Source organism: Oenanthe melanoleuca, chromosome 18 (genome assembly GCF_029582105.1).
Source record: "Oenanthe melanoleuca isolate GR-GAL-2019-014 chromosome 18, OMel1.0, whole genome shotgun sequence".
Lineage (NCBI taxonomy): Eukaryota > Metazoa > Chordata > Aves > Passeriformes > Muscicapidae > Oenanthe > Oenanthe melanoleuca.
In genome coordinates, this window is record NC_079351.1 from 7,980,679 (window position 1) to 8,266,491 (window position 285,813).

The 285,813-nt window shown below is 50.5% G+C and overlaps 3 protein-coding genes across 18 annotated transcripts; all 3 read right to left on the reverse strand.

Moving 5' to 3' along the window:
• Positions 1 to 39,098: 39,098 nt before the first annotated feature.
• On the reverse strand, positions 39,099 to 173,504 carry SEPTIN9 (septin 9). 9 transcript variants are annotated; one of them, XM_056506020.1, is made up of 12 exons: positions 172,468 to 173,504; positions 149,787 to 149,843; positions 94,748 to 95,389; positions 57,491 to 57,676; positions 54,365 to 54,493; positions 53,887 to 53,968; positions 53,111 to 53,248; positions 47,273 to 47,390; positions 44,208 to 44,303; positions 43,380 to 43,476; positions 41,898 to 41,949; positions 39,099 to 41,150 (listed from the first exon to the last, which is right to left on the reverse strand). In XM_056506020.1, the coding sequence occupies exons 1-12, from the start codon at positions 172,487 to 172,489 to the stop codon at positions 41,015 to 41,017; spliced, it is 1,755 nt and encodes a 584-aa protein (XP_056361995.1). In that variant the 5' UTR covers positions 172,490 to 173,504; the 3' UTR covers positions 39,099 to 41,014. The 9 variants fall into 9 exon arrangements, with proteins under 9 accessions (XP_056361995.1, XP_056362001.1, XP_056362000.1 ...); XM_056506026.1 differs by lacking the exon at positions 149,787 to 149,843 and having other exon boundaries at positions 172,468 to 172,664; XM_056506025.1 differs by lacking the exons at positions 149,787 to 149,843; positions 172,468 to 173,504 and adding an exon at positions 136,256 to 136,839.
• A 29,742-nt stretch (positions 173,505 to 203,246) lies between these two features.
• On the reverse strand, positions 203,247 to 242,154 carry LOC130260360 (T-cell antigen CD7-like). Of its 6 annotated transcripts, XR_008841769.1 has the most exons (12): positions 241,983 to 242,131; positions 237,008 to 237,168; positions 235,999 to 236,304; positions 234,473 to 234,631; positions 233,742 to 233,838; positions 226,365 to 232,669; positions 223,462 to 223,559; positions 221,781 to 221,941; positions 220,787 to 221,095; positions 219,215 to 219,376; positions 218,460 to 218,548; positions 215,105 to 217,127 (listed from the first exon to the last, which is right to left on the reverse strand). XR_008841769.1 is itself a non-coding variant. In XM_056505659.1 (8 exons), the coding sequence occupies exons 4-8, from the start codon at positions 221,842 to 221,844 to the stop codon at positions 203,782 to 203,784; spliced, it is 951 nt and encodes a 316-aa protein (XP_056361634.1). In that variant the 5' UTR covers positions 221,845 to 221,941; positions 223,462 to 223,559; positions 226,365 to 226,449; positions 228,686 to 228,768; the 3' UTR covers positions 203,247 to 203,781. The 6 variants fall into 6 exon arrangements, 5 of the variants coding, with proteins under 5 accessions (XP_056361634.1, XP_056361633.1, XP_056361638.1 ...); XM_056505659.1 differs by lacking the exons at positions 215,105 to 217,127; positions 218,460 to 218,548; positions 219,215 to 219,376; ... (4 more) ...; positions 237,008 to 237,168; positions 241,983 to 242,131 and adding exons at positions 203,247 to 203,880; positions 204,881 to 204,987; positions 206,687 to 207,028; positions 208,501 to 208,839 and having other exon boundaries at positions 226,365 to 226,449; positions 228,686 to 228,768; XM_056505663.1 differs by lacking the exons at positions 218,460 to 218,548; positions 220,787 to 221,095; positions 221,781 to 221,941; ... (2 more) ...; positions 233,742 to 233,838; positions 234,473 to 234,631 and adding exons at positions 218,119 to 218,190; positions 218,298 to 218,459; positions 239,539 to 239,801 and having other exon boundaries at positions 241,983 to 242,104.
• An 18,888-nt stretch (positions 242,155 to 261,042) lies between these two features.
• On the reverse strand, positions 261,043 to 268,541 carry LOC130260361 (uncharacterized). Of its 3 annotated transcripts, none has more exons than XM_056505665.1 (19): positions 268,249 to 268,541; positions 267,748 to 267,827; positions 267,432 to 267,554; positions 267,207 to 267,286; positions 266,991 to 267,111; positions 266,606 to 266,695; positions 266,166 to 266,270; positions 265,783 to 265,948; positions 264,844 to 264,938; positions 264,296 to 264,445; positions 263,947 to 264,101; positions 263,474 to 263,609; positions 263,263 to 263,382; positions 262,940 to 263,116; positions 262,593 to 262,748; positions 262,026 to 262,127; positions 261,646 to 261,748; positions 261,313 to 261,372; positions 261,043 to 261,235 (listed from the first exon to the last, which is right to left on the reverse strand). In XM_056505665.1, exons 1-19 carry the CDS (start codon positions 268,370 to 268,372, stop codon positions 261,096 to 261,098), a joined length of 2,283 nt encoding a protein of 760 aa, XP_056361640.1. In that variant the 5' UTR covers positions 268,373 to 268,541; the 3' UTR covers positions 261,043 to 261,095. The 3 variants fall into 3 exon arrangements, with proteins under 3 accessions (XP_056361640.1, XP_056361641.1, XP_056361639.1); XM_056505666.1 differs by having other exon boundaries at positions 262,689 to 262,748; positions 263,263 to 263,397; XM_056505664.1 differs by having other exon boundaries at positions 263,263 to 263,397.
• Between the last annotated feature and the right edge of the window lie 17,272 nt (positions 268,542 to 285,813).

The following is a 285,813-nucleotide window of genomic DNA, read 5'->3' on the forward strand; positions in this document are numbered from 1 at the left end:
GGGGTGTTTTTCTGGGGGGTGATGAGGTTCTGGCAGCTCAGGGCTGAACATTCCCTCCCTCACTGGGATCTCCTCTGGCTGCTCTCCTCCAGCTCTGCTGAATTCAGTCTGTGCCGAGGACATCTGTATTTTTGGATTATTCATTATGAATTGATTAGTTCATCCCACAGTCACCCTGATCATATTCTTCCTATGTACTAACATCTCAATGAATGAGCAGTCAAGTAGAAAATGAATGCATTAGTGCCTGATTGTATTACTAAGCTCTTGTATATGCTAACGAATGCAGCAGGGCTTAATTCAGCCCAATAACAAACAGGTAGTTGCAGAGTTAAGCAGCACAAGTGTCCAAATAAGAGTAAAACATTAAAAAAAACCCCAACTCTTAATATCTTTTTTGTTTAACATTCAAATTAGCTTTGGACACGAGTACTTGTTTGTGGAGAATTCTTTTGTCTGGGTATAGAGACATTTTCCTGCTAGGATTTTCACAATCATGACACTGAATCAGCCACTTTTGTCCCTGGCAGGGTAGAATTGATTACAAACCACCTAGTTAATTAAAAAACCAGCTTGCATTCAGACCTGCTTTTTAGCAGAAACTAAGCTCAGAAAATTATTTTTTGTAAGTCCACTGAAATTGCTATTTGCAGTAAAATTTGCCAGATGAAGTTCTCTGCTGGGAACAGAGAAATGAAACTTTTTCTTTCCCTTCCTTTTATTTTTATTTTATATCATACTCTGTATGAGATAATTTCCTATTTCTACCCACAGCAGCTACAATTGTACATTCAGAAAAGAAAAGCTCAGAGAAAGCACAAAAGGAATGGGAACATTTTCTGAGCAGGTTGGCCAGGCAGGAACTTTGTCCTTGTCCATTGACTTACTGCATGATGCAGAGAATAGCAGCTCTCTGGATCACAATCTGTTCATCAAAACTTTATGAGTAATAGATGAAAAAGTCTGGAAAATTTCCACACAGGCTCAGGTTTGGCTCCCTTGTTCAGAGCAACCAGCACAGCTGCAGGCATGCAAACCCTGCAGTCCAAACACACCCATTGCTGTGGCTTTTGGGGGGCACAGAGCACACACACCTACTCCTGCTCCCCAAATTTACAAGGGTATTTACCCAGGGAGCTTTCCATAAGGCTCAGATGGTGCAAACAACCAGCATCCTGACAGTCCACATTATCCCTTCCCCCAGCTGGCTACCATTAAAATGGAACAGCAGCAGTAGTAAAGAAAAAATTGTCTTCCTTCTTAGCCAGAAAAGAATCACCTAAACCACAAAAGACTCTGTAGCAGCTGTCAGAACAAGGCCTGGACAGCATGTCCCTCCACAAAAGGGTGGCACTGACCCCTCCAGAGCCCATGGAGGTGACAATTCAGAGGAGCAGCAGCTGTGCCCAACATGACCTGAATGCAGCAGGGTGACTCAGCCGTGAGGCTGCATTTCTTAGGCAGCCTTGCTGGCTCAGGGGCTCACACAAAAAGCCCTAAGAAATCCCTCCTGGGTTCTACTCCTCTTGACTTTGTTCCTAAAAGGGACAGCAGGGTTGCAGAGAGGCACTGGGCAGGGCTGGCTGCACCATCAGGAGGATTTTGGATCTGGCACAGACCAAAGCTGTCAGTGGTGCTGGGACATCCTCATCCCCTGCTCCTTGCACCAGAACCAGCATGCCAAGCATGCATGGCATCCCCTGCCCCAAACCCCTTCTGAGGGATTGCCCCTAGCAGGGGAATTTGGCTGCTCCTTTGACTCAGTGATGGAGCTCAGCTCTTCCCAACATCAGCCAAGGGAATTTTCACTTCCCCTCTCTGAGTAGCCTTGGCTGTGTGAAGGTGGCCAGACCCTGTGGCCAAAGACCTGTCCTCCCACGGGCAGTAGGAGGTTGTGGAACTGAGCACTCAACAAATCCACTGAGCAGAGTCTGAATTAGAGCCTGCAAGAAGTGCCTGTAACAACCTGAGTGCAGAAAACTGACTCATCCCCGTGTTTTCCCCAAGCACAGACTGTGGCTGTTTGGCAATAGACCAGAGAAAATGACAGTACAAACTGCCAGATCCCAGCAAATCTCTTCTTTTGCTGCCTCTCTTTTTTCACTTGCAAGAGGCAGAGTTGGTTTTGTTGCTATCCCATGGAGAAGCCTCATTCTCAGGTCTAAATTTGGCTCTCCCACCTTCTCAGTAGGCAAAGTGACAGAGGGATTGGTCTCTGCAAGAATCAGTCAAACCCAGAGATGCATCTGGAGTCTCTTCAATCAAAGTGAGCTCTGAATGCTGGCCCTGGGGAGCACAGTTAAGGACTGCAGAGGTTTTTCTGGGAGGTCCCAGCACCACCACATGGGCTGCACCCAGCCAGAAGGGAAGGTTCAGCACCTGATCCACTCCACAGGTGAGGGATTCCTGACACAGGCACAAGGGAGCAAAGGCTGCCAGAAATGCTGCCAGAAATGCTGCATCCATCAGCCTTTCTCTGCATGGGGAAGAGATGTGCAGACTCAAAAAACACATGGTAATGGTGTGATTTAAGTGCAGATGAAAGCTGCTGGGCCCTGGCTCCCAGGAGAGCTCTGTGGGAGCAGCAGGAGTGGCCACGGTTCAGACTTCCCTGAGGATTCCCAGAAATAAAACTGAAAGGATAAACCCCAGAAAAGGGCTCCAGAGGTGCTGCCTTCTCAGGGCCTGGGGCAGAACTGAGTCAGGGGCTTAGCTCAGGCCAGCAGGAGAGTCAGGCACACCCCTGCTCCCTGCAGCATCTGCTGGTCCTGCTGTGAGTCCAGCAGAGATCACAGGTTTGTAATTCAGGCGTGTTTCCATAAGAACCACAGTGAGACCATTCACTCCTCTTATACAGCCCACCAAAGAGCCATTTGTGATAATGACCAAACTTGGTTTCATCTTGGAAATCTTCAATAGACTCCTGTATATTATTGAGGTTTTAATGGAGCTAGGACAAAACCAGAAAAAATACCACGGACTAAATGAAGATGCTGGTTTTGTTTTCTCTATTCAGAATAAACCATTATTTAATTTTTTTTTCGTAAATATTTTCTATACTTCCCTGTACATTCAGAGAAATTTGTATTTATTATTTCAGATTTTTCACCTCATCTTTTCTCTTTTCATTCACTTTTCCCCCCTTCTTTTTTACAGCCACAGATGGAAAAGAATACCAGAAATAGGAAATAGAAACAGTGATAGCCCCATTGCCATTCTTCCTCACGATCAGGCCTTTTGTTCTCTCCCAAGGGCAGGGAGCTGGAGGAGGCAGCCCTGGGCAGGGAGCAGGATGTAGCCCATGAGCTGTGTGACAAAGAAGTGACAACTTTTGATGGGACATGATTGGGAGAACCATCTGGTCTTTCCAAAGCTGGACTGGAAGAGGGTCACCAAACCCATTTATTTGCTTTCCCTGGAGAGATGCCATTCTCTCTTCCTGGCTGAGGGGGGATCTCCAGGCTTCTGTGAAGGAAAGGAGGATGGGACCCTCCAAGTGCCCCTTGACATAATGTCCTAGGTTACAACACAAAGATGTGCCCAAAGGGATGGATTCTATCAGCATCTGTTAAACCAGCTGGGGCAGTGACCCTGATCTCTGTGGGAGATATCCTCTGCTCATGGGCCATCTTTAAACCAGCTGGGCAATCATCTTTATCTTCCCACAGCCCATCCTCCCTCCAGGAGATATCTCCTGTTAATGGCCACTGAGTCCCAGGGCATGACTGATAAAATTCCATCATCCCACTGGGAGATGCTCCAGCCAGGGGAGGAGCCAAGCCTTTCCTACCCAGATAAAAACTGAGATTTGGGACACCAAAACAGCCCTTACCCACTGGTTTCCAGAGGACAAGAGCTACCAGAATCACTGCTTCAACAAAACCACTTCTGGATTGCTACCACCACCCTAACTATGGGGTGTCAGGTTGTATTCTGACTCTGTCAGCGATTTTTCTTTTGTACTATTGCATGTATTTTATTTTTCTCTTTTTACTATTAAAGTATATTTCTGACTTTGAATCTCTGACTGGTTTTGCTTTCAAAGCCATCACACAGAAGCCCACAAAGGCAGTGTGGTTTGCCCATCTCAGAAACATTTGGCTCCTCCAGAGACAAACAGAACCTACCTGGTAACTCTATAGTCCCAAGTCCTGTGCTGTACAAACAGGATAAGCTTCTCCCTAGAAATTATCTCCTTGACTTTAGCTGGGTGTTCCTGAGCCAGAGGAACAAACTCCCTGGAGAACAGGGATAAAACCACTCCAACTGCCAGGTTATCAAATGTTTATGGCAATCAAAGGGAGATGGTGATTATATTTGACCCCAGTGGGTGAGGACGAGTATCCGGCAACCTGGGCACAAGTACTCATGATTAATTTGATATAAACAGAGGCATCAGTAGCAAATGAAAGTAGGACCTCTGTTCCCAAACACAACTCTGCCAGTGGAGTGTTTTGATCTATCCAAGCAAAACTGCTTCAGGTAAACAAATTTGATGAGCACATGCTTTACTCAACATGTGAAACTGAGGAGCTCTCCAGTTTTACCACCAGAGAAATGAGAGTTTTGAGGTTTTACTCTTGGAGGTGTAACTGCCTTGGAGGAGACCCTCATAGAGATTAGAAGTTTTATATTATACAAAATAGCAGTGTATAATGTAAGGAAAATCTTGTCCTGCTTCACCAGGAAATGAGGCACACAAGCAAACTGTCCTGTAAAATCTGCAGGAATTGTCCAAGCAGTTCAGAAAAGGAACATAGGGCTGGGCAAAGTCAGACAAACAGGCCTGCAGACAGATGTTTTGTATTAACAGACAAAAAAAGGAAAAAAAAAGGAGAAAAAAAACCCAAAACAACAAGACAGTATGGCCTAAGAAACAAAACAATCCCCAACACTATTTTAACCTGGAAAAAGCATCTCTGTAAGTGTCCACACACACCCAGCCCTGGAGGTGATATATGGAAGAACAGATTCCACTCCAGAGATATCTATCCCACCACTATTTCCAATATTTCCAATCCCTACATGCTCAGTTGTATCCAGAAGTGGATCTGTAACTACCCCTGCCTTACCTTTGCATTGCTCAAGGTAGAAAGGACATGCATGTTAATCAAGGGGTTACCTATATACTGTTCAAAAGCAGGAAAATGATCTAAATTATTTAATTTTTTGTTGTCAGTCATGTTTAATCTCCAGAGCTACTTTCCATGATTTCAGTAGGAGCTCATGTCTTTGGAAGAGATTTCACAAAGCTGAAAAGAAACAGGGTGGGAAACACCTGCTCTGGATTTTGTACCAATGCTCTTGGAGCGAAACGCTTTGCTGGGGCAAGAGCTGGGAAACAGGAGAGAGGCAAAGGGAGAGGATAATCTATTTTGCCCAATAAGATCAACTCACTTCATCCATAAGAAAGAATTGGGAGCTCCTGCTGTGGGCAGCAAGCAGAGTTCAGTCCAAAACAACCACAGGTGGGTGTCCAACACTTGGACCTGCCTCACCCACCTTCTAGGGGTGCTCCTGATCCTGATCACACTGGACATGTAACCCCACAGAGCACAGCCAGTGTGCCCCAAAGGAGCTTTTTCATCAGGGCTCACCTCCACTGGAGGCTGCACAAAGGCCACACAGGGCCATGGCAACAGGAGAGAGGGGAGCCCAGAAATGATGGACACAGGAGAGAGGGGAGCCCAGAAAGTGATGGACACAGGAGAGAGGAGAACCCAGAAATGATGGACACAGGAGAGAGGAGAACCCAGAAATGATGGACACAGGAGAGAGGGGAGCCCAGAAAGTGATGGACACAGGAGAGAGGAGAACCCAGAAATGATGGACACAGGAGAGAGAGGAGCCCAGAAATGATGGACACAGGAGAGAGGAGAACCCAGAAATGATGGACACAGGAGAGAGGAGAACCCAGAAATGATGGACACAGGAGAGAGGGGAGCCCAGAAAGTGATGGACACAGGAGAGAGGAGAACCCAGAAATGATGGACACAGGAGAGTGGGTAACTCAGAAAGTGATGGACACACCCCATTTGTGGCAGGGATGGACTGTGGCTGCTGTTACCTGTGCCCAAATCAGGACCTGAGGCAGCTCAGGTGCCTTCAAACTCCTTTCCCCGGCACTCCCAGCCAAACCACTCTCATGGCCAGGGAATAAGCATGGAGGAACTTGTCCAAAATTTGACCCCAGCTTCCACAGGAGCCACTTCCCAGCTCCCCAGCAGCTTCCTGAGCAGACTGAAATCCTTCAAAGCACCTTCTGCCTCCCCAGACAAAGGCATAACCAGAAGAGCTGGGAGCCAGGAAGGAGAGGCCAACAGCGTGGGCTGTGGGAAAGAGGACACAGGTTGTTGGTGCTCTGGCGTGTTGTTTTTATTTTTTTCTTCTCTTTAAGGAGCTGTAGTGTCATCTTGTTTTATTTCCTGGCACTGCAGGCTGCTGGCAGGATCACCGGGTTGCCAGGGAAACCGCTGGGGAAGTGCACAGGGCTGGTGCCTGCATCTGGGCACCAAAACCCTCTGCCAGCGAGGATCCTGAAACAAACGGGCCAGGAGAGCAGCTCCTTTTACCACACTTACCAAGGGCAGCTCTGAGCAGGACCCGTGGGGTCGCGCACAGCGCCGCTTGTTCCTGGGCAATGCAGAGCAGAGGAGCAGCTTTGTCCTTTGGCAGAGCTGGGGCTTCCATCCTCATGGCAGTCCTTGGGAAAACCCTGCTGGCTCCTTGTCTAGGGGAGTCATACCTACTAGGTGCTGTCTACCAGGCAGGAAAGACTCTGGTTGATGATTTTCTTTCCTCTACTGTTCTCCTCACCTGGCAGAACCATTTTCAGTCCTTGATGTCATGTTGGCTCATTATTTCTAAGGGTGTTTACCATTAATAGCACTCCATAAGTCCTTGCTGTCATATGCTAATTCAGAGGGATGACAGAAGTGTGCAGGATCTGGTACTGGGATGGGGTGAGGGACAAACTGCCAGGAGTACTGCCACTTTACAAGGACACAAAACATCAACAACAGAGTCAACATCTCATACCAACACAGACATCAACAATTCAGACATAACTTAACCAACAACTTATAACAGATCCCACTGCCTCCAGCCCTGCCAGGCCAGGCTGGAAGCAGCAGAAACAGCAGCCAGCCAAGCATCTGCCCCACAGTGCCCAGATGAGGGGCTGATCTCAGTCTCCAGAGCCAGGCAGTGAGCCTGCATAAGGGTCAGGATGTACAGCCAGCCCTCACCCACCAGCAAGGACAGGGTTAGCCCAGTGCCTAAGGCAGGATCTATTTTTATTATTTTTTATTTTTAAATCGCTGCCATTAGGAGGATTGTTATGGTTGGCAATTTGCAATAATCAATTTGAAACCACAGTTTGATTAGTTAATGCACTTTCTGCTGCTCTCTGCTCTTAATTTGATTGGGAGGAGAGAGGGGGGATTTTGTTTCCTGGTTTGTGGCTGGTTTGTGTGTGTGTGGTGACACATCCCTGCTCCTCTCTGCTCCTGTGGGGCTGTGGCATGTCCCAGCCAGGGGCAGGACAGGCTGGGTGTCCCCTCCCTTCTCCAGGACCATCCTTCCCCACACCCTACCCCAGGCTCAGCCACTTCTTTCTGCCTCCCCAGCTCCACACAAAGGGCTGCAGGCAGGTGGGTGGGCAAGGCAGCTCTGAGCAAGAGGAAAGCTGAGCATCAGCTCCAGAAATATCTGTAAGACATGATAATATCCAAAATAAGCTCCAGGCTCTTCACACTTGCCTCTAATGCATGACTATCCTGAAGGTTCTCACTCCAGTGCCCACACATCGTTCCCACCAACAGCAGAGAGTAACAAAGCTGGAGAAGCATTTACAGGAAGGAAGAGAAGGAAATGCATTTTCCTCTCCCTTCCATGATCTATCCAGACTCCAAACATCTTGCTATAACCCATATTTTTCCATGGAACCTGCCCAGCTTGTTCAAGCAATGCAGGAATCACCAGTCTGCTCTTTTGGAAGCTGACACGGGTCTGTCCATGCTAATGCACATCTCTGCAGGGTGTCCCATGGTTTGTGGTGTTCCACACCAAGGCTCCATGGCTCAGGGCCCTCCACAGCCCCCAAGCCCCAGCAGGATGATGCTGATGCTGAATATCCAGCAGCCAACACTCAGCCTCAGGAAATCCCAACCTGGAGCTGCAAAGCACCCAAGGATGACTCCAAGGATCACAGGGCAGCCCCATTCCTCCCAGCCTCAGGAACAGCTGTGCCAGCCACTTTGGAAATGCCTTTCCACCTTAAAAATGGCAATATTGTGACACAAGAGATCTTTACCAGCCCCTCCAAGCCAAGCCACTTCTGAAAAAAGAGTGATTCCTGTTTTAGAAGAAAAATTAAGTACAGACCAAACTCCTTTGGATTGCATGTCCCAGATTGTAGAGGGGGAGAGCCCAGAATGTGCAGGGGGAACTGTCAGAGATGCTGAGTCTGTGCTCAGCAGTTACAAACCCCAGACCAGACTTGGTGAGCAGAGTGGTTAGCAGAGAACCAGGGGGAATATTTCCATCAATCACCTTTTACACCTCCCCACCAAGGTGACTCAGGCATCCACAGAGCCCAGAGGATCCCAAATTGCTCCTCTCCATACAAGCACTGTAACTTCCACAAAGTCAGCTGGGGCCACCCAGCTCAGAGCTATTTTCTGCCTCTGTCACTCATGCTGTCTCTCAGAGCTCTTCACTGCTGCTCCTTCCTTTCCCTTCCTGCTCACACTATTCCCAATCTAGGCAGCTTCCTCCACCCACCTCTCCCTGTCCCCAAATCTCTGTGTTTGATGATCTGTTCCCATCTCCTCGGTTATTCTCAGCACCATGTACCAAAGATACACCCAGCAGAGAGGCTGTGACGCTCCACTCTGCTGCCCTAAGTGAGCAAGTTTATCTCTGTGCCATTAAAGGGAGAGGAAAAACCCAACAAATCCATTTTTTAAAAGGCTTCATACATCCCACCTGCTCGTGGAGCATCCTTGGGAGAAATCTGGGTTGTTGTGACTGACGTTACCTGGTGCTGCAATTAGAAGCTGTATTTACAGCCTTGCTACCATTTTAGTGCTGTTTTGCATCTGTTGTACTCTCACTTGGAGAGTAAATGTAGTGGGGAACATCTGTTTCCTTCTGCTGGCTCGGGGGCGTCCCTGGCCAGCATTTCCCCTCTGCTGCCCTGGGCTGTCATTATTCCAATTACCATGGCAGGGCGTCTCCCTGCAGCCACAGGTGCCAGTCCTTGGCCAGATTTCCCAGCAAAGTGGAGGTTTGGGGTGACCCCAAGGACAGTTTACCCCCAGGACCCCTCTCAGCCCAGGGTCTGTGCTCCCTTTCCCTCCAAGCCCCAACCCTTGGGGTTTGGTCACCTCACAAAAAGAGATGAAGATAAAGCAGAGATGTTTAACCCCTTCACCTCTCTCTTTATCCCCCCTGGGACACCTGGAGCCCCAGGCTGGAGGCTCCTGACTCAGGGAGTGATAAGGTTGCAGTTAGCTTTGAAATTGTGCAGGATTTGCTGCTGCAGCTGAATGCATTTGAGACAATGGGGGCTGATAAGATCCATCCCAGGAGACAGAAGGAGTTGGCTGGTGCTGTTGTGAGCCCTCTCACAGTTATCCATCAATGGTCCTGGGAACCCAGAGCAGTCCCAGCCAACTGGAAGCTGGCAAATGTCGTTCCAATTTTCAAAAAGGGCAAGAATGAAAACCCTGGTAATTATAGGCCTGTCAGTCTCACATCAGTGCCTGGTGAAATTATGGAGAAGATCATTCCAGGAGTTATTGAAAAACACTTGAGAGACAATTCAGTCAGTGGACAAAACCAAGGTTGATGAAGGGGCAGGCAGGCCTGACACTCCCTGAATATCCTTTTATTACAAAATTACCCTCCCAGTGAGCAGAGGGGGCAGTGGGTGTGGGCTTTGGGATTTTAGCAAAGCCCCTGATGCTGTCCCTCACAGTAACCCTCTGGACAAAGTGTCCAGCAGGCAGCCAGAAATGGACAAAACAGCTGGTGAAGGGTCAGGCTCCAGCAGCAAATGGGGCAACATCTGGCTGGGGGCCAGTCAAGACTGTTCTCAGTTTTAGAGCCCTGCTCTTGTGTCTTGTCAGGTACCTGGACAGAGGAGTTGAACACAAACTAAGTAAATTTACCAACAGTGTTATGTTAGGAGGTCCAGTAGGTTCCCTTGAAGGTAGAGGAGAGACCTTATGGCCTTATGGAGAGATCTTGCTACAGCAGAGCTCTGGACAATCAGGAATTAAATTTAACCATTTCCACATTCTGCACCTGGGACTGTCAACTCTGGAGGTATGTGTAGGATGAGTGACAGCAGGCTGGAAAAGCTGGCTTAAAGCTGCATCAGAGGAAGATCATGTTGGCTGTGATGAAGGAGCTTCTCACTGAGAGGGTGATCAAGCACTGGAATTGCTCCCCAGGGAGGTGGCCACAGCCCCCAGCCTGCCAGAGCCAAACAGAGCCTGCACAACCCTCTTGGGTACATGGTTCAGCCTCAACTTTGCCCTGTTTGGAGGCAGGACTTGGACTCTGATCCTCACAGGGCCCTTTCAAACTCAGGATATTCCAGAATTCTCTGCTCCCACCCAGCTTAGAAGTGCATTGGCAGTTCTTGGATGGTACCTGACACCCTGGATGAGCAGTGCCATCAGCTGTCATTGCATTGTGCTGAAGGAGGGGCTTTGAGACAGCAAATCACAGCTGAATTGGTTATTCCTGGGCACATTTATCTCTGTTTTCAAATCACTTGATCCATTCTGACCCTGCTCCCAAGCCAGTGCCACCAAGAGCTTGGGCACACTCAGCCTGTGGCACAGGAGACTCACAGCCCTGCAGCTGCCCCTTCCCTCCCCAGAGCCTGCAAACACCCAAAGAGCACAGCATGCCTCAAAAGCCACACCCAGCCACCTCTGCATTGTGGATCTCAACCCATAATCTCATTTTGCTGCCTCATTCCCAGTCCATGCTCCCCTCCTGCCCCAAGTGCTCCACCTGAGGAATGTGCAGGGCAGGGAAATCTCAGCCACAGAGCTGCCAGGGCTTTCCCAAAGGAGCCAGGCTATTGTCTGACCTCTTCCAGGAGGAAAACTGCAGCCCAGAGATGGGAAGTGGCTGATTCCTGTCTTGACCAAGCTCACCCAGCAGGTTTCCAGCAGCCTCAGAGGTGAAAACCAAGGTGTCCCATCCCTGGCCACTGCCCAGGGCCCAGCTCCACACTGCTCCAGGCAGCTGAGCTGGAGGCTCTGCTGTGCCCTTTACCTTCCCATCCTCTTCTCTGCACTTCCCCAGCCTAGTCCAAGAACTTGTCTGGATTAGAAAAATGATGTAAATGCAGCCAAAAAGCATTTTAGATGCCTGCACTGATACAGGTGTGGACACCTTTCCTGGTTTAGGCTCATTGCCCTGATCTGTCTTGCCCACTCAAACTGAGCTGCTCCAGGCTGGTGCTGCCTCCCCACCTCTGCACATCAGCACTGAGAAGCACATCTTCCCCAGGGCAGGGCTCTCCACACAATTCCACACCACAAACCACTGCTGGTAAACAGGAGCTGCTTGAAAATGCACCAGGAAAACCACTCTGCTCCTCAGCAGGTTTAAGGAGAGCCAGGGTTGTGCAGGTTTTTTTGTACATTAAAGCCAACAGAAGGTTCTTAGCTTATTTAGGTCAATTAACTACAGCTTTCAAATTAAGTTCTCATCTCATTTTACAGACAAGCTGTAAGCAAAGCGTAAAAAAAGGGTCAGCTGAGGAGAGCAGAGCTCAGGGTTTGCAGACAAGTCATTTAAACCCAAAAGGGTAGAAACAAAATCGAGATCAAAGGAGAGCACAGGGACCACCTAAACAACGTCTGCTGCTTCGCCCACTCGTTTTTCCTTTGCTCTGAGCACCAAGAGGCAGCAGGAGGTGGGAGAGGAGGCAGCACCCAGGGCTGTGCAGAGAAGCCATTTGGGGCTCACAGCAGCACATTGCATCCCTCTCCCCGAGCAGCAGGGCCACATTCTGGAGTGCCATCTACCGGCATTTTTAGCTCTTTGCTGTGAATTAAAGCCAGCCCTTGTGGTAGAACAGCACTCAGCTTGCAGTCAAGCACTTGAAAAATGCCAGAATCCAGATAACCCCAGCCCAGTCCCCTTGTACAGGTGCATCACAACACACAGTGGAATAAAAAGATCATGGAGCACTTTTTTCCTGAGGGAAAAAGCCCCTTTGGACACCAGATGGATGGTGCTCTCTTAATGAGCAGCTATTCAATATTTTTCTTTATCCTCATCCTTCAATATGTAGTCCTGTGTCCTGGGCATGGCATGCTATTGAAGTCCTGGGCTAAATAATGAGCTATTAATTTTCTCCTGGGCTTTCACAGCATTTATTATCACAGTATCTGAGTGGTTTGCAAACATTAATTTGCCTGAGAGCAGCCCTGCAAGAGAGTGGAATTATTCTTGTGCAGATGGAGAACTGAGGCACGGCCAGTCTGAAACCAGAAGGGGACCCTGGGGTTGGTGCTCCAGCTGAGATGCAGAAAGGACCCATTTTTCAGAGCTGTACCAGTCCAAGCCTTTTAGGGCAGCACATCCACAGCCTCCACCTTTGGCTGTGAGTCCCCAGCTTTCCCCACCCCTCCTGCAGCTGGGAGCCCAGCAGCTCTGGGGTTCATCTGAAACTTCTCCACATTATCTCTGACTCTGCTGCAGTCCTCCAGGCTGCCCCACGTGCTCCAGAGTGACCCAGGCCCCCAGTAGCAGCACATCCCTCTGGGATGGTCACCTCTGAGCACAGCCTCAATTATCCCTTCAGCCTGGGGCAGCCAAATTCACCCTGGGGATTTACTGTGGGTCTTCCCAGAGACCATCCCTTCCCCATAACACAACCCACCACAAAACATTCTTCACACACCTCTGGCAAGCTGAAAACTTGGGTGGGAAGACCAGAAATCTGCAAAAAACTGCCAAGGAGGAGAGAGCAGGAGCAGCACAGACACCGGGGCCCTGCCCACCAAAGAGTGATTGATTTGGGAAAACCCATAAACACAGCACTAGGCAAGACAGCAAAAAGCTCATCCACATTCCCTGTCCAGAGGGAAAAATGTGTTATCCCACCTCTAAACGCAGTGAGCAGCATGACCCAGCCCCTGTGAGCTGTTGGACCAACCCCACACCAAGAGAAGGGAGCCAGGACACGTGGTCAGACTGCCACAGCACTCTGCAAGCTTCAGAAGGTGAAAAGAGACCCAAAACAGGGCCAGCACATCACAGGAGAGGGCAGGGGAAAGGAAAAGCCCCTCCTTGAACCCACTGCTCCCCATGCACCCTGACACCAGTCAGGCTGCACCCTGGAGAGGAGGAGCTCAGGCTGTGACTGCCTGGAGTGTGGAGCTCAGACCCAACTGCTTCACATCCCCACGTTTTTGGCAGAGGCAGAGCTGCAGTTCCCCTGCTCCAGGGCTGGGGAATCTCCTCATGGCATAACCAGCCATTCACTCTGTCCTGACAGGGCATTTCCCAGCCCTTGGTCAGTATTTTCATTTCACCCAGAAGAATCACAAGCCCATTTTGGAGACCAGAAGTCATTGTTTTATAATGTATTTCGAGAAAGAACTACTCACATCATGGCTATTATATTTTCTTTTTACTTTTCATCCTTTCCAGTCCCTTAGCCCTCCTAAGATCTTATTTGCATTTTTGATCAGACCCATCCACCAAGAGAAAGCCCTCAGGGAGCTGGTTGTAACAGTGCCCAGGTCCTTTTCCTGGGCTGAATCAATTAATTTACACCCCTGGGAATAAAATGGATTTTTCCTGGCAATGTGTACAATTACTCCCTGTTTTCATTGGTAAGAGAAGGGGAGACTGAGGCTTTGAAATGCAAAGTCGTTTGTGCAAATCACCATCTCCAGCAGCAAAAGCTTCCCCTGTGCTGTGATCCCAGGTGAGGCAGCACCTTACCTGTGAGCTCTGCCTGTCCTGCACTGCCCTGCCCCAGGAGCCACCCGGGCTCATCCTTCCCTGGGGATCAGGGATGGCTCTGCCAGAGATCAGTGGGATCCTCCAGGAAGGGACCAAACCCCCCAAAACACAGCAGCACCCCATAAAAACAGGCACAGGGCCCTCCCAATTTACCCCCCTTAGCTCCACTGCCCAGGATATTTATTATTTTAAACTTAATTATTATTTTAAACTCCTACCTCCGAGCTCAAGGCTCTTAACCACATCCCCAGCACGAAGCACAGCAGGAGGAAAACCTGGCACAGGGACTGTCTGGGGGTTTTGAGCCCAATTTGCTATTTCAAGATTTTTCAGCTCAATTTCCTCTTGTATTATTAAATTTAGGTTTCTTTTTTTTTTTTTTTAATTTTTTTTTTCTCTTGAGTGCATAAACATGGATGAAATCCACTCTGAGCTGGTAGCTGGGAATAAGTTTTCTCTCACATCAAAGTGGAAATATTGTTGCTTGATAGAAGAAAGGAAGGATAGCCTGGTGTGGTCTAATTCCTCCTGCAAGTGGCAGCCAGTGTTTTATGGACCCCAACAAACTTATTGGGGGTACCAGGGACAAGATGCTTTGCCAGGACTTGCCTTGCATGAAAGCTGAGCCACCTCCTTGCCCCACAGCCCATGCAAAGGCAGCAGTGCTTTTAGAAATGTCCAAATCAGTTCAGGGTGTTACACCACAGCCTTGAGAATCTCCAAATGCCAATGCTGCTGATTAACCACACACAGAGCCCCATTCCCCTCCATCCTGACTCTTAGTTCCTCTCCTTCCCTCCTCCCTGTTCTCCCTCTCATTTCCATCTCTTGCTGCTTTCCCCATTTTCCTGACACTTCTCCAGCTATTTTTTAAGGTTTTTGAGAGTTTTCACCCTCCCTTCCAGCTGAACAGCTCCTGTCCCAGTCCTGTCCTTCCCCAGACACACCAACACCTCCCTCCTGTGCTTTCCTGGGCACTGGAAGCTTTTCCCAGCAGCAGCAGATCCACCAAGCTGCAGGGAAGAGCTGCCAAAGGCAAGAACTATTCACCTGAAGCTCACCAGGAGGGTCCCACCATGGTTATCTTTATTTCTGGCTGGCACTCACAAGTGCCAAATGGAGCTCCAGCAATGCTGCAAAAGCACTGCCCAGGGCTCAGACAACCCTGGCTGAGAAACTTTGGGGTTTTCTGGAGCAAATACCCCAGAGCCTCCCTTCCCCTCCTGTCCAAAGCTGGAAGGAGCTTTCCAGGAGGTTTCAGGATTTCTGTGATTCACCACCAAGGCAGAATTTTTCTGTGTTAAGGGATGGTCCCAGCGGGCAGGGAGAGCTGCAGCACTGTGTCTGTGTCTCAGTTTTCCACTCAGGAATGATCCCAGGCACCCCTTCAAGGGCCTCTGGTGTCTCTGGGTGCAGAGAATCCTTCTCCAACCAAGCTCCAGCCCCAAGTGGAACAACCTAAAAATCAAGTTTTCCTCCTCAGACCAACTCCCTGCACAACCCCTAGGTTGAACTCTGTGGAAAATAGTTAATTAATCTCTCTTGCTGCAGCCTAATTCTCTCTTCAACATGTGGATGTCACTTCCCTGTCATCACAGCTGATTTACAATGGGGTTTAATTAAATCCTCCGTACATTATTCAGCATTCTCTGAAGACAACACCAAAGCAGCCAAGGGTATTTAAAATGTCACCTGCTGAGACGTATCATCTCCTCCTAAATAAATATGACAGTGATCAAACTTTGGCTAATTACAGTGACTTCGTTATTTGTTTGTATGTTTTAATATTTAATTGCTTTCGTGTTCATCCAATTACAAAGCAACAGCAAATAGAAATTAACTTTTTATCAGCGTGTTCCCAGCCCAGCTAATCAGCACTTCAAAGGCCAGACACAATAGGAGGCCATCCAACCTGAGAGCGCTTTACAATATATCCTCTGCTGAATGGACCGTTCTATTAAATTAAGGGAGAATTGTGTTTGTCAGGGCACTCCCAGCTCCCACCCGATTCCTTTATGTGGCCATTTAGGGCTGCAGCATCCTTGCAGCTGGGCTGTGAATTGTTTGCATGGCTTGTGGGGCTGTTCTGTGCTCTGCTGCTGCCCGAGGTGACAGAGGGTGGCTCCACGGCAGCAGAAAACCCTGGGAAATCATTTCCCTTTGGAAGCACATGTACATCTTGCTCCCTTGCACGTGGGCAGCATCACACTGTCCTGGCTGAACTTACAGAGAAGTTGAACCTCACTGTCCCCCCAAATCTGAATTTTCCAGTGCAGCCACAGCAGATCCTGGAGCATTCCCAAGCCTTTCCCAGGTGTATTGGGTTGATGTGACCAGAAATGTGAATTCTGTCCCCATCTGCTGCAGCCGGGTGGGGCAGTGCCCCTGATCTCCTGGCACACATTATCTGCTCATGGGCCAGCTTTAAACCAGCTGGGCAATCATCTTTATCTTCCCACAGCCCATCCTCCCTCCAGGAGATATCTCCTGTTCATGGCCACTGAGTCCCAGGGCATGACTGATAAAATTCCATCATCCCACTGGGAGATGCTCCAGCCAGGGGAGGAGCCAAGCCTTTCCTACCCAGATAAAAACTGAGATTTGGGACACCAAGGGACCTTCTTTCCACTGGATTCCAGAGGAAAGCCAGACCTTTGCACATCATCCCTGGAGCTTCAGAGGAAACTGCACCTTCTCCAGGAGCACTGCTCCAGCTGAACCACATCTGCCCCTGCAGGAGGATGCAGCCACCATTGAATGGGACTGTGCCAACACCCTGACTGACTGACGGGTGTCAGCTTGGATTCTGACTCTGGCAGGGTTTGGGATTGTTCTTTGTAATACTGCATTTCTATTTTAATTTTCCTAGTAAAGAACTGTTCTTCCTAATTCCCATATCTTTACTGAAAGCCCCTTAATTTCAAAATTATAATAATCATTTAGGGGAAGGACGTTTACATTCTCCATTTCAAAGAGAAGAGCCTCTGTCTGCCTGTATTGGCAGACACCTGTCCTTCCAACCAGGACACCCATTCCCAACCATTCCCAATTCCCAAGGGGCTGCAGTATCTTTAATTTTATCCCTATTCTCCTGTGCCTGTTGAAATTAAGCTCAGCTTGGCAATGGGAAGAGGTCCATGAACTTCCATCCTTGCTGAGTCTGGGACACCTTGACCCATTTTGGTGATGACCAGGGGAAAACAGAGGAAACCTGGGGATTCACAGATAATAGAAACAAAATTATTTCTGCCTGGGCAACAATCTTGCTGGCATCCAGCAAACTATTTATATTGTCAGAAACCTGATGAAGAAAACAAAAGGTTAAGTGTAGCTGCTTTCCCCCTACAAATCTCCCAGCAGAAGTGGGAGCTGAGTGCAGACAGTGATTTAGGGTCACAGAAAACTGATAAATAGCACATGTGCCAAACAGCAGAGGAGAAATAGCACCAGAGCAGCACATGCATAAATGAGCCACATTAAAGAACTGCTCTGCATTGCCTTAGTCCTGCATCTCTCTGCTTTGCCCCATTATTACTGCTCCATAAAGCCAGGGTTTTCAGTCACCACAGTGAAATTCCAGACAAGAAACTAAGAACTGTTCCATCAATTAACACATGGTTTAAGGAAGCAATCTACACAATGATAATAAAGTACAATCTCCCTGTTTTAAATATTCAAATATCAAATATTCAAGTAAAAAAAACAAAAACCCTAATCCATAAACCTGGGCCAGGCAGAAGTGTCTCCCCTGGAACCACACACAGATTTTGATGTTATGGCCCAGACACACCTTGTTGGATTTTGGAGTTTATCAGGACACAAAGAAAATAAAGAAAAACAGCTGCACAGCAGGAAATGGGACAGACTGGGAGGTTTCTTGCCCCACATGCTGCTGTTTCTGGGAGGGTTGTACCCAACCCTCCAAGCAGGGAATGAGAACCTCCAAGAGCCCAGAGCACCCACTGCTCCTTCACACAGGTTTTGGGAGATGCCACAGCCTCTCTCACACCTTAATTCTTCCTAAATTTGTTCATCCAAATTTATTGCAGCAGGACTTCACATGTAAAAGAATAATTCTCTGGGATTATATTTCTCCAAAACTCCACTGCAGCAGCAAGACTCATCTTTGTCCCTGGAGCACCAGGAGATCTGGGAGCCACAGAGGCACCAACTTTCTGCAAAGGATGCAGTGACAACCTCACATTGAAATCCTCATGTTGTCAGAAAAAAATAAAAATTATGGGAGAAAAAAAGTACTTTTACTAGTTGGATTTATTTTTTCTTTAAAGCATACAAAAACAACCTCTGTTTTTTCCCCAGAGAAACAAGTCTGTGTTTAATTTTAGGCTTCTCTCATAAAATATTGAATGGACAAAGAAATCTGTTTGAAATACTTTGATTTTATTGAAATTAAATATTTAATTTGACTCAAAATATTGTCTCAGATTTTTTTTTAACCTTTGAGAGTGGTTTCATTTGAGAAATCAAGACTTGCAGAGGTTTTCATGCAAACAGGAGATCTGCTTTCTGCTATCTCCAGTAAGGACTCATTCCCTTAATTTTTCTCCACCACAGTTACATGGCTCATTAAAAAGTTACAGAAATATTGGTCTCATACCAAGGATGAAGCTGAAATAACTTTGATGGGGTCCTTTGAAACAGCTGAGCAATGGTGAGGAGAGATTTGAGGTTGGGAGGAAGAAAACTGAGAAGAAATGCAGAAATATGCATGTGAAGAAAAACAGGTATTTCCCACTTTGATGAAAAGTCTGAGCAGTTTGAAGTCTATGCTCAAAGACTTCAGCAAAGCTGACTGCAGTGACATGAGACAGGGAAGCAAATAAAACCCCACCAAAGCCCCAGGTAGGGAGAGATGTTTGGCAGCACAGAAAAGTAACTTTCTGTACAGGAGCAAGAGAATGGGAGGAGCTGGTCTAAGGGATTAAAAACATTTCATTCCAGACAAACTCCTCTGACAGAGACCCTTCAGTGGGGAAATTAGAAGAAAATATCCCAATTTTCCTGGTCAGTCCCAATAACACCCAAAGCATTTCTCTCATCCTGCAAATGGGGAAGAGGCTTCAAGTTCTACTGGTACCAGTGTGGGGTTTACACTGAAAAAAACTCCATCAGTTAATTCCCAGCAAAGTCCTGGTTTGAATCATTTCAATATCCTTTACCCTGAGGGAAAAAAAGTTGGAGAAAGTCCTGAAATCATGTTTATATCGCTTCCAACATGCAATTTATTTTCCTCCCTCTTCTTGGAGGGAATTTGTATCCTGCAGTTTAAGCTGACTGCATCTGTCCAACCCCAGCCAAAGCACAAACCCCAGGCTGAGCTCCCAAACCCAGCCTGGACCAAATCAAAGGGTTCAGATGGCACAGCCTGCTGGCTCTGGAACTTGCTGATATTTGGAATTATGATTTACCAGCCTTGTCTGGGCCAGCAATGATACTGATATTATTATTATTATTTCTGTATCTACATGTTTAATGTTTCCCAGGATGGCAAATACATCTCCTGCTCAGTTTTACTGCTTAGTTTCTGCTTTTTTCAGCTCTGTGATAAATGGGGTGGCTGAGAACAGGGCATATCTCCAGACTTCTGAAGAAATCCACAAAGAATCCAGTCTCCCCATTTCTCTGCTCCCAGGTTCTCATTAAATTTGAATTTGGGCATTTTCTAGAAAAAGTCCCAGAGCCAGAAAATTACAGGAGAACTTGAACTTTCCTTCCCTAAAGCCAGGCTGGACAGGGCTTGGAGCAACCTGGTTTAGTGGAAAGAGCCCTGCCCATAGCAGAAAGTTGGAGCTAAATCACCTTCAAGGTTCCTCCCAGCCCAAACCATCCTGTGATTCCATGGAGAACAAGTTTCTAACTATGGCTGTTGGGGATTTTTTTAAAAGGTAGCACTCAAAGTTGAAAACTGAGGAGAAAAAAAGAAAAACAGAACTATGATGGTGGGGAGGAAAAAAAAAAAAAACCCTAAAGGACACTCCAGAAATTAAATGGCAGGAGCTGGTTTGGTCAGCTCCACTGAAGTGTCCAGTATGGGTGTTCCTGGGGGATTATCCAGGACATTTGGGGTGGGCTCTGGGGTTTGGCCATGCAGGGAGGGAACACCCCAAGGCACTGGATGTACTGAAAATGAGTGTTCATCCCACACAGAGGGGAGAAATGTATAAACCCATTTTCATTTGCTTCTCCTGTGTTTCCATCCCTCTTTTCAGCCTGTTCAGGTTCATTAGCCAGGCCAGGTGAATTTTCTCAGGGTCCTCCTGCTGCACACAGCTCCAGCTGCCCCAGCCCATCCTTCACCTGCCACCCCTTGAGAAAGGGGCACCTCTGCTCCCCTGCAGCTCCTGGCAGGCCCAGAGCTGCCCCAGGTCCGTGGGGAGATCAGCAGGAGCTTCAGGATGAGCCAATTTTCTGGATAAGGATAAGGGTGTGGTGGATCACAGGAAAAAACTATCGAGACACAAGTTGTGAGCAAGCCAGTGTCACATCCTGGGAGATGTGAACGACCACTGGAGATATTCCAGAGCCATCTGGGCACAATCCTGTGCTGGGATGACCCTGCTGGACCAGTTGGGGTCTCTCCCAACCTGATCCATCCTGGGATTCTGATCTCAGCAGCAGCTGCACACAAGGAAAAGCTCAAAAGGGGATCCCAGAGCATTGGGCTGCTCCAGGGAGCACCCAGCCCCTCCAGCATCAGGCTCTGATGGTGCCCTGTGAAATTCCAGAGCTTTTGCAGAAGGAAATGCCCCCAGAAAACCCCAGACAGGAACAGATTAACTTCCAACACACACAAAATTATATTTAAAAAAAAGGGAAAAATCAAAGCCAGCAGCTTGAACACAAGCCTTGCATTTGCAATTCTGATTCCCTAATATGAAACAGCTCCCAACTGGGGGAGGGGCAGACAGGAAATATTACAGCAATGTTATTTTGTTACACTAATTACCAATAATGGCACATACTAGACTACCAACCACAGTCAATTCATTTTGAAAGCTATATAATAATGTTTAGGATAAGGAATTAATTTTTATAGCCACTGAAGCAGATTTACTTGTACTGTAATGCTGATTTATTACAAATTAAATTTCTTAACTCCAGAAGTTTCCTTGGAGAGCCTCAGCAGGACCTGGGAGGGGACATACCTGGCTTTGAGGGGGGAATTTTGGCAGCACTAAGGTTCAGGTCAGAGTGCCCAGACCATTATTAACCCTTCAACACACAAACCTTTTTGGTTGAACCCACCTTCATGGGCAAACTCAGCCCCACAGTGTGCACACAATGACCCACTGGATGATTTTTCTCAAGTCAGCTGATTTGTGAAAGGGTGGGATTTAAGTAATTTTTTTTTTATTGCATCATTTACAAAGGTAAAATTTCAGTACTACAAGGGTTTGCTGTTTTCTTTTTTTTTTTTCCCCGAGCGTAGAGAATTCCATAAAAGATTCATAGAGTGAAAACTTTGAAGTATATTCGAGAAGATATACTCATTAATTTACAAAAACATCCCTGGTGTCAATTATTGGCTGTGAAGAGGCTCAGATTGTCTCTTCCACTTCCATGCAGGAGCTGCTGGCTCAGACTTAGTACAGAGATGAGGGCAAGGCTGGGCCTGGGCACCAGACCAAAGAGGGAGAGTCCTCAGCAGGACTTCAGACAGGGTCTGAATGTGATCATTTGTGACTGGAACAATGTATGAAATGATTGGGATAACCTCAGTTTCTTCATGCTGTTCATAAGCATTCATTACTAGAGGCAGGACTGTCTGGATAGGAAATCTCCAGGGGCTTCTCCTGCAGGTGCACTGGCTGGGCTGATCCTGAAAGGCTTTCCCTCCAGCTCTGGAGATGTGGCTGCATGAGGACAGAACCAAAGGGATGGCTGGGCTGAGCTCTGCAGCCTCCAGAGAGGGGTGATGCATCCATTCTGCCTCCAGGGAAGGAACAGCCACTGCTCCCTGAGTGCTTGGGGTGCTCAAAGCAAGCACAGGGAGGGAACAGCAGATGGTGGGAACACAGGTTTGGGGTTTAGGGTCCATCTCTTTGGGTGTGCAGGGAGTTTTGTGGTGCCTCACAGGGAACACACATGGCCAGAGAAGGAGCTACACATCTGCATGAAGCAGGACCCAGCCCTGAGACCTTCACCACTGAGGAAACCCGATGGAAAATGTTCCTGCTATCCAGCCATAAAAAGATCAGGCAAACTCCCACAGATGGGCACCCACCAGGGAGCCTTTCAGGCACCAGTCAGGGACTAAGCTGTGGGCAGCTCCTCCTCATCTGCACCTTGGAAAAGGCAGATCCTGCCAATCCAGCTCTTGGCATTGCTCCTCCTTTAAAAGGAGCCACTTGTTCAGCCCAAGCCTTCACCAGCTCCAGCGATAGCTGGCAGCCCAGCCCAGCAGCCAAGGCAGCTGGGGGGGCTCACAGTGGTTTCTAAACATCCTCTCTGCACCATCTGATGTGTGCAGGCACCAAACAAAAACCCACTCGAATTCCTTAGGAGAAAGAACAACGAAGCTGGAGCTGCTCCAATTCCCGTCCTGGCTGGAGGCAGCTCCTGGCACACAGAGGCAAAATCGCAAAAAGAATTTGTCTGATGCTTTTTTCCACGTTTGGTATTGCGGGGCTGCTTTTGTTTTGATGGCACTTCTAGAGATCCCATCGTGTCGTTGGATGCTGCTGGGAACCAGGGGAAGAGCAGCCTTGGGTTTCTCAGGCTGTTTAAGGACAAGAAATTATAACAATGATTAAACACCTGCAGGGTGCTGAGAGCCGTGTGAGTGTCTGGTGATGTTTTGCAGAAAGCATGTTTTCAAAGAGGTGTTGCCTTCTCGGACCAATGAGCCTTTTCTATTTTGTTTTGCACGAACTACCCTATATAAGTGTAGTGTTTCTTTAAATAAAGCTCTTTCTCTTTTGCTTCTCCATTACACGAGGAACTATCCTGCATTATCCTTTCCCCTGCTCTCCTACAGCCTCAAATGCAGCTCCACAGCTTTAAGTTTCGTCCTGGGAGGGAGATGCAGAGGGAGGAGAGTCATTAGCTCACCGCTAACGCCTGGCGAGGAGGAGGAGAAGGGAGGAGGGCTTTCCTATGCTAATCCTGCCCGGGCTGATCTCCCACCGATGCTTTCCTGTGCTCCGGGATAAATGAGACTTCCCTAATTCTTTCCCCGCTGCAAATAAACAGACGGGGAGCCTGCACCATGCGGCTGGCTCTGCCCTATCCATCAGCGCGTCCCGGCTGCAGGTAGCGGTGATTACAGCTCATTACCGGCAATTACCACCGCCGAGCTCCTGGGTGTTTTCCCCCAAGAACTTCCAGCCGCTCCAAAGCTCTTTGAAGGCTTCCCTGTGAAGAGCGGCTGTAGGAAATCCCTCCCCCACCTGCCCAGCAGTCAGACCTTCCTTCCAAAAGCTGTAGCCATCAGACAACCCAGCGCAACCACAAGAAATAACTGGGAAACACGGGCGAGCCGTGAGCCCGGAGGATGGGCGGCGCACCTCTGGCACAGCTGGCTCGTGGGGAACGCGGCTCCTCAGAATGACTCTTCTTTCTCACTTTTGCTCCTCGGAAAACTCCCCCCCACCCCCTCCAAACCCAGGATGTGATTCCCACACAACAGAAAAGCACATGTACAGCGGCTGCTTTCCCCGCATACAAAGTACCACGGACTGAGGGATGGACCCTTTGAGAAATTCATATGCCAGCCTTCCCACTATAGCAATTTCATTCTGTCTTTGTAATTGTCTGATATTACATTGTTCCCTGCCAGAAGATTAATTAGCTAGTCTTACCCTCCAACATACCATCCCTCTGCAGCCCTCAAGGAGGCTGGAGTGGTGCCAAGTCGCACAGTATTTGCTATTCTGGCTGGCAGCTGCTACTGTCGCTGCAGAGAAAAAAAAAAAAAAAAAAAAAAAAAAAAGGAAAAAGGAAAGAAAAAAAAGCCTCCTTTTGTCCCCAAGCAGCAATTGCTGTGCCAAATGACCCTCACATCCCTGGCCCTCCCGAAGCCACCACGAACACGAGGCCAAGTTTTAACGCCCCAGCCGGGCAGTGCGGAAAAATAAAAGTGGCAGGAAACGGAAAGTAAAGATTAAAAAAAAATAAAATCTAACAACCCCCCCATAGTCAACCCTGAGTGCTCCCCACACCCCAGGGCCCTGCTGGTGTCAATACTCACCCTGGCTGAGCTGTGGCCACGGGCCACGCTGCGGGCAGGGCTCAGTGAGGTGACACAGCAGCAGCATCCTCACCAACATCAGCATCCCCACACCACCAGCCCAAACCCCAGCCCAGAGCCAGCTCCACACCCAGCCCACCCTCAGCCCCAGCAGGAGCATCCCCAGCTGTGCTGGCAGCAGGAGCCACCGCCCTGGCCAGGGCTGCTGCTGCTGCTCTTGGCAGGGAGCCCGGCCTGGCACTGCCGTGGAGCTGCTGCTTTTGTTCCCTCTCCATCTTCTGTCCTCACACACACACTCTGGATCTCTCCATCCTACCCTAAACGTGGTGCCCAGGCAGGTATGAGCACAACACGCCTGTGGTCACCATCCCAACGAGCACAAGGGTTTTCTGTCTTTGGAGAGCTCAAAGACTGGGAGATAAAACCTGAAAAATGCAGTCACCCGTCTAAACTGATGCACACCACAAAGCCAGCTGACAAGCACATCATCTTTCCTTCCCGACAGTCCTCGAACAGTTCTGCTCTGCTGAAGTCACCCAGCAGTTCATGCTTGCTGGTTGATTTGCTGGTTTGCCCCATCAGCACCACAGGGCTCTCCAGCCACGTCCCACCAGGGCTGCAGCACAGTGCAGCAAGGTGTTTTCAGCAGAGCAGCACCACAAGTGCCAACAAGTCGTGTATAAGATGAAAAATGAAGAAAAGGAGAGCAGGACCCCTGCAACACCAGCAGACACAGCGAGGGATGCACTGGACCCTGTACAGCCCCATGGGATTTGGTCCCCAAAACCACCGAGACAGCTTTGCCTCCTGTCCCTCGCTCAGCTCAAGAAGAGGCCAATTTGTGATTATTTGTTTTTCAATTTGGGCAGTTCTTGCAGGAGATGCCCTTCCTCCCCAGCACAGCCAGCCCAGCTGCCCAGGGACTGCAGGGGACAGGGAGCTGTGCTCGCTGGGCACCAGGAGCCCCTTGAAGCCCCGTTCCTGGCTGTGGGAACGAGCCCAGATTGTCACAGGGCTAATTAAGCTCCTGCACTAAGCCAGCAGCTCCAGAGTGGCTCAGCACCCGCCTGAGCTGGCAGCCCCCCTCCTCGGGTGCTACGGAAACGGGAACTGAGCGGTGCTGAATGCAGTATTAATTAATTAAGAGAAGATGCACATGGAGGGGGTGGGAGCAGGGGGTCTTTGCGCTGTGGAAATTACCCAAGGAGGGGATGATGTAAATTTGGATTTTTAATGTTTTTACTTGGGAGAAAGCGCCAGGGAAGACCTGTGTGCCCAGGCAGTGGGAGCGACCCGCTGGCACCAAACCCACCCATCCTCCAGCGAGGAGGAAAAGAGGATATCCCAAAAAATGGCCAGGGAGGGAAGAGGCACCCGCGGCTCCGCACCGCCATCTTCTCCCACCGCCGGGCCAGAATGCAAAATCAATTTTGCACACTCTGAAATGGCTGTTCGGGAAGGGGGCTTTGCTCTGGAGAGGTTAATGGGGAAGCTCAGCCCAGCTGGCGCTGGGGGGATGGATGCCACTTTTCAGTTTGCATATTGAGATTGTTTACACACATGATTAGCTGATATATTAAGCTTCTTAAGGAAAGAAAGGAAAAAAAAATAGATAGCAAAGCACATGGTTTGGTTTTGATTTGCATTCCTCACCCACTCTCTCCTTCACAGTACCTCACCCAGAGAAGAGCAAGGACTTGGCCATCAGTGCCAACAACTGCTTTTGGAGAAGGGAAACAAATGGTTAAAATTCCATCAATGACTGCAGTGTCCAGCGTGATTTAGCAGATCCAGGCTCCCATCACAGCACATCAGGTAAATGCTGGTCCCTATCACACGAGCTGGGGCAGCTCAGCCTGCCCAGAGGTGAGTTTGGGGTGGGTACTCAGCAGCCCAGGGTGGCCAGACCTGAGCTGGGTGGGAAGGACAGGATCCCTGGGGAATCCTGCTGTGCCAAGCCTTGGCCAGCGGCAGTGGGGTGCCAGGCACAGGTCAGTGCAGCTGCAGAGCCCGCATGCAATGGGAAGTGCTCAGCACTGCAGCTTTTCCTCTGCACGGCTGGGTGTGGTTTCCAGTCTCTTCTCTGTCTCAGGGCTGGAGACAAACACGCTGGGGATATCCAAGGCTTTGTTTCCTCACCAGCAGGGGCAGAGAATCTCAGCTGCAGAGCCCGCTGGCACTTCCCTGGGCTAAGAGGACAGGGACCATCATTCCCTGATCCAGAGACCATCTGGGCATCTCCAGGACACCCCTGCGTGTATCTCAAATCAGAAATGACTGTTTTCTCACTCCTCACATCACACAGACTGCTGGCAACACAAACCAAAGGTGTGGCTGTGCTGCCAGCAGCTCCACAGGTCCATCCCTGTCTCCCAGTGTTTAACTGGTCTCACTCAGCACTTCTCCATGCAAACTTCTTCCTGAATGATCTCAGCAGGATGATGGGCTGGGAATCATTTTAGGGGACCACTTTTAAACACCAGGCTGCATGCTCAGAACCTTGTGCTGTTCCTCCAACCCAGAGGTGCTGCAGACTCTGTTCCTACATCCCTGCTTCTTGGATCAGCTTTTTGGGATCTTCTAAGTACAATGCCCTTGTGCATTTCAGAACACTCTGCCAACTCACCATCCTTCTGATGTGGTTTTAACACCACACTTCTCCCTTGCTCCTCTTTTTTCCTGCTACAGGGATAATCCGTCATTCCACAGCCAGGCATCACAGCAGCAACTCAGCTGCTCCTCTCTGCCTCACGTTCCTCCCCAGCTCTCACCACCCAGAGTGTGTTATTTATACAACATCTCTTAGCATTGACTTCTTCAACACAACTTTTCCTTTAATTACTTGCATTAAAAATAAAAATGCCAACCTATGCTAGCAACTGCTCTCATTACAGTATCAGTCCTCCAGCTAATTAATATCTGTTAGCTTTGGCTTATACACCAGGATGCCTAAATCCAAAATACACAAGGCTGCCAAGTTACTTTGCAAACAGGAGCACTTGCCTTGAAGAATCACATTATCCAACTTGCTTCCATGCAATCTCATCTTAACCTTTACTTTCAAGGTCTTAGAAGAGAGAAGGAAAGCTCATGCAGCTCAGAAGAGATTGCAGTGAAACCAAAGGGGAGACCCGGAGGGAAGCAAAGAGAAAGGGAAGAGAAACAGATCTCCAGAAGAAAGAGAAACACCATCTTTGTACCCACTCTGTTGTACTGACACAGGCCACATGGGAAAGACTGAATCTGAGGGAAAAAACCTCCCAGCAGCTCCCAAACCTCTCCCAGAGCACACAGCTGTCTGCAGCCCTGGGGAAGGACAGGGAGCTGAGCACAGGCAGCTCCATCTGCCCTCCCCTCCCTGGTGCTGTGTGAGTGCAGCGGTGCCAGGGGTGCTGGCAGCACCAGGAGGGCTGTGCAGCGTGGTGACAGCACAGGAGGGTCAGAGCTGGCAGGGGGGGAAGGAGCCCCAGTAGCTCCGAGTGTCAGCACAGCCAGCACGGCCCGAGGCGGGTCGGGAGCTGATTAAAAAGGGAAAAGCCTTATGTAAACGTAATGCATAATTAACCTGAGCAACACACTCACAGGAGACATTATTGAGGTCAGGGAAGCATTAGAGCCACAAAAACAACTCTGCCAGCAGATGAGGGATGAGAACATCCACTGTGAAATTATTTGAATACTCCTGTAATGCAGAGGATAAAACCTGCTGGATCCAAACCGGGACAAGCTTCTCCTCCAGGCAGATTATAGCAGGTTCCTCAGATCCTACTCCAAAACATTGCATGGGAAGGGCCAGAAAGGAGAGCCTGAGGTGGACAAGCCCTTTTGAGATTTTCTGTCTGTGTCAGGTGTCCAGCAGGGATTCCTGCCCAGCTGTGTGTGTGTCCATGAGTGGGACACAGGTGAGCACCAGCCACCCCTGCCTGTGCTGCCCTTGGCTGAGAGCAGCACGCTCACAGAAAGGCTCACCTCACCCCAGGGGCACTCCTGGAGGTGCATGGTCCCTGGCAGGTGCCTGTCCCAGGTGATCCAGGTGCCCTGGACACCCCTGCAGGTGGGAGCACCTTGGGGTGCCCACCTGGCTGTGCTGGCCACTCACCCCTCAGTCCAGTGGGCTCCAGGAAGGCTTTGAGTGGCTTTAAGCATTTACCAGTCTGGACAAGGATGGATGAAGTTCTCCCTCTCTGTTTTCACTTTCCTGTGCCCCTTCCCTGCCTTCACACCACAGTCACAGTTCCACAGTGCAGAAGCACCTTCCAGAGCCTCCCAAATGGTGTTTGGGGCTCCAAGGTCCCAGGCATCTTCCTGATGCCAGTTAAAACAGCAGGAGAGCCTCCCATTTGCCAGGGCCAATAACCAAACACCCCCAGGCATTGCCCTCCCTCCACTCCTGGCTTGTTACAGCCACAGCAGCTCTCCCACAATCCCCATTTTTAAAAACCCCCATTAAACCAAGGTCTCTTTGTCAAACCCCAGTAAAACAGACTTCATGAAACATCCCATGGAGACCAAGGGCTGCCTTTCCCAGGCTGCCCCTCTCCCAGAAGATCAAAATGTAAATACTTGAGGCTCCCTCTGGAGACAGCCAAGGGCTTTATTGGCAGCTCTGCTCCCAAATACCCCACAGCACCCCAGAGGGGTTTGTGGCAATGGATTCACCTGGGATCAGCCCTCTCACCCCCACCTGCCCTTGGGCAGTATCTCTGATGCTTCCAGCACACACAGACTGGGGACAGTGCCAGCAGCTCTGTGGGGCAGTGCCAGGCTGTCTTCCTTTTCCAAACAATCCAAAATAATAAACCAGAATGTCCAAATAGTTCATTTTGCAGCTAATTTAATGATAATTGGATATAATAAGCTTGGGCTCCTTGTGTTTGCAGGAAACAAATATTTTGAGTGTGCCAGGCTCCACTTGCTGGAGAGCCTCTGTGCCCTGCAAGGGCTGGAAAGGCTCTCCTGGGAAGGAGGGAAACTCTCAGCCCACCAGACCCCAGAAATGCAAACAGCTGATGAATACACAGCAATGACAAGGCAGAAGTGTGGGAGTCTTTGGGAGTCTTTGTGTCGGGGTAGATGGTGTGGGACAGAACTCAAACACTGTTGAAGCTAAAGGCTACAGTTCCAGTTTATTATAAAAGAGCCTGTTAGGGGCTGCCCAGCACAGCCCCAAAGCAGGATTAAAGAGATAAAAAGGGGAGAGGGAGAGAGAGAGAGAGGAGGGAGAAGAGAGTAAAAAGGACTGATTTCCCGTTTGCAATACAATAAATCTTCCACGATGAATATTCTCATTTCCATTAACCAATGTAGTACAAAATACAAGTTCTACAGCATTTACATGCAGCCTATAGGAATCCTTATATTAGCATAGTGTGTTACATTTTAAACTCTAAGATCTAATCTTTGGACCCTGGCAAGTCTTTTGTGCCCTTTGGAGTTGTTCTCTGGCCGAGGGCATTGTTCAATCAAGAGGGGATTACCTTCAGGGGCCATCCTATTGTTTCATGGTAATTCAGTAACTAGGGCTTGGCATCTCAAACGTGGCTTTCATTTCAATCTCGTTCATGGCTTCTATATTCCCAGAATCTGAGCATTCATATCTGCAGGATTCCTCTGTTCCATCTTTCCCAGCACAGAGGAGGTGAAGCCAAGCCTGAGCCCAGCCCAGCCCACCCCTGCTCATGGCACAGCACTGCTGCTCCCACGGGACAGGCACTGGGTCACTCCTGCTGCTCCAGGTTAAATCCTCAGCCCCTCCAGGGGGGCAGGCACCAACAAAGTGATGGAGCAAGGTGGGAAGGCAGCTCCAAAGAGGAAACTGGTGATCAGGGAACCCACAGGGAAAAGCCAGGTTTCCTTCTGCTCCTGTTCATGTTTGCAGTCTGCACTTCCAAGGCTGGAGCAGCCTGGCAAAAGTCCTGCAACCTTCAAACTGGCAAAACCCTGCAAAAGGTGGACACTAATCACCATTTCATCCCTGCTTCCTTCATCCCCTTGCACAGGGCCTCCCATTGCACTTGGAGAGGGTTTGTGGCATGGCTGGCATCCAGATATCCATTGTGAGCTCCAGGGAAGAGCCTTGGCCAGCACAGCATCCCTGGCTCTGCTGTGCTGAGGGGAAAACTGGCTGCACAGCACTTCTGGGATGCAGCTCCCTCTGCCATGAAGTAACAAGGTAAACCAGCCCTTCTCAGTTCACAGAGGTGCTGTAATTCATACCTGACACGTGCAACACCCCTTGGCAACCCCTGGAAAAGCCATTAGCACCAGAGGAGAGCTGAGCCACACTGCCAGCTCTCCCTGTCCATGTGCAGCAGCTGACTGAAAATGTGAGACTGAAAATGAAACAGCTCTCATTTGCTTTCTGCTGCTCTCCAAATGACACCTTGCACACTTGCTGGAGGTGCCACTGTCACCAGGTCACCATGAATATCTGATTGCCTGCAGGGACATGGACTCACTTTTTAAAAAAAAAGTTAATAATGCAAAGACACTTGGTGACATTTTCCTTGTTCACATGAAATAAAAACCTTGCCATCTCAGGTCTGTTGCATGACACAGAAATGTCATGAATCTGAGACTCTGGAAGCAAGCAAGGGAAAAGAGAAAGAGCAGTTTTGTATTTTGAGTATGGCTCAGGTGGCCTCATAGAGGAGGATTCATTTCCCAGAGCTCAGCTTTAGTGACTCCCCATGAGATGGTTCCATGAAGCCCTGCCAGCCTTCTCCAGGATGGTCCCAGCACATTTAGCATATTTAATAGCTGAAAACCCCTTTGAACCTCCAGTCATTTCTCTGCTGGTGGATCCTTTGGTCTTTGGGTTCTTTGCCTCCTCTCACAGATCTTTTGTCCCACATCAGCTGCTGAGGTGCCTGAGACACCCCATTTCCAAACCCCTTCCTCTGCAGGGCTCCAGGCTCATCCCCACAGGGCTGGACTGCCAAAGCCAGCTCTGGAGAGCTGCCAGGAGTCCAGGGCAAGCACCAGGAGCACAGGAACCCATCCAAATAACAGCAGCCATGGTCCTGTCTCAGCTGCAGCACCCCAGGCTGCTCCTCAGGCCAGAGCAGCTCCCCTGAAACCCCTCTGAGCTTCTGCTTTATTCTGGAGCACATGGAGCTTGCCCCTCTTTTGCAGAGAATTCCCCTGGACCTGTTAATTCCTCACCCATCAAATTTAAATTTATCTTATGCAGGCTGCAGCCAGGGCTCTGTGCCAGTGACTGCCCAGGCTGCTGGCAGGTAATTTGTTCTAATAACCCACCTGCTCCTGGCCCTACACTGGATCTCCTTCCAGTTCAGCACAGAAGAAATAAAACCAACATCCTGCACCCCAGACAGATTTTGGGAGGTGATCCATGCAGTGACAGTCCCAGGATGGCAGAGATTGGGTATCAGCAGCTGGATTCAGGCCTTGGCAAAGATGGAGATGTTCTGTACTCACCTGGGCCATTCTTATTTACACCCCCAAACACAGCACTTGCTCTCCTGAAAACCTCTGCAAACTGAGAGCCAGGTTATCCCAGCTCCCAGCCGTGCTGCTGCTCCTTTTCCAGAGGGATTTGACACCCAAAGCTTGGGCAAAACCTGCAGCTGGTCCCTTCCAGCCTGGGCTGTGCTGTCAGCCAGCACCCAGCAGAGCATCCAGGGAGGAGCAGGGCCAGGGTCTCCCCTCTGTGGAAAACAGGATTAAAAAGGAACCTGAAACCCAGAGGGTGCCTGTTCCCTCATCTCTTTCCTTGCTCACCCCTGAGAAGCAGGAGGAAGCTGCAGATACACTACAAGCACTCGGGAGGAAAAACATTCCAGCATCTAAAGGTACTTTAAATGATTTAGATACAAACTTGCCTGTAATAAGACATCTATTTTGGTTAATCTCTTAGTTGCAAATCTTGAAACTCTTGAACCTGCCTCAGGCTACTGTCAGCAGCACTTCATTTAACACTGCTTATTGGGAATAACTGCTATTTCCCACTGTAACCTCCAAACCTCTTAAAGTCTCTCTTATTGCTCTGCCCAAATATACTTGCCTTCAGGATACAGAGGGTTTTTTCTTGCTAAGAACTGTTAAGATGATTTGAACAAGCTGAATCAGAAGAGACTGTTTCCCAGGCAAAGCAGCCAAGACTCAAAACACCATCCCTGCAATATTTTAGGAGTGATTCTCCTTTTTTTGAGCATTTACTCAGGTTGTGAAATCCAACAGCTGCACTTTGATCACTCTTCACAAGCAAAGGATGGAGGGGTGTGTTCATCCCCCAGGAAAGTCACCTGGGGGAAGGGATGTCCTTGTCCCTGGTGATGTGGAGACCCTCACCAGCCACCCTGGCCGTGGTCAGAGCTCTCTGAGGAGACTGCAGGGGCTTTGGCAGCACCAGTGCATCCCTTGTGTCCTAAACTCAACCCCATTTCTATTTCAAGGGGATGCACAGCTGTCCCACAGCCCACCCACCCCAGCTCAGCAGGTTTGATTTTAAACACAGCCAGCACTGCCCTGATGGGTGCCACAGCCCCAGCACAGCTGGAATTGCAGCAGCCCTGGGGCAGGGCAGGGGCCCCTCCTGTGCTGAGCACAGGGAGCAGTTAAAGGCACTGATCCTTTGGGTACCACAGCAGCTGCAGCAGGGCACACACAGGCACCAGAGCCCTCCAGATGTGGCACAGCTGCAGCACAGGACTGCCCAGCCCCTGTGGCTGGGCACTCACTCAGCCCTGCAGGTTTGCAGGGTCACCTCAGCCTCCACCTTCCCCTGCTCACTGGGAAAAGCTTTGGTCACTCGAGAGTTTTGGTCCATGTGGACCAGGAGCCCACAGAAAAGGGCCAGGGCTCACACCAGACACAGGCCTGACTTGGGATCAGTTTCTATTCCCACCAATGCCTGTGGGTAGCCAGCATTAAGGGATTTCAGCTCTGGGGGCTCAGAGACACTCACATCCATCTGCACCAGGTTTCACACAGAAGGCTTGATAGAAACAAACCCCCAAAGCAGCATGAAATATGTGTATGTAACTGTGATAAATGACAGCCTGTCTGTGCAGGCCAAGGGCCTCTCTGCTCTACATTCATCCTGCTTTAGCAGGGATGAAGCCACTGACTAATCCAGTCTCTGCCAAGCATGGCCAAGCCAGAGCAGCACACCCAGGGCACCCAGCTCAGGCACAGCACAGTCCCAGAGGCCAAACCTGTGCCTTTCCAGGCTCAGCTTGCCTGTGTCCCTGCTCTGGAGCTAGCCCTTAGTCTGAGCTCAGGTTGCAGATAAATGTTCCACCAGATAAAAAATAACTTTTTCCCCTTCCCCCAAAATATCTCACGTTGCACAATCAAACCTCCTCAAGGCAAAGGACTTTGGGAGAAAGCTGGGCCACAGCAGTTGAAGTTACACTTATAGTTAAAACAAAATAAAAATCCCTTGAACCTCCTTCTCCCAGCAGGGGGAAGTGTTCACAGGAGCTGCCAGCAGGACAGGACAGGACAGGAGCAGCCCCACACCCTGACTGCAGCAATGCCCCTCACTGCTCAGAGCCAGCAGCTGCTGCTGCTTTGAGCCCTCTGCAGCTTTAGGAGGGGATCACCTGCAGCTGATGGCACTCCCTGCTCTCCAGTGTAGCTGGTTTTGCAGCAGAGGAGGGACAGCTCTGCCAGGACAGCCCTTGTGCTGTGCCAGGGACCTGCAGCAGCCCCAGGCTCTGTGAGCACAGAGGAGTTTCTGCCCCTTCCCACAGCACAGCCACTCTCCCTGTGCTCTCAGGGACAGACCTGACACAGCTGCTCCCACCTCACCTGCTCTGACACTGATGGTCCAGCACCCCGGCCTGGCTGGCAGCAGCAAAAAACTGTTTTAAACAGCTTTTCCCTGCAGCAGGAAGCACTGGGAGTGTGCTGTGCTCTGATAAACACCAGAGGTGCCAGACTGAGGTAGAAGAAGCCCAGAGCTCCAAACCAGCTGGAAATGTCCCAGGTAAAGCCACCAGCACCCCCCAAATCTCCATGAAGTGCTCAGAAATTCAACTTCACACATCCATGGTGTCTCTTTTCCTCCACAGGGCTCAGGTTGGCATTGGTGCCTCCTTCTGCAGGTGCCAGGGGACAGCAGGGAAGGGGCACTGCAGGGCACAGAGGGCACCTCCAAAGTGTCCCCCTGGTCTGGCCCTCACCCAGAGGTGGGTCAGAGCTCAGAGCTGTGCTGAGCATCCATAAATCCTTCGAGTGGGACAGGTGCTCATTAAAGATGCTCCTTCCAAATCTTTTGTGTCTTCATCCATCAGTCAGCTCTGCTGGAGAAGATCCTTCCATCCTGCAGAGTTTCAGAAGTCATTTGCAGACATCTCAGCTTGCCCAGTAATTTTGTTCCTTATTAAATATTGCTAATGACAGGGTTACAGACTTTTGGCCATACATCCACTTTCTGTTCTAGTATAAATTTTAATCTGTCTTCCCTCTTCCTTCTAGACAAGTCTTTAAAAAAAAAATTACTGGAATAAAAAGGAAAGCACCAAGTAATTGAAAAGAGCTGCTAAAAACAGAAAGGAAGGGAAGCTAAGGAAAGTTGTAATGATTGAAAAGTTCAATAAAATCGGAGGCAAGCAGGAAAAATTCCAATTTTTAATGAAATGGATGGTGAGGTGTCACTGGTACATGGCAGCAGTGCTGGAAGGTGAGCTCTGTTTTCCCACCCCAGGTCAGGCTCCCACCTCTATGGGCCACTTCAAAAGCATCACCCCACTCCCCTTCCCTTGTTTTAACTAGAGCTGCATTTTCTGCTCTCCATTCCCCCTCCAGCTAAACCTTTTCATCTGGTGCTTTCAAAGCCCAGCCAACAAAACTGTTTGTGGGGAAAAAAGTTTTCTGAAGAAAGCAAGCACAAAAGATGGTGTTTTACCAAAAGCTACAGGCAGAAAATGGGAGGCTGGAGTTGAAAAGCCCATGCAGATGAATCTTGAGCTGTCTATTCTCACCAATATAATGAGCACATACATGATTAATGAAAATATTTATCCTCATAACCCACTGCAGCGAGTTAATATTTAATCCAGAGTCCATGTGAAAGCCCAGCCTCTCCTGGCTCCTCACCCACCTTCTTGTTTCCTTGGAAATCTCTGAACTCTGCCAGTGACCTGAGCTTTGGCTCTTTGGGGCTGTTCTGCCTTTCTGCATCAGTCCCACACCTTTTGATCCCCAAATCGCTGCCCCTCGGGACCTACAAGGTTTCTCAGATAATCCCGTGGAGCTGGAGCTCTGTAACCTGCCTCACTTTGATATTCAAGGCAAAGCTGGACAGCCCACACATGAAAAGACATCCTTCCCTTTCTTCCCAGGCTTAATTTCATCTGCAAATTAAACATATCGAGGCAGATATTTATAGAGGAATGCCCTGATCCTCCCTGGAGGGCTGTGGAGTCTCCAATGTGTAATTTTGCTTTAGGAACAGGATTTGGCAGGGGAGGGGAGTGCTGGAGGTTCTCTGCTCCCCACAGCCTGAGCCTGGGCTGGGGCAGTGTGGGGTGGCTGGATGTGCACAGGGATCCTTCTGCCTCCCTCTCCTTGTCCCCTCCAAAGCTGTTCCAGCTCTTCAAAGGTGACAGTTTTTACTTTGGAAAGAATGGGGTCTGTAAACTTTGACAGCAAGAGCTTTCAGCTGTGACTTAAAATCCCCCAAACCAAACCAACCTCCTTTAAAAATGGTGCACAGATTGAAATTTTTTTTGGCTTATGTCATTTACAGATATGCCCTACAGCAGAGGATAAAGGATTTTTATTTTGTTTTCCAGTTAAATATTTTCATTTTATCTTCTTGTTAAAGAGTAACTCAGAGCTATTCTTTTGCCCAGCATCACTCACTTAAACATCCTCCTGATGGGAAGAGTTCAGGGGAGGGAAACTTGCAGGAAAGATGGTTTCAGTAGTAATAAAAAGGGGGGCTTTGGCACATTTCTGCATGCTATGAGCTATGTCTTTAGGCTTCAGTAAACTTTTGGAGTCCCTGGGAAGCTGGTAATGTGCCTTTGAAGGAAGTATGACTTATGAAATTGCAGTTTTTAGCTTAGCTGGATAATGTTAATGAGAAAATATCATGGGCTGCTGGTGGAAGTCTCCTGAATCCCATAAGTTAGGAATAAATTATTCTGTTTTCCTAAATGAAGCAGAGCTGTGCAATGCTGCTCCTAAATCAGGCTGATGGTGAGAATTATTTATTAATTTGTGCAGGAGCAGAGAGAAGCTCAGGCAAATAAATACAAACCAAAGTGTGTGAGAGAATTACAAACTTCAGCTCGCTGTGGGCATGGAAGAAAATGGTTTGTGAGAAGGAGCAGGAGGGCTGGGACCAGCACCTTGTGTGAGGAGCTGGAGGGGCACAAACCCTCCTTTCTGCTGAAGATGATCAAACCCCCCCAAGCTTTCACTGCAGTGCAGCAGCTTCCCTGTAATTAAAGCCTGAGCTCTGCAGCTCAGTGCCCTGCTCACACATCAAAGGCAGATGTTTCCCAGAGGACAGCTCCCACACCAGGGAATCAGGGATGCTCATTCCGTGTGAGTGACGGCCCAGCAAAGTCCCGAGCTGCGCTCACACCGAGCGGGTGCTGCCCCATCCCCTGGGCTCAGTGGTGCCCTGGTTTGGGCAGCACAGCTCCAGCCCTGCATCCCCTGGGGCTCCAGCCCCTCTGGGCTCTGCAGGTACCACACTGCTCAGATTTATTCCTCCCCGAGCCGGGCTCCAGGGCTGGCATTAATCAGGGAGATGGACGAGTACGAGCCCATTTATTGTGCTCTGTGGGTGAGTGATAAGTCTGTGCTGGTGCCTGGGATAGCAATCAGGAGAAGGGAGAGCAAGGAAGAGAAGGGAAGAGCAGCATTGTGGGTAAATATGTGCACTTCTGCTGCTGATTACCCTCCAAGTAATTAGTTTTTAAATCAGGCAGACGTTTCGGGAACTAGTCGCAATGAGCTGCTTTAATTATTTATACTCCCTTTTATTCTTATTATTTATAGTCCTCCTCTTTGGATGGAGGTGCTCTTTGGGTCCTGACCCTTCTCCAGCCCTCCCTGCCTCCTGCAGGGCTGCCAGGCACCCCCAGAGCTGGCTGTGCTGGGCTCCCTCTCCCTGCCAGAGCCAGGAAAGCCCTGTTCAGATGGGTAATTAAACTCTCACTCATCTTCATTTCCCTCATTTGTTAAAGTGAGGCCACTCAATAAGCCATTAGTGCAAGGTCCTTGCTGTCAGCCAAGGCATCCTCAGGCACATTTCCCTTGCAGGCAGCTGGGGAGGGAGTGAGCAGCTCCTTGCCTGCCCCCTGCTCTGCCCAAACCCTCCCCATCCAGCCCCTCCCAGCTCACTCCTGCTCTTTGGCCAAGGCTCTGGGGAGAAAAGGGGAATTTTGCAATGGCCAACCCTTCCCCCAGCTGGGATTTTTCCCACAGCACCACACAAGCCCCTGTTCCATCCGAGCATCTGGTGTTGCTGCTCTCCCTTTGCCAGCCCCACCTCTCTGGAGCTCCCTAACATCTGGAAGCCATTCCCTGCACCATTCCCATGAAGGGACCTCTGACCCCTTCAGCTCCTCCTCTGGGCTAAACAAAAGCTGTCCTTACTGCTGAGATGGGGAATTCTGCCAGCTTTCCCCTGTCCCCATCCATTTCTCAATGTGTCACCAGGACAGCATCTGCCTGGAGAGCCCTGGAGCATTCCCTGTCCCCTCTCCCTCCATGGACACACTGATTCCTGCATCTGCCTGGAGAGCCCTGGAGCATCCTCTGTCCCCTCTCCTTCACATGCTCAGACACCAGCAATGAGGAAAACTGCAAAAAACCCCAAATCCCAGGACAAGAAAAATCACAATATGGGGGAAAAACTGCTGTAGGTTCCTCCAGGAGCAAGGCCTGTGTTTGCAGTTTACTACAACTCCACGTTGATTTTCCCTCCCTGGGAGCTTTTGTTCTGGGTCTTGCTCTGGCTACAACAGTGAGAACACCCTGACTTTGCTGCTTCTCACCCTGGAATCCTTTGTGAGCTGTGGGGTGAGAGGGATTTGGGCTCACAAAGAACCACAGAGCTGCTGTGCAGCTCAAAAAATGGAAGGGTATGGATAGGGATGGGTTTGCACTGGGGAAAAGGGGGGCATCACTGCACACTCACTGGATGCCACGTGAGATGAGACAATTCACTGCAGCAAAACCCAGGAGCCAGCAGAAAAGCAGAGTTAAAATGCACACAAGCCTGTCCTGTGCTCTGGAGCTCCACAGAACCCAGCCTGGGTGCTGTCCTGCTGGGTTTGTTTTCATCCAGTCCCACAGAATCCCAGAGGGGCTGGAAAGGAGCTCTGGAAGTCACCTGCTCCAGCCCCAGCTAAGCAGGGTCACTTAGAGCTGGTCACCCAGGAGTGGGGCCAGGTGGCTTCTGAGTTCAACTGCTTGGGGAAAAAAATACAATAAACACATCAGAGATCAAACCAGCAGAGGGGACAGTGTCAGATGTGTAACACCAGGGAAAAATGTGGTTTTCAGGATGGCCAATCTTCCAAGGGCATCCCAAGGCCAACCCTGCAGTCATGGAGGGTTTTGAGGATCTGCCTGTGGAGCCAAAGCCACATGTGTGTGCAAGACAAGCTCCTGCCTGCCCAGAACTAGAGCAACCCACTTCTCCATAAAAGCACCGGGAAGAACAGTGGGAACAGCTTCACCAGGGAAGCAGAGGGATGGATCCCCCTGCCTCCCTCTGGCTCCAGCCCAAAGGTGCTCAGCACAAGCAGCTCCAGCACTCTGCAGGGCACCTGGGGCAGCAATCCTGGCTGGGATGAGCCAAAGGGGCCAGTTCTGGGCCTGGACTCCCCCATGACCCCCAGCAATGATCACACCATGGCTGGGAACAGACATTTCCAAACAAGCCTCCTTCTATTTGCATTCGAAACATTTATTTTGGGAAATACATATTAAACACTATTATTTATACAAAAATGGACTAAATTTTCATAATGCTTATAACCCCCAAAAGGCCATTTTAATAGATCTGGATGAAAGGTTTTTTTATTGTATTATTTTCTTTTTTTTTTTCCTTAAAAAAAAAAAATCAGATTACAAAGGAGAAAGCGGCGTGTCTTGCTTGAGATACCAACTAGAGAAAAAAAAAGTTTAAGATGGCATTTGCAGAAGTGCCTCACACAAGAGATTTTTCTCCCCTTACAGTCTTTTTTTTAACACTTGAAATATATATTTTTTTTTTTCAGTTAATACATTTTTTGTTGATGTTTTTGCTAAAATATAGCAAGTCAGCAAATAGAGAGTTGCTGTTCCCCAACAGCTCCGTGGGGCTGATGTGGAGGGGGAGTATGAGTGAAGGGGAGAGGGATTCTCACAATGCACCCCCTGCCCACACCCCTTTGGCTGCTGGGGGGGACATGTGGGGAGCCCCTGAAAACCTGGGCATCCCCACCAGGGGACAGCAATCCCTCCTCCCTCCTGTCACCTGTGCTGAGCCAGGCTCTGTCCCCCAGGCTCTGCAGGTGCCTTCCAGTGCTAGGGGATGGGACACGCTGCCACTTCAGTGGGTGCCCCCAAAAACGGGTGATTTGCAGGAAGTTTTTTCCCTTAGAGAGGATTGAGAGACTGGTGGACATCAGACAGGCAAAAGGAGCTGGGAGAGGGGCAGGAGTGCAGAGCTCTGCCCCAGGACCCCCTGCTCCTGTGTCACAGTGCTACCTAATGCTTGCAGGGTCTGATTTACTGGGGACACACAGAAAGAGGAGGGTCTGGGGGCAGAGCAGGGGGAGCAGCACCCACACACCCCCCCCAGAGCTGCAGGGCTGGGTCAGCACATGCACAGAACCCTGCACAAGGACCAGCAAAACAGGAGCATCTTCCCTGGACACACAGCACACAGGAAATGAGAAGGAATTAACAGACACCCAAGAGCCTCCTCTGATGTAGGGAAAAGCCCAAGAATCACAAGGGTCAGACAGCACAACCCTCTGCCTCCCACCACTGCTTTGCAGAGACAGTTCCACGCTCAGCCCCCTCAGGACAAACACACTGTGAGCCTGCAGCAGACAGAGACCCACCCAGCTGAGTGACAAATAAATACACAAGTGTCCCCAGGACATCAGCCACAGGGCCCAAGGGAGAGGGAGCCAGAGTCCCCAGAGAGGCTCACAGCCTCCTGCAGGCTGCACACAGCCGAGGCAGACCCCCCTCCCCTGTCCCACACTACTGCAAGGTCACAGTCTGAAAAGGCACTTCTCCCAAAGCAGGTGGCTCTGCCTGGCCGGGGGTCGGTGACAGGCGAGGTGACACCCAAACACTCCCAGTTTATTGCATGTAGACAGGGTGAGGGGCTGGGCTGGGGGCTGGGCTGGGGGCTGGCAGGTCCCAGAGGTGCAGAGGGCTGGCAGGAGGCAGCAGGACACAAGGATGGCACTGGCTGCTCTCTTCATCCCGCCGGACCTCGCTCAGCTGCAGGAACCTCACGGACGGAGAAGAGCCCCTGCATGGAGGGCTGGGAGGGCTCCAGGGCACCCCAGCCCTGCTGGCCCCACAGATCTGCTCCCCTGGGCTCAGCTGTGGGGCCAGAGCTGGGGGCAATGAGAGCCCGACCTCCACAGGGGGACAGGGACGCTGCTCTGGGGGCTGAGCACAAACTCATGGCACAGAGGGGGGAGAGCGGCCACCCCGCCCCACGACTGGTTATTTGGTCAGTTAACATGGCAGGGCTGGGGGACCAGGGCAGGAGGGACATGGCAGAGGATTGATATAAAAATAAAGGGGAAGAGGGAGAGAGAGCGAGCGTGAGCGAGTGCTGGCGCCGAGGGACGGTCACATCTCGTTGGCCACCAGCTCCCTGTCGGCCACGCCGTTGGACAGAGAGCTCTGGCCCTCGTTCAGCCTCTTCACCCTGTAGGCTTCAAAGTGGATGTTGCTGGTAATATCCTTGATGTTCTGCATGTGTGTCCTGCAGGGAAGGGAGATGGAGCAGTCACACCTTGCTGGGACAGCCCCAACCCTCTGCACCCCAAACAGCCCCGGTGCCAGTGTCCCTTGCTGGTTAATGCCCCTTGGGGCACAGCAGGGGAGGAAAGGAGTCATGGGCAGCATTACTGGGCAGCAGGAGCCTTCACTGGTGCTTGGGGACACAGGACCTGTGGCTGCAGAACTCCCACCCAGGGGGATCCTGACCCTGTCCTGGAGTCAGGTTTAGTAGCCCCACACAAGTCTGCCGGCAACAGATCACATGTGCTCACCTTGCAGCCAAACTGAGGAAGAGCCCAATGCCCCTTTCCAGCAAGCCCAGGGGGCTCAGCCTCCCTGTCCCCCACAGCTGGGACACTTCTTTCAAGAGGTGTCACCCAGACCCCACAATGATACCCCAGTGGAGGGTGATGTCCTTGCATCTCTGGCACTGGTGAGGGACCACTAAGGCCAGAAGCTGCTTGCAGGTGAGCTGGAGCCACCCTGCCAGCAATCCTGGAGTGTGTCCTGACCCCTTCACTGCTCCTTCCCCCCTGAACTCAGCACTGCAGCTGAGAAAAGCCCCCAGGGCGTGGGGCCACCCTTGCAGAGGGGCTGCAGAGTGGCAGCAGGCTGGGAGGGCAGGCAGGGTGAGGGTGAAGGAGCAGCAGAGCAAAGCAGCAGCTGCTCTAGCCCTGCTGGGCTGTCCCCCCTCCCTGGAGGGGCCCAAGGCTCTGGGGCAGGCACTGACCTGATGAGCAGGTCCCGCAGGTAGGCGAACTCACAGTGTGTCGTGTTCTCCACTGGCAAGAGAGACAGAAACCCACAGTGAGCACCCACAGCCACCACCTGGGGCCAGCAGGACCTGGGGCTGCCCAGAGTGTGCAGGGCTCAGGAGTCCTCCTTGTGCAGGTCCCTGCCCCAGCCCAGCCCTGGTGAGCCCTGACTGAGCATCCACAGCCCCTCCCCAGTGTCCCACCACCAGGGCAGCTCCCAGCAGCACCCCCAGCACAATGCTGGGACCCCCAGAACCCCAAACAAGACAGGGGAAGGGCCATGGTGAGCTCTGCAGTGTCTCCACAGAGGTTTCATCTGTAGCTGGGCATGAGCATCCTGCAGCATCCCAGGCAAGGTGCTGAGGGCTGCCAGGACATGAACTCCTGTGCCAAAGGCTACTGCTGGCAGCAGGAGTGCTTGCAACAGGGAAAAATCAAGGGGTGCTGCTCCACCACAATCAGTCTATTTTACAGCTGCTATTTTACCCCTAATCTTACTCAATTTAGAGGAAAAACAGTTTGTTTTTTTCTTTTTGCCCCAAAAATCCTGTACATAGAATAGCAGAATCCTTTATGCTGAAGACCCCTGAGATCATTGAGTCCAACCATTAAACATCATGCAGGAATGGCAAAACAAAAGCAGCAGTGCTGTGCCAAAGCTGCCTGTGGCCATGGCTGGGCCCTGGGGGTCTCCCTGTGCTGAAGGCAGATGGCACAAGTAGAATGTGAGGGTTTAATGAATCCCATTGAACACAGAATGTTCAGGGACACAGCACGAGAGGGCAGCAGAGCTTCAAAATACACTGATTTTCCTGGCAGCTTTGTTAAACCATCCCTCAACACAGGATTCCTATTAAAAAGACTCATAAATGAGAGGAACCTGTGAAGTGAAGGGGTGGAAGATGAGAGGGGTGGCACTGGAGATGAGCCAGCTGGCTGCCAGGAACCATGAACAGGGAAATGTGTGGAAGTGCTGCAGCCAGGAGCTTTCATCTAGCCTTTAAACCATGACTGTCAAATGGGGGAGAAAAAAGGGAGATGCTGATGGGAAATGGAAGAGGGAGGAGATCCCACAAGGGCACCAAGCAAAGGCAAGGTGGAGGGTACAGATGCCAGGGAAAGGTTCTAACAGGGGCTTGAGACAGGGGGATGTCACTGGTGTGCCCTCAAATCTGCCATCAGGCAATTACTGTGCAAGGAGCACAAGCCAGGCCAGGAGACCCCCAGAAATGTCCCCTCCAGCACTCAGCAGCCCCCCAAGACACACAAAGGCCCAGGAACCCAGCACAGGAGCATTGGCCAAGGTGTTTCCAGTCCTCAAATGATGGAAAATGATCTTCTTTTGGAGGGGCAGGGAAGCACCACATCCACCTCAGCTCCTACTGCTGATTTTGGATTTTACAGCCTTCTGCCAGAGCAGGGAGATGGGCTCAGGTGGGGAAGCAAGGATGAGGTACCTTCAATGGTGCCCCACTTGGTCTTCCTCCCAAGGATTCTTCTTCCATTCACCTGATACTCCTGGTCACTGCCCACCACTGCAAATGGGATCATTTCCTGTGGAAAAACAAGGATGTGGTTGCTTCCTGAAAACCCAAACCAGTGAGCAAAGTCCTACACTGAGCTGTTTCCAGGAGGGTTTCATGGGATGAGCTGGTTTGCCCCTGATGCCCCTGAGCAGTTCTGCCTGCCAGGGCCCAGGACTGGGTACCAGCATCTCTTGCAATGTGCCCAGCCTAAAACCAGCCTAGTCCAGCCCCTCACTGGCAGGCACCAGGTACAGCTGGAGCAAAGGTATCCCAAATCTTCCCTGGGAATTGCCCCCAGCATCTGGCAACCTGTGACCAACTCATTTCCTGACCCAAGCTGGTGTCTTTGAATTTTAGAGTCCCTAAAAGACATTTTTCTTCCTCAAATTAGCTCACTTTACAGTGCAAAAACCTGCTGGCTGATTCCTGAGCACAGAACTGCCAGCTGCAGGCAGCCTAGAGGTAAAATTCCATCCCAGTGCTGGAAGGCTGCTGCCCTAGCCAGGGGTGGGCAGGAATTTCTGTTCCCTGAGCCTGGGGCATGGGAAGGGGCTGTGGATCCTCTGCCGAGGGCACCTGGCAGATGGAGATGGGGAAGGAGAATGGACAGAACACCTTCCCCACGAGCCCTTCCCACCCTGCTCTGAGCTCTGGCAGGATCCCTGCTGCTGGGCAGACCCATGGGCAGGCACAGCAGCTTGGGGAAAAGAGCAGAGGCCTTTTGGGAACCCCCAGGACACCCCCAGCCCCTGCACTGACCCGGAATTTCTCGTTGACCAGCCGGTCCTCAGAGTCCTCATCAAACTCCTTCTGGGGGTACACATCGATGCCATTGGCAAGGAGATCAGCCATTATCTAGGAGGGAAGAGCAGAGGGACAGGTGAGGGACAGGCAGGCTCAGGAGCTGCACTCCCACCTTGGCAGCTGCTGCCAAAAGGGTCTGAGTGATGCCACCAGCCACAGCAGCATCTCCTCCCTCTCCATCCTGAGCACTGCCCACCTGGGGGACAGACACCTGTGCCCCACACACCCACCAGGAGCTTGCCCTGGAACCTCTGGTGCCAAGGCACAGCTCAGGCAGAGAGTGGGATGGAGTTACATGAGTTGGATGTTGTTTAGGGATTGGAAAAGACAACAAGACAAGCCAAGCAAAGCAGAGCACAGCTGCCAGGCTTGTAACACAAAGGTAAAAAGCTGCTCCCTGGTGTTTGTTTACACTCCTTGGAAAAGGAACTTGATCTGAGGGGACAAGGACACAGCTTGGAATGGCAGGCTCTAAGGACTTTGCCTCTGTGCAAGGCCAAGAGATGCTGAAATCTGATTCCTGGGTGGAGGCTCAGCTCACAGGGAGATTGAAGGATCAACCTTCTCCTACAAGGCTGGAAACCCCAGCCCAGACTGGCAGCAGCTCCCACCACTTCCCGTGGCAATAACTCCACCTCAGTCCCACATGCAGGCTGGCAAAGGAGGGATCCAGCCCAGGGGATGCCCCAGCCAGCCTCCCACCCCCCACACACTGAGTTTAGGGGAACAGCCCAACAAAGCCAACTCCAGGGAGCACATTCCACTGACTCAGCACAGCACTGGCACCAACCTGCAGCCAGGCTGGAGCTTCACAACCCTGCCCACCCCATCCAAACCCAAAACCCATCACCTCTCTGAACCAGCTACAGCCCAGATGCAGACAGAGCTCTGCTTTGGGAAGCACACACAGGCACACTGGGATGAGTGGACAAGGTCCCAGCCTGTGCCCACCTGGCCTGATTTCCTGCCCTCTCATCTGCTGGGAGCAAACACACCATGTGGCTACGTGTTCTCCCTCCATCTGAAAGGATTTGGGAGGTCTGCTTATAATCAGAGATGGGGTGAGCTCATCCTGTGCTGAGCCAGTGCAGAGCAGCAGTCAGGCACTGTCCCCATGGTACCAGCAGCCAGGGGTGCCCAGGTGATACTTGGGGTGCCAGACTGAGTTTGTAGAGCCAGAGGCAGCCAGTCACCTGCAGACACAGGGATGTGTGCACTGGTACCTCTGAAAGGAGCCAGCAGCCTGCAGAAGCCACCACAGGGAGCAGATGTGGCACCATGGGCTCACCCCTCCGTGTCCCCTCAGCAGCTCCTTTGAGCTCTGTGCCTGACAAGCCAAGCCAGCCCAGCCTGGGCACTCCCAGCTCCATTCCCAGCCTCTAGCCAAGGAAATTGCTTGGAGAGTTTGGATTCAGCCCCAAAGCCAGACTGGGTATGTCAGTGCCTGATGCTGTCATTCAGAATTGGGAAGGAGCAGCTCAGCCTCTCCTGCAAGGGGGCATGGACCCATGGCTAAGCTGTCATCCTGTCCCTAACCAAAGGAGTGGCCCCTAAAACTGCCCTTTTGGCAGGACTCTCTTTCCCTTACTTCTCCCAGACTCATGGATCAAGGAGTTTGTGGTTTTTACATCTGCAGGGAATGCTGAGGCCATCACACCTGCAGCCACATCCGTGCCCACACAAACGGATTTACAGCCCCTTACCAAACCCCAGATGGGCCACCTGCACCTCTGAGAGCCAAGCTGTGGGTTCAGCCCCTCCTCAGCTCCCAACCACAGCAATTCCATGCCTTGCTTCCCTCTCAGATCTCACCCAGCTGAGCTCAGCAAACACACACGTTTTTGACTGGCTCCTGTACCAGTGCACGATGCTGCACAGGGAGGGCTCTCCAGCCCCTGTGCACCAACCTCCCAAAGTGACAGAAACCAGCCTGAAAATAACAACAACAACAACAACAACAACAAAGGAGGCAGGAGAAGCAGGCCTGGAGACAGAGCTCCAAACGTATCCCACACTGACAGAGATCCAAGAGAAACAGCAGAGCTTGGAGAGCAGTGCTGCCGGCGGGATGGCCGGAGCTGCAGCCGGAGCAGCGCGCTGGGCTCGGCCAGGAGCTGTGCACAGCCTGCCAGGGCAGCTGGGGGCAGGGATGGGGGCCACAGGTGGGAGCCCCTGTTAGAGTCGGTCTGAAGTTTCTCTGGACCTGAGCTCTGGCCTGGCCCAGGTGGGTGCTTGCCCAGGACTGTCTGTAGGTGTGCCTGGTGCTGCCATGGTGCTGCTCTCAGCAGGGCACTGCTTATAGCACCCTGCTCAGCACCTGCTCCTTGGAGCAATGATCTCCACTTACAACAGCCCATAAATCTCCCCACCTTTTGGCCAGAGGCCACTGGCTTTGGAAAAGGACCCTAAAAAGTGACTTTCCTAAAGAGAGTTGGAGATCTCTTTCTCCCCAACGGATCGAAGACGTGTCTGTCATCGGACAACTCGAGGATGACATCCCTTCTGTTGGTAGCTGTATCCCATCCTTTCTCTCTCTCCCCCCTTTTACTTTGTTCCTTTATCTCTCTTTCTCTCTCTCTTTCTCTCCCCTTTCACTTTGTTCCTTTATCTCTCTTTCTCTCTCTCTACTTTTACTTTGTTCCTTTTTCTCTCTTTCTCTCTCTCTTTCTCTCCCCTTTCACTTTGTTCCTTTATCTCTCTTTCTCTCCTCTTTTACTTTGTTCCTTTATCTCTCTTTCTCTCTCTCTACTTTTACTTTGTTCCTTTATCTCTCTTTCTCTCTCTCTCCTTTTACTTAGTTCCTTTCTCTCTCTCTCTCTTCTCTCCCCTTTTACTTCATTTCCTTTTCCACTTTCTCTCTCTCTCACAAAACTGAATTGTTACACGCAATAAACTGCACTGCTGCTTGCTGCTGAACAAACCTGAGTCTCTTTTGCGTTTTGCACCCTGGGGTCGAAGGAACCATCACAGCTTTAGCTGGGGCTGAGGGGATGGTGCCCCCAGGAGCAGCAGCCCCTTACCCTCTGTTTGAAGTAGTCCCTCTCCTCCAGCGTGAGCGTGTCTGCCTTGGCGATCACCGGCACGATGTTCACCACCTTGCTCAGGCGCTTCATGAACTCGATGTCCAACGGCCGCAGCCTGGAAAACAGCAGGGAAAGGGGATGTGCACCCGAGGCTGCTGCAGTGCCCTGCTGCTGGGAAGGGTCAATCAGGAAAACCTTATAAATATGATCACCTGGCAAAAGATTTTGAGAATATGGAAACCATAAGCAAGATTGAAGTGAGAGCCATCTTTGGGATACCAAACCTTAGTTACTAAATAACTAGAAGACAATAGGATGGCCAGGAAAGTAATCCCCTCTTGATAGAACAATGGTCCAAAGGTCAGAGCAGACCCTGCTAGCTTGGCAGAAGAGCTCCAAAGAGTAGTTTTTAGGGTTTAAAGTATAACACATTATGGTAATGTAATGATTCTTATAGGCTGTATGTAAATGCTATAGGATTTGTATGTTGTATTAGATTGGTTAGTGGAAATTAGAGTATTCAACATAGAAGAAGATTTAAACGGGAAAATCTCTCTCTTACTTCCTTCCCTCTCTTCCCACTCTCTTACCTCTCAGAACTCTTACTACCCCACTCTCTCTTTGCCTGCTCTGAGCTGTGGCTGGCAGCTCCCAGCAGGGCCCTTTTTACCCAGCCCTATGCAATAAACCACAAGCCTCAAGACCTGGCTTAGAGAGATCTCTCTGTCACGACTGTCCTGACACCATTGCACAGTCTCCTACACCCTGGAAGGGAGGGGCAGAGGGAATCACTTCCTTTCAGATAGGACAAGTAAAGACGTTGCCTTAAAAGCTTGGCAGGCAGAGAGGGTTTGAAACACTTTAAACATTTCCCTTTCAAAGCTGCTGCTATCTTATCTCACAAAGCCCCTGAAGTGGCACAGGGCTTTTATCTCTGCAGGGCCACAGAGGACTGCAGGAACTAGCCCAGAGCTACTGGTGTCCTTGGTGGAGCTGGGATGAGAGCAGGGAGATGCTGGCTGCAGGGCCAGGGACAAATCAAACCATGTCAGAGCTCCATCCAAGCTGTCACCAACCATCCTGGGACAGCACAACATGGAAATGGCCACAGGGACAGTCCTGCTCACACTCCCCCTGTGCTGAGCACCAGCACAAGCTGGGAGTGCCTCTCCCATTCATCAGCTGGGATTAAAAAAAGCTCTGGAAACTCTCCAGGGGCTCACAGAGCACAGAAGAGATGCAGCTTGTTCCAGAGGGCAAGAATGTCAGAAAATCTCTACAACAGAAGTCTCAGCAGAGGGAAGCTGCAGAGATTGCATAACCCAGTGATCAGTGCCTGGGGAAATCCCTCCCTGCTGACTGCAGGGACACAGCTCCCCTTCCACACTGCTCCACATCCAAGGCCTGCACACAGCAATGAAGGCACCTGGCCATGATCCCCCTGCTCCTTGGTCCTCCCTGAAGGTGTTTTAACTGCTGGGGGTCCCAGACCAGGAGAAAACCCTCCTTGGGACACCTCCAGCTGCTGCAGGTCCCTCTCAGTGGCTCTGGAGGTGATGAGGACATGCAGCACAGTTGAGCAGGTGTTGCCTTGAAAAGGGAACCTGGAGGTTCCAGGTGCAGGATCACCTTTGGGGCAGGAGCCTGTTTGAAATGAGCCCTCACTGAAGGGCCAAGAGAGCCCCCACTGCCAACACCATGGACTCCTCAGGCCCTACAAAGGGCTGAGACCCCTGCAGAGCCAGGCACAGGAGTGCAGAGGGGAAGGGCCTGATCCTGCACTGTCCCCATCCCATGGGAACACCTCTGCCTGGCTCCAGCACTGAGGGAAGGACATTCCCCCCACACAGACCCACTGAGCTCCAGCTGCCCCAGAGCCAGCTGAGCCCTGCCCTGGCCATCCCTCTGCCAGGGATGGAGCTGGACTGTGCCAGGTGGATCTTGTCCCCACACACCAACCACACACAGCCCCCAGCACATCATTAGCACATGGACAAACCAGCTCCTAACACAAACACAGGGTCACAGATCACCCTGGGCCCCAGGAAAGAGAGATTTTGGCTATTAAAGGGAAAAAAGAATAGAAAAAAACACAAGGAACCCCCCATGGACACATCTAAGCTGACTTGCTGCTGGCAAACATTGTTTGGAGCTCTGCATAATGTATTTCCCAGACCTCCAAGGAAGTAATGCAGTAATGCTCCTCTCCCAGCAGAATTCTTTCCCCTCCTCTCTCTTTGCTATTTTCCAAACAATTTTTCTCCTCTAAAAGCTTCTTCCCCACTGAGCCTGTGTTCCTGCCTCTTTCATCAGCTTTTCCTTTAAAGACCAGGATGCATACAGAGCGAATGCAGATGAATCCACAACCAGGCAGACATCTGAGTTTCAGCTCAATCTACATGTTAAAAGCTCAGTTCTCATCCCTCAGATCCCTCACACATCCAGAGGATGCCACAGAGCCTGCTCACACCCCTGCTGTGTGCAGCAGCATCCCCCAGGCACAGTGACCACAGTGACCCTGCCCACCTGCACCCAGGCACCTCTGACACAACTTTCTGCACCCATGGGCTCCTGCAAGTGCCTCATCCACCTCCCTGCACCACCCTGACACAACCAAGGGACTCCCCAGCACAGCAAACTCTATGTTTTTAGGGTTTTCTGCAAGTTTCTAGATATTCTATCAACTCCTGCTAGGTAGGTAGCCCCCTCAAAACCTTAATTGTGGAAAAGAGAGTGAAGCTTTTCACTGAGAACAATGCCTGCCTGTAGCTACACATCACACTCATGTGAAGCCACCAAAGGAAAACACATGGATTAAGGTGGTGACAAGTGATATTTGCTCCAAGCACATCACAGAAATGAAGGGAAGCTCAAGAAAATAACTGATCTGTTTTCTTCCCCTTCCCCAAATGGTCCCTGATACTATTAACTTACAGCATGCACATTTTGGGCTTTGCTGGGAGTGGAGGAGCTCGAAGGGGAGTGATGGGCTGGAGCAGGAGGTGCAGCATGGGCTCCAGCCACTGCTGCTGCTGCTGGCTGTTCCCTCATCCCCTCCTGCCCTGGCCTTGGGGGAGGCTGTGCAGCTGGGCACACCTTATGGTGCCCAGGACAAACATTATTTCTGCCACTGTGCACAGACAGGATCTCAGCACAGGCTCGTTCCTGCTGGTTCCCCTGAAATTCTGTTACAGGAATCAAAATCCACAGTGAGCTGAGAAGTTATTTCCTTTTGGTAGTGCCCCAGATCAAACTAACAGCAGGAATTTGAGCTCTGTGTTAAGCAAACACCAGTGAGGGCCCAGCAGCTGCCCAGCCCTATCACCTGCTCCAGGGAGCTGGTGGGCACCTGAGAGGGGCAGCCAGAGGGGAAAGAGGGAGTGGGGGGCAGCTCCTGAGCCACCAGCCCTGGCAGAGGCAGGAGGGGTGATGATGGGGCCAGGCAGAGTTCCAGAGCCATTCCTGAGCTGAGCAGAGCCTTGCAGGGGTCAGAGCAGGGATATTTATTGGGTGGCAGAGCCAGGCTCGTGCAGCTGCAGCTGGAAGTCCCTGCCAGCACCATCCTCAGCCTCCACAGGCAGAGTTACATGGGAGGTTACAGGCTGTGTGTGAACTGGATGGGCTGCAAAGCCTGTCCTGAACTCCCCTGTGCACTCCCTCATGCAGCAGAAACTTCTCTGCTGATTAACCCTGGAGCTGCCTGGATGGGAGGGCTGGACTGAAACAGAGCCAAGCAATCCTCTGCTCTGGTCTCTCAATCTCTGCACCAACTTTGCTTTTTTTTATCCCTCACTCCTTTTTGTTTAGGAAAAAGCAAGCTCTCACCCAGTGCCTGCAGCATCCGCAGGAGCCCTGTGCCATGGCCACCCACATCAGCAGCAGCAGCTCCCCAGGCACCACAAACACCTGTGCAAGCACATCCCAGGAGGGCAGCACAAGCACCTGGATGGTGCCTTGGGGGTGTGCTGGGTGACAGTGTCCCCAGTGCAGGTCCCTGCAGCTCTGCCAGCCACTGCCACCCTCCCAGTCACCTCCTGGGGAAGACACAGGCACCACAGCAAGGAGCTCCCTGCCCTTCCCATCCCCTGCTGCCTCAGGCAGGGCACAAACCTGCACCCAGCTGTGTGTGACAACCCCAGGACAAGGCTCCCACACAGGATCCTCTGCTACAGCACCATCACAGCAGCCCCACCCTGCAGGAGAGGTGGCCACATCACCCTTTGTGTCTTTGGACAGTGCTGGGAAAGCCTGTCCATGATGATGAAAAATCTAACTTTGACTTCACAAGAGAGCAGAGAGGAACCCCAACGCCTGCTCGAGCTCTCAGAGAAGCAAAATTTCCCATTGACCTCCCCCTCCCAGTGGGGTTTGCCCCTCAGGTGGCAGGAGGGGGTGGGTGAGCAGTGACAGAGGGGACAGTGTGGGGAAACAGGATCAGCACAGGGCTCAGCAGCAACAGCCCCCAACTGCAGGGCTCACTCGGATATTGGAAACACATGTGCACTGGAGAGAAGGAAAAAAAGCAGCTGAAAATCCACACAATTGCTGCTGGCCAGAGGGTGAGAGAAACCAGAGCATGGGGGAGAGGCTCCACTGGGGGACACAGCAACAGGGCTCCTTCCACATCCCTGCCCTGCCAGGCACCAACAGGATCCACATCCCTGCCAGGCACCAACAGGGCTCCTTCCACATCCCTGCCAGGCACCAACAGGGCTCAAAATCCCTGCCAGGCACCAACAGGGCTCCACATCCCTGACTGCACTGCCAGGCACCCAACACTCCCAGCCCTCCAAGCATCAGATGTGTTTTGTAAGGGTTAAACAGCCAGAGGGGTAAGGAAAAGCTGGAGCACAGCTAATGCTGCAGGTCAGACCTGCCAAGGCAGGAGCTGCAGATCTGGGCTGAGATTAGTGGGACCAGCTCATTAGACTGGCCTAAAAATGTCATTTCCCTTTGAAACCTTCTCTGTTTTATTGTTTTCAACCATAAATGTTTCGTCAGCCCCTCTGCTCCTGATCAGTTACACAAGAGGGGCATAACTGGCCCATGCAGTCATTTTATTCCAGGGAAGGATGCATTTTTGGTCTACCCACTGACAGAAGCAAAACAAAGCCTTTTCTATTGGAATAAATCTCCACATGGGGAAGTGGAAAAGGCTGACATGAATGCAGTGCTAGAGGCTTAAGTTTACTTTTGAAAACAGACCCAAAAACATCCCCAGTGCAGACAGAGCCAGAAGTGGAAGGAATTGACACAAATCAAAAGGAAACTTAGGTCTCATTTTGTGTTGTGATACTTTAAGTCATATTTTTCAAGACATTTTAAGTGCCCCAGATTTTCAGGGTGGGCTGTGTGCCTAAGAGGGAAAAAAAAAAAAACAGAAGAGAAGAGAAAAAAAAAATAGAGCAAGATCTGGGCCTTTTGATGTTGTCACTTGAGAAGTGCCAGAGCCAGGAGAACTCTGGGCTGAATAAACAGCATCCCACTTGCAGACTAGTCAAACAACCTACAAAATACCCTTATGGGTGAGGTGTTCACTGCCTTGGAAGCACATGGAAAACTGGCTTCTCCCCTTACAAAGTCAGGGGCAAAGAAAAAAAAAATTAATGTCCTGCTTGCAAAAGTAGCCTCTCCATCCAATTTGAGACCTGAGTCCATCCTTGGTCGAGCACGCCAGGTGACCCCAGCAAAGGCAGCAGCTCCCTGGAGCTCAGAGAGGATTTCATGGCCCTTCAGAGCCACATTTCTGTGGGGTACAGCACTCTGCTGATGATGAGAAGTGCCCTGATGGCTGAGCTGCTGGGACACAGAGGGAAGGAGGGGCAGGGTACGTACGAGTGGCCCGTGGCGGGGATGAAATAAATACAGCAGTGCACCCGCGTGTCGGGGATCCGCTTCTTGCGGTTAATGTTGATCTCCTCCTGCAGGTACTTCTCGTACTGGTCATTGATGAACTTCATGATGGGCTGCCAGCTGCAGAGAGAGGGGAGCACAGCTGGTGTGAGGGACTGGAGCACCCTGAGCCTCCCACGTGCATGAGCAGAGCCTGCAGAGCCCGGGATGCTCAGCATCTCCTAAGTCAAAACCTCAGGTGTTCACTCCATGCACTGCTGCAGGAGGGGATTTACTGGCTGGTTTAGACAAACAAGTGCCGAAAAAGTGCTCCCTCCTCTCCTCCTGGACCTGGCTGTGGAGCAGCACAGCTCTGGGACCACGCCCTGGCTCCTTGCATGGCACAGGAGGATGAGCAGAATCAAAGCCCAGCCCAGCCCAGCCGTGGTGGGGACAAGGTCCCTGCCATGGGCCAGCCCTGCCCATGAGCCAGACACTGTGCCAGGGATGCTGGGCAGAGCTCAGCTCCAGAGCCACATGAGCAGGGTCTGGGCACTGGCCCTGCTGGCACACAGCTGCTCCCAGGCACAAACAAAGGTTGTCTCATGGCTGGAACAGCAGGGTGTTTGTGGCTCTCACGGGGAGCATGGCACTGCTCTGCCACCACAACAACCTCCTTCCTGCTGCCCACGGAGCAGGGGGCACAGCTCTGGGCACGGGGTCAGGGTGTGCTGGGCTCTCCTGCCCACCCCTGCCCCCAGGGCACAGGGGCAGCTCACCAGTTCTCGTTGTTGATGTGGTCCCCAAAGCCCGGCGTGTCGATGACCGTCAGCTTCATGCGAACCCCCTTCTCCTCAATCTCTGAAAGAGAGCAAAGCTGCTGTGTCAGGGGAGTGTGGGTGGCTGCTCTGGCCAAACCCAGCCTCCCAAAATCAGCTGCAGGGCTGGAGCCTGCTCCCAGGGGAGAAATGCACCTTCACAGCTCCTCAGAGTCACAAAGGGATCCAGCCCCATATCCATCCTGAAATGCCACCCCCACGGCCACCCCACTGGTCCCTTCCAACACAATTAACTCAATGCTGATGAATAAATACACAACAGATGATTTCTCAGCCCTGCAAGCATCTCTGGATGGTAAAAGCCCATTCAGAGATGGGAGTGGAGGTTTACAGAGGTCCACAGATCTGTGAGCCCCAGAGACACAAGGCAGAGCAGGACCTAAAGCCAAAGCAGCAGGTGGGACCTGCAGAGCCTCACCATGAGTGATGGATTTGATTTCAATGGTCTTGGGGATCCTCTCCTCAGCAGCTGGCTGTACAGATTTCCGGCTGATCTTGGATTTGAAGAGAGTGTTGATTAACGTGGATTTCCCCAAGCCACTCTGACCTGGAAGAGAGCAGGATAACCCAGAGTCAGCACTCCTGCTCTGCCAGGGGCCAGGGGATGGGGCTGCTGACAGACCCAGCCTGCACTGGATCTGCCAGAGGGATGGAGGGATGAGAAGCAGCTGCTCCCCTGCAGCTCCCCCGAGCCAAGGAGCTCCAGCCCAGCCCAGCCCAGCCAGGAGGAGGCTGCAGGTAGCAAAGCCCCTCCCTGGCTCCAAAGCAGCAAATCAAGAGCTGGTTCCCTGCATCCAGGCAAGCCCAAAAACAGCAAGCAGTGCTGGGGATGTTTGAAAAGCTGTGGTGATGTTCAGCAGGGCACAGGGACCAAGGGAACCCCAGGAAAAAGCCTCCCAACTCTGCCTTCACTCTCCTGCAGTCTGCTCTGTCCAGTTCCACAGGGAAGGCTTTGGAGCAGCTTGGCAAGCCTTTATCTGGACAGGACTAACAGCAGCAACAATCCTACAAACCTCAGCCCTGCTGCATCTGCTGCTGCTTCCCTGACAGATGTGCTGCTGCAACCGGCCCAGCTGGCTGCACAGACACAGGTCCATGCCAGGAGCTCCTCTGAATCCAACAACAGCCCAAGAAGCACATGAGATTCCACAACTTTAGAAAAACAGCTTTTAGAAAAGCATTTTCATGCTTTATGTCCCAGAGCTGCTGCTGATCTGTGAGGAAAGGACACCAGCAGCTCCTGACTCTCCAGGAACAGCTGTCCCGTGAACTTGGAGAACAATTTTTCCAGAGCAAAGAGAACAGAATTAACTCCTGAAAACCCAGGGAGCAGATGTTCTGGGCCCCTGCAAACACTGCAGAGATCCTGCACACACCTTGGGGACCCAGTGGCCCCGTTCTGCCAAGCCATGTTACAGCCAGCTATGATGGCACTGCCACCAGCATGTCCCTTGTCCCACAGAGTGTCCCTAAGCAGAGGCAGCAAGGCTTTCACCCACATCCTTCAGGGTGCTGGCCCATCCAGCCTGCCACAGCCAACTGCAGGGCCAACCAGCACTGGGTATCACCTCCTGGCATCAGGAAAACTCTCTCTGACAGCCACTGTCACTGCTGGGCAGTAAGAAACACATGGACCAGCCTGGGGGAGGTGCTCCCAGTCCTCTGCTGCCTAAAAACAAAGGGTCAAGCACTAACAGGCCTGGAGGTGGGCATGCAGAGCCAAAACAGCACTCACTGCCCCACTGCTCACCATTAAATGGAGCACCTGGGGACAGGGGAAGGTGTGTGACACACTGGGGACAGCTGAAATCAGGGTGGCACAGTGCCAGAGCTCCAGACACTGGGTCTCTGCATTCGTGTCTGTCCAAGCTGGAGCTGCACTGCCTGGAAAGGGACCAGGTGAGGTGAGAGCCACCAGCAGCCAGGATGTGATGTCCCATTGGCACTGCAGCCACAGGCTGACCCAGCTCAGCCATGGTGGGTGTAGCTGAGGACCCCAAGGCTGTGACAGGCAGCTGACACAGGGCAGAGCCCCCTTCCAACAGCCCTGGTTTGCAGCCCACTGCCTTTCCCACAGCTGAAATCCAGTGGGGAAAACACAGCTGAGCCTGGCCACCTCTGCTCTCCTTCCAGCTGCTTTGCACGGAAAATGGAATGCAAAAGATGTGCTTTGGGGTTGGGACATTTAAAAGTTCAGACATTTCCCTTCATCCCTGTAACTTTAGAGGACAAGGGACTAAGCTGACCATAGCCTCTCAGTTCTGATTTGGATTGTGAAACCCTTTTGAATGGGGACTTTGCTACAGTGGGGAAAGGTTCACAAAACCCCATCATAGGGACAGAGTGAGGAGTGACCCCCAAATTTTATTAACATGGCAGTGATGCTCAGCTCCCACCTCCCCTGCAGGACAAGTCACCTCCCTCCTCCCTGCCCTCCTCTCCTGCCTGTAAGACAGAAATTGGAACAATTTCAGCTCAAGGATTCTCAGTTTAGGCTGGATGGAGCTAAACCCATTCCTGGGGAGGCACAGCAGGATGAGGTGAGGGCTGGCTGCAGCCCCTTCCCCGAGGTGCTGCTCCTTCTGTATCTTCTGGGAGGGCCAGAGCTGGGCTTGTTTACAATGCCCCGAGTTCCCAGCCTGTAAACAGCCAGCCCAGCGCCTGCCAAGGGCAGGACAATGTTTTCCAGGCGCGCCGCAGCACGAGCCTGCATACCACACACAGAGCTGCCAGGGCTGCTCAGCATCCCTCCCTGCCTGCACAGCTCACTGCTGAGGCACAGCCTGCTCCTGCAGGGATGGGAGCCCTACAGGGATGGGAGCCTGCTACTGTGGCTGGCCTCTGTGTTGGGTTGATGTGGCCAGCAATGTGAATTCTGTCCCCATGATGTCCCCCTGATCTCCTGGCACACATTATCTGCTCATGGGCCAGCTTTAAACCAGCTGGGCAATCATTTTTATCTTCCCACAGCCCATCCTCCCTCCAGGAAGATATCTCCTGTTAATGGCCACTGAGTCCCAGGGCATGACTGATAAAATTCCATCATCCCACTGGGAGATGCTCCAGCCAGGGGAGCAGCCAAGCCTTTCCTACCCAGATAAAAACTGAGATTTGGGACACCAAGGGACCTTCTTTCCACTGGATCCCAGAGGAAAGCCAGACCTTTCCACATCATCCCTGGAGCTTCAGAGGAAACTGCACCTTCTCCAGGAGCACTGCTCCAGCTGAACCACATCTGCCCCTGCAGGAGGATGCAGCCACCATTGAATGGGACTGTGCCAACACCCTGACTGACTGACGGCTGTCAGCTTGGATTCTGACTCTGGCAGGATTTGGGATTGTTCTGTGTAATACTGCATTTCTATTTTAATTTTCCTAGTAAAGAACTGTTATTCCTAACTCCTCTATCTTTGCTGAGAGCCCCTTAATTTCAAATTATAATGATAATTTGGAGGGAGGGGGTTTCCATTCTCCATTTCAAAGAGAAGCTTTATTGGCAGACACCTGTCCTCCAAACCAGGACAGCACAGCAGGGACAACTCACCCACGACCATGATGTTGAACTCGAAGCCCTGCTTCATGGCTTTCCTCCTCAGCTGCTCCAGGATGGCGTCGATGCCCACATAGCCGAAATCCGCCTTGTCCGGCCGCGCCGGCGCCGCCTGCTTGGGGCCGGCATCGCGCGCGGCGTCCGTCATGCCGGCAGCGGGGCTGGGCACGGCCTCTGCACCTGCAGGGACACACACAGCCTGTCAGGGGGTGGACACTCAGGGAACAGGCTGGGAGGGAGGAGTGCAGCATCTTCCTCCACAATAATGAAATTAAACTCAGGATTTTCTTTATTTACTGCGTTCGCTCGATGCCTGCCCGCTCCACCCGACCTGCCGCAGCAGAGGGATGCTGCTATGGGGGTGTGAGCACAGCAGGTCCCACAGCAGCTGATGTGCTGCCACAGCAGCACCCAGCACCCAGCAAACCCACAGCAGGGAGTGACAAAGGCTTTTAGCCTCATGCCCGGCTGGGGATGATACAACTGTCCCTGAAAAAGGCCCTTGGGGTCTCATACCCTGAGAAATGAAACCTTTCATGAGAAATGTTCCCCCCTACTGAAACCCTTGTTATCATTTAGGATTTCTATTGATCTTTAACTTTACTAGATGATTGGTCTTTTCTCACCCAGAATCTTAAAGTAATTGGATAGTTCTCAACTTATAATTGTACTGGTTAGAATCTCAATCCCCCTAAGCCCTATAAAAACCCCTTGCTGTGCTATGTATCTGGATTTTGCTTTGAAGAAATAAAGCTACCTCCAGAACCTCTACAGCAACTCCCAAAATCTCATTCCTAGCTGGCTGAGAAGCTGAATTCTGCCTCAGGAGCCCCAGAGCTATCTGAACACCATAGCAGCCTGAAGCTAGAACCACCCTAGCCCAGCAGCTACACCTGGGCACTGCTGTTAAAGGCTGGCAGAGCTGCACATCCCAGTCCCCCGCAGCACTGTGCACACTGCTGGTGTGAACAGCTCAGCCCTGTTCTGGGGGGCTGGATGGCTTTGCAGCCACAGGGAGTCCTTGGCAGCCACTGCCACGTGCCCTCCTCGAGCTCCAGCTGACGCACATCAGGCACTGCCAGCCCTGGCTGGTGGAAAACCCAACACATTTGCATCAAGTTGTGCCAGACAACACCCACACGGCCACAGAGCTTCTGTGATCTCACTCTCATTCTGTCAATATCTGCTCAGAAACCCAAACTTCAGCTTCCCTCAGAGACAGGGTCTCCCCTGCAAGATACTCCAGCCTAAGTTCTTCAGAAGAAGCAAATGTAAAATTACTGCCTCAGCCAACAGCTTTTTAAAAAAAACAGGAAATTATCTACTCCCCCAAGCACCAGGCAGGACAAAGTGCCCCAAGTGCCCTGGGGTGATGTGGCCTTGTCCCCTGCCAGCCCCAGTGCTCCACATCACCCACAGCAGATACAGCAAACATCCCAAAGGCAGAGCAGGCACAAGATCAGCCCAGTCCCCTGCAAGCTCCTGGAGGCATCAGCCACATGCAGCACGCTCCTCTGACCCAGCACAGAGAGGGAGGCTTTAGGAAAACACACTTCTAAGAGCCCTCCCCACCCCAGGATGCTGCTGCTCTGTGCCTGGGTCCCTGCAGCCACCAGCCTGAGCAAGCATTTTGTTGTTGCTCAGTGTTTTGCAATGATTATTTATTATTTTTTAATCATTTATTTTTATTAATAAAAACATTATTATTTATAAAGTCCTCACCCTTCCAGACAGCAACACAGCTCTCAGCTCATCTCACCCCAGTTATTCCTGGCCTTTGATGATGTGCTGCTTGCTTTTCTCTCCCTCCCTCTCTCTGTAGGAGTGTGGCTGGGCCAAAGGGGCTCCTCCAAACACAAGCCCATCACCCCTTTTCCTCTGGCCATCTCAGACTTGACCCTGCTGGGTCTGTGAGGTGGAACCACACTCTTCCTGCAAGCACAGCACACTTCCACCTTAATACAGGCCAAGCAAAAGGGGAAAAAGAAAAAAAAAAGGAAAAAAAACCCCTAGATCTAATCCCAAAGACTGCTGGGTCACTTTGAACACTTTTTTCCAACCCTCAGTCCCAGGCTATGCAGCTGAGCATTACTCACAGAACTGCCAGAGAGCAAAAACCCTGTCCTTGAGAGACATGGGAGCATCCCACTCCTCCTGGGAACCCTGCACAGCTGGAACTGCACTGCCATGGGGAACATCCCACTCCTCCTGGGAACCCTGCACAGCTGGAACTGCACTGCCATGGGGAACATCCCACTCCTCCTGGGAACCCTGCACAGCTGGAACTGCACTGCCATGGGGAACATCCCACTCCTCCTGGGAACCCTGCACAGCTGGAACTGCACTGCCATGGGGAACATCCCACTCCTCCTGGGAACCCTGCACAGCTGGAATGCACTGCCATGGGAGCAGAAATCCTGCACAGCTGGAACTGCACTGCCATGGGGAACATCCCACTCCTCCTGGGAACCCTGCACAGCTGGAACTGCACTGCCCTGGGGAACATCCCACTCCTCCTGGGAATCCTGCACAGCTGGAACTGCACTGCCACACTGCCCCTCACAAAGCCAACCAGCCTGGCATGCCTGAGGCCCTCCCACAAATCCCAAATTAGCCTCCAAAACGTTCCAAAATGGCAAGACCAAAAGTAGAAAAAAAAATCCCGGCATAACATTAAAAATAACCCCAACAAAACAGCAAGTAAATCATGTGGAAAATATGCTTCCCCTGTTATGCAACAGGTTTAACTCCTCCACTTGTGTGCACAGGACAGCCCCAAGGATAGGACAGCAAACTGGAACACTGGGGCAGGTAAGGTGCAGAGAAATTAAGAAATTAAATAGAGCAGAAAGCCACCCTCCACCTGATAAATGCCAGGAGCATCTCCAGCACCACAAGGAGCAGCTGGCACTGTGCAGAGGGGCTGATCTGTCCCTGGGCAGGGGGGTGTGCAGATAAACTGTGCCCAGCCCAGGGAGCAGCCACTCCTCACCAAACTGCCCTCAGGGGGAGGAGAAGGGCTCAGGGCTCACACCAAAGCCACAGGAAGAACCCTGTCAGGGCAGCCCATGTGCTTCAGCTGCTCTGTGGGGAACTCGTGATTCCTGACTGAGGAAAAATACAATACAATAGTTTGTATATAAAATAAGTATATTTGGTATATAAAATAAATATATTGCAGCTAGGAGTGTCTGCAGGACAGCAGGGATGCAAAGACACCAATGCCCCAGAAGCACCAGCAAACTCCCAAGGGAAATGCCACAACTCTAACGTGCAATTTTTATTTTTTTTTCCAGCTTCCCAGCACTGAGATGGTCTTTTCTTAGCAAAAACTCCAGTGGCACACTTGGCTCCAAGGGGTTAGTGCCAGCAGAAGCACAGGAGCACTTGGTGGCACACAGGGCTGCTGTGCTGGGTGGCAGGGACCACTTCCAGGAGTCACTCGTCTAAAAAATAAGGATCTTAGAAATAAATTGGAGCAGAGCAGTGGATGCATCATGGGCACATCCTGGATTTGTCTGACCTGCTGTGCTCCCTGAGGGGACGATGTCACACCCGTGGTGCTGCCAGAGTCACTGAGCTGACCCCCCTGGAGCACTGCAAGGAGGAATGGGTTAATAAACATCCCAGTAGTGTCTGAAATCCCTGCAAGAGCAGGACCAGACCTCACATGATCCCCCATTGTCACCTTAACCCAACTGCTGTCCCTCACACAAGGGGCCATCGCTCACTGATGGGGCAGAGCCCAGAGCCTGCAGCCCCCAGGAGAGACACCAACAATGGGAACACAAGGGCTTGTGCCATATTTAGCCCTTCCCTGGCAGGGAAAGCCAGTGCAGTGGGCACAGGGGGTGTGGGGATGGCCAGGGCAGCGCTGCCCCCAGCAGGGACAGAGCCAGAGCTGCCTCAGGACAGCTGCTCCAGAGCTGGCTCTGCCACAGGCTGGGGCTGCTGCTCTGTAATTGATGCGTGTCAGACACGAGCCAAAGCCAACATCTGTGCAGCAGCAGATGAAAGGCATCCCGTGGGGAGGGAAGCCCCTGGGAGCCCCCCGGGGACCCTCCTGCTCCTTCAGCCAGCTGGATGCTGTGTGCTGTGGGATGGGCTTGGCCAGGGCAGGGTCAGAGCTGCTGGAGCTGCTGTGCTGGTGCCACGAGGCTGCCACAGCCCAGGGCACTGCCAGGGCGTGCAAGGACAGCCAGGGGCTCCCCAAAACCCCACAGCCAGGGCTGGTAATCCTCCCTCAGCATCTGGCATGGGGATCTGCAGGGACTGGGGCTTCTCCAAGGCTAAAGCACCCTCAAAGAGGCTGGGCTGGGAATGTCCCACCCACCCCAGGCCTGGCTAGACTCAGCAGCTCCACACTCTGCTGGTGACCTGGGAGAGCAGAGCTGGGCACTGACCTGGTGCTCAGCAGCTGCACAGAGAGAGGCCAGGGCACCTCTGCCTGTCAACAGATCCAACCACTGCACACTCTAGCAGTGGCAAAATGGCAATGTTTAGGGGGTAAACCCAAGAAACACCCTTTGGGTACCCAGAACACCAAGCACTGGCCACCTTTTGATGATGCTGCCCCAGTTCTGCAGAGCTGTGAGCACCCACAAGACCAGGACACTGTGGATAACCCCTTCCCTCTACACAGCAGACACTGGAAATACCATGGGCTTCCAGATTTGTGGGATGGGTTTGTGCAAACACAGAGAGCAGGTTCAGAGCAGTGAACAGTGGTGTGGAAGCACAGCCCAGGCAGCTGAGTGTCCATGGATGTTTTCACAGGAGAAGTGTGAACCATCGAACCTTCTGAGTTCTGGGAGCAGCTCCCTTGGAGAGCTGTGCCAGCAGGGTGTCACAGAGAGAATCCACAGCTCCTGGCTGAGCACAGCTGGCTGTGGGGCCTCCAGGGCCTGTCCCCTTGGCACACTGAGCTGCTGACCACAGGAAACACATCCAACCTGGGAGGAGGTGGCAGAGACACAGCTCTCCCTCTGAGGGGGCAGGAGTCTCAGCAAAGCCAGGGCTGGATGCAACCCTGGCACAGCCCAGGCACTGCTGCTTTTTCAGCTCCTGGTGCTGACTGCAGCAGGGCCCTGCTGAAGTGTGGGCTCCAGGGAATGGGAGGCACAGCTCACTGCAAAGCTGACGGGGCTCAGCCTGGCACATGGAGCCAGTGCCACAGACCCTGCAGCACCAAACTGCAACTAAGGGTGCTCCTATCATTGAGCTGCAATCACCAGCACCTGGCTGCCACTGCCAGAGTCTGTCCCTTGCATCTCTGAGCATTTGGGCTACAGTTTCAGGCTGGCCACCAGCCCAGGCCCACCTACCAACCAGTTATGTTTTCTTCTCAGCTTGCATTTCCACCTGGGCGCCAACAAACACAACTCAGAAACAGCAGAGTGTGCTTAACTCCATTAGACCAAATCCACCCAAGAGCTGTCAGAGAGGTGGCCAGGTGCCCCCTGAGCACACAGGATGCTCCAGGCTTGAAGCCTTTTACTCCTGTGGGGAATAGCCTGCTTTCAGAGTTTAAAAAAGGAGGCAGTGATTCCTGCTGAGTGATTCCTGCTGAGGTGTGAGCACTTCCACAGGTGACCAGTCTGGGCCACAAGCCACGGGCACACACCACATGCAGGCTGAGCTGTGCTGCCAGCCACGTGCTCACTCATTTCCGTCCCCACTCTCCGTGTGCCTCCCCTCCCCTCCGGAAGCCCAGCACTCCTCTGCAGCTCAACCCTCCTGCCTCTTCTATTTACAAGAGATGGCTGTGTCAGGGCTGCCCATCACTGCTTCCCTTCCCATCTCACACCCTCTGGCTGCTGCAGGCTCTGCTCACCAGCGTTTCTGGGCTGGCATGCAGGAGCCCACGGCAAGGTCAAACTGTGGTGCCCGATCCACAAGCTCAGACTGTTGCCTGTGGCTCCCAGACGTGGGGTGAGGCTGGGCACCAGGCTGACCACCACACTGACCACTAGGCTAGGCACCAGGCTGGGCACCACCCGGCCCCGGTCAGACACGTGTAGCCCTGGCAGCACAATCCACAGTCTCACATTCTCATTCCTCCAACCACGTGAGACAGCAGCTCTAAACCACTCACAAAAACCTGCAGAGAGTTGTTAGAATGTTTTCCTCCACGTTTAAAAAGGAGGAGATGATCATGAACAGCCCCAAGTGTCAGCCTGGGCATGCAGAGATCTCTGGCCATGCAGCCCCACTGATCACCCTCTGTCAGGAGCTTCTTCCCCTGGAGCAAGGCTGACCCCAGAGCAGCTCTCCCTCCCTGGAACACCCCATGGAGAGGAACCTTCCTGCACACAGCTCTGAGCAGCAGCTGCTCCATCAGCAGGCCCCATTAGCCCACGCCAGTGGCCAGCACAGCCCGTGCTCCCTGCAGCCAGGCTCAGGGTGCCTGTGCCCAGCAGGGTCCAGGGACACCCACCAAGCTGATTCCATGGGGGCTCTGAGGATGGGATCCACTCCCACCCAGCCTGGGCAATGCTCTCAGCTCAGGAGGGACACGGGGACCCTCCCCAGCCCCCAGCCAAGGGAGAGCACCCTTCACTCTGCCACCACTGCTCTGCAGAGCTCAGTGCTGTGAAAACAAAGAGCCAGGCAGCGCTCCCCAAACTCGGCCTGTGCAGACAACACCGCAGAAGGAACGGGCCGGGCACAGCCCCGGGAATGGGCTGAGTGTGCCACCCCACCGAGCGGCACTCCGGGACTGCTGCCCATCCCACGGGGCACTGACTGCAGCTACGGCAGGAAAAGGAGCAAGCCAGAGGGATTCACATCCCCGCGGTTGCAGTTCAGCTTTTTTCTTTTTCCCCCCTATTTTTTTTCCTCCCCTTTTAACATCGTTTCGCTTAGTTTTGTCCTTTGAAGAGTAGGGCGGTATGGATTTTTTTATTCCATTTCTTTGTTTGTTTCTGTTGTTTTCTTTCTTTACCAAAGGCAGCTGCGCCCCAGACGCTCCGAGAGCCCTTTAGTGGGGCAGCAGCCGGGGCAGAGCTGGGGACCGGGGGGACCCTCGGGGACAGGGGGTGCCCCCCAGGCAGGGCAGGGGACAGAGGGACCCATGGGGACAAGGGGTGCCCCCCAGGGCAGGGTTATCATTGCTCTCCGCTGGTGCCGGACAATGCCGGCAGCACGGCAGGCGGTGCCGAGCAGCCCCCGCTGCCCTGCTCTGCCCTCCCTGGGAACCCCGGCCCTTTCAGCCCCTTCCCCACCATAAGTCACCCCAAAAAGCTGTTCCCCAGCACCACAGCCCCCCGCCCGCTGCCCCCGGGCACCGCAGACTCACCCGCGGCCGCTCCGGCACCGCTCTCCCGCCTCCGCCCGCGCTGTCCTGCGCCTCCTCCCCCATCGCCCTTCCTCCTCCTCCTCCTCCTCCCCCATCACCCTGCCTCCTCCCCCTGCAGCCCGGCCCGGGGGGATGGAGCCTCTTCCCGGGAAGTTGCTTCGCCCCCGGGCGGTTTCCATCCCCCGGCCCAGGGGGGCCCGCAAAGGGTGAGAGGAAGAGTTTGGGGGCACGTCCCAGAGTTTGGGGGCACGGACCAGCCCGGATCCACGCTGGAGCTGCGGGAGACTTCCACGGGAAAGAGAGAGGCTGGGGCGAGGGTCCCATCCCAAGAGGAGCCCAGTTCACCCAGTGCTCCAGGACTGGGGCCAGGGTCCCATCCACATCCCTGTCCCTGAGCCCGGGTCCCATCCACATCCCTGTCCCTGAGCCCGGGTCCCATCCACATCCCTGTCCCTGAGCCCGGGTCCCATCCACGTCCCTGTCCCTGAGCACAGGGTCCCATCCACATCTTTGTCCCTGAGCCCAGGTCCCATCCACATCTTTGTCCCTGAGCCCAGGTCCCATCCACATCCCTGTCCCTGAGCATGGGGTCCCATCCACGTCCCTGTCCCTGAGCACGGGGTCCCATCCACATCCCTGTCCCTGAGCACGGGGTCCCATCCACATCCCTGTCCCTGAGCACGGGGTCCCATCCACATCCCTGTCCCTGAGCACGGGGTCCCATCCACATCCCTGTCTGTGAGCACAGGGTCCCATCCACATCCCTGTCCCTGAGCACGGGGTCCCATCCACATCCCTGTCTGTGAGCACGGGGTCCCATCCACATCCCTGTCCCTGAGCACGGGGTCCCATCCACATCCCTGTCTGTGAGCACAGGGTCCCATCCACATCCCTGTCCCTGAGCACAGGGTCCCATCCACATCCCTGTCCCTGAGCATGGGGTCCCATCCACATCCCTGTCCCTGAGCATGGGGTCCCATCCACATCCCTGTCCCTGAGCACAGGGTCCCACCCACATCCCTGTCCCTGAGCACGGGGTCCCATCCACATCCCTGTCTGTGAGCACGGGGTCCCATCCACATCCCTGTCCCTGAGCACAGGTCCCATCCACATCCCTGTCCCTGAGCATGGGGTCCCATCCACATCCCTGTCCCTGAGCACAGGGTCCCATCCACATCCCTGTCTGTGAGCACGGGGTCCCATCCACATCCCTGTCCCTGAGCCCGGGTCCCATCCACGTCCCTGTCCCTGAGCCCAGGTCCCATCCACATCCCTATCTGTGAGCACGGGTCCCATCCACATCCCTGTCCCTGAGCACGGGTCCCATCCACATCCCTGTCTGTGAGCACGGGTCCCATCCACATCCCTGTCTGTGAGCACGGGGTCCCATCCACATCCCTGTCCCTGAGCACAGGGTCCCATCCACATCCCTGTCCCTGAGCACAGGTCCCATCCACATCCCTGTCCCTGAGCACAGGTCCCATCCACATCCCTGTCCCTGAGCCCGGGTCCCATCCACATCCCTGTCCCTGAGCACGGGTCCCATCCACATCCCTGTCCCTGATCCCAGATCCCATCCACATCCCTGTCCGTGATCCCAGGGAAGCCTTTTGCTTCCCAGCATCCCGAAATTCTCCAGCAGAGCCCCAGGCAGCTGTGGGTGGGTGTGAGGGCTGGGAGCTGGGCTCACTTTGCTCTGCAGCTGGTTGGAGATGTCTGGGCTGTATCTCACATCTGCCAGGACGAGATGTCAACCTACCCCCACGGGCACGGCTGCTCTCTAGGATGGTGTCAGTGAAGCTGAATCAAGATTTCAGCTGTCTCCACAACTCCTTCCTGCCTCACACCTTGATCCCAGAACGTCCCCACCCCTTTCCCAGCACTGGAGGGGAGCTGCCATGTGCAGGGGCCAGGGACAGGCTGCACCACCTGGCCCTGCTCCCTCCTACACAGACCCTGGTGTGGGGTGAAGTCCCCTCAGCGATGTCCAGCAGTGCTGCTGGGACTCTCCTGTCACAGCCCATCTCCCTCTCTGGGCTCCTGGGTCTGACACATTACTCTGACCTACCCTATGACCTCCTGCAGTTCTCAGATTTGCATTCTGAGAGAAGGGTGATGAAAGGGTTAAGACAGATGTGCACATCTGCAATCTTCAACACCCAGAGGACTCCCTTTCCCACGAACAGTCCCTGCACAGCCTGCAAGCCCAGGGCTAGTGCTTGTCCTCCCTTCTGGGCCTGTTACCAGCCTCTGCCACACTGCTGCACTGATGCCACCTGTGCCAGTGGCACCACAGCCACCCCTGCTCTGTCTCCTGCCTGTGGCTCTAGCGTGGCTGTCACCTTCCCCCTCTGCTTCCGAGCACCAGCAGTGGCAGATCTTCCTCCAGCCAGCACACACCAGGCTGGCAGCAGCCCCTCCTCACCATGCTGGGCTGGCAGCACTCCCCCTGTGATGCCCAGCAAGGCTGGCTCTGAAAACGATGTGCTGAGCAGGGGGCAAGACTCACATCCCTCCACTTCAGCAAGTCCCACAAATACCAGTTTCTGAGAAACCTCCACTCAGCACCCAGGCAGGAAACTCAGCCTCAATCTGCTTATGCTGCAGCTTCATGCAGATTTCTGCCAGATTACACCACTTTTTATGACTTATTAAAGCTTTAACCCCTATCAGTGGGCATTAGTGTTTTAATCTCTCTAATCTCCAGGAAAATCCAATGCTAGATGGCAAACCAGGTTTGCCTGAGTAGCAGCTGGGGCTGTTTGCAAGTCACCCCAGCCTTGTTTTAGCTGGAGAAAGGCAGGAAAAGGCTGTGCCTGGTTCACTTAGGTGCTGTGCTTGCACAAAGACTAAAGGGAGGATCTCAGGTGTGATGGCTTCCTGTCCCTGCCACTAAGTTGCCCACATGTGTGGCTGTGCAGGAGTTAAGCACAAGCACAGAGTTCACGTGCCCAAACTGAGACCAGCAAAGGGGTGAACACGGTGTGCTCAGCAACAGGAATCAACTCCTCACTCCTCCAAGTTAATTTTTTTCATATTGAAATCATAGGCATACTTTAGTCTTGCCTGCAAGGGAATAAAAATAACCATAGAAAAGTTCTCCCCATGGTCAGTGAAGCTCTGCAAGGACATTTCACTGAAACACAGACTGGCTTGGTTCAAAGGGACCCAGCCTTGGACACTTCCAGGCACATGGCAACCACAGCTTCTCTGGACACCCCCTGCCAGGACCTCACCACCCTCAGGGAAAAAAATTAGGGCACATGGGAACTGTGTACAAGTTGTTCCCCAGATTAATTAACAAAATATTTTGTTTCAACTCATATCTGCTCCTTCCCAGGAGCGAGAGGCGGCGAGTGAGCAGCTAGAAGGACAGCCCAGTGCCATCCTTGGCTCACAGCAAGTGCAGCAGGGCTTTGGGAGCACTGCTGGCCCCCAGGATGGCCCTTGGTGCCTTTGGGGTGTTTGCACAGAGCAGGCACTCTCAGAGTGACAAACAGCCCAGACAGACTCTGGGGTTTGCTCTACAGGAGCACCTCCATTCCTGCAAGAACAGACTTCTCCAGGCTCATTTCTGGCTCTGAGCACAGGCAGAGGAAGGAAGCAGCTTCACCCCTCCAGTGCAGATGAACTGCAGAGGGATTAAGTGACTCGCCCAGGGTCACACAGACATCTTACAGCAGAGCCAAGAATTGGATCCAAATCCCCTAATTAAGGGTTTTAAAATCACAAACTCATTGTTCTTCTCTTAGAAAAACCTAATAATCAGAGTTAGGAGCAATTCTAACAAGGCCTATTGCTGTTGTGAGTTCTATCAAGGGATTTGCACTAACTACAGATCCAGCTTTTAGTCTTGCAACTAATCTGAAGCATTAAGGAAGATTCCTGCCTGGTTTACACAATCCAGTCACGGATTATGGGACATCCCTGCAGGTGAAAGCAGGTCCCATGTCACAGCCACACTGTGCAGGGCTGGTAGGGCCCCTGGAGAATGTGGTCCAGCACTGATGCACAGGGATACACCAATGAGGGTTCCAACAGTCCCTGAGCTTTGGGGACAATCCCAACCACAGTCCTTTGCAGCAGAAAACTGCCCAGCAGTGAGAAAACTGCCCCAGCAGCACTGCAGCCCTCCCCTGTGCCAGGCAATGCTCTGCCCTTGGCCAGCTCAGCCATAAACCCCCAGCTCTGAGGAATAACCAAGATCTGGAAATGAAGGCACTTTCCCCAGCACCACCCAGCCTGTGGGCAGACCTGCCAAAAAACTCACTCCATCCCAATGCCCAGCTCTCAAGAAAACATCAAATCCTTCAGGCACAGGCAGCACAAGCAGGACATGTTCCCTCTCAGGAATGCTGAAGGGACATTTCCAATATTACTGCACCTCAGCAATCCCCAGCTAAAAGTGCACCATTAGGGCTTAGGAAACAATTTTTATTCTTTCAATATTGCTGCAATGCTGCAATATTGATATTGCAATACCTGCCAGTCCCCAGCGACTTTGACAGACAGATGGAAATTCTGCCAGCTATATTTATAATCTCAGATCAATAGCAGAATGAAAAGCACATCCAGAGACCTTGGTAGAGCACCAGCAAACTCTGGAAATTAGCATGACCGAGAAAAGGACACCAGCTTCCAGATCACAAGACCAAAATTTAATTTTTTTTTAGCACTTAAAGAGACACTAACACCTCTAGCAGGAACAGAAAGGATCCCTCAATGCCAGGAACAGCTAAAACCAATCCCAAACCTTTTCTAAGAGCCTGAGTGCAGGTCTGCAAGTGTTACCACCCAGGGGGGCTCTGGCAGCCACCATGGTCCCTTCAGCATGTGCAGGGTAAGACCCCAGAACATCTCTAAGACCCACAGATCCATGACATTTCCCCCTCTCTGGCTGTACTGAACTCCCAAGTCCACAGATGATGCAGTTTTTTTTTTCTTTTAAGCTCCCTGGTGTCTGGCAGCTCCTCTGAGCAGCCCATGTCAGACACAGGTATCCCACCAGCTCCCTGGTGGCTCCAGTCTCCCTGGAGAGAGAGGGCAGTGGAGCAGCAGCACCTTGGGGTGCAGGCAGTGCCAGGTGCACCCCAGAGCCCTGCAGAGCTCAGGGACACCCTGGGGAGCACAGGGAGCAGCCAGCCCTGATGCCTTGCCCAGGAGCTGGATCCAGACCTCCAGCATCCCTGCACCAGGCTCTGCTGGACCCTCACTGCACCCAGCACTGCCCCAGCTCCCACCACACCAAACCCAGAGCCTCCTCCAGCTGCACAGCTCCAGGAAGGAAGGAAGGAATTATTTCACACGCTGTCACCAGCCATCACGTGCAGCTGGCACCGTGTCCTTGGTGAGTCACCTCTCCCTGGGGAGGCCCTGCCTCGGGCCCTGGTGTCACATCCCAGCAGTGTCCCTGCAGCAGCCTCCCTTCCTCTGGCACATTCCTCCTGCAGAGGATCTGCAGTCCCGTGAGTGGGGCAGGCAGGAGGCTCCTCACCTGCCTCAGCAATCCACCCTTTTCCAAAAGAGAACATGCTAGGAAGGCACTCTGCAGTCACAAATATCTGGGAAAAGCAAGAAAGAACCCCATTCCTCCCAGATTCCTTTTTCCTCACACAGGGCACTGGCTGGGGCGCTGGTTTGGGCACGGCTGTGCTGGTTTGGACAGACACAAAGCACACTCAGCATCTCCCAGGCACTGCCACAGCCTCAGCTCTGAGCACAGGCTGTGCCCAGCAGGGACAGCTCTGCCTTGGCACCAAAATGCTCCAATCCTGGGACCAGCTCTGCAGATGGCACAAGGAAACACACTTGGCTCCTTGGCTGCTCAGGAGAAATCCTCACCTCCTCCTCCTCCTCAAGGGCAGGACCTGCCCCCCCAGACACCCTCACAGATTATCACAAAGGACAAATTACCCCCAAAAGGGATAAAACAGAACTCTGCACCTCACCCCACCAGCATCCCTGAACCCCACTCCACCACAGCCCTGTATCCTGCTCCGTGGAGAGGGGAGAGCAGATGGAGCCTGCACAGAGCTCACACACCAAGGAGCAGCTCAGAGAGCCCCAGCATCCTCCACCACCACCTCTGACCTCCCACCACCAGCAGCACAGTCAAAGCAGACCCAGCAGCAGGGGCAGAGGATGATTTTGGTGAAAATAAATCACCTTTGCAAGAGAAAACAGCAGGCAGGGAAAAATTCGACCACCTGAGTCACGCCAAACTTGTTCAAGTGTTTAAACCACTTCACCCCAAAGTGACATCTCCTCTCTGGATGGGGAGATGCCCAGGCAGTGACAGCCCTGGGGGGGTCACAGCAACCCCCTGGCACAAACCAAGCTGCCAAGAAGTTGCTGGGGTGCCCTAACAGCCCCTGCAGGCCACGTGCAGGGATCCACAGCCCTGCAAGCTGCACATAATGGGCCCTTCTCCCTCCTTTGTCTGCTTTTAAACCTATAAACGCTGTTTGGAGGTAAAGAAGAAAGAATTTAGGGCATCCTAGCCCTGAAAAGAAGGAAAACTCCATTCAAGCTGTCTCCTGCAGCTTAATTAGTAACAACCCATCCCCAGCAAGCTGCTGCAGTGCCAGCTGTCTCCTCGGATGGAGGTGCCTTGCTGGAATAATGGTGCTTTGTGCTGTGATGGGAAAAGGTCAGGAGGCTGGGGGGAGGAGGAGCACGGGTGGGAGGGCACTGAGTGGCTTCCCTGCACATCCTAATGCTGTGAGTGAGTCCCATCTGCTGCTGGGTCAGCTGGGAGATGGTGGCACCCCTCCCTCAGCAATGGGGTGATCACACCCTAAAGCTCAGCAGAGAGAGGGACACAGGGAGAATTCAGGCCTGCACTCCCCCCACTGCTGGGAGGCCTGGGGAGCTCCTGATGCCACTTTACACTGCCCAGGACCCCCTCTGGGGAAATCCTGCTCTGCTCTTATCAGAAGGCTCCCTGATAAGAGCACAGGATCAGCCTGCAGGGAGACAGCAGTGTGTGCCCCTGGCAGCTTTTCAGGCCACCAGAAAGGGATGTTTCCTGCTACCATCTGCCTTTTGCATAAACAAACAAGCCAAGCCAGGCTCACAGCAGCAGTGGATGGATCCAAGGTGATGCAACAATGCAGCACAGTGGGGTAAACAAAGTAAAATGGGCCCAAGCCCAGGGTGTGAGGTGCTCACAGCCAAAGACTCCAGGGCATGGCTGTGAAATCACCTCCGTTTCTGCTTGGCCACAGAGCACAGCCCAAGCACCAAACCATCTCACCCCAGGTACAGAGCCAGCCCAAGTACCAAACCAAGACACCTCCCTGGACCCTGGGCATCACAGCCAAGGGTTCCTGGGACACCTCTGGGTGCTCTCTGCCTGCCATCACCCTGCCCCTGGCTGGTCATCCAGCCCTCCAGCTCTCCTGGAGAAGTGATGCTCCTGCCCCAGCCCAGTGCCACAGCAGGCTGGGTGGGCACTGGTGCACCACTGACATGGTCACTGCCCTCTGAGGAGCACACAGGCAGCTCTTGTGCTCTGCCAGCTGGCCTGGCCTCTGCTCTCACTGTCACTTTTGTCCCCTCTTTCTCCCACTCATGTCCCTCTGTGCCATCCAGGCAGCCTGGGGCTGCCCCAGCATGGAGACACCTCTGGTGCCAGAGCAGAACTGGGGTGCAAAGTCCCATCCATTTATCTTGGGGAAAAAAAGAGACTAAAAATGGCAAAGAAAGGCAGTGGGAAGCAGTGTTAGGGCAGGTCTCTGTCCCACAGACACGTCCCCTAGCCAGGCGCCAAGGCTTTGCACTGCCTCCCCCAGCTGGGCAGGGGGAGGACACAGCCCACAGTGCCCCCACAGTGCTGCCACCCCAGGAAAAGGTCCCTGCTGCTTAGCAAAGGGCCATTCATCACCAGGGCTGTGTGGGATGACAAAGGGTTAACCCACTGCAGCTGGGCCAGAAATACCATCCAGGACAAAGAGAGATTTCATGTCACCCGCACTGCATCCGCCCAGCACCAAGAAAAAGGGGCCTTAATCCGATTCCCAAAGAAAATGTGGCTTTTACAGCCCCGCCTCAGCAGGCCCTCCAGCAAGTCTTGCATCTACAGCAAGAGTTAACCCAGCCTGAGCTTGAGAAGGGGCCAGAAAACAGGAAGGGAAATCACTTTTCCACAAGTTAGTGAGAAGGGAGAGCTGGGTGGGGGTGGCTGGACACGGCAGCATCCCTGCAGCAGGGCCACAGGGACATGGATGTCTCAGCCTGGAACATCTGATGGCCCCAAGGCATCCCTAGAGCAGCCAGACCTGGGCAGTGCCTTTCAGGGGATTTATCAGGGGCTGGAGAAAGCACCACTGCTGATTCCCACCAGCTGCACCCCTTGCTAGAGATCACAGGGAGGGACCTGAGCACCCCAGTACTGCCTGATGTTCTGGGGATCACAAGGATGAGCCAGCAGAGATTTTCAGTGTTAATGGCAGAAGTCTGCCTCGTCCCCACGAGGACAGGGACCCCAGGGAACAAAGCCAGGAGGCAGACAGTGCTCACACCCACGAGATGTGGATGAAGTGTCTCTGCCTTGGCCTCCCAGCTGCCAGCAGGGCACTCATCCCACAGTGCCACGTCCCTGCCCGAGTCACAGCTGTGTCCCTGTGCCAAGTGGGGCTCGCCAGCCTGGCCCCTCTACCCTGTAACCTTGGAATGCCACATGCCCACTCCCCTCCTGGCTTTTGGACAGACACTTCCAGGGTGCCACTGAGCTCTAGTTGCAAGATTAACTATTTCACTCCCATTTTGGTGATTATTTTTTAACAAACGAGCTCGCTTTACTGTACTCTGTTCCACAAAGCCTGACAAATTTTGGGGATAAATGAAACAAAGCACAGTTGAATTCAGCCATAAGATGACAGCACCCAGCAGGCTCAGCTCCTCTCCCCTGTACTGGAGCAAAGCTCAGACCCGTTACCCAAGGAGCAGCAGCTCCAGCCCCAGCACAGCTCTGACAGGGCTGCGTGCAGGGCTGTAAGGAAATCACAGCATTTCAAACCACAGGCTATAAAAATTCCACCGTGCTCAGAGAAGGGAAGTCTGGATTCCCCATGGAGAGGAGTCCAGGAACTGCTGCTGTCAGGTTATTGGCCACCAAGCCATTAGAGCTTGCCACATGTGCATACCTCGAGCCATGGCCAGCACACCCCGGGGACAGGGGACCTGCTGAGGGGCTCTGGGGTCAAACACATTCAAACCCCACCACAGAGATACCCTCAAACCCCAGGCCCACACAGGGATTTTGATCTCAGCATGGGAAATCATGGATGGCAACCACAGCAGCATGGGAGAGGTCACAGCTCCCAGGGCTAGCACGGTCCTCTGTGTGTTCCAAACTTACTTTATCTGTCGTGACACATCCTTATCTGCACTCAGGGCACACACCCTGGACAGCTGTACTCCTGGATGCTGTATCCTACAATCTGGAATCACACCTGGACAAGGCAGCAGCACTTAGGGGTTCACACAAATCCCAATCCTTGCTTTGCTGCATTTTTAACTTATTTCAAAACCAAACCTCAGCCCAGTGCTGCCTGCACACACAAATACCCCACTGCCTGGCTCACCTGTCTCCCAGGGGAACTTAGTCCACCAACCAACAGTCATTAATGAGCACCAGGAGAGGCAGGACTCTCAGCCAGCACATGTCCAACAGCAGCACAAAATAACATCCCACCCCTGAGCTGCACCACCAGCCTGCTCCCCCTGCCACACCTACCATCCACAGCAGCAGGAATTCAATAAAATCAGCAGCTTTAACCCAAAACTTGCCTGGTGCTACGGGAGGCTGTTCCTGTCCTTCTCTGCTCCTGTAAGCTGACCCTGGGAAGCAGCAGCAGCAGCAAGCCCAGTGTGCTCAGCTCGGGGATGGCTGCATAGCCGTGGTTCCAGAGCAGGGCTTAGGGGAGGGATGGACTGACCTGCTATTTACACAACACCACTGAAATCACCAAGAAATCCGACATGCACAGCTCGGTGTGTGCTGCAGCCACAGCACAGGGCAGCAGCAGCCCCATCAGAGCCCAGCTGCTCCCCTGGCCCAGATCTGGCTGGCTCAGCATAGTATCCTCTGCCCTGAACACGTCAGCCCAGATCCAGCCCGGATGCTCCTTCCCTAAATGAAGTGTGGTCACACTGGGATGGATATAAAAAGCCCAGCCTGAAATCCTCTGGCATGAAGCTTTTCCTGCAGCCCCTGCTGCTTCCAAGGGCTGCTTGACAGGGACACATTGGGAAACAAAGGGAAAACATTGGAATATGGAGGGGAAACAATGGGATACAGAGGGGAAACAATGGGATACAGAGGGGAAACATTGGGATACAGAGGGGAAACATTGGGATACAGAGGGGAAACGCTGGGATACAGAGGGGAAAAGCAATTCCTGGGGATTCACAGTGACACAGCCCAGGCTGCCATGCCCAGCCATCCCCAGCCTCTGCCAGACTAAGGCAAGAGGGAAAAGCCCTGTGCTTGGCAAGTGCAGGGGGGTCCCACTGTGTCACCTAAATATCTGTGCCACAGTAACTGGAGCTGTGAGACAAGGATGCAGAGGGGCCATTCAAATTATTGGGGAAAAAAAAAAAAAAAAAAAAAAAAAAAAAAAAAAAAAAAAAAAAGGGGAAGAAAAAAGTGAGGCTCAGAACTGGGCCGGTTTGCAGAGCTCCAGGGCTGATGAGCCTCTGTGTCCCCCCAGCCCTGTCCCCCTGCAGGTCCCTGTCCCCAGCTCTGTGTGTGTCTGTCCCTGTGGTGTCCACATCCAATGACATCCCCATGTGCCCCCCTCCCTCTGCTGTCCCCATCCCCATGGCATCCACATCCCTGCAGTGTCATCATCCCTTTGGTGTCTCCAACCTTGTGGCATCCCCACCCTCACAGTGTCCCCATCCATGTGGCATCTCCACACCCCTGCTCTTTTACAGGGTCTGGGCTGTCCCCAGGGCTCTGGGTGATCCCAGTGCACCCCCCAGTGAGCAGGGGATGTGTGACCTGGGCACAGGCTGCAGCTCAGGGGGCAGGATGGGCAAGAGAAGGGGAGAGCAGGAGGCTGTTTTTGGGGAGCAGTTCCCATACAGGCATTGAAAGCCACAGAAAAGGGCTGGGCACAGGAGCCCTGCACCCACCAGAGCACAAAGGGATGCTCAGGACGTGGCTTTTCCCCAGTGTTCATCAGGACAAGGGGCCATCAAACACCAGGAAGTTCCTTTCCAACACTAATTCACAGCCAGCTTCCAGAGCAGAAACCAAGGAGTGAGGCTGCCCTGGGCTGCCAGAGCTCCCTGACATCACCAGACACACTCCCCTCAATGCACAGGAATGCACTTGCCAAAAGTAAGGTGAGAGCATCTCCAGTGCAGCTGCAGAGCCCTCACAGCCACACATCTGCCAGGCTGCTGGGGCTGTGCCAGCCCCTTCCCACCACCTGCACAGAACAAACCACACCTGGCTGGGGCAGGGCCCCCAAACTCAGCACGGACCCAGCCCAGGCAGCAGCCTGCCCTTCCCAGGCACTGCCAGCAGCCAGGGCTCCTTGCACCACAGGGCTGAGGGAGCTGGCTCAGGATGGCCCATCCGACAGCCCAGACAGCCCCACTCCTGGATCAGGTCAGGGCTGCTGCCACCCCGTGTCACCCCCAGGAGCTGATGCATCCTCTGTCCCTGCCTGCTCAGCCCAGCACATCCCATCCCACCAGGAGCCTGAGCAGCTCTGCCTCCTCCCTCAGCACAGGCCCTGACAGATCATTCCCCTGTGACAATTCCTGCATCATGTCTGTTATAAATGAGAAACAAAACATCTCAATATTCAGCAAAATTTAGATTGCTTTGTTTTATATAGACAGAACAAAGCAGTGCTGGGGGGCGTGGAGTGGGTGGTGACTTTTTGTTTCTCATTTATAACAACATCCCAGGTATTTTCCCCCTCCTTACCCTTCAAACCCCCCCACTCAGCTTCCCCACTCCACAAATCCCCACTGGCACGGCTGTGGAGACCCCAGCACAGCCCTTGCCACAGATCTGCACCCCCTGAGGCTGGGGAGAGCTCAAGCAGAGACTTACTCAGCCAAGGATGACGAGGAGGACAATGCACGCTGCCCACGAGAGCCAAGGATGCTTCAGCACCTACTTCAGCTCTGCCCCGAACAGCCTCCCCCAAACTTCTGAAAAGTTTTGTTCAATTCCCTTGGAAAAGGTCTCACAAAGCAGATCCCTCCTGGCTCTCTGCCTCGCTCACCACCAGACATGAAAAGCACTCGAGTTTCTCCCCGGGTAACGCGGGTAAAAAGCCTCCAACATCAAAGGCACCACACAACAGTTCTCGCCCCCCCATTCCTCCCAGGCACCAGTGCTGGGGCTGCCTCCCTTGAAAGCAGCAACCTCAGTGGTTGAGGCACCAACTGTGCTGAAAATGCAGTTCTGACTTAAAAAAAAAAAAAAAAATCAGCCACAAACTGGGGAACTTGGGGGCAAATCTGGGCCAGGCTCCCTTTCGGTGACAACATGACCAGCATGGTCTGGTGGGGTTTTGCCCACTGTCTGCTGTGTGGTCACCCCAGAAAAAGGAGAGCAAAAATACCCCTTGTGCCTGTCCTGCCTGCTCATTGCCCAACACCAAGAGAAGCCACTAAGTGTCCTGAAGCAAAACCACAAGCACCCTCCAAGCAAGCAGATTCCCATGGATTTTTCAGCAGCCTCTACAACTCCTCTCCCCCATCAACAACATCTGCCCCCTGCTTGGCAAAGCCCTCCAATATCTGCAGAGCAAAGCAGGGCGAGGAGGGACGTGTTTACCTTCCTGGAAAGAGGGAGCAGCATTTACACCCAGAACAAGGAGCCCTCAGCACAAATTCTGACACAGCAGGAACAGCCACAGACCCAGAAAACGAGGAGGGCTAGAAAACAGCTTCAAACCCGGCAGGGATCTCACAGCTCCTAGCAGCACATGGCTCCTTGGCCTGTTTCAGACACTCTTCATGCCTCCATCCCACACAGCAGTGGTTCCTGCCAGATTCCTGCCCGGGAATGCTGGGCTCCTTTCATTGCTGCAGCATGGAAACAAGGCTGGTGTGCAGGGGTGGGAGGGCTCTGCTGTTTAACACTTGGCCGAGTTCACGCTGTGATTAATATCACAGATACCAGATGTGCTCGGGGCAGGCTGGAGCGTATCCTAAATTGCACCAAGATGGAATTTTTGGGCAGTTTTCAGGGAGTGCTGAGGGCAGGCACTGATGGGAGAGCAGATTTACACAGATAGGCAAGGAAAGAGAATCTGTGGGGTTATGACCAGTGCCATAACCCCTGGGCCAGCTGCAATCCATGGGCTGCAGTTCTAATCAGCACCTTGTCATTTTGGGGGCAATTACTCCAATTCCACATGCTCACAGCAAAAAACACTTCAGTCTTACCCTGCTTATCTCTTGGAACTTTGGCTCCAGAAGGAACAGCAAACACTGCTAAGGTTGGACCTCTCCATGCAGCTTCCCCACTGCAAGCCCTCTCCTAAGCAAACCCATCAGCAGCATCTCCCCTCCCCTATGGGAGGAGTGCCCCAGGGTCACCTACACGGGTGTCCCTGTAATTAGAACCAAATCCTGGAGCAGCACTGGAGACTCATTCCAGCTTTTTGGAGGCCATGCACTGCCCTGATGGACAGCTGACCTCCACCAGGGTGACTCCTGGCTCACTGCTGGGTGCAGGGGGATGTGGGGCTTTGCCTCATGGCCTGTCCCTGCCCAGCTGACCCAGCCCAACACTTGCTCCAGGATGGGGAGCACCTGGCTGTGCCAAGCAGCCACAGAGCAGCAAAGTCCCTCTGGGGCTCACTGCAGCTCCACAGAGGGACACAACCAGCAAACACAGGCCCAAGGAAGGAGGGGTCTGCTGGAACACCTTCAGCATTGTGTGATGCCCCGAACCCCCACCATGGGATTTCAGAGACCTCCCTTCTCTGTGCAGGGTTCCCTCCTGCTGATCCCACCCATGGGACATGGACGATGTCCTCCAAAAATGAGCTCAGGCTGTGCCTGGACCTGCTGAGCTTTTGTTTACTTCTTTGCCCAGATTTGGGAGTGAGCTTTGGGTTATTCCCACCTCCCCCAGACCAGGCCAGCCCCACACAGGTGCCCAGCTGTGGTTCACACCCATTTCAGTAGCTCTGGGTGCTGCTGATGACATGACTGGTGGCAACCAACAGCACCAGTATCACCAGGGCTGTCCCACAGGACAAAAACTGGAGAAGAAAAAGGTTGTCCAGGGCAGAGTTAAACAGTGCTAGCTGTGTCTTCTGCTGTAAGCATGAAAATAAGCAACAAAAAGGAGCATTTCTCCTCCCTGAAACTCCATGAACATGCTTGCTGCCAATGGGGAAAATGTGGGAGCCTGTCTGTCTGTCCAGGCAGGACCTGCAGCAACTCTGGGCGTGAGAAATCCCAAATTCTGCATCCCACAGGGCTGCCTTTGTGCTTCTGCTGAAATGGTGAGGTCTGGTTGGCACCTAAAGCCTGGTTTGGGGGTTCATCAGGAGAGGAGGAGGGGCAATTCTCTGCAGGCTCCCAGCTATGGCTCCAGAGGACTTCACCCAAGTGAAGAATCTCTCTGTTCCTCCTCTGTTTTTTCCCACCATGGATCTGTGCTGTGCATGCAAAACCAGCTCTGAGCTGTGAATTTACACCCAGAAACCAAAAGTAAAAGATCTCCATTATTCACTTCTATGAGCAAAGGTTAAATCCTACCAAATACATCAGCCTTTGTGGACAGGACAAGCGTTTGGCAGCCAGCAGGAAGGAACAGGAACGTGGGAATTCCTCCTACGACTTGGCAGCAGGCTCTTCCCCAGCACGGGAGCTCTCTGGGGTCTGCTCAGCCTCTGCCAAGCCAAGAAAGCCCCTCATTCAGGCACTCAGGAATCTCACAGGACATCCTCAGCTCAAAGAGGAGTTTAAATGAGCAGCTGGATGGATTCAAGCTGCCTAAATGTCAGAGAGAGCAATAGGAAAGGTGGGGTAGCAGACCTGGAGCTGCCATGTCCTGACCTGCTCTTTGGAGAAACACCTCACCCTCCTGAATACAGAACATCTCTACAGCAACTCAGCTCCTGAGCCAGTCATGCTGAGCTGTCACACCATGTCTGCCTGCAATGGGCTCCACCATGAAAGAAGCTGTTAGTATTTCCTGGGAGGTCAGAGGGGCATCCTGCCTCCTCCTGCCTCACCCCAGCTGCTCCCACCATCCACTCCCCATGACAGAGCACATCTTGGGGTGTGATGCCCTTGCAGCATCAGGGTGAGAGGGCAGTGCTGGGCTCAGAGGCACAGGAGAGCCAAGACATACATCCTGAAAGGTATTCAGGCACCTAATTCCAATAAGGCTGTAATACCTCCCAAGAGATTACAATGGATAGATGGATATAAAACCCAAATTTGAGGGATGGTTTGGGGCAGACCTGCACCACAATCACTCCAAGTGGGGAATGAAGCACTCAGCACCTGCACCCAGGTCTCCATCACCATCCACCCTACTGGGCATTAAAAACACCAACCCCAAACCCCAACCCATGAAACCAGGGCAGCCCCACTGCCCCCAAACACAGCCCATGGAACCAGGGCAGCCCCACTGCCCCATAAACCCAACCCATGGAACCAGGGCAGCCCCACTGCCCCCAAACCCCAACCCATGAAACCAGGGCAGCCTCACTGCCCCCAAACACCAACCCATGGAACCAGGGCAGCCCCACTGCCCCCCAAACACCAACTCATGGAACCAGGGCAGCCTCACTGCCCCATAAACACCAACCCATGGAACCAGGGCAGTCCCACTGCCCCCCAAACACAGCCCATGAAACCAGGGCAGCCCCACTGCCCCATAAACACCAACCCATGGAACCAGGGCAGCCCCACTGCCCCCCAAACACCAACTCATGGAACCAGGGCAGCCTCACTGCCCCATAAACACCAACCCATGGAACCAGGGCAGTCCCACTGCCCCCAAACACCAGCCCATGAAACCAGGGCAGCCTCACTGCCCCCCAAACACCAACCCATGAAACCAGGGCAGCCCCACTGCCCCCAAACACAACCCATGGAACCAGGGCAGCCCCACTGCCCCCCAGCTCTGCTCAGAGCCTCCTCCCTGGCTGTGATCTGATAAAGGCACAGGCTCTGCTCTGTGAAACTAGTTGCTGCTTAAAGGTCATGGGCCCCAATGTGGTTTGAGGTTTTCTGATCTGCAGGATGCAGCTCTCATGTCTGACACTCTCCAGAAGCTGAAAGCAGAGAGTGCTGCTGACTTCAGCCTATTTTTGGGGTTGCAGGTCCCCTCACAACCCCACAAGAACACTTGGGAATCTATCAACCATCCCCATTTTTAACCTGAAAAAAAGCACTGAGGGCTTTAAGACCCTGGATCCATTAAAGCAAAGCCTGTGGTGAAACTTATTTTCTGAATGAAGAGCAACAGGGAAAATCAGCTTTTGAGGCAAAGACTGGGTGCTGGATCCACCCCTTGAGGGAGGCAGGCAGGTCCAGCACAGCCCCCTCTAATCCCTGCCCTTCCCATCCCAATCCCTGCTCCTCCTGAGCACACCAGGGGAAGGCAGAACCCCAGTCTCACAGAGACTGCCTGAAACTCACTGCCTGGGCTCCAGATCACCCATTCATCTCAGATTTAAGACAAGCTTTAAGAAAGATTTAGGACAAACTTTGGCCTCCCTGCAGACCTGTGGTTCAGCAAGACAAGCACTGCTCCCTGCCCTGGACAGAGTCTTTCAAGGAGCCCTTTCCAAACCTCCTCCCAAACCTTTCTGTGCCTCTCCCAGGGCTCTGTGTCCCTCCTGGGAGCTGTGGGAAGGAGGGCACATCCCATACAGGGACACCCTGACCCACAGTGACAAGGAGGGAAGGGCTGGCAGGGGCAGACCAAGGGTCAGCCAGCCTTGAGAAGAAAAATAAACCCCCCATGCAGGGATTACACAGCAGCACCACTCCTTCCTGCAGCCCCACAGCTGCTCAGCACACCCTGGGGCTGCTGAGCTGCCTGAAGGGCACCAGGGTGTTCCTTTTCCCCACCCCACCTGGAGCCCTGTGGATCCAAGGGTGCTGCATGAGTAGCTGCTTCACCAGCTGATGGAGCAGGGAGGATAAAAGCAGCCCAAAACCCTTCTGGGGTGCACACACCCCTGCCCCATGGTCCAACCACCCTGCTGGTCCCTGCAGAGTGGCAGCCACAGGCCAAGGGATGACTCTGGGGCAAACAGCTGCATTTCTGCCCCAGACAGCCCCAGCATCTGCCCCAAAGCTGCCTGGTGCAGCCACCCTCCTCTCTGCCCCCCACACCCTGCATGGCAGCCCAGGACTGGCTCCCACTCCCCACCAGTTATCCAGGAGCACTGGGCACCTCTGATGTGCTGCAGACACACTTCCAGCCAGCTGTGACTACTTGTGGGATTTAAATCAGCCTCATCCTCCCCTCCCCCAGGTCTGCTGGCCAAAGCTTCCCCAGGCAATGCACCCCATGGAAGAACAAACCCCAAGGGCTGTGCTGCTCAGCTTTAGGGGGTTATGTGCCATGGGGAAAGATGGGAACAAACCCTGAGCTCCCCCAGCCCAGAGCTGCCTCTGAGGATGGGACTCACCCCTCTGGATGCACAGAGAGCTGCCAGCATCCCACACGGAGAGCAGGGAAGGAAGGGGTCAGGGCAGGAAGCCTGGGAGGAGGGAGCCTGAGCACAGCATAATGCTCCATTCACACTGCCCCCCCAAAATGCACCCACACAGCACACAGCTCTGCTGCTGCTCCTGGGGCTCGACAGCCTCCCAGGGGACTCAGCTCCCAGCCCTGCTGGGATTTCTCCCCATTATGGGCAATTTCAGGATTCTCAGTGATTCCACGGGTGCAATTTTCCCTCCATTATGAGCATTTCAGGATTGTCAGTGACTGCTGGAGGAAGTGTGTGAGCTCAAACCCATACTCCTCCTCTAGCTCTGCCCACAGCCCCCACCTCATTCCTCCTGCACCTGCACACTCCCAGACACTGCTCAGTTTTAATTTTTTTTATCCAACTGATAACATTCTGAATAAAATTCCCTAAATTTCCATGCTCCAGCTGGCAAACCAGGGTTTGGAGAGGGATGTAAAAATCCCCAGGGAGCTGAAGGTGTGACAGCCACCCCAGAGCTCCAGTGAGCTCCTCCCTGCCCATGGGACCCCATCTCTGCCTGCCCTTCCCCACACACATTCCCATTTCTGTCCAGCCCTGTCCATCTGTCCTGCACACACAGCAGCTGCTATTCCCTGCCTGGTCAGGTAGATGGTGCTCAGCCAGCACCAAGCAGGAATTCATCTGTGCTGGGAGGATTCTGTGGTCTCTGATGCAGCCAATAACTCAGCAGTGATTCCACTGATGGGTGAGGAAGGTCCTGCTCCATCCCCAAACAAACAGGACCAGCTCAGACCCAGCCATCCCAGACTCTCACCTCTCACTTCAGCCTGGCAGACAAACTGCTGCAAGCACTGCAGCAGAACCCCTGCAAGCATTTCACCAAACCACTGCTTTTCCAGCTCCCATTCTCTGCTGGAAGCTCACTCTGACGACATTTCACCCCACACCTTCGCCCAGTTCTCCCCACACATCTCCCAAAAAAACCAAAGCACAGCAAAGCCCAGAGGAGCAGGGAACACTTTGCCCTTTTTTCCCCCCCAAAGTCAGGGGGATTGGGGCCAGGGGGAGCCACAGGGCCCCTCATCCTGCCGGAAGCTGCAGGGGGAGGGGGTGTCCAGGCTTTCCATCCATCACCCCAGGGTCACCCTCCCAGCCAGGCCGGATGTAGGATGTCTAATATTTCTCCAGTTCTGTTTTAACACTCACACCATCTTGGGACAGGAAGCTTAAGCCATTTCCTGCAAGGCATTGCTCTGCCCTTCAAATACTTTCAGCCTCGGTGCAAACTGTTTTAAAACCCAGCCTGGCAGCTGGTGGTGTGAAATCAGAGGAGGGGTTTGTCCAGGGAAAATTCAGTTTGTGAAACCTACCCAGTCCCTGCTGCTGCAGAGCAGCAAAATAAATATTGCTGTGGAAAATAAAAGAGAGCAATTAATCTTGCACGTCTGAAAAATGAGAAGGAAAAGCAGAAACTCCAAACAATGTTCTCTGTGCCTCTCCCAAGGGACACAACACTGGTCCCCAGCAGAAAGCCACAGCCATGTCCCCACTTGTCTCTGCAGCCACAATTTGAAGCTTTCCCAGCTTTGCTCTTTCAGTGCAGCCCAAACCATGGCTTTGGTTTGCTGCCCTTCAAACGACTGGCCCATAAATAATCTGTCCCACACATGGGCTGAAATAACCCCAAAGAGACCCTTCCCACTCCTCCAAGCGGAGGAGGAGACAAATGCTCATTCCCTGAAGCTCTGCAGAGAACTGAGGGCAGAGCTGGAATCCCCCCAGACCCCACAGGCCAGCAGAGCTCAGCCCCATACCCACAGCCCCACACCACCCTTACAAGGATGGGGACAGAGGGATGGCAGCTCACCTCTGCTGCTGTCCCAGCCCTGTGCCACCTGTGAGCACTCCTTATCTCCTCTCAGCTCTTCTCCAGGTGACAGGCAGTGACACGGGGCTGTGAACAGGGAACAATTCACGCCCCAAGCCCACACAGAGGGCTCGGCTTCCCCTGAGCTCCCACTCGCAGGACTGCTCCTTCCCAAGACTCTTCTGCCCAGGAACTGAAGCAGAAAGGAAACCCCAGAGCTCCTCCAGGAACCCTTCACCTCCCAACCCCAGGGCGTGCACTCCTGGGCTGTAAATAAACTTTTATTTACTACACAAAGTAGGGCAAGGAGGATTGTTTCCCTGAGGAACGGTGGGAGGAACATCAGTGCTATGGCAGGATCTCAGATTTCATCTGGCTCCACAAAGCAGCTCCTGGAGACCTGGCAGGAGCCACACAGGGCATGGTAACACCCCTGCAACACCCAAATCACTGCCAGGTCACACAGGAACCCCTCAGGGCACAGACCTGCCCACCACCCTACACCCAGCACTGCCAGGCTGGGAGAGAGCAGGGCTGCAGCAAACCCACCTCCTGCATCCCCCAGAGCAGCACAGAGCCAAGGTCCAGCCCCTGCAGCTGGACCCTGATGGATTCAGTGCTGCCCCCAGGACCACCCACACCCTCATGTGCTCTTATCAAGGTTCTCATCACATCCTGGAGCACTGAACCACCCAGAGCCAGGGCATCATCCTCAGCACTCAACTGCATCTCTCATCTTGTCCAAGGCCACCAGAAGGGGTGGGCAGGGGGTCTGGAGGCCAGTGTGACCCCAGGGGGAGCCCCAGCAGCCTGTGAACTCGGCCTCCCACTTCCACCCCGTTTATCTGCACACTGGGATGCAGGAGGAAGCAAGTTCAGCCAGAGTTTGTCTAAACAATTATGTTTTATCAGAAAAGCTGCTCAGATCTGCTCCTTTTTCCCAGGACAATTCCAAGGTAATGTCCATTCTCCATCCAGCCTGCACCAGATGGAAGCAGGGGAAGAGGAGGTGAGGCAAAGAGCATCCAAATACCCCAAATACCCCTGCTCCTCCCCCTGTGCCAGCAGCCTCCAACACTCACATATCAGGAGGCACAATCTGCTCCCCACACACCCAAAATCTGCCTTCCAAATCTTTCTTTCCTCTTCAAACTACGGGTTTTTCAAATTTAGGAGCGAGCAAGGTAGACTGGCAAGGTTTTGATACAGAAAGCACCTGATACATCCTATTTCTCCTGGAGAGCTCAGGACCCCCCTCTGTAGAGCCACTCCTGGGCTTCTTCCACTCTGCACAACCCCACAGCACCTCTGGAAGCAGGACCAGCTAATTCCTAATCACCAGCTGAACCTGGAAGAAGAATGAACCCAGTGCAAGGACTGAACCTCAGGCATCTGGCCACGTTCACCAGCTCCCTGTTACAGAAGAGAAGCTGCAGTGGGCAGAGGGATTCCTCCAAGACAGCACAGGCAGGGTCCCCACCAGGCTCTCCTGCCATACAAATTTTGCCATCTCCTCAGGGTTTTTCTGGCTCTTGTTCCATGAACTGATTTGCACTGCAGATGGGAGGGAGCTGCCAGTGAGTGCACTGCACATGAGATGGAGCATGAGCCTGGCATTTGTAGCTTCAGAGACTGGAACCAGGGACTCATCCTGTACCTCCATGTGCCAGAGCTTCAGAGAAGGGTCCAGAGCACACCAACTCCTCAGTGCACCAGCAGAGAACAGCACAAGCTCCTAGATCAGAGCAAACACCGAGCAGAGCGAGCAAAATTCCCCAGCCAGAGTCAAAACACACAGGGGAAGCAAACACAGGCAAACACAGGGGCTGCAGCCCCAGCTGGGTAGGGCAGCTCCTGTGATGTCCCTCCAGGTCTACCCAGCCCACATGAAACACACCCCAGCTGCACTGGAGCTGGAGTTGAAAGCAGTGCCCTGCAATTCAAGACTTGTGAGTTACCACACAGCTGTGGGTGAGGAAACTCCTTTCAGGAGATCATTAACTTTTATCACTGCCCTCTCCTCCTAGGCACCACATCCCTTTGGATTCCCATCTAACCTGCTCACTCTATGAGATCTCCACGAGCTGAGCTTTTCTCTGGAGGAGGGAAGGAATGTCTGTCCCACTCCATCTGCAGCAGGAGAGGAGGAAAGGGGGGAAGGCAGAGCCACCATAAACAGTTAAAGTACTGTGGATAAGCACCAAAGAAAAGCCTGACACACACTCCAGTAAATGATCATCCTCAGCAACACAACAACCTGAGCCAAGGGGAACAGGCTGGTGGGGGCCTGTCAAGCACTCATGATAACAAGGGATTAATGCCCTACCCAGTTCTGTGCTGCAAATCCCTTTTCATCCCCATCTCTGACTCTGGGAATAACACAGGAGAACACCTGATAAGACCACCTGACTCAGACAAACCCTGGACATCTTCTCAAGGGCTGAAAAACTAAACATAAATCCAAGGTTAAGTTCATATTTGCCAGAGCATCATCAACCTCTGTACTTCAAGGTGTTGAAAAATGCTTCATTTCAGCCATCCTTCATTCCTGCTGGACAAAATGGCTTTTGCCATGCAAAAACCAGCCCACAGCTTCCACACAGAACAAACTGCAGGTGACACAATCCAGCAACCCCAAATGCCCACACTGTCACTCCTGGGCTGGCACAGCAACCTTAGATGGTTTGTTAAAATTATTTGCTTTTCGTAAATGCATAAACATCTGCAAAGTTGTCTGCAAAATACTTTGGACCAGACCCTTGGGTCCAGCTTTGTATCCCAGCTTGTCTGGTGCTGCCTCCATGCCAAGATAAACCAGAATGATTCAGGAGGGTGAAGTATTGATGCATGTGACCCCACAGAAACCTTGGGAACTTCTGTGCACAGACCAGTTCAGAAGATCAATGAAAGGGGTGACCCAGATTTAACCAACCCAAAGGAAAGCAGCTCTCTCCCCACATCCCTCCTTTAAAACCTCTAAAGATGTAAGGAAAACTGGGCCCAAAGAAGTCTGAGCACAGGCTGCAATCCAAGACCAGCTGCTTTTTCCATTTATAGCCACATTCACTTCAGCTTCACCACAGCATTTTGGACAATGTAGAAGTGTCTCTGTGTCTGTTTGTTTGCTGGGGGAGTAAAGAACACAATTGGCTTGATGTCAACTTATCTTTTTTTGCTCACAACAGCATTTGATCTTCTCAAAACAAAGTTATCTCTCTATAATCTCAATTCAGTCCTCTGACAGAGTTTATGGAGTTGGCACTGCACCCAGCCTATGGTGTCCCTTCAACTACTGGCCAACAGAAACATCTCAGGCACGGGCAGCAGGCTAGAAATAGCTTAAAAGAGAAGGATTCCTTAATTACAGAAGGTTCATCACCACTGCCATCACTTCCCTCCCCCAGCAGACAGCAGAGAAGTCACAAAACCAGAGGCCAGGCCTTACTGCAGGAGATCAAAGCAAACTCTTCCTTTTATCTTGGTCAAGATAACGGATTTTATTTGCCTTATCAGCCTGTAGGATGATTAACCTAAATGTGAGAAAGCTGGAGGATCCAAAGGAGCTGATGGGTGGGGAGCATGTTCCCCAGCAGGACTGCCAGGGGCTCCAGACATGCAAATACTCAGGATAAGCAGAGAAATCCTGGCTCTGGTTCCTACCCACCCCCCTCAGCCAGGGCTGGGTCTCCCTTTGCCTTTCAGCACACCTGGATGAACACAGACCCCACAGCAGGCAGGAGACTCGCCCCTTTCTCAGCCAGCAAGGGCACCTCCACCCAGGGGCTGCCCAGTTTCCATCAGAGGGACTCAGAGGCTGCTGGGGTGCTCAGGGCTCACCCCCAGCTGGAGCACAGACCCCATGGGCACAGGTGAGCCTGCAGCAGGGGCTCTGAGCTCCACAGACACACAGTCACCCCTGGAGCCCTCCTGCAAGGCATGGACAGGCTCAGCCACAGACCCAGCCCAGCCATGGAAGAGGCCTGCCACGTCATGAAGGCCAGGCCAGGGTCACTCTGCAGCTCAGCACAGAATCACACACTGCTTTGGGTAGGAAGGGACCTCAGAGAGCACCCAGTGCCACCCCTGCCATGGCAGGGACACCTCCCACTGTCCAGGCTGCCCCAGGCCCTGTCCAGCCTGGCCTTGGGCACTGCCAGGGGTGGAGCAGCCACAGCTGCTCTGGGCACCTGTGCCAGGGCCTCACCAGCCTCACAGGGAAGAATTTAATTCAAATATCCCATCCAACCCTGCCCTGTGTCTGTCCCTCCATCCCTTGTCCCCAGTCCCTCTCCAGCTCTCCTGGAGCCCCTTCAGGCCCTGGAAGGGCTCTGAGCTCTCCTGGATCCTTCTCCTCTCCAGGTGAGCACCCCCAGCTCTGAGCTCTCCTGGATCCTTCTCCTCTCCAGGTGAGCACCCCCAGCTCTGAGCTCTCCTGGGTCCTTCTCCTCTCCAGGTGAGCACTCCCAGCTCTGAGCTCTCCTGGATCCTTCTCCTCTCCAGGTGAGCACTCCCAGCTCTGAGCTCTCCTGGATCCTTCTCCTCTCCAGGTGAGCACCCCCAGCTCTGAGCTCTCCTGGATCCTTCTCCTCTCCAGGTACCCCCAGCTCTGAGCTCTCCTGGATCCTTCTCCTCTCCAGGTACCCCCAGCTCTGCCAGCCTGGCTCCAGAGGGGCTCCAGCCCTAGAGCATCTCTGTGGGCCCAGAGCTGACTGCAAAGCCAGCCTGGCTGGGCACTGAGGAGCCTCCCTGGGATGTTCTGTATCAGTGCCTGGCAAAAGCCCCTCTGTGCTCAGAGACAGACAGATGTGAATGGACACACAGCCATGTCCCCACCACTGCAGTGAGCTCTGCACTCGCTCCAGCAGCTCCATGTGCCTCTGATGTTGGATGCAGCACCCCCAGCTTTGCCCTCTCCTGGTCTCAAATCCAGCTGTGGCAGGGAAAGGAAATGGGAACCGTGGTGTTTCCTATGGGAAACTATCCCTGTGCAGAATGCAGCCCCACTGGGGAGGTCTCTGCCTTTCCTATGGGCCCTCAGGGACTTCCAGCAAGGCAAACAAATCCTCCTGGGCCTGGCTGGCTGCAGTGCCTCATTTCCTGGGGTGAATCCTGCCCAGCTGGAGCTGCCACATGGGACAGCATCCCCACAAACTGTGCCCGTGCAAAAAGGGACACGTGTGACTGGAGATGAGCACAACATAAGGAGCTTGGGGACAGCATTCCTGGGGGACAGAGACGTGCAGCACCAGCACCAGCACAGCCACAACACCTGGCATCCTCAGTGCCCACATTACACCCCAAGCACAGCCCCCAAAAAGCACAGCCCCCAAAAAGCACAGCCCCCAAAAAGCACAGCCCCCAAAAAGCACAGCCAGGAGCACTGGCTGCTCCCTGCACACCCAGTGCCCTGCCCCTGCACGTGGTATCCTGGATCAGGCAGTGTCTCCATGATGGGACACATTCCTCTCCCCCACACATGCTCCCACTCTTCCTTCCAAGTCACTGGGCCTGCAGCTCTAGATTTTTCCAGATTATCTCATTTTTGGCACCTGCACTCACAAAGCCAGACTCAGCGTTTCCCACTCAGCCCCTCCATTTGGAATCCTGGGCTGTAGGAATTTTCCCATTAAAAATAATAACAAGAACAAAAAAAAAAAAAAAAAAAAAAAAAAAAAAAAAAATACTGTCCATAACCAAGCCTGAATCTGTCAGCTGGTTTTGGAGGAAACATTTCCCTCCAGCTTTAATCTCTTTGTAAGTTAAAGAGCTGGAAAGGGTGACTCACAGCATCTCCATCCCAGGGAGCCTCGCTGTGTTAAGAGTTGTCCAAATCCCTATAACCTCACACTTGGTGTCACCCTAGCAGCACAGGACAGAAGAAAATCACCCCAAGGCTTGTGTGGCCTCACTTCTCCATCCCTGGGTGGATGGATCCCTGATCCATGGCAGGATGGGGGCTTGAAACTCATGGGAGGGCACTGGGCTGCAGCCCCCAGCACAACTTCCCAGCACACAGCAAAAAGTCCTTGGTTTTCACAAGAATTTCAGTGGATCTCAAAGCTTCTTTCTTTCTATTCAGTAAGTATAAGTATTTTCAATTGTTTAAATTTTAACCCAACTCTACGGGAATTCTGAAGAAAAGTCTTTCCATAGGGCTTCTAGATGGAAAGAACAGTGAAAAAACAGTTGAATTGCTTCACTCTCCTGATGTTGCCCTGCCTGTTGTGCAGCAGAATAGATGGGGGGTCCTGCTGAGTTTAAAGAGGCACCTGGCACCCTGTGTGGCTGTCCCAAAGTGGCCATGGGACAAAGACCCCAACAAAGCTGAAAGCTCAGAGATGTTTTGCAGACCCCTGTTGGGACACAGAGGAAGGTCACATCCCTGTTTCAGGTGAATGTTCTCATTGCTCATTAGATCTGCTCTGATTTAATACACAGGCTCCAGAGCATCCTTGCTGTGAAGCCCACGGGGCAGTGGTGGGACAGAGCATCCTTGCTGGCTGAGTGCTGTCCCCAGGGCCTGGGCAGCCACAGCAGCTTGTGAGGAGACCAAGAGGAGCATCAGATCCCACCAGCCCTGACTTCTCATCTGGAAGTGCTTCCAATCCATCACCTGAGGTGCCAGGACTGAGCCTTCACCCAGCACTGAGCCATCAATACAAACAGGAACTGGGAGAAGTAGAAACAGACTATTAAACCAAAATGGAAATCATTAATTTTTCTGGGGCTAGCAATGCCTTCCTCCATCTCCAAGCCCAACCACCACACACCACAAGGAACAGAGAAGGCCAAAATGTTCAACCACACAAGCACAAGAGATGGGAGGCACAGTGGAAGGGGATGCTGGGGCAGGATCACCCATGATAGATCTGATGTGGATTTTCCTGATGATTTGCCTGTCCCTCATGCAGCTCCTGAGGATCCCAGGAGATCTCTCCATTGCAAAGGGCAGGTGGATGTCTCTGGATGAAGCCCTGCTGCTCCCACAATGATTCCCTGCTCCTCTCCTCACAGGGATGGAGCAGCTCCTGCCACACTGGCACCACAGCCCTGCTCAGACCTGCCCCACCAGCCCAGGGCAGAACATCCTCCCCTGGGACTGGGAGGGAACTGCTGCCCACAGCAGGAGCCTGGGAGAGGTCACCCCCACCCACGGGCACTCAGATTTGGATATTCACATTTTTAAGTCCTGCACAGCAAGGACAGCCCTTCCCTCACCTTGTTTTTACAGCTATTTTAATTGCTTGTGCCTCTTTCTGCCCTCTGCACAGCTCACATTGCTGTGGCAGACTCCAGCTATAGAATCCACATCACCTGCTCATCCCATCTCCTTGTCCCAGCTGGGGAGCACCAGCCACACAAAACCTCCATTGGCATCTCCACTGCAGATTTTGGGGACACAAAGTCCACCTTTGTAGTGGCACATCCCAGAAGGATGGGTGCCCCTCTCCCTGTCACTAATGGCCCAATTCAAGCACAAATGAATCAAATGCTCCCCAAGGAGTGCAGGAGAGCACAAAGACTCAGAGAGGGAGAACATGGATGGGAAGGAATATTTCTTGCCTTGTTAAACACCTCCTGCTCTCCTCCCACCTCAGGAAGCCCAGCTCTGGAGCCACACTGCCCTGATGAAGTTCAGCACTGAAATGACTCCTTTCCTCTGTGGTTTGCTCTGAACTGCCAAGCTCCCTGTGACTGTTCTCCTCTGAGCAGCCTCTTCCTGCTCAACACACTGCTGCATACCTTCAGCACAGGCAAGGCAGCTGAGCCTGACAGCTGGGGAAGGCAATCCCAGCACAGCAGTGAGTGAGGGCAGCTGGAGGCAGCTGCCTGCATCCCCTGCTCAGCTGTTTGTGCTGGAGAGCCACCAGCAAAGGGATCCAGGGGTGTCCAGTGGCCCAGAAGCACCTCCTGGTGACCCAAACCCTGGGGCAGGAGCTGCCACATGTCTCTGCTGCAGACATCAGAGAGGCAGTGTCTTCATTTGGGGGGTTGTGGTGGGGCCAAAGCTGCAGTGGAGCTGCTGAGCACTGGCAATGTGCCTGCACCCATCTCTGGGACATCCTGAGGGTCCCTGCACAGCCCCTCAAACATCTCTGTGCTCTTGTACCAGCAATAAGGAGACAGGCCATGCACCTGCCCAGCATCACCTTGGGGTGGGTGTTGTGGAACAAGGGGAGGAGCACCCCAAAGTGGAGTGAAAGCAAACCAGGGCAACCTCAAGTCACAGCAGTGGAGGAGGGGATGATCAGGAAGGAGATGTGCTCTGTACCCTTGTGCTGACACACAGGGAAGAGGAGACAGAGCCCTCACAACCCCTCCAACTTTGTCTCTGGCTCTTGGTGGCAGTGGGGATGGACCTAGATGATCTTTAGGGTCGCTCCCAAGCCAAACCATTCTGTGATGATTCTTGGAGACATTGGACTGAAAGCCCCTTTTGTAGCAGACCCAGGCTGGCTGCAGGGCAGACTCCAGACAGCTGGGCTCAGGGGTAACATGTCCCAGCAGCTGTTCCCCCTCTCTCCCCACCCTGGGCAGCTGGAGGATTCAGCAGCTCAGCCAGCCTTCTGCTCTTAAAGTGCCCCACCATCCAGAGCCTGGGATGCTCAGAGCAGCCCAGAACCAGCAGGACAAGGCTGAGCACCCACCCACGGGGCAGGATGGGCCCCCTGGACACCTCACACAGCACTGGGGATAGAGGGGGGGCTCACACAAACCCCACCCTGGGCTGAGGCTCAGAGCTCAGCTGTGAGATGGCCCAACCTGTACCTACACCATGCACAGTAAGAAAAACCCACTTGGGTCCTGCAGGTTCCACATCAGCTCCCCTGCTGACTCCTGCCTTGGTTTTACAGCAGCACACACACAGCCTGACCTCTCTGCATGCCAGAGTGAGCACAGGGCTGCACAGCAGAGGGGATGGAACCAGCCCCAGGGCAGGCATGGACCTCCCAGGTCCTGGCTCAGCCACCCATCCCATCCCACAGCCCCCAGGGAGAGGCACAGGGTGGGGAGGGAAGGGGTGCCCTCCACCCAACCACTGGATCCCTCACAGGAGGGAGCTTGTGGGCGATGGAGAATGGAAAAGTAATTAACAGGTCTGAAAGGAAAATCTCCAAAACATGGAGAATAAATGACAGCTGGCAAGGGAGGGAAGCTAGCTTTAATATGGAATTAATTGAAAACAAGATAGAGCTAATATAAGCCAGGTCTCCAGTTTAATAGTGGCTGTGCTCCAGGATGTTATTAGACTTTGTCTCCAAGGTCAAAAAACCCTGATTCCTGCTAATGAAGAGGTCCCAGACCATAAACAACAACACCAAACAGCAATATCCCAACAACACTCCCAGAGCCAGCACCACTCCTGCACCTGGGAGCCTTTCCAGGGCTCTGTGGGTCTGCACAGGGCCTGAGCTGGCAGAACTGTCATCTCCCAGCACCCAGGCTTTTGGCATTTCCTTTTGGACTGGACAGAATTTCTTATTGAAGCTGACAGCTCTTTCAGGCAGGATAAACACAAAGGTAACAGCTCTGCCTGTGGACACATCTGAGCACAGACCCCAGAGGTGTCACCACAGGCGCTGAAAGAGCAGCACCAGCACCTGGCACTCCTGTGTGACCCCTGAGGTACTGACCAGCCCAGCTTAAAGCTAAACAGTCCATATTATTTATACTTTTAACCCAGTAACTAAATTCCCATGACCCTCAGTGCAGCACTAACTGTCCAACCAGAAACTGCTGCCTGAAACCACGAAGAAGAAGGAAGATGAGCACTGAAACACACACCACCTAAAATCCTCCATCTTATCCCATACCTGTGGAGACCGACAGGCATTCCCAGTTAGGGAAAATGAGAGCCTCTCTCACTGCCTTCTCTTGATCCTCCTGTTCTGTTCCCTGGGTCAGCCCCTCTCCCTGTCCCTCAGTCTCTGGTCACTCCCGCCCTGATTCCCTGTTGGCCTTTTGCCCTAACCCCACCCTTGTGACACCCCATGTCCCCTGGTCATTGGTCTCTGATGCTCTCCCTGCCCTGCTCATCCCATGTATTTAACACAGACCCTCACAAAGTACCTGGCCTTTGTTCTCTGAGCCGTGGATGATGCGCACACGTGGCTGAAATAAACATCTCTGTTAAACCCCTACAAAGGCCCTTCCTGCTCTCTGACTTGCTATCACCCCAAACAACACCAGATGCAACACACACCTATTACTATATTATAAAAACCTCAATTTAAAACCCTTCACCACGTGAAAGCACACACTTCTATTTAACTACACACTCATGATTTTAACTTAGCTTCCAAATTGGAGTGATTTCTCCAAAGGCTCAAGTCAAAAGCGTTCAGTGCCAGAAAGGGGGTCAGTGCCAGAAAGCAGAGAAACAGACACCATGTTTTTGGGAGGGCTGTACTCACCCTCGTCCCTCTTGGCTGTGCTCTCCAGGTGCAGGGGCTGTGGCTTTGGCTCTGCCTGCAGGGGCAGGGCGGGCAGGGCGGGCTCTGGGCTCTCTGCTGGCCGCGGGGCCGGTGCCGTGTCGGGCCTGCGGGGCGCGGAAGCCGCGCTGACCCCACTGGAGGCCCCGGCGGGCTCGGCGGGCTCGGCCCGGCGCTGAGGCGGCTCCGGGATCTTGGAGGGCGGCACCTCCGCCCTCCTGGGCTCCTGGGGCTTGCCCAGGGTGATCTCAGTCCTCCTGGCCGCCGGCTCGGGCGGTTTGTGCCCCGCATCCGCTCGCTTGAGGCCGAACCGCGCCAGGGCCGGGCCGGAGTTCTCCACCTGCTTGGAGGAGATGTCAATGGAGATTTCTGTTCTTCTGGACACCGGCTCGGGCGCTTTGGGTCCGGAGAGCTCCACCCTCCTCAGGGGGGGCTTGGGGGATCTCTGCACTGTGGGCTCTGCATGTCTGGTGGGCAGCTCCGAGTTCCTGGCGCCGAGTTCCTGGAACTTCTGCGTGGAGCTGGACACGGTGGACCTGAGGAGGGTGTTCGGGGCCCGGCGCTGTGGGGTGGAGGAATTTGAGGACTGATCTACCTCCTCGACCTCAAAGGATCTTTTCAGAGCTGAAAAACATGAAAAGTAGATCAGGGTTTAGTTACCATCCACCTGAGGGACCCCAGAGATGCTTACAGACACTGCACAAGGCTCGAAACTCCATTTCTGCTCCTTCATCCCAGGATCCATTTAAGCAGCTGGTGATTAAAGTTCTGCCTCTTCAGACAAGTTAAAAACCCAGTAATAAAACAAATCAGGGCCAGGAAATTCAGCCCCAGAGCAGAAATCATGCCCACACTGCCCTCCATCCACACTCAGAGGGTCCCACCATGGTATGGCAGAGCAGAGCATGGCACTGGATTTGGGGGAAGACACAGATCCAGCTTGCAACACCTCGCTTTCCCTCTCACATCCAAAGGATGCACAGATAAACACAGGCTTTCCTGTGAGCACTGCCAGCAAAATCTGAGCTGGGAACAGGAAAATAATCTCAGGACAGAACCAAATCCATATAAATGCAGCAAGAAAACCAAAGGTGGCAGCCACAGAAGCTCATATCCTTAAAAACAAACCTAGAGACCACATGAACCAAGGACTGAAGTGTTTTGAGCACTTGAGACCCTGGTACAAGGAAGGGGACAAGTGACCCCAGCTCCTTCCAGGACCCAGCCAGGCAGACACAAAAGGCTGAACTGCACAGAAACAGAACCACTGCTGGATCCCATTGAAAAGCCACAGGCTGTAAATACCCTCTGATCCCCCCAGAACCCCCAGGCAGGCACAGGGTCAGGGCAGGACAAGGCATAGCCTCTGGCCAGCACAACCAGCCCACCCATCCTTTACATCAACAGAATAGCAGCAGTGAGATTCAGCCTCTAAAAACCTGGGCTTGAGATCCCACAGGACATCAGGATGCAGGGAGAGACTGGAGCACAGCCCTGCCTCATCCAGGGAGATCCTCCCAGGCCTGGGGTGGGGCTGGAGAGGAGCCACCATGCAGAAGGACCCGTGTTCCAGGGCAGGGCTGGGGACCCTCCATCCCCTGGTCTGTTTGCAGGACAGGAGCCACTGGTCACTGCTGGGAGCCACATCTGCTGCTGCCCTGCCCAGCTCTGCTCCAACAGCACTGGCACCAGGCAGGGCAGCAGCAGTGACCCCCTCTGTGCTGGCAGCAGGGGCTGGCACAGCCATGGCCACATCCCCTGGCAGCTGCACAGGGAAACCAAAGGAATGGTGAAGAAACCCCTGGGAGCTGGGGCTTGTGTCAGACAAGCCACACCATGGGGAGACTGCCAGGGGTTAAAATGAGAGATCCAGACTTTGAAGCACTGAGGAGGCTGGGGCAGGAGCTCACCAGGATGTTCTGTGTGAGTGCTCAGGGACAGACAGATGGGAAGGGACACACACCCATGTCCCCCAGCTGGTTCAGACCCAGCAAGAGGGGTCTGGGATGGGCAGGGAGGGATGCACAGAGAGATCCAACCCCAGTGCCAGCCTGATGGGAACAGCACCATGGCTGCTCTGTGGTTGTGCAGAGAGGAAGGCACCAAAGCACAACACTCACCCCCCCACAAACCCTGGAAGGGTCCCATGAAGGACACCTCATGACAAAATGGTCTGTCTTGCATCTCAGAAATATTCAGACATTGGTAGAAGGAGGGAGGAAGGCAATGAAGAAAACTAAAAATGCTTTTTCTCAGATTTGATTTTTGACTTCTGTGGAGCTCTCCCAGCCATGCCACCACCTGCTCACAGGGGTGGGATGCTCCCTGCAGCAGTCCCTGCCCTGCAGTCTGTGCTTGGCACAGCCCATGCACTGCAGGTCTGTGTCCATGTCACAGCTCTCAGCATCCTCAGAATAATTAATCCAATAAAGCCCCACACTGGAAAGCTGTTTCAACAAACTCAGGTCTCCAACCCTGAGCTGGAGCTCTGACCCTCCAGCACAGATTTTCCACAGTTTCCCTTCTGCATCACACACTTTATCCAGAAACTAACATTTTAGCTGTTCTCTTTTCCCAAAACCCCCACATTTAAACAATGCAGCAGCCAAGCCCAGTTTGCATTTTGCTGGAAACAAAGGAGCGGAAGGGACGAGCCGACGGGGAGCCCGTGCCTGGCCTTGAGCAAAGCTGGGTGGGCAAGAGCAGCACAGGACAGGGACTGGCACTCCCCAGGGATGGAATCTCACCTCTGTCCACAGCAGGCCCTTCAAACCTGCCTGTCCCTCCTCCAGACAGATCAGTCTGCACCTCTTCCCTTCTACCAACAGCCCTACAACCTTCTGAGACGTGTCTTGAGGAACAGGGAAAATGCTCTCAAGGAACCCAGCAGCAAAGGAAATGCTGACAAGAAAGGAAATCTTTCTTTAAGGAACACTGTCCTGGAGATTCCTCGGTGCCAAGTGGTTTGGGGATTTCTTTCTGAGCTGCTACTGAGCTTTGGATACAGACAGCTCTGCTGACCTCCAAGGGTTCCTCACACGGGCTATATCCATCATCTCCACTCCTCTGAGCCCTGCTGCCACTTCCTAAAGAAATGGTGGCTAACCCAATTGCAGTGCTGACTCACATGGCCCTTTCTTTTGACTTTCAACCCCACAGAGTGCCCCAGGCCCAAGGTAAACCTGCCCAATGCCACCCATGTGGTCTTTCTGGAGCACAGCCAGCCCCTGTCCTTATCGAAGGGCTGGACTGAATTACAACACCCAAAAATGGCTTTTTTCCAAGTCCTTCTGGGCCCTGTTGCAGAGAAGAGAAAAAGGTCAAAGCCCAGACACAAAGGGGTTCAAAAAGCCCAAGGCAGAGCTGCAGAACCACGATTACAGTCCCAGGACAACCAAGCCCTCCATATAACTCCTCCCTTGTGCTGCAGTGCCAGCAGGCAGGATGGGGGCACTGAGGGGCTGGGCAAGGAACCTGCACCCCAAAGAAGGGCAGAAGTGGCTCAGCACAGTGTCTGACAGCAAAACCATGAGGAGCCCCAGGTCTCAGTGACATTCCCTCCCCAGCAGTGTCACTGATTTGCCTGGGGACACCCCAGGAGCTTTCTCACCCATGGATGGGGTGTCCAGCTCCTGGTGTCACAGGGATTTTGGTACTCAGCTTGTCCTGCTGGCACATTTGGCCACTGCCCTGAATTCAGCATGGTCTGGAGAAGGCCTGACATCCCAGAAAGGATTTGTGTTTCTGAGGATTTGTGTTTCTGAGACAGAGCCCCACTGCCATGGACATGACCTCAGCAGTGTCCCCTTCAGAGGGACCGAGCGTGGCTGGAGCTCCCTGCTCAGCACTGCCTCTCTCCTCCTTGCATGAGAAGAGACAAGGACCTCAGGAAGCACAACAGCTCTCAAAAAAAAGAGAGAAAACTTATAAATAGTGTGTCCTGCCCAGAGGCAGGAAAGGAAAGTAAACAGCCTCTGCTCCAGTGACCCTCCTCCCGGCTTCCTGCAGGGAAGTGTCCGTGCTCCTCACAAAAACAGGAGCAGAAGGCAAGACAGGGCTAGAGGGCCCCATGCCCCACTCCCACCCACCCTGCCAGGGTCCCTCATGGGCAATTGTGGTTAATTCTGTGTCTCCAAGGGCCCTGTCACATCCCTGACAGCCCTGACAAGGTGTCCCTGCCCTGAGCTGGGCATGCTGCAGGACTGTCCCCACTATTGTATTTTCCAGGGGTTTTGGGCACAAGCAGGGCTTTCCCAGCCCCACCAGCAGCTCCCATTGACTGGCTGCTGTTGGAGGTGCTGAGCACCACCCTTCCTTCTCTTCCTCTGGAGCTGCACGTGGGGCTGAGCACAGGCTGCACTGCCTTTGGCACGTGCTTCCTTTCAACCAGTTCCAGACTCATTCACACATCTCTGGCTCAATCCACCACTGCTGAAGGCAGTGGCTTTAGGGCAGGGAAAGCCCAAATTCCCCTAAAATGAGATTTCCAAGTGCCTCCTACTGGATGCAACCTCTGCAGCAGCCCCCCACCACCATGTCTGGGGCAGGAACCGCTCACTGCCATGTCCCTTTGGGGACCAGACCTTTGCAAACCTCTCAAGGTCACAGTGCTCTGCTCAGCACCACCCAGCTCAGCAGGGCTGGCTTCAAAAATACCACTGCTAATCCTGCTGTTGGATGAGGGAGGCACAGGCTCTCTGAGGTGGCTCTGCTGGCTGAGCACAAGGACGTGCCCTCCTGAAAACCCAAATGTGCTCCATGCCAGACAGACAGGAACTGTGTGCCTTCATCCTGCTCAAATGCTCCCCAAGCAGGCATGGGGGATGAAAAGGAGAATACATTGATTTCTTCTTCTATTTTATGCAGCAGTGCTGGGGATGGCTGCACAGTGAGGTCTCTGTGTCCTCCCAGTCACCCCCCAGCCAGGCACCAGCAGGTCACTGGCCATCAGTTAAAGCTGCTCTTTAGGAATCCTCCAAACTGGGGAGAGAGGGCAGAGGTCTGGTTCAAACCCCAGCAGCTCATGCAGCAGCCAAGACTCTTCCAGACATGTCCCAAGTGAGCAGCACTGGGGACTCCCACATGCACAGCTCTTGCAGAAGGAGTCTCTCCTGGGAGGCCCAGGCAAGGCAGGGGTGCCCAGATGCCATGAAGGACTCCATGTCTCCCAGATGGACACTCTGGAGCACACAGCACACTGCCAGCACGGCTCACCCTGCTCTGCTCTGCCTCTGTGCACCCCAGCAGGGTCAGCGGGGAACATCTGCAACATCTGCTCCTCCTCTCTTCCCTTTCTAAACACAATATCCCACCAGCAGGCCAGGGGAGGCTTTGTACAAGGAAATCTGTGCACAGAGCTCAGGAGGAGACCAAAATAAACAGCCAAGGGATGCTGACTCCTCGGGGACCTGCTTGCAGCCAGAGCCCCCAGCTCTGCCACAGCCACAGCGCCCAACTGCTTCCCATTAAACATCCTGTGGCCCTGAGTGCTCCCAGTAACCCAGGGGTTACATCTGCTTGCTTGCTCAAGCACAGAGAGCTGTCCCTGGGTTCTGGACACACAAGAGCCCGGCGGGGGGCAGCTGGCGCCCCGATACTCCCAGCACACAATGGCACCGTTTAGAGCCAGGGCTCGCTCTAAACTGCTACCAGATGGTCACCTCCTGTTCCCAGGCAGGAAAGGGGGGAGGCTGCAGCTCTCATCTTTCAAGGAACCCTTGGAAACCCAACACAGCATTCACTTAAAGCTTCCCAGAGCCCTGCCACAGGCAGCAGGGTGCTCGTGGTGCTTTTCTGAGCAGAGTGTTTGCCCCATTACCACAGGGCCACCTGGGTCTGGCTTACCCAAACCTCCCCTGGGTGATGGCACTGAAGAGCTGCCACCACCCACACCAGAGATGGGTGCACTGGAGTGAACTAAAGGCTCAGTTATGGGGCAAGTGGGGTGCTCTGCATGTCCCTATAGGGTACATCCACTGTGTATTAAACTTAGAAGTCCCACAGCAGAAAGGGGAGGGAACTGCATCCCTGCTGGTGGCAGGATCTCTCTACCCCATCCCTAACAAGGTGCTCCCAGCTCCCCTCAGTGGGGTCAAAATCATGGATCTGAGATGGAAAATCCCTGGCAGTGCAGGCAGCAAGCGATGCTGCACAAGCTGGCAGGATTTTGTGAGTACACACAGCTTCAAAACAGCCTGAGAAACTCAGCTCCCCTCTTACATCCCCAGAAATGAAGGCTGGAAGTTTTAAAAGCACATTTTCCAAAGCTTCTGGTGATCTAGCAAAAGAAAGAAGAGAAGTAAGGGTTGCTGGGGCCCCTCCCTGTGCTTCTGCCAGGAGGCTTCACACCTCTCCTTTACCAATAAACCAAACTTGCTGCACTACACATATAAAATATATCTATATATCTCTCTATTTATATATATCTATAAATATATCTATATATATCTAGTGACACTCTGCTGTTGTACCCTGACTCTCACGCTATCCTGAGTCAGATTATGAACAGTTTATGCCCAAATAAATCCTTTCTCTGATTTCTCAGACAGCCTTCAAAAGAAGTTGCAGTAGATTCCTGGTCTGACACGAATCACATGTACAAGAAAAGGCTGGCAACGTGCTGTCACCATGCAGGGCCTTGCTGAATGGTGTAAATGGTACCAAGAGTTCTGGTGGAAATTTGGGGATAAATGCAAGTTCAGGGCTCTGACATCAATCAAAGCAGCATTTGTCTCACTCACAGCAAGGTATAAAACAGCCTGAGGCTGATGCAGCAAACCACTCCTTTCCCAGAAATGAACATGCAAAAGCAAAATCAGGACTAAGAATAGAAAAAAATAAAAAAAAATCCACGCTCAGATTAATACAAAATCCCAGCCTTCCAGTCCCTACAACGCAGCACTCAAAAGGTTTTAGCTTGATTCTCTATTTCACTTGGGTTTATATAACCATTAACTCACAGCAAAATGCCTCCAGATCAGACCAGTATATTTTACATCCCTTATATTCATTTCATACTTGTACAGAAAATTACATAAAACCCGGGTATCCAGCCCAGCAGATTGCATTACTGCCTCTGCCACGGGCTCACTCCAGCTCCTGTCTCCGGTCTGTGCTCCAGTTTCCTTTCACAGGGGGAGGAGGAAGGAGGGAAATAAATCTTTTCTGTGCCTCCCATGGGGCTGTAGATTTGGTTTGGTTCACTAACATTTCTAAAATGCCTCGAAATGATTACCCAGAGACAAAAGTATGATGCAGATGGTGTTGCAGAGCCCAGCCTGCCCCTTGCTGGTGCCACAGATGCCATCCCCAGGTGTCCTGAATCCCAGTGCCCAGGCAAGGACATGGAGAGTGACTCAGGTGGGTGACCAGCCTGGGGGCAGGGACTGATTAAATCAGTGAAGTCTCCATTTGAGAAGATGCTTTGATGGGCAGTGTTGCAACACACTGCTTAAAAAGCTACAGAAAAAGGGTAAATAAAGGGGTAAAAGGGACAAAGGAGGGACCAGGAGTCATTCACCCCTGCAGTGCTGCCCACTGCTGCCTGCACTGCTGCTGATTGCTGCTGTCCCTGCAGCCAGCCCTTGGAGGGGACACCCAGCACTGCAGTGTGAGCTGCTGCCCAAACACCCTGAGGGCTGGCAGAGAGCAGAGCCCTCCTCCTCCCTGGGAAACGTGCTTTGGAAAATAAAATATAATCCACTCTTTGCACATCTCCCTGTATTTTTACTTCTAAAGGCCAAGGTGAAAGAAACTGATCCCAGTCCTCAGCACACTCATCTCCCAAAGCAGTGCAGCTGACCAGTGCCACTGCCCTCACCACCAATCCCTGCCATGACCCCAGGCCTGGCAGGGGCTGCAGAGCACCCACCTCACCCTAGCAAGGGGCTGCAGAGTTTTGTGATGTTTGGGTCCCAAGCTGCCCCCCCTGCTGCCAGGAGGAGAATGGCACAGAGTGCTGTCACTGTGCCCTGCCCTGCAATGCACAGCAGGCTGGCTGGCACTGACTGTGCTACACCTGGGCACCAGGCTGGCAGCCACCCAGACTGCCCAGCAGCACTGGGAGGATGCAGGGTCACACACCACCCATGGCATGTCCCCTTGTGGCACAAACCAGCCAAGAGCCAGCCTGGATGCACCCTGCCCGTGGGCCACCCCCCTGGAGGTGTCCCCAGGAGACACAAGGGCTGAGCTCCATCCAGCAGCCTCACAAAAGCAATCAGGGTAAAAGCCTGAGTCACACCATCAGGAGATGAGAGCTGGCACAAGGAGCTGGAGCCAGCAACAAACCCCTTCTTGCCCAAGGGTGCTGCTTAGCTTGTGGCAGGGGAGGCACTGAGGAGGGGTCTCCCCACGATGGCACCAGCACAGCAGCTGGGCACAAACTGCTGGTGCCACCAAAGGGGTGCCAGGACTGAACAATACCCTGCAGGAGTGAAATGAGAGTGGCCAGGGCACAACCCCTGCCCTGTGAAGGGTATGACAGCCACAAAGAGCTCCCCTGATGGACCCTGACCCCACTAACCAGGCACAGCCCCACCAGGAACTGAACTCAGACCCCCTGACTCATTTTACAGGCTTCAAACAAATTAACCAGGATTTAGGGGCACTTGGCTTGTTGCCTCCACATCCCATCTCTAAAGACCAAAGAGTTCACTGCAGCAGGAGGGGACAGAGAGGCTGGGATAAGGAAAGAGCCTGCATGATGCTCTTGCACATCAAAGTCAGAAATGTGAATATCTGGAGTGATTCTGGGCTCTGAACTCTCCATTATTTGGATTACTATTTGGATTTATGACACATCCCCATCCAGGTTTTTTGTGGCTGCTGTTTCAGTCCTGACTCCTGGCAAGAAGGGCTGAGCAGCTCCCTGCAAGGAAGGGCAGCAAACCAGAAATTAAATCAGCACCCAATGAGGCCATGGGGCACCCAGAGGTACCAGGCTAATGCCTGGCAGGAATTCAGCCCCAGGTTTGCAGGTGGAGCCAGAGCCATGGTCACTCAAGAGTTACCAGACCTGACCCAGCATGTTCCAGAGGTGCTTCCTACCCACTCCACTGCCCTAATCCACCAGGAGGCAATGGGGAAAAGGGTGCAGCACTTCAGGTGAGTCCCTTACTGAGGAAAGGCTCTCCCCAGATGCCAGAGACTGGAAGAGCCAGCATGGTGCACGTGCTCCTGCCCTGACTCTCCTCCAGGCATCAGCACTGTGCTTGCAAAGCCAAGGCAGCTGTCCTGGCTCTGAGCAAGGACCATCCCCTCCCTGCCCCTTCCCACCCAGGCTCTGAAAGGTCTCTCTGTGCTCAGCACAGGGCTGTGCTCATTTTGCCCAAGGCTGCTCCCACAGGAGCTCACCTGAGCCAGCACTGAGAGCTGTCACAGAGCCAGGGACACTCGGTGCCACAGAGGGTGACAAGGACACAGAGCCCAGCCCACCTTGCAGCACATGACTGTAAACAACAACCTCTGGATGATCCTACATCCTAACCAGGGCGAGGCAATCCCCAGAGCCCAGCTCACGTGGACAGAGAGACAACTGTTCTTCCCTTTCCCACTCCCTCACAACCTTTTTATCCCCAAAGAGTTAGATTTACACAGGAAAAACCCAACCCACAACAGCAGGTGACCAGGCAGATGCAGTGTTTTGATTTTGTGGCTTGAAGGCCAGTTCAGCAGGGGAAGATACAACTTCTGCTGGGGAGGACACAAAACTTCCCTTCCCACAGACACCTTCCTCTGGCTCCTTCCTCTCCTACCACGAGGATTTGGCAGAAAGCTCCCATCCAGCCCATTCTTTGTCTTGCATAGAGAAAGGAGATGTGGAATAAGAGAGAGAACACTCTGAAGTGGCTGCAAAGCCCAGCTTTGAGGGTAGCAGAGGTGACCTGGCTATCTTGGAGCACCAGCTGCACCAGCGAGCAGCTCTGGCTCTGCCCACACTGAGCTGCTGATGAAGAGCTCCAGAACAGACCAGCCACAGTGTGACTTTTTGTGGCCAGCCCAGGAAATCCAACAATTGAGGAGCTTTGCTTCACTCCTAGGGCTGGGAAGATGCAAGATGTGAATCGGAAAGATCTTTTTGCGTTTCCTTTTCCAGGCATTGAGCCCTGGCACACGAGGGACCATTAGTCACACTGCGTGCGAGCCGGGCTGGTGCTCATCCTGCAAACCCGGGGCTGGGCTTGGGGGACACACCTTGGACCTGAGCAAGGCACTCACACAAACACATCCCATCTCCAGGGCTTCCCACTCTGCTGAACTCGAGGCACATCACCCACGCTGGCACGTTCCTGCTAATATTAGCCCGGGGCTGAGCCCAGCATCCGCAGCACGCGGCTGCAGCTGCTCCCAGGGCAGCAGGAACGCCGGCCCTGCCCAGCCTGGGGATGCACCACGTGCCCCTCAGACTCACCATTTGCTCCAGGAAAGTTTAAGGATGAGTCCCTGAGTTCTGTGCATGTAGAAAAGTCTATTTATAATGCAGCACCCTCCTGAAAACGAGCTGAGTGGTGGTTTTTTGATGGGACATAATTTAGCATGAGTTTGTACCTCACTGAGGCAAAGTAAGGTGGTGAAATATTAACAATACCCTGTACTGGGTGGTGAGAGAAGTGTCTGAAAAGTGTGCAGTAGTAAGGAAGAGTAAATAAATAAAACAGCCAGAGAAACCTTCTGATCAGCATTGTCATGTTCTGGCAGGGCTGGAGGGTCCCCACCCAGCTCCACAGCCCTGCCAAGGCTCACCCACCAGCCAGCACACACTCCCCAAGGGAGCTGGGCTCTGAGCAATGGGAAAACCAGGGATTTAGAGCCATCAACAAATGCTGTCTCATGGTTTCTGCCAGAGCACAGCTGCCAGCCTGTGCCCCCACCAAGCTGTACCCACAGAACCCCTGGGCACCTTCCTGCCTCTCCAACACTTACAGCCCTGCTCAGCATTTCCACCAGGCACAGTTTACACCCACTGTGACAATTTGTGTTTCAACATTATAGGGAAACAAATCTGGTGCTGTCTGGCAGCACTGGCAAAGGCAAGGAGTGCTTGGCATCAGTGCTGCCAACTCACACCAGCAGAAATGAGCCTCAGTCACCCTGGGACTGCTCAGCAGCAGCCACATCCCACTGGGATGAGGGACTGAGCAGACCTCTCCTGTCTCATCCCAGGCAGCAGATACTGAGTGCACAGTGCTGTAACCTCTGGCAGGGAGATGAGTACCATGCTGTGGGATTATCTCTGTGCAGCATCACAGCCAAGCAAAGCCACGAGCAGGAACATCCACCCCCTCTGCAGAGGGGCACCATGGACACCAGCATCCCCCATCACCCAGCCTGGGCTGGGGCAGGGAGCTCTGGGGTGCGTCTCTCCAGGCTGATTCAGCACTGCAGCCTCCCCTCCCTGCAGCTCAGGGTCTGTGCCTGAGACCCCGGGGAGCTGAGGGACCCCCAGCCCCTCTGAGGCAGAGGTGAGCTTGGGAAGCACTGCTGCAAGCAGGGCTGAACCAGCCACACTCCTGAAAACCTGCCAGAATCTATAAACCCAGGGGCACAGCTATTATGCTCTGTAAATCCTGGCAAACCACAGACCTAATGATGCTCTGCCCCATTAGAGACAAGGAAGCTTTTGTCAGTCAAATAAGGGGGATTAAAATCATAGAATGGGTTTGGTTGGAAGAGACCTTACAAATCATCTATTTTCAACCCCACTGCCATGGGCAAAGAACATTTTCCACTAAACAAGGCTGTTCACAGTCCCATCCAACCTGACCTTGAACACTTCCAGGGATGGGACATCCACAGTTCCTCTGGGGCAGAAGGCACTGGACTTCTCTAGTGCCCTCCTGCAGCACCTGCAAGATGGGCACTGAGCATCCCCATCACAGCACCAGGCACAAGGAAGAACATACTCTGCCCTGCTGTTTTCTTCTCAAATGTTGCTTTGATTTGGAAACTAAAATGGAATCAAGTACCTGGTACTGCTTCCCTCTCCCCAAGGGCACACTCCTCAGGTTCACCAAGGCTGGCAGCTCCACAGCCAAGGCTGCAGCTCCCTGCCTGCTGCAGCACAGCAGGGACAAGAAGCCAGGCAGGGATGCTGGCAGGAAAGCTGGCACGGGTGCTGTGAGGAAAACAGGCAGGAACAGCCAGGGTGACTGGGGAGGGCAGGCAGTGTGTGACTGGTGGGAACAAAGAGAGCTCTGCACGGTCTGGGGTTCTGCTCCATGGTGTTTTTGGCAGATCTTCCCTGCCTGGCCAGGGGCTCTGTGGGGCTGAGGTACCCACCCAGCAGACAAGAACACTGCATCTCCTGCCTTACAGGCTGGAGATTAATTGCCAGCTTTTCGGGAAGCTGCTGTGCAACCCTGAGAGCTAATTAAATTGTGAAACAGTAGCCCAGATCCCTGCTCAAGGGCAAGGCCAGACCTTTTGGCTTGGGACACAGCGAGCTTTCCCCAGCCTCTCCCTCTGCACAGACAGAACTATAAAGTGCTCCATAGACTGAAAATAAAGGCAACACAGATCTGCTCGGTGCCACGAGGAACACACACAGCCCAAACGGGGAGCCCACAGCAGAGCCTCTATCCGAGTAGGGAATTACTCATTCTTCAGAGATTTAAATGCAATTGGGGCAGCGAGAGGGAGGCTGTAATTACATCAGCATCCCTCAAGGACAGTCACAAAGGAGCCCTTGAAGCCCAGCACCGAAGGGGTGCTGGATTCGGGTCACTCTGTGTCCCAACACTTGTTAGCTCCAATCTTGCAGCGGGACGTGACCTCGCTCAGCCTGCTGCAGCAAGCCCAGGGCTGCAAACGGGAGCTGACCGTGTTAAACCCCGCGACAAGCCCTGCAGGGACCCCAGCTTTGCCACCCGTTTCCTGCCTGACCTGGAAGAGGAACCCCAGTGCTCTGAGCTTCCTCGGCTCCCCAGCAGGAAAAACAGCAGAGCTCTGCTTCCTTCGGGCCGGGCTGGCTTTTCCAGGAGGCGGAGGAGCCTCAGCCTATAGCTGCACACGCAGCCCCTGGATAAGCTTTCACCGCGGCCCCAACATCTCCGCTATTTCTTGTGAGTTTTTTGTTGGCTTTTTTTTTTTTTTTTTTTTTTTTTTTTTTTTCCCTTTCTTTCTAGAAACCGCTGCACAAAGCTCCGCTTGGGCCGCTGCCAGCAGTGCGCAGGGATGGAGCTGCTCTTCCAAAACGGAGCTGGGGAAGATGAGCTCCCCCGAGCCGATCCCTCCAGGCACAGCCCCCCACAGCAGCACGCTCCCCGCTAGATTATTTTCTTGCCTAAAAAAGCCAAAATATCAGCAAGAAGAGGCAGGGACCCGGGGAGAAGCCAGCCCGGTCGGCACGGAGATCCTCCATCAGATCAGCGAGTACACAGCGCTGCGGGCTCTGGAGCTGTGCCACGGGACAACTGCAGAGCGCTCCAGGGCAGGCAGCTCCGCTACGGGATACGGGAAACCCGGGATCCTGTCCACATCCCAGCCGCTCCGGGGCTGTGTCTGCTCCCCAAAGCTGGCAGTCAACAGAAGGGGCTCTGCCCGGCTTTTCTTTCAGGATTTCAGTCTGGTCAGGCGGGTGTTTTCAGCATGAAAAAAAAACTACATAAATCAACTCGGGAAGGGCAGGAAAGGAGAAACATCCCGTGAGACCCTGCCCTTGGCAGATACCACCGGGACAAAAGGCACGGACAGCTCTGGGGCATCCCGCGGGTAGGGAGGGCTGGAAGGAGCGGGGTGCCAGCCCGGGTACCATGGGGAGACCGCGGCACCGAGCCTGGGGGGGGAACCGAGCCGAGCTCAGCCCGCTCCGACCGGCTGCGGCTCCTCCAAAACCGGCCGCTCCCTCCGTGGGTGCCCCTCCCCAGCCGAACGCTGCACCCACCTTCGAAGTCGGAGATGATGCCCTCCAGGTGCGCGCTGACGGCCGGGTCGGCCATAGCGGGGCGCGGGGCGCTGCCCCCCGGTCCGGTTCTGCGCCCCGGTCCGGCAATGCCCCCGGTCCGGCAATAGCCCCCGGTGCGGTTCCCCCCCGGCTAGGCAGTGCCCCCCGGTGCGGTTATCCCCGGCTCGGCGCTCCGCACCGCGAATGGCGGAGGGCGAGCGGCTGCGGCCGCCCCCCGCCCCGGCGGGCCCCGAGCCATGCCCCCGGCCCGGCCCAGCGCGGCCCGGCCCGGCTCGGCCCCTCGCCGCGCACTGGCTGCTCCCCACGCCCGTCACGCCGCCCCCGACCCCCGCCCCGCCCCGATGGGTGCGGGGGGTGCGGGGGGCACCCCCGGGCTCTGCCCGCGGCCAGCGCCTCCCGCATCCCCCCCGGGAGCGCCCCGACCCCCTGTGCCCCCCGGGGTACCGGCCCCGCACGGCCGGGGCACTCCCCCGAGCTCCTCCGGCACTGCGGAGCCCTTCACTTCTCGCTTTACCCTTGTTTGGAAAGGTTTTATAATTCCTCAAAATCAAGCCAGCGCTGTGCTGACCCACCACTGCCAAATCCGAGCAGCCTGCTCTGGAAAATCATCACGGCAGGAGCAGCAGGGGATGCAAAACTCGCCGCGATGCTGAGCACTCAGCGCTGAGCTCCCTCCGCCCCAGCCCTGCATGGCCAGCAGCCCCTTCCATGACACTGCTGCCGCTTCCCCCCTCTCACACCCTCCCAGGCTGATACCTCGCTATCTGATGCTTCTCCCTTCCGGTGTTGATTCAGATCCTGCCCTCTTGACCCTCTTTTTATCCTCCCCGCCCTGTGTTTTTATAGCATCGTTTTAAAGTGATGATACCCCCTGAAATGTGTCCAGGCACATCAACAGGAAAGGAAAAATGAGTGGGTTGGGCTTTTAGTCCACTTTGGGTGAGCCATAAAGGAAAATTATGCAAAACAGTTACCAGTTACTGTCTGTTACTGCAGAAAGTATGAGCTTCACCACAAATGCCACCCTTTTAATTTCACACATTTAAAGTCTGCAAACACCACAGACTCCCCCAGAGTGTACAATGAACCAGAAAACAAAACCAACAGTACCAATTTCCCAGGCTCAACAAGCTCCAGGTTTTCTGTACTGTCCAAAGAAAGGCATTACTTGAAAACATGAGAACTGTTTAAACAATCTTGAGAACACACCTCTGCCACAGAATAATGGTATTTTAAGGTAGGTACAGTGGGTTTCCTCTCCTCTGGCTCTTTCATTTTCGCTCTCCTGGAGGTGTCAGAAACAAACACACCAGAGCAGTGCAGGGAGGAACAGCTCTGCATCTCTGTATCAAAACTGGAAACAAAAATGCCTTTCCATGCCATACACTGCCTGCAAAGCTGCTTGGTGTCATCCTGGCAGAACACCATCAGCTGCTCCTGATGGGGAGGAGAGCAGGAATGACCACGGAGCTGTGGCTCCTGTGACACTGAGCTCAGCCCCCCAGTGCCAGGTCCCTCTGTCCCCACCGAGGGGAATGGTGGCAGCTGCCACACTGCACGGCACCACAGAGGGCTGACCCGCCTCACTGGCATTGATTTTTGAAAGAAAGTGTCTTTATTTTTCTCCTCCCAAGCGCTCTGATGAAGGTCACATCCACAATCCATTTCCAGCAGGTAAAAATGTAGCTGTCAATAATTAGCTTCGGTACTGAGCAAGAAAGAACGTCCCACTTTGTTAAAAATCATGGATGACCCGCTCACTGGAAGAACAGGACCTGGATTAGCCTTTTACAAAATCTGTTCAACATCCTGACTACACCCTTACCGCAAAGTTGTAGAATGGGTCTAAAGCAGGGAAAAAAATTAACTTAGCAAGACAAACTAAAAATCCTTATTGTAAAGAAGATTTTAAAAGAGCAATACAAGCAATCTGAGGAACGACCAAGCAGATTTTTTGATGTTCTGAGTCTACCCCCCTTGCCAATCCCACAAGATTCAATGTGAGAGACTCTGCTTGGAGTCTGGTGGCACTCTCTGAACTAGGTCACACAGGGATTGCTGTGATGCTGTGATGGGGACACCGTTTTTGAGGTCAACAGGAGGCAAGAAGAAGTAAACCACTAGAAAAAAACCACAAAACATTCTTGATGGACCGTGGTGGGAAGCGTCACAATGACGTCTGCTGCTCTCGTGAAGAAGCTCAAAGCACTTCAGCAGAAGAGGCTGAGGCAGTTTGGGTCAGTCCCAGCTCCCTGGGTCACTCTGTTTCCCAAGCAAAGGTGATGTTATCATCCTAGATCTAATAAAACTTCAGCAAACCAAGCAGCCGAGAGGCGAGCCCCGAGAAGTGTGAAATAAAATATCCGGGCTGGAAGCAGGAGTTCCTTTTCATTAAAACCAGCTGGGGCATATTGCACCCATGTGCACCTAAGGCACTGAGAGGGGGAGAGAAAGATGGAAAATTACAGCAACTAAAGAATAACAAGAATATCCAGAGCTCTAACAGTAAATATTTAAAGCAGCAAGGTATGTAAACAGCACCCCATAGCACATACCCCAAGTGCTTGCTGGTAGAAGAGGAGCAAGCTTTCCTCCAGGGAGATGAGCCCATCCTTCTCTGTCTTGGAGACTTCCTTGCCCTTTTATCTCATGTCAGATGCACAGCTTCGTAAGAGCATCAGACCAGAAAAATAATCCCCTTGACCAAGCTGCACATCACCAAATTCCATCTGATTTTCTACCTGCATCCTCAACCCAAAAGCTTATGTTTAGTGAATGCTTCTTCTAGAAAGGCAGGCAACCCTGGGAAGCTGAGCCCCCATCCCAGAGGGATGGAGAGCATGCCTCCTCCCCTGGAAAAGGTTTTTGGGGTTCCCTGGCAGCATAGCACCAGTGTGTGTTGTGCTGCTCAGCCAAATGCAGTTCCAGCACAGTCCCTGCTTTGCCCTTTCCAGGCAGATCGAGGAGATTGAGGACCCTGAGACTTCTCCTGAAGAAAGATCTCCCACAGTGATCACATCACCTACACTGCCTTTGATAAAGCAATCAGGTTCTGCTCCCTCTGTCCTTGTGGCAGGGATTTTCTTCAGTCACTTATCCAGCTTTCCTGCTCCTTTCTCCAGACACATCACAGGTGTTTGTGATTACATTTTAATTTTTATCTTGAAAGAGAAAGAACTCCCTTTTCAAAAGGAAGAGAGCAGATCACATCTTTTCTGTCCCTTGATGCTCCCCTTGCTCACACAACCAAGGGTCTCACTCACTTTTTACTGTACCAGAAGCCCCACCTCAAGCTCCTGCTTTGATAAGACCTTTGGGATCCCCTACACAGAAACTGCTGCCTAAGATAAAATTTCTGTTCTCCAAAGCACTGGCTGCAGAATTTTAGGTAAATATTTTCCTTTCTGTGTTACATTACAGTAGAAATATTTCTTGTTTCCTTACTGTGCCAGGCCACCACTGACTGCCCAGCCCTTTCTCCTTCACCATCACTCTGCTCTTCAGATGAGCAAGAAACTTCCTGCAAAGCTGTTTCATTGGCCTAGAAGTGATTTCCTGCCCCCAGAAAGGCAGTCTGTAAAATCTGCTGATCACTCAGTTCCAGGTATCAAGCTGAAAATGGGTTGATGCCACAAGAGCTGGCAGATGCAAGAAACTTTAATCTTTCACCCCTGGGCTCTCCTGCCCTGCAGCAGGGATGTGCCTTGAGGGCTTCTCCAGTTCTCAGCTCAAATTCCTCCAGAGCAGCCTCTGTCCTGGCATGGGGGACCACAAAGCAACCAGACTTAGAAAGTCACTCCAAGGAGGAAAAAAAATCATAAGAGAAAAAAACAAAAAACAACCAAACAAGGAGATGGCAGGTAGCAGCTTCAGAAGATCCTTTAACAGGCTAAGGCAGAAAAGGGACTTTCCTATCCCAACCCATTTCAAACAGCACTGTGCACTTTCCTTGTAGGCTGGTAAGAATGCAGATTTTCAGGCAGATTTTCTTCCTCCCACAAGTCAAGGTTTTTCTGAACCAGCAGCTCTTATCAGTCTCTCAATCTGCTGCAGTCATGAGCATCAGGCTGGGTTAGACCAGGGCCATGAGTCATTGTGGCTACCTGAGCCTTGAAGCATCTCCTACACAAAAGTGAGCAATTCACCCACAGGATCTTCCCCTTCCTCCTCATATTCAATTACAAAACAAAACTCTTTATTAATTATGGCCTCTCCCACCAAATGCTTTTAGGCTTACAGACCAAAATTACTATGTAGGATCAGCTAAATATCATTATTATTATTAACCACTCAATGTTTCTTTGAGAGGCCAAATACCTTTCCTTGCTGCTGGGAAGGTGCAGGGGATGGGTGGAAGCACTTGCAGGGTAAGACACCAACCCCAGAGTGCTCAGGGCATCACCTCCAGCTCAGCACTGGGCAGCTCTGGCTGCAGCATCCCCTCAGCAGCACCAGTGCAGGGCCACAGGGAGAGACAGGTTTGCAATCACAGACAGGTTTTGAAGAAGGAATGGTGAGTCACAGCTCTTCTCTCCAAGACAAAAATAAAAGCTGTTGTCATCACCTTCCCCTCCTCTCCTCTGCTCCTTGCAGCTGCCCCAAAAGCACCTCTGCATCCAAACCCACCTGGAAGAGCTGCAGTCATCTCCATGTGGCAGGTGGGGAAACTGAGGCACAGAACAGATGTCACCCAGAATCAGGGAGCTGGCAAATCATCAGAGCAGAGCTGACAACTCATCAGAGCAGATCTGGCCGTGGCAGGGAGAGTGCTGGGAGCCCCCAGCCCTTGGGAAGTGCTGCTGTCACTGCCTGGGGACGAGGGGACTCCGGAAGGAAAATCAGACACAGTTCCCATCCCCTCTGCCTGTGGTTTCGTGGAGATGACGGCGTGAGCCCAGCCCTGACCACACAGGAATTGTCACAGAGAGGCTCTTCCCAAGGCTCCAGGGCCTTCCTGCTTCCCAAGGGTAGGAAACACTGGGAGGACGGATGCACTTCAGTGCTGGTCACACTTCCCTTCCTCCACAAGGAAACCAAGAGCATGGGAAAAGCCAAAGTCATTCAAAATAGGTTTGCTAATTTGAGATTTCTGAGTAACAAACTGATTTTTTTTTTTTTTTTAAGATAATGCTGCTGGTTCTCATCTGTTAGTGTCACAGAGCCAGGATCTATCTGCACAGGAAGGGGCAGGTAGCTTTGAAGACTGGATAACAGGAAAAGGACAAAATCTGGAAGAATGGCAGATAGAGGGCTTTTAATAAAGTTTTTGCTCATGAAAAGAGCCTCAGCACAAAGGACCTCACTGCACCAGTAGGTCCCAGCACTGCCCTAGTAGTCCCAGCATGACCCAGCACAAGCCTCCAATGTCACAAAATTTAAGTGAGTAACTCCTAAAATGTATTAAATGAGAGAGTTTTAGCAGCAAAGTAGAAAGCATGAGAGCCATCCTGGGTACCAGCATCACTCACACCCCACAGGAAGGTGGAGAGGGGATGGGGCTGCCATCACCCACAGATGCACTGCAGGGAAGAGCTGCTGTGGGCAAAGATCATCATTGACAAGGGAACCAAAAATCCCCAATCCAACCCCAAATATGGTTATGGTATAAACAGATCAATAAGAGTGGAACTGAGATTTTAAAGGGATAATGTATAAAGGGACTGCTGTGCAATCAAGGGAGCAAAAGGCCAAAGAGGTTTCTGCTCATTGGAGATTAAATATGACACGAGGAAGGAGAAGGTCCCTGAACCTACAGCTTCTCAGATATTCAGTGTACAAACAGGGCATGCAGCAAACTTGGTGTTCTGGGGCAGCCTGGAGCTGGATGGGAGGGACCAAGCACAGACAACCACAGCTCCTTCTCCCCTCCCAGCAGGGACAGAGCTGTGAAGATCAAGGCTTGCCTTCCTGTCAGGTTTGGCCCCATTAAATCAGCACACAGAGGAGGTGCCAGCCTGCTCTGCACAGAACAAGGATGCATCACTTGTGCTTACACTGAGCAGGGAGGGGAGCACCAACATCCCTCCCCTCACCCTCCTAACCTGCAAACAGAGCTGGGTCTGTCCTGCCCCACTGTGCTCATCCCTGGGGACTGATGGGGTCACCCAGAGCTACCCCAGTGCTAAGGGATTCAAGCCAGGGGCTTGCTTGCCTGCAGGAAGGATGCTGTGGGCTCCATGGCTGGGCTGGGGGGCACAGCTCTGCCCCCTCCAACACCCCCATGGACTCTGAGCCTCACCCCCTCCAAGGAGCAGCCCATTGATGGAGATGTGCATGCACAGCACACTCATTAAATGATCAACTAGTCAGGACTGAAGGGAAGAGAAGAGAGAAGAAAAAGCAAGATCCAAAGAGAAGATGGAAAAGATCAAGACTTGAGCTAGAAATTAATAAGCTTTAAGCTACTGGAGACAATGATTAAGGCAGGAAACAGTAAAACACTGGATATAATAAAAGAGAGCCAAGTGACCATAGCAGCAGGCTGATCTTTGTCCAGCTTAGCTGCTCTTCAACACAGTTTACCATGAGGCACAGCAGAACACTCTGGTGCTCAGAACTCACTCTGGAGTTAAAAACCAAAGGTGGTTGGAAAGGAAAGCCAAAACACTATGAGAGAAAAACCCAAGCATTAATGCTGGTTGTTTCATCACACCCAGCTGTTTTGGTCATCTCCCATGTCACCCCTAACCAGGGATTCACCTCTGTTCCATCCTGCAGCCCCTTCAGCCCAGCTGGAAGCATTTCATGGCCAGCAGTGATTCTGTGTGCTGAGCCTGGAAGGGGAAAGGCACAGCAGCCCAGCCACCCTGGGCCCCAGCAGGGCTGGGGGTCCCCTGGCACTGGTGCAGAGGGCTGGGAGGGGAGCAGGGCAGGGAAGGGCAGCACAGCTCCCTGGTGTGGATTAACCAGCAGGGAACACTTGCAGAGGAAGGAAATGGAAAGGGGATCAGGAACTGCATCTGCCTGAACCTCAGGCAGTTAAAACAAACCCAGCCTCAAGCTCTTGCTCTCCTCAGTTTCAGGTCAGACTTTTCTAAGAACCTGGGAAGTGCAATTTAGGATTCAAGCAGAAAACTGACTTAATTACTTTAATTATTTTTTAAAAAAATTAATTATTAATTACTTCTTTTGAACATTTAGGCCAAACAGGCAGAGAACTCAGTGTCTCATGACAGCACAGATGTTTTAATAGAAACAAGAGGCTCCAGAAACCGTGCTCATCCTTAATGAGTTTAACACACACAGGGCTCAGCACGTTTCCTTTGGAAAACCTTCCTGTGTGCTCAACTCCAGAAGGAATTGCAGTGCCTGGGTCTTTTCACTGCCTGTACCCCTCAGGAGGGGAAGGGAAGGTGAGGGTCAGTCAGAGCATTGAATCCCTTGGAAAGAGACCATTTCCAGCAGTGTTAACTTTCCCAGCAGCCCCTGGCTGGGGAGAGTTTTCAGGATAAATAAACTGGCAGTGCTGCATGTGTGCACTCCCCTTCCAGATGTGCAGGGCTGCAAACTCCATCCCTGCACAGCAAGGGGGGGAGGCACAGCCCCAGGGCACAAACCCCACTGCACCCTGCCTCCCCCTCACATCCCAGCTGCCCAGGGCACTGTCCTGCAGCCCTGCAGTGCTGCCCATGCCTCTGCCACCCACAGACCCCCGGGGACCCTCCCAACCCCACTGCAGGGCAGGGCAGATCTCCTCCTGCAGCCCCTGCTGCTCCCTCAGCCGCCTGCTCACGACCTTTTCAACCCAAAACTTTCCAGTCATAAATATACCAGCCTCATGGCAGGAAACTTGCTTTTCTTGTGCTTCTCCCCTGCTTCTCACAGAGCTCCTGCTCCCTGTCCCAGCCCCAGTTGTTTCTCCAGCTCCTCCGAGATATTCCAGGCATGCAGCAAAATCTGCTGCAGCAAAAAGACCCCAAAACTCCCTGCAAAGGCTCAGGAAAGCACCACAAGCTGCAGGCCAGGCCTCAGGAGCAGCTGTACCTCCTGATCTCCCTGCTTGCCATCAGAGGTTTTATTATTATTATTCATTCCTGACATAAAGCAGTTTGATAAGAACAATTCCCAGATGGAGCCACAGCCCCACACCCACTCAGCTTCCTCTGGGCAGCATGGACACAGTGTGGGAGCTCACTGCACAGCAGGGGGAGGACACAAGGGCAGGGGGAGAGGAGGGAGAGGAAGAATGAGCACAATTTTCCTTTCCTTTCAAAGGTTTTGGCAGCAAAAGCACCAGTGGGGATGCTGAGGTGTGATCACCAGCACCCACACAGCAGCACTGGTGGCTTGCCTTAGCCCCAGCTCCACCACACAGGGATGGGAAAAGTGCACAAGGGGACAGGAATTGCTGTCAGGTCCATGGGGTGGGAATGGGGATGCCAGGGGGAACATCCTCAGCTCCACCACTGCTGCTTGGGAGAGCTTGGCCAGTCTCACATGGGCACACATAAAACTAGGCAGGGTTGGTGTTTTTAAACTGCTGGGTTCAAGGAGTGCAAATGGGAAAGAGACCCAGCATGGGCAGGGTCTGCCTTGGCTGAAACATCTCATTAAACCATCCTCTAAGAAAGTCTATTACAGCTCTCTCAGACTTGCACTAAACACATCCAAGGTAACTCCCCTTAACCAGATCCCAGAATAACCCCAGACACATCCAGGGTAACTCCCCCTATCAGATCCCAGAATAATCCCAGACACATCCAAGGTAACTCCCCCTATCAGATCTCAGGATAATCCCAGACACATCCAAGGTAACTCCCACTAACCAGATCCCAGGATAATCCCAGACACATCCAAGGTAACTCCCCCTATCAGATCCCAGAATAACCCCAGACACATCCAATGGAACTCCCACTAATCAGATCCCAGGATAATCCCAGCAGGATCCAGTGATGGATGGAGCCAAGCTGTGCTGGACACCACTGCAGAAACAGCCCTGAGCTGTGGGTTCAGGGGGTCCATCCCAAACACAGGAGCAGCCCAGGAGCTCAGACTGCAGTTGCCTCTCCTGCTGGAAAAGCATGCACAGGCAATGGCAGAGCCCCCTCCAACCACAGCACACAGCTTTTGTTCCTCAGTCCATCTTGCAGATTCCCAGCACTGCCTACTCAGCATCTTCTACAGATGCAGAAGTTTCTCAGCTGACTAAAAAAATCTGGAGTAAATAAAAAAAACCAATGAGTCAACGTTTTTAGGGGAATTTCCTTCAGCTTCCTCTGCCTTTCCCCTGCTCAGCCCTGCTGCCCCAGACCCTGCCTGAGGCTTCTCCACTGCAGGGTGCTTGTTCCTGCTGAGATTAAATCATGGCTGCAGGAGAGAAGTGATGCTGGTCTGCTGGAACAGACCCTCACACACCCAGCCTCACCCTGAGCAGGACAACACCTGGGCTTCCCCTCCAACCTGCCCAGTGCAGGAGCCACAGCTGGCACACACTGGGGACTCTGGGGCTTCCAGCCTCCAGAGACAAAAGAGGATTGGAAAAAATAGAAAAAAGCCAGCAGGGAGATGTGCTGCAAGCAGGCCAAAAGCAGGGGCCAGGCAGCCTTTCCCTAAATGGGAAAGAGGCCCCTGAGCACACTGGGGGCAGAGCACCAGGCACGGAGAGAGGGCACCAAGCCAGCAGGGAGAGGGGAGAGAAACTCCCCACTGGCAACCCCCCAAGAAGCAGTGAAAGCCTGGGATGGGCTGAGTTTGGGGTCTGGACCAGGGCAAAGAGCCCTGAGCTGCCCTGCTGTGGGACACAGCCCTGCTGGGGCAGTGGCACAAACACTGGCTGCAGCTGCTGGGCAATCAGCTCTGCTCCAATGTCCTGAAGGAGCAGAGCTGGCCCTGCTGCCCTGCAGTGACAGCCAGGGCTGGGCTCTCTCTCAGCCCCTACACTGCCCATCTTTTTGTGCCCATAAACCCCCAGGGCCAAGCCCAGCAGGGGAAGGGGAACAGGGCAAACTCTCCTTTCCAAGGAGATGTGGTCAGTGCCATCCCACCAAGCCAAGCCACAAGAAAATCCTGTGTTCCACCTTCTGCCATCTCCAGACTGCAGGCACCACTTGCCACCCCATCACCCACTGATGAACTCAGCATTACCATGCTGCCTTTTTTTATTCCTTCATCTTACCAAGTGCCCATAATAACCACACCAGGTCAGGGAGTATTGGACTTGATGTTCCACCAGAAGAAGTAAACTGCTCTCTTTTACGAGAAGTTAAAATAAGGTAGAAACTAAATCTGAAATGTTTTTCCTTATAAAGGAATGACAGGAGGAAAGAGCTGGATGCATTAGGCATCAGCCTTTCTCGTTCAGCAGGGACTGGCAGTGTCTGTAAACTCAGGGGATGTACTCACAGTCAGACCAACACAGCCAGATTTACCTTGACACAAGGGAATAAACTGCCAGGTCTGGGCTCTGTCCTTGAATACTTCTCCAGAAAAACCCTACACCACAGAACCCCCAGTTTTGTTGGTTCAACAACCAGACAACATTCATGACAGACAAATAAAACTGCCCTGCTGCCTCCTTCCAGGGCTGGGGCCCTGGGGAGCACTCCCCTGCAGAAACACCTTGGTTCATCAGCAGCACCCTCTGCAAGAGGGACTCAGCCACTGCAGGGACACTGAGTGCTCCAGGCACAGGTGTGCACACCCAGCCACGGCCATCTCCACCTCAGGAGGTGCTTTCCAAACAAACCCTCTGCACAGAGCCTGCCTGGAGCTTGGGCCAGCATCTCCTGCCAGCTGGAGGCCAGCCAGCAATGCCTGCCCCGAGAGCAGTGCCAACAGCCCAGAGCCAGCAGTGCTGCCCCAGGAGCAGCGCTGGGCTGTCCCTGCCACCACCCTGCACAGCCCAGCCTCCTGCAGCTCTGGAGAGCCAGGCTCCTGGAGCAGCCAGAGGCCAATTTGCACATAAACACCAATTAGCTGGAGAAAGAGATGCCCCCTTGGTGGCTTGCCAGTCTGGAGACAGATTTAAGACATGCGGGAATTCAATCTCTGGTCCAGATATCAGTGTGGCCAAACAGGCCACCTCCTCTGCTGGCCTCTGGGACAGCCCCTGGCAGCACAATAAAAGGAGTATTTAGCAAAGCTTCAGGCTCTCTTGAAAAAACTTGGGGCCGATGAGGCATTTTGCAGCCAAGCTCGGTATAAACACACAGATACTGCTGTTAGCAAGGGGCTGGAGGAGCAGGGTGCACAGCAACAGCAGGGCTCTGTCTGCCTCCAGAAAGCCCCTTTCTTGCCATGCACATGCTTAATCCATGATGTGTGCCTGCTGCCAGCCACAGCCACACCTAAACCTGCTCACCTCATCTGTCTCCCACAGGGTCTGAGTGAGCACAGAACCGCAGGGCTCGCTCACAAACCCCCCTCTGCTCTCTGCTGTCCTGCCCTGCACTGAAACCTCCCCCTGCCCTCATCAACACCTCCCTCTGAGCCCAGGGGAGGGCAGCAGCCTCAGCACCCTCAGCCAGAGGTGGGGACAAGCCCCAGTGTGAGCAGCTTTGATGGGGCTCATCTCAAACCAGCTCTTGGACAAGAAGATCCATTTCTGTGCCCTTAATGGAGCCATGGGATGGTGGGGCTGAAGGGACCTTTGAAAGCCATCTAGTCCAACTCCCTGCAACAAACAGCAGGTTTTCAGTTAGATAACATTGCTCAGAGACCTGTGCAGCCCATCCAGGGGACACATCTGTGCCCTGGGCAGAGAGCCTGGGGGACAATTAGCACCAAAACTCAACGTCACTTCTTGCTCACAGAAACATTCCTGACCCCTCTGCACCTCTCAGAGAGGGGCTGTCCCAGCTCTGTGGGCAGGAAACAGCCTCACCAGCCACAGGATCAGAGCACCCCTGGTCTGCTGAGGGTTTGGGACCCTTGGATTCACCTTTGGTCACGTTGGTGCAGTCCCAGAATAAAGCCTGCGTGCCCATCCCTGACAGATCTGCCTCGATGTGGCTGTCACTCTGATTTGTGTGGCTCAGCAGCTTGGCTGATTGCTGGAGACTGCAGGTTTGTGCAGCTCCTGGTCCCTGAGCTCAGCCAGGCACGCCCTGCCTGCAGCCATCTCCCAGCTGCAGGGGACACAGACACCAAACCCTCGTGAGGCAGTGGCAGCATCAGTCACACTCCTGGAAATGCACTGTGAGGACATCCCTGGAGCTCACAGGAACACCTCCTCAGCTCCTGCTGCCACCCTGCATCCCTCACCCCTGCTGGCCACCTGCCACCACCCCAGAGCCATCCCTGTGTCACCAAAAACATTTCATTAAACTGGAGCGAGCACCTCAGGCACAATGAATATTCGTGCTGCCTTCCACAGTGGTGAGCTGGGGTCCCAGCACAGCACAAGCTCTGCAGAGCCTCCCCTGCCCTCTGACAAGGCACTGAAGCGTGGGAGTTGAACAAGGATCAGTATTATCCACTAAACCACAGGATGAGCTTTGCAGGAACTGGCAGGCTGGATTGTTTCCAGTTGCTAAAGATGGCAAATAGTCCAGCCCAGCTCTCTCGTGCCAGATGTGTGCAGCATTTGCAGACTGGAGAATGTGAAGACACCCCATCCCCATGCTGAGAACAGGGTCACACTGCCCACACACCCCCAGCAGTGCCTCACCCACAGGCAGAGTGGCACTCTCAAGCAATTCTCTTTATTTTCCTCAATTAGGCCTTAAAAAAGCATTTTGAAGGTTTCCTTCTAGGTCTTGCAGGCTGATAGAGAGAAGAGCTGGCAAAACTCAAGGAAGGCTGTCAAAGGAATGAAGCAAAATAAACCCCTCACCTTAGAAGGAAGCAGCCACAGCCTCTGACAAAGGAATAAAGTAAAATAAACCCCTCATCTTATAAGGAATCAGCCACAGGCTCTCACAGTGTGGCACAGCTGGGAGGGGCTGACTGGGGTTCACACTGTGCAGAAGGATGGGGGATGAACTTCCAGGGAGAAACTTCCCAAGCCAGACACAGTTCTAGGTGTTCCACACGGTCTGGAGCTTCAGAAAGGTTTCCCACCCCAAAGACAAGGACCTCTCTGCATCTTAGCACTGCTCCTGATCTGCTCCATGACCATGACTCTGTCTCTCAACCACATCCAAAGACTGGGTGTCTGTACCTGTCCCCTGTCACAAGGGCTCCCCCAGCCCATAGGCACACAAGGATGAATTTCCAGACCCAGCATTTGCAGGATATCCTTGGCTGCCCTTTGGTGCATCTGCCGAGGGAGCTGAGCAGCTCTCCTGGAGCAGCACTGGGGGATCCCTCAGGAACAGCCATCAAGCTACCCAGACCTCAGTTCTGAGGACAGCAAAATCCTCCATCCTGGCACTGAAAGGGTCCCACTCTGTGTTCACTGTGCCTCTGCTTCCTTTGCCTCACACCCAGAGCTGGGAGCTGCTCACAGCCAAGCCCACTCAGTGAGTGCTGCCTCAGCTCCAGAGCCAAGGAAATCCCTGTGGATTACAGCCTGTTGCTGTAATCAGAAGAGTGTCAGAAATCACTCAGAGGGCCAGGCCCTGTCACACATTATCCAGATTTATTGCTACTCTCCTTCCCTGAGGGACCTGGAAATCTCAGAGTGCCTTGGCTTCAGGGCAAGCCTGTGAACTGCAGCTCCTCAAAGCCCATGTCCTGCTGCTCCCCTTTCCAGCTCCACCCAGCCCCAGAAGCTCCCAGAGGTGTGGCATCCTCCTTTGCCTGCCAGTTCAGAGATAAACCTCCACTCCTACGCCTTCCTTGGGACAAAAACCTGATTGTGGTGGGGAGGGAGCACAGCATCCTGAGCTGCTGGGAAGTCACTTCTGCAGGGGGACACTGGGGAGGTGACAGGCTCAGGTGGAGCCACACAAGCAGGTCCAAACCCCTCGAGATGAGTGTGGGTCAGCTCCAAAATCTCCAGCAGCAGCAGTGGGCACTGGGATGGCCCAAAGCCTCCCCACACCCCACGGTGGATCCCACAGCCTCTCTCTGCCATCCCTCCCAACCCCACAGAGCTGCCAAAGCTCCTGGGGCAGCCCAGCCTGTGGCAGGGCCTGGCAGCAGTTGCAGGCTGCAGGGCTCACACAGAGGGAAGGATGCTGTGTGACCTCGGGAGGCGCAGCAGGATCGCCAGGAACACGCTCAGCCCTGCAGCCAGGCCAGCCCACAGCCCTGCCTCTCTCAGGATAACCCAGGGCAGCTTCCCATTTGATGGAAAATGGCAGAGTGCTTGCAGTGCACGATGCTCCTGCCCACGGCAGAGGCAGCTGATGAGAGCAGTGTTAAATCCAAGTGGCCACTTCCAGCACTTCCTGAGAGACACCAGCTCCCCACAGAGCCAGTTCTGCATCTCTGCTGGAAAACACCAGGTTTGTTCATTGTTGGTTTCTCTTTATTGCTTTCAGAGCCAGTTTCTTTGCCAAGCCAGTAACAGGACTGAAAGCAGCCTGGCTTTATTGCTTAAGTGCATGCAATACCAATGAGAGGGCTATGAAGGGAATGTTTTTGATGGGTTGTTTTGATGATGGATCTGACATATTTGCTTGAAAAAAAAGAAAATCTCATTTGTGAGCAGCAGTCTTCCTTGGAAAGCAGCTTTACAAATATTGGCAGCTCCTGATGTTAATTAACTTTCCTAACAATGAGAAAAGTACTAAAAGCATCCAAAGAGCAAGTCAGGCACCTGGGAGTCAACATCTAAAGAACCTGGAGGGAAATTTGTGAGAATCACTGGGAGCTGAGGACCTTGGACAGGCAGAGGTGGCAGTGGCAGAGGTACCTGGGTTTGAGATGGAGGTGATGCCCCCTCCCCTCATCTTCACCATCCTCACACAGATTACCACACTCTACACATCCCCAGACACTGCTGACCTGACAGTTCAATGCAATTCCTGTTTAATATTTAAGCAGAGAAGGAAGCATGGGAGACAGTTCAATTAACTCAAACAGCTTCTCCCAGATGGCCAGAGGCAATCAGGGAACACTCCTGCTTCTGCTGGTCCTTCCCAGCTGCAAGAAGATTGTGCATCCTCACCTGAAGGGAGGCAGGGAGAAGCAGCAACCTGAATTTCAGCTCAAAACACAACATGAGCTTCTGCCAAAGTTCAGGCAACCTCTGCCCCCTGAAGCTATGCTTCACCCTGGGTTTGAAGCCAGCCCAGTGGAGTTTGACAGGAAAAGCTGACACTTCAGATGCACTCGTGAGTCAACTGCTACAACTTTGTACTTTGTGGGGAAATCTGTCAGCAGAATGTCCTGGCACAGCCAAGGTCCAACACAGAACCAGATTTCCCAGGATTGATGGTGGGCAGTGCTCACTGCTCCAGGACACAGAGGGGCTGCAGGAGGAGGGCACTGACAGCCACCAGAGCAGCCTGCAGCCTTGCACCAGAGGGGGCTGGCACAGAGAAGGAGCAGATGCTTGGGTCTGATGGATAATTAGTGCTCTAGGGTGAATCCTTCAATGCAGGAAAATGGGTGCCCTGCTGTCAGCCCGTTGTTTGGATTCACATCTCTCTGCGAGCAACACACAGCTAAATAAACATTTTCTTGTTATCACAGAATGGTTTGGGTTGAAGGGACCTTGAAGATCAGCTTGTTTCAGCCCCTCTGCCATGGGCAGGGACACCTTCCACTATCCCAAAGCTCCATCCAACCTGGCCTTGGACTCTTCTAGGGATGGAGCTCACTCAGGATCTGGCAAAGGAGCAAATCTGGGGTGAGCAGGCAAAGCTGAGGTTTACCAGAGACAGAGCAGGGCTCGGGTCTCTGCTGGCCTGAGCTGGGAAATGCACACAGAGAGAGGAGGGGGAGGAAGGCAAGGAGCCAAGGGAGGCAGAGCTCAGGCTGAGACTCCACCCTTGCTGCTCAAACCCTCCTGATGCTCCTCCTGCTGCCTCTGAGGCCCTTTTCTCCAAAATACCTTTTCTGCCTGCAGACCTGAGCACTTGTGTGATTCCCACAGCTCCCTGGCAGCCCTGCAGCCCTCACAACCAACCAGCTCTGCATCACCCACTGTCAAATATCCCCCTGTGCCTCTGGCTGCCACCTTCTGCCCTGGTGCAGTAAGATAAAGTTTCCTCTCCAGCTGCAGACAAAGGGCCACTCTGAGCAGCCTGGGGAGCTGTGGCAGAGGTGAGTACAGGGCACCAGAGGTGGGTTTTACCCAATCTGGGCATCTCCCATGAGGTGAAGAGCAGTTTGAGAGCCCAGCTGCTGCACAGCCCTGGAGCACAGGTGTACCCACAGCAAGACAAGACCAGTGCCACGACACAACCTCTTCTGTATCATTTTGGAGCAAAGCCAGGGGCAGGATCCAAACCACACAGCTCCACCAGTGCTCAGGGCACCATGTGAGATTTGGGAATATCCCCATGGCCTCACAGCCAGCACAGCACAGAGCCCAGGTACTGCCACAAACAGCTACTGAGCACCAGCAACACCAGTCACTGCAACAAACTGGTGAGCAAAGGGGAGAGACAGCCTGCCCTTCAACAGGCTCTGCAGTGGGTGTCTCCAGGGCTGGAGGTACAGAACAGGATCCAGGACAGCCCTTCTGGATGGAAACAGCCCCTCCAGCACTCAGCTCTGTGCAGAGGGGAGCGGGCAGGGAAGGGTTTCTGGTCCATGGCCAGCACTGCTGTTTATGGAGGATGTGCCTTCCCCAGGGTGTGTTTCAACAGAGAGCACGAGACTCACCATTTCACAGTTCACTTTCCCTCTCCACCCACCGGGAGCTTCTCATATTTTCTGGGAAAAAAGCCCACCCCAAAACAACCACCAGCTCACCAGCCTCGGTGGTTTCCAAACAGGCTCCCTTCCCTGAGGAGCAGCTGTCAATAGAGAGTCCAGCCAGGGCTGGTCAGGCAGCTAAAGTCAGGTTTGACCAGTTCTCCACTTGAATGGATCAATGAATGCAAGAAAGGGGAGAACTGGGAAATATTTTAGGTGCTGAAGCCCTCTTCACGGCCCAACAGCTTATCTGCCCTCAAGGTTGCCTGCTTTGCCTCTATCTTGATAAATCTGTGAACAGTTAAGCACTAACCCTCTTGGTGAGTGTTCCTGGAGTGGCAGCTCCAGCCTTGTCACTCTACAGAGCCAAGAAAAGCCACAAGGGGAAGGAAAACTATTTAAGCAAAACGAAATGTTTCATGGTTGGGGAGGGAGAGCTGGGGCCCTACAGGATCACCCTCATTTCCAGGGGAAGAGAGAGCAAAGCTCAAAAACTTCAGCAGAAAAGGGCAGGGAAGGGATGACCAGGTTTGTGTGCTCTTCCATCTCCCCAGGGAACAGAGATCAGATGGCTCTTGATGATGAGAGGGCAGGGAAGGGACACATCAGCTGGTGTGGAGTGGTGCTGTGCTGTGAACACAGCCCTGGCAGCACCAGCATCTCCCCAGAGGAAGTTCTGCCTGTGCCAGCCATGCCTTCAGTGCCTGAGGAATGGACACTGCCAGCAGAGAGTAACAAATAGAACAGGAATGGAATAGAAATGGAATAGGAATGGAATAGGAATAGAAATGGAATAGAAATGGAATAGAAATGGGATGGGAATAGAATGGAATGGGATGGAATGGAATGGAATGGAATGGAATGGAATGGAATGGAATGGAATGGAATGGAATGGAATGGAATGGAATGGAATGGAATGGAATGGAATGGAATGGAATGGAATGGAATGGAATAGAATAGAATAGAATAGAATAGAATAGAATAGAATAGAATAGAATAGAATAGAATAGAATAGAATAGAATAGAATTAATGAGTTCTTGCTCTTTGGCCCCCAGCAGAGACAGATCCAGAGGGAGCAGCTCCCAGTGCCCACCTCCAGCCCACCCCAATCTCAAACCAGCAGCAGCACTGCCCTGGAGGGAGCCTCATCCCAGCCCTGCGTGGGGGTGCTGACACATCCAAGGGTCAAATTCCCAGCTTTATCACCACAAATCCCTCCCAGCTGCCTAGCAGCAGGTCCTGAAGTGCCAGGAAAAGCGGAAATATCCACCTCATTTCAATCTAGGAAGTGAGAGCACACGTGTTAAATGATTCACCCAAGGGCACAGAGCGATTCGGGGGAAGGGCAGGAAGAGCCCTGCTTTAAAGTGCCACGAGATCATTCCCTCCTGCTGCTGCTGCTTAAATCCTGACTCACTGGTAAATAAAAGCTGTGCCAAAAAGCAAATCTGTTCAGACAGGGGAACCCTGACGCTTTTAGGAGAGGGGCATCCCTATGCTTTTAGCACCATAGTGATAAACATTGTCCTTTTTGCTGAATAAAACCCTCCCTGTAAGGACATAAATCAGAATTTACTGTCCTCAGTTCTAAACCTCAGCAGTAATTTGCTTTTTACAGCCAGACACAACCTTTCAGAGGTGAAATTAAGTGGCCCTAGAGGGTGAAGGGACATCCCTGGGGCAGGGGAGAAGCGATGCAGGTGTGGGCAGGGGGAGGCTGGAGCAGGGAGTGTGGGCAGCCCTGGGGCTGGGCGGGGCAGTGGCAGTGCCCAGCTCATCCCTCCTCCCCCGGGGTGCTCCAGGGACATCCCCAGAGCTCCCCTGTCCCACCAGCTGTCACCCCCTGGCCCCTGTACCCTGCTCCCAGCCCCGGCACATCCCGGGGAGGGGGATGAGTCAGCGGCAGTGACAGACCCGTGAGTCAAAGAGGGGATGGCCAAAGCCCGGGGGATGCTGACACACCACCCTTCAGCCCTGGAAAGCGCTGGGGCTGTGGGATGCAGCTGCTGAAGGGCAGGGGGGCTCTGAGGCCCTGGAGTGGCTGGACAGAGGCAAGGGGATAAAGTGGGGATTTATTAAAGGTCTTCAACATATACACCTTGGGCAGCTGAAAGCCTCACAGAGACTACACCCAAAATGGACACGAGTTTTTCAAACATATAAATTTGGTCCATCTACATATCAGGGGCTAATTCTCCAATTACAGCTTCAGGTAATGAAGTCATATTCCCCCAGTTTGTTCCCTCTCAATTCATTTTGTTTATACTTTTTTTGGGTTCTCAGGCCTGGAAGGATTGTTTTGTCTGAGCAAAATGTGAGGAGAGCTTGCTAACACTCTGTATGGAGTTCAGAGTTATGCACTAAAGCAGTACAGAATCAGAAAAATATAAAAGCTAAAATCTTAAGGCATCAACCCCAGAGGGTTCTCAGGGATCTCAGTCTCCTGAGATGGGGCAGATTTCCTAGAGGCATCCTGGTGGGTACTGAAGCCAGCCAAGGTGTTTCTCATGCAGGGATCACCCCCCATGCATGTGCTAAAAAAACAGCAAGAAATTTTGGGATGCTCTTTACAGGGTGTAGGTCTGAAAAGGTCGGGTGAAGCAGCAGGAAAAACCTCTTCACACATGGTGTTGTCAAGGAAACAGATCTCTGGGCTGGAAAATGTGAGATCCGAGGCTGATGTCCTGTGCAACCCCAGGCAATCGACTCTTTACCAGTCACCTTTTAAAGAGACATCACAGGGTTCACAGACCCTCACACTGCACCCTGCTGCTCCCCAGCTCCAACAGGGACCTGCACAAACCCAAAGTCCAGCCCAGAATCTCAGCAGCACCAAAACAGAGGGAGTTCATCACTTGCTGTAGCTCACCCAAAGTCAGCAGCACAGGGACAAAATCCCAGACCCAGACACCAAAACCAGCCTTACCCACACCAAAATGTGCCTGCCCAACACAGCTGTTACCTGCAGGTTCTTTTCCTTCCTTCTTTTTCTCCCAGGTAAAGCAGAAACTGTCCCTGGACCCAAATCCTGGGTTGAGGCTCCAAGCTCCCCTCCTGCAGCTTCACACCACTCAGCTCCCCAGGAGCTGCTTTTCAGCTGCATGGGTGTCCCTCAAAACCAGCCTTCCTGCCAGCTCAGCATTTTAACTCTGCATTTGTCCCCCTGCACCACCCAGATGGATCCAAGCACACAACTGCCCCTGACAGAGGCTCTGGCTTCATCAGAGCTGCTCCAGCCAACGTGGGTCACCCCATCCTGTGTGTGCTGGGCAGGTTTGGTGCTGCCTGCACTGCCAGGGATCAGAGACCCAGAAAACACCCAGAAAACACCCAGAAAACACCTCCAAACACCTCCAAACCCCTCATGTCAGCCTCTCTTCCTATCAGCAAGTCCTGTGACACCAAGGCCCCTCCATCACCATGAGCAAGACATGGAAGCACTGGAAAAACCCTGGAAAGAAAAAAGCAGCTGGAACTAATAAAGAAGCCACATCCTGCAGCCTTGGGAAGGAGAGGAGAAAGTGCTCCATGCAGGCAGGCAGTGCCAGCTGGCAGGGGTGGGCTGCTGGCATCAACAGGTTGGGAAGCTCTGGAGAGAGAACCCAGCTTTGGGGGAGTCAGGGAGAGTAATTTCAGAAAATATGGACCAACTCCTTCATGAGCAGCCACACCAGGGGGTGCCCACACCTCTGTGCCTTGACCCAGTAGCATTCTGGAAAAAATCAGACAGCAAAAAAACAACAAAGGACAACAAAAATTATGAGTATTTGTCTGCTCCAATGTGCCAGAGACCAAACTTGGGTTGTCTTGATAACATGGTTTAATTTTCCAGACTGAGCAGGCAGCAGTGAAATGCAAACCCACCATTATTTCTACAGCCTGGAGTTACATCATGGCCAAAGCTGCAGCCTGGAGATGCTGCAGAGCTAATGGCAGGCTCCCCCTCAACCCCTGCATCCAATCCAAGCAATCCCACTGATCCCCTGCCAAACTGGCTTCACTGGAAACCAGAATTTGCTTCAAGAACCACTACTTTAGTTTATAAGGTACCTGGTAATGATGTAATCACAAAATTAATGCAGATCTCTTTATGCAGCACCAACTTCACATGGGGAAAAAATAAATCTTTGTTTTGGTACAAGGAAGACATTTTTACAGGAGAGCAATCAGCTGTTGGAACAAGCTCCCCAGGGACATGGTAGAGTCCTCACTGGTAGATGTTTTCAGGATGTAATTGAGCATTGTGCTAGGTAGTCTTATTTAGGCTCCCTTTCCCACAAGAGGCTGGGCCAGGTGATCTTTTGGCATCCTTTCCAACCTGGGCTGTCATTCCATGAAAAAACACACTCTCAGATTTATTGTGTGATTATTTGCTTGTAAAACTAATGCATTTTATTCACCTGTAAACCCCTGCCCATTCTCCCCCCCAAGCCACAATCCAGAGCTGTTTATAAGTCTCTAACAACACTCTTGGCATCAGCAACCCAAAACTCTGTTAAACCTTCCACTGAAGGGTTATTTCCCTTCACCTGCACTCGAACAGCAGCTCCATCCTGCAGCACAGGCTCTCAGTTCCTGTGGCAGGGAAGCAGTACCTGGGTACAGGATAAATCAATTTAACCACAGCAGCCTGAAGTGCTGGAGCACAGGGAGAGCCATGTCCTGCTCAGCCATGGGGAAATTAAGTTTTCAGTGTTGGTGCTTAGGAAGAGAGAATCTGCATTTGCAAACAAACACTGCTGGGGAAAAGCAATGGATAGAGCCCAATAAATTTATTTAAAATGGGTCAAGGTCTGTGGATATTGGTTAAGCACACACATGAAGGATGCTGTCTCCCTCAGCTGTCCAGAGCAGCCACCAAGAACTCACAGCCCACATGGAACAGCTCCAGATCCCACTCACAGCTCTGCTCTGGGGACTCTCCTCTCTGCAGTGTCAGAACAGCTCTGAGCTCCCAGCTGCAATTCTGCAACCCCTTCATGACAGGGAGCTTCAGCAGAGCCCCAAACACCAGATCCTCACCCAAATCAGAGGGGAGTGGCAGCACAAACATCTTTTCCTGAGGCCTTACAGAAACCAGAGGCAGAGCAAGGAGTTTTCCCTACATTTTCTCAGGTACAACTGCTCCTAACGTGGGGCTTGCTGCCCCTGTGATGCCACACAGCACCCACTGCTCTCTAGCAAATCCCTCTGTCCACGAGCTACAGCTGCAAAGGCTGCATGGAAATCCAACAGGACACAGATTTTGTGCTTCTGAGATCATTAAGGCAGCACAAGACATGTGTTGACCCAGACATACTTCCCTAACTACGTACTTGCTTCTACTCAGCTTTGTGGTATGCTGGACCTTGGAAGAGCCCTGACTCGCATGAGAAATGTCCTCCCTCACCCCAGCAGCATGGGAATCGCCTTGCTGGGAGGCTCCAAGTCATCCAGCAAAGCAGAAATCTGCAGAGGAGCTGCAGCCCTGGGCTGGCCGAGCTCAGCAGAGCGGTGTCGAGGAGCGGTACCTGCGCTGTCAGAGCAGGGATGAGCTGTGCCCCACAGAGGGGCTGTGTTTCATGGAGATGAGCAGAATTTCCAGCAGATTTAAGAGCAGACATCAGGAAATGGATAATGCTTCATACCTTGACATGCCTCAGACAACTAACTGAGGGAATGTGTCTGCTGGAGCAGCAGCCAAAGGGGCTGGGAGCAGCACGGAGCTCTCTGCAGACACAGAGCCCCAAAACCCTTCCTGAGACCCAGAGCCATCCCTGAGACCCAAGCCTTCCCTGAGACCCAAACCCTTCCCTGAGACCCAAACCCTCCCTGAGACCCAGAGCCTTCCTGAGACCCAAACCCTTCCTGAGACCCAAACCCTTCCTGAGACCCAAACCCTTCCTAAGACCCAAACCCTTCCTGAGACCCAAACCCTTCCCTGAGACCCAAACCCTTCCCTGAGACCCAAACCCTCCCTGAGACCCAAACCCCTCCTGAGACCCAAACCCTTCCTGAGACCCAAAGCCTTCCTGAGACCCAGAGCCTTGCTGAGAGACCTTCTGTTCACAGACACAACCTGCAGCCACAGCAGCTTGCTGCAGAACACATAGGGTGCAGGTTTTTGCTGGGCACTGCAGCAAGAGACAAGGGCCAGCACCAGAGCAGTGGGGCACTGACAGCACACAGAGGGCTAAAGGACAGGGGGAAAAGTGTCCCTGAGTGCCAGGGCTGGCAGCACTGCCTGAGTGCAGTGGGATCTGACAGGAGGTGGAACCACGCAGGCTGTAAATGCCTCGTGTCCCATGTGTGGTGTGCTGCAAGCCAGAGGAAAAAGGAAAATGTCTGGCAAATAAGGTGTATGGCTGTGAGAAACCAGTAAAAAGAGACATGTCAGGCTTTTATCTGTCATTTCCTAGGAGTAACAGGAACACCAGGAAGCATGAGACAGGAAAGATAGCTGAAGTCATCAGAAGCAACTTCAACCCCTCTGCCCTGACATACAGCTTTTTTATTTAAAAAAAAATGACAAAACAAGCACATCCCCTCACACCTCCAGCAATCACAAACAGCACTCCTGCTTTCCTCTCCTCTTTCTCAGCCCAGACAAGTGGTGTTTCCCAGGCAGCTCTGAGAATATCAAAGATGTTTTGTTGTGACCATCCAGCCCCTGCAAACCACACACTGCAGTCAGGGGCTGTGTCCCTCTGCTCAGGATGATGGATAAAACCACGCCAAAGTAAGAATATTACACATGAACATACCTGTGGTGGGTGTAACTGGAACATTCAGAGTGATCAGCAGTGGGTTAATGAACCCTTTATTTTCTTTCTATGCACCCCCTTGCCTGGCTCTGCCTGACACATGCCACTCACTGCAGTCAGGTGTTATATCACACATTCATCATCATCTGTTAACCCTCAAAATGAGCTTTTCCAGTGCAATTTCAAAGGTAACCTGAATAATTTCACTGGGGATCAGACATCCTTTCCCATCAGGGCTGCACCCATCCTCTCACCCCACATGGCAGTAACCAAATCCTCCCTGCTCAGGAGCTGCAGACCCTTCCTTGGCTTTTCAGGAGAGGCCAGAGGCCCCGAGGCAATAACAATTAAAGCTCTGTAGAGAGATCTGAGCTAGTGAGAGGGAGCAGCCGCTAGGAAAGGACAGGAGAGCCATCTCCAGGCCACTGCCACCAGCACAACCTGGCACCGAGGGACAGCCCAGAGCACAGCTCCCAGCCCCAGAGCCAGTGCTTTTCATGCTTTCATGGCCTTCAGAAACGTGTGAGAAATGAGTTAACTGGATTAGAAGAGACAAGCAGGTTCTGTGAGCACCCCTGGGCACCACCTGGGACTGGCCCCTTGTTACAGAGCACTGCCCACAGCTGGCAGCGAGCCTGGCACGGACCTGCAGCCTCACCTCGCACCTTCCTCACCTTCCCCTGATGCTCAGGGTGTTTGTCATCCCCTGGGATGGGACCCTGGGCCAGGGACACGGCTCTGGGAGCACAGCCCGAGCTCTCCCTGGGCAGAGGACACCCCAGGGGACAAGGCAGCCCAGCAGCTGTGGGAACACAGACCTCAAAGAAGAGGCCAGGCCAGTTCCCACCCGCCCTGGAGTGCCTCATCCCATCCAGCAGCCCCACACTCACTCAGGAGTCAGCTCTTCCCACCCACAGCTGAGGAATAATGAGAAGCATGTTTAGGGCCAGAGCAGGGACTGGGACATGCCCCCAGCGTGGCAGGATCTGCTTTCATCCAAACCATCCCTCAGTGAGTCACCAAGGCAGGGCCCAGCCCTGCTCCTCTCCTCACCAGGAGTGCCACAGCCCAGGGCCCCAGGACACCTAAAACCATGGATTTCAAACTTTATTTGTCACTTCTGTGCCCAGAATCTCTCCAAGAACAGTTTTGCCACACATGATTTATCATTCCCTCCGCTGGCCCAGCTTTCCCTGCCTGTGCTGACCCCTTCAAGCAGGGACCTGTGGAGCAGATCAGAGACCAGACTTTCAGGCCATCCATTTCCCCATCCCATACTTCATGCTAGTCACGTATCATAAACACCACTAACGTTTCCAAGGTCCCTCACAGCATCTGAATGAGGGCAGAGCAGTTGTGTTCATCACCCTGGCAGCCTCCTCAGGGGAAGGCACACACCACAGTTATGTGCCCCCGGCCCAGGTCACCAGGCACAGCCACACTGGAGCCACCCATGGAAAAGGCAGCTCCAGGTCAAACACAGAATCACTGGGACATTTTTTTGTAAATATTGCTCCAGGGCATCAGCAAGAGCTCCTGCCTCTTTGCACAAAGGTGCTCTGGGGTGTCTGTGAGCTGCTTGCTCTGGGAGCAGTGACAGCCAGCAGAGCTCTGTGCTCCTTGCACCATGCACAGCCTGAGGGCTGAGATCCCCACCTTCGGTGCTCCATGAGAACAAAAACCCCTGGACCACATCACTGGGGAGTCCCTTTCTCCCCAGCAACCCTTTGCAGAGCTGCCCAGCACCTCTGTGAGGTAGAACCAGCACAGTACCAAGGATGGGATCAAACCCTTCACCCCCTTCTCTCCCGATGTCCCTGCCTGGTGGCACAGGCTCTCCAGCCCAAAGCCCCGGGCTGCTGAAACTCCCACCACAGCTCTCAGGAATGCTTTGAAGTGGCTCAGACCAGAGGAGAAAGCACAAGCAGGAGAGATGGCCAGAGGGATGAGAAGGTGCCACCCACCCTCTGCAGAGGCAGGATGCTCCTGCAGGTAAATCCCCTCCAGGAACACCGGGTGCTGCCAGCACAGCCCTGGATGGGGCATGGAGGGTCTGGGACAGGCAGCTGTGGGAGCAGCCTTCCCTGGATGGGGCATGGAGGGTCTGGGACAGGCAGCTGTGGGAGCAGCCTTCCCTGGATGGGGCATGGAGGGTCTGGGACAGGCAGCCATGGGAGCAGCCTTCCCTGGATGGGGAATGGAGGGTCTGGGACAGGCAGCCATGGGAGCAGCCTTCCCTGGATGGGGCATGGAGGGTCTGGAACAGGCAGCCATGGGAGCAGCCTTCCCTGGATGGGGCATGGAGGGTCTGGAACAGGCAGCCATGGGAGCAGCCTTCCCTGGATGGGGAATGGAGGGTCTGGGGCAGGGCAGCTGTGGGAGCAGCCTTCCCTGGATGGGGCATGGAGGGTCTGGGACAGGCAGCCATGGGAGCAGCCTTCCCTGGATGGGGCATGGAGGGTCTGGAACAGGCAGCCATGGGAGCAGCCTTCCCTGGATGGGGCATGGAGGGTCTGGGACAGGCAGCTGTGGGAGCAGCCTTCCCTGGATGGGGAATGGAGGGTCTGGGACAGGCAGCCATGGGAGCAGCCTTCCCTGGATGGGGAATGGAGGGTCTGGGGCAGGGCAGCTGTGGGAGCAGCCTTCCCTGGATGGGGAATGGAGGGTCTGGAGCAGGGCAGCTGTGGGAGCAGCCTTCCCTGGATGGGGAATGGAGGGTCTGGAGCAGGGCAGCCATGGGAGCAGCCTTCCCTGGATGGGGAATGGAGGGTCTGGGACAGGCAGCTGTGGGAGCAGCCTTCCCTGGATGGGGAATGGAGGGTCTGGGACAGGCAGCCATGGGAGCAGCCTTCCCTGGATGGGGAATGGAGGGTCTGGGGCAGGGCAGCTGTGGGAGCAGCCTTCCCTGGATGGGGAATGGAGGGTCTGGAGCAGGGCAGCTGTGGGAGCAGCCTTCCCTGGATGGGAAATGGAGGGTCTGGGACAGGCAGCCGCGGGAGCAGCCTTCCCTGGATGGGGCATGGAAGGTCTGGGACAGGACAGCCATGGGAGCAGCCTTCCCTGGCCACAGCTCCGCTCCACCCTGCCTTGAGCGCTTCCTCTCGGCGCTGCGGTTTCCCTCCCAGCGCCCATGCCCAGCGCCGCTGGGAACGCCCAGGACGAGAGGAGGGTGAGCTGGGCTGAGCTGGGCTGGGCTGGGCTGTGCCATGGGCTACCTGCGAGGGCAGACACATCTGCCAGCCTGGGCTCCATTTCCCTGCCTTGTCCTGGTCACCCAGCCATGCACAGAGGGGACAGCAGGCAGCCTGTCCCTGTCCCTGTCCCTGTCCCTGTCCCTGTCCCTGTCCCTGTCCCTGTCCCTGCAAACAGCCACAGCCACCCCCAGCAGCTCCACGGGCCTGGGAGCAGTTCTGGGAATCACTCAGACGCGCAGCACTGGGCGGGAGTTGCGGGGAAATCGGGGAATTAAATGGAGTTATTCATTGCTCTGCCTCTCCCCCCACGCACGGCCAGCGAGGTGAAACCCACGGCAGCGCTCCAGCACAAAGCAGGGACCAGCCCCGCAACACGCGGGATGGGAGGGCAAAAACCCGGGGAAGACACTTTTTGGCAAGCAGGAAAAGCTCCGCCACAACACACACACACAGACACACACACACACAGAGCCAGGAGCCAACCTTCGGAGCAGAACCGCGTCTCCATGCCAAGAGCCGGGCGATTTTCCTGCCTCTCCCCGCTCGCAGCTCTGAGCTCACAGGCTCAGCATTCATCCCCCCGGCACATGGGAGCGGAGGGGGGAGACAGGGGCTCAAATGAAATCCAGACCTAGAGAGCAGTTTCTTCTTCCCCCCTGCTTCCCCCTTCGCCCCCCTCCCGGCTTCTGCTGGAATCACCGTCTGTCTCCAGGGCTCAGGAGGATGGGAAAAAAAAAGGGAAAAAAAAAAAAAAAAAAAAAAGAGAGGGAAAAAAAGCGAAAAAAAAAAAAAAAAAGCAGAAGAGAAGCAAGCATTGCGAAAAAAAAATAATTAAAAAAAAGGAATCGGCTGAAATCCACCCAGAGCGGGGCTGTTCCTCTTCTCAAAGTACAGAAGCTGCTGCAAAGGTAGGAGGGCAGGGGCAGAATATAACATATTAAAAGATCAATAGCCTACCTGAAATCCGGTCCCTCTCCATTACTACGGGATATATTTAGCATCCGCGTGTCACGGCCGTCCCTTTTTTCGGTGGCGTCCCCTTCTTTCCCCCACTCTCCCTCCCTCCTTGCCTTGCCTCCTCCTCCTCCTCTTCCAAAAAAAGCTCTTTGTCTGGTCTAATTTCTTCAATCTGTTGCAATCATGAATGCATCCAAATTACCACATTTCCATGTGCTGATCATATGTTTGTGCTCCAAACTGAAGTAGCTTTGTCTCTTTGAAATGAAAAAGAAGAGTAAGAGAGAAAGAGAAAGGAGGAAGAAGGGAGGAAAAGGGGGTACATGACCCGAAAAATCCTGTAACTCCCTGAAATACTCCAGCAGGCGCAGGAAAACTGGAAATCCCGAGTCCTCTGTAAAACAGTCTTAAAGCTACAGCATGCGAGAGTCCAGGGGAACGCTCCAGCCTCCACAGCTCCCTCTTAATATCCGCCAGGAGATGCTTAAGGAACTTGGCTCCTCACAATAACAGAGCGAACAACTCATCCAGCTTCTCAAATCTCTCCCCACTTCCCCAGCCTTGTTCTCCGGCTATTTCCTCTGTCCCCTCCTCCTTGCTTGGCTCCAGCATTTTAAAAGAGCGCAGATCCTGCACGCTCCCCCCCTTTGCCAGGTCTGAAGTTTCGATTCACGCATGAACTATCCGGCTGATGAAGGCTGATTCACTCGCAGCTCAGCATCGCGGGCTGCGGCTGCTCCCCGGCGGGACCGGCGCACGTCCCCCGCTCCCGGGAGTCCCCCGAGGTTTCCCCGCCGCTCCCCCCGCCCCAGGCGCTGCAGGATTTCCGAGCTGCAGGAGCGATAGTGAAACTCCCAGTCCCGACAGCAGCGCTGAGTCCCGTCCCCGCTGTCGCGGAGCAGCCGAGGTGGGATTTGGGAGCAGAGTTCGCTCGCTGGGATGCCCGGGCAGGGCGTGGGGAGCGGGGGGGCAGAGCTGCCCTACAGAGCCCGGTACAGCCCTACAGTGCTCGGTACAGCCCTACAGAGCCCGGTACAGCCCTACAGAGCCCAGTACAGCCCTACAGAGCCTGGTACAGCCCTACAGAGCCTGGCACAGCCCTACAGAGCCCAGTACAGCCCTAAAGAGCCCAGTGCTGCCCTACAGAGCCCGGTACAGCCCTGCAGACCCCAATGCTGCCCTACAGAGCCTGGTACAGCCCTACAGAGCCCAGTACAGCCCTACAGTGCTCGGTACAGCCCTACAGAGCCCGGTACAGCCCTACAGAGCCTGGCACAGCCCTACAGTGCTCGGTACAGCCCTACAGAGCCTGGCACAGCCCTACAGAGCCCGGTACAGCCCTACAGAGCCCAGTACAGCCCTACAGAGCCCGGTACAGCCCTACAGAGCCCGGTACAGCCCTACAGAGCCTGGCACAGCCCTACAGAGCCTGGTACAGCCCTACAGTGCTCGGTACAGCCCTACAGAGCCTGGCACAGCCCTACAGAGCCTGGTACAGTCCTACAGAGCCCAATGCTGCCCTAAAGAGCCCAGAGCAGCCCTACAGAGCCCGGTACAGCCCTGCAGAGCCCAGTACAGCCCTACAGAGCCCGGTACAGCCCTACAGAGCCTGGTACAGCCCTAAAGAGCCCAGTACAGCCCTAAAGAGCCCAATGCTGCCCTACAGAGCTTGGTACAGCCCTGCAGAGCCCAGTACAGCCCTACAGAGCCCGGTACAGCCCTACAGAGCCTGGTACAGCCCTAAAGAGCCCAGTACAGCCCTGCAGAGCCCAGTACAGCCCTACAGAGCCCGGTGCAGCCCTACAGAGCCCAATACAGCCCTACAGAGCCCAGTACAGCCCTACAGAGCCTGGAGCGGTCCTACAGAGCCCGGTACAGCCCTACACAGCCCAATGCTGCCCTACAGTGCTCGGTACAGCCCTACACAGCCCAGAGCTGCCCTGCACAGCCCAGTGCTGCCCTGCACAGCCCCAGCGCTGCCCTGCCCGGCGGGATGCAGGGATGTGGGTGCAGAGATGGGCTGGCCCGCACGGAAACTTCCACTTGGCCGCCGGCCCGGGCAGGCAGTGGGGACACGGCCTTAGCACCTCCAGCGGGGGCTCCCCACTGTCAGAACACCCTGCACGGCCCTCCCGAGCCAGCCCACACTGATTCCTACTGATAATCACCCAGCCAGATGCAAGGGCACAGCCTCCATCCCCAGGGCTGGCAAAGAAATGGCTCAACCCCCCTGCCAAGGCACTGCTGGCAGGGAAGGCACAGCTGTTCCACAGCCAGGTGTGCTGACAGGACCCTTGTGTGATCTGCGTGGTTCAAGAGACAATTCTGGCGCCAAAAAGCTCCCAAGACATGGAAACACCCAAGTGTGATGGCTGTGACACAGCCTGGCACTGCTGTCATGCCATGGGCAGAAGGACAGGTTATTGCCCAGCTGGAATAAACCCCCAAGAAAAGACTCCAGGCACTGCTGAAAGCTTTGGACAGCCTGGCCTTACATTCTATCAGATTTCAACACTGAGGATTTGTTCCGTCCAGCAGCCCATGCAGTATCAGCATCCCCAAATCAGAGGGAGGAACAGAGCCAGCGCCCAGCTGTGGGGCCAGCCCAGCCCAGCCCAGCCCAGCCCAGCAGAGAGCCCCAGGGCTGGGAGCAGCCCCAGGACAGCCCAGTCCTTCGGGAAGTTTCTCCCCAATGTCTCTCTCTCCCCCAGCATGTTATTCCCTGGGCAGAGATGTTGAGATTCCTTCCCAAATCCTGTTCATTCACTGTTTGCTAGCAGTGTTCCTGCTGCCAGAGCCCAAGGCTCTGGAGGGACAATAAGCAATGTTTTCCCAGTGACAGGCTCAAACCACGTTTCCTGCCCGAGAGCTCAGAGGTGCTGAGCACAAAGCAGGGACTCGGGGGAGCTGCACAGCCCCGTGGAGCACAAACCCCACTGCACTGCCTCCAGCGAGCAGCCTCCTGGCCGAGCTCCTGAGCTGGAGAGGAAGGGAAAAACCCCGGGGAAGGATGGAGAAAGGAAGAAGGTGAATGGAAAGGAAGAAGAGATGGGGGCAGCGAGCGTTTTAGCCTCCAGGCTTTAACCCATCAAGAGCCAGGTGGCTGGGAAGGATAAAGGCAGGTCAGATCACCAGGAGGCACGCAGGGAAGCAAACCCAAACTGTGCTTAATGCAATTGAACTTGAAATGCACAGAATCTCCAGGTAGCTGCTCTCATTCAGACCTGAAGTACTCATGCAAATTTTAATGGATTCGCTTTAAAGGTGCAGTCATGTATCTCTGAAGCAATGCTCACAAAGCATTAACAGGCAAATAATGGGGTGCCTGTGTTTGAGAGAGGGGTACCCCGTGCTGGTGATGTCGACATTGGGGTTTGTTCCTTTCAGAGGTGTGTTTCCAGTGACCCTCATGTTCCAGGGCTGGGAATTCCCCATTTTTCTCAGTTTTTGAGAAGCTTCTCAAATGTCTGCTCAAATGGTGTTCAGTGGTCTGTGCACTGTACACGTGTATACAGAGAAACAAAATGTATAACCCATTTTCTAGTAGTACTGCTAAAGGGTGGGGGGAAGTCAAGCACACTCAGATTTTAGGAAGGAGACAGAGAACTCCCTCCCCTGGCCAGGGCTGCCTTCAAACCCCCCCAGGGCTAACTTTTGGGAAAGCCACAAGGAGAGGGAGGAGGAACCAAAACCAACCCCAAGTTCCATTTGCAAGCAGTGCTCAGACACCAAGCAGGAGCCCTGCTCTGCTCATGGGGCTGGAACAGGGTGCACACATTTCCCTCACAGGTTTGGACAGTGGCAGCCAGCAGGAAGCACTGCCAGGTGCAGAGAAAGCAAGGAAGGAAATCACTGAAAGGAGAGTTGGCTGAGCCCCTGCCAGGCTCAGCTGGAGCCTTCTCTGTCCCACACCTCTGCAGGCTCACCCAGCACTGCCAGCCCTCACCAGGCCAGAAGCTGCTCTTGGTGCACGAGCACAGGGATGAGCAGTGGCACTGAGCACCCAGGAGGGGGTTCAGGACTTTGCACTGTCACCAGCCACAGCAGTGGCACAGACACCTGCAGCTGTTCAGGCTGGTCTCATTTGCTGTTCCTTGTCTGCCTCTCCAGTTTTGTGCTGGGATTACATTCCTGGGGAATTTCGCCTGACAGAAAAGCTGGTTTTGTTTTTTTTTTTTTTTTTTCTGCCTGGTTCTGTGCAGTCCCTGGTCACAGCTGACCACTTCCACCAGGGTTTTAGCACATCAGCCAGGTATCACCTCATAGCCCCAGCCCTGAGCTGAAGAGGATGAATGCTGCAAGTCCATTCAGGGATCAGAGTGTCAGGCTGCACTGGGAAAGGTGCAGGAAGCAGCCAAACACCTCCAGGGCCTGGAGAGGCAGGAGAAAATGGTTCTTTTGCAGGTTATCTCAGCTATCTGCAGCACTGGATATCTGGGAGGACAGTGTGGCAGAGCACAGCATTCCTAAATCAAATTATGTTCAGTGAAGCATTTTCACAGGAGGAAACACAGGTCCAATCAAGTGATCCAACTCAATCAAGTGTTACTCAATTATATTCCCTCTATGCCTTTTACCCCCAGGCTGGACTGAGCCAGCAATGAGAGCATCTGAGCCTCCATGGACTGTTTGCTTCAAAAACCTTTCTTTTACATTTTTATCAGCCTTGATGATGGGGAAGAAAGAAATCATTGGCTAAAACTGTCCTTTTCATTTAGAAAAAAAACCCAAAAAAACTACCAAACCTAGGAGATGCTCCTCTTTCCAAGGGAGGCACTCCCACTCTCAGTGCTCTTTGCCAGGTGTTTCTTTGCCTCCTCACTCCATCCCCTCTCCCACTGGGCAGACAAGGAGCTGCCCTGCCAGGGCTGCAGCTCTCCACATGTGCTGCCCAGCACTATTTTGCCACTCCCTGGCTATTTCTTAGGAAAACCTCGATTTGTTCAACACAGAGGAGCACAAATCACTCAGCTCCTCCTGAGTTACCACCTTTCCTAAGCCAGAGACACAAAGCTCATCACCAGGCAGAGCTGGGGTGGCAGTGGCAGCAAGGGCTGGCTGTGACAGCACACAGCCCCTGAGATGATGCCCACAGTTTCACAGGGATTTATCTTTCAGGACAGTCCCTGCCAGAGCTCTCCTCTCTGCCTGAGAGCCTCAAGCTGCTCCTCCCCAGGCTCTCTGCTCACTCTTTAACACTCCTGTCCTGCAGATTCAACAGGGCAGAGAGAGAGGAGAGGCAGGACTGGACACTCCTCACCCTCCTGGGAGAGCAGAAGGAGTTTCAGATAAATATTAACTCTTCCACAATCCTCTGCTGATGTTTTCCTTCCTGGACCCCTCCTTCTCATTAGTCTTGCCCTCTTGACCCTCCTTGAGAGCCCCAAAGAGGGGGGGTCACTCCCCACCTGCAGGTCTGTGGTCCCTCCCTGCTGGGGAAGGCAGAGCCCCATGGGGCACTGCTGAACTTGTTCAGCTTGGGTGGGAGCCCAGCTGGGTCACTGTGCCCAGCTCTGAGTCCTCAACATCAGGAAGACATGGACTTGCTGGAGAGAGCCCAGAGGAGACCATGAAGAGACCACGAGGAGCCAGGCTGAGAGAGCTGGGAGTGCTCACCTGGAGAGGAGAAGGATCCAGGAGAGCTCAGAGCTGGGGGTGCTCACCTGGAGAGGAGAAGGATCCAGGAGAGCTCAGAGCCCTTCCAGGGCCTGAAGGGGCTCCAGGAGAGCTGGAGAGGGACTGGGGACAAGGGATGGAGGGACAGACACAGGGAATGGCTCCACATGGACAAAGGGCAGGGTTTAGTTTGGCTGTCAGGAACAAATTCATCCCTGTGAGGGTGGGCAGGCTCTGGCACAGGTTCCCAGAGAAGCTGTGGCTGCTCCATCCTGGAAGTGCTCAAGACAAGGTGAGGGGGGTTCAAGGCCACTGAGCACTCTGATGAAGATGAAAAGCTGCACAATTTCTGGGCACTTTGCACACAGGCAGCACAGGACAGTGGATGCCACACTCTGTTCCTGAACCAGCTCCTTGGCAGGGAGGACAGACCCCACAGGGGACAAACCTGCTGAGATGTTTGTTTTCTTTCTTCAGGTGCATCCCAAACAGGTGGATTTTCAGTGTTTATATCAGCCAAGCCCCAGGCAGGGGGCCAGCCTCGTGCCAGCCCAGCTGTGCCCTCACAGGACATGGCTGGGTGGCAGAGGTGACAATGAACAATGAACATATTTCTCTCCCAGGACTCTTTTACTCTGGAGGACTCAGGATAATTTCCTCCATCCTTTTAAAGGAGAGAAGGCAAAGAAATGAGATAAACCCACACTCCCCTGGCATTCTCTCTGCTGCACCTGATGTCAGGCTCCATTGAAAGGGCTCTCAAGGCTTCCTCCACAGATGTCTGGTGCTGAGGTGAGAAATAACCCTGCTCAAGGACTTCTGCTCCTGTCCTGGAGGAGCCACACTGCACTTCTCCATTTCCTTTCCTCGGGGGAACCCTGTGGACCTTGTCAGCACTCATCAACAAATCTGTATCACACCCCAGTGCAGAAAATTGCTATCTTAAAACACAGTCAGCAGTGAAGCCCCCAAACATTACAGAGCATTTCAGGTCATTCCTGAAGCACTGATTTATATTTTAAATATAAATTTTCCCTCTGTTTTCCCCACACCAGAGCGCACAGAGCCAGGTGCTGTGGGAAAAGCAGAGATCTTCCTCCTCACCTGCAGTGTCCAGCATCTTTGGGACTCAGTGAGACCCAGCATGAGACTGGAGCTGGATCAGAGGTGTTCCGAGGGAGCAGGACGAGCAGGCAGCACTCAGCACATCCCCCTGGGCAGCACCCAGCCCAGCAGCACCCCGAATTTCCCAGCTCGGGCACCCACACTCCCTGCCTGCCTCCTGTGAGCACCCCAGCTCTGCTGGGAGCCCCGGGGGCTGTGCCAGCAGCTCAGAGTCCATCAGCGGGTTACACAAGTGCCCGAGAGTGTCCCTGCAGGACACCTGAGCTGGCCTTAACCCCTTGGTGCCCGGATCACTCCAGAGCTGTGCCTGCACACGGGGCTCTCCAGGCTGGCTGCTGAGCTGTGCCCTGTGAGCAGAGAGGCCGTGGGACGGAGGGACACGTGTCAGGGGAGGCTTTGTGACAGGGAGCCCGAGGGGAGCACGGGGACAGGCTGGCAGGAGAGCTGCGCAGCTGGGGTGACGGGCTGGTGCCCCAGACAAAGGGGAATAGAGGCTGCCCGAAGAAACCCGTGTGAGCTCATCTGAGGACACGAGAGCCTCATCCAGAGCCATGAGGCTGCAGCCACAGGCTCCAGTTAACCCCTCAGCTGCTCCACCACAGCAAAAGGCACCTCTGTGCTGCAAGCACACAACCACAGCAGAATCAGGGCTGGGAAAGAATTCCAAGAGTTCACTGAGTCCAGCCATTAGCCCAGCACTGTTCACCACCAAACCCTGTCCTCGAGTGCCACACCCACACGACTTTTGAACATTTCCAGGGATGGCAATTCCACACTTCCTTGGGCAGCTTGTTCCAATGCCAAACCACCCTCCCAGTGAAGAAATGTTTCCTGATATCCAATCTAAACCAGCCCTGGAGCAGCTCGAGGACGTTTCCCCACACAGCAGAGAGATGCTGACATCACAGTGCAGGTTGTGCATCCCCCAGTCCTGGATCCCCGGGGCACAGACAGTGCAGGAGCAGCTGAAGGGCTGCCCGAGGTGTGCAGGAGGTTCCCAGCCCCAGCTTGCTCAGAGGCCGCACTGACACTGTGTTGGGAGTGACAGCTCTGACAGCTCTCCCCTGAGGAAAAACCCCTCACACACCTAATGGCTTTTATAGCACTCGGAATTTGTTATGTAACAGCCATCAGGCACGCTCCAGTGGGGAGCCCCGGGCTCCTGACATTCCTTTTGTTTATCTCCACTGTTCTGGTTAACCCACAGCCTCACAGAAACCAGTTTCTACCCTTGTTCTCTCACAGACTCCAGGCACAGAGAGAGGAAATGGTCCTCAGGGCATCAAGAAGTGGAAACAGCAAGATCTGTTGTCATACCTACCATGAATTTTGAGCAACCCAAATGAGTGAGCCCTGCTGAAATCCTGCTGTCCCTGTAAAAGTGATGATGCCAATTTAAACTATGCCCACTATGTGTGTTCAGCTTCCCACCCACCTGGCCTCACACCTTTCCATCTCAGTGCCCATGGGGAGGATCCCTGGACTCACAGGCAGTGCTCAAGGCACAGCTGTCAGGTTCTCTGCTGCTCTGTTTTCCTCAGCTATGAAATAGGAACATCAATAACTTTTAGAGGGAAAAACCAATTAAGACAAGAATTGTCTCTGCCTGTCTTGATTAAATTTTCAAGTAAGACTGTAATATTTGAGTTTTTGTTAATCCCAGGTACCAGAGACCTCTGGGGTGCCCTGGACAGTGTGGCAGTGCAGTGACAGTGGGGTCAGTGGGGTCCTGGAGCCTGTGCCCTGAGCAGAAGCTCACAGGCTCAAACCACAATCTGCACCTTTGAGCACCCCACTTCTCCTGCATCCCCATCCCACACTGCTCAGCCACTGTGGCTTCTGGCTCAGCTACCACCATCAGCAGGAGGGGAGAACAGGGGGCTTGAGCTGGTGCAGACAACATCTGGATGGGGGTCCCCTCACTTTGCACCCAAGAGAAGCATTCAGGCAGTGCAGGACAAGCTGTCCCAGCGAGTGCCCCTTTCAACCCAGAGAGCTGGCCTTGACTTCCTGCCTCTCCAAATTATGCCCTGCACTTCCAAAAAGCTCTGGGACAAGTTGTGGCTGGTGCTCAGCCAGCTGCTGACGAGGCAGAAGTGGGGCTGCTGCGCTCTGCCTTTGGGATGGAAGAGCCCTGCCTGCCCGGCCCTGGCAGGCTGCCCCTGCTCCAGGCAGCCTCACAGAGGCTGGAACAGGAAAGCTGAGGCACCTGCTCCCCTCCCACCCTCTGGGACCTCTGGTGAGCAAAGCACCTGGGCCACAAACAGCACTGGCCAGAGCGGTGCTGCTGAAACGGGGCTGGAAGGTGCTGTCCTGCCTTCACCTACACAGGGAAATGTGCTGGCTTAGCTCCACAGCAAATCTACCTCTTCATGGACCCCCTGCTCGGGCTACCCTTGCCAGGGAAGTTCCTTCCTCTTTAGCAAAAACTGAGCTGTAGGCTGGAAACAAATCAAAGCAGAGCACAGCTGGCTGCCTGAGAGGAACACGATCTCAATTCCTTCCACTCCAACTGCTCTGGGCTGTTTTCTGGCTGAGCTGGGAACACAGCACTGCTCCACATGGCAAATGTCAGCAAATATTTCTGTGCTTCAAATTCATCAGGTAGAGCTGTAGGAAAATGAAGTGGGAGTAACTTCCCTGACACCCCATTCCTAACTGGTGACACGCTGGAGGGATGGGACAGCATCCAGAGGGACCTGGACAGGCTGGATGGGCCCTGTGACCCTCAGGGAGCTCAGCAGGGCCAAGGGCAGCATCCTGCACCTGGGTCAGGGCAGTCCCAGCACAGGCTGGGCAGAGAAGGGACCAGGATTATTCCTTGGGGGAATTGGGGGTGTTGGTTGATGAGAGCTCCATAAAACCCAGCAAAGTGCACTGCTGGCCCAGAAAGGCAAATGTGGGCTGCAGTGCAAGAATTGTGAGCAGCAGGGCAAGGGAGGGGATCCTGCCTCCTGAGAGCCCCTCCTGCAGAGCTCTGGGGCCATCCACACAAGAAGGATGTGAAGTGCAGGACAGAGGCCATGGAGATGCTCCAGGGGCTGGAGCCAGGCTGGGAGGGCTGGGGGTGACCTGGAGAAGGCTCCAGGGAGAGCTCAGACCCTTCCAGTGCCTGACAGGGCTCCAGGAGAGCTGGAGAGGGACTCTGAATCCCCCCAGGAGCTTACCTGGGACTACACTGCAGGGTTGGCCAAAACCAGCCCCACAGCCCTGGAATTGCTGCTCACAGGGCACTGTGGGGTGCTGGGGCCACACAACCCATTCAGAGGGACAGGAACATTTGAGTCACAGAAGGAAGTTTCCCAAAGAGGTCAAAATCAGTTCTGCAGCTTCCCACCCTCACTGCACACCCCAAGGCAGCACGTGGAGCTCTCTGCACCAGGAGCTGGTGGCTGTGGAAATGCACATCACCCCTTTGTTTAGGGTGGCAAAGAGCCCAAAGCATGAGCCCCTTGTGCAACGCTTCACTTGCAACCACTGCTCAGTCATCCCAGCCCCAATTTATCTTTCACAGGAATAAAAGCTTCTGGGTGCAAGGCCAGATGTGCAGAGGGGAAAATTTGGACCTGAAACAAGGGGAAATTGAGCTGCAGTTATATGGAGTCATAAATATTTACTGCAATGTAAACTGAAGGACTGAACTGCTCATTTGATTTTTTAACTTGAAAAAAAAAAAAATTAAAATTTACAAGGTCTCTCAACAGAAAAGTGGAAAAGTATATAATTAGAGTCTAAGGCAAACAAGCTTGAACAAATGTGCTGTGTCTGTCAATGTGGATTCCCTACACCCCAGTTCCCTCTGGAGCTGCACCAATCCCCCTTCTGTCCTGGGATGTCTGTACATGAGAGCAGGCGGTGCCAGGGCTGAGGCAGCAGCTTTGTTTGTGCATATGCACAAGATAAACACACACTCCAGCTCAGAACTACCAGCTCTGCTCTGGTGGCCGAGTTTTGAAGCATCAGCTCTAAAATGCAGCTCAGTCCTGTGGCCCCTCGCTGTTGTGAAGCTTTAACACTCACACAACACCCAGACTCCTCAACAGCCATCACTCAATGCATTTTTGGGGTTTGGGGTGCAGTGGCCTGGTCTGACCACGGCTCCATCCTCCCTCTGGTGATGGTGTGAGGCTGTGGAGCTGCAGATGCCAGCAGCAGGGCAGTGTCACTGCTGCATCCCAGCTCCCAGGGCATGTTCAAGCAGAAATCTGTGACTAATCCCCGTCCCACGTGTGCTGGTGGCTGCTGCCAGCAAGGCACTGAGGTCACTGCTCCAGGAAGGCACCCCCAGGGTGGCTTCTGCTGCCACCCACGCCGAGGGAAAAGCTGACAAGCACTGTTTTGATAAGCCCATCTGGGAGCTGAGGCAGGATGTGAGGGCTGAGAAGATGGATTGAAACAGCAAATCGAGCCCAGAGGGAGCAAATGAGTGGCAGAGAGAGCAAGGGGACAGGAGAGGATAAAACCTGAAATAACTGTGGTCAGAGCAGGGTGCTGAGGAGTGAGTGGGGTTTGGGAGGGGACAGGCAGCAGAGAAAAGGAGGCAGCAATGGCAAGAGGGGGTCATCCAGACTGGAATTAGATGAACTTTAAGGTCCCTTCCAACCCAAACCATTCTAGGATTCTGTGATATCAGAGAAGGAAACGTGAAGAAAGATTTCAGTGGAAACAAAGCACCTGCTAATGAAGAATAAGGTCTGGGATGTTGTGTTGGGTTGATGTGCCCAGCAATGTGGATTCTGTCCCCATCTGCTGCAGCCGGGTGGGGCAGTGACCCTGATCTCCTGGCACACATTATCTGCTCATGGGCCAGCTTTAAACCAGCTGGGCAATCATCTTTATCTTCCCACAGCCCATCCTCCCTCCAGGAGATATCTCCTGTTAATGGCCATTGAGTCCCAGGGCATGACTGATAAAATTCCATCATTCCACTGGGAGATGCTCCAGCCAGGGGAGGAGCCAAGCCTTTCCTACCCAGATAAAAACTGAGATTTTGGACACCAAGGAACCTTCTTTCCACTGGATTCCAGAGGAAAGCCAGACCTTTGCACATCATCCCTGGAGCTTCAGAGGAAACTGCACCTTCTCCAGGAGCACTGCTGCAGCTGAACCACATCTGCCCCTGCAGGAGGATGCAGCCACCATTGAATGGGACTGTGCCAACACCCTGACTGACTGACGGGTGTCAGCTTGGATTCTGACTCTGGCAGGGCTGGGATTGTTCTGTGTAATACTGCATTTCTATTTTAATTTTCCTAGTAAAGAACTGTTATTCCTAATTCCCATATCTTTGCCTGAGAGCCCCTTAATTTCAAATTACAATAACTTGGAAGGAGGGAGTTTATATTCTCCATTTCAAAGAGAAGCTCCTGCCTTTATTGGCAGACACCTGTCCTTCCAACCAGGACAGATGTACAAAGCATCTTGATATGGAGCCCACTGCAGGGGTTGGAACCAGGGAGCAGCACAGGCTCATCAGAGGGGCTCATACACCAGCAAAAGGAAAAACCCAGATCTGGGCTGCCTCAGCTTCCCTTGGAGTACTCTAGATGAGAACAGTGACGTTTTTCACTCACAAACAGCCTCCAGGGCCAGTCCCTGGGCAGCCCCAGCACTGTCACACACACACAGACACTCAGAGCACACAGCCTCAGGTACTCACAAGCACTGGGAATTCTGCTGCTGCTTTCTTGAGGCTGGGAAACACCTTTTGCAAGAAAAACAAACCCTCCCACCTGCTTTCTCCTGAATCAGAAGCAGCTTCCAAAACATTAAGCTGCAATTAGGGCTGTAAATTTAGCCACAAACACTTATAATCCATAAATCTGCACATCCAATAAAAAATAATAGCTAAGGAGAGTCCAAAAGAGCTACTAATGACCAAAGTGGATTTCAACCACAGGCCACTCCTGCTTTCTGTTGCCCTCTGTTGAATTGGGTTGGAGCTTGCTAATTATTGTCTCTGGACCCATTATCCAGTAAGGAATATTTTATATTCTCTCTCATAGTTTGTTGGGGCTTTAAAAAAAAAATAAATATATATATATATATATACACTTCACTCTGTTTTTTTCATGTACTGCTTTCTTTCTCCAGCATAGAGATCTCTGCACTTATCAGCAGCAAGCTTTGCCTTTTAAACCATGGCAGAACATGTGATTTCTGAGTGTCACCTCCTACATTCCCTCTATTTTTCGTTTTTTTTATTTTTCATTGGATGGAGAAGTTTCAAAGAGAGAAATTCCCACACTTACATAGGTTTGTCAGCTCCAGCATTCCCTCTATTTTTCCTTTTTTTAATTTTCATTGGATGAGGAGGTTTCAAAGAGAGAAGTTCCCACATTTACAGAGGTTTGTCACCTCCTGCATTGCCTCTATTTTTCCTTTTTTTTTTAATTTTTCATTGGATGAGGAATTTTCAAAGAGAGAAGCTCCCACACTTACTGAGCTTTGTCACCTCCAGCATTCCCTCTATTTTTCCTTTTTTTATTTTTCATTGGATGGAGAGGTTTCAAAGAGAGAAATTCCCACACTTACTGGAGCTGTCACATCCAGAATTCCCTCTATTTTTCCTTTTTTTATTTTTCATTGGATGAGGAGGTGTCAAAGAGAGTGTCACCTCCTGCATTCCCTCTATTTTTCCTTTATTTTATTTCTCATTGGATGAGGAGCTGTCAAAGAGAGAAGTTCCCACACTTACTGAGGTTTGTCACCTCGTGCATCCCCTCTATTTTCCTTTATTTTATTTCTCTTTGGATGAGGAGGTGTCAAAGAGAGAAGCTCCCACACTTACTGGGGCTGGTCTGGTCGCTGAGCCGCCCAAGTCTCCCGCTGGAGGTCCGGGTGATTCCTGCAGCAAGAAGAAGGTGGAATAAGGAATCCATGGGAATGAGGAGTGTGGAGTGACCTCCCTGCTATCACCCTACATCTGGCAAGGCACAGCTCTGTTGGGAATCTGCTTTGTGCAATCATCTCTCAGATCCAGGGAGAGTTACACGTTATTTTAACCAAAAATCCCCTGAGGAGAGATCTCCACCTTTCCCTGAGGATGTTAAACATTATTATCCAAACACCAAAACCCACAGATGTATTTAGGGTTTCCAGAAACACCAGAGGGGACTTTAGAAATCATTATGTGGGACACTCACATCCACCTCTCACTCCAGGATATTCTATCCTAGACAGAAGTGCAGCACTTCCTGAGACAGATTTCCTTGCTGGGAGAGGAGAGCACAGGAATTTAAGGATTTGCACGAGTCCTGCTCTTACAGACACTCCTCTCTGGATGGATTCACCCACATCCTGGAGCACACCTCGAGTGGGAGCCCTGCAGTGGGGTCAGAGCAGTGGGACAGGGGATGCACCTCTCCTTCCACAAGCTCCCAGACTCCAGCCTGACTCCTGACTACAACATTTCTAATCCACCATCAGCTTGTTTAATTTCTCTGCCATCCCAACTGCCTGTTTGTAAAATCATAATTGCCACAGCAAGAACTTCCCACTCAGCAAAAACCTGAATTCTCTTTAGAATTCCCATTTAGCTCAAACACAGCAACATGAAACTGTACATGGATTTGTGCCTCAGTTTCTGTTTTTTTTACACTTTTTACCTCAACAAAAGTTAAGGTAAAAACAAAACACTCCCAATTATATTATTTAAACTATTTTCTCACCATCTACCAGATCTGTTGGACAAGAAGCAGAGGGATTAAAACAGCATCAGTTTAAGATGCAGAACTGCTCTAAACTGTGATTTATAATAGAGTCACAACCTTAAAAACTTTGTCAGCTAGAAGAGTGCATCATACAAGGAAAAAAATATATAAAAAATAGATATATAAAGAAAGAAAAAATATATGTAGAATATATATAAATATATTCTATATATATAGACATATAAGATATATAAAGATATATATAGATATATAAGATATATAAAGATATATAAGACATATAAGATATATAAAGATATATATAAGATATATAAATATATATAAAGATATATAAGATATATAAGGTATATAAAGATATATAAAGATATATAAAATATATAAGATATATAAAGATATATAAAATATATAAAGATATATAAAGATATATATAGATATCTATAAGATATATAAGATATATAAAGATATATAAATATATATAAAGATATATAAAGATATATAAGATATATAAAGATATATATATAGATATATAAAGATATATAAAGAAAAAAAAGGCAGGAAAACTTTCATGACAGTAAGGCCTGGAATAGAGGGAGGGAAGGGAAAAGAGCTGCCTGGCAGCTGGACATGGAAAAAGCATTTCATGCTCAGAACCGTGTGCTTGTGTATATATATTTATATCTATTTTATATGTGTGTGTTTGCTCTCTCCCTTTCCTTTTCTAACATAAAAAGCCTCTGTGCCTACAACGTGATGTGGTTGAACCACAGGGCTGGTCCTGGCAAAGGGTGGCACAGGGAGAAGCCATGGGCAGCACCACCCTGAGCCTGCCCCCAAAGAGCCCAAAACAGGGGCAGGAGTGTCCCCCCATAGCCAGGAAGAGCCAGCCTGTGCTCCAGAGCTTCACCTGCACTGCACAGGCAGCCTGGTGCACACCCATCACCCAGCCCCACTTGCCATCCCTGGCATTTTCAATTTTAAACATATTTTTGCTATTAAACCCAGTCTCTGAATCTTTTCTTTAATTATTTTCTTCTCTCTAAAAGCCTACTGCTTCTTTGGATGCTAGCAAGGATGAAAAGCCACATTTCCTCTGCTGAGCAGATTTTTAAACAGCCCTTCTTGAGCCAGGCTGCAAGAGCAGTCACATCCCAGAGAGACACCACCCCCGAGCTCCCTGTGTGCAGGCAAGGTGCAGTGTTGAAACCCAGCTTTGGGAATTGCTCAAAAAAGCAGAGAAAACCACCCCTGATGGGTGGCAGGCTGAGGAATGCAGATCTGGGCTGGTTGAAACAGCCTTTCATGTTCAAAGCCTCCATTCAGGGGCAGGAGGAAGCTGAGCAAGGAGCTTACAGGCTTGGACAGGCTCACATCGGGGAAATCAGCTTTATTCCTTCAGCTTTATTCCTTCAGCTTTATTCCTTCAGCTTTATTCCTTTAGCTTTACTCCTTCAGCTCTATTCCTTCAGCTCTATTCCTTCAGCTTTATTCCTTCAGCTTTATTCCTTCAGCTCTATTCCCTTCAGCTCTATTCCCTTCAGCTTTACTCCTTCAGCTTTACTCCCTTCAGCTTTACTCCTTCAGCTTTACTCCCTTCAGCTCTATTCCTTCAGCTTTACTCCTTCAGTTCTATTCCTTCAGCTCTATTCCCTTCAGCTTTACTCCCTTCAGCTCTATTCCCTTCAGCTTTATTCCTTCAGCTCTATTCCTTCAGCAACTTCTGCAGTGGATAAACACACACAGGGCTTGGAGCATCCAGCACAGCCGTGAGCACCCGTGGCTGGCTGAGCCTGTGGCTGTAATGCAAACCTTCCTGAGGATTTGTTTGTGTTTTCTCTGGGGAGCTGGAATTACCCCTCACACCCTTTTTGCAAAGCTGAGTTGATTTGCTCTGTGTTGGAGGCAGCATTAGGAGGAAGGTTTTCTGACAGCTGTTGCTTCACTGCCTGCTAACAACATTAATAATACAAAATAATGCTGTTCATCCCCTCTCACACAAAGGGAAAATGAGGAGCAAACACAAAATTCATCCAGGCAGCCCAATACCTTAACAGAAAATCTAGAAAGAGGAGGGAGAGCTGCAGAGTCTGAGCCAAGCTTGCTATCTGGGATGCCCCACTGCCCCTGCACACAGGGAGGATCCAGACACAGTCCTGGAAAGCAGATAAACAGCAGGGAAAGCTGGCAGCCTGGCAAGACAAGGAGAGAAGATCTGGCAAAATATAAAGTAAATAATGAGAAAGTTACAGCTAAAAATATGCTGTGAACACACTGCCAGGAAGGCAGCAGGACCAGAGAGCATCAGCTGCTGAGCTTCTTCTGGGGTTACCTCTATTTATAGCGTGGGAGCAGCAGTTTGAGCCCCAGGTTGGAGCTGTGACATGAAAATCAAACATTTCCACTGCAGACACAGTGTCTGTGAGCCTTCCCTCTCAAACACCCTCCAGTCACGCTGGAAATGCACTGGACTAAGAACCACAGTGCAATGTGCTTTATTTAGCTGAAATTGGGAATTCTCCCCCTTGCTCCCACCAGCAGGAATTCAGAACAGAAGAATCCAACAATTAAAACCAGTGAGTCCAAGAGTGGCTCATTCCTCTGCAGGACAAAGCCCAGCTCAGCCTCACCTTGGCTCACCCACTGAGCAATTTATATTTGCTCTTTTTCACATTTTATAATCAATGACTAATTCCCTCCAGACCCACGGGCTGGGGCCATGGGGCCCAACAGAGCAGCCCCAGCTCCCAAAACCTCCAGGCTGCTCTGGGGTCTCCTTCACAACTGACAAAGCCTGGATTCACCCCTGTGACCATGTCAGTGCCAGGCTCACTTTTAAATTGCTCCCTCCAGCTGATATTGGACCCAGGTTTCTGCTGTTTCATGCTCCTTGCAGCTGCTGATGGAACACAATGGATGTAAAGCACCCCAATACTGAAACAGGAGCAGCCTTGGGGTGCTCACCCTGCTGCAGGGGATGCAGAAAGGACAGGGCAGCACAGGGGGGCTCCAGCTTCTCTGGAGAAATGTCCAGTGGGACTTTTCCAGCTGAGTTGTCTGAATCTGAACCTAGAGCTAACCAGGGAATTGCCAGAGGTGTTCATCTCCAAAGAAGGTGATGCACATGTTCTCCAAAACACACCAGAGCTCTTGGATTATACACTGCAAACATTCTGGACACTTACAACAGTGAAGAGAGCCCACTGAGGTTGGTGTTCTCCTCACAGTAAGCCATGCATGCTGCTACATGATGTACATGATCAGTACAGTGCAGACTGCTGGGACAGGGCTTCCACTCTTTGCTCGCTGTGCAAATCCATCTCAACACTCTTAGGACAGCTCAGGGTGTGAAATCTCTCTGGTTGTGTTGTGTCACAGGTACATCCAAGGGCGGGCAGGTGAATTACAGCTGCATTTCACCCTGCTTCCCCCAGGCTCTAAGAGCTCCAGGGATAAAAAAGAGTGACTGGAGACCTCAGCAGCAGCAAGGCCTGGAGCTGTTAGCAGGAGGAAAACCCACACTGCACAATCTCTGCCTCCTCAGCTCCTCCAGTGCTCCAGCTGCTGCAGGCTGAGCTGCAATGCTGACACAGGACATCACCTTTGGAGGGAGGTGTCACTGCAGACAGCTGGGGACACAGGGGAGCCACAGACTGCCAGGGAGGGACATCTGTGTGCAGAGGAGAAAATAAAAAGAATCCCTATTGCTCCAGTGAAACACACAATTACAGCTTCTCTTCCATTAGCTTGAAATCCACTTGCAACATTAACCTCAAAAGGAATACAGTTAAAAAAAAAAAAAGGGAAAAAATTCATGTTCATTTCCAGTACTAATCAGAAACATGCACTGAAGAATAAAATACACTCTTCCAGATTCTGTGTAACAGAAACTCCTTTACAAAGAAGCTGAGCACAGCTAGAAAAATAAAAAACTTCAACCCTGGTGCATGGTTTCATTCTGGATCAAATATCTCTGGCAGCAAACTGAGCTTCCACCAGGATGGAGAGATGTGGTGGGGTGGAGGGTTGTTACTGGGATGGAGGGAGGGATTCTGGAGGAATGGAGGGATGCTGGTGTGATGGAGAGATTCTGGGGGGATGGAGGGATTCTGGTGAGATGGAGGGATTCTGGGGGGGATGGAGGGATGCTGGTGTGATGGAGAGATTCTGGGGGGATGGAGGGATTCTGGAGGGATGGAGGGATGCTGGTAGGATGGAGGGATCCTGGTGGGATGGAGGGATCCTGGGGGGATGGAGGGAGGGATTCTGGTGGGATGGAGGGATTCTGGGGGGGATGGAGGGATTCTGGGGGGGATGGAGGGAGGGATTCTGGTGGGATGGAGGGATTCTGGTGGGATGGAGGGATTCTGGGGGGGATGGAGGGATTCTGGGGGGGATGGAGGGAGGGATTCTGGTGGGATGGAGGGAGAGATTCTGGGGGTATGGAGGGATTCTGGTGGGATGGAGGGATTCTGGTGGGATGGAGGGATTCTGGAGGGATGGAGGGATTCTGGGGGGATGGTGTGATGGAGAGATTCTGGGGGGATGGAGGGATTCTGGGGGGGGATGGAGGGATTCTGGGGGGATGGAGGGATTCTCGTGGGGTGGAGGGATTCTGGGGGGGGATGGAGGGATTCTGGGGGGATGGAGGGATGCTGTGGCCAAGGGGCACTGATTGCAGACTCAGCAGTGCTCCTCTACCTTCTCACACAGCCTAGATGCACCAACAAGCTGTGTCCAGCCCAAAGGCTGAGCAGAAACAGCCTAAAACACCACCAGGTTCCCTCCCATGGCAGCTGGAGCCAACAACACTGCTCATCAGCACGTGGAGCCATGAGCTCACACTCAGAACCCAGCCTGAGGCTGGAGCTCAGATTACCCTCAAGGAAACCACAGGAAAACTGGCATTAGCAAGATGCATCTATTCCTACCACAACACTCCACTTTAGCAGGTGCCAAAAGCATTCTAACACCAAACAAATGTTCCAAGAGCTTGTGCTAGTGATAAGAGGCAGCAAGACCCAAGCCTCAATTTTTGCAGAGTTAGAAAAGCTTCCCCAAGGCCAGCAGTGCTCTGCACAAGCACAGGCTGTGCCAGGGAGAAGGGCCAGTCCTGCACATGGTGATAAAGGATGACAGGGGACACAGCACTTTAACCCAGGCTCAAATGCAGGCTTTGATTCAAATTGTTAACTCAAATTAAACTGCAGCAATTCTCAAGAAATCAATTGCTGCATCCATAAAGCTTAAGGCCAGAAAATTGCCTTGGCTGAGCCACAAACCCCACAGCACACACTTCTGTTTGCTCAACGTGGATTCAAACTTGTGCTTGAGCTAAGTCTTGGCTTTTTGGAGATGTTCAATCTCAGTGTCGAGACTAAAACATTGGAGTGATCTCAAGTGCTTTGGCAAGTTATTCAAGAACTAAATTGCCTTTAAACAATACAGAGACTCTCCCTTTGAGCTTATTCTGAGGTGAGTAAGCTCAGTCCTCAGATATTCACTTCACAGAAACAACAGGATCATTTCACCACCCCTCGTGATCTTACTGACCACAAATTCCTCACAGCTGATACTCATTCAGAGACACACTGGACAACCAAGAAAGCACTAAAAAAAATTAGCACAAGCAGTTTTTCACATGAAAAAAAAGTGTGTTAGTCATCATCTGTGATCCTTGTGGCTGGAGAGCTCCAGGAGCCCGGCTGGGCAGTGAAGGGGCCACGTCACCAGAGCAGATGACTTGTGCAGATGCACATTCACACCCCCAGTGTCCCCACACACTGGAAGGGACTGCAAAAATTCTTTTACTTAGCAGCAGGAGGCAAGGGAAAAGGGTTTATGTGGGGATGGAAAACTGCTCCTGTGAAGTTCTGCTGGTTGGGCTGGGCCTGGTAACCACTGTCAGCTCTAAAATCCCTCCAAGTTCACTGCTGATGCTGACCAGATTTCCAGAGGTCTTGTTCCTCTGAATTTTCCCTGTCCTCACCACACTCCTCACTTGCTCACAGTCCTTATGTGCCCAAATCCAAGAGAGAGAAGCAGGACTCAAGAACTGGAATTCAATGAACAGGTGTCTTGTGGCACTTTCACTAATTGAGGGGGTTTTGAGCTTGTAAAGTCATGGCAAGAGCAGCTTGGATCTGGTGCAGAACCTGCAGCATCCCAGCAGAGGTGGAAGGCATCTGAACCCACCCAAGCTGCAGCCTTGCTCAAAGAAGGAAATAACTCTTACATTAATAATCCAACTCTACATTAACCAGCTGCCACTAGAGCTCCAGCAAGCTAGAAATGTGTTAGTTAATTAACATGAATAACACAGGAGTCCCCAGGAGCCTGGGAGGACAAGGGATAAGGCTCAGCACTCAGAGCACTATGGAAACAGAGGAAAAACAAATAATCCCTGCTCATCCTTCACCTCCCCAGCCCCCCAATATTTACAGCTTCCAGCCTCAGGAGTGCTCCTCACCCCCTCAGGTTCATCTGGCAATGGCCATGGGTTAGCTGGAAAAAACCACGGGCAGAACTGAAGGAGAGGAAAGGAATTTTAAAACTCCAGTGTGGTATTTCCATATGGATCAAATACTCCTGAGCCACCCCAGGCTCTGCTCCCCACTCCCACAGGCCTGCCATGCTCTGGCTGTGAGCACACAGAGGTCCTGCTGAAACTTCCCAGCCAGCATCTGCCTCTCTGCTCAGCACCATGTGCAGTTCTAGCACACAAAAGAAAAAAAAAAAAACCAAAATAAAATTAGAATGTAATCCTTACTTAGATTTTAAATCAATTTCTTGCCATTTTCTGATTTCAATGCAATCGCATTTTTTTTCTCAGCCCCAGCATTTGCTCAGTGACCGCTCACAGCTTCCCTGCTCGTTCCACACACACACACAACTCCCAAATTTGTGTTTCAGAGGGTCCCCCTGGCAACAAACACCACTGGATTTATCATGGGAGCCCTGCAAGCCTGGGGCTGCCATCGGGATGGAACACAGACCCCTTCTGTTGGCCAGGCTCTGCAAGGCAAATGTTGATTTTTCCCAGAGAGGGGTGGGGATGCACAAAGGAGAAAAGCCCAGAGCAAAGAGGCAGCAGCCAAAGGGCAGCAGATGACAAAGGACAGGGGTTAAGGGCTCTCCTCAGCCTGGGTGACCCAGGGGGTGACAGGACCTGGGGCAAACAGGACACCCAGAGCAGACCTTGGGACACCCAGCCCCGTGAGCACCTCCCCAGCAGAGCTGCAGGAGGAGCAGGGCAGCCTGTGGGTCTGAGAGCAGTGCCTGACTCTGCAGGGGCTGCAGGGAAAATCCAGGGATTCCCCTTAGGAGCAAGTCCCAGACTTGGACAAAGTGTCCTCTTCCCTCCTGCCCTGAGAGAGATGCAGCCAGGTAACATCTGGGTGAAGGAACAGCACCAGGCAGAGGGGCAGCCCAGGGCCCCTTCCTAGACAGAAACTCAGGTGAATATTCAAGGTCAAGATCCTCAAAATGTCTGGCCCCTCTATTCATAACAGGCAACCTTGCAAGAGCATCAAGGTCAAGCAGACAATGGCCACTTTTCTCTCCACACAGATATATATTCTAAATATGCTCCAGGCTGCAAACACTACCAGAGCCCTTCCACCTGAGCAGCCCCAGCACCACACACACAGAGCTCACACAATGATGAGGCTGCAAGCTGGGGTTCAACCAGCTCCCTGCATAGCCCTGCACAAAAAACTGACCTCAGGATGGCAGATTCTCCCTTGGACATCACACAGGCACATTCATCTCTGACCCCAAGCCCAGTCACATCTTATTCCCTGCCCCAGTGAGGCTGATCCTGCCCTGGGCAGATGCTGAGCTGGGTGGGCAGGGAGGACCAGCTCAGCCATGGGCAAAGCCAGCTGCAAGCAGAGGAGTCAGAACTGCTCAGGACTCCAACATGACTCTCTGCACGTAATTTTCCTCCTCCACATGCTCTTCCCTGCCTGTGAAATGAGGTGTCAAACACTTCCCCTGGTCAGAGGAGCTGCAGGGATATATTATTTAATGTTTTTACGTTTTAGCTGTACTTTAAAGAATGACTCAGACACTATCTATAGATTCCTGAGATAATGTCCTCTGTCCTTAAACGGGAGAAAAGGGAAATTACAGTTTGAGACTACAATAAATCCCTGGCCTCAAACAACTGAGGGTTTTCTCCATTAATTCCACCTCAGAAGTAGCCAAGGCAACTCAGTTTCATAAACTAATAACATTCTTTGGTGTTTTTCCTTGTATCTTACAATTATATTTAATAGTGGTTGCAGCACGGAAGTTGGAAGAGAACTTCAGCCAAACTCAGGACATATTTGAGTGCCTAATGCTGCAGATCAGCTTTCACTGGGGTTTGCAGAAGTGCCTTTACAAACTTCAGTATAATTCCATCTGGATCTGACAAGATGCTACACTTAGATGTTCAAGCCACTCATGGAGCTGGTTTTGGGACCATGGCTCGTCTTTCTGACTTGGAGACGGAAGAGAGAGCTCTGTCTGTGACAGACCAGTCAACTCCAAGTTTAAATTCCTTGTATGCTTCCCTTCTGCCCCCCAGACTCTCTCTATAAACCATTTAAAGGCATTTAATGAAGGGCCAGGTGCCTTTGGCCGTGCTGTGCCCCAGAACCCATCAGAGACTCCCAGCACAGAAACAGTAAGTTCATTTAAAAACAAGATGTAGAATCAATATGTAAGTGCCAATATTGGGTTGTCCTTTAAAATCCTTGTAAGGGACAAGGGGCAGGCACTGATCTGTTATCTCTGGTGACCAGTGAGAGGACTCAAGGAAACAGCAAAAGCTGTGCCAGGGGAGGCTTAGGCTGGATATCAGGAAAAGGTTTTTCACCCAGAGGGTGGTGGGGCACTGAGCAGCCTGCCCAGGGCAGTGGTCATGGCCTCAACCCAGCCAGAGTTCAAGAAGTGTTTGGACCAAGCTCTCAGGCACAGGGTGGGATTTTGGGGCTGTTCTGTGCAGGGCCAGGAGTTGGACTTGATGAACCTTGTGTGTGTCCTACCTCAGAATATTTTTTGATTCTATGAACAAAATCATTCTAGACCCAGCACCTCCCTTTCTGCCAAGCTGTGCTCTCCAACAGCCAGCTCTAGAGCAGAGCAGCAGGAAAATTAAGAATGGGTTCACTTGAGTAAAGCCCAGATCTAAAAACCACCTCTTGATGCTCCTCCATGGTTACACACACCCCTCCTCAGGTACCAAGAGGTCCCAGTGTAACTCCATCCTCTCACAGGCTTCTCCAGCTGCCAGCAAGGGGAAAGCAAAGCCCCTGGCACCACCAGACAGCCCAGCCCCGGCAAAAGGCAGAGTGAAATCACTCCTGGCACAGGTGAGAACCATCCCAAGCCATGAGCAGTGCCTGCAGCCTCTGAGGAAGCCGTTCTGGAGAGAAAGAGGGCTCACAGGAGGAGCACAAAGCCCATTCTGTGGTGTGCTGAAAGGCAGCATTGTCCCTGGAACGTGGCAGAGCTGTCAGCACAGCCCTGGGTCCCACCCAGAACCACCCCAACAATCCAGATCTTCAACCTCCACTGTGCAAATGCCACAGAACAGGCAGCTGCTGCTCCTGCTGGGTGACCCAAACCCTGCTGCACTGCCAAGGGGGGATTCCAGCAGGGTGGGGCTCCTGAACAGCACCTTGTGCCACAGAGAATGAGCCCCCATGAGAGCCCTGCCCTGGGCACCCACAGCCAGACCTGAGAGCCATTTCCCTGGCTGGGGGCTCAGGTCACTTCTGATAACCTCAACAGCACAGTCAGAGCTCACCACAGGAGCTGACCTTTCCCAAACAGCATCTCCTGCAGCCTGGGCACTCCAACACCTCCTGTCCAGAGGGGATCCATGCACTGCCATCCCTTCATCCCAAACCCACCTCCACCTTCTGAGCCCTGGCAGGAGCCTCCCTCCCCTGTGCAGAGCTGCAGGACTGACACAGCCAAGGCAGGATGCTCTGGGGGGTGTCAGAATTCCAGCCTTATCTCCAGAGGCTGAGATCATGAGCAGAAAATGTTTCTGTGTTGTCTCAGCCAGCTTCCTGTTGGCACCTCTATTCCTCTCCACTGAAGCATCTCTCTGCGAGCCAGAAGAACATTCCCTGGTACAGATTAAATGTATTTGCCATGTCTGAGGCATCAGGTTTGTGACAGTGCCTGTCCTTAGCTGCTCCTGGGCAGGTCAGAGCTGTGCCCTGAGCCCCCAGCTGCAGGGGGATGCTGCTGCCACCCAGCAGTCACACAGCTTGTCAGCAGCTGAAAGCTGGCAGCCACCTGCCTTGGTGCCTGAAGGAAGGGTGGGATCACAACCTGAGATCTCCAGGGCTTTGGCTCCTCACCCCACCTGTAGCTGTGGCCACAGCCACAGGAGCTGGGCTCTGCAGCACTGAGAGGGGGAGACAGAACCATCTGCTGGGGACAGGCTGCAGGGACAGCTCTGACTCAGACCTGCTTTGAGATGGCTCCACTCAGGCAAAATTAAATTCCACCTTGTTTTTCCCAGGCCTTGCTCCTCAGTAATACAGGATATTAGCTCCCTCAGCTCTAAGATCAGTGTCTGCACTTTGGTTATCTGCAGTCACTGACAAGGAGCAGGGCTCAGGGCACTGCTGGGGCCCCAGGCTGGCCACACAAACCCAGTGAGACAGTGTGCTCCCCATTTATCCAGAGTGGATCCCCTGGAGGAGCCCAAACCCCTCTGCAGGCTCTGCCCAGGTGACACAGGCACAGAGAAGGTCACTGCCACACTGCTCCATGTCCCTCTCCAGTGACAACTGCCACCCTCCACTCCCTAATTCCCCTGTGTATAAACAAAGCACTGACCTCCAGGGCTCCTGGGCATCTGTCACCATCAGTTATTCCATGAGAAAGTGAAATTAATAAAAACCCTGCAGCTGAAACAGGGCTTAATCTTGCAAAGATTATGATGACATGATTTGAAAAGCAGAGGAGGCTGTTAAGCCCCCAAAGCAGAGGTCTCTACTTGGTTTATAGTTTTATTTTGCCCACAATCCTTAGAAAACAGGGCTTGGATGCTTCCAGGGTGTTCTTAGGGGCTATGCCAAGGCCATTTTTAATTCAAACTCTGACCTCTCAGATTTTACCTAAGGATACACCATCCATTAACCAAGAGAAATGGGAAGAGAAGTTATTAAAGATGATGATGATCCCAAGTGAGGATGAAATGTTAGAGATGATTAGAATTCAAATTAATCCAAATATTCTGGAAAAGGACAACAACCAAACAAAAAGAGGAGACTGAGGGCAGACCTCACTGTGGTCTTTAAGATCACAGGGGCAGATATTGATCTCTTCATCTGGTGACAAGTGACAGGACTCAAGGAAATGGCTGGAGCTGGGTCAGGGAGGTTTAGGTTGGATATGAGAAGTTTTTCACCCTGAACAGCCTCCTCAGGGAGGTGATCACAGCACAGAGCCTGTCTGAGCTCAAGGAGCATTTGGACAATGCTCTCACACGGTGGGAATCTTGGGGTGTCTGTGCAGGGCCAGGAGCTGGACTCGATGACCCTGGTGGGTTATTTCCAACTAAGCATGTTCTATGATTCTGTGAAAAACTCAGACAGGACACAGTGTGACCAGGCAAGGACCAGCACAAAGGCCTAATTTCCACAGCAGGCTCAAGCCAGTGGTTTGGGAGGTTCCTGTGAAAGATCCATGTCCCACATGGGCTGAATTGCCAGGCTGTGTCATCACCAGCTGCAGGAACAGCTGAGGGTGACAGGGACCCCAGGCAGGAGCCTGTGAACGTGGGATGGACCTGACTGCAGAGTGGGGCTGTCAGAACAGATAAATGAGGGCAGGAGATGCCTTCCACCAGAACTGCTCCCTGTGCCACCCCTGCTGCTGTGCCCTGGCTCCCCAGCACAGAGAGGCTCCAGCAGCCCCAGCCCAAGGGTTTGCTTGCACTGAGCCAGCTCCTGCCCCTGGGGCTGGGCTCAGCCCCCTGGGACGCCCCACACCCTGCCCCAGGCAGGTTCTGTGCACCAGCAGGCTCTGCTGGGATCCCTGAGCTCCCTGGAGGGGACAAGGTGCCACCTGGGAGGGGACAAGGTGCCACCTGCCAGCTGCACAGCCCCGTGGCACGGGCAGGTGTTTGCTCAGAGAGCAGCTCAAACAAACCCTCCCTGCTGCCCTGGAAATTCAAACAAGGCATCTCCAGGTGGGAGGCAGGAGAGCACAAACAGCCCTGGGGACAGCAGCCCCCAGGCAGCACAGAGCAGGGAGGGGTGAGGAGGGAGGAGAAAAGCCACAGCTCGTGGATACCTGGGGGCATCTCTGCCAGCACAGCTTCTGGGGGCCCCCCAGCAGCCAGGGTGGGTGACACTTGCCCTTCTGCAGCCTTTCCTGCAGGCAGAACAGAGCCTCCAGCCTCCTTCCCTCCCTGCAACAACCCCCTGCCACTCCCTGGGCTGTCCTGTGCAAGTCCTTTGTCCTTTCCCACCCACTGGCCTGTGGGAAACACTTCTCAGCCCTGTGTGCCTCCCAGGAGCAGCCTGCCCATCACCTGGAGGGGCTCTGGACAGAAATCCTGATGGACAGGAGCAGCCTGCCCATCACCTGGAGGGGCTCTGGACACAGAAATCCTGCCATGGGACTAGGAATGAGGGTACTGCTTATTTTTAGCCAGGACCAAGGTGAGGGTTTGCTCCTGGCCCAGCAGGAGCTGTGTGACTATGCCTTGTACCAATCTTCCAGATCCTTCTCCTGTGTTACAACCTCTGCCAACAGCAGCCCAAAAATCATCCACCAAGGAAGAGGTGCTGTCTATAAAATGCAAAACCCTGCAATAATCAGCACCCAGCACATTTTCTGTCTCATATCCATTCCCATTCTTGTATTCAGGGCCCAAAGGAGATGAAAGGCTCATAAGATCTGAACATTAATCCACACACATTATGAAACATCTTTTCACTATTCCCTCTCCATCATGGCTCAAGCACAGGGCTCTTGCTTTTCCCAGGATGGTCTCTAAGACAAAGCCAAACACACAAAACAACCATGCAGCCACAGACACTCTCCTCCCTCTCCCCTCCACATGTCCAAAAGCTTGAGATGTATTTTAAAGCACTGATGTGTGCTGATGACTGCCTGGTCCATCAAGGACCATGCACAGCAGAGGAAGGTCTGAAACCTCCACAGATGGATCAGGCTCCCCAGGGCTGAGCTCATCCTTCCCCAGATTAACTCATTGCTCCCAACACTGACTGCAGGAATCAGCTGTCAGACCATTTCACATCACTGCTGGGAGGTTTATCTGACCAAAACCCACCACGGGAAAGAACTCACAGCCTCTTGCTGCAGCTGCCAAGCAGGATGAGGAGACCACCCAAGCCATGACATCCCCAACAAGCCACAGCACCGAGAGCCTGCTCAGATGTGGGGCTCCACAACTGGGGCATCTCACTTGTCAGAGCAGCAATTTGGGAAAGCGTTCACAGATGCAGATGGAGCTGAATGGAAAGGAATGTCAGAGGGTAATTAGCTGCAGAAATGGCAGTCCTGCAGGTTGTGTCTGAGCTGTTCAGCAGACACTCAGTGGCTCTGAGAGTTACAGCTTACCTGCTAAAAAAGGGAAATCAATAAATTAAAAAACAAGCACTTGAAACCCCGTGGTGTGGTGGTTCTGGGCACAACTCAAACCCACATTTCTCAGCAATACAACCAATTTTATAAAACATGCTCTAAAACACGTGAAGGCAGAACGCCAGAGGGGAAAAAGCCCCTCATGTGGCAGAGTGGGCTGCAAGAACACATGATAAAGGTCTGGATTTCAGGATTTCACAGAGTTTCTAGCAACTGACCTCAGATAAGGACACTGCAGCACATGTGACTTCTATTACTAGAGCACTGAAAATCAGTGAGCTTGAAAACCTTCCCCAAAGCAAAGAGGACGAGAGTTAGGCTTGGACTGGCGACATCATCAACCTCAATGCTTCAAATTAAATTCCACACTGGCAAAGAATTACCTCCCATCCTCATTCCTACTGATTAAAATGCACCTAGATTTTGCTTTTTAGTTTAGAAGTTAATTGAAAGTCATCTTGGGAGAGTGATGGAAGTTGAAAATGCAGAGAGCAAAGCCTTTCTAGGGTGCTGGTGGTCCCCATCACAGACCTGGGCAGGCTGGGGCTCCCACCAGCCAGGGTGGGTGACTCTTGCCCTTCTGCAGCCAAAACAGAGCCTGCAACCCCCTGCAACAACCCCCTGCCACTCCCTGGGCTGTCCTGAGCCCCTTGTCCTGACCTGTCCTGCTCCAAGATGTGGAGCAGCTCCCCCTGAACGTGCCCAGGCACTGACAGCTCCCACTGAGTCACCCCAGCAGCAGGGCTGAGAGCATCCCATCCTGCTTCCTTTGTTTATTCTCTGCATCACACAGAGCTGCAGGCAATCCCCATTCCCTGGACAGAGCAGAGTGTCCCTGGGGCTGCTCTGGGATTCGCTGGCACGGCCGCCCCGGGACGTGACCGGGAGGGGACAGCGTGTGCAGGGACCCTCTGTGTGTCCCCAGCTGCTCTGGGCTCGGCCCAAAGGGAGCCAGCTCAGCCCAAGCTCCACTGCTCCCTCAGTCCCCAGAATAGCAATACTCCCACTCCAGGAAATTATGGATTTTCTTGAGCATTACTGTGACCTTTTTAATTTCCATTCTGCCTTTAGCTGTCTCCTCCCCTACACTCCCTCTCTAAACAAATCTCGAAGCTGTACAAAGTGTTTCCTGTAAATAATACTCATCTGGCATGGACAAAGGGAAGGAAAAAAACCCTTTTGCTGCTAGTTCCAACTTGCAATCATCCCTCCAGTTTAATTTCCATCTGCTTGACCCAGGAGCAGCGAAGGCAGCACAGTGTTTGAGGGAAATGGAGGGGACAGTGACACGCTCTGGCCATCAGATTTGAACCTGAAATGAGAAGTTCAGGCCGTGGAAATGGCTGACATTGTTCTTCAGAGTGTGCAGTGCAGTGATCAATGGTGAAATTCGGGCAAGAACTTCCCAACCAGCCCCTTCCTGCCCAGCACAGTCAGCTGTTCTCACAAGTGTCACAAAAACTTTCCTTTCCCAGGCTCTGGTGCCATCCCCATGCTCTGGAGATGCCTGAATCCCTCTGAGAGCCTCACCTGAGCAGTGGCACAGCAGGGGCAGCTTCCCAGGCAGCTGTGAGTCCCCTCTGGAGCACAAACCTTGAGAGGGAGCCTTGGGCTGTCCTTGTCCCCAGCCAGTCACCGAGGCCACCGTGGGAACAGGCTGAGTCACCAGAGGCTGTGCTGCCTCTCCCTCCACACCACTGCTGTGTGATTCCACAGGGATCCATCCCACAGCTGCTCTTCCTGAGGATGCCAGGAGCTGGCAGGAAGAGGAACTCCCTGGTGAGGTGCTAACCACACTGGCTGTGTCACCCCAAGGGACAGGTGTCCCCTGCAGGTCACCTCCCTGCCCTCTGTGAGCCTCACACATCTGTCCCACAGGTTAAATCCTCACGGATCACTGCAGTGCAAAGCCCTCTTCTCTCCCACAGGCATTTCCCTGGATTTGGGTCACCCTTGGTGCAGCAAGCCCCAAGACACCCCTCATCTAGCAGGTACCCAAAGCACCCTGCTCACTGCCAGAGCTGCTTTTGGGATGTCCCTGCAGCCTCTCCCTATTCCCCACGCCAGCACTTCTCCCTGCTCAGCCCAGGTGGCCACAGGAAGAGGATGGGTGTTTTGGGGAAGCAGAAATCACCCACTGGGCCCCACAGGACCCTGCATTATGTTCTGCCAATGTCTGCGTGTTGTGGTTTGTTATTTGTCTCTCTCCACAGGCTGGATTTCCTTGCTTCTCCAAACAGTTTTCTAACAGATGTTGGGATGTTTTTTCCTACCTGGAGCAAAGCTCTGCCCCTGCCCACACACACCACCAAGCCTGGAAAGAGCAGAACACCCAACCAAACCCATCACAGCCCTGGCCTGGCCACCCAGCACTGCAGGATGCTGCCACAGGAGGGTTTTTCACAACAAGGCTCCATCAGTCATCACCAGCCATCAGAAACATGTGATGGCACACTGCATTTACATCTATGGCAATATGTTCTGTCAGCACAGGAGTGAAATAAAACAATTGTGCCTTTTGATTGGACTTCTCCCGGTCCCACCTCAGGTTTTGCAGCAAGGAAGAGCTTGAGGAAGGTTTGCCAGGACTGATGCCAAGTGCCATCAACAGCTCTGCATGTCTGCTGAGCCACAGAAAGGCACTGTGAGGCCCTGCAGGCAGCTGGGAGCAGTCTGTCCAGGGATCAAGGTGCTGTCATCCAACAGGGGCTACAACAGTCTGTAACACTCAAGAAAATTACAGGCTTTGCTACCACAAGACAGGACAGGCATATTAGAAATTGAATTATCTGAAGAATAGGATTTTTTAAAAGCAATCAGAAGAATGGTTCATTGTTTTAGGTATTAACTGCAGAGTGCAGACCTGGGCAGTGCTGCCTCCTGCCCTATCCCTGTGCCTTTTCCTCTGCCACCCCCCAGTCACTGAGGAATTCAGGGATGAGGGGTGGGGAGGACATGCCTGCTTTTCCTTGGATCCCCCAGCACCCTGGACAAAGGTAGCTGCTCTCTCTGAGCATCTTTGAATGTTGTTACAGCTCAAACAACAATCCTGGGGCACCAGCCAGTGGGAAAATCAAAAATCTCTGTCCCACCTGTGTGCAGCAATGGGGAAGTGGCAGAGCAGGGAACAGCACGAGGTGATGGATCAAGTGGTTAAAAACAGTAAATAAATTAAGGGAGCTGGGGATGAAAACCCACCAGAGAAATGTGTTGTGGATGTAAGCAGGCACCATGGCTGCTCCTCACTGGGTCACAAATGTGAGAGATGAGTATGGACAAGTTGTGATTGTCCAAAAAAGAGCAAGGGTTTGCCATGCAGGAGCAGCACTTTGTTTGTTGTGAGGCTTAAAGCAAGGATGAGGAGCTGTGGATGTCTGGTCTGTACCAGCTTTAACATGGATCTGAATGATGCAGATCACTCCTGGCAGCTGCCCCTGCCAACCTGCACAGCTCTCAGCATCCTGAAAATAATGCACAGCCCTTTGTCTGTGCAGAAGCCTCCTGCTGTTCTGGGATTATCAAAAAAACCCAGTTCATTCTGTAGTCCTGGTATTTTCCTTCCTGCTGTTTCAGCAACACCAGGCAGCACCACCACACATCCACACCAAGAACCCCCTGCACAGCCTCAGGCTCCTGGGGAATCACACTCCACCACCCTTCCCCTTCCCTCCACTCTGGGCTCCAAAACTCTCTCCTCACCCTTTTTTCCCCCTTTCACATTCCCCTCACTCTCACTGGCCCAGCAATGAAAGTTTGGAGAGTAAGAGCTAGCTGAGAGTTTGAAACAATGTTTTTTTTTTTTTCCCCCAATGTATTTCAAAACAAACTATTTTGAATTTCTGTTGCAAATGACAATCTAAAATGAAATGAATGTTTTGGTTGGATCCAAGCAGTATTTTTTCCTTGATATTGCAGTTTGGCCAGCGAACTAGAAGGAAAAAAAAATACAAAAAATCAAGTCTGAACTTTTCCCCAGCTCAGACACAGATGGTGCCAGCTCAGTGACAGAGATGGGGTCGGGTTCAGGAGCAAACAATGGGCTCTGCAGACACCAGGACATCCCTGCCCCACCCAGCAGCTTTTATGGCAGGGTGGTTAAAAGGCTTTGAGGGAATCACACCAGGTCTCTCATGCAGTATCAGACTGAAAAAGACCCACTCTCAATTTTCCAGCCTGTTTCAGACCAGCTCCAGCCAGATATGGACTGAGGCCCCCCCAGAGCTTGGCCAGTGTCAGCCCCTGAGGGTTATTTGGGGGCCAAGTCCCTGCAGTGCTGCTGTGCTGAAGCCCCTCTGTGCTGGGTGAGGACATGTCCCTGTGCCACCACAGCTCCTGCCCAGCCCAGCAGGAGCTCCCTGCTTCTCTTCCCTGCCTGGAGGCCCTGGAGCACCAACCAGAGCCCTTTGGTGGGGCACAGCCCCCAAATCTTTACACTGGCTCAGCTCCACAGGTGCATCTGCAGGAGCCCTGGGGTGTCAGCTCCAAGCACAGGGTGGGGCTGGGCAGGACACCACAAACCAACAAACCAACCTACAGACAGACAGAGCTGCTTCCCCAAAGCTTCCCAGCTGAGATGGGACCACAGAATGGTTTGTTAAAGATTATCTCATTCCAATCCCTGCCATGGGACACCTTCCCCAAGACCAGGTTGCTCAGAGCTCCATCCAGCCAGGCTTGAGCACTTCCAGGGATGAGACAGCCACAAGTTCTCTAGACAGCACCAGCAAATCCAATTTGAGTTATATCCTATTTCCCATGTTTTATAGGGAATCATTTCACAAGTCACAATATGGGAAAATCCTCATTCAGCGATGGAGTCACAGCTCTTGCTGTTATTCCTGTAATTTTTCCTATAGCTTTAGCTCATATATGAAGAGTTATTTCTCCCTAAGTGCCTGAGCAATAAATTAGGAGTCTGCAGTTCAGGTAAGGGTGGGTGACACATAACCACTAGGAATAATTCTGGAGGTACTGTAATTCTGGTGCTCCTTATTTTAGTGAGTGCCAGCATCTCACATAGACCTGAAACTAAAACCATCCCTGGCCAAAAACCACTTGCCCCATCCTTGAAAATACCTATAAATTGTGTTGTCATTTATCACAAATCCTGCCTATTGCTTCTTTGGTGATGCAATTGAGCTTGAGTAATGGAAAGTGAGAACCAAAAAAATCCTTAAAAAATACTATTCCAGGGCAAGTTTGCCTTCAGCAACTGAAATAACAGACATCCCCAAGGCACACATGTAAGAGCTGGCTTCAGTAGAAGTCATTGCTGTGTAAAATCCCTGTTTCATGCTCTCCCCTCCTCCTGCTGCTGCTGCCAGGAGTTCCAGGAATAAAAGCAGTGCCGGGATGAGCCACACGTGCCCGTGGCTAAGGCACAAAGGTCTCACTGAGAGGTGAGGCACCCCAAGGTAAACTCATCATCCCGACCTCACCTACGTGCAGTGTGCTCAGCAGATGGGTTGGGATCACCCGTGAAGTGCTTTGGGAAGGTAAATCTTGCCTGGGGTGGGGAAAAACCCGATAACAGGAGAGAACTGCTGTGCCCATGCAGGAGGATGGAGCTGGAGGCTCAGCCCTGGCAAGCCAAGCAAGATATTCCAGTTGGGTTCAGGGGGACCCAGTCCACAAAAGAGATGCCAGAGAGGGACAAATCAGGCCAGCTATAACATCTACCTACCCTCCAAAAGTGTGGATTTTTTTCCTTTGCCATCATTTTGAGGAGTTTCTCAACCAGGCACTGCATTTCCAACCTGCCAGGGGCTGTCAGCATCAGCTTTTGCAGCTGAGAAGTCACTTTGTCACCTCACCAGCTCCTGTGACAGACAGCAGAGAGCCCAGAGGCTCTGCAGCACCCTGCACATCCATGTCTTGGAGAAGCAATCTGGATTCCCAGTGAAATCCCCAGAGTGAGTGACCACTGCTGTGCCCTGCTTTGTGAGCACACCAGCCACGCAGAGGTGACACTCTCCAAGGTGGCCTCCCCAGTGCCACGGGTGATTCCTCCACCTTCATCCACTTGTGCCCCAGAAATCAGGGAGATTTATTGGGTGCAGCACCCAAAGTGAAGCCTTGGCAACCCAGCAGAGCTGCCTGTGCTCTTTGCAAGGTGTGAGGTGTTTGGAGGGAGTACAACTGCCCTGCTGCTTCCCAGCTGTGTGTTCTGCCCATGGCACTTCTGCTCTTTTTGTTTAAACAGCACCAGTAATCCCACAGCAGTGTTTCAACAGCCCTTTGGAACAAACTGCCCAGATGTCAGCTCAGCTGCACCACCGAGTGCAGGAGGGTTTGGGCACCCACCAAATCCCGAGTGTGGGATGGTTTGGGACACATCAGGGGCTTTGCAGTGCCCCAGCTCCCCTCCAGCACAACCCACCCCAAACAAGCAAAGCACCTGAGGACCCCTGGCCTCGTCTGCAAGGAGTGACAACACCAGGTCACAGAGCTGGCAGCCAGCTGTACCCAGACCTCTCCTTGCACTGCTCCTCCCTGCTCCAGGGCTGCTCCAACCACCTCAGGACGCCACAACAAATAACAGGTTTCCCCACACACAGTGCACAGCCATTAATGCCCAGCTGAATCCATTACAACACGCTAATCACCACACCCAGACTGTCTGGGGTTCCCGGCACACAAGCCCTAATAAACCCTCCCAGCAGCCCATTTAGCAACGCTAATGAGAGAAGAAAAATGTGCAAGAGAGAAACGCTGCTAATTAATTTTAACCATAAACAGGCAGCATCATCACAGAGTGAATTTTCTGAGTGATGCCAAACCCCCATCTCCTGTGGCCATGATGTGGCTCAAGTGACTGGCAGCTGCCACCAGCACCCTGAGGGGTGGCCAGACCCGTGGCTCGGGGTGTTAGAAGGGCTCTGGAATGATGCCACCACGTCCCCACAGCGGCCAGGGCGAAGCCAGGGCAGAACTTGGCTTGCAGAGCGGGGAGCCACAGGCTGGTGCCTGGAGCAGAGCAGGAATCAGCTGCAGAGCAAAGTCCAGCAGCTGGAGGAGCTGCCAGAGGCACCTGAGCTTTACAGGGTGAGCAGGGCACCTCCAGGAGACGTGTCCCCTCTGCGGTGCACCAGGCACTTCCTGGGGCAGGAATTCACCGGGAACTCAGAGGAACGGCTCCAGGCATGGCTGCACACTCCGTGTTAGCCAGGGAGGAAGGAGCAGAGGGCACAACGCCCTCACTCCACAGGGCGAGTGTGCCAATGCCAGGAGGGGGAGAAGGGAGACTGGAGTGCCCCGGTATGAGGGGATCCCATCCCTGACACCCCGTTTGGGGGATCGCATCCCTTACACCCCGTTTGGGGGGATCCCATCCCTGACACTCCGTTTGGGGGATCCCATTTCTTACACCCTGTTTGGGGGAATCCCATCTCTTACATCATTTGGGGGATCCCATTTCTTACACCCCGTTTGGGGGGATCCCATCTCTGACACCCCGTCTTGGGGATCCCATCTATTATATCATTTGGGGGGATCCCATCTATTACATGCCGTTTTGGGGGATCCCATCCCTGACACCCCGTTTGGGGAATCCCATTTCTTACTTCCCGTTTGGGGGATCCCGTCTCTGACACTCCCTTTGGGGGTCCCGTCTCTGACACACCGTTTGGGGGATCCCGTCCCTTACACCCCGTTTGGGGGATCCCATCTCTGACATCATTTGGGGGGATCCCATCTATTACATCATTTGGGGGGATCCCATCTCTGATAGCCTGTTTGGGGGGATCCCATCTCTTACATCATTTGGGGGGATCCCATCTATTACACCCTGTTTGGGGGGATCCCATCTATTACACCCTGTTTGGGGGGATCCCATCCCTGACAGCCCGTTTAGGGGATCCCATCCCTGACAGCCCGTTTGGAAGCGCCTGCGGCCCGGGGCAGCCAGTGTCACACCCAGGGCACCGTCCTGTTCCCGTGTCACTCCTCCCGGGCTGGCACCGGTGACAGCAAGGTCCGTGTCCCAGCGCCGGGCTCTGCCTGGAACACGCTGCCTCGCTGCGTTCGCTTTGCTTTTTAAACATTTTCCACTTGTTTATACACACTGAAACTGCTGCTCGCTCCTCCGCAGGAGCGACTGTGCGCGTAAAAACTTGGGTTTTTTTAACCTTTTTTTCCCCAGTACAGACACAAAGGCAGAGGCGAGAGGAGAGGGAGGCTCACCTGAATACGAGGATTTCTTCATGCCGTCGCTGCGGGCTGTGGCATGGGAGCAGGGCCGAGGCCGGCTGCGGTGCGCGGTGCCGGGGGTGCCGCGATCCTTTTGTAGGCAGGGCCGGGGAGGGGACGCGCCCGGAGCCGCCGCATCCGTGCGTGCTGCGGCCGGGGGCAGCTCCGGGTGCGGCGCACACCTTTCCCTGCCGCACACCTTCCCTTTCCCTCTGGAACACACCTTTCCTTTCCCCGCCTCACACACCTTTCCCTGCCGCACACCTTCCCTTTCCCTGTGGAACACACCTTTCCCCGCCTCACACACCTTTCCCTGCCGCACACACCTTTCCCTGCCGCACACACCTTTCCCTGCCGCACACACCTTTCCTTTCCCCGCCTCACACACCTTTCCCTCTGGAACACACCTTTCCCTGTGGAACACACCTTTCCCTACGAAACACACCTTTCCTTTCCCAGTCACACACACCTCTCCCTGTGGAACACACCTTTCCCAGCTGCACACACCTTTCCTTTCCCAGTCACACACACCTTTCCCTGTCACACTCACCTTTCCCCTCCTCACACACCTTTCCCTGCTGCACACATCTTTCCTTTCTCCGCCTCACACACCTTTCCCTATGGAACACACCTCTCCCTGTGGAGCACACCTTTCCCAGCCGGACACACCTTTCCCTATGGAACACCTTCCCTTTCCCTGCCGCACACTCTTCTCCCTGTGCACACACCTTCCCTTTCCCTGCCGCACACACGGTGCGGGCTGGGCTGTTCCAAGTCTCCCGGCCCGGGCAGGGGCAGAGCGGGGCTCAGGCTCCCCCCTGGCCACCCGTCACCCCCAGGGCACCCCGCTCATCCCCGGGGATGGCCCTGGCAGCTCCCGGCCCTGCAAACCCCAGCTCCTGCAGCCGCCGCAGCCGAGGCAAGCGATGGAATTTCACGCCTCCAGCCCGGCGCACCCCGTGGATTTGATTCAGCCCTTGGCTGCTGGAGCAGCTCGGGCCAGCGCTGCTCTCCCGGCTCCAGTTCAAAGTGCATTAGTGACCCGTGAAAACGCCTCTTTCCCCTCCAAACCCACTCGTCCGGGGCTCATTCAAGGCTGCGAACCGTGTGCAGGCTCACACCTCATTTACTCGCTGCTGCGGGGGGGAACAGGGAGCACGGACCCCAGAAACGGCCCCAGACATCGCCCCAGGTATGGGGAAAAGGCTTTGACTGCTCCTGCTGTGCCAGGACAGAGCACGCTCGGGATCGCTCCCCTGCGAGACGCAGGTTGGGCAATTAATTACGCAAATGCAATCAGCCGGGGGCATTGCAAACACAGACAGGAAGAAAGTCATCGCTGCTTTTCATTCGCTCTCGGGGCACAGGGAAGTGCAGGAGCCTGGACTGCCGGAGGAAGGGCCAGGCTGTTCCCTGGAAAGGTTCCCACAGCCCCTCTGCGGGTCACTCACACACAGAGGTGCAGAGCACAAGCCCAGTTCACATGAGAGAATTCCACCAGCTCTGAGGAAGGCATGGATTCCACAGGAAGGGCTTTCTGCTTGGTTTTGGACTTTTCCAGAGCAGGAAAAAAGTTTTCTGTCCAGCCCTAACCCTGGCATTGCACAGTGACAGAGAAAGGCAGTAGATGAGCTGGATTAGCAGGATATGGTCCTATCAGCCTTTCTCACCATTTCTCAGCCATAGATTATCCCCTCTGTAGCAGATCTGAGAAGAAGGATTGTCTGAGTCTCTCTCCAGCTTTAGTGCAGAACTGGAAGAGCAGGCTGAAGCCACTGGGGGATTCAGTGCTAAGCAGGCAGAGTTTGCACTGGAGCAGCTCAGGAGCACTCCACATTCCCAGGACTGGAGCAACAACTGCCCAGGGCTGCAGGACAGAGCTACAGCACTAGTGCTGGGGTCTGCAAGGGGGAGATGCTTGCAAAACCTGTCATCAACAAAACTTCCATCAAAAAAAACCCTCTTGACCCACCAAAGGTTTGTTGTTTAACCAAGCACACATTTCAGGCAATAGAAATGATATATTACCCTTTCCACAGGTGCTTTTGAAATCATTAGTCACAATTCATGGAGGAGAAACAATAGCGCAGTGACTTGCCCCACCTTGTACACCAAAGTAAGGGCAAAGTCAGGAGCAGAACCCACTGCTGGTCACTGATCCCACTGCTCTGCTCCTGCCTGCACCTCTGATGGGCACAGCTGTGACACTCAGCACCCAGGGATGCACCTCACAGGAGTTCAAAAGGCAGCTTGGTGATGGGATATCTTCTTGATATGCACACGTGTGCCTGCTTTAGTGTGCAATTCAATGTCCAGTCCTGCATCAGTGTGATCACATGTGCAGGGGTGTCTGTGCCGTGGTGCCAGGGCTGCTGTGGTGGGAGCAGCTCGTTCAGAGCTGTGCCTGTTTGATCAGCTCCACTGCACAAACACAAACAGCAAACTGTGGGGCAGGGGCAAACAAACACCATGAGACAGAAAATGGCTGAAGGGATCATTTTCTGAAATACTCTCTGACAAAGAATCCTTTTCTTTGCCTGCCCAGCCTCAGAAGTGCCCAGAGAATCAGCTTGGCTCAGAAGGGCAGGTTAATGTTTAATACAATGCAGAGCCCACAGCCTTCAAATAGGTAAGTCATTTAGAGCTTTTTTTTTTTTTTTTCCCCTGCTCTTTCGTAAGTCAGTGAGGGAATTTACTGCTCCTGAAAGCAGGGATTGGGCTGCTGGCTCAGCCTGGCTGCAGCTCTGGCAGCCACTGTGTGAGCTTTCATGCTGCAGGCATGAAAAGTGTTGGCTGTGGCTACCTAGAACAGAGGCTAGACAGAGTTAGAGAGTAAAGTGGACATTTATTAAAGGCCTTCAATAGATTCACCTTGGGGAGACAAAAGCCTCCCAGAGGCTGCACCCAGAATGAATAACAGTCATGAGTTTTTCAGACAGGCAGAAGTTTGGTCTATTTGCATATCAGGGATTAATTCTCCAATTACAGCTTCATGTAATGGAGTTACATTCCCCCAGTTTGCTTCTCCCCAATTCACTTTTATTTAAACTTTTCAGGGCCTGATGCTGTGGGGTGTCCTTGAATCTCAGGCCCAGAGGGATTGTTTTGTCTGACCAAAATATGAAGACAGTAATTAACACTTTATGTGGAGATCAGAGTTATGCACCAATGCAGTACAGGATTTGAAAAATATAAAGGCTACAATCTGAAGGCATCAGCTGCAAGGGGTCTGTGCTGTCTCTTCCCCAGCATCCTCCTCCAGGGAGCCACGTTCCCCAGCACGTGGGGGTCCTGCTTGCAGAAACACAATCTCCCAAACTAAACACAGCAGAGATCAGGGCAGGGAGAGACAAGCACCACCAGCTCCACACCGTGGGCTGAGGCCAGCAGCCAGAGGCCCAGGAAAGGGTCACAGTAGAGAGAGAGCAGAGGCAGCAGCACCCAAAAATGCACATTGGAGTGAGGAGGAAAGGGTACAAGTAAGGAAAGGATGAGCCCCATAGAAAAAAAACTGATTGCAAGGACTCACACAAATGTCCTGAGACATTCAGGAATGCTGGGCTGTGTCACTGCCCCTCTGACTGACTCATTCAATCTCTCTGACCAAGCTTGTCTCACAAAAGAGGAGGATGGAGCTTTCCCAGGGAGGGGTGTGGTGAGGCTCAGGGTTCCTGGGGTTCCAAGGCATTGGCTGGTGGGTGGAAGTGGCTGTCATGGAGAGAACAGAACTCCCTGGGTGTCCAATTTACACTGCAAAGACCTGTCCATGTGCAGCAGAGCAGACCTGAGGAGGGGATGGTGGCACTGCACCCTGGGCTTGGGCATCCCTGCAAAACCCAGCGTGGGCAGCCCCTGGAGTCAAGGGAAAGGAAGCAGGAGACCAGCCACAGGAGCTGAGACCTTGTGGGGCGTGGCTAGGACAGGGCTGCCCTGGCAGGTGCCAAGGAGGGCTTTAGGCAGTGCTGTCTCACCCCAGGATCCCAAAGCTGGGATTCACTGAGGCAGCAGAAAGGGCCAGGAGTGCAGACATCCCACTGGTCTGCTGGCTTCCCCTGGAGGAGCTCCCTGCCAGCAGACTGGTGGCACAGCTCAGCCCATGCTCTGTGCCCCTTGCAGGGCACACATCATCCATCCCCAATTCCCATTGTTGGTGCCCAGGACAGAGAGAGGATTGTGAGACAGGACAAAAGCCTGGCAACCAGCTCTGGACACTGGCAGAATCTGCCCTTCTCTCTGCCACCTTCTTGAGGAAATTAAACTCTTAGGGCACCTCTGATGGCTCTGCCTTTCCCCTGCAGCCCTAGCAGAGCATTCACTCACACAATGCCCCTGTTGTGCCAGTCAGTTAATCCATACAGTGCACTGATTACTTACACTCATTATCCTCATTTAGTTATTAAAAAAAAAGCAAACACATATTTTCATTTTTAACAGCTCTGAGAAAGGGTTATCCAAACTGGGATTAAAACTCTGGGCTGTCTAACTTGTTACTGCCTAACTTTTCAGCTGCAGGAATGTTGGCTGCTCCAAGCTCAGTGGAGCCTTATCAAAACATACCTGCCCAGATCTTGGAGAGGGAGATAGGCATCAGCTCGATGATCAAAGTCCCTGATAGCATTCCTGGATCATACAGGCTGTTCATGCAAGGTCTGCAGGGCTGATTGGCAGTGACCTGGAACTGCTCTCCACAGCACTTGGGGATAATTCAGTGGAATTCTCATCCAAAAATCCTCCAAGCCCTGACTTCATCTGCTGGCACATATGAATCATGTGGCTGCTGGGATGCAGCAGCCTGACTCTCAAACTGGCAATTAGGCAATCAGGGGTAGGTTTCTGGAGTGCATTTGGGGTGACCTGCTATTCACTGAACCATGGATGGGCTGGTGGGATGTGTGTGAGAGCAGCTCAGCTCCACACGGATGGGGAATAATCTCCTGCTGGAAATCAGGGCTGAGATCTCAGCTAAATCTGTGTAATTTAACATGTGAACAGCCTACTTCCCTGTCCTCAGTGTCACTGGGGCAGTGTGGCCACCTCTAAGTCCCCGTGTCCCCAAATGTCTGTGCAAACCTGACTGCCAAACCCAGGATGGCTCACCACTCTCTGCTTTTCCCAGAGCTTGTTTCATTTGCTGAGGACACAGTCAGGCCCTCTTTGGCCTTAACTGCACATGGTTAAGAGGTAAATAATTTAGCTGTGTGTTTCATGACTTTTTTCCCTGTGATTCCATCTGACAACAAAGCACCAAAACCCACAGCAGCAAAGGATCCCCATGTATGATCTGATGGTCAGGCTGCTCTCACTGGGGTGATGGTTATGGCAAGGAAGCAAATAACTTAATGAAGCAATTACTCCTATCAAATCAGCAGATTTTGTTCTTTTCTTCTGCCTTAATTACAAGGAACCAGGAAGAATGTCCAATTACTCAGGGCAGAATTTCATTACCAGCCAAGATAACATCTGCTCAACCACAAGGTACATCAGATGGCCATTTTCATAGAATGGTTAGGGAAGAGAATGCTCCAACCTGAAATTAAAGTTGAAGAGGGCATTAACAGACAACAAAATAAAAATTAAAGGCAGTAGTCAATGCCCATTCAATAGAAGGAAAATCCCTGAATGAAAGGGAAGTCTGAATGAAAGGTCATAAGTGTTTTCTATTTTCAATAGCTCCAGTTTCTGAAAACAAAACTCTTCAAGGTGGCTCATGAGCTGACCCACGTGAATACATCCCCCAGCCCCCTCCAAGAATCATTGTAAAATCCCTGAGCTGCTTTCAGAACTGCCAGCTAAGCACTTCAGAATCTAACTGCACGTTTGAAAAACAAAAGCAGGTCAAAGTCAAACTCTCAAAGCCCTCACAGCTTAATCCATTTTTTCACAAATAAAGAGCCCTGGTTTATGGCTTTTATGGTCTGAGTTTGAGTTGAAACTACAGGAATTAAGCAACAACCTCAGCTTTGTGTCAGTCTTCCCAAAGTGGTACAGAAGGGATCTGGATCTTACTTGCCACCAAGTGAGAGGATCCCTAATTTTCACCCCTAACCCAGGGCAGGGCCTTTCCCCAGGTGCAATTTAGAGAGGTGAAGATGCACCCCTAGGGAAGGGGAAGGGGGGAGCAGTGCTGGAGCCCTGAGAAGCCAGGCTTGCTTTTTGCTGGTGCTGCAGTGGCAGGAGGCACAGAGTGTGGGGCAGAGGGACATGATGGCACATCATGAGTTAACTGTGCCTGCCATGATTCCCAGGTCCAGCCCTGAGCACAGCTCCCAGCCCTGTGAGAGTGATTCAGAGCAGATTCCTGCATGACCTTGCACGTTTGCCTCCCCAGAGGCACGAGGTGCCCCTTCCCCTGGCAGCCCCAAACCTCAGGGGGCTCTGCCTTGTGTCTCACTGGGCTGGAGCCATGGGGCCTGCTAGGACTGGGAAAGGGGAGCAAGGAACTGGAAAACAGAATCAACAATTAAAGAGCCCACTGAAAATGTGGATAAAGGAAAACCACTGGAGGATCAACCAGAGTCTGCCTATAATCACTAGCAAGGCAATTACAGAATTAGGGATGATTTATAACAGGCTGAAGAGCTGGATACTTGGCATGTGCTGTGGAAAAGCTGTAAGGAGGGAATTCTGTGTGCTGGCACCAGGCTCAGGAGCCACAAGTGATGCAGCCTCAGCAGTTCTGTCCTTTACAGAGCAAACTGAGCAGCATTTGGATGTCTTTTCTTCTAGCTCTCAGCTTCCAGCTATAATTTGGTCCAGCCGTGGATTCCAAGTTTTAAAAATCAAAACAAACACAATTTAGTTATGCAGAAGGTTGAAAAAATATGAGGCATGATTAATAATAGCCACTGTTTCCTCAGTGCTGTAACACAGAGCAGCTCCCAGCCAGCACTGGCAGCACTTTTGGGAGGAAATTACTATTGTCCAACTTTACAGGTGGGGAAACTGAGACACAAAAGGGCTGCAGAAAGCAGCTGGTTCAGCCCAGGTTCAGAGTTGTGGTCTTAGACTTTTATTACACATAAAACTCTGAATATTGCTGGAAACTGGGGCAGGTTGATCTGTGATACACTGTCACCCAGCATCAGCCTTCACTCGTGTCTCTGCCTTGCTTGCAAAGCATTCCACTGCTATTTTCTCTTTTCTTGTACTGGCACAGCTTCATTTCTCATTGCTCTTTATCTTCCATCTATGTCATTTACTCCAGAATTTCAAAGGATGATTTTGCCATCAACCAGCAGCAGCTCAAATACCTGCCCAAGATTTAGAAGAGTGGAGAAATAAAACCCAAACTCATTTCCAATCAACTCACGCATGAACAACAAGCCCCAAGCTGAGTTCAAGACTTCCAAATTAGTTGGGTACAAATTCCTTTGGAAAGCTCCAGAAAGCTCCAGGGGATTCTCCCACTGACAGGGAAGGGAGCAAATCTAAAAGACAGAGGAGTTGCAACAGGCAGTGGCTTTAAGGGTAAAAATCAGCTTTGTTTGAAGCTCTGCTGTGCCAGCAAGGAAGCAGCCAGGGCTGCCTTCACACCCAGCTCAGAGTGATCAATCACCATGAATCATCCCCTGGGAGAGGAGCAGGGAGGTGATTTAAACACTGAAACATGCCTGCTGCTGCTCAGCAGGTACCTGCATGACTGGGCTGACATCCCCACCTCGAGGGACCTCAGGCAGGCAGGGAGGGAGGCTGCAGGAGCCCCTCTCAAATCCATATTCCTGCCCAGAACCCCTGAGCCCCACAGGGGACAATCCCAGCCTTGCTACTGGAGAAGCACCTGAGAGCCTGGATATGTATTTTTGTCTTATATTTTCATCTGGACATATATTTTCATCTTATATTTTCATCTGGATATATATTTTCATCCTATATTTTCATCTAGATATATATTTTCATCTTATATATATTTTCATCTTATTCTGGATATATATCTTTCTTTAAAGTATCCTCGGCTCTACAAACTGTGGGTTTGTTTTTTTGGGGGTTTTGTTTTTTTTGTTTTGTTTTTTGTTTTGTTTTTTTTTTTGTGGTTTTTTTTTTTTTTTTTTTTTTTTTTTGTTTTTTTTGTTTTTTGGTTTTTTTTGGGTTTGTTTTTTTTTTTTTTTTTTTTTTTTTAAACAGGCCCAGTAAGGCAGCACCAGAGATGGAAAAAGAAAACACAGCCCCACAAAAAAGCAAAGCTGCTTCTCTCCTCACTGAGGGAGGGACAGGCACAGCACTCAGGACAACTGAGCAAACAGAGCTGGGGTGTGAGTGCAGCTCTGCACAAACTGGCAGGGAGTAGAAAATGATGCAGGGAAGAACAACAGAGGCTGTGGTGTCAGCCCAGCCCTCAGCCTGCCAAGACAAGCCGGCAGCATCAGAGGCTGCTGCCAGTGTTTTGGGGGGCTGTGAGGAGTCAGCTGGGGCTCAGGCTGGGGCATGAATGGTTTCCCAACAGGAATGATTCAGAGTCTGGAGTGGTTTCAGGAGCTCTGTGAATGCAGCAGCAAGGAATGCTTCCTCCCTCCTCATCCCCCAGCCTCGGGCTGCTGCCGGGACCAGGCTGCACAGAACCGCTCGGAAAAAGTGGATTGTGATGCACAAACCCCAGGGGGACCTGCCCACACTGTGCAGGGAGGAGCTGCACAAACCATCGCCTGCTGGGAGGGAAGAGCTCCCAAAAACCCTCCCCTGAGCCGTGGCTGAAGGCAGACAGCCCCGATCCGAGGGGGAGCAGCAGCTCTGAAAGGGGTGTCACAGGCTCCCTGCTGCTGGTGTGCTCGGGAGCTCAGGCACCCCAGGGATGATCCCACCCACCGCCAGTCCCACCTGGCACAGCTGATCCCCCACCTGTGCCCTCTCTGACGGGCTCATCCCACTCAGCTGGTTCCTGCCTCCCTCCCTGGCTCAGCCCCTGCTCGGGCTGCAGGGATTGCCCAGGAGCTTTAACCCGTTCAGCTCTGCAGCCTGCACACAGGCAGCTCCTTTTCCAGGCAGCTCCTGGTGTGTACTCAGGTCAACTACAAACATCATTTTTTTGCCTTTTGTTTTCTTTCCCTCTGAGATTGAAACTTCAGAAAGTAACCAGAGGTGCATCAACCTGGCCATGGCTTTTAGCCATTATTTCTGAACAGAGTACATCAGAATTCTGAGCATAAACACTGTCTTGGAGACGACAAAAGCAGTGGAAAGTTTAACTAAACTGCTCTGATATGCTTCAGGATAGTGTTATGGCAAAAATACTTCACATTTCAGTGTTTGCTCACTGATCTCAGCACTGGTGGATTCAGTTCTACTTCCCCCTTCAGGCAGGTCATGAATAGAAAAAAAATGGATGCATTAGGTAAATATTTTTTGCTGAAGCTTTCAGCAGATTCTGATCTCCCCAGGACATCTCCACAGCCATCTGCAGGACCAAACCCTTCAAGTCCTTGTACTGCTTGGTCTTTGTGGTCACAGGAGTTTTCCAAAGAGTCAGACCTGAGGTTGTTTATTTTGACACAAAACACAGGCTTTTGTGCAGAAATTTTAGCAGTCACCAGGTGGAGCTGCTCCTGATTGTATTTCCTTTTCTGTAGGGTTTTAAATCCTGAAGAACTGTAGGGAAGGCAGCCAGCAGTGTGGTGCCTGCCTCTGGAGAGGTCAAGCATAAATCAGCCTGATACTGTATGAGCAGAGCCATTCTCCACCACTCCTTCCAAGCCATGCACAAGGAGAAGAACACACAACTATTAGCATATTTCTCCTTCTATTAAAGCCAAAACCATGTTTATAATAATTATTACTAGCAGCACATGACCAGTGCCTCACAGCCCACCATTCTGGTTCAGGAATTAGAGGCTGTTGATACCCACAGCCCCTCAGCAACCCAGAGGTTTTTGAGGAGCAAATCTGCCTTGCTGCTGAGCCATGCCCATCTCATTGGCACTTCAGCTTATCTAACCAAGAGCAGCTTGGCCAATGACAAATTACACTGTTTATACAATTAACAGTCCTGGATGAGCATCTCTCTTCCAAGAAGCCATGAGCACTTACAAAGCTGTCTTTTTACAGCAAGGAAGAAAGCCAATGCAAAAGCAGAGCATGTGGCTGCCAGTTATAATTGAAATCATTTTAATAATTCATGCCTCATTACCTTGCCACATGGCAGTTCAAAGACCATCTCCTAATCCTTTAACCCTTCTCTCCTGTGTCCTTTGGTTTGGTTTCTTAGTTTAATCAGTGAAGAAACAAAATGGGGAATGCTCATCAGCACTTGCCCATGGGGACAAAAGCCAATGGGGGCTGGTGAGTGTAAGCTCTTAATCCCCTTCCTCCTGCCCTCCTTGGTTTCCTGATTGGATCTCTCACTGCCAGCTGAACCAGTAAAGAAATTAATCAACTATCTATTAGATATGCCAAGCTGTTGGCTGAAGCTGGAATTGCTTTATGGTGTGTCTTGGTACAGCACTAAGGACAAGGGCAGCTCTTGTTATGTAGCAGCTTTATATGGCCAGGTAAGGATTGCTGGAAGCAACTGTGTCCTTTATCCTCTGATATCTCCTAGGATTTTTCCAGCTTTGAGTTGTCCTCTGGGTAGTCAGTCCCACAGCCATGCCCTTTCTCCTTAGCAGAATTGCAATTTCAAAGTCAGGATGCCAGAACATAATATTTTTAAATGTTTTTGAAGCTTTCTTGCTGTCCCCTTGGCATTGAGGGAGAGAACACCTGACATCTATTTACTCTTCCAGCACTATGTGGGCAGACTGCAAACAATAAAGTAAGATCTAATGTTATTTATGGCTGCAAGTATGATCCTGTTCTCTCATGAAAAGGAAATAACCTTGTAAAAGCACATTCATTTTCAGCACAGTGTGTATTTACACACAGGAAGGGTCCCTCCTTCACCAGTTCAACTCAATGTGGGTGAGGGAAACCAAACCACGTACACACAAACATGCACCAACATGTGCAAAATAGGAGGTTTCAACAGCAGCAGAGAATATCACTCTATCATTTATAAATTATTGCTCAATATGTTCCAGCAGGCAGGTACACAGGGCTGGATGATTTGGTGTCCTGGGGGGCAGATCTGGATCCCCTGGCAGCAGAGCCAGCACAGGGTCACCTTGGGGAAGCTCCAAACACACAGAGCAGTCAAACCTCAGGGGATGGAAACCTGCCCAGCTCCAGTGGCATTAGAAGAGGAGATTTATCCTGTTTTTTTAAGTCTGTCACAAAGGTTTCTCTGTTGAGCACAGAGCCATTCCCTGCAGCAGGGAGAGGGGATGACTCACCTGCTCCCTGAATGAAGTGCTTAGCAGAGGAGCTGCTGTGCCTGTGGATGCTCTGGATTAGTGTGGGGAGCCCCCCGTGCCTTTCCCAGGCTGGATGAATGCCTAGCAAGAAAAGGGATCTTCGCAGGGAATTTATTAGGCAGCCTGAGCAGCACTCCAGAAGCTGCATGTTACCTTTGAAGCTCTAAAATAAAATCTATTGACAGATCACTCTGCCTGCAGGGAGAGGACAAAGGTGATCAAACACAGGTTTCTCTCAGGGATAAGCTCTGAGCCCAAGCTCTCCATCCAACAGGGAAAGGAGCACAATGAGTGTGCCTGGGTGATGTGCTGCCCAGGGGCAGGATGCTCAGCTCATTCCAGCCATTAGACCCCATCCAACATGTCATGCTGCTCTTAAATGTTGCAGAATCAAGGTGCCCATGTGGGTTTTTGCCCTCAGAACACCGATAAGAATTCTTAATTCCCCTTTTCTATCACTACTTACATTAACGAGCACTGCCCAGTGACAAAAAATGTTAAGGTTTTCAAGTACCATCAAATTGGATTTTCCAGTTTGTAGGAGAGGAAAAGTAAAGGTCACAGTAATCATTACAGCTGTCTTCTTATTCAAAGCAGAGCACTTTAGAGAAGAGTTTGGCCTCACTTCTAATCAGTATTCAGTACTGAAGAGCTCGGGGCTCTTCTGGTCTGGGCAAAGGGCCAGAAAGTGACTCTGAACAGAAAAAGTAAGCAAAGTCTACTCTAATATCACTGAGCAAACCAGGTGAAATACAAAAAAAAAAAATAAGTCAATTAAAGCACAAAGCTCTAATTCAGTTTTCTGAATTTCAGTTTCTTTCCACATAACAAGATTAGGAATTACAGTAAAACAGGCAAGACACTGATCATGAGTTTGGTGTTTAAGGAGGATAAAAATGGTGCCTTGGAGAAAATGCTGCCAACATGCAGCAGAACTCAAAGGATCAGAAAAGGACTCAGAGCAGAAGTCCAAGAATTTGCCACAGCCGTGTTCTGGACTGCTCTGAAAGATTACCTGCTCCCAAATTCATCCTGTCTGGGAGCTGGCTGCTGATCCCTTCTCAATTCCCAGGCACCCTTCAGTCTCCATCCAGCTTTTTTTCAGCTGAATTTCCTCCAGCTCTTCCCTTCCAAAGCCATATTAAACTCTTTTAAGGGATCCCAAGCATTATCCAGTGGAACACAAAGGAGCAAAGCTGACCATGTCTCCCCTCCCTCCCTGGCCATCCCTCCCAGCCCTGCTGCCAGCTCCCAGCACATCCTCACCATATATTTAGTCTGCAGAAATTTGCTTTGCACTGTCTTGTGCGGGGTCCAAGCACAGGAATTACATATCCAGTGAGGCATCCAGCACTCTGGGAAACCTGGAACTTTGGAGACTCAGCTCCTCCTGCTGCTGCCAGGGCTGAGACCCCGTGGTCCAGAGCACCACAGGGACTCAGGAGCTGAATGGCAGCTCAGGAAGACACCCCAAACCCCAGTCTGGGTGTGCTGGCAGAGTGTGTGGGGCAGAGTGAGAGTGGCCATTAAACAGATTAGGGAAGGATCAGTGCTGTGGGCACTGGGTCAGGGTCCCTGGCTGTCCTGCCTGCCAGGGCACAGCCATGGGCTGAGCCACGAGAGCCACCACAGCATCCTTAAAATGGCAAAAAAACTCCAACTGGCAAAAAAAAACATTTCCAACTCAGGCTCCTTGACTTTGTTTATAAGGAAAAATTGGGTAGGGGAACTTGTTTGGGTGTAAAACACTTGGAGGCAAAGGGCTGTGAGACACCTTCTCCTAAGGAACCCAAACTTCTCATCTGTCTGGTTCAAAGTTCATCTGTAACTGAGCACCTGGAGCCAAAGCTGTCAGAGCAAAGCAGGTCAGGAGCCCTGAGGAGGTGAGCAGCAGAGCTCCAGGCTGCCCTGAGGCTCCAGCCAGCCCAGGGAGGTGGGAGAGGCTGGCACTCACCTCCTGGTACCCCATGTGCAGGTCAGATTTAACCAACACCTCCAGAGCTGAGCATAAAAACTTCCTGAGAAGTGGGGATTGAGGGGCTGCTCAGACTGACCCACGTCCTCATCCCGAGCTGGGGTTACAAACAGGGTGGAAGTGAGAAGCAGAGCCACCACTGCCCCATCCCCTAAGATTGACAGCCTGAGGTGAGCCCAGCTTGGGCAGAGCAAGATGTGGTGTGCAGGAACAGGATCTTCATCCTGGAGATACTCCTTCTCTAATCCCTGCCTGGGGTACAAACAGCTTCCTTTACTCTGTTTTCACCAACCATTTAATGAACACCAGGACTCCAGGACTTTGTTCCCCACAGCTGCAAGATGAGCTGTAGGAATTACCAGAACCCACCACAGACCTGCTGAGGTAACAAAGGGGCCTTCAGGAGGGTGGTGGTGATGTTGGGAAGTGCTGGAACAATAGCTGGTGGTCAGATGAAATGGTTTGGTGTCTGCACACCTGGTGCCCACCCAGCTCCAGCCCCAGGCTGTGATGCCAAGCAGGAGCAGGGATAACCTTGCCATGGGAGGGAAAAGGAAACGTGGTGGTTTTCTCTCTGGAACTCCTTCCCCTGAGAGCCTGTTCAGGCTTCAACACACAGAAATTCCTGAGGAAATGCCACCCTCTTGTGTCCAAAGTGAAGAGAGCAGGAAATGCTCCAGAAGTGGAAAACAAAGGCATCCACATCCCAGGGTGGGCAGGGGGGTCTCAGTTCTCGAGTTTGAAGTGGGTTCAGGCTCAGGGCAGGATGGGGGGCTGCCTGCAGAAAGGGCTGGGCTCTGCTCTACTGGTTAAATTCAGCACCAAACATCTCCATCCCACTTCACTTCGGATTCTACAAGCTGGGAGAGGTGAACAGCAGTGATTCCATGCACACACAATTGAAATTACATGGATATTAATTAATCTTGCAAACCAGATTGGCACTGAGAGACCCTCATGGCTCTCACCTGCTCCTGGCATCAGCCTGCCCAGCTAGAACCACGAATCAGGGAGGGATCACTGCAGAGCAATTAAATATTAAATATAGTCTGCTGTTACCAGTGCTGTGTTAAAAAAAAAAAAAAAAAAAAAAAAAAAAAAAAATCTGTAAACACGACTTGAGTGAGGCAAACCTGTTTTCCACAGTGAAAGTTTTTTTCTCTCCTTTCTCCCAGCAGGTCAGGGCAGTTTCTCCTGGGCTTTGCAGAGGTGGAATCTCTCCAGCAACAACTGGATGCACTGTGAGCTGGTCGCTCAGTAACCCTGGCACTGCTCATCCCCAGCTCACACCATCACTGCTGCATGTGGGTTTGATTTTTGGGGGCTTTTTTTTTGTTTGTTTGGGTCTTTGGGGATTTTTTGGTGAGTTTTTTTGAGGGTGGGGAGGTGTTTTAGAGTCTTTTGTTGTTGCTGTTTTCAGTTTTTTATTTTTTTTAATTTAATTTGGGGGTTGGTTTGTTGCTGGTTTTTTTGTTGTTGTTGTTGCTTTTGTCCATGGTCATTTTAGCATCTCTCACACAGCTAATTATGACAGCAACCCTTCACAGAGGATTACCATGTCTTCCAAAGCTTTTGGTTATCACAGTTAGTTTGGTCACTTGCAGCCAGGGTAAATATATTTCCCACTGTCCCCTCCAGGCTCATCTTGCTCATTCCAGAGTGCACAAGGTGCCATCTCCCATTTCACTCCCCCTGCATATTTTCTCTTAAAAAGCCACAAGCTTTTAGCACAAGCAATTTAGCTTGGGGAAAAAAATAAGTGATAAATAGCAATAAAATAGCCAACTGCAGCTATGAGATCCACAATGTGTTTGTCATTTAGATTTAATCAAAATGTTAATAGGCATTCAATGTTATTTGAGAATTTCAGATGTATTTAATATGAGAGGATTTGCATATCTACCACTGAGTTTTTAATCCTTGATAAATGTGTAGAATAATCAATTATTCAATGAACATACAAGAGTTGGCTGATTAAATCTCAATTATAAAGGCAAGTCTTACCCACTCTATTTATTATGACTGTTCTCTCAGCATTGCCTAATTAAGCCATATTTGATTATGGGGTGAAAAACATTTATTGCAGATATTGTGGCTCTGTAATTGATGCATATCTGTGGCCTGGCTGTTAAGCCCTAATAAATACATTTTAAACAGCTAATTATTTAATTAACAACACTCTCCCAAGCTCAGTGTAAACCATCCTGCAGCCCTGCCATGAAAGCCCTGAGAGGAATTAAAGCTCTGGAAGCTGCTGCAGTGTTTCCACCCCTCTCCCCCTGTGCCAGCTTTTCTGGGATGCTCCCAGCTCTGCCTCCAGTGCTTTGAAAAGAGAATCCACCACAAGGGTTGGGATACATCAGCCCAAACTGGTGTCTGCAGAGGGGACACTGACACCTGAACTGGTGTTCATCTGTCACAGTCCAGGGAGAGGAACAGGCACTAGCAGGGGATGCTGTGGTTTTGCTTGTGGGACACATCCAGCTCCTTTCATTTATCACTTGTTTTTATTTAATTGTGCTGCCAACTTCCTGCTCCTCCAGCAGGTTTTAGAAGCAGCCTCACAGGCTCACTCCCACCTCAAAGACAGCTGATGGTCAGCAGGATGAAAGGACAGCTCAATGATATTACATGTTCAGTCACATCTTCTGAACTTTATTTTCTCACCCCTTTCTTGAAAGGTCAACAAAACCTTCCAAGTCCAGCTGGTTCCAGTCACTGCTTGGCCCAAGAGGCAGCTCTGGGCTGATCCCCACTTCAATTAACCCCAATTAACAAGAGAGGCAAAAGCACAAGAGCTTTGTAACTTCCATTTCAGGAGCCCTTCTGGAGGAGATTTTGGACATCACCAGGTGTCTACACTTTAGTTTCAGCTACTGGAGATGTTCTAAAAAAAGAGCACCACAGTGTGCCCAAGATTTGTTTGTTTTCCCTCAGCTATGAGAATTTAACTCCTCTTCCTGGCTGAGACTCTGGTACCAGAAAATCTACCACAGAAACAAGAAAATGGAAAGGGTCTGTGTGAGATGAACACACACCCACAGCAGCAGCTCCCAAATCCTCACATCAGGTAGGCTGGGAGCAGATTTATGGCCCTGCTGAAGCTCAGCAGCTCTGTGACTCTCTGGTGCTTTTCTGCAGGGTTTGAAGATGTGCAGTTTAGGTTACTGTCTTTTCCTGGGATTTAAAATGAGCATTGCTCTAAGTTTTCATTTTCTTCAGATGAAATCATTCAACCTGCTCTAACTACCCAGCTTTAAAAGCACTTCCCCAGCTCATATATTTTTAAATGTGTTTGCTAATCCAAGGCAAGATTTGCTAATGCAAACCTGGTGGGACATAATTGCAGCAGACAGCAACATAAGTAGAAGAAGTTAGAAGGATTTTTGTTAAGAGCTACAGAAACAACCCCAAAGCTCCTCAGAGAGCCTGCTGCCTTTCCCAGGCAGGATTCTTATTAGAAAGGGATCTTGCAAAATACCATAATTGAATTATCCATCTGTTTATTATCAGAGAATTATCTGCTTCAGGGATTCCTCCTCCTGGAAGCCAGAAATGGTGAAAATTTGAAAAAAAAAACCAAAAAAATCTGGAAAACTGAATGCAAAGCACCATGTGCAGCCCCAGCCAAAGCCTGTGTTTGGGACCAGAGGAAGTTTAATTGCATTTGGTCCTTAGAAAACAAACACTGGCAACCCCAGCATCACACAGTGTTACCCACAGTCACTGTCCCAGCCACTCTGGTGCCTCTGGATCTCCTCTGGGCCACCAAGGGAGCACAAGAGGCAACAACAATCTGAGCTCCCTGAACACAGGGGTGCTGTGACTTTCTCTTTAAGTCAAACATTCTAGTTTCTCTCTTAGTCAGGGATCCTCTTCAGCAGTCCTGCATGCTCCTTTATAAGGGAATTACAAGTAAATTATACTTATAAATTACAAAGTAATTACAATTTGAATGTAATTTTGACCCCAAACCATTTTTAATCCCACAGAATATTAAGTACCAACTCCCATCTAACAGACACTGGCATTCCCTTTTCCTCCAGCTATAATGAACCTCAAAGTAACAGCCCTGCTCTTTTCTCTCCTCAACCAGCCAGGCTGGTAAACTGGACCCAGAAGTTCCACCCACAGCACCCCAAGTCTTATCTTCTCAATAAATTTGGAACCATCTGCTCTGTGCCTCTAACCCAGGTTTGATGGCAGCAAACAGCACACTGGCCTTGCAGAGGAATGGCAAACACCCACAGCCTCTTGGAGCAGCCAGTCAGGTGCTTCAAAGTCTCTGAAAAACAGGCAAATGTAACAAACCAAACCAGAAATGTGTAAAAAACAGTGCTGAATATTGATGGTTTAAAATCAGTCCAAACCAGCTCAATAATTTTTTTTTTACAGTGCCTCAGAAGGAATCATTTAAAGGAGAATACTCCCCTATTTTTATCTTGGGGGAGTGTGTGGAAGCTATTTCACACTGGGGCTAAATGCAGACTCTTTGGGATAAGGCATATATTAGAATATGAATAAAAATACCTGCATCCTCCACCCCCAGCTGATGGGGAGATGGCAGGGATTCCTCTGGAGTGGGATCATCTGTTTGCAGCTCTGAGCTGCTTTTTCCTGGGAGGAAGAAGCAAAGCTGAAGATCTATCATTAGGACTTATCTTCAAAAGAATTTTAATGAAGCAGAAATCCTAAATGTAGAAAATTAAAGAGCCTCCTGTTTTATCCCTGGTATCTAAATCCTGTAGGCAACTTGAAAGCCACTGAAATATTTCTAAGCCTGAATAATACAAAATGTACAGATGAGAATCTTCCTCTGATGAATATTTGATAGGAGTAGTCTCAGCAGGGAATGTGGAGAGCACCTTCACTCCCACACACATCTGTGTGTACATGCAGAAAGCTCTAGAGGCTGACACACTACCCAAGAGTCTAAAATAAACAGATTTTGCCATGCAAAAGCACAACCATCAGCTTTGTGTTCCTTTGCCAGCCAGGGAGCACAAACTCCTCCTCACTGTGATGTTCATCAGTCTCTCCCTTGGCCCTGTTCCCCTTTCAAGCCCCTCCACATGGTGCATTTCCAGGTTCTAGCATCAGCAAATCTCGTTCCTAAAGCAGTTCATTCAGCACAAACTGATATAAAGAATATCTCTCTCACACAACCTTTGTGTGGCTGTATCAGCTCCACACCACATTTACAGTGAGTCCCTCTCCTGGGGCAGCAGCTGCTCAAACCCTGTGCTGAGACTAACCAAAACCAGGGAGCAGCTTTTCCTGGGGCCAGGCTGAGGTGTGAGCTCAGCTCAGAGGAGTTACAAAGGAATAAACTCGAGCACAGGCTGTGAATGATGCCACCAGCAGGAGGCTTCAGGCACAGAGCAGGCAGACACTTCATCCTGGGCTGGGCTGGACCTAGGCATGTGTCATGGATTGCAATCCAGGATGTGCCCAGAAATGTGGATTCTGTCCCCATCTGTTAAAACCAGGTGGGGCAGTGACCCTGATCTCCTGGCACACATTATCTGCTCATGGGCCAGCTTTAAACCAGCTGGGCAATCATCTTTATCTTCCCACAGCCCATCCTCCCTCCAGGAGATATCTCCTGTTCATGGCCACTGAGTCCCAGTGCATGACTGATAAAATTCCATCATCCCATGGGAGATGCTCCAGCCAGGGGAGGAGCCAAGCCTTTCCTACCCAGATAAAAACTGAGATTTGGGACACCAAGGGACCTTCTTTCCACTGGATTCCAGAGGAAAGCCAGACCTTTCCACATCATCCCTGGAGCTTCAGAGGAAACTGCACCTTCTCCAGGAGCACTGCTCCAGCTGAACCACATCTGCCCCTGCAGGAGGATGCAGCCACCATTGAATGGGACTGTGCCAACACCCTGACTGACTGACGGGTGTCAGCTTGGATTCTGACTCTGGCAGGGTTGGGATTGTTCTGTGTAATACTGCATTTCTACTTTAATTTTCCTAGTAAAGAACTGTTATTGCTAATTCCCATATCTTTGCCTGAGAGCCCCTTAATTTCAAAATTACAATAATTTGGAGGGAGGGGGTTTACATTCTCCATTTCAAAGAGAAGCTCCTGCCTTCGTTGGCAGACACCTGTCCTCCAAACCAGGACAGCATGGAATTATTTTGTTTTGTGTTTTGGAGTTGTGCTTTCTAGACCTTGGTGGCCCCAGCCCATGGCTCTGCTTTAGCATCCTTCCTGCTGGCTCTTCCCAGCCTTTAGGAACAGTCTGTCTCTCTCCATCCTCCTAAAATGGCCTATTTTTAACAATCCAGGGAGTTCCCCCCCTCATTAAATGGGTATGCCCAGGGTGTGGCAGCTGGTGTCTAATTTAAGCACAGGAACAGACATTAATGAAAGCCTTTACACTATTACATCATTAAACACCACAATGTAATCATGTTTTCCTGTTCAGCATCAATGCCAACTCCTGCTGCAGTATTCACCATTAAAAGTCTTCTAAATGTGCTTTCACTGATGTAAAAAAAAGATGTTTGAGGCCACAGTGTATTAAGTACGGATTTCCTTCTTTTACTGAAAAAGGAAATACTTTTTCTTTAGCTGAAAGGAGCATCAGAGTCACAACTCATCCTCCTTTCCCCTCAATTGGCCAGGCCTTGACAGAGCTAAAGCAGATTTAACCACAATCATAAGTAATAAATAGAAGCTCTGAGGTGCTAACACTGTTGTATTTGTGGTTCTGAAGCCACGTCCTGTTTTGATATATCTTCAAAGGAAACAAAAAGACACAAAAGCAGGGAGGAAGAGCCTAAAAAACCAAAAATGCATCTTCCAAATCTTACAAAATAGACTTGCTCCTGAGGAAATACTCTGCCAGCACAAATACTAAGGGAAAGCTTCACAATGAAGAGTTGAGTTTTTGAGGCATTGCACGTGCCTGCCTTTTTATTTAAAGCCTTTGAAGGTAGATGGAAAGGCCTCAGTTGTCCTGGGGGCTTGCTTTAGCCCCTGCTGGCCAAAGGGCCCCCACAGAGACAGAAAGAGCTGCCAGCTGCGTGCAAGGTGCAGCTAAACCACAGAGAGCTGCAGAAGGTGGTGACATCCCCTCCCTCTCCTGCTGGTCTGCTGAGAGCACTGCCAGAGTGAGCTCAGGGCTGCTGGGTGTCCTGGGGACACTGGGGACATCCAGCCCCTTCTTCCCCAAACACTGCCCCTCCCTCAGGGCACCTCCTGCACCCTGTGCCTGTTGCAGGCAGCCCAAGGATGCAGCTGTGGGCATCTCCCACTCTTGCCAGGGTGTCTGGCAAATAATTCAGCTTCAGAGATTCACAGTGCCCACAGAGCTCGTGTTTGACATTTTAACCACAAAGAGCTGGGTTGTTTTCCTGAGCCCAAACTTCTGCTGGAGGACAGCAGTGATGCTTCATGCACTCACATCAGCAGGGACTGCCCAAGGATCAGCTCCCTCAAAAACCCAGCTGCTTTCTCTCAACATTTCTAACCTAGAGCTGTAGGACCTGCAGCTCCCAGAACACACAAAAAGCACAGCACAGAGCTAGACAGTGACTCTACCTCCAACAAGACCAAAACAGCACTTACCTCAAAATCCTGGCAAGTAGCTCAACCAAACCAGGCTCCTCTGGTTGGCATCGTGGCTCCCTGAGTGCCTCAGGAGAGCTCAGCTGCACCTCACCACCTGGTCAGCTGCAGGGAACTGAAGTGGGGAATTCATTTCCTGCCACCTGCTGATGTGAAATGGCCTCTGTACCCAGCTGTGGAACGTTAAGGACATCAGAGTCACTTCAAGAGGATTATATGTACAGCTGAGCAGCCTTAAAACTTGCTGGGGAAAACTTACTCCCAACAGCAAGGAGTCTTTCAAGCAGCAAAGGATGTTTCAGAACTGATAATATGCTGTCCAAGCAGATACAAATACTCTGTGGTTTGGTTCATATGTGACTCAAAGTGAAGAGCATTTCAAGAATATAGCAGCATTTTAGGAGGAACCTTGGCATGGACAGCTGGGCCACCCAACAGCTGGCAGGGTTCAGTAGTAGCTGGTGTCACATCACATTTCAGGGGACTGGGGAAAGCAGATCAATGAAAAGTAATTCCACAGGTCTTGTATGAACTGAGAAGTGGGTAACATTTTCTATCTCCAGTTATCAATCTTCTGAGTCTTGGGTTTATGCCTGAATGTGCCCACTCCTCCAAGGAATGTCCCTGCTTTCCCTATAACCCTTCAAGTGTAACTGCTAAACCTCTCTGAACCTAGCAGACACATAGCTCTGTATGTGTGAGCATGCTTTTTCCCAGCCAGCAAGAAGTTTTCAATAGCTAAAATGGTGAATAAATAAAATAATAATTTAAGAAAACCCCAAGAAACAAAAAAAACCCAAAGCATAATCAAAACAAAACCCCCCCACAACAACAGAAAAACCCAAACCCTGCAACCCCAGCCCTCCAGCACATAAATTTTTGTTTACTCTGTCTCTAAGGCAGGTTCTTTGTTAATGCCACAGACTAGTGGTCCCCTCTCCCCATTTTGTCCCTGCCAGACAGGATGATCCCACGAGGTGCCAAGTACACCCACACAGCAGCTCAGGCTCATGGCTGGAGCTCAGGCACTGATCACAGCTCTGAGCTGGAGCTCAGAGCAGCCCAGGTGCCTCTGGATTTATTCAGGATCTGCACAAATGCCAAGTTCTGTGGAAGGAGCTGAGCATTGTAAACTGCATTTCTCCACACTGGGATACCTGGGATACCCAGCTCTAACATGAGGAATCAGAATTTATCTAACTGTGGGCAGTGATTCTGACCCCAGAAGGAAGTTTGCTGGATTTTTGAGCTCTCTGTGCTTTCAGGCACAGATCCCCTGGAGAACACTGCTGTTGACCTGAGGCCTTGGAGAAGGCTTCTATATTTGAGTGATGAAGTTAAAATCATGAGTGTGTAGTGAATTAGAAGTGTGTCTATCACGTGGTGATGGTTTTAAATATGAGGTTTTTTATAGTATTGCAATAGGTATGGGACAAGATGGAGGATTCTGAGTGGTGTCTCTTTCTTTGTTCATCTTCTTCCTTCTTCTTCTTCTTCTTCTTCTTCTTCTTCTTCTTCTTCCTTCTTCTTCATGGGTTTCAGGAGTAGTTTCTGGTTGGTCAATCAGTGTCACACTGAGGGTCATGAGAATCTAGTTATTGGGTCAGAAGTATAAATAATATAGTGTTAATTCTCTATTGGACTATATGGCTTTAAAAGACCTTGTAGCAACTGCATCTCAAGCCATTTTCCTCGTTTCTAGCAGGTAGCTGGAAGTGCTGTCATAGGCTCTGTACTTTCTGATAAAATATAATAAACATCCAAGCCCGAACACGAGAAAAATTGTTTCAATTTTGTTTTGTTAATCCTGGCTCTGAGGGAAAACAGATGAGACTGAGACAAACCATTAATTCAGTGGTGCAAAGCCCTCACACCTCTGCAGCAGAAGGAGCCAGGCTGCTGCTGCCTGAGCTGGCAGTGCACACAGCAGAGGGGCTCAGGCTGGTGGGGAGATGCCCAGATAAAGTGATGCAGTGCTGAGAAGCTCAGCAGGGGATGTCAGTGGCCATAAATATCAGACACCTATTCTCCACTCTAATGTGGAGTATCGATTTGAGATAAATAAACCACATGAAAGATAAAATCTCAGGTTCTATCATCTATGACTGTCAGAGCAAGGTGATGATGGAGATGTTACAGTCACCAAACACAATGTGGCACTGGCACATGACAAACGTCCTGCTGGAAAAAACCAAGCAAAATCAGGAGGTGCTTTCTCTTTTGTCTTTGTGCTAGGAAGTAGATGAGGTTTGCTTATCAAAAAATCAAATTTTTAAAATGTGAAGTGATGACAGTGGTGCCAGCTCATCTCTGAACAGGTCTGATTGTCACATTATCCTTCTACCTCATTCCATGCAACAACAGAACTACAGGAATATGAGGGATATGTTTATGTTGGTGGGATTGAAGGAAAACTTCTTCTCTGCCTGACTCAGTGGCCTCAGTCCAGGGGCATCAGCTGCCCAGTGCCTCAGCTTCTCTTCTGTAAACTGGGAAAAGCAGAAGATGGAGTGATGGAGGAGAGGGAGGAGATGGAGGATCAGTGAATTCTGCCTGGAGCACATCAAACCCTGCTCACACACTGGCAGGACTGCAGCTCTGCCCTGACTGCAGGAGCCAGGGGGGCTGAGGGTGGCTGTGGAAAGTCTGGACACACATCCATGTGTTCTTGCAATCCCTCACTGTCTGACCAGTGTGCCTGACCTGCTAAAACCCCTCTACCATTGCCAGCTGCCCTGGGGACAGCAGGGAATGTCTCCACTGAGTGACAGAGTGGCACAGGCAGCTGCAGCACTGAGCACTCAGTGACAGTGAGGGAACCAAGAGGCCACAGGCAGCTGTAATGGCAGCTGATGCCTTCAGATTTTAGCCTTTATATTTTTCAGATTCTGTACTGCATGAAAGCATAACTCTAAACTCCATATGAAATGTTGGTTAACTGTCTTCATATTTTGGTCAGACAAAACAATCCCTCTAGACCTGAGATTCAAGGACATTCTACAGCCTCAGGCCCTGAAAAATATAAACAAAAGTGAATTGGGGAGAAACAAACTGGGGAAATATTACTTAATTACATGAAGCTGCAATTGGAGGATTAACCCCTGATATGCAAATGGTCCAAACTTATAATTGTCTGGAATACCTGTGACCATTGTCCATTCTGGCTGTAGCCCTTGGGGCGGCTTCATCTGCCCTCAATGTAACAAGGCCTTTCACTAAATATATCCACTTTTATCCTTTTAACTTTGTCTGGCCTCTGTTTCTAGGTAAGCCAAAAAAAGGCATCAGTAGCACAGAGCACGGTGTGGCAGTGACAGTGACAATGACAGTGAGGGAACCAAGGGGCCACAGTTATAGCACAGAGCACAGTGTGGCAGTGACAGTGACAATGACAGTGACAATGACAGTGACAGTGAGGGAACCAAGGGACCACAGTTATAGCACAGAGCACGGTGTGGCAGTGGCAGTGGCAGTGACAATGACAGTGAGGGAACCAAGGGGCCACAGTTATAGCACAGAGCACAGTGTGGCAGTGACAGTGACAATGACAGTGACAATGACAGTGACAGTGAGGGAACCAAGGGACCACAGTTATAGCACAGAGCACGGTGTGGCAGTGGCAGTGACAATGACAGTGACAATGACAGTGACAGTGAGGGAACCAAGGGGCCACAGCTGTAGCACAGAGCACAGTGTGGCAGTGACAGTGACAATGACAGTGAGGGAACCAAGGGGCCACAGTTATAGCACAGAGCACGCTGTGGCAGTGGCAGTGACAATGACAGTGACAATGACAGTGACAATGACAGTGAGGGAACCAAGGGGCCACAGTTATAGCACAGAGCACGGTGTGACAGTGACAATGACAATGACAATGACAATGACAATGACAATGACAGTGAGGGAACCAAGGGGCCACAGCTGTGGCAGTGGCAGTGGCAGTGACAATGACAGTGACAGTGACAATGACAATGACAATGACAATGACAATGACAATGACAATGACAATGACAGTGAGGGAACCAAGGGGCCACAGTTATAGCACAGAGCACGGTGTGGCAGTGACAGTGACAATGACAATGACAATGACAATGACAATGACAGTGAGGGAACCAAGGGGCCACAGCTGTAGCACAGAGCACAGTGTGGCAGTGACAGTGACAATGACAGTGACAATGACAGTGAGGGAACCAAGGGGCCACAGCTGTGGCAGTGGCAGTGGCAGTGGCACTGGCAAGACCCTGAGGGGCCCAGGGCACGGGCAGGTGTGGCACAGCTCACAGGAGGAGAGCAGGGCTGGTTTCAGGTGCTGCTCTGCAGAAGCTGCTCCCCAGCCCTGCCGAGCACAGCAACCACATCTGCCAGAACACACTGACGGGTCCCTGCCAGGATGGGGACAGGCCAGACCACAGAGCAGCCCCCTGCAGCACTTCTGAACACAAACAGCACCCAGGCTCCCTGCAGCAGCCAGGCTGTGCTGTCTCCACCACAAAACCACAATTTTTGTCTTGAGACACCAGAGCCCAAGAGAAGCCAGCTGCAGAAAGCATGCTATTAAGGAATGTAATTATTTTTATTATGGGTATTTCTGCCTCTCTTTTTGTTCCAAGTGGTCTGAGCATTAGGGCTCACCATGGAATAAGAGGCACTGGGAGAAATGCCCCTCTCTGCCTTCAGCCAAGCCCACTGAGACAATTTCTCACCGTGGCCATCATGATGAGATTTACAAACAAAAGCACCAGGAGAACAACAGCCATCCTTTCAGTGATGGATCCCTCCTGGTTCACCAAATCCTGGACAAGTCTAAAAGCTGCAAAACCTCAGTTTGGGCTGTTCATTTGAGCTTCTCTGTGAGTTATAAACCTGGCAGGAATTCTCCTCTATTTCGTCTTTTGGCTTGGACAGAAATACAATGTTCTATTTTTCCATGCTACAACTTTATTCCCAAAACACCCTTACAAGAAGGAGCACATGGCTCTCTGGGAAAGGACTGTTTTTAATTTTAGCCTTGAAGGTCATTAGGAACTGTAATTTCTTTACCTGCAGTGTGTACACACATATGCTTGATTTCTGGTTTGAAACCTTAAACTGTTCAGAGTTTTTTAAAATAAAAAAATAAAGATTTTGAGTTCAAAAGCTGTTACCAAGTGCCATCATTTGAGAAGACTTCCTAGAAGCTTCCACTGTGAGCATTAGAAAGTATAAGAATGAAGGTAACAGAGAAATCCACAACCTTACAGAGTTTCTTGAATAATCTTATTTCTCAGAAATCACGAGCGTTTGTGCAAAATGTCACCTCTACATTGAGACTTTAAATGTCACTCACCCACAAGCCTGCTGCCAATTGTCTCTGAGCAGACATAATATATATAAAACACAAGTGGAAACCACGAGTGGTAAACTGGCCCTAGTGATTTCTCAGAAGATTTGCCCCCAAGTTATAAGGCAGTAATGTGAAACCAAGTGTGTCTTGGTTTGGAGGACAGGTGTCTGCCAATGAAGGCAGGAGCTTCTCTGTGAAATGGAGAATGTAAACCCCCTCCCTCCAAATTATTGTAATTTTGAAATTAAGGGGCTCTCAGGCAAAGATATGGGAATTAGCAATAACAGTTCTTTACTAGGAAAATTAAAATAGAAATGCAGTATTACACAGAACAATCCCAACCCTGCCAGAGTCAGAATCCAAGCTGACACCCGTCAGTCAGTCAGGGTGTTGGCACAGTCCCATTCAATGGTGGCTGCATCCTCCTGCAGGGGCAGATGTGGTTCAGCTGGAGCAGTGCTCCTGGAGAAGGTGCAGTTTCCTCTGAAGCTCCAGGGATGATGTGCAAAGGTCTGGCTTTCCTCTGGGATCCAGTGGAAAGAAGGTGCCTTGGTGTCCCAAATCTCAGTTTTTATCTGGGTAGGAAAGGCTTGGCTCCTCCCCTGGCTGGAGCATCTCCCAGTGGGATGATGGAATTTTATCAGTCATGCCCTGGGACTCACTGGCCATTAACAGGAGATATCTCCTGGAGGGAGGATGGGCTGTGGGAAGATAAAGATGATTGCCCAGCTGGTTTAAAGATGGCCCATGAGCAGATAATGTGTGCCAGGAGATCAGGGTCACTGCCCCACCTGGTTTTAATAGATAGGACAGAATTCACATTTCTGGCCACATCCTGTATTGCAGCCCAAGGCACAAGTGTCTCTTTTTTCCTGTCCTACCAGAGCAGAGTAATAAATTCCATCATCTGAGTAAGAAATTATTACTACCATTGGTAAAGTATCACTTGTATGGTGATGCCCAGAATAAGCTTTTACATTTTGTGTGGTTCTGCTAAGAACAGATGAACCAAATGTCTCAGGGTGTCGTGAACTGCAGAGAGGGATGAGCTTAAAGGCTTTCCCAGAGAGTTAATAACTACTAATTATTGATACTAATTCATAGAAGGAATGAAAGATTATCTTCCACTTGGCATGTGCAGTGTTTATACATTATTCCCATTACAGACAGAAAGCACTGGAGTGTAGCAGAGCATTTCTAACATCTCAGGTGGAAGTCTCCAGGGAGTGCTTCAGACACATGCCAGTTCAGTTGGTGGAGTCAAATACCAGCAAAATAATGGTTCTTGTGAAGTAGTTACACAGCAATTAGAACCATCCAGAGAGTTCATCCAGCCCTACCAGCATTTAATTACAGAGTGGAGTCACCTCCCATCCACAATTGGACAGATAATCTGCTTGCACCAGGCAGATTGTGACAACACTGTAAAACTTTAGTGTTAGGACAAAATGGTTTATTCCCTTTAGTCAGTATTTAGGCTGGCTGCTTTATTTCCATTTATTAAATTAAAAAAATATGTGAGATTCTTGTAGACAAGGCAGCGTGCTCTGGCTATATGAGAGAGTAATGTATGATGAGTAATGCATTGATTTTCTAAAAAGAAAGTTAAAACCTGTTGAGACTCCAAATGAAATTGGAAAGATTTCTTGCAGTTGCAAAAAAGCCAGTAACCTGTCATTCCTGAAGGATCTGAAACAGTGTTAAAAACCATGCAACAAAAATAAAAACAATACAAATTCTGTTAAATTTACACAATAGTAAAATAATTCATCAACCAAATACGTCAGATTAAAGAAATGGCAACAATGAAGCATTTTCAGCGGCTCAAAGCTCAAAGCTGTGAGAAAACTCAATCTGTGAACCAGAAAAAAAAACCCTGCATGTTTTCAAGTTGACTGTAAACTGACTGTTAATATATTGCAAATTGAGGGTTACAAGGCATTAAAAAAGAAACTAAATGCTTTGGAAAACAGGTGCTTACAAAAGCTTGCATAGCATGAGTAGAAATGGGTTTTTGCTAACACAGGGTCCTTGAGAAATCAGCAGTCAGTAACTTGTCCTCAGCAGAGCCAGCAGGGCTGGACATATTTTGGTCAGATCCTCTGAATTGAGTTATTGGATGGAAAAGGAGCCACAAGCAGCCACCAGCAAGAGAGAGGTGGGAGGAACTGGCTGCAGACCCAGGGTGGGTTTCAGTCATGGGTCATGCAGCACTCACACTGCATGGCAGGAGTCACTGGAGAATTCCAGTGTCCTGCAGTGTGCCACAAGAGCAGAACCTGCTTCTCTCCTGTCTCCTGCAAAATGTTTTGTGCTCAACTCAGCTCATCAGCCTCCTTAGCACCTGAGTTCAGCCATGTCCTTGTCACACACACCTGAGTCAAGGGGTAAAATGCTTTTTCCAGCTAAATTTTCCAGAGTCTAGAGGCTCCATCAGTGCTAATCCACATGTGCTGGCTGATTTCTTCAGTTTGGCAAATGACCAAAAGTATTTTTGACGAGCCTTCCCCTTCCCAGGCACTCAGCCCAGGCCACTCCATCCAGACCTGCCCTGAGTCGCTTCACACACTTTGTACCTTTCCTGTTGGGTTTTCTCTGCTTCTGCCCTTGCTCAGGTGCCTTGGCTTGCTCATCCCTGTTCCACACACTCTGGAGCTGCAGCCCTGCTTCCCACCTGTCCCAGCTGCAATTCCTGTCCTTTATCCCAGGGATGGGGCTGGGGACATCACCAACCCCCTGATACCATTCTCACTGCTGCAGTCCCATCCCAGCCTCAGAACTGCACTTCCCACCTCTCCTGGAAAATCATTTCCCTCTCCAGAGGCTGAGATGAGAGACAGAAAAAGAAGCAGGGGCAACAGAATTAGCCCAGAGCAATTCTGTCTGCAACTCTGGGGGTGAAAATTTCAGTTTTTCTTCTTTCCAGGGTAGTTCAGAGACAACTCTGCATCTTCAGAGTACTCCAGCCCTGTTGGGCAGCCAAATCCCCAATTATTCCCTGACACAGTGGGGCTAAATTCACCAGCAGTTCATTCACCAGTGCTTGGGATAATCGTGGTTCTGATTCTCTACCTCTCTGCACAGGTACAGCCCATGAAATGCCTCAGTGTGTTCTTTTTTCAAAAAATTTGTTTACACCAAGCCAAAAAACCACCTCCACTACTTTTTCACAGCTTTTTTTTTTTTTTCTTCACCATTGTGGTCATCTCTGCACAGCAGTGTTGCTGCAGAAAGCTGATCTCAAATGCACTTTGCTCACTGTGAACCTCCCTGTGCTGGCTCTCAGGGTTTGCCCCTTTTTGACTAAACCTGCTCCTTGTTGTAAAAACCAAAATGTGATGAAAGGTGATTAACTACGCACACCTCAGTTCCTAGATTGGTACATAATTTGTTGGCTCTTCCCCAGCTCTTCACCCACTCCTGAGCTGGGCTTTTCCAGGGACTAAGTCAGAATTGGTCCCAGCACCAAGTCTAGCAGAATTCAAGAAAGGTTTGAGCAATGAGACATGGAACACACAGAGTCTGAAGGGCTCTTTTCTATTTTCTTCAGTCGTTTGTTTTAAAAAGAAAAACCTCACTTGCAGATTTTGTAATTAAAATGGAAAACAGTTATTATGTTGTCTAGTGGAATGCTGTTAGGAGCAGTTCACACAGAATTTTCAAAAAGCCTTGAATCACTATTAAAAAAAACAAAACCACAACAAACCACTAAAATAAAAATCCATTTATTTGTAAGATATATGAAACAGGTTTTAATATATGTATGAAAATATTGAGGAACTGCACAAAACCCCAACACAAACACAGTTTATCCAGGTCTGGCCATGTGAGGACAGCACCTATGTGCTCTCAAGGTGAACCTGCACCATCCACCCCCAGAGTGAGGGGATTTCTGCCTCAGGTCTGGTGCACAGCATTTCATGAGCAATATCTGGAGGGAAATGGGCTCTCCTGAGGGACAGGATTGTCTTGGCAAGCTGGGATCAGCTCAGCTCAGCTCTGGAGAGAAATTATCCTCTGAGCCTGGCTTTGCTCCAGCTATGCACTCATCAAAGACAAACTGACCCTAATCCCTCAAAAAAAATAAACAATTACATCAACAGAGACAAACTCCAGTCTCAGCCTGAACTCAGCCAGAGGCCACCCCATCAATCCTGCCCTGTGACAAGGCAATTCAGCATTCCTGTGTGGAAAACTTGACTTTTCACAGTGGCCCCGACACTGCAAAACCAAAACACCCCTGGAGGAGACTGAGCCCTTCCCTGGCCCAGCTCTCCACTGGCACCTGTTCCAGAAGGTGTCACAAAACCAAATTTCGGCTCTTCTTTTGTGCTGTGAGTTTTGATAAATCCCTTTGATAAGAAGGGGTTTTAGATCAGCCCCACCCGTGCCCAGACTGGAATGCAGGCACTGGCTTTGCCCCAGATTATTTCACCTTGTGATGCATAGAGTGGAGTCACTGGGATGGAGAAATGTCCTGCTGGGACACCACAGACACCTCTGCTGTCCCTGGCAGCCACCAGGACCCCCATCAATCATGATAGGAGCTCTGGCAGAGGCAGTAAAATAAACTAAAATCTAAACTTGATTGTGTTATTGTGGGACTGTCATGACCTTGGAGCAGGTGAGCCCACATGGACCCAGAATTTCACCCTGCCACGTTCCTGAAGTTTCTTCAAAATAATTTTTTTCCTGCTGTAACTCTGGAGCAGTTTCAGCTGCCTGAGCTCTTGGGCAAAGCCCGAGGATCCATCAGAGAACTGGAATCTGTGTGGATCCATTGTGGATCCTGTGCTCTTCCTGAGACTTAGCAAAGCTCAGAACCAGACATCCCATCCATCCCACCTTCCAGAAAGGGTTATTTAGCAAAGAAACGAGCCCATATATTGCATTCAGCCCCAAAATTCTGCTTTTTCACACTGATCTGCATACACACGTCCAGGGCACCTGCATTTCGCTATGTTTTCTGTACATTACATAAAAAAAACCACATTAAAAAAATAGAAACATCCTTGGAAATGAAGTTTTTCTTTCCACTGAAGAAGGTTGGTGGTAGCAATTTCAGTTCAGGTGGTTAAGGCAGCTCTCAGAGCTGCCTGAAGGGAATGTCCATGCACACACAGCCCAGCTGGCAGAGCTGACTCCTCTCAGGAGTTGTTGTTTCTGACCAGCGTGCTCCGTCTGGAGCTGTAGGACATGTCTTCATACACCACATTGGGCTGTTTCTTCTGGAAATATTTCATCACCTGCAAAACACAGAAAACAGCCATTCAAAACAGAGCCTGGAAAGACTCCAAGCAAGGAGTCATTTTCCATCCTAGGAATCCATCAACATCATCTGTTGGAGGAGGAAACATACTTTTAAAATTCCTCTCACGACCCAGTGAGGTCTTAGAGGACCAAGTGGAAATTATCAGATTATTTATTTAACTTTCTTTTATGAGTCTGATGCAATTTCACAAAAAGTTCCTTCAAGAGTTGGATGCAACTACAGCTTTGGCATAAATAATAAATGACAATAACAATAAATAAGGTTCATTCTTAGACTGTAACTGGTAGCACAGGACAGCAGGTCCCACTGGGCTTTGACAGAATGATGTTACACTACTGGTTTTTAGCAGTGCTGGATCCACATTTGGAGGGATGAGACAGGATACTGTGAACCATACACTTAATTTTCAGTATTAAGCAGAAGGATCTATCAGAGACAATTTCTGGGCACTGTCTGCAGTATATGTATACAAATAATCCCAGTGAAGGAAAAAAAATGTAATAATTTTTTTTCTGGAAAGGGGCAGACTTTTTCTCCCAGCACTACGTTCAGACATCAGGCAATTTTATGAGTTTTTGTTGCCCTTGTGACCCACTCCAAGCATTCTCTTCCATCCCTTACAAGTTTGCTATGTACAGCTCCTGTCCCAATTCACCAAATAATTTTCAAAAAGCAAGCAAAGCAGAACAGAGAGGGGCTTTGTTCAGGGATACACACACAACACATGGCTGTGTCAACCACACAGCTCACTTGAGGTTTGTTATCAAAAGACAAACAACATCTCATTTACAAAGGGTTACAGAAATATAACAGGCTGTGTTCGCTGCCAAGAGTTTACAGCTGGAAGATATTAAACAAGGGCAAATAGGAGAGCAGTAGGAAGCCACAATTCCTTAGGTTTATCAGATGTTTTCTTAACTCAGGCACTATTTAAAAATAATAGCAGTTTGCCCCAGCATGCCCAGTGTACTCACATCCACACGGTGCAAGGTGCAGCACAGCAGGGCACAGAGCAGCAGAGCCACCACCCCAGCAAGGGCATACAGACCCCAGGAGATCTTCTCACACACCTGCTCCCCTCCTGCATTTAAAATTACAGAATATTATTATCAATACAAAAAGGCAGCATTTTATTTTTATTCTGAAAAATACAATTTTGCAGGTTAACCAAAAATTCAGATGTCGACAGCTACAGAGCCACGTTTTTCATGCCATTAATAGTCTCACTGTGCTCTTAATATTAATATTATTAATATTCCATGTGCTCTTCCAGAGGCTGGGGGTGGCTGCAGGTGGGTCAGCAAGGAGCACCCCACTAAGGCAGCTGATAGTGATGTCTTGGGTTTCAGCTTTTATATTTTTCAGAATCTCTGATGCTAAGTGTGTAACTCTGAAAGTTCATATTAGGTGTTTATAAGTTCTCTTCACAGGGGAGTGATAAAACAATCCCTTCCTAGTAGAGAATCAAGGATAACTGGTACCCAAAAATCATAAACAATGGCAAGTGAAAGGGGGCAAGCCAGGGGGCTGAGACTTCACAGTCTGGGGCTGTGCTTGGATAACTGACCCCAATATGGAGATGAACCAAAACTTATAAAACTGTAAAAACTTGTGACCAGGATCTATCTTGGATTTGATTTGGGTGCAGCCCTGGCCAGGCTCTTGCACTGCCTAAGGTGTATCCTTTCAATAAATTCCTATTTTATCCCTTTCAATAAATTCCTATCTTATTCATTTTGTCTAGTCTCTGCTCCAGGTCAGCCTTTCCAGGCAACAATAGGACCACACACTCCTAATGGGAGCAGAAAATGTTTTCCTGCAGTGTTGCTGCAGCTCTGAGGGCTCTGAATTATCCAAGAGCCAGGCTGCTGAGAGGTACAGACAGGAGCAGGGGATGCTGTGGTATGAAATGCACTGAGCAGAATGATGCTGGTGGAAAGGGTTTCAACTCCCTAAAACCTCAATTAATCCATATATGAATAAAACACTAATTAATAATCACACTCTGCTTTGCTGCTGTCATTTCCCCCACCTCACTTCACTGAGTCCTTGCCCCAGTTGCAGGTGGTGGCACAGAGCAGCACCACAGTTGCCTTTGCAGACTGCAGAAAAATCCTTTGTGACTCTTAGGGCTTTGGTAAACTTATTTTACAAAGGCCTCAGCAAAGCTCAATGCACAGGGTTAAACTGCAGCACTAAAACCAAAACCAAGCACTCTCTTTCTGGTTCTGACTTCAGCTTAGCAAATGACACCATCCTGCAGAAAAACAAAAAACTCATCTTTGGAGCACAGAAAAATCAAAGCCCCTCTTTGCAGCACACACTCACAGAGTTCTCAGTGTGTGACAAGGGTAGGTGAGAACATCTCTGCTGCAGTCTGTGGTGCTTGAGGCAAATGCCCCAGGACTTGTTTTGTGATCTATTTTTAAACACGAGACTTGCTAGAGGGAATGGTTTCTAAAAGCCATTTATGTTAAGGTCTAAGAATTGGTGCTGAAAGTACTTATTCATACCCTAAAATGGACAGATTGCACACAGTGAAGTGGTTTTTTCCTTTTTCTAAGCTGCAGGACTATAGCAAGGTCTGAATTTCCCTCTGGTTGTAGGAGGCAGGTGGAAACACAGAGTCTGTTCCTGGGTCTGAGCTCAACAGGGCACAAAGGAGCTGAGCCCACTCTCCAAACCTTCCTAGGTTTGCCTGTCCTGACTAAAGCTCCAAACACTTTCTGTCCACAACACAACCATAGATATTGAAGACTGAACAAGCAGAAGGGCTGTACCTTTCACCAGCACCATGGTGCCACGTGCTGAGAGCAGAGAGGAGTCCTTCACCTCCTCAGCACAGATGTAGTTATCACTGTCCTCTTCCTGCAGGTTGTGTAGAGTTATCACAGCTCTATTCCCTTCCCTTGAGTACTCCAAGCGATTCCCAAAGGCAGGAGAAACCCATGACACGTTCAGGTTTGACACAGACAGAACTCTGCCAGGCTGCATGTGAGCCCTGAGCAGGAGGAACTCATCAGTTCCACGGGAGCTGCTCAGCACACAGGTGATGCTGACAGACTGGCCTCGCTCAGGGTTGGCAGAGAGTGGTGACTGCTCCAGAGCCCTGCTGGAATTAGCTAAAAACAGAGAGATTAGTGCTTAACACAGTGCATTTTAACTGGGGAGCCAGGGCACAGGACAGACAGAAACCACAGACCATAGAAATGCAGATAAAATGAACTTTTAAACATAGGCTTTGAGAAGAAGGATATATTTTAGTGCACCCTGGCATATCTTCCTGCCTCAGGATCTGAAAGTTGGACTGACCAACAGGTTTAGCTCTTTGTAAAGGGTCTGAATCTACCTAAAAATTTATAAATCCTGACCTCCTCTAAGGGAATGCAGCATGTCCTGGGGCCATGCATCATTGCCTGCTTTCAACAGTGAGACAAAGCCATAGAGAGATCTGGGGACTATTGGTCTGGATGAAACCACACAGTGTGTGTCCCATCAATGTTGAAAATGGTCTGTGAGAATGGAGTGGTTATTAATGATTCTCTGTCCTGCCAGGAAGACATTCCACTGAGTTCCTTGAGGACAGGACTTGTTCCTTTTAACATCATCATTAAAATGGACAAGGGAGTGAGGGCAGAATTTATCATGTTTGTAAAGGGAAGGTTGTAACTATTTCAGAGATTATCATATTCAAACAGAGATATAAAGCAATTAAATAAAATAATTTGGAGAGACAATACACAACAAACAAGATGTGATTCATTTGAGAAAACACAGCCAAGAAGTTTGAAAGGAGAAGCCCAAGGGAGGAGATGATAATCCTTCAGATATAAATTACTATTGCTGATCAGCAATCAGTTAGATTTCACATGCCTTGGGGACAGAAAAGGAAGAAAACCCTGTAAGCTTTGAGAAAGAGGTTTTTGTTTAGAAGGCCTCATTGGAAGGACAGGTGGAATAAAGGACAGGAGGAACAAACTGCCAAAGAATAGTGTGGACTCAACTCTCTTCTAATGAAGGGGAAAAAAAAAGACAGAAAAATTGTTCCCACCACCAGAAATTCCTGCCAAAAAAGCACTTCTGGCCATTCAGCAACTCCTCACTAACAAGAGAAAAACCCCTTTACCCACTCATGCCCAGCCCAACACCAGCTTCCCAATTATTACCAATTTGTCATCTAAGGTGAATTAGTAAAAACAAAAGAGATTTGCAAAAACAACTGCTACCAAAAAAACCCTCTTTGCTCTGCTAGTTTTTTAAAAATGTTTGACAGGTTGTTTTGGAAAGAGCTGTGGGACCTCACTGTTTCCAAACTCTGCAGCAACCTATGGCTCCTGTGAAAATCTGTAGTTGGTATTAATGAATCACAGATTAATCCTCTAGGATTATTTGGGTTTTTGCTACCATACTATCTCCTGTGTTTTCTTCATTGTTTCAGGGAGCAAACCCCACATTCCTTCAGATCTGTACTTGACCTGAGCAGACACAGAAGTTCTGTTAGGCTCACCCTCCCATTGTGTCTTCTTCCAATCTTTGATTTAAAATATAGACCTGCATTTACTAATTTGTGACATAGAAGGTGGAATTGCAATACCTTTGACCAGTACTATGATTGTTTTCCCATATAGTTCTTTGGGATAGTCATTGATTTTAACAATCTCAGAGCAGAGGTAGATTTCAGAATCAGATTGCTGTAACCTGTGCAGGGTTATCCTGAGAGTCTCCCCTTCCTTTGAACACGTGGTGCGATTATCAACGTCACAAACACTTTTTTGAGATTTCTCCTTGGAAAAATATATCACATTGAGGTGCTGTCTGATAGCTCTCAAGTACATCCCCACTTGATTTTCTGAACCATTCATTGGGCAAGTTATGCTGATGGAGTCTCCTTCCCAAGCACTGATAACGTCTGTTGACTGTTCACTTCCTCCACCTAAAAATAAGAAATGCAATTGAAATTGGAATATCAGAGTTCCTCCGGGTTTGTTCACATCAAAGTGGGTTTCAAAACCAACTCCTCCACTCTGTAAGGCTGCACTCAGTCTCCCTATGCTGGACATGTCATTTCTTGGCTGCTCTGGCACCTGTAGTGCCTTTCATGCCCATTGACCTGAACAACTCAGCACCTTCCCAAGCTTCAAAGGCCTTGGCAAAAAAGTGGCTGCTGTCACTCACAGGGAATATTTACTTCTCTCTATAGATTCCCAGGATGATCCTATTAGTTCTCAAAATACAAACTTCACTAAAATTACCCTGATAATTGGTTTCAGTTCTAAATCGGGACTTTAAAAGTAAGAAAAAGAAAAAGTAAGAAAGAAAATGGAAGGAAACACACTTGTCTTTGTAAAGTGGCATTTAATAACATCAGGCAACTGGATAGTACAGATTCTCAGATTCAACAGAGGAAGAGGGCTGCAGAAGGTGTAAGTCAAATATATTTTAAATATAAATAATATAAAATATATTATATTTTATTCAAATGCATAATGAGACCCTTGGAGTTCTCCAATGACCCCAATATCCAACAAAACTGAACGGGGTGTACTTGTGCAATGAATAGAGGAATAGAGGGATCAAATGGGAAAAACCCAAAAGAAGCTACATCAGAAGCAAGGGAAGAAAAATTAAATAGAGAGCATTGCATGTCTAAGACAAACATAATTTAGAAAAGGTTGAAAAAAAAAGGAAAGAAAAATTGAAATGTGAGAGATGTGAGAGGATCGATGCTGTACGTACCATCCTGTGCAGGGAAGCACGGGAGAAGCAGAAGGAAGAGGGATGCTCTTGGGAGACACAACATCCACAGCATTTTCAAAGGTCTTTTCAGCTGCTCCCTCAACCTGAACAAGTCCAAGTCCTGAGGAAAGAGTCGTGAGCCCAGGCTGGGCTGTTGCCTGCCAGCTACTTGAGCTGTCTACTGAAAGCAGTCAGCAGAGTTTTGGTTTAGCCTTTGTATCACATTGATTGTGATAGAGGGGGAAGAGACATTTCTCTGGGAGGGGCATTTGGGTTTCTTCACACTTAAACCAGCCCTGGTTTCCTGCTGAGCAGCCCCCAGCCCCAGGGCAGCAGTAGAAGGTTATAGTGGGTGCTATGGGGAGCACCTGCCCCCCTCTGAAGACAACTGAGAAAAGGGAGGCTCAAATTTGCTCATCATAGTGCCAAAGTCAGGCAGTTGTCCCCCAGTTGTGGCCTCCCTGGAAATGCAGGGGGTTTAATTTCTCAAGACTCACACAGACTTAGATTGGTGGCTGCAGATGCAAAGTCTTGGCTTTGTAAGGAGAAAGGAGATGAGAGATGCTCAACACTTCAGGAAAACCCTCAATTATACAAGCCCTGCACACAAACCAGCAGATTAGCAATGGCAATGTGAATAATTCCTAAGCAGGAGGAGCTGGAGTACCAAAGAGCAGCTTCCCCCAGGGCAGACCTGACCCCTAAACCAGCCCAGCTGACTTCACCAGCAGGGGAAAGAGGATTTGACAGGAAACTGTAGAACCCTAACACAGCCTTTTGATCTTGTTGCTAAAAGGATCTATTTGAGGAAACATCATTACCTGAAACTTTCAGGGTTCTCCTTCTCCCTCAACTTCATTGCAAAGACATGAAAATAAATAACTCCAATCTACCAAGACAATAAAGCCTTTTCCACCATAGCAAATACTCTCAAAGTGAGAATGAAACTTCCAACCCAGAAAGCCAATTATATTCTACATGTCTACTTAACAACTAGAAAGAGCAACAATTTCTAAGGGAAGAGATTGGTTCTAAGACAGAAGCATTTAGAGAAGACAGTGTGAGCACCTCACACATTGTTTGTGCCCAAGGAAGCCCTCATGGCTTTTCCCTTCCCATCTCCCAGTATCTGTGCAGCCTTTCAAAATCCCAATTTATTCAACTCCTCTTCCAGAGCCCTGACCAGGAGATAAGAAAGTCACTTGGAACCCGGAGGAAAAGCAGGATACTGCCTCCTCCCTTCTTTAATGTAACCTGGTGTAATTAGTGCCTAATTACCTACAATTGGATGTAGAGTGAAGGTCAGCAGTGTCACAGAACATTGGACACCAGGCAAGTCCGTGCTGATGTGTGGTACTCTGCAGGAGGTAAAACATGGGAAAAAAGCCAATCACACTCCCAAAATCTTCCCGGGAGCCTGCTTGGGAGTACCTGGCAGCCAGCCTGTCCCCCAGGCACTGCAGCAGAGATGTGAAGTGACTGGGTTTGGGATCTGCTCCCCAGTCTGGCACTACCTGTCCATGCAAGGGCTCCCTGGCTCTGTAAGCACAGGGTACAGATGAGGACAGGATCTGCTGCTTGCTTCTTTTTTGGGTGGGGTTTCTTGGGGTGACAAGGAGGCAAATCAAACTATCAAAGCAGATTTTAACTCTCAGAAAATGTTACAACAGGGAAGTGATCTGGACAGTGCCTGACCCTCTCCTTTCCCCTCTTCCCTTACACTCCATATTTCTCCACAGAGCCATAAGATTCCTTTGCCATGACTTGGCCTCTGCCTTTACCTTCAACATTTGCCCTTAAAATACAGAGCAATTATTTTTTTATGGTCACCCCATGCAAGCTGTCCCCCAGCCAGTCACAAGCAGCAGTCCCATCCCTGGGCTGCCATAAACTGGAGCTGGATCTAAGAATAGCATTGTTTCCTCCCAGTCCACAGTTAACCCTTTCACCACACAACTCTCTTCCAGCCTTTAGAACAGTGTCTTCAGAGGCAGCTTCTCTTCCAAACAAACCTGGGCCAGTCACAAGAACTGGGATTGCTGCAGATTCACAGGGACTAAAAGCATCCGTGGGAGCAGACATCCCATGGGCTGAGCTGCTGAGCTCACCCTCAGCTGACCCATCACCCACTGCACCCTTCCCTGCCATCTGAAACAACCTGGGACTCCTCCTGGAAAATCAACGTGCTCTTAGAGAAGGAAAACATGCCTGACAGGGCAGTCTCCAGCTCAATCAGCTCCTGAAGAAACCAACAGAATCTCAGTGCTTGATGTCATCTCCGAGCACATGGCGCCAGAAATCCTCTGACGTGCAGATAAGGGAGAAAACAGCAGTGCCACTCCCCTGTCACAGCAGGCAGCAGGGCTGTGACAGTGACAGGAGTCCTGCAGCCCCAGTCCAAGGTCCCTCAGCACACAGCACCCCAGGCAGGAGAGAACAGCCCTTGCCCCATGAATCCACACCTGCCCTTTTTCTCTGGGGCATCACCTGCTGATGCTGGTTCTTCACTGCAAGTGCTCTCAAAGGACAGCCAGGAGCTGGGAAAGGCAATGCACTGCACTCCCTGCTGGTGAGCTGAACCCCTGCTCTTGCAGAACCAGGAGGGAGCCCTGTGCAGGCACTGCTGCACCCCAGCCCCATCCCAGGCATCTCCCCACAGAAACTGGAAGTGCCTGTGCTGCTGCTGTCACAGCTCTCTGCATCTTTGGCTGCCCTGAGCAAGAGCAGAGCCTTGGCAGCTGGGAGGGCTCAGCAGGAACCCCTGAACTCACTAGACAGGAATCCAGGAATCTCATGGAAAGAGCAAGGGGGATTTACTAACTCCACATCTTTGCCAAAGGGGCCAGTGAGAAAAAAGAGTTGCCCAGCAATTAAATGTTCATTTTCTGAACCATTCATTGAGCAAGTTGATGGAGCCTCCTTCCCAGAACTGACAGATGTTCTCTTGACTGTTCACTTGTTTCAACTAAGAATAAGAAATGCAATTGAAATGAATATCAGAGTTTCACTTGGTTTGTTCATATCAAAGCACTTTTCAAAACCAACTCCTCCACCAACAGAACCTCTGTGCAAGACTGCACTCAGTCTGCCTATGCTGGACATGTCATTTCTTGGCTGCTCTGGCACCTGTAGTGCCTTTCATGCCCATTGACCTGAACAACTCAGCACCTTCCCAAGCTTCAAAGGCCTTGGCAAAAAAGTGGCTGCTGTCACTCACATAGAAAGTTTAGTTCTCTCTGTAGATTCCCAGGATGATTCTATTGGTTCTCAAAATACAAACTTCGCTACAATTACACTGATAATTTGAGCTCGTGTCAGATCTAAATCAGGAATGCAAAGCTAATAAAAAGTGGCAGATTATAGAAAAAGTACACTTTCTTCTTCTTCTTCTTCTTCTTTTATTCTTTTTTTCTTTTTTTTTTTTTTTTTTTTTTTTTTTAAGAAACACTTAATATCATCAGGGAAGTTGGATAATACAGATTTTTGGAAGAGGGCTGCAGAAGGTGTAAGTGCAGTCTATACTGAGAAACAAAAGTTATACAAATGTATAACGAGATCCTTGGAGTTCTCCAATGATCCCAATATCCAAAGAAACTAAACAAGAAGTACTTTTGCAATGAATAGCAGGGAATAGAGGGATCAAATGGGAAACACCTGTTCAAAGTATTCCAGATCTCTTCAAACATCCTCCAGCAAGAGTATCAGTACAATCCAGGTTTGATAGTAAGCACTGGCACAACAGAGTTTGTTGGCAAGGTTCACTCTACTACTGACTGGATGGTTGAGACACATTGTGGGAAAAACAAGCAACAAAAAAAATCGAGTCAATCAAAGCAGAAATGAACTGAGAAATGTGTCTCTGTGTGTGTATGTGTGTGTGTGTTTGTGTGTGTGTGTTTACCTGCATGTGACAAAAGGACAGTGAGGGCAAGAATAAAAAGGAATATGACCTAAAACAATATGACCTGAAAGTTAACAGAAACTATATTTTCAATGTAACCATTTAGCAAAAGAATAACACTTAAAGGCATTTAACCTAGTTTATATCATACAGCTTAATAATTTAGCAGTGGAATATCTCTTAACCACACTTGTATCAAACTTGCTTAGAGGCCTAATTTGCTCAGATATCTCAGTGTCTGGGTTTGAAAGACAGATATCTGCTAAGAAAGCCAGAAACCTCTCTGTGAAATGGAGAATGTAAACCCCTCCCTCTGAATTATTACACTTTTGAAATTAAGGGGCTCTCAGGCAAAGATATGGGAATTAGGAATAACAGTTCTTTACTAGGAAAATTAAAATAGAAATGCAGTATTACACAGAACAATCCCAACCCTGCCAGAGTCAGAATCCAAGCTGACACCCGTCAGTCAGTCAGGGTGTTGGCACAGTCCCATTCAATGGTGGCTGCATCCTCCTGCAGGGGCAGATGTGGTTCAGCTGGAGCAGTGCTCCTGGAGAAGGTGCAGTTTCCTCTGAAGCTCCAGGGATGATGTGCAAAGGTCTGGCTTTCCTCTGGAATCCAGTGGAAAGAAGGTGCCTTGGTGTCCAAAATCTCAGTTTTTATCTGGGTAGGAAAGGCTTGGCTCCTCCCCTGGCTGGAGCATCTCCCAGTGGGATGATGGAATTTTATCAGTCATGCCCTGGGACTCACTGACCATGAACAGGAGATATCTCCTGGAGGGAGGATGGGCTGTGGGAAGATAAAGATGATTGCCTCACCTGGTTTTAACAGATGGCCCATTAGCAGAAAATATCTCCTCCAGAGATCAGGGTCACTGCCCCACCCGCTCTTAACAGATGGCAATAGAGTACAAACTTTTGGTCAACTTCTGTATTTCAACCTAAGACACTCAGGTACTCAGACATCAAAGAGAGCAGCATTTCTCCCATGCCAAAGAATCTGCACACAGACATAAAGGGTCAGTGCAAGGTACCTGTGAGAAATTCCCTCAGAGGTGGGGAAATGCTCACTCTGGATGCTTCTGTGACTGCCCAAGGGAGCAATGGGGGATCAGCCCAGGATCCATCCTTGTCTGGGGATCCACCAAGAGCAGCAAACAGGAGAGATCCCAGCTCAGAGAGGCCCATTCAGAGAGAGGTCACTGGTCCAGGAGAGCTCCAAGGGTCTCGTTTTTCCCCACTGTTCACAGGGTCACAAGAGAGGGGCTTTAGTCACAACAGTGTTTCATCCTGGCCCCATTTCAGACTGGAACATGTTCTTTGGAAGGGTGCAGGGATGTTGTGCCATTCAGAGCAGAAAAATCATTCCCAAGGCTGCTCCTCAAGAAACCAAGAGCTTGTAGGACAGCAGCAGTGCCTGGGAGCAGACAGAGTTTCTGATAAACTCCAGAGCAGCTGAGCCAGGGGCTGCTCATCAAGGCTGAGCCCAAACGAGCATTTCTCAGATCAAAGCACAGCCTGGAAAAGGGAGGATGCACCACCACACAATGAACAGCCAGTATTTAAGATAAAACTTTATTGTGGATTTTATGACACCTCAAATGAAGTAACAACTATCAAATTATGGCTTTTGGTGAGTCAAACCTCTTAGTATTCTTTGTTATTTTTTTATCCATAAGATAAAACAAGATGATCTTTTAGATCACTTCCAGCACAAATCATTCTATGATCCTGTGATTAAAAATATGCACCTCTATGTCTATATTCAATGGAAAAATGCACTTGCTGAGAACAAACACTGTAGATCTTTAAAGCACGTTGTCACTGCATTTCCTGAGATGTGGCACCTTTGGTGTGCACCAGCACAACACAGACCAAAGGGACAAAGTGGAGCAGTTGGTGGGGATGTCCCCAAACATCACAATCTGCATAATCACCCACAGAATTAAGAGATGTGAAGGAAAGAGTTTTTGAGAGAGACATCAAGATCATTCTGTGACCTGTGTTTCCTGTCTGACCTCACTGAGGTGCCCATATAACTTTTCTCTCAAAGCATGTCCAGCACTCTGGCCCCAACTGCTGTTACAGAATAGAAATTAAATCTGCACATCATTAAACCTGAACACCTCAAGTTAATATAATGCAATTTCCAAAGAAAGCACTGCTCACTCCTCTTACACATCTCTACTCTCTCAAAAAATTGCTGCAATTTTCTTGTACGGAAAAAAAAACTAAAGTGCAATAGTGATAAGATGCTACATAAAGAGGGAAAGTCTTTTTCCTTCTATTTCTTAGTTCATTCACAGACTGGCCTTGTTAAAGGCAACCTTAGTTGTGCAAATCTGCATCAAATTTGCTGAGAACTGACTTAAAAGTGTGAGTGTAACGCCCTGAATGGCTAAAAAACCCTCTCCAACCCATAAAAGCATTGGTCTCCTTTGCCAAATAGAAGGTAAATTTAAGCACGGATGCCCTTCTCTCTAAAAATTAAATATTAAAATTATATGAACATTTTACATTAAGAACCTCTCCCTTTAGGTTTGACTGTAGCAAAGTTCTAGAGGGAAACAACATCCTACATCTTTTGGGATTTTCTGCTGGATGTTTATGGTTTATGGCTACTGCTACATCGGGAACTAAACCATGGAAAATATTCACATTGCTTCAAAAATTTGCACTTGTGCTGCCACTGATTTTCACTCAACAGCCTGATACTAAATTCAATCCAATGCAAAATCTGAGGGTTTATTCCAATCAAGTGGGAATGGGGAATGATTTAAAGATACCAAGAACCAATGGGATCCCTGAGAGGCTGGATTCATCACACACTCTCTAAAACTGCCTGATTTGGCAGGAAGATTGACACCAGAGTTCTGTTCAGCCTGGGGGAGGAAGGCCTCAGTGACCCAATGCCATTGCTGAGGGAGCTGGACACAGCCCCCCACCCACCCCTGACCCCTGCACAGGAACAAACACACAGACACATCCTCAGCCTGCAGCTGGCAGCAAAATCAAATATCTCTTCAAAAAAACAAACTCTTCCAGTCCAGCCAACCAGCCAGCTGTGCAAAAGGCTTTGGTGAATCCAGAGATGACCTGAGAATTAAAAAAATGCAGACACCTGGGTGCTGCTGTGGCATTTCCAAGAGAAAGCCATGCAGAAGGCTTGGGAAGCATTTCAGAGCAGTTCACACTCTCAGTCACAGAGAGAATTCAGCTGGTTTCAGCCTGTGCTGCTGAGCCAGCCACACACCCTGGGGTGCCTGCTGTCTGCAGCCAGGCACCAGCAGAGGATGGGGGCTCCTGGTGCTGCTCACACAGACCTGGAGCTGGACAAGAGTCACAGTGCTTGGGGAAGGTGTGGCTGTGGTGAAGGTGCATTTGTGAAAACACAACAGTTTGTGAATTCAAGAGCAGAAGTTCTCATGGAAAATCAGTCTGTGTTTGCATGGTTGCTGTGCATCTTGAGAGAGGAGGAGGAGGAGGAGGATGCTGCTGACAGAGAGGTTTTCTCCCTTGGAGATGGTTATCCATTTAGTGGGATATTTTCTCTTCTAGGAACCGGCCTGTCTCGCCTACGAGCTGACAATTGGAAAAAAAAAAATCTTTGAGGCCACCAAAGAAACCGGTAGATTTCAGTTAGAATAATAAACAAAATGCCTGTATTTATGAAGTCCTCCAGGCACCTCCCCTCTCCCATCTGCTCCTGGGCCACCCCTTGCCCCACAAAGGGACAGCTTCACAGCCATGAACGTGGGTCCAAGGCTCTGTTGTGACCCTGCCCTGGTGCTGTGACCCATCAGCCTCTGCCTCAGAGGGGTCTGGAACAGACCTGAGACATCACTGGATGTTTGCACCCCAGGGCAGGACCTCAGGGCAGGCATTACTGGTAAATTTCTTATCCCTCACACCAATATATCCATTCATCTATTGGTGTAACAACAACAGTGAGACTGGTTTTGTGTGCCTTTGCAAGCACTTGTGCAACTCCTCTTGAAGCAATTTCAGACTGGGAAATTTAATCCTTTGACTCTCAGAAAGAAACAACCAGCATCAGTTTCTAGGGGATGGAGCAGTTCAGTAACTGAGAGGAGTCTCAGCCTCAGGCATACACAAGGTGCCAAAAACACTGGAGCCCATGGACACAGGATGGAGGGGGAAAGTGTATGGCAGGCACAAGAAGTGTCTGTACAATCTCCACAGAGCCCATCCACCTCTCTCCATGCACACTGGTTTGCAAAACAAACCTCCCTCCTGGATGCTTTCAGGGAAATAGTCCTCCCTAAATTACAGCTGGCTCTGTAGTGGGCAGGGCTGAGAGAGGGAAGCACTCCCCTGGAGGCCCTGTCAGCCCATGCCCAAATGTCCATCAGTGTCCTGGCTGGGACACATCTCTCTGTGCCAGGGCAGCTGCACAGCAATGCTGCAGTCTGGGACTGCTCCCAGGAGCAGCAGCCCATGGAGGGAAGGCTGAGCCCTGTGGTTTCTTGGCCCTGCCAGTGCTTCCCTCTTGTGTCAGGAGGAAGCAGGGAGGAAATTCCTTCTGTGCTTATTTTGCATAACAAAGCCATACCATGGGCAGTGCCACAGCAGCCACGGGAGGAGAGTTCATTCCAGCTGTCAGCCCAGCGACGATCACGAAGAGCTGCATGTAAAGGACAAGGGAGATGAGATCCAGGAGGAAAACACTTGATGCTTTTTCCACTTCCAGGTGTGGAACCCACAGGGAACACAAAATTTCTCAGAATATACCTTGGCAACACCGCTGCAACCTGTGAGTCTTGACTGCCCATACTATGAAAACTCCAAACAGTGCCAACAAAATGCCAGTAATGATGCCAATAACCCAGCAAAGAGCCATGTCCATACACGTGCAATTGCCGTTCGTTTCAGAGGTGGGAACTTCACAATTACCTGCAGAGCAGAAGAAAACAGAGCATCCAAGTGAAGCAAGCAGGAGTGCCAAGCTCCTCGTAAGCACCACACCAAGGAACTGGCCCCATCTGATTCAAAGAGAGAAGGAACTGATGAATGACAGAAAAAACAGCCTCTGGCTCATGACATCTTACAGATGGTACCTGGTATAATGCTCACTTTATCAACATTCAATGCAAATTGTTGTCACTCCATCACAACAGATACCTTTGAACATCAATCTGATCTAAAATAACCAACAAGTTCTGTGACACCCATCCTTGATTAAGTGCCCCAATAAGGAAATTCACTTTGACAGGTTTTAAAAACCTTTTTATCCATGACCTAAGGAAGATAACAGAGGTGTCTACTATGAAAGAACTCTGAATATATAAATGTCACCATTAGTTGACAAATGTCCTCTTAGTCTGGAGGCAAAGTCTTATTCAGCACTTACAGACAAGGTCAATTCTTGGGAACTTGTTCCACACCCATCATGTGCCCCCTTCCCTCAGCATCCCTGTGTCTGTCACCAGATAATTACAGGAACCTGAGCCTCTGGACATCTCTTTCCAGGACTGGACACGTCCACTTGCCAAGGCAAAGTCTCTGAGACTGGATGGCTGCAGCATGTGTGGATCTAAGTTATGAATGTACAGGACATCTCCCCAACCATGGAAAACTGTGTTCACACCAAGCTGTCTGGACAAACCCCTCTCAAAGGAAAAGGCAAACAAACTCAGGAAGAGATTAACCTGCAATTCCCTCACCAGGAGAGACAGCTGGCAGTTTGGTGCGTTTTGAAAGTGACTTTTTTTCGTAGAAGCACTTCAGGTCAGAGTTGTTTTTCCTGCTACCTGTCTCTGCTTCACAGCAAATAGTCTTTTTCTCAGCACTGATGCCACCTCTTCCATTTTCTGAGAAAGATGAAAGATAAAAAAGTTTTGTTTATAAATATGGATCACGTACAAGATCTTCAGTGAAGGACTAAAGGTGTTGAAGAGGTCAGTGAATTTAAAAAGTGAATCATGTTGCACAGAGTGTTGGAGATGTTTCATTCCCTAACATTGCAAATCAACCATTGTCATTAGATTTCCTTCTCACCAAATATGATAAGTTCTTCTGGGAATCAAAAATGGAAATATTTGAAGAAGGTAAGAAAGTTTTCACATGCAATTAAGAATAACAAAACATCTGTAAAAAGCTTATCATTACCTTCATGCAATATAAACCTATTCAAAAGCTTTTCAGCTACCTTTTACCCACAGGAACCAAAGAAGAGGAACAAGCAAGTCCAGGATCTCAGTAAATCTCCAAGACCCTGGAGTGCATCTCCCACCAACCCTGCACCCCACTGTGCCATTATAGAGCTTATTCTTCTTCTCAGAGAATCTGAAAACCTCCCTCCTACCTTCACCTGTACATCCAGCCCTTCCCCTCTCAAGGGGAACAGGCATCCCTGTCTACAGCAATTCCCAGATTTCACTGTGAAGGTTTCAGTGTCACCCAAGTTTTACACAGCAGTGACAGCATGTAGATATTTTGCAGTGGAGAGCATAAATACAGGAGAGAAATGTTTTATGGTAGCCAGAAAGTAAGTACAAGTGAAATTGTTAGGCTAGCAAAAGGCAGACAAATGGGAGAATTCTTTTTCTTTGTTTTCTTCTGTCAGGAAGAAAACTAGAAAGATGCTCTAACTCCAACAGGAGAGGTGATAAAAGCTGTTCTCAGAGAACCAGCTACAGACAGAAATGTCACTGACTTGGATGGAGCTCAGCCAAGTCACACCCTGCAAGCTGAGCCACCAGGATGAAGTGCTGCCCTCGTGGAGCCACTTGCTCCATGCACTGACAGGTGTGTGAATCCCTGATTTTGGCAGTTCTGTGAGGATGCTGGAACGATGCTCCTGGGTGTTTATTGAATCAGACAGAAGAGCAGCACAGAGCAGCTCTTGAGGCTGGACTGGGTCTGGCTGAGTTCTGGCTGAAGCAGAGTGAGTTCTGGCACTCACACATTGCAACATGGCACAGAATTTCACCATGGGAACTCTTGTTGTCAAAAATCCTAAAATAAAAATGTATCTCCATAAATCAGAATAATAAGTGTTTATCTGAATCTCTTCTACAGCCATTTTAAGCAGCGTTTGGCCTGAAATAATGGAATTTATCTTTGTGAATTACTTTACGACCTTTCTTCACAGAAGGAACCCATTCATTCCAGTTTATTCCCTCATAAGCCTTGCTATCTGCCCAAATAGAGAACAGTTCAGTTTCCTACCCAGAAATATGTTTTCATCAGTTAATATCCAGGCTCCCAGCACAACATACCTCCAGAATGCAGTCTGCCACACGAGAGTCCTGATCCCCCACATTTCTGCCAGGAGACTCCATAAATTCCCTCAAGACAGGTAGTTGGTTCCTCAAAGCAAACAGTGGTGTGTGTTTTATTGCTCATCAACGCTATTATTACATCTGAAATTGTCTTGCTTTGGGTGTCAGTGCTTTTGTCAAACTTTTCAGAATTTTTATCCCAGGACTCACATGCGCAGTTCTTACAGTCCTTACAGTGGTAGACTGTCACTGCTGTAGAATAGTCTTCTGTTCCTGCAGCAGGACCAACATTGGACATGGCAATATCTAAATCAGAAAACAGAGACAAAAAAATATTTTCTACCAATTTTCTACCCTGATGTTTAGTGTCAGAGAACAGGATGGGATTTTGGGGACAAGCTCAGTCATGGATTCAGAGATATTGACTGTCAATGGCAAATTTTACACAGTATTAGGGCCAGTTCCCAGGATCATTTTTGGGGTAGAAGCATGATAGAATTCCCCCACTGCTTCCACTGTCTTTTTAGCTGGGAAGCTGCCAGCTTGGGAAGTAAGCTGAAAGATGTTTCTCTTGCTGAGCTCATCTGTTCCTGCCCTCTTTCCTTCCCCAACTCCTTGCCACAACCCCACCAGGTGTCCCTCCAACACACTGCCACATCCCAGGGCCACTGAAGCTCAGAGCTGCCATTGCCCACTCTGGGTGGGGTGTCCCAGGTGTCCCCCCTCAGACTCTCCTGGGAAAGAGTCAGTCAGTCCTTTGGGACAGGACTCACCTCACCTGACATCAGACACACCAAACACTCACCCCTCCCACAAGAGGTGACTGTGACAGCTCAGACACATCGACCTTCACCTCCTTCATTGCTCTTCTCACCTTTCAGGGTTTGTGGTCTTGGTTTTAACTGGGCCCAGCTGAGCTTTGCCCTAACAGCTCAGAGGAGCTGAGCTGTGGAAGTGCAGGGAAAAGCACAGAGCTCAAACACAGACTCACTGGGATGGGGAGCAGCAAGAGCCAGCAGCAGCAAACCCAAGGGCAGGAGGTGGGGAGGGTCCATGGGGCTCTTTGGGGGCCCAGGTCCAGCGGGGCTGGGGCTCTCCAGATCCTCCACAGTGCCAGGCCAGGCTCAGCAGCTTCCTCCCTCAGTCTTCTCCCTGTGGGCAATGACAGGCAGTGCTCAGCTCCCAGTGTCTGCTCTCTTTGTGCAGACACAGGTCACAGCTGGCAGAGCAAGTGCCAGAGAGCTGCTGCAGCCCAGGCACGGTGATGGCAGCGAGGCAGAGCAGCCTCACACTGCTCAGCTGCTCCTGCACCCTGCCAGGGCTGCTGCCAGGGCCACACTCACTGCCCTGGCCACCTCTGGCTCAGCCACAGCTAAAGAGACACCAGGACCTTCTGCAGGGAGGGGAAATCCCTCCTGGGCCTGGTGGGCAGCAGGCTCCATGCCCACGTCCTCCAGGCTCTGGCCCTGCACACACCCCTCAGTGGGAGCAGAAAATTACAGCTTCATTTGCTGTCACTGCCAAACCACTCCAGAAAATTAACTAAGGAAGATGGGTTACGGTGCATGAATGTTTCACTTGGCCTAAGGTGAAATATTTATTGTCACAACGAATTCTATTTTGAATTTAGGACATCTGATGGGAACTATCTATTCAAGTCAAATAAACTAACAGTAACTTTATATTTCTTTTCAAGACATCCTTGGATTTAGCCAGAAGTCAATTTTCAATTATGTTTGTAGGAGTTTGTATCCACAGCTCCAACAAGCCATTGCAGAGAGAGCAACCAGGAGGACACTGTGGTTGAGCTGAGAAATATCTGCAAAACATCCTAAGTGTGAAGCACACTTTGCCTTTCCTCCATCTGCTCTGAAAAAATTTTACACAGCAGCCACTATAAAACATTGGCACCTTTTTTTTACTGACTGCAGTGCATTAAGTAGAATGAAGTGTTTTCTGAAGTTGACCTCGTGTAATTTCTATTTTAAAACCACTGTTCTCAGTTACTAATGCTTTGTGTTTTGATGCTGTTTTGCTTCATTCTAACCCTGAATAGTGAGGCTGGATTGTTCATTAGTCAGGTTGGACCTGGAGAAATGCATGCTCAGCTCCAGCTTGGGTGGCAGCTTCTCCTTGGAAAGGAGGAGAGCTGCAGGGATTTCTCCTGCAACCCTTCTGACAAGTTCTCCCTTATTTGCAAACATGACAGGATGGCACTTTTGGAAAAGAAGATACTAACAAGACATGCTAAGGAGCTATGAGGAAGAAAAAGGAGTTTAGCAAACATGGAAAAAATAATTCAGTATTTACATGAACAGGAAAATGCTGTTAATACATTTATTCTATTATTTCTGAGGTCACTCACACTTTTATATAAACACACCATCAGGACCCTGTTGGGTTTCTGCATTCACACATTCATGTGGGATCACACAGAGCTCTCTGCAAGGTGCCAGTGTGGGCTACAGATGTGGTGTTATTTGTGCACAAAGATCACCAGCACCAGGAACACATGTTCTTCCCCATGCAGAAAATGTACAGCACATTGATAATTTCACTCCTGCCACAGACACTTCAGTGCCCGTTTCTGAGCGTCTACTTCAAAACAAGACAGCAAGAATTTGTAAGGGAACAGGACAGAAGGCAGAACCCTCTAAAGAAAAGGACAGTACCTCAGAAGCTGTTTGTGCCCAAGGAACCCTTCATGCCTCTTCCCTTCTCCCAGTGCCTGTGCAGCCTTTCCAAATCCCAGTTTATTCAGCTCCTCTTCCTGAGGGAATGCAGAAGTCAATCGGATCTCTGAGGATAAAGTCACTTCACTGGCTCCTCCCACATTTACTAGAACCCAACATCATAAAGAAGTGTAATTTGCATTTTCACCTCTGGAGTCTGAGTCAGCAGTGTCACAGTATATTGCAAACAAGATAAGTGATGTCAATGCACAACTGCAGTTGGAAAGCATGGAAAAAAAACCAATCAAACTCCCAAAATCTTCCCAGGAGCCTGCTTGGGAGTACCTGGCAGTCAGCCTGTCCCCCAGGCACTGCAGCAGAGATGTGAAGTGACTGGGTTTGGGATCTGCTCCCCAGTCTGGCACTACCTGCCCATGCAAGGGCTCCCTGGCTCTGTAAGCACAGGGTACAGATGAGGACAGGATCTGCTGCTTGCTTCTTTTTTGGGTGGGGTTTCTTGGGGTGACAAGGAGGCAAATCAAACTATCAAAGCAGATTTTAACTCTCAGAAAATGCAGCAAAAAACAGGGAAGTGATCTAGAGAGTGCCCAACCCTCTCCTTTCCCCTCTTCCCTTACACTCCATATTTCTCCACAGAGCCATAAGATTTTTTGGCCATGACTTGGCCTCTGCCTTTACCTTCAACATTTGCCCTTGAAATACAGAGCAATTATTTTTTTATGGTCACCCCATGCAAGCTGTCCCCCAGCCAGTCACAAGCAGCAGTCCCATCCCTGGGCTGCCATAAACTGGAGCTGGATCTAAGAATAGCATTGTTTCCTCCCAGTCCACAGTTAACCCTTTCACCACACCACTCTCTTCCAGCCTTTAGAACAGTGTCTTCAGAGGCAGCTTCTCTTCCAAACAAACCTGTGCCAGTCACAAGAACTGGGATTGCTGCAGATTTACAGGGACTAAAAGCATCCATGGGAGCAGACATCCCATGGGCTGAGCTGCTGAGCTCACTCTGAGCTGACCCATCACCCACTGCACCCTTCCCTGCCATCTGAAACAACCTGGGACTCCTCCTGGAAAATCAACGTGCTCTTAGAGAAGGAAAACATGCCTGACAGGGCAGTCTCCAGCTCAATCAGCTCCTGAAGAAACCAACAGAATCTCAGTGCTTGATGTCATCTCCGAGCACATGGCGCCAGAAATCCTCTGACGTGCAGATAAGGGAGAAAACAGCAGTGCCACTCCCCTGTCACAGCAGGCAGCAGGGCTGTGACAGTGACAGGAGTCCTGCAACCCCAGTCCAAGGTCCCTCAGCACACAGCACCCCAGGCAGGAGAGAGCAGCCCTTGCCCCATGAATCCACACCTGCCCTTTTTCTCTGGGGCATCACCTGCTGATGCTGGTTCTTCACTGCAGGTGCTCTCAAAGGACAGCCAGGAGCTGGGAAAGGCAATGCACTGCACTCCCTGCTGGTGAGCTGAGCCCCTGCTCTTGCAGAACCAGGAGGGAGCCCTGTGCAGGCACTGCTGCACCCCAGCCCCATCCCAGGCATCTCCCCACAGAAACTGGAAGTGCCTGTGCTGCTGCTGTCACAGCTCTCTGCATCTTTGGCTGCCCTGAGCAAGAGCAGAGCCTTGGCAGCTGGGAGGGCTCAGCAGGAACCCCTGAACTCACTAGACAGGAATCCAGGAATCTCATGGAAAGAACAAGGGGGATTTACTAACTCCACATCTTTGCCAAAGGGGCCAGTGAGAAAAAAAGAAAAAAGAATTAATTAAATGTTCATTTTCTGAACCATTCATTGAGCAAGTTGATGCAGCCTCCTTCCCAGAACTGACAGATGTTCTCTTGACTGTTCACTTGTTTCACCTAAGAATAAGAAATGCAATTGAAATGGGAATATCAGAGTTCCTCTTGGCCTGTCCATATCAAAGTACTTTCAAAACCAACTCCTCCACCAACAGAACCTCTCTGCAAGACTGCACTCAGTCTGCCTATGCTGGACATGTCATTTCTTGGCTGCTCTGGCACCTGTAGTGCCTTTCATGCCCATTGACCTGAACAACTCAGCACCTTCCCTAGCTTCACAACTTGTGTTAGAATGAGTAAAAAGAGCTGCCAAGAAGGCCTTTATCCCTATGCTCACAAAAGAACCTAAGCAAAGTTATGTGAATATTAAACAGTCTCCTTTTGAGGCTTTTACAGGTTTTGTTGAAAGGCTCCCAGTCGAGGTAGAGAGGCAGGTTAAGAGTTGGCCACTACAGGAACAGATAATAATGGAGGTGGGCCTAGCAAATGCTAACGACATCTGCCAGAAGATCATCCTGGGCCTGCTGTTCAAACTGCCTCCAACTCTTGATTTGATCATCAATACCTGCACAAAGAGAGCCACCATCCCAGAGCCTCGAGGAAAAGGAGACAGAATAGAGAGAACAGCTGCTGCTGCTACTCCAAAAATACACCAACAGCCTTTTTGGTGTTTTAACCGTGGGCGGGAGGGACTCATAGCAAAAGTTTGCCCAAAAAGACAACTTCTGCAAAATAAACCTGTAAAATCACAGGGGTGAGGTGGACAAGCACTTCCAAAAAACTAGACAGGGAGCATGGGCCTGCTTTGTGTGTAGAAAGAAATGAAGCAGGTCAGAATTGGGTCCCAGAGAGAGTTTGTAAGCCACAAGCTCCTTTTAAGCTAGTCGTGAGATGAAACATACACTTCGAAACAAACCGCTGGAGAGTCGTGCCAGCTGACCCACCAACAGGGAGTTATTTGCAGGACTGGACTGTAAGTTTGTTGTTATTTGGGACACTAAGTGAGATTGAAATCTCTCTGTCAATCATAACATCAGAGCTGGAGGCACTCATTCTCACGGTGTGTTGTGTCCACTCACCTTTCTTTATGCCACAGGGCCAAATCATTACCCAGGTGTTTCCGATGCCAAACGAACTGCCAGTGGATGATTCTTCACCAGACATCTACTGGGCTGAAGTCATGGGAGAAAACAAGCCTTGGATAGAGTTAAGATTACCTTCACCTCGGTGCAGTGTTGGACACAGGCAGCTGTGATGCTCATCCCCACCACCAGATGACGATCACATTGGGAATTGCAACCCATGATGGATAAAGTACAGAGCATTGGGGAGACCCAAATAGCCAAATGATCTAAAACACAGTCCCAGCTGAAGGGCCAGATGGGCAATTGGCCAGTTTGCACCCATTCATTTTAGACTATGAGGTTGCCCTGTGAGGGAGACACACCATGTCTCAATGGGGAGTGAAAATTTAAAATCTCAAAAACCCATTGGGATCTTTCATAGAGGTCGCTGATGAGCACCCTGCCTAGAAGCTGACTGGAAAACTGATCAACCAGTCTGGGTAAGTCAGTGGCTGCTGGGTAAACAAAAATTAAAGGGGCTGCATGAACTTGTAGAGGAACAGTTAGGAAAAGGCAACCACTAGTCTTTGGAATTCCCTGGTGTTTGTCATCAGGGCCGGGAAAGGACAAGTGGCAGCTCCTCCATGATCTCAGAGAAATTAACCAAGTAATTAAAGACATGGAGCCTCCTCAGCCAGGAATGCCCTCCCTGCTGACGCTGCCCCAGAATTGGAATTTGGCAGTTATTGATATAAAAGACTGTTTCTTCCAGATTCCCTTTGACACTGCCATTGCCCCATGGTTTGCCTTCCCAGTTCCCTCCATCAATCGAGAAGCCCCAGTGAAGGGCTACCCTTGGAAAGTTTTTTCACGAGGCATGAAGAACAGTCCCAGTACCTGCCACTGGTATGTTGCTTCATTGCTGTCCCCAGAGCATGCCAAAGTGAGGGAAGCCATCACCCTGCACTAGATGGATGATGTGTTCACGTGTGCCCCCGATGACGATACGCTACAGCACGCACTTGATCTAATTGTCAATGTTTTGATTGCTGCAGGATTCAAACTCCAAACAAAGCTCAATAGATGCCCCCTTGGAGGTATCTGGGGCTCCAAATTAACAAGAGGACCATTACGCCTCAGAAACTGACAATCAGAAACAACCCAAAAACGTTAGCTGATCTCCACCAGCTGTGTGGGTCCTTAAATTGGGTAAGACCCTGGCTGGGCTTAACAACAGAAGACCTAGCCCCCCTTTTCAATTTATTGAAAGGCAGAGAGGAGCTGAGTTCTCCTAGAGTCCTAACCCAAGAGGCCAAGTTGGCACTGGAGAAAGCTCAAGAGCTGATGGCAACAAAACAAGCTCATAATGCCAGACTTGCTATTTAAGTATATTTTTTTGGGAAGACTGCCACACCTCCATGGCCTGATTCTCCAGTGGGACCAGGGTCAGAAGGATCCACTCTTGATAAGAGAGTGGGTATTCCTCAGTCATCAGCGATCCAAAAGTATCACCAGGCCACAAGAGTTGATGGCTGAATTGACCCGGAAGGCCAGGGCAAGAATGCGAGAACTGGCGGAGTGTGATTTCACATGCATACCTAATATCAGGTAAGTTGATGAAAGAAGTTCTGGAGCAGTTGATTTGGAAAAACAAGGCACTCCAATTTGCTCTAGATAACCACCCAGGACAAATTTCAATTCACAATCCTGGACATAATTATTTAATTCGGCATTCAAATTAGTCCCCAAGGAAAAACAAAGTCGGAAGTCATCAATGCTCTGACAGTTTTCAGAGATGTATCTGGAGCATCCCACAAGTCAGTGATGACCTGGAAGGATCCTCAAACTCAGCAATGGGAGACAGATGTTAAAGAAGTTGAGGGCTCCCCTGAAATTGCTGAGTTAGTCGCAGTCCTCAGAGCCTTTGAGAGGTTTTATGAACCTTTTAATCTAATCACCAATTCGTCTTGTGTAGCAGGGGTAGTATCTAGAGCTGAGAATGCAGTTTTAAAGGAAGCCTCTAATCCCAACCTCTTTAGGTTGCTATCAAGATTAATTAATCTTGTTTCCCACCAAGAGCAACCTTTCTATGTGTTGCATGTGAGGTCACACACTGACCTGCCAGGTTTCATTGCGGAGGGGAACAGAAGAGCAGATGTTCTGGCCACCCCGGCTGAGATGCTCAACCTGCCACACATCTTTCAGCAGGCAAAGTCAAGCCATCAACAATTCCATCAACATGTACCTGGCCTGTTACATCAATTCCATCTCACGTGGGACCAGGCCAAAGCCATTGTAGCTACAGATCCCAGTTACCAAAGGTACACAGCACCGACCTTGAGTGCTGGTGTAAATCCAAGAGGCCTCAACAGCTGTGAGGTGTGGCAAATGGATGTGACTCATGTCCCACAGTTCAGCAGGATGAACTATGTCCACGTTTCAGTAGATACTTTCTTCAGAGTAGTCTATGTTTCTGTCTACACAGGGGAGAAGGCCACAGATGCACAAAAAGACCTAGTGCAAGCCTTCTATGTGCTGGGAATCCCTAAAGGAATTAAAAGAGATAATGGTCCCATATATACCTCCAAGGCATTCTGGGAGTTCTTGCAGAAATGGGGAGTGAAATATAAAACAGGCATCCCCCAGTCCCCCACAGGTCAAGCCATCATTGAGCAAACACATCAGTCGCTCAAGAGAGTCCTAGAGCAGCAGCAGAGCAATACCACCAGCGATCCACCACAAATTAAGCTCTGTAAGGCCTTGTTTTTTTATGTTACCATAAATTTTTTGAACTGTTCATTTGAACACTTAAACCCACTTGTTGTCCGGCATGTCAACAATAGCAGACAGCTAAAATTGAAAGAACAGCCCCTAGTTTTATTAAAAAATCCTAGACAACAAAAGTAGAGGGCCCATTTAAGTCAATCACCTGGGGTTGAGGGTATGCATGTGTGTCCACCCCCTCCGGGTTTAGAGGGGTCCCTCAAAAGTGGGTCAAGCCTCACAGCCTCAAATCCATACCAAGTTAAGGCCAGTTCAACAAAAATATAGCTGTGGCTTCCCTCCACAGACATAGGCACCAAGGAACTGGAAAACCCAATCTTCTACTTGATTGTGTCAATTATCCCCCACTGTTCCTTTTCCCAATGATATGTCAGACCTTTTTAATTAATGTGTACCCTGCCTTTAATTTCCTCTACCCAGAAGAACATAATCTTGTTTCTTTCTTAGGCATATTGGTCCTAGAATGTTCTCTGGGTCAGAGATCATGCTTTTAAATGCCATTTGGATCCTGACTCTCCTGCGCCAGTCCTCACAACCGTGGATCATCCCTCAGCCAAGAAAGAATGTGTGGGTCACCCTAGCCCAGGTCCTAAAGCAACATCACATATGCCTGTCAATGGCAGCCACTCATGACCCTTTGTCAACACCTGCCTGCTGAGGATTCCATTTAAGCCTAAAGAATACCTAGAAAGTTTAAAAACCCTACAAGCACAAATCAATTCCCAACAACCCACCAAACCCCCGTTGAACTTTCTTGTTCTTATAGTAACATTTACTCCATAAAAATGCTTGTGACAAACCCTCTTATTTTATGGAGAAATTGGATCAAGAAATTACCTGTGGCTACTGAAGAATCCTAAGAGTTTGAAATTTTGGGATCCTCCTTTTCCCCTTATTACGTTCAGTTTGTGTATCAGCCACACCACAGAAAAGAATTCTTTCATGAAGAGATAACCAGGAATATAAACTTACAAAATCGTGCTGCTATAGACTTTTTGCTTCTTGCACATGGCCATGGGTGTGAAGACTTTGAAGGGCTCTGTTGCTTTAATTTAACATCCAAAAGTAGAGGTGTCCACACTTCCATCAATAAAATAGAAGACCTCATCAGAGACATTCAACCAGAATCCAAGGACTGGCAAAGTTCCAGCTTTAAAGTATGGGGACTAACAGAATGGATAGCTTCTATTGTCAGGACCATTCTGTTGATTTTCTTAGTTGTATTTCTTATTTTAATTGCCTTTTCCATTCTAAAGAAAGCTGTCTTAAAGACAACCCAAGATACCACCTCTTCCACCAAAGAAGTCAATCATGTAGCAGTATTAACATAGCAGTCCTGGTGGAGAAATGTGTACCCCAATCAGAATCTATTCCTCAACACCACAACTCTGCAACATCTCCCTCTTTTCTGTTTAAGAAGCAATGTGTTTCTGGTTAATGGTATATTCTGCCCAAGTTAATGGTTTGGTCCAAATTATACCCTCCCACCCACCCGATGAATCTACCCTGAATTCCCTGTCAATCCCACTTTGTGTCTAACCCCTGCTTGGAATCCCTTTTTAGAAATCCCCTAAAACTGGACATTTCATTCTTCCATGGGACCCAATTTCCACCCCTACCTCTCTCATTGGATAATGCTTTTTTGAATCAAGTCTTTTACCCCCCCTCAGAATTTCTCCAATTTGCTGATTATTTGTACTGTCCCCTGAACCTCCCCCATATTTCAACTTGCGTTTTTGTCTTTTGCCCGCAAATAACCCAGAGTAATAAATCCTCTTTGATTCTATGCAGTACACCTCTCCCCTCCTCCTTGTCTCCTCAGAGCTCAGACTGACAGCCAAAATAGGCTGTAGAGCAATGGCTCCAGCCACACCTCAGTTCACCTGCTCCCAGAGTGTGACCTGCTCAGCATGGGGCTGTAGTGGCAAAGTGAGCGCAGCTCCGGCTGGTGCGTCACTCACTCCTCTTACACAGCTCTACTCTCCCAAAAGCTTCCTGCAGTTTTCTTGAGAGTAAAAATATAGAAGTGCAATTGGGGTTAGATTCTACGTTCGGAGGAAAAGTCTTTGTCCTTCTATTTCTTCATTCATTCACAGTCTGGCCTTGCTACAGGAAACCTTAGATTTGATTTATTGATTATTAACTACACTCCTCATGATAAAATACACCTGACAACTGGATCATCAATACCACCAACTCAGTAAACACCTAGCCTTGGAATACCTGAATGGTAAACCCTTCAGGAACACTTGATTGCATTCCACCACATTAAAATCAAAAAATTGCATCAAATCAGATGAGAACTGAGTTAAGAGTGAAAAGCCCTAAGTGGGGAAAATAATCCTCTCCAACCTATAAAAGCATTGATTTTCTTTGCCAAATAAAAGGTAAATTTAAGCACAGAGGCCCTTCAATCTTTCTAAAAATTAATTATTAAAATTATGTGGATGTTTTACATTAATCATCTTTCCTTTTCAATTTAACTGTACCAAGTTCAAGAGGGAAACAACATCCTATATCCTTTGAGATTTCCTGCTGGAAGTGTCAGCTACAGATTCATGGGGAACTAAACCATGGAAAAAAAGAATCAGCAAACATTCACATTGCTTCAGGGATTTGCTTTTCCACTTGTGCTGCCACTCAACATCCTGATACTAAATTTGATCCAATGCAAAATCTGAGGGTTTATTCCAATCAAGTGGGAATGGGGAATGATTTAAAGATACCAAGAACCAATGGGATCCCTGAGAGGCTGGATTCATCACACACTCTCTAAAATTGCCTGATTTGGCAGGAAGATTGACACCAGAGTTCTGTTCAGCCTGGGGGAGGAAGGCCTCAGTGACCCAATGCCATTGCTGAGGGAGCTGGACACAGCCCCCCACCCACCCCTGACCCCTGCACAGGAACAAACACACAGACACATCCTCAGCCTGCAGCTGGCAGCAAAATCAAATATCTCTTCAAAAAAACAAACTCTTCCAGTCCAACCAACCAGCCAGCTGTGCAAAAGGCTTTGTTGAATCCAGAGATGACCTGAGAATTAAAAAAATGCAGACACCTGGGTGCTGCTGTGGCATTTCCAAGAGAAAGCCATGCAGAGGGCTTGGGAAGCATTTCAGAGCAGTTCACACTCTCAGTCACAGAGAGAATTCAGCTGGTTTCAGCCTGTGCTGCTGAGCCAGCCACACACCCTGGGGTGCCTGCTGTCTGCAGCCAGGCACCAGCAGAGGATGGGGGCTCCTGGTGCTGCTCACACAGACCTGGAGCTGGACAAGAGTCACAGTGCTTGGGGAAGGTGTGGCTGTGGTGAAGGTGTGGCTGTGGTGAAGGTGCATTCGTGAAAACACAACAGTTTGTGAATCCAAGAGCAGAAGATCTCATGGAAAAGCAGTCTGTGTTTGCATGGTTGCTGTGCATCCTGAGAGAGGAGGAGGAGGAGGATGCTGCTGACAGAGAGGTTTTCTTCCTTGGAGATGGTTATCAAAGATGTACAAGACTTTCTCCTTCAGGAGCCTGTCTGCCTTGTCTACAAGCTGCAGAAGGGAAATAAAAAAAAGAAATAAAAAATCTGTGAGGCCAGCAAAGAAACTGGAAGATTCAAGTTAAAATTATAAACAAAATGCCTGTATTTGTGAAGTCCTCAAGGCACCTCCCCTCTCCCATCTGCTAGTGAGACTGGTTTTGTGTGCCTCTGCAAGCACTTGTGCAACTCCTCTTGAAGCAATTTCAGACTAGAAAATTTAATCCTTTGACTCTCAGAAAGAAACAACCAGCATCAGTTTCTAGGGGATGGAGCAGTTCAGTAACTGAGAGGAGTCTCAGCCTCAGGCATACACAAGGTGCCAAAAACACTGGAGCCCATGGACACAGGATGGAGGGGGAAAGTGTATGGCAGGCACAAGAAGTGTCTGTACAATCTCCACAGAGCCCATCCACCTCTCTCCATGCACACTGGTTTGCAAAACAAACCTCCCTCCTGGATGCTTTCAGGGAAATAGTCCTCCCTAAATTACAGCTGGCTCTGTAGTGGGCAGGGCTGAGAGAGGGAAGCACTCCCCTGGAGGCCCTGTCAGCCCATGCCCAAATGTCCATCAGTGTCCTGGCTGGGACACATCTCTCTGTGCCAGGGCAGCTGCACAGCAATGCTGCAGTCTGGGACTGCTCCCAGGAGCAGCAGCCCATGGAGGGAAGGCTGAGCCCTGTGATTTCTTGGCCCTGCCAGTGCTTCCCTCTTGTGTCAGGAGGAAGCAGGGAGGAAATTCCTTCTGGGCTTATTTTGCATAACAGAGCCAACCCATGGGCAGTGCCACAGCAGCCACGGGAGGAGAGTTCATTCCAGCTGTCAGCCCAGTGAAGATCATGAGGAACTGCATGAACAGCACAATGGGGATGAGATCCAGGAGGAAAACACTTTACTTCCAGGTAAATCTTCCACATCCACCCACAGGTAACACACAGTCTGTCAGACTGTACCTTGGCCACGTGGCTGCCAGCAGTAATACATGGTGCCCAATCCTGTGCCAACCCCAACAAACAGGAATGCAAACAAGATGCCAATCCGCATGCCAGGGCTGTTCTTTTGGCTGGTGAGAAATTCAGGATTACCTGCAGAGCAGAAGAAAACAGAGCATCCAAGTGAAGCAAGCAGGAGTGCCAAGCCATGAGCTGCCTCGTGAGCACCACACCAAGGAACTGGCCCCATCTGAGAAAGAGAGAAGGAACTGATGAATCTTACATGTGATACCTGGTATAATGCTCACTTTATCAACATTCATTGCAAATTGTTGTCACCCCATCACAACAGATATCTTTGAACATCAATCTAATCTGAAATAATCAACAAGTGGTATGAGACCCATCCTAGATTAAGTGCTCAAATAAGGAAATCCACTTTGACTGGTTTTTAAAAACCTTTTTGTTCATGACCTAAGGAAGATGACAGGGGTTTCTACCATGAATGAAATTTCAATATATAAATGTCACCTTTAGTTGACAAATATCCTCTTAGTCTGGAGGCAAAGTCTTATTCAGCACTTACAGACAAGGTCAATTCTTGGGAACCTGTTCCACACCCATCATGTGCCCCCTTCCCTCAGCATCCCAGTGTCTGTCACTAGATAATTACAGGAACCTGAGCCTCTGGACATCTCTTTCCAGGACTGGACACGTCCACTTGCCAAGGCAAAGTCTCTGTGACTGAATGGCTGCAGCATCTGTGGATCTAAGTTATGAATGTACAGGACATCTCCCCACCTATGGAAAACTCTGTTCAAATCAAGCTGTCTGGACAAACCCCTCTCAAAGGAAAAGGCAAACAAACACAGGAAGAGATTAACCTGGAATTCCCTCGGCAGGAGAGCCAAGTGGAAGTGTCTTGAGTTTTGGACGCAACTTCTGGGTGTAGAAGCACTTCACTTCAGGATTGTATCTCCTGGTACCTGTCTCTGCCTCACAGCAAATAGTCTTCTCAGTACTGATGTCACTACTTGCATTTTCTGAGAAAGATGAAAGGTAAAAACATAAATAAATATGGATCCGGTAGAAGATCTTCAGTGGAGGGCTAAAGGTGTTGAAGAGGTCAGTAAATTTAAAAAGTGGATCATGTTGCACAATGTGTTGGAGATTGCTGTGATTGCTATGAGCTAGAGATGTTTCATTCCCTAACATTGCAAATCAACCATTGTCATTAGATTTCCTTCTCACCAAATATGATGAGTTCTTCTGGGAATCAAGAATGAAAATATTTTGAGAAGGTAAGGAAGTTTTCATATGCAATTAAGAATAATAAAACATCTGTAAAAAGCTTATCATTACCTTTATCCAATAAAAATCTACTCATGAATTTTGCAGCTGCCTTTTGCCCACAGGAACCAAGGAAAAGGAACAAGCAAGTCCAGGAGCTCAGTAAATCTCCAAGACCCTGGAGTGCATCTCCCACCAACCCTGCACCCCACTGTGCCATTATAGAGCTTATTCTTCTTCTCAGAGAATCTGCAAACCTCCCTCCTACCTTCACCTGTACATCCAGCCCTTCCCCTCTCAAGGGGTACAGGCATCCCTGTCTACAGCAATTCCCAGATTTCACTGTGAAGGTTTCAGTGTCACCCAAGTTTTACACAGCAGTGACAGCATGTAGATATTTTGCAGTGGAGAGCATAAATAAGGAGAGAAATGTTTTATGGTAGCCAGAAAATAAATACAGGTGAAATTGTCAGGCTAAATAAAAGCATACAAAGGGGAGAACTCTTTTTATTTGTTTTATTCTGTCAGGAAGAAAACTAGAAAGGATGTTCTAACTCCAACAGGAGAGGTGATAAAAGCTGTTCTCAGAGAACCAGCTACAGACAGAAATGTCACTGACTTGGATGGAGCTCAGCCAAGTCACACCCTGCAAGCTGAGCCACCAGGATGAAGTGCTGCCCTCGTGGAGCCACTTGCTCCATGCACTGACAGGTGTGTGAATCCCTGATTTTGGCAGTTCTGTGAGGATGCTGGAACGATGCTCCTGGGTGTTTATTGAACTGGACAGAAGAGCAGCACAGAGCAGCTCTTGAGGCTGGACCTGGGTCAGGGTCAGTTCTGGCTGAAGCAGGTGGCACTCACACATTGCAGAACATGGAACAGAATTTAACCAGGAGAATTGCTGTTGCCAAAAAAAACTCAAATAAAAGGAATCTTTATAAATCAGAGTAACACGTGTTTATCTGAATCTCTCCTACTGTAGTTTTAGGCAGTGTTTGGCCTGAAATAACGGAATTTACTTTTGTTAATTACTTTATGCCTTTTTTCACAGAAGAAACCCATTCATTTGACTTTATTCACTCACAAGCCATGCTAACTGCTCAAATAGAGAACAGCCTACCTCCAGAACGCAGGATGCCACACGAGAGTCCTGATCCCCCATCTCTCTTCCAGAAGATGCCGTAAGTTTCTTCAAGACAGAAATTTGGCTCCTCAAAGCAAACAGTGGTGTGTGTTTTATTGGTCACCAACTCTATTATTACATCTGAAAATCTGTTGTTTTGTGTGTCAGCAATTATGTTAAAGTTTTCAAAATCATTTGCCCCAGACTTGCATGTGCAGCTGTTACAGTCCCTGCAGCGGTAGACTGTCACCTCTGTAGAATAGTCTTCTGTCCCTTCAGTGCCAACAGTGGACATGGCAATATCTAAATCAGAAAACAGGGACCAAAAAAAAACATTTTCTACCAATTTTCTACCCTCATGTTTAGCATCAGAGAACAGGATGGGATTTTGGGGACAAGCTCAGTCATGGATTCAGAGACATTGTCTGTCAATGGCAAATTTTACACAGTATTAGGGCCAGTTCCCAGGATCATTTTTGGGGTAGAAGCATGACAAAATTCCCCCTTCCACTGCTTCCACTGCTTCCACTGTCTTTTTAGCTGGGAAGCTGCCAGCTTGGGAAGTAAGCTGAAAGATGTTTCTCTTGCTGAGCTCATCTGTTCCTGCCCTCTTTCCTTCCCCAACTCCTTGCCACAACCCCACCAGGTGTCCCTCCAACACACTGCCACATCCCAGGGCCACTGAAGCTCAGAGCTGCCATTGCCCACTCTGGGTGGGGTGTCCCAGGTGTCCCCCCTCAGACTCTCCTGGGAAAGAGTCAGTCAGTCCTTTGGGACAGGACTCACCTCACCTGACATCAGACACACCAAACACTCACCCCTCCCACAAGAGGTGACTGTGACAGCTCAGACACATCGACCTTCACCTCCTTCATTGCTCTTCTCACCTTTCAGGGTTTGTGGTCTTGGTTTTAACTGGGCCCAGCTGAGCTTTGCCCTAACAGTTCAGAGCAGCTGAGCTGTGGAAGTGCAGGGAAAAGCACAGAGCTCAAACACAGAGACTCACTGGGATGGGGAGCAGCAAGAGCCAGCAGCAGCAAACCCAAGGGCAGGAGGTGGGGAGGGTCCATGGGGCTCTCTGGGGGCCCAGGTCCAGCGGGGCTGGGGCTCTCCAGATCCTCCACAGTGCCAGGCCAGGCTCAGCAGCTTCCTCCCTCAGTCTTCTCCCTGTGGGCAATGACAGGCAGTGCTCAGCTCCCAGTGTCTGCTCTCTTTGTGCAGACACAGGTCACAGCTGGCAGAGCAAGTGCCAGAGAGCTGCTGCAGCCCAGGCACGGCGATGGCAGCGAGGCAGAGCAGCCTCACACTGCTCAGCTGCTCCTGCACCCTGCCAGGGCTGCTGCCAGGGCCACACTCACAGCCCTGGCCACCTCTGGCTCAGCCACAGCTAAAGAGACACCAGGACCTTCTGCAGGGAGGGGAAATCCCTCCTGGGCCTGGTGGGCAGCAGGCTCCATGCCCACGTCCTCCAGGCTCTGGCCCTGCACACACCCCTCAGTGGGAGCAGAAAATTACAGCTTCATTTGCTGTCACCTCCAAAATTTGCTTTCACTTTCAGAAAGTTAACTGAGGAAGATGGATTATGCTGCATGAATGTTTCACTTGGCCTAAGGTGAAATATTTATTGTCACATCAAATTCTATTTTGAATTAGGAGATCTGATAAGAAATGCCTGTTGAAGTTAAATGAACAAACAGTAACTTTATATTTCTTTTCAAGACATCCATGGATTTAGCCAGAAGTTATTTTTTGAACCATTGAAATAAAACTGACACAACTTTGTGATGTATGTTTCAGTAAAATATTTGCCAAATAAATAAAAAAAAAATTATAGAAAATTCTCCTAACTTTCCTCACCAGACTAGCTCTGGATAACACAAACTGCTTTGTTCCTGGAACCTTTTCATCAACAGCTTTCATTAAAACAACTTTTTTTGCTGTCACTACCTGCAAAGTACCTTGAGGAAGTTTCCAAATTAGTTATACCACAGAAGTTAATAATTTTCTCAGGTGGCCTGTACTGATCTAGATCTGCTGAGAATTCTACCCCATTTCCCAGAAACAGGTGACCCAGGGGATCACAACCCACAGGACACGCCCATTCAGGCTGCCAGCTGGTGCAGTGCTTGAGACCAGCTGCAAAATTTCCTGCTCAATAAAACCTGGCACAGCTCAGGCTCTTGACACCCCTGTGCAGGATGCACATCCAGGGAATTTTGGCCACAATAACCCCTTGCTATGCTTCAGGCTGGGGACAGAGTGGCTGGACAGTGCTAGGCAGGACCTGGGGCACAGATGGATGGCAGCTGGACATGAGCCAGCAGTGTGCCCTGGTGGCCAAAGCCAATGGTCCTGGCCTGGATCAGGAATGGTGTGGCCAGCAGCAGCAGGGAGCTCATTCTTCCCCTGGACTCAGCACTGGTGAGGCCACACCTTGAGTGTCCAGTTCTGGCCCCTCAGTTCAGGGAGGACGTTGAGATGCTGCAGCACATCCAGAGGAGGGAACGAGCTGGTGAGGGGCTTGGAACACAAACCCTGTGAGGAACAGCTGAGGGAGCTGGGGTTGCTCAGCCTGGAGAAAAGGAGACTCAGAGGTGACCTTATCACTGTACAGCTCCCTGAAAGCTGGCTGTAGTCAGGTGGGGGTTTCACCAGGCAGCACTGTTAGAACAAGAGGACAAAGTTCTAAGCTGCACCAAGGGAAATATAGGTGGGATATTACGAAAGAGTGTTTTGTGGAAAGAATCATTCTTACTGGACTGGTCTGTCTGGGGAGGTGGTGGAGTCACCAACCCTGGATGTGTTTAAAAAAGACTAGATATGGCACTCAGTGCCATGGTCTAGTTGAGGTGTTAAGGCTGGGTTGGATTTGATGATCTTGGAGGTCTCTTCCAACCTGGTGATGCTGTGAATGCTGGGCAGAGCTGAGTCCCTGGCACTGCTCCATACACACCCTCCAAGCAGTGCTCTGTGCTCCTCCACCGCCCCATGAGGGAACTCTTGCACTTTATACACAGAGCTCCTGCTCACCTGGACAGTCCTGCTAGAATTTCTTCTGGTCCCACCAAGTATTAATAACAATCTCTTCTCATCCTCATACCACACATTAAAAAAAAAAAAAAAATTAAAAAAAAAAAATAAAAAAATTGATCCTCTTTTTAGTTATTTCTCCCTGACCATTCATATTTCACCCATCACTTTATCCCATTTCCTGATTCCCAAAGCACAGTTAACAATGCCTGCCCCTCCTACCCTGCAGATGAGCAGAGTTCCAAGGGGTTGACATCAATCTTGGAACCATAGAAGCAAGAGTTTGGAAAAGACCATCAAGTCCAGCTGTTAATACAGCACTGCCAAATCCATCACTCAGATCATGTCCCTAAGTGCCACCTCCTCTTGTCATTTAAATGCCTCTGGAGGCTTTATAACCCAGGGCACGTCTGCTGCACAGAACAGCTGCAGCACATCTGGCAGAGTTATTTGCCCAGAGGTTAAGATTTGGGTTTTCCCCAGTAGCTTTCAGCCTGAGGTCTGTACTTTGTATCCTCATTCATTTGGTTCTCTGTCGTGTGGTCTTCATGCCCCTCTCCTCATTCTGGTCAAAGGACATCTCCCTTCCTCTTCTCTCTGGTGACATTCCCTCCTCCTCCCCCCTCTTCTCTTCTTTTTCCACAGCCAGAACACGGTCCACCAAATCTCTGATCTCCCTCACTGATCTGTCTTCAAATCTGGAGACTCTCCAGCCGTCTGGGCCATCTCATGCCACCAGTTTCAAACTTACTTCAATAAAACACTCAAATCTAAAGTGAAACATATTCTTTGGACAGAAAATATTTTTCATCCAGTTTTTTTTTGCCTGCTTCCCTTCCTTTTTCAAAGTAATACAAACTTTTACTTGTCAGAGCTTCTGAAATTTTCTGCAGATTTTCTGTAACAGAGTAAAGCCAGACCCTAAAAGCAGATCAGGAACAAGAAGCAGGTGAATAAAGGAACAAACAGGAAAAGCTGGAGTTCCTTCAGCAAACACCAGCCACTCATACCCAGCTTCCCCCAGCTCAGACCTGACCCACAAACCAGCCCAGCTGACATCCCCAGCAGGAGAAAACTGGATTTGACAGGAAATCTAAGCAGAGCCCTAACAAGGTCCTCTGGTTTGTTTTTGAAGGGATCCATTTGAGAAAACATCACCACCTGAATCTCTCAGGCTTTTCCTTCTCCCCATAGTATGATGGCAAACAAGACAATAAATAACTCCAGTGTTTGCCAAGAGAAGGAAATCCAGTCTCCAGTGCAATATGGCATCAGTTCCAGCAGGGCCAAGGTTCTCTCACAAAGATAAAAATCTTATGACCTGGAATACTCTGACCCATGTTTCCTCCTACTCCAGCACAAATTAAACCAGTCCACTGCCTTTCCAGAGTGTGTCCTCAGGCTTTCTGTCTCTGGCACAGGTTCAGTGGGGACCCCCAAAAGCAGAGCCCCCAACACCCCCCAGGAGCCAGCAGAGCAGAGCTGCTGCCCCAGGGCTCACACATGCTCCCCTCTGCAGCCAGCCATACCCACAGTCATGGACACACAAAATCCAGTGCTGCTCTCCAGCTGTAAAAACACTGCATTTCCTCACCCCTTCTTACTCTTCCAGACACATACCCTGGGCTCCATAGCTTCAGGAGGAATTTAGTCTATGGTTTTATGGTTAGAACCAGCCTGGTGGAACAAGACACCAGAATCTCTAAAATATTTATCTGGCACCCTGAGGGTCCTATGGAGAAGGGTTAAGTTGCATTTGAAGGAAATAATACTACTGAAGAAAGTAAGGCAGCAACAGAATAAAACTCAAGGAACTTCTAAAGATCCTACAGATTTTATTTTCTACTCTAAGTTCTTTTCCAGAAAAGGAGAAGTATTTCTGTAAGATAATTTTGGTATCACTTTCTTTATCACTTTTCCCTCACTGGTCTGCTGTACACAACTCTCAACAAGCCTTTGCAACAACAACAAAAAGAAATAAAAATAAACAAAAGAAAACAAAATCATGTGAGGGGATAAAGCAGCTCTTTCCTGCAGGACACTGTGGTTCAGCTGAGAAATCTCTGCAAAAAATCCTAAGTGTGAAGCACACTTCAGCTTTCCTCCACCTGCTCTGAAAAAAATTTTCCACGGCAACCATTATAAAACATTGGCAATGTTTTTTTTACTGCCTATAGTAAATATATATAATATTCTACATTAAGTAGAATTAAGCCTTTCGCTGATTTAACTTCTTCTACTTAAAAACTACTGTCCTTAATTACTAATGCTTCATGTTTTGGTTCTGCTTTGCTTCATTCTAACCCAGAACTGCGAGGCTGGATTGCTCATTAGTCAGGTGTGACCTGGAGAAATGCATGGTCAGGTTGAACCTGGAGAAATGCATGCTCAGCTCCAGCTTGGGTGGCAGCTTCTCCTTGGAAAGGAGGAGAGCTGCAGGGATTTCTCCTGCAACCCTTCTGACAAGTTCTCCCTTATTTGCAAACATGACAGGATGGCACTTTTGGAAAAGAAGATACTAACAAGACATGCTAAGGAGCTGTGAGGAAGAAAAAGGTTAGTGCATATGGGAAAAAAATTCAGTAATTACATGAACAGAAAAATGCATTAATACATTCATTCAGTTATTTCTGAGGTCCCTCACACTTTTATATAAACACACCATCAGGACTCTGTTGGGTTTCTGCATTCACACATTCATGTGGGATCACACAGAGCTCTCTGCAAGGTGCCAGTGTGGGCTACAGATGTGGTGTTATTTGTGCACAAAGATCACCAGCACCAGGAACACATGTTCTTCCCCATGCAGAAAATGTACAGCACATTGATAATTTCACTCCTGCCACAGACACTTCAGTGCCCGTTTCTGAGTGTCTGCTTCAAAACAAGACAGCAAGAATTTGTAAGAGAACAGGACAGAAGGCAGTACCCTCTAAAGAAGAGGACAGTACCTCAGAAGCTGTTTGTGCCCAAGGGACCCTTCATGCCTCTTCCCTTCTCCCAGCGCCTGTGCAGCCTTTCCAAATCCCAGTTTATTCAGCTCCTCTTCCTGAGGGAATGCAGAAGTCAATCGGATCTCTGAGGATAAAGTCACTTCACTGGCTCCTCCCACCTTGATGTAACCCAATCTCGTACAGAACTGTACTTTTCACTTTCACTTTTGGAATGCGAGTCAGCAAAGCCATAAAGCAATGCAAACAAGACAAAGTGCACAACTGCAGTTGGAAACATGGAAAAAAACCAAAAACAATCAAACTCCCAAAATCTTCCTGGGAGCCTGCTTGGGAGTACCTGGCAGTCAGCCTGTCCCCCAGGCACTGCAGCAGAGATGTGAAGTGACTGGGTTTGGGATCTGCTCCCCAGTCTGGCACTACCTGCCCATGCAAGGGCTCCCAGGGTCCGTAAGCACAGGGTACAGATGAGGACAGGATCTGCTGCTTGCTTCTTTTTTGGGTGGGGATTCTTGGGGTGACAAGGAGGCAAATCAAACTACCAAGCAGATTCAAGTCCCAGCAAATGCAGCACAAGTTACAACAGGGATGTGATCTGGACAGTGCCTGACCCTCTCCTTTCCCCTCTTCCCTTCAACTCCATATCTCTCCACAGAGCCATAAGATTTTTTTGCCTTGACTTGGCCTCTGTCTTTGACACACAGAACTCTTTTTTTTTTTATTGTCACCCTGTGCAAGCTGTCACCTAGCGTGACACAAGCAGCAGTCCCAGCCCTGGGCTGCCATAAACTGTAGCTGGATATAAGAATAGCAATGTTTCCTCCCAGTCCATAGTTTACCCTTTTACCAAGCTGCTGTTTTATTGCGTTTTCATCTCTATTTTTATCATATGATTCACAGACAGAAAGTCCAAACCCGGAGTTTCTGCTTGCATGTTATGCTCCAGGAGAATAGGAATATTCCTGGAAGGATTCATGTGTTTGGTTTATGCTGAGCACTGCAGCACCTGCAGTGAAACTCAATTTCAGGGGTTTATTTAGCAGACATACAGAACTGGTCAGCCTTCAGTTTAATCCCTGTGCTGCACACCCACACTGCCCCTCCAGTGCATGTGGGTAGCTCACTTTGCTCTCACAATCCCAGCTCAGGATAGCAGCAGCTGTGTGTTAGAAAAATGCTCCAAAACTGAGACATTTGTCTGCCATTTCACTCTCATGTTCCAGGCTCAGGATATTAAATTGGAGACCTTTACTTAAAAAGAAACCAAACCACCACCACAACCAACACAGCCAAAACCAAACAATACAAGAACAAAGCTTGCAACAAAACTCCCTGTTTCCCTTATCTTGTGCTCTTCCTTCAGGCAGGGCTTGCTCTGGCCTGGAAGGATCACCTCCAGCATGAAAATAAGGTTTCTACATTGCTAGAGAAGTTGAATATTGACAACAATAAGTCATGAGGTGGGTAATCATTGCCAGGGATGAAGCACAAAGTGATGTAGCCACTCTGGCAGTAAGCCCCAGGTTCTGCAGTCCCTGCAGTTACCTGCCCTGGCTCTCAGCACAGTCTGGCACTGACTTCACAGGGGAGTTATACTCCAAACAAACACCTGTGCCAGTCCCAACCAGTCCCCAGGGCCACCTCCCACCAAATTCACACCCTAAAGCAACCCCAGGCAGCAGAGTCTCACTGGGTGCCACGGGCTGGGCTGAGCTGCTCAGTCAGGACTGCCTTAACATGTTGTAATGTGTGATGTGAATTAGCACAAGGAAACGAGCTGCAGTTATGGAATACAGCACAAAAAAATGCCCTTTGGGGGATTTGGGGCTTCCAGAAGATTGCTTGTTTGGAGGAATTGCTAACAGGACAGAACCCTTCACTAAAACCCAACTAAACTAAATAGCAGCTGTTCTAAGGCAAGCTGGCAGCACTAAAGATATCAATATCCTGAGAAAATTACTCAAAATTTTCATTTTTCTTTTGTCTTGATTAATATTTCACAGTCTCAAGAACGGGATTTGGCAATACCAAACCACATGAGTTGTTTCAGATTTGCTTCTTCCTCAGAGACACAACACTGAGTTCCCCTGGCCCAGCTGTAACGTGATTGTTTCATTTTCAGTGTTCCCTCTGAGTGATATCAAATTCCTCAAACATCTGCTTTCTTCAAGCATAGGGCAGAAATACAGAGGTAACATATGCTGCCTAATCTGGAGTTAACTGGAACAAGCAAAGATCTTCTGCACCCAAAAACTTCTTTAAGTTTTAGTTCGTACAGTTTGCACTCTATCCTTTGACTATAAAGTGTATGATAAATAGAAAAAACATTAGTAATCCATGTCTTCAGTAAGGAGTTTCTCCTCATTAATTAAATTGTATTTGTATTGCAATAATCCCAGGAACTCCACTCCTGAACAAGGCTTCATTTTGACTTCCAATAGACAATCTCCAACATGGCCAAGGAATCTTATACTTGATCCATCCTGACAGCACAAAATCCCTTCTAGCTGAATCCAGAATTATCAATGTCAACTTTAACCAGAAACTCAACATGATAAATGAACCAGAAGATATGAAACCAAATACTGTGGACATAGAAGAACCTCAGTTTTTCTCAGCTATATGCATGATTACAATAAGTGTTTTGAGTTCCCTTTGGTTTCAAGCAACTGGAATATCTTCTATATCGTATTTCATGTTCCGGGAAATGGAAAGTAATAAAGCAGATGGGAAACTTGTCTCAGCCTTTGTCCCATGAGACTGTTGGTCTCAGTGTGCTTCATCACTGATTTTGGCTTCCAAATCTTACTTATTTACAGAACGCCCTGTCATGTTGTGAGGAAGTCCCCTGTTAATCTGATCCATTAAGAAAATGAGGAAATTTATGGCAGGAACATAAAAAGGATAACCCAAATGGTTTATGACAGCCATTGCAGGGTCATAAAATGCTCTTGATTGGCCAAGTCGTTCACCAGTCAGGCACCACAAGAAAAACCAAAGCTGTTTTCTGGCTTTGGTTAAAAACTCACCCTACAAATTTGAGCATATATATTCTGCTTTGCTCAGAACAGTGAGAAGAGAGGCTACTGGGAAAACCTCTTATATCTTAGCACCAGAGAATTACAGCAAAAGGAATCAATAGCTACCTGACATGCTGCAGGCAGAAAGAGCTTGTGCCAAGCCCCAGGGACACCTCATGAGGAAGGCTCTACTTTCAGGAGCTGCCCTGGAGGCAGAAGAGCAACCAAGGGCAGCAATGAGATTAATTTCTTAACCCCATGGATCAATGGACAGCAGACAATTTTGATCTTTTGCTTAGAATCATTAAGATTGGAAAAGCCCTCCAAAATTATGAAGTCCAACATTTGACCAAACTTCTTTGACTTCAAGGCTGTGGTCAGTGCCAGAGATGCAGCCACAGGGCTGAGCCTCCTCTGCTACAGGAGCTGCTCCTCAGTGTCCCATGGGGTAGCACAGCTCAGGGATCCCCTCCTGCTCTGGGCACCATGTAAATCTCAGAATGGTTTGGGCTGGAAGGGAACTTAGAGGTGCAGATAAAGATGTAGTCCCACCCCCTAGGGACACATTCCAGTGCACCAGGGTGTCCAGAATCCCATACAGCCCTGGCCTTGGACACTTCCAGGGATCCAGGGGCAGCCACAGCTTCTCTGGGAAGCCTGTGCCAGAGCCTCAGCACCTTCAGAGCTAAAGAACTTCCTCCTAATCCCTCATCTAAAGCTGCTCCATGAGTCTGAAGCCATTGCCCCTTGCCCTTGCCCTGTATGTGCTTGGAAAAGGTCCCTCCCCACCTCCCTTGCAGGCTCCCTTTAGGTCTGGAATCCTCAGCCTCGTTAGTTCCCAGGGCTGCAGGGCCACACAGGCAGCTGTGCTGGGCAGGACCCCATTGCCAGAGCACAAACATTTCACCAGCTTTTCTTCTGATGGACATGGAAATGGTCTGATGTCCCCTGCTCCAGAAATCCACAGGGTGCTGGATGAGGCACCATCATCTTGATATTATAAAAACTTCCTCCAACAAAACTGACAGCACAATTAAATGGATGGGTGGAAGAAATTCAGGTGATCTTAAACATCACAAGGCAACAAGGCCCAACCCAGAGCTGCCCACCAAGGGTCTGTGCTGTGGCACACAGAGCAGCCCCAGTGGCTGAGTGCCTCCAAAACTCCCTCATTCATTCACTCCAGCATGATCCAATCACCTTCCCAAGTATTGGGCAGCTTCTCTTATGACTTCTCTTTTTTAATTCAAGTGGTGGGAGAATTATTTTGAAGCCTGCCAAGAAGCTGCTCTCCCTACAAGAGAAGATCATGCACTATTTGTGCTTGTGTTCCATTTCACTGTCAACCTGTTTAGAGCTGCAGATATTGGCTGAATGACCCTGAAACAGAAATCTCGACTGGGGACACCACAAGTGTGAATAAAGCACCTCTCTTCCATAGCTGAGTCTTGTTTTTGTATTGCTGCCAATACCACAGTTTGGGTAATTACTGAGTGGAATGCAACCAAGCATTGTCTTGCAAGAAATACACATTGGCAGCTCCAGCATCTGTGGCAATGCTCCAAAGCCCCTGCAAAAGCTGGAAATGAGCTTCCTCTAAAAGGCTGAGCATTTCTTAGAACACTCTCTTCCAAGAATGCCAAACCAGAACCATATCTGCAGTTGTGACCCTCTGAGCTCAAAATGCTTTGATGTCTTTTCAGGAGAAACAGCCCCCTTTTCCAAGCATTTGTGCACCCACTGTGCATGTCCAAGGATTTGACTGCTATGGCACAGTTGGTACCAAACAGCATCCCAGAGATGACAATACACAGAAGCAGAGATCCAAAACCCCTCTGGTTTTGCAGAGACACAGCCTGAGATCAGCTGAGTTGTCAGAGCAGGTACTAACAATGCCAAGGTTTGGGGGTTGATCCCAAACTGTCCATTCACTTAAGAGCCGGACTTCATCCTTCTGGGTCCCTCCAGCTCAGACTATTCTGTGATTTTGTGAACCAACAAGATTTTGGGCAAAGCAGTTCAATCTAAACCAATCTTATCTAAAACAAGATTCAAAGCTGTTGCAGTTATTATGTGGAGACTGGCACCACCATCCCTCTTTTATTAGAAACTTTCCATGCCTTCTTTCAGTGTATTTTTATTTGACAGCTCTAACTCCTTTTCTTGCAGGCAGCTCTGACTCCTTCTCCCCTCTCTGCATGACTGGCTAAACCCCAACCTGTCCCTTTCCCACCTAACCCTGTCTGTCCCTCACACAACATCTTCTTACCTTGTCTGTCCCTTGCATGACTGCATGTCCCTTCCTCCTCACAGCACAGCCAGCAGACTCTGGGTCTCAAGCCCCAACTCAAACTGCAATTTTTGGCTAGCTAACCCACTCTTTTATAACATCCAAACTCATTGGGCACAGATGTTCCCACTCCTCAGCAATTAGTACAGGTTTAATTCAGATGATGCCTTCTGTACTGTCCTTTCAACCTCTCTTCCTACACAAAGCCTTCTGTGAAAGGAAACTGAACTTATCAGGATAAGTTGTTTACTTACTGTGCAGCATCAAAGCTAGCTGTTGCATCTGTTCCTTTGGTAAAAGTAAAGAAAAAGATCTTAAAAGAGAAAGCTGAAAATTAATTCAGGATGGGACCCACATTTTTCTTTGATTACTCCCTGAAAAAAACACCATGGTGACCTTAACAAATCTTTGTTTCTCAACAGCTAAAGAGGATATAAGGAATTTCATTTTTCCCTGAAATACCAGGTATCTGAGCCCATGAGACAAAGCATGCAAGTTATGTAGTGTTTGGTTTCCAAATCCCACTTACCTGCAAAACCTCCATTTTCATGTTTGCAAGGAGCTCCCTTGCTAATCTGGTATCCCATTAAAATACTGCATGGCATCATTTATTTCTGAAATACAATGAGGGCCATAAATTTTTATGGCAATGAAGGCAGTATCACTAAAGTGATTGTTATAATTCAAGTGATCAAATAATTCACCAGTCAAATACCTGTGTACCATCAGACAGCTGCTCACACAAGGAAGCTGTTGTCAGGCATGGTTTTCCCACATGTACCAGATGCAGTTCCCTGAGGCTTCTGTATCACCAGATCCACAGTTTGACTGCAGAGTTCAGGGCTGCAGCTTCCCTCCCAGAGGGATGCTCCAGCCAACACCAGGACATTTGGCTGCCATTCCACTCATGTGCCAGGCTCAGGGCATCAAAGACAGAATGGTTGAGACCTCAGGTAACAATCACACTCAGAGTTGAATTAACATCACTCCCCAGAACATTCTTACATCTACTTCCCCCCTCTACCCTGAGCTTTACTCCAGGTGCGGCCTCCTTTCCAACGTTCTGGTCTTGGCTCAGGCTTTTCTGTTTACTATCCCATCACATCAAAAATCAGCCAAGTATGACTCAAAGGCAGGTGGAGGAAACTGCCTTCTGCAAATAGATGATAGATAGAATAAAAGATAAACCTTTTAGGGCAGCCAGCAGCATCCCATGGATAGGCAGAGCACACTGCATCCTTCCCCAGCCCCCTGCAGCCAGGGACCCCCACTGTGTGGCAGGTGTGGTATCCAGGGTTTCTGACTGACAGACAAAGGTCTAACCCTTGTCTAAGTTTCCTTTAAGGTAATAGCTTGGTAGGTGATCTTATAAATGTTCTTCAGTGGTGATATAAATGTATAAGTTTTAATGGATCATTTCCCTGCCCTTTCCCCTTATACATCTTATAACACTCAGTGGCACATTGAGATATACAGTGGGCTGTAAAACACCTCCTCAGCTGAAAAACTGGTGTTGTATTAAATTTTTCAAGTGCCAGCACTCTGACTTCTTCATAACAATATAATGACACACCTTGTCTTGCATTAACTAATCATGTTAAGACTTTAAAAATTGGGTCCTCTGAGCAGTCTGTAAAAGGAGACAGCTTCTTTCAAAATTATCTTAAGGAAATTTGGTATTTCCCTGGCTATCTTGTCCTAAGACACAGGGATGTGCAGAGGGGGGCTAATGCCCTTTGGGATAAGCTACTCCTACCTGCAGGTTTGCCCTACAGCCAGCAAGTCCCCCTGGGTTTATGCACATGAACCCCAAGCAGGCATCCCACAGTGCAGTCAGACAGACCCATGGACAGACACACAGACACAGAGGCAGCCTAGCCATGGCCTCACTGGCTGAGCTCTCACACGTCAGTTTGTGCTCTTTGCCCTAGAGATGGAAATTACAACCCACAGTCCAAGGCCAGGGCCAGAATGACACTGAGAGCAGAGAGGGCACTGAGGTGCTGATAACGGGGTACCAGGCACCCCTGGGGGTCCCAGCACAGCCCAGGGTGCCTCTGACTCCCTGGGGCCAAGGAGCTCCAGAAAAAACAATGAATTTGCTCTTCCTTTTCAATCAGTCCATTTGTTTTTCTTCCCAGTGTTTGCTTTCTGTTGCAACATAAGCACAAGTTTATCTTTGAGTTTATGGCTGCAAGGCAGATTTTCAGCCTGGGTCATTGCCACATCATCTGATTGTGAGGACACAGCTCTGTCCTCATGCCCAGCACCAGGAGCTGTGTCTTTTCCATCCCAACTCATCCCTTTCCAACACACCCTGCCCACTCAGTTCTGTGATTTTTATTTCTGAGCCCAGCCTTGTTCCTGACAAGAGGAAAACTTAATCTCTCTACTTTTTCTTAGAGCCTATGACAGTCAATAGCCTAATCTGAGCACTCCTTGGAAAAGGAGTTTGCAACCAGTCTCATCCTTCTTCATCTATTTGCTGTATTCTGAGCTGCATAGGCAAGGTTTAGTGTAGGACACTATTTTGTTCTCTTTGATTTACCACTGTCCCCTGACTGGATGTGATACATGCAGCCACAACAATGCTGAACCCAAGCCAACTAAGCCAGGAATGATCCAAATACAAGTATATTGCTGCCACAACCTGCCCCAGCTCATCAAAACTGCTAATGTAGTGATGTCACACAAAAATGACCTAGAGGTAGTTTTTCAGTCTCTGGGAAAGTTGGGGGTGCCCATCTGGGACCATAATTGAAAGCTTCATAATTGAAGTGAGTCACAAGCAGCTATGTGGGAGAAAAAGCAATGAGCAAATAACTTTAATTCCCCAAAGCAGAAACCTCTACAGTGTGAGAAAGGATGGGGCACAAGAAGAGGCAGCTCCAAATGACTGATACCCCAACTCCAGATTTATTTGTTCATAGAACCCCATCACCTGGTTTCTGTAGGAGACTGGATCTCACCAAAAGATTTACAGGTCTGAGAAAACAGTGCTGAAGTAATTTCAACCCCAGCACAAAGAGGCTCACTCACCTTCTGCCAGCTAAAAATCACTGCTTTTCTGCACATCCCTGCCCTGCCAGAGGCCAAGCAAACACAGTGCTGCCTGCAGCAGGGGGATGGGGTCTTCCTTTTGCAGGGGAAACACTCAAGTAGAGCATAATCAGCTTTAAGCTGTCAAGCTTTCCCCAGCTGTCTTTCATCAAACAAAGAACTTAACTGAGAAGAGAAACTGCAGCAAGGTCTCTGCTGTGCTCCAGACTTGGCAACACCAGCCCAGGCCACATATTTTAGTCTTTTCCCCTTCCGCCAGTCCAGACACTGGAAATGATTGGGTACAACTTCCTTGGAACTGTTTATTGGCCAGTGAAGGGTCAGCAGCCTGGAAAAGTTGTATATTTGCTTATGGTTGCATTTTTTAAGTCTGCAACACCCAAGAGGCCTGCAAGCCTAAAAGCCAAGATCATCCAAGGGCTCATCCCAGCTCTCAGGTGTCTCTCAGTGTATTCCAGTTTATTCTCTGCTGCAGCAAAAACACCTTTGGGGTTCAGAGGGGAAAGCTGCCACAGGATAGTTACTAAGTGCTCCAACCCACTCCTAGTCAGTGTGCCTGACAGGTACTTCACTGCCTCCTCAGCCACCTTCTTCCTAGAAGCCAAGCAACTTGTTCACAGTCATGTCTCCATCTGTAGGATGCAGATTCTAGGGATTTGGGCATTCTGTCTCAAAACAGAACCAAAGGAATTGCAGAGCATGTCTACCTATGCAGACACAAACAGTTGTGTTACTGCCCTAAAGCAAAGAGCACAACTGAAAACTCAAAAGACAGTGACCTTACACATTCCTTGGTATCTCAGGGCAGCTCATATGCCTTCTGAGGAATTTAAATCCAGGTGCTGCCCAGAGAATAGCAAAATCCAAAAGGCAACTAACATGGTAAGAGGCATCTTTCCCAGACACATCTGGTAAAATCTAGGGAGCAGATTGCTCCCTAGAGGGAAGGGAGCACTGCTCAAATAGCAAACCAGGAAAACCAGCTGAGGACCCCATACAGAGTTTTAATCCTATATTCCCTGATATTCAACCCTAGTCCCAGCACTACAGACCTCCCAACAACAGCCCCCACACCCTCAGGAGTTCAGTGTGAAGTAAGTTGTTAAATGATTTATCCCAACACAAAACCCAGGAGTTTTTACTCCCTTGCAGGTGTCCTACTGCAGGTTAGCAAAAAGCCAAGCATGCTGCTCAGCAGCACCAAGCAAACCTGCCAGAGGGAATTAAAGTCTGCAAAATCAAGCAGGAGCAGTAGAAGGCAATCACAGCATCACAGACAGCAGAGGAGAAGTTTGTAAGATCTCATGAGGCTGAAACAGACTGTCCACATGCTACAGCCTACTGCTGTGTGCAAAATCTGAGAATAATATACACAGATGGTCAGGGTAGAGGGAAAAGAAATTAACAGTACAAAGTTACCTCCTTCAGTAGTTTTCCTTGTATGAATCAGTCTTTGCTCTCAATTTGGCCATTTATAGCAAGGTAGATTTATGATGAGGATACTGTTCTTGGAGGAAATTATTTCAGCCTTGGCACGAGAGACCAGGGAATTTTCATTATCTCCTAACTCACATGAGAGTTCTGTGACACACAGACTTTCACATTGGCCTGAGGTAATTACTGCTTCCAGCTGGAAAGGAAGAACCAGTGTTTTTCACTTTGCAGGTGTGTGTTCCAGAGGATAAATACACATAGGGTTTAATGCTATTAACATCTGACACCTTGACACCACTGGGCCTGTCTTGTGCTCCCCTACCATACAGATTGCATTGGACCAGGAATCTGGAGATTTTGAGCCCATTTTCCTTCTCCAAAAGGGGTTTTTAATCACAAGCCTGTGATTTTTTTATATTTCACTTTATTTATTGCACACTGGGGAGATAGAAGGTGTTACCCTCACTGCAGCCAAGGTGGCTGTTGCAGATGGGGAATCAGGTGGGGAACACCCAACCATGCAGGGCATTTCTGAGTTCTCTGCAGCAAGGCTCGTTGGTTCCACTGCTTGAGGCAAGGCAATAAAACCAAGAAGACATTCCCTTTGCAGCTGTGTTTCCCTCCCTGCTGTGCTCACCCCAGCCCTCCCACCTGGAACATGCTGCTGTTGAGGTCTCCATTCCAGCTATGGAGCAACTTCAGCTCGTGGTGTAAAAGGATCTGGCAGATGGAAACACCATTTCTGAAACTTCAGTGGGGTTTTTTGGTTTGCAACAAAGGCCTTCCTTATCTGAGCATATCTTCTCTTTCCCACCCAACACAAAGATGACTTGAAGCTATTTATCCAAACAAATTCTAGTTGTTCTCAACTGACTTTTTCATAGCAAAGTCTAACCCTTGCCTAGGGCATAGCTTTATTAAATTTTTCAACTCCATTTGATGTAACTGGTTCTCTCTGAGGACTCACACCATTTCCTCCAACACTGACTTTCAGTCTTCCTAGAGGCACAGCCAGATCCTGGCAGGCTACAGGCCAGTCCTGCAGAATACTCATTTACTGATGCACCACAGATATTCCTCATTACTGCTAACATTTTGCAGTTGAAGCCCTGTCAGTTGTGCAACACAGAAAAGATCTGTTTCAGAGAGGAACATGGCTTCAGGCAGTACAACCCTGGCAACTCACACCTTCATTACTCCCCAGGACTGTTTATCCAGCAGGGGCTTACAAACTCAACTGGGGGACAAATATAGCCTTTCATGTTTTCATTCCCTTTAGAAACAGGCATAGCAATACAGCACCCTTCACTGGGGTTTTTCCTTCTATTAATATGGCAGTAATTCACTATCCAGATGTGAAGGAAGGGAGTTTTGTCTTAAGGGAACTGAATTGAGGAAATGTGGTCAATCAGCCCCAGTGTCTGACCACCACAGCAGTGAGCTCACAGTCAGCTCTTCAAGACAGAGACATCAGGATTATGGCACATGTGCCAAAAGTGGCTCAGTGCTATCTGAGCTATCATGGAACCCCAGAATCATTTCAGTTGGAAAAGAACTGTGCCATCGAGTCCAACCTGTGCCAATGCCCACCTTGTTAACCAGCCCAGAGCACTGAATTCCTTGCATGGGACTTGGATGATTTCCTTGATTCCAGGGATGGGACTCCACCACCTCCCAAAGCCTGACAATCCTTTCAGTGACGAAATTCTTCCAGATGTCCAAACTAAACATCCCCTGCTGCAGCTTGAGGCCATTTCCTCTTGTCCTGTCAAAGTGGAAGTGTCATCAGGAAGTACTAGGAAGGAAACACAGATCAGAACTAAAGCCACAGCATAGCTCATACTCCAATAATACATAAAGTAGATCTGAAAATCATGCAAATGCAGGAAATGAGCAATGTGGGAACCTGGGCTGCAGGAGCAAGGGCACAGGAGATAACAGAGACGTGCAACAAATGAAGATGTAAATGACCCTCAGAAGAAAAACTCTAGTTTTTAAAGGATTATGGATGGAACAGAATAGGGTTAACCAAGAGGCACTCTATTTGGATTTTTCTATTCAAAAACACACATAAAAATAATTATGTAATTAAAAATATTGGCAAGACATCCAAATCACATACAGAGTCCATTTATTTCAACACAATGCTGGTTCAAATCCATGTCATTGAAACTTGTAACACAAAACTGCAGCAAAACACTGGCAAGAGACATTCAGTCAGGAGCTACATCAGGACCTCACACCCCACAGGTCCTTTGGATTAATTCCCAGAAAGGTTATGAGTTTTTATATCAGACCATACTCAGTTTTCCTCAGGGTTTCTTGATACCATCCCTTCCATTTGCACAATTCTGACTTGCTGCAGACATTCCCAAACTAGATCTGCTTTTACACAGATGATCCAAGGAAGGAAAGATCTAGGAAATCATTACATAACAAGACATTCTCATCCTTTTCTATGCTAAACACTCCCCTACTCCACACAGGAATAATACCAATTTTTCTCACCAGTCTGTAACCTTGCAAAGATAACCAAGCTCATGAAGACCTGGAGGGATGGACAGTGGCACCAAGAACTGCCTTCAAGTGACCAGGAAATCATCCCTTTAATCTTCATCATGAAAGGGAAATGATCCTTTTCATCTCAGTTGCTGAGAACCAATCCAGAGCACAAACTGAGCACAGTTGCACAGAATTAAAGCTGCCAGGATAAAAAGTACTCGGTCTCAGCCACCAGCCTGGCTCTTGAGCAAGTTACATGTGTCTGTAGATGGTCACAAACTGTTCTGCAACAGCTCAAAGTGGCCATTGCAACAAAGAAATATCATTGTTTTCTTTTGCTGAAAAATTTCCATTTTTATTGTAGGCCTGGGGGAGGAAAAAAAATAAAGCAGCCGAAAAAAACCCCCATAAACTCCAAAATGTTCAGTGCCTGTTTTCAGGCATGTAAAATCCGGGAGAGCTGGGAGAGCTCTGGTCCCTGCTGAGGAAGCTGATTGTTGTTCTAGCAACAAAATAGGAAACTCATGGAATAGATAGATAGATAGATAGATAGATAGATAGATAGATAGATAGATGACATAACTTCAGGATCAACACAGCTTGTTGATGCCATTAATGTTAAAATAATAAAAGCAGAGAGAAATCAATAATGTTGACATCATAAAATATAGATAACATTTTTGACATGATGTGACAAGACCTCTAAAATTGCACATGAGAATGTAGTTCCCTGAATCTTCGAGGGACTCTTCCCATTTGTTCTATTATATCTGGGAATGAGGCTGATTTCCCATAAAAAGCCTGGACATTTGACTCCTCCTCCACTGGAGCTCCAGGAAGAGAAACAGGGGTAGAAGTTCAAGGGCTTCACTGGGATCTGCTCCCAGTGGCCGCCCAGAGTCTGAGCCCATGGATAAGAAGAGGAAAGAAGGGAAGAGGTTAATTGTGCAGGATGAAGTGTCCAGCTGAGGGAAAAGTCACTGCTGTCCATCCAGAGCTGAGTTTCAGGTTTTTCTCATGTATGTTGAGGGCATTCACTTTGTCTCCTCAACCTCCAGCCGTTTAACTCACACTTCTTAAACTTCCCTTTCCTACTATTGTGCTGACACCTGGGCAAAACTCTACAGTGAATGTTTGTTCTCAGAGAGTCCAAAATAATCTACAATTATCATCCTGCTGGAGAACCAATGCACCCTTCAAAAACTTCTGCTCCAACTGTTTCGTTTATTATTTTAAAATTATGTTTATGACCAAGCACAAGCTCCTGCTCTAAGAGAAAGACACATTAACAACCCTAACAGCACATGCACTTCAGCTTTTTAAGTCTGAAAGGTTGCCTTCTATAAGCAGTCCTCAATCTGGCCATCTCTGCCCCAGAATTGCAGCAGTAATTACATCAGAGCAGGAAAACTTCAGGAGTTGAGCAGGAACTCAACACCCTACGTGTGCCAGAGCCCCAGAGGGGCCCTGGCCTGGCATGAGCCCATGTGTCACTGTCACACAGAGAGGCTGAGCTTGGGGCTGTGACTCACAACAAACAGAGGGAGGGCAGGGGAGATGGGGCTGCTCCAAAAAGCCCTGGAAAGGGCTCCACCAACAGATCCCAGCTCATCAGGCAGACAAGAGACACAGTATATGCTTGGGAAATATTGTGGATCTTTAAATGCCTCGTTGGTGGGCTACAGAGGATCTCAGGATTGTCACATCTGTCACCAGCTTCCCTCTGGGAAAATGGATCAATGGCTGGGACCCTTCTCCCTGTGCTCAGCAGGATGCTGCTGGGAGCTGCACACAGCCATACTGTGCAGGTCACAGGAATTTCCAGTCCCCTTTGGTGTTTTAGGTTTTGAATCACCTCTCTGCTCCAGCTGAGCCACAAGAGCTCTGTGAACCCCATGGGCCAGTGAGGCACAGGCTGCAGCAGCCTGAAGGACCTGGCATGGCTGGACCCTGTGTCACAGCTGGCACAGCAGGCACGAGGTTCCCTGGGGTGACAGAGAAGCCATGGCAGAGCTGCTGGGCACCCCCTGCCTGCCAAATGCATGCCTGGTGCTCTGCCACCTCACAGAGATCATTTATTGGTCACACAGCCTGGGGCAGAGGTCAGGACATGTATATCCCCAGGGACTGGCAAGAGAATAAATCCACATATTGCAAAATTTGTGTCAATTAGATCCACTTGCAGCTTTAAATGCCTTCAGAGCCCAAGCATTGCAGCCTGTGGGGCTGTGTTTCTCATCCTGGCAGGAAACAATGCCTTTTCTGAGACCAGATTAGCACCAGAAGGTGTCCTTGTCACCAGTGTGGAGCAGACACTCCTTCAGGAGTGTAGCAGTCTGCAGCTTTTGGATATCCTCACCCCCAGCCAGCTCACAGGAATAATTTACTCACCAAGTGTGAGACCCCTGGTGATTCATAACATGAGGTGACAACAGTAAAAGGAAAAGCAAAGCAGATAATTTCATCTAGCAGAGAAAAACAGGACCCAGAAATAGAAACCTACTGTTTCTATTTTATCACTTCTTTTTTTTTCTAGAAAAAGATTAAATAGACAAATGTCTGTTTCCTGCAGAGTAAGATAATGTAATTCATAAAAAACAACATCAATTTTCATCAAGAGCCTAGGGTGTCTGTACAATGTCTGGCATTCCCAGAGAGAGTCTGTAAATTGATTGTTCTAGAGAAAGGAAAGGCAAAGCTGGTGTTTTCCTTCCCAGGGAGTAAGTGCCCTTCACAATGTTTTCCTCACAACGGAAGTTTCTTTAATGTAAACAGAAGCAGCAATGCTTCCAAAGCTGAGAAACAAGTTAGCTGAAGGACTAAAATAAAACCTCCCACCCCTGAGACACCAGAGCTGCTGCCCAAGTCTGCAGACAGGACTATTTCTATTCTTTGTAGAGACAGCCCAGAGCCTAAGAATCATAACGTGCTCATGTCCCAGGTCTAAACACCTAATTCAGGCAGAGCAGGAGCAAAGCTGTGGCTTTGGACTTCAACCATCACTAGAAATTCACTTTCAAACTCTCCTGCTCCCTTTTTTCCTCACCCCAAGGAGGTGCTGCAGCAGCCCAACCACATCCAGCTCCTTCCCAAAGTCAGGCAGCATCTCCCAAGCCACAAACCATTCATTCCAGCAGCAGCAGGATTGCTGTCAGAGGACACAGATCATCCTGCTGGAAAACTCAGGGGGTTGTGCCAGGCTGGTTCTCCAACATCCAGATAATGGATTGACAAGCTCAGTGTTAAATATTTAAGATACACATTGTACTGAGAAACACACACAGCAGATCCAAACCAGCTACTCAAAAGCTTATTCCCAGGCAGAGCTGTTCTTTCCTCTTTTTCAGCTGTCCATGACCTCTTTCTACCTCACTCCAGAAGGGCAGAAGATCACTGTCACTCTGCTTATGCTTTCATTTACACAAATCCAGGCACTGAAATTTTTCAGCAGTTCCAGCTGTAGGAATGTTTTAAAGCAGGGCTAGGTGAGCTCTAAGACCATTTATAGGTGAAAACACCAGGACACAAGATTTTTTTTTTAAATTCCTTTTACACAAATATGCTTGCAAGGGATCAATTCCTTTTGTCCTTTTTTCAAAAGTGTCCAAAATGTGAAAAGGATTTTGGTGAAATGGTGTTTGCATGCAGGATTTGGTCTCTGTGCCACAGTAGCAGTCCCAGTCCTGACACAGGATCACATAATATACAGAACTGTGCAAATTAGAAATTACTATGGTCAGTCTTTTGTTTCTGCATTTAGAAACCCTGAAATCATTACAACTTAAAACCAACCAAAAGCAGTAGAAAGGGACAATATCATCTGAACATCAAGTGAGGAACCAATCATACCAGAGCCAGAGATGGTGGTCCCTGGGGAAGCCATGCATTTCCTCAGGGACAGAGGCTAAATACTCAGCAGATAGGAAGTGTCAATACAAAAGAAATCACAGAATTTGTCCAATAAGGTTTTTTCTGCCTCGAGTCATGCACTGCCCAACACAAACATGTACTGCCCTTGCACTTGTGCAGCTTGGATGCTGTGCTGCATTTGCAGTCAATGCATGCACTGATTTGAGGAATTAATTGGACTAATACCAAGTGTCTCTTCAGTGGCAGCTATCTGCTGCAAACCCACCTGCAGGCTGTCCCCTGAGCTCCTGTTCCCCCTCCCAGCCCCACCCTTGTCCCTGCAGTGCTTGTGTGCCACTTCAGTGCTCAGTGTCCAATACTGAGCACAGAGCAGGCACAGCCTCAGCCTGGGCTCTCACTCCTTAGCCAGGAGGGAACAGAGAGAAGCTGTGCTCCCCAAATTGTGCCACAACTGGATTTCCTTCCTCCAGCTGCTGGTTTGCAGCCTTTTCCACCCCCCAGCCTTTGCCTTCCCATCCCAGCTGCACTCACTGAAAGGTTTCACACTCCAGGTCCGAGGAGCCCGAGCTGCAGCTTCCCCCTGTCCATGCAATCCAAACTCCAGCCAGCAACTTGCCCAGCAGCTTTGTACCTTCCATCCCTTCAACCTGTGGCATAACAAGAATCTTCTCCTGGAGAGATCCTCAGCTTGAAGATGGAAGCAAGATTTGCAGGTAATGTTACTGCCACATGCCAGCAGCATACTCAAAGCATATTCCTTCCCTGGGGCAGCCAGCCATCAGCCTGCTCCATGTAGCAGCCCAAACCTGCTCCAAAGCCACAGATAGATGTGTTTGTGGGCTGCTGTTGGAGATATGATTGCTTTAGGAAGGGCCCTAAGCTTCTTCTTGAAGCTTCCTTCCTGTTCTGCTTGTGGTTGGCCTGAAAAAACAGTAATGTTTAAAAAAACCCAAACAAAACATATTCAATTGTTCTGGTGAAAATATTCAGGAGAATAAAGCTGTTCAGCATAAGAGCTTTACACAGCTCATTCTGTTCTCATTGCACAGAATGGTGGAAAAGGCTCAACTTTAAAGTGCCATTAAAATTAAAAATGCTCTTGCAGACAGAGGGGAATGACAAGATTCACTGATCAGACCACTGCCCAAACAGGGCACCAAGGCACACAGATCTCAACAGAATGACATGGGACAGGGCACTGAAAAAAACTAATAATATCAAGCAAATATTTAGGGTTTTTTCTAATTTTATATATACATATATATGCAGATATGAATCAATAATTTGAGCTGATGGAAGTCCCTGGCAGCTCAACTCCAACACAGCTGATCTCCAGAGCAGACAATATGCTTAGAGCAGGGATTGCTCTCCCTTTACACCTGGAGCAGCAGCTTTCCTGGAGAAGCACAGGAGAGGAAGAACCAGATGAACCCTCAGCAACTGATTTGATTTTGGCCCAGCGATTGGGATAGAGGCAGCCCTTTGCTGGCTGCCACTCCCTCCAGAACAGGACTGGGATTTTGCAAGCTCTCCTGGAGCAGCCTGGGATGAAAAGCTCCTGTGCCAGTCCCGGCAGCAGCCACTTGATGGCCATCCTGCTCTGCAGGAGAGGGACACTGGGGACAGAGCAGGGGCTGGGGACCTGCCAGAGACCCCTGAGCTGACCAGCCAGGGAGCAGAGGGGTCCCCTGACACCCCTGAGCAGCTGGCTCACAGTGCTGCCCCTCACCTGGGTGCTAAGAATGAGAGATTTGAGATCACTTAAAATATCACTGGCAAGGGTATGAGCTAAAGTTAGATTTAATATTAAGCAACAAAGCATGACAACTCTACTACTTACAGAACAGCTGAGGCACAGCAAGGGAAAACAATCAACAAGAAGATACAGAGGAGATGAAGGCCTGCAAAGCTGGAGACTTCCAATCCAAGAAAAAGAGAATAAAAGGATGAAAAAATGTGTTGCAAAGTAGCATGAAGAGTGAGAAATCAATAACCAGTAGAGGACAGAATACTAATTAATTGAGCTAATTAGAACCAATGAGTGTTAATTTCTCTGTTTGCTAAGAATGTATAAATAAGTGGAAAATTTCTGTATTGGCATCAGTGCAGAGGCCAGAGTTTGTCAGCCACCTGTTGGCCAAAAATAAAGCAACACCTTACTCTCTAACACTCAAAGACAGTGTTATAGGGAGTCTTTATCCTGACGATTTTGGAGGGTTTTGGTAACAGCAGCACTGGTGAAAAGACCCAAACCCCACAGCCTGTACACATTCTGTCCCTTAAACAAAACCAGGGCAGGGACACGCTGGTTCCTTCCCCAGGTGCCCCAGCTGCCCATTCCTTCTCTCTCTTCAAACCCTCTGCTATTTATCCCAGTGCCTGGGGATGGCATCACCTCCTCATTGTTGGAGATGTGTGGTGGGGAGCTGGAGGCTTTCCCCAGTGTGTGGATGAGGTTTGTTTTGGTGGAAAACAAAGAGATGCCACATTTTAAAAAGCGTGCATCACTCATTTCCAGCTTCAAGCCTCATGATTCCGTACCTAGTGCTGCTGCCAGAGACCATTTGGGGTCCCACTGCACTCCAGGACTCAGTGGGGCACTTTGGAATACATGGAATGGAATTTGGAGTCTGTCAAGGACACTGTGGGGCTCTGCAGATACAATTCAAGGTCCACAGGAACATTTTGGGGTAGCAGGGGTGCAATTTTTGTCCCTCTGCACAAAACCTGGAGCCCTGTGCCTGTAATTTGGGGCCAAGTGGGGCATTCTGGGATGGCAGGGGTGTGAGGAGGAAGCATCCTACTGCCTGTAGGACAGGCCAAGAAAGACACAGTCTGCTCAGCATGCTCAGGGCACCAGACATCTGAAGGATACCATGGGCTTGGGTGTGTTTTTCCACCTTTATTAATCCACAGAAAGCTGCAGCTCTGCTGAGCTCACCGGCACCAGCAGCACAGCGTCTGTAGGATGACCCAAGATCTTCGCCGCTGCACCCTTGGAGCTCTCAGGATGGAGCCCGTGTGGGCTGCCAGGGAACTGACAGAGATATCCCTGTCTGTCTCCAAGGGCTGAAGGGCTGGGACCAAAAGAAACAGAGCCAAGGTGAAGCTGTGTGTCTGCAGAGATCCCCCGGGTTCCCCACAGACCACTCACCACTGAGGATATGAGCCTGAGTCTCTAAATCCTGGTCCCTCATGTGCCTGGTGGCGCTCCCTGGGCACAGAGCTCTGTCAGTCCCTGCTCCAGGGTGCTCCCAGTAGGGTGACCCCACCCTGCCACCCTTCCCCTCTGCAGGGCTGACCCAGGGGCCACCAGCACCATGGGGAGTGGGACAGGGCAAGGTGGCCACTCAGCTGAGCTTGTGGAAGGGGGCACAGGGAGGCTGAGGCTCTGCACAGGGTGGTTGGGGTAGCCACAGGGTTGATGCCAGTGCAGTGCAGGGACATGGCCAGGCTGGCCCAGAAGGGGCCAGGGGCTGTGACTCACCCAGGAACCTGACGGCCGCCAGGCGCACGGAGGACTGAGGGTCCCTCAGGTAGGGCAGGCTCTGTTCCATGTACTCTTCAGCCCTGCTCCTCTTCTTCATCAACTGCAGGGAGCACCAGGGATGTCTCCAGGCTGTCACACAGCCCCCCAACTGGCTGGAGCAGTCCCTCCTGCCAGCACCCCTCATTGCTGAGCCCCTCTCCGGCTGGATACAGCAAGGGGCCTGGAGAGGAGCCCCTGGGGCTATGTTCTCAAGAACAGGAACAAGGTCCTCCAGGTCCTGCCCTGCCCTGCAAGCAGCCTCTGCTCCCCTGGGTCTCATGGGGACAGACACAGGGCAGGGACAGCCCTCACCCAAGGGCCCTGTGCCTTGTCCTTACCAAGCATTCTCCAAGCTCCCACATCCGCTCTTTCTGCAGCAGGTGCTTGAGCTCCTTCCATTTGAGAAGCTCTGCAGCAGCAAAAAGGGCTTCCCCAGAGGCCTGCAGAACAGCATTAGCTCAGAGGTGGCACCAGGGCCTGGGCAAAGAAACCTCTTGGCTTTATTCCTGCAGTCATCCCACCCTTAGGAAGCTGTGACTTGTCCTAGCCTGAATGTCTTGGAGTCTCTTGGGGACAGGTCTGGGTGACTGACTGAGGCTTGAAGCCCTGGCCCTTGACACTTGTGGGGAAGCTGAGAAGCCTCTGGGCTTCTGGAGCACAAATGTTCAGGCCTCAGGTGCTGCCTCAGTGTCCATGGGCTGCTGCCAAGCCCTGCTGGAGCAGGCAGGAAATGTTGAAAATGGCTGAGCCACCTTGTGCACCCTGCTTGTGCTGGTTCCACAGGAGCCCTTCCCAGGGCTGCACTGGGGGAGCCCTGCCCAGTGTGAGCAGCCCATGCCCCAGTGCCCAGAATCCCTGGGAGGTGTCAGTCCCCCCATAGCAGTGCTCAGCCTTCAGATGCACACCTTGGCCACGCTGGGCAGCTGGTCGTTCAGACGGAAGAGGAGCGGGATCAGTGCCCTCTGAATCTCCCTCCTCATGCTCCTCTCATCCCTACTCACCACGGACCTCAGCAGGTCTCTGAGCAGCCAGAGGGAGAGCTCTCGCAGCCGGCCGCACTCCTGCTGGGAAGGGGGCAGGGTGAGCTCTGCAACAGCGGCTCCGTGCCCGTGGCTGCAGTGAGGCCGATGCCCAGCTCAGGTTCCAGAGCGGCCCAGGCAGCACTGGCCCATTGCAGGAGGGCTGGGCCTGCCCGAGTGCTGCTCTGAGGGCAGGGCCCGTCTGCGGGGCCCGGGCTCCCACTCAGCCTCACCGAGTCAGAGAGGGGCAGGATCTTCCCCACCAGCGCCACAGCCATGGAGCTGGCCTTGGACTTCTTCATCTGGCCCAGGACGTTTCGGAAGACCACAACGATCTTCAGCTTCTCTTCTTCACTGCCAACTTCCAGTATTTTCATCAGGCTTGGCAGGAAGGCTTCAATTTCTTTTGCCTTTATGAAGAAGAGGGTTTCCATTTTCGGAAAAGGCTGTGTCTGGAGACCTCCCAGGGCAGCCACCCAGGCCCCTCACAGCAGGGAGGGGCTCTGGAGCAGTCGCCCCACATCCTCATTCACAGTCCCTGTGCCACCCTGCTCACCATCTCGGCTCTCTCCGACAGCCCAACGAGGACTTCCAGCATCAGGAAGGCCATCACCACATCAGGATGTCCCTGATCACTCCAGACATTGTGCTTGTCACCCAACTCCTCCAAGTCAATCTGCCCCGAGGACGGCTGAAGGAACAACCACAGCCCTGAGGTGCTGGCAGAGGGCTCACAGAAAGGGGTGAGGGCTTTTCTGGGAACTCACAGCTCTGTGAGAGATGAGGCTGCCTTCTCTGGGAGGGTTGCACCACTGGTTCCGGAACAAGGTAGCAAACTCTGTTATGACCCCCTTCAGAATCTCTGGCATGGAGGACAGAGTGTTGCACAGCTCCTGCACACCGCTGGAAGCCAGGGGGCTGCCTCAGCCACGGCGCCGTGGCCAGGAGCAGCCCCACGGAGCAGAGCCCGTGCTGGGGGTCCCCAGGGGCCCTGCAGGAGGCAGGACAGGGCTGAGGGAATTCTCTGCTGGGCTGGGAGCACTGAGCTGGCTCTGGGCTGGCTTGGCTGGCTTTGGCTGCTGGGGGCCCAGCCAACACACCAGAGAGCTGGAAAGGTTTGTGAGATGGAGAGCCTGCCTCCATGGGATGTCCTGAAGCATTCCTTGGATCTGGCACCCACAGAGTCTCAGGGTCTCTCTCCCCACGTGGAGCAAGCCCTTCAGATTGTCAGGGCCAGTACCTGTCTTGTTGAAGAGCCATCTCACACAGGCTGATGACCACTGCTGAGCCATAGTTATGAGTCATCAGGAGAAACAGTGACTCAACTGTCCTATAGCCTGACTCTGTGGTGATGTATGGCAGGTTTTCTAGGATGCAGTTCACTATTTTTGGCACCTGGAGAGGATATAGGTGAGGATGGCACTGCAACTGGAGTACAGCCACGTCCTCAGCTGCCCTTCCCATTCCTCTCTGCCGCCCTCAGACAGCTTCAGGTGCCCAAGTCACCTGGATTTGTGAGGAAGGGATGGAGGGAGGAGCAAGGCCTGGCAGGGCTGAAGATCAGCGCAGTCCAGCCCCAAGGCACTCACATCTGTCAGCCAGAAGTCGGGGTATTCCATGGCCACATCCAGCATGCTGCTGGGTACCTGCTTGTCAAGGATGCTGGCATCTCTCATTGCCTCAATGGCCTCGAGGATGACATCTGTCCTCTCTCTAGAATGGAGGTATTTCCCAAAGGCCTGCAGCAGGAAGGGAGGAAGACGTGCCACTGAGTGCCCTGATGGTGCTGCTTGGCTGGGCAGGAGCTCCTGGCAGTGCTGGCAGCAGTGCCTGCAGTCCCTGCGTGGAAGAGGGTGAGGAGAGAGGGACTCCACATCGGGGAGGGGGGCTCATGGCTGGCCCTACAGAGAACTAGGGGCTTGCTGGGGGCCAGGAGGGCTGGGGCTGCTGCTGGGGCTGGAGCTGCTGCCAGGACACCAGAGTGCAGCCCATGTCTTGTCCCTGCTCAGGGATGGCAGGAACCTTTTCTCCAGGACAGTGAGGCCCCAACAGCCCCACTGATTCTGGGTCCCTTTGCTGACACAAGTGCCCTGCTGATGCCATGGACAAGAATCCCAGCAAGGAGGGGGATCATTACCTGGGTACAGTCTCTGGTGCTCAGGGAACACAGCGACGACGTGGTCACAGCTTCCCAAGTGAATTGGTCTGACCCATCCCTTGGCCTTGCCTTGTCTGAAGAGCAGGGCAAACACACAAGAGTCAGTAAGACAGAGCTGCTTTGCCAGCAAGGTCATCAAACCATGTTGATCTCGGTGGAATCTCCAAATGTTACTGTATAGGGGGTTATGGAGCAGTGAAAGGACACAGTAACATGGCACTCTCTTGCATGGTGTAAGAAAGAACAAGAAAGAGCAGTTTATTGAAGGAAGCCATTAATTTATATAAGACACTTAGTGAAAAACAAAATACAGACAGTTCATTGGTCAGGGAAGGAAACACCTCTTGTCCCAGGCTCATGGATCCAGCAGGTGTTTATCTTTTGTTATGATTCTTTCTCTTATGTTTACAGTAGAGAAAGAGGCTCTAGCTTGGGAAAAATCCCAGCCGAGCCTGAGAAATCCAGACTGGAAAAATCCTTTAAGATTCTTCCTGGGCCTGTAATGGCCACAAAACCACCCTGAGGTCTGCTTGCAAGACAGCAGAACAGAATCAGTCAAGATTTCTGGAGGGCGTCAGGAAGAGCTTCTTGCTATAGGCAAGAGGCACCAGGCAGGGTGATGGATCTGCTCTTCTCTAATGGGGAGGACTCAGCTTTGGGACCTGGGAGTCAATTTGAGCTTTGGCTGTGGGGGCCACAAGCCAGCAGGGCTCAATGTCCTGAAAGGAAGCAGGGGAAAGAGAACAGTAACAAACAGATCCCAGACCTGAGGTGAGCACTCAGCTTCTGCAGCAGAGTGACAGCTGGGATGCTCTGGGAAGCACTGGGAGGGGCAAAGGAGGTCAGGAAGCAGATCTATCAAGAGAGGTCTGTGTGCACAGGGATGAAAGCCACAGCTGCTCTTGCCTTTTTACTTACAGAGGAATTCAGCAAGGGAAAAAAGAGCATGGAAAGCTGTATAGCTTGTTTGTTCATTGGAATATCGGAAAAGAATGAGACGTCCCACCAGCCTTCCTATGGCTGGGACTGAGATGTCCTCAGGGCAGATGGGTCCAGAAGTGTCTCTTCCAATGTTGACAGAGGCCTGGTTGAGGGAGGCATGAGAAGAAGGGCTAAGAGAAGGAAGCTGGGCCAAGCACCTGTACCCAAGAGTGTGCCCAGGGCTGGATTCCCAGTGAACCTGGGCTTGGCAGGGCTCTATGGCCCCATCTCTTGGAGCAACCAGCTGGGAAGAGAGCAGCCCTGGCATGGAGAGTGGCAGGGAGGGAACACAGCCTGGCTGGAGGGTGCCTGGTCCTTACCTTCAGAGTGGAATAGCTGGACAGCAAATTGGTCAGGATACCAATCCTCCCCACAGCTCTGTCCCGCACAACTTCCCTCTGGGATTTGGTGAATTCCAGCAGCAGCTGGGATGAGACAAGCCAGTGAGCACCAAGAGCAAACACAGCTCTGTCCTGGGCCAGCTTTGTACCATCCCTCACGGCTTCCTCTGACCTCACACAAAGCCTGCAGTCCCTGTCCCTGGTGTCCCTCACAGGCCTGCACAAAGGTCCCAGGACAACCTTTTGGCCAGGCAGGTGCCACCCTCTGCAGCCACTGTGCTTCAGAGGAGCCTGGTGCCAGCCCCTGCTTCCTCACAGGAGGTGAACACCCTTCCCACACCATACTCAGCACTGGGCTAGGCAACTCCTTCCCTCCTGTGAGGAACAGCCCTGGGACCCCCACTCTGCTTGTGCCACACCTCAAAGATGTCCTGCAGCTCCTTGCTGACACTGGAGACAGGAAAGCTGAGCACCACTGTCCTCAGCATTTTGTCCATGGATTTCAGGGTCTGCAAACACAACACAGAGCAGTGCCTGTCATTCTGCTGCTCTTTCCCCCATGCCCAGGAGACTGATCTGAGCTGTCAGTGCCTGAGAACAGCTGGACTGCGCAGGAGAGACACAGGGATACACAAACTGCTGGGGACAGAGCAGCCAGGCCCATGGGAAGGGGACAGAGCCACCAGGGTGGGAAAGCAACACCAAGACCTCAGCCTGCCTCAGACTCTGGTCATGGGGCAGCACAGGGTGAGCAGAGAGCAGCCCAGAGGGACTGGAGGCTCCTGGAGCTCAGCCAGCACTTACCTTGGTGTAGAGGGCAGCACTCTGGTGTGGCATTTCCCTTTCTGAGGGAAGCAAGAAGACACTGGAGAAACAGGCAGAGAGGAGGCTTTTGGTTTTGCCCTCCAACACATTCTCCACCAAGCTGCAAGGACAGAGGAGGGACAGTTGGAAACTGGTGCTGGGAGCAGCCCCCACAGCCTCGTGCAGGGGACTCAGAGCTCTGGGGAGGGGGCCCACCATAATTCATCGATGGTAATCATGGCGAGGTACCGGATGTGTGAGGACAGACGGTCCCTTGGCTCCTTTTCCAGGAGCTCCTGCACAACACAACCAGGATGGAGCTGGCAGCACGCAGTGCCTCCAGTCCCTGACCCACCCAAGCACTGTCCACACAGGGTGCCAGTGCCAGGGGTGCTTGTGCCCATCCCCAGAACACCAGATGGGATGTGCCCGTCCCTTCACCTTGATATTCTCTACCACTTCACATGTTTGGCAGAATAAATCCAGGCCCTGGGTCATGCCGTGTTTCAAGGCAGTTTTGCACAGGACATAGGTGCTCTTCAGAAATGTGAACTTGTGCAAGTCCTGGCAGGCAGGAGACAGAGAGACAAACAAGGAGTGTGGGAGGGAGGATGGACACAGCCAGCAGGACTGGAGCACTGGGGGTGCAGTGCCCTGTGAGAAAGGCAGCTCTGCCCAGCCAGCATCCCTCCAACAGCCCAGCAAGGCCCCTGCCAGCAAATGCCAGCACAGCCACTGTCCAGCTGGCCACTGTTACCTTGTCAAGCCTGCTGAAAAACGCCACGATGAAATCCACAGCTTCCTCTGATTCTTTGTATATAGGCAACCAGCTGGCATCTGCCAGAGGGGAAGAGCAGGGAGGGCTGCAGGGGCTCTGGGCACAGGAGAGAGCCAAGATCTACCCTCCACCAGCCCTGTGCCCATGCCCCTGGCACAGCCTTTTTCCTGAGCAGCTCATGGCTGGAGGTGATGGGCAGAGGAGCTGCTCTGCTGGAGCTGGAAAGGCCTCAGTTCCTTGGGCAGGAAAGATCCAGAGTCCCACTGCTCCTTACTGCCCATGCCCTGGAACCCCTCTGCTCTGTTTTTTTTTCTTGGGAGAGGCTGTGCTGGGGCTGGCATCCAGCCTTGAGCTGCCCTGGCACTCAGGTGACCTCCTGCCTGTCCCCCAGGACGCTGTTGTGATCGTGCCAGGAAAACACGATCCTGGCATCATGCAGGGTGTGCTGTTGGCCCCAGCCCTGCCCAGCCCCTCGCTCACCAAGCTGCAGTGGCTGCATCGTGCTTGTGTCGTAGAAGAGCTGGGGCTGCGAAGAGTTGCTGTCCTGGGAAGAGCTGTCCTCCTCCCAGGCCTCCCTGGGGGGGGCAGGGGGTTTCTCCTCCATCCTGTGGGGTAGATGATGTGGGGGATCCTGAGGTGGGTGTTGGGGTGGTGTTGTGGGAAGCTTTGGCAAAACACTTCAGCCCCACAGGGCTGTCAGGGGTGGTGGGGCAAGACATGGGCTGCACTGGGGGGCTCAATGTCAGCTCCAGGCTCCTGCCTGTCACCTCCACCGTGGGCAGCAGCCAGGCTGACCACAGGGTTGTAGTGGGGTGTCACAAAGGGCCCCACTGTGACACAGCACCTGCCTCCAGCAATGGGTCCCAGTGCTTGTTGGCATGGGACCTGTCCCCAGCAATGGTCCCAGTGACCCACCACCCAGGCAGGGAAGGGCAGGGTGTCCCCTGCCAGCCCCATGAGAGGGGGACAGAGCCACCAGGGTGAGAAAGCAACACCAAGACCTCAGCCAGCCCCTGGTCATGGGGCAGCACAGGGTGAGCAGGGAGCAGCCCAGAGGGACTGGAGGCTCCTGGAGCTCAGCCAGCACTTACCTTGGTGTAGAGGGCAGCACTCTGGTGTGGCATTTCCCTTTCTGAGGGAAGCAAGAAGACACTGGAGAAACAGGTTTTGTCTTCCAACACATTCTCCACCAAGCTGCAAGGACAGAGGAGGGACAGTTGGACACTGGTCTGGGAGCAGCCCTCACAGCCCTGTGTAGGGGACCCAGAAGGGATGAGCAGATTCTCCCACAGAGAACATGGGGTGTCCCCTCCCCTTGATTTTTTCTACCAGCTTGTATGTGTGGCTGAACACCTGTAAAAATAAATCCTGGCACAAGGCACAGTTCCAGGTGGTTCTGCACAGGAAGGTGACCAGGAGGGTTTTCTGGCTGCTCTGAGCTGGGGGTCTCCATGGCTGCAAGAGCAGCCAAGCCAGTTTATTTGGCAGCTGCAGGTTGAGAGGAAAGAGCCTCCACTTGGGCATTACAGCTGCTCCCAGCTCCCTTGGTCAGGGACAGGGACATCTGCCCCTGGACCTTTATTCATGCAAAAGTATTTACATATTGGAAAAAAATGGAGGAGAAAAGCACCTTTTGCTCTAAGCCCTTCTCAATCCCACTGCCTGCTCCTGGAGAGGTTTGGATATTTAATAGTGATGATCTCAAGTGCATCATCAGCTGCTGCTCCATTCCAAGGCCAGATTGGGCTGCAGGGCTGATTTACTCAGGGGGAGGTTGGGCAGCAGAACCTGTGCTACCTCTGCATGAGAGCATTAAAATCACAGGCAGTGATTCAGGGGTCAGGAAAGCCACAGCTCACTTTAGGTTCTTGACTCAGACATGGACACATACAGGAGAAAATTTTACTGCTGCCACTAATGTTAGCAGCTTTACTAAACCTATAAAAAAACAATTACTGTTGGAGTTGGAAAATAATGAAGTAGGTAAATAATTTACAGGGAGGGGAAGAGGGCCTGTTTAAAACCCAATCAACTGTGACTGCTCTGAAGCATCCCCCAGAGCCTGCAGCAGTCTTCAGTTAGGTGCACATTATTTAATTGGTTTCAAGTGATTTTCTGGACTGCTAATCATCATGATGTAATTAAAAACCTGAGCAGCATGTGGAGTGTTATAGCACATTAGAGATGTTAAACTCCTGAGAGATCCTGTACTAGGGATGGCTGCTCCCCTTGCCTGGAGTGTGAAACACCCAGAGAGGAGGAGTCTGCAGGTGGGTGAAGCAGAGGAATGCAGGGCAAGTGGCCACCAGTAACTGCTGAGGAGTCAAGGTGAAATATTCATACCCATTCTGAAAAATATCCATTGCTCATGAAAATACAGATTTTGAAAAGCCATGAGCTTTGGAAGGGACAGAAGTTCTCCTTCTAACAGACATAGGCTGTCTCACTAAAAAAGAAGGGAAGGAATATGGAAAATTGAAGTTTTGCTTCAGTTTGATTTTTTAAACTTCTCAAATAGTTTGTGGACTCCAGGATCCTCCCCAGTCTAATGAGTCTTTTTCATGTATCTCAGGACCAGCTGAGAGCAGCTGAATGAATAAATCATGCCATGCTTTCACCTCTGTGCATCCAGGACAGTGGGGGGAGAAAAGGGGACTAAAAATAAAGGCCCGTAACTCATCATGAAGAATGGATAGAGATTGCAAGCTCTGATGGAGAACACCTCATCCCTGGAAAGGCACCATTGAAGCAGCTTCATCTACTGAAAGACTTCCAGCAACATAATCCTAAAACCACAACACTCCATCCCATGGCTGTCTGCTGCACAACTCATTTTCCACCAAGCTCCAGCTAACTGGGCTACAACCCATCCATAAAGAATTTCAGATACATCTTTTTTAGTTTGTTTAACTTTCCTTTTTATCCTGGTGTTGATAGAGTTAAACCTCAGTGGCATGGCTGTGTCAGGTTTCTTGCAGAACCACTGATGTTTGTTTAAACACCTTTTGTAGCAGATGTATCCAACATTGCTGTGAGGGGCTAACACAGAGCACTCACCCTGCTTTGTGCAGTGAGTGTGAGAAGATCAAGGGGGAACTCAAACATTTCCTCACTCCACAGCAGAGGTTCACATAATACAGTCACTCCTTTGGCAGTGTGGGAGGCAGGGGGAATATCTCCACAGGAAACAGCAATTTGAAAATAGGAGCACACTCCCAAATCAATGGGCTCCAGGGAGGAATTGTCACCTCTGCTGCTCATCGGAACCATCACCTTTGTATCTCCACAGGCTCTCCAGCAAGGGCAGTGGGGGCATCTGGCTCTTGGGACTCACCTCCATCTCAACATCCTGCAAAGGACAGGCCAAAACCCTCCAGCTCCTTCAGAGTTTGTCTTGTGCCTCTTATTCCTCCTGTCCCCATCCAGTGACCTGCGGAGGTGCCAGCAGGACAGGCCAGGAGGGTGAGAGAGGCTGCAGCTTCAACCAGAGAGAAAACCCCAGAACCACTTCCAGGCACCACAGGGAGCCTCTGTGGGAGTCTTGGGGGATTGTCTTTAAACCAGCAGGCTTTTGGTTCAGGAGCACATGCACAAACACATCCACACCTGTGAAAGCACAGCCCATGACAGTTTGTGCACTGGGGTGATATGGACCAAAACCAAATACCCCTGAGCTCCACACCTCTCTCCTGGCCCAAAACTCAGCCAAAAATTTTTGCCAAAGCACATCCAGCCCCACATGCTTCAGTCACCAGCTATGATGGTAAAGCATCTCCCACCATGCAACAGCACTGCTTCCCTATTTAAACAAGATAGAAAACTGAAAAATTAAAATGTTTGGGCATCTCCCAAACGTATTATGTCCAAAAGAAACAAGACTCTCCTTGCTTTCCAGGGAAAACAGGAGGTGAAATTGGAAGCTGCTGTTAGAGAAACGTGAGTTGTGCTCTTCTAATCAGCTTTGGCTTTACCTGCTCTTCCCAAGCCTGAGGAGTAACAGAACTGAAAGTTCCCTTTTTGATAATTAGATCATTGCTAGGAAGAAAACAGTTTGTCTTTGTGTAATTGTTTTGTTGCCTTCTTGGGCTTTCTAAAGGCTTTCCAGGTAAACCCTTCTCAGCAGAGCTGAATGGGATTCAGTATGTACTGCTTTGGGCTTTGAAAGCTTGAGACATTTCCCTCACTTCCCCTCTTCCCCTCACCATTTTGGCAGTCACAGGTAGAAAACCCACACTGAGCAGGGATGTAACATGAAAGGAGTTCTTGTCTCCATAGAGCAGCTATCTGGCTCAGCCAGGGAAGATGCCACTCACTTCTGTGGCAGCACTGCTGTCAGCTGGGACAGCAGAGCCTTCCAGAGCTCATGGGGAGCATCTCCAGTTTGCAGGAGCTGGGTTTAACTGGGAGGATCCTGACTGGGGGATTCAGAGAAGTTTGATGGCCTTGGAGCAGCCTGAGGTAGTGGAAGGTGTCCCTGCCCATGGCAGGGGGTGGAACTGGATGGGCTTTAATGTCCCTTCCAACCCAAGCTTTCTAATATTAATCATACCATCACCCTGAAATGCAGGGGAACCACCTGTGTTTGCAGTTCTTCATAGCAGAGCATCACCATGTCTGTACTGACTCATGTACAAGGAAAAAAAATAATTATTCAACACATTAGTCACTAGAGATCAAAATCACTTCCTCACATTATAACTTTGTAATCATTAATCTGCAAATCTTCTGCAAGCAATGAGGTAAGCATTACCTCAAAGAAAAAAATACTCTTTATCAGATCACTTTCATAAATACAGTAATAGAAGAATCACAACTTCAGTCCTTGGCAAGTAAAAAGGAGAAAAGGTCATGATAAGAGCCAACACAAACAACATAGGCAGAACAATAACTTCACTTCCCAGAACCTGCTCCCACTTTCTGGTAGGTTTTTGTTCAAACATGTCCAATCACAGGGGAAAGACTCTTCCAGCAGACTTGCCCCTGTTTGGCCCTTCCCAACAAGATCAGCTCTCCATGGCTGAGCTGAAATGTGTCCCTGAGCTTTCACGGCTGCACCCACAGAAAGAGCCATGGACCAGCTCAACCAGTACACCAGCAGGGACACAAATAGAGTGAGGGTCCCAAACACAGGTGGCAGCTGTACCAGAGCCCCACAAATGAAAATCACAGCCACTGAGGAGGTGACAGCAGCTGAGACCTGCTCAGCCCAGCCTGGGGTGCCAGAGGCAGTTGTTTATCAGCAGAATGTGTCTTCTGGAACAAACCTGTGGCTTTACAAGAGCAGGTGAATCTGTGGAGACCAACTTATTTTCTTAACCATATAATATTGGAAAGACTTGTTTCATCTCAAATTCAGAGGCTGAGGGAAAACAGAGATTAAAGATGGGACAGCAAATTAACAAAAGCACAAATGGCAGAATGCAACACCCCTTTGAGGGGCAGGAATACAAAACAAACACTTTAAGGAGATTAAAATTAACAAGAAATACATTCAGCTGGAAAAAATTGGGTGACATGCTCTGAGGATGGAGTAATGAATCTAAAAGGATAATAAGGATAACACATCCTCTAAGGATGCAACACTTTCTCAGTGATGACCTCACTTCATCAGGCCACTGGGGTTTCTGTAAAAGGTAAGAATGAGTCTGATCTCTACTCAAAACTTAAGCAGGTGCTCAAGTTGATGACTCAAAAGTGAGTCACAGGGGCGCCAAACCACTGAAGGATTTTACACACATACCAACTCAGAGCTGCACAAGCCTTTGTAGAAATACTTGCAATGGAGGAGCAGCATTTCAAACACGCTAAATCTTGAGTGGTCCTCAAAAATGTTTTAAGAATTGCTGTTGATGTATATTGAACACAGACACTTTTATCTTCTCCAGCCAAGTGTAGTGTTCCCTCCATGATAAATGCAATTTCTTTTTACATTAAAACTATTTTAATAACTTGCACTCATAATCATTACAGTCACAGATCAGGGTTGTTGTACTTCATGGTAGAAGACCCACATGCCTTGCAATTAATTTTGTATTTTTGTTCTCCAGCAGACTTTTCCTTCAGGCCTATAGAAATACTTCAGTAGTTCCCCAAATGTGAAAATGATGTTTACACCACTCTGCTAATGAGAGCAGCTCCTTTACCAAATCACTGCTGAATAACTTTCTCCTGGCCCATGTACACACTCCTACCCATGTGCTAATTCACTCTGGAATATTAATGCCATGACTCAGAGGGGTGTTGAGTCACCAGTGATGCAAGGCCTGTCCCCACAGCCCAGCTCATCATAACCCAGCAGGAGGAGCAAACAGGAAATCCAGAGCTGCCATACAAGGGGCAGGGGCAGATGTGACCCTTTAGGGACATCCTCCAGCCCTCCCTGTGCTCTTGCAGTGCCACAGGAACCAAAGGGAGACAGGACCTGGGCCCTGTGCAGGGGAAGGGAAGGACAGATTTATTTGTGCCTTAGCAGTGTCTAAAGAAACACACCCCATTTGCAGTTCTCCCCATTACTGCCTCCACATTGCAGGCAGTGCCTTCTCCTCCTTCCTGCCCTCTGCCCTCCACCTCAGGGCCACAGGGCAGTTATGGGTGGTAAGAATCTGATGACTCCTGCTGGGACAGGATTCCAGGTGTCTCCATGAAGTCACCCACATGCAGAGAGCAGCCCAGAGGGAGCATCACCACAGCTGAGATAGGGAGATGACTCAAACCCTGGCAGAGACCCAGTTCCTTCCTCCAGGAACCAGCAGATACAGGAAGAGCCTCAGACATCATCATCACACAATCTGGACCTTCCTTCCCTTTCCTTTGGCAGCTCATGGGAAGCCTGACAGCCCATTTGGCTCACTGCAACCTCAGCCTTTGTCTCCAAGTTCTTGTCCCTTATTCACAGTGAGGGCTGCAGAGAGGGCATCAGAGCTTCTCCCCCTTGGGAGCTGCTCTGGGGACTGCCCTCAGCTGGGGGAAACTCCAAGTACCCAAAAGGCTCCTGCACAGACCCAGTGAACAGCCAAGGACTTTGCCAGGGAGGAGGAATCTAAGCAGCCCTCACCTTTTTGGGAAAGGGAAATGCAAACCTGTAAAGTTTATTTGTTGAGCAGATTGGATTTCTTCTTGCTGAGAAGGTCGTCACTCCATTTCTCATGAGATTTTATTTATTGCTGCAACTTTCCTATGAATCTCACAATTTAAGCTCCTATTTAAGCCCTCACCCAGTTCCCCAGTGACTGTGCCCCAGCTCAGCTGCCAGACAGAGCAGCCACCCCTCCAAGCAACACCCCCAAACAGGAATCACCACTATGTGGGTCAAGCAGAGCCTTTGGGGGGCTGCAGGTATGGGATCAGCTATGTCAGGACTGAGGTGTGAATCACCACCCCAGAGTGACCCTTTTCCCAGGGAGATGCAAGTCCCACCACTCCCCATGGAATGCTTGGCTGCCTCCCAGCCACATACTTGCAGCTTGATGCTTTTAAAACACAGAGCTCCCTATTTTCCAATTAGGTGTTAAACTCTCCTCTCTCTGTGCATCAGCTCATGGATAAAGCCTGAAGGCTCCAGCTCGACCTGGAGTTTTTGCAAAGGCAATTTAAAGGAGCTGAATCCTTTTCAATAAGGCTTACAGGAGGATTAACAGAGCTGGAAGCTGAGCACAGACCTCCCGAGTCTCAACTCGGTGCCTCATTCACCACATCAGCCTCTTTGAGTTCTCTGCAGCTGGAAAAATCTTCATAGAAAAGAAAAAGTAAAAATAATAATACCAAGAGTGCTGGCAGCCTGAGTGCAGGAATAATCCACAAGGATTTAGTTATGGATTACTTTGCCATTGTCAACTCACTGTCTAACAAGAGTAAAGAAATTTTTGTCAATCAAATTAAACCCATTTTAGCAGAGGGAAACATTAACAATGATGCATGGGAAACATTGAATTTGAGGCTTCATTTCACCATTGCACAGAGCCACATAAATTGCCCTCTGCAAGAGAAAAACAGCCCCTCCTGAGGAAGTGTTTCCTATATTAAAAAAATACAAGAGGATAATTCAGTTTTAAAATTTCCCCTCCCTCCCAGATGCTGGGTTAATTGATAGAAGAGACTGCAAGAGAGGCAGGGTTAGAATAGCAGAGCACCACTGAGACCAGGAGCACTGAAACTGAGCTCGAGCAGGGTAGGGCTGCTGGATGGAGTAAACCAAAATTGGCAGAGTTATAATCAAATCCATTATCTGCATCTCTGTCTATTTAGTTCTCAAACAGAAGGGTTTGGATTAGAAGGGACCTTAAAGCTCATCCATTGCCACTCCCTGACATGGGCAGGGACACCTCCCACTGTCCCAGATGCTCCAAGCCCCTTCCAGCCTGGCCTTGGGCACTGCCAGGGATCCAGAGGCAGCCACAGCTGCTCTGGGAACCTGTGCCAGGCCTGCCCACCCTCCCAGGGAAGAATTTTTTCCTAACATCCAATCTATAGATAATGATTGTTGTTATAGCTCCCAGAGTTGCTGTCAACATAAATCCCAATCACCCAGGAGCTGCCTGCCTGTGACTGAAGCTGAATTCACACAGAAACTCAGCAAGAGAATGAAGAGATTTCACCAGGTTCAGATTCTGGCTGCTTTGAGCTGGGAGCTGTGATCCAACAAAAACTGTGGCACCCAAAGCCCCTGGCACACCCCATGGCCCAGCAGGTGGGTGTGCAGGAGGCAGGGACAGCCCTGCCCTTCCCCTGCAGCCCTCAAACCTCCCACCTCAGAACCAGCTGCCCCTGCAGGGCCCTACAAAGCTCAGTGAGCAGCAGCCACTGCAAAACACTAAAAAATATCAAAATAAAGTAAATCTATCAAAAACCAGAGGATCAGTTTCAATCCCTCCTTACAGTCCTTGGCTAGTAACATTCACAGAGCCTTGGCCAACACTGCAGCACCCCAAGGTGGCTGTAACACAAACAGCCCCATGGGGTCTTTGCCTTTACCCCCCAAACATTTGCCCAGGTGAGATGAAGTACCACAGCCTGTTTTCTGGGATGCTGCCCAGGGATGGTTCTTGGTTCTAGCACAGCATCTTTGCCCCTTGATGCTCACAAGCATTAAAACAAAAGCAGGCTGGTTTGCATTTCTTGAGGTTGCAGACAAGCAGCTCATAACTGCATAGAAATAGGGGAATTAATATCTTGGTGCCTTCAGTCTGCTGCTTCAAATCCAGCACCTTCCAAAGTGACACTGGCTATATCACGCTGGCAAGGCTGAAAGCAGAAACAGATCTACCAAAGAGGGTAACTATTTTTTTTTTTTAAATGGCATAAATCCTGACCTTGGAAAAGGTGGCAGAGATAAATAAATGATTGATTATACCATAATCCTGACTACCAGGTTCACCACTATACAAGATGATTTTTTTCACTGCTGCTGCCTCTTATACTTTAGAGGAAACATCTGATGGCAGCATTGAGATGCTGGGCAGGTTTACACTGGAAGGAATGAGGAAATTATAGCTGCTCAAGCAAGTACCACTGCTGGCATGTGCTGATAACACAGAAAAGCCTGGGGGAGAAAACCAAACAAAAAAACCCAGCCCACCAAACAAACCCCAAAGCACCCCCCACCCCCATATTCCTCTCCCTACCACACTCTGCCCTGTTGCATTAAGGTTTTCCAGCTTAGGAAGGGAATTACTCAGCAAAATGTGCCAAGATTCAGAGCCAGAGATGAGCTCCAGGAGATGTTCACAGATATTACACCTGGTGCCAGGACTGGCTCCAGGACTGCTGATCCTCTTGGGATGGCAATCCCAGGGCAGGGAGTGATCTGTGGTGTGATACAGGGCAGGGTACCAAGGCCAGGCTGCTCTCATTTGCAGCCCTGTGCTTCCTCCCAGCTAGGAGCACTCCCTGATCCAAAACACCCCTGGGATCTGCAGTAGGAAAATGCAGCAACTTCTCCAGAATTACTCACAGAGTGAAGCATCCTAGCCCAGCTGCTGCCTGCAGAGATAAGGATGTCCCAGCCCCTGCACAGCCCACACTGGCCCTTGGAAGCTGCTGTGAGCCAGGACACAGCACCTGACACACCTGCAAGGACCTGGCTGACACCTCTGGCCAAGACAGAGCCCCCTCTGTGGGCAGCCCCACCCAGCCCCCCTCAGACATTGGCACAGCTCCCCTGGTCCCTCCAGCCTCCTCTGGGTGCTGCCTGGGGGGCAGGAATGTCCCAGGAACCCTTAAACTGTCACCTGCTCACACATTTATCAACTACCACAGTGTGTCAGCTCATATTTCTCCATGCTTTCCCTTCACCTCCCTGCAATGTGTATAGGCAGCTCCCAGCCCTCCTTCCAGTCTCTGCTCCACAGGCAGGACAAACACAGGGAAGCTTCTCTAATCCCCTCGAGGGAGACCTGCTCAGGCTGCAGATTCTCACTCTAAATTGTCAGCTCTTATTCCCTAAATCATTTAAGACACAGCTGCAGCTAAACCTCCAGCATAATATTCAGAAATCTTTCTCTTTTCCAAGTAAAAGAGACATCCCCTATTCAAGAGCTTTCCCAGAAGAGGCAGAACAGGGAATACTTCCAGGTCCTTCACCCTGAGAAGGTTTCAGTGAGGCAGTTCAAGGTTCAGAGATTTGCAATTCCATTCTGATTCTGCAGTCAGGAGAGACGAGGGCTGGCTTTGCAGTAATCTCCTCTCCTGTCTGTGCATCCAAATGAACTGTGAAATTGGAAAGGGGGGAGTCTGAGCATCCTCACCTGTGCCTGGCTCCTGAGCCAGCCTTGCAGCCACCTCAGCAGCAGGAACAGCTGCCACACATGATGCTCAACCTCTCTCCAGCTACTCCTTCCTCTGCCAGCTCAAGAGTAATGAGAAATTGAGGGTGGAAACAGAAAAAAATAAACTAAGGGAAAGCCTATTCCTCTTCCCCTTGCCTGGTTATTCCCATTAGAACAATAAACTCAAATCCCAGCAGCTGGTACTAAAGCTGACAGGTCTGCAAGGGACCTGTGAGGAAAGAGCAGTGCCCTTGGAATGCAGTGTGGCCTTTTTGGAGAGGACAAATTTGCCTCATGAGAAACCCCATGAGGTGCTGCTGTTGGACTGATGCAGGTTAGCAACGACTCTGTTTTGAAAGACTGCTGAGAGATGTTAAAATTTGACTTCTGGACTGCTTGCTGTGAGGTGAAGAGGATGCCCATCCCTCAGTGGCATGTCCTGACTGCCCTCTGATATTGGCACCTGCACTGAACATGGGAAAAGCCTTTGGGAAGCTCCCAGGGCTGCTCTCCAGGGCACTGTCAGCAGGACCACAGCCCTCAGATCTCCTGCTTTCCCAGCTCCTGGGCAAGCAGGGCAACACCTCCAGAAGGGAAAGACAAAATGCTTCACCCTCAGAGTGAAAGCACAGATAAAAGTCTTGGCTGCTCAAAGCAGTTGCAGTTTCCAAAACATGGATGGAGAGATGGATCTGGGGAAGTTGAGCAACCCAGAAGCTGAAAACTTTTGTCAGACAATAATTCTTCATTAGTTACTCTGAGCAACAGCAAGGTCCAACACCTGTTAATTTCCTAAAGCAGAAAATTATAGTGGAAGAAGTTTTAAGTCACTTTTTTTTTTTTTTCCTGCTTTCTCTACTAGTAGGAGCCTGGAGAGCACAAACTTCTGTCATCTCTCCACATTCCCTTGGATATGGATCAGTGCAGAGATCTTTTCCTTACAGGAGCCAGACAAAACCTCACTTGGTCATGGTCTCATCTCTGCTTCAGAGAGAAAAGTAGCTGGACAGAGCCCAGCCCTACACAGCAGAGTGGGCAGAGAGCCCATCCAGCTGCCAGAAAAATCACCCAGCAGATACACAGAGCAAACCAGAGACTCAGAGCACCTGGGTGCAGGGAGCTGTTCCAGAAGTGAGGTCCCCAGTTTGCCTCAGCAGGCAGGTGATGCCTCCAGGAATTGAACACTGAACACACTGAGAGCTGGGGGGAGAGAATTCCTGATGGGAAAAGGGATCTGGGTTGCTGTCAGTGCTGCCACAGGCAGGCTCTGGCTGCTCACCACAGCTCCTTCCCAGTGCTTCAGGTACCATCGACCAGCCAGGCTCCAGGTGCAGGGGGAAGAGCAAAACTGTGTTTGACAGCATTTGTATTTTTCTCTCTACAGATAAAAATATGATTAAGGCTATTAAATAAACCAATTTGTTTTTATGGGATTGCTTCCCTGGTTATAGCTAATGCTGAGAAAACCATGAGCTTTGCCAACACAATTCCCAGTGGGAAGCACGAGGCAGAAGCTGGTGCTGGGTGAAATTAAAGCTGCACAGGGTATAAGGAAGAGCATTAATTTTCTTGTAGATGCTGATTTTTTTTAGATTAGGGAAATGCTTGCACACACTCATCAGTAAAAACCAAGCAGAAAAGAGAATAGAAAACTTTTACAAGGAAAATTATCACCTAGCCCCAAAAAGGATTTAAGGAATTTAAACCAGGAGTTTAGACATTTGAAATTACTTTCAGTTCCAAAGAAGAATGGAAAGCTGGAATGTTGAGGTCTCTCATGAGCTGGAAAATGAGACATTAGGGAGCCCTGGATGAGAAGGTTTGAAATTAAATGTTTCTTTTCAACAGAAGCACAGTATTTTGCTAAATACTAACACCCTTAGGTTGAGGTGAAGCAATAGGAAAAAAATATTTTGAAAGTTCTTGTCTCAATTAATATTTACCATGGAAAATATCAGCAGAAGCACATTTTTTAATTACAAAAGTCTCTTTTCTCTAACATTACTCATCTGTGGTTTTAAGAGGCTTTGGAGAAGGCAGGGATTTTGGAGGAGGTGTATGAATTACTGATTAACTCCACAGGAGAGCTCCAAGCTGTGAAATCCCAGGGCTGGAAAGCAGCATTTCAACAGGGCAATTGTGTCATCTTCACATCATCTGTAGGCAGGAATTACAGCCAGGAGACAAGTTGAGATGTGTGGACTGCTCTGCTGAAGGGATTTCAGTGTAAGCACAGGAAGGATTTCAGGCTGAGGGAGCATCGACAGCACAGGTAGCTCTGAGCTGGTAAGTCAATACCTGTGGGACAAGGGCTTGTCTTTTGAAGTCAAAGTCTCATTAGCTACATTTTTAGCTCATCATTTTTTGATTTTTTTTTTTTTTTTTTTTTTTTTTTTTTTTTTTTTTTTTTTTTTTTTTTTTTTTTTTGAGGTAGCTAACCTTACTGGAAGGAGGAGATGGAAAAAAGAGATACCTGAGTGCAAGCTGCTGCCAGACAGGAGCTGTATGACATGCTGACAGCCAAGTGTCCATATGTTTCCCTCATGGAGAATGTGTTACTCCTCATCTATAAATAATGCAGGAGAACTGTCTGCAAAGAATTAGCCTGTGGTTACTCTGCTATTCAGTGTCCACAGGGCTGAGACCTGGATTCATTAACCTGGGCAATGGGAGAATGAGGTGTGGGATGTCAGCACAGCTGTCACTGCCATGGCATGGCCAAAGGAGATGTGACAGGAGGATTTGGGCAAATCATGCTTCCCACAGCTGGGAGCTTGGGCTGATAGCACCAGAGTGGAGCCACACTGAGCCGTGGGGTGAAGGGACAGGCCAGCTCCTAATTTATGGTGCACAAGTGTTATTGCCAAGGTATCACATTGTCCAGGCTGTCTGCTTTTCCCTCCATGGGAAGCCTGCCCATCCCAGCAGCACAGCACTGCGTTCTGAGCAGCTCCAGGGCAGTGCTGGGACATTTCTGTTCAACAAACCACACACAGAGCACCAAACCCAACCACTCCTCACCCCAAGGGACTGCTCCAAGGGGTCTTTTCCTTTCCATCTTCCTCTTCCTGCAGTTCCCTGTTGCATATAGGTAAAACCTTACCAAACAAAGGCCTTGTAAAATCCTGATTCAGGCGTGCTGCTTTGGCTAAGTACAGCTATCAGCTGGCCTAACAAATATCTGTGAGGATCAGCCTGTCACCCTTCTGATTCCTGAGAAAGGAATCTGTATCTGTGTAAATAATTCTGTACCCACGAGAGAAAAATGGAAACATTTTTAAAGCAAAAACTCTTTGGCAAAGCACCTACACTGGCAGCTTCTAACCAATGAACTGAGAAGCAAAAAGTTAATATCAATTAGAACTAAACACAATGCTTTTGGGAAATCATATAAATATAAATTGTGAAGAATAAAGATGGGCTATTCCTACATGAAGAAAAAGTGTCTGTCTCAGTCTCTGCTGTGGCAGTTCCCCTCTCATTTCTGTACAGAAACCCCAGACTCCTCCCTCCATGGAATGGCTGCGATGCCACTGAGCACAGAGCCAGCCTGGGCACCAGGGCAGCATAATCACATCAGCACAGCTGCCCCCAGTGAGGCTGCAGGGCTAATTGGCAGCACACAGAGCTGCTGTGCCTGCCCTGCCTCAGGACTGGAGCCTGGCACAGCCAGACCCAGCTCAGAGCTCCCTGCTGCTGCTCCTCACGCCCTGGAGCCAGGCCAAGGGCAGAGGTGCACCCACAGACACTTCTGTAAGAAACAGCACAGAGCCTCCCTTCCTTCCCCCCTGCAGGGACAGCCCAGGACAGACATCTCTGGCCCAGCTGGTTCAGACAAGGGGCTTGTTGATGGATGCTGCTGGGAACCAGGGGAAGAGCAGCCTCGAGGCCTTGCCTTCCTCAGCCTGCTCAAGGACAAGAAATTATAACAATGATTAAACACCTGCAGGGTGCTGAGAGCCGTGTGAGTGTCTGGTGATGTTTTGCAGAAAGCATGTTTTCAAAGAGATGTTACCTTCTTGGACCAATGAGCCTTTTCTATTTTGTTTTGCACAAGCTACTCTATATAAGTGTAGTGTTTCTTTAAATAAAGCTCTCTCTTCTCTTTTGCTTCTCCATTGCATGAGGAATTATGCTGCACTATCCTTTTTGCTGCTCACCTATAGCCTGAAATGGAGCAGGGGCTCTTCTCCTGCCCTCAAGCTGGCAGCACAAGGTGGGTCTGTGTAACCCCAACACCAGGCTCCAGGGTCCCTGCAACTAAACCTTCTGTCCAACTTATCCTCAGCTGTGTGAGCAGAACATTTCAAGGTTTCACCGAGGTCTAGGTGGGCTTTACTGACCTTTAAATATGCCAATAATGATTTGGGCAACTCAAGTAACCTTTAGGGAAGCCAGGAGATATTTGAGCAGCTCTCTGAACTGGAGCAATCCAAAGAAGAACCCACCAGATTTTCTCCTTCCCCTGTCATTCCTCACTGCATAACTTCATGGTTCCTCTTCACTTCAATTTTTTCCATGCTCTCTCACAAGCTGTTCAGTCCTATATCCCATCTATCAAGGCACCAGATTTTTGCTGCTGCCTGAGATGTCACAGACATGGGGCCCATTAGGTCAGCATGGGTTTGGGAACAGCAGTTCTTGGCAAGGTTAAGTCTCAAAGTGATGCCTTAAGATTTTAGCTTTTATGTTTTTCAGATCCTATATTACATTAGTGCTCTAAACTCCACATAAAGTGTTAATTACTGTCTTCACATTTTGGTGAGACAAAACAATCCAGCTGGGCCTGAAACTCAACCACACCCCACAGCCTCAGGCCCCAAAAAGTATTAACAAAATAATTTGGGGAGAAGCAAACTGGGAAATATGACTCCATTACACAAAGCTGTAACTGGAGGATTAACCTCTAATATGTAAATGGACCAAACTTCTATCTGTCTGAAAAACTCATGAATATTGTCCATTTTGGCCGTAGCCTCTTGTTGGTTTTTGTACTGCCCAAGGTGTATCTGTTGAAGGCTTTAATAAATACCTACTCTTAATCTCTTAATCTTGTTTAGCCTCTGTTCTAGGTAGCCACACCAAGGCATCAAAAGCAATCCACAAAACCACAGAAAACTGCCCAAAATGCACTGAAAGGATGGCCTGGGAGCCCAGAGACTGTGTGTGCTGCAGAGTTACTGAGTACCCCCCACATGAGCAAGTCTGGGGTTTGCTCACCAGGACACAGGGACAGGCTGAAAAGGAGCAGTGACAGAGATGGAGAAGTCTGGCACAAGGCAAGGGCTGTGCAAGACGAGAGATAAACAGGTGAGGTGGGAATCTGGCACAGGGGAGAGGAAAGAGGGATAAAGATGAGAGAGTTTGAGAGATGCTGTCTGCCAGGTGCTGGCACACACCAGCAGAAACCCCATCACAACTCATCAAGTGTCCTGACAAGAAGCTTTGTCAAGGAGTGCTGACCAGTGAGAACTGGGATATTTTTGTACAACTTGCTGCCAGTATGGAGACAGAAGACAGGAGTTCTTGTCAGAATGAGAGAAAACCCATTCCCTTACACTTCTCCCACTATATATTTTAAAGTCTTGGAAAATCATCCTGATGGAAGAGGTCTGTGCTGTTCAGTGGTGAGTTACAGCTCCAGGGAACATCCAGTGCAACCCTTGGGAAGGGCTCCAAGGGTGAAGTTTACTTGTTCCCTTGGCAAACTGCTCACATAGGATGATCCTGTGGAGAAGGGACAGATCTGTGCATGTCTCCTGTTCCATCTGGCTGGAAGCAGGGGACAGCATCACCTCCAGTTTGGAGAAGGATGAGTTTTCACCAAGCTTTTTCACCCATTCCTCTCAGGAGGAGTCCCAGGAGCCTTCCCCATCCTGGCACCTCCCAGACCTGAGGGAAGCAGAGGCACAGCAGGTTTCTGTCAGAGCAAGGGCATGGACAGGCTGCCAGCTTTAAATCCCAAATCCAGGCACCCCTGACATAACCAGCATCCCCTGCATTTTGATCTGCTTCATCACAATCTGAGCCAAGGCAGCAGGAGATGAAGGGCTGAACTTTTAGATGAGATAGATCAAAAGAAAAAAGACATGGGGTCAACTTTATCTTACTGTGGAAAGAAGAGAATGAGAAAATACTGATGAGCAGAAATGACAAATGCAGGAAATCTGAAGCAGAAAGATGACTCAGAAGGGAGAGGCTGAACACAATCACACAATCACCTGGAAACAGGTAGAGACTGTGCAAGGAAAAAGAGGATTGTTCCTTTGTTTAAAACTGGACTTCCCTGCAGGGACACAAGGGAAAAAGGATTTCCCAGCACAGGGAGCTGCTGAAGGAGCAGGCTGCAGCTGCAGACACCTGCAGACACCTGCAGACACCTGCAGACACCTGCAGACCTGCCTCCCACCCAGCTGCATGCTGCTGAGCAGGAGAGCTTGGCCACCCCAGTGGGACACTGGGTTGTGCCCTTAGGTCAGAGCAAACAGCTCCCCAAGCTCCCTCAGCTTCAACACACCAATTTGCAGCAACATATCCTGTGGGGACTTATTTGCCAGACCCATGTGTGCAAAATAGACAGAAAATGCCTCTAGGGATGTGTAAAAACACAGAAACACTCAGATTCATGACAAGATTTATGATCAGAGGGAGCTGTGAAGGCAGCCTGGAACAGTGAGAGATTGGCCACAACCAGCCCTTGCATGGAAGAATTTGTTCTGTACCACAGAAAGATGATTTTTATTATTATTTTCCTTCCTGTTCATTGTTACTTTTCTTTCTAAATCCCTCCAGAGAGCACCAGGGGTTATGTATTAAGGGCTGCAGATGTCAAGGAATGCTCTGTAGTGCATTTAACAGCTTCTTTATCACTTCTGAAAGAACTTGGGGTCAGCAGTCCAGGCTTGATACCTTCAAATGGTTTTTTAAAAGCAACATTTTCACTTAAGTATTCTTAACTCTGTGTAAGCACTGCGTGCCTTAAAACACAGATTTCTTTTTATACAGTGAGTTAAAAGCCAGAAAATCAATGAAATAAAATAAATACACCTGAGTATGATCTCCCCTGCTGTAGGAGCTTATTTCAAGGATGCATTCACCCAAAAGCTATGAAGAAGCCCAGGGATGAAAGAGCTTCAGCTTTAACTCTGGAGTGCTGCTTCTTGCTTCAAATTCTGTGCAGTGAATAACTGGAAAGGGGTGAATGTGATGCCAGTTTTCCAAAGAAGGTTTCAGTGATGAGTAGAGGGACTATGGAGGAGTAAGGATGGTGAATTAGGAGAAA

Coding starts and splice junctions, on each gene's coding strand:
- LOC130260360 (XM_056505658.1), bottom strand. CDS start 209,715: ATGCTGTGGATGTTGTGTCTCCCAAGAGCATCCCTCTTCCTTCTGCTT. Junction 208,840..209,642: donor GTGCTTCCCTGCACAGGATG/GTACGTACAGCA, acceptor TCTTATTTTTAG/GTGGAGGAAGTGAACAGTCA. Junction 207,029..208,500: donor AATCATAGTACTGGTCAAAG/GTATTGCAATTC, acceptor CTCTGTTTTTAG/CTAATTCCAGCAGGGCTCTG.
- SEPTIN9 (XM_056506020.1), bottom strand. CDS start 172,489: ATGAAGAAATCCTCGTATTCAG. Junction 53,249..53,886: donor CACATCAACAACGAGAACTG/GTGAGCTGCCCC, acceptor CTCTCTCTGCAG/CTGGCAGCCCATCATGAAGT. Junction 41,151..41,897: donor CTGCGGGACCTGCTCATCAG/GTCAGTGCCTGC, acceptor CCTTCCCTGCAG/GACACACATGCAGAACATCA.
- LOC130260361 (XM_056505664.1), bottom strand. CDS start 268,372: ATGGAGGAGAAACCCCCTGCCCCCCCCAGGGAGGCCTGGGAGGAGGAC. Junction 264,102..264,295: donor CCGACTTCTGGCTGACAGAT/GTGAGTGCCTTG, acceptor TATCCTCTCCAG/GTGCCAAAAATAGTGAACTG. Junction 263,398..263,473: donor GCCTCATCTCTCACAGAGCT/GTGAGTTCCCAG, acceptor TTGTTCCTTCAG/CCGTCCTCGGGGCAGATTGA.